General features: G+C 44.6%; 2 protein-coding genes and 1 long non-coding RNA gene across 61 annotated transcripts, besides 41 other annotated features; 1 reads left to right on the top strand and 2 right to left on the bottom strand.

Moving 5' to 3' along the window:
- Nucleotides 1-1246: 1246 nt before the first annotated feature.
- Nucleotides 1247-45273, bottom strand: RBM44 (RNA binding motif protein 44). 10 transcript variants are annotated; one of them, XM_017004055.2, is made up of 16 exons: nt 45162-45273; nt 30370-30460; nt 25456-27059; nt 25093-25151; nt 23716-23877; nt 22798-22981; nt 22684-22706; nt 22225-22309; nt 20498-20612; nt 19633-19761; nt 16723-16805; nt 16549-16619; nt 14550-14835; nt 9910-10055; nt 9629-9774; nt 1247-2213 (listed from the first exon to the last, which is right to left on the bottom strand). In XM_017004055.2, the coding sequence occupies exons 2-15, from the start codon at nt 30443-30445 to the stop codon at nt 9651-9653; spliced, it is 3147 nt and encodes a 1048-aa protein (XP_016859544.1). In that variant the 5' UTR covers nt 30446-30460; nt 45162-45273; the 3' UTR covers nt 1247-2213; nt 9629-9650. The 10 variants fall into 10 exon arrangements, with proteins under 10 accessions (XP_016859544.1, NP_001073973.3, XP_016859543.1 ...); NM_001080504.3 differs by having other exon boundaries at nt 16723-16802; nt 23701-23877; nt 45191-45273; XM_017004054.2 differs by having other exon boundaries at nt 45191-45273.
- A 17135-nt stretch (nt 45274-62408) lies between these two features.
- On the bottom strand, nt 62409-216465 carry LRRFIP1 (LRR binding FLII interacting protein 1). Of its 50 annotated transcripts, NM_001137550.2 has the most exons (24): nt 216312-216465; nt 135422-135508; nt 129776-129793; nt 126243-126290; nt 124485-124529; nt 123230-123280; nt 120466-120504; nt 116117-116176; nt 110234-110278; nt 108719-108784; nt 104743-104820; nt 95653-95688; nt 94728-94853; nt 92781-92852; nt 90573-90743; nt 87865-87957; nt 86504-86596; nt 85231-85323; nt 83847-83988; nt 74060-74109; nt 71854-71971; nt 71107-71186; nt 69590-69694; nt 62409-64630 (listed from the first exon to the last, which is right to left on the bottom strand). In NM_001137550.2, the coding sequence occupies exons 1-24, from the start codon at nt 216405-216407 to the stop codon at nt 64520-64522; spliced, it is 1923 nt and encodes a 640-aa protein (NP_001131022.1). In that variant the 5' UTR covers nt 216408-216465; the 3' UTR covers nt 62409-64519. The 50 variants fall into 50 exon arrangements, with proteins under 50 accessions (NP_001131022.1, XP_016860746.1, XP_016860749.1 ...); XM_017005257.3 differs by lacking the exon at nt 92781-92852; XM_017005260.3 differs by lacking the exons at nt 85231-85323; nt 86504-86596; nt 92781-92852; nt 120466-120504.
- Nucleotides 81411-81623: a silencer, noted in NCBI's record as "fragment chr2:238671072-238671284 (GRCh37/hg19 assembly coordinates)". NCBI's record gives its function as "represses an EF-1alpha promoter that drives an FKBP-Casp9 reporter gene in an ReSE screen in phorbol 12-myristate 13-acetate-treated (for megakaryocytic differentiation) K562 erythroleukemia cells {active_cell/tissue: K562(+PMA)}" and the evidence as "EXISTENCE:reporter gene assay evidence [ECO:0000049][PMID:32094911]".
- Nucleotides 90922-90971: an enhancer, noted in NCBI's record as "active region_17376". NCBI's record gives its function as "activates an Ori minimal core promoter by ATAC-STARR-seq in GM12878 lymphoblastoid cells {active_cell/tissue: GM12878}" and the evidence as "EXISTENCE:reporter gene assay evidence [ECO:0000049][PMID:35858748]".
- Nucleotides 99099-99148: an enhancer, noted in NCBI's record as "active region_17375". NCBI's record gives its function as "activates an Ori minimal core promoter by ATAC-STARR-seq in GM12878 lymphoblastoid cells {active_cell/tissue: GM12878}" and the evidence as "EXISTENCE:reporter gene assay evidence [ECO:0000049][PMID:35858748]".
- Nucleotides 99099-99640: a biological region, named in NCBI's record as "H3K4me1 hESC enhancer GRCh37_chr2:238653055-238653580".
- Nucleotides 99115-99640: an enhancer, noted in NCBI's record as "H3K4me1 hESC enhancer chr2:238653055-238653580 (GRCh37/hg19 assembly coordinates)". NCBI's record gives its function as "activates a minimal SCP1, AML or CMV promoter by ChIP-STARR-seq in naive H9 embryonic stem cells {active_cell/tissue: H9 hESC(naive)}" and the evidence as "EXISTENCE:reporter gene assay evidence [ECO:0000049][PMID:30033119]".
- Nucleotides 103052-103346: an enhancer, noted in NCBI's record as "tiled region #7730; K562 Activating non-DNase unmatched - State 23:Low". NCBI's record gives its function as "activates a minimal TATA promoter and a strong SV40 promoter by Sharpr-MPRA in K562 cells {active_cell/tissue: K562}" and the evidence as "EXISTENCE:reporter gene assay evidence [ECO:0000049][PMID:27701403]".
- Nucleotides 118672-118966: a silencer, noted in NCBI's record as "tiled region #7631; K562 Repressive non-DNase unmatched - State 23:Low". NCBI's record gives its function as "represses a minimal TATA promoter and a strong SV40 promoter by Sharpr-MPRA in K562 cells {active_cell/tissue: K562}" and the evidence as "EXISTENCE:reporter gene assay evidence [ECO:0000049][PMID:27701403]".
- Nucleotides 120727-121226: an enhancer, noted in NCBI's record as "H3K4me1 hESC enhancer chr2:238631469-238631968 (GRCh37/hg19 assembly coordinates)". NCBI's record gives its function as "activates a minimal SCP1, AML or CMV promoter by ChIP-STARR-seq in naive H9 embryonic stem cells {active_cell/tissue: H9 hESC(naive)}" and the evidence as "EXISTENCE:reporter gene assay evidence [ECO:0000049][PMID:30033119]".
- Nucleotides 121227-121728: an enhancer, noted in NCBI's record as "H3K4me1 hESC enhancer chr2:238630967-238631468 (GRCh37/hg19 assembly coordinates)". NCBI's record gives its function as "activates a minimal SCP1, AML or CMV promoter by ChIP-STARR-seq in naive H9 embryonic stem cells {active_cell/tissue: H9 hESC(naive)}" and the evidence as "EXISTENCE:reporter gene assay evidence [ECO:0000049][PMID:30033119]".
- Nucleotides 126000-126516: an enhancer, noted in NCBI's record as "H3K4me1 hESC enhancer chr2:238626179-238626695 (GRCh37/hg19 assembly coordinates)". NCBI's record gives its function as "activates a minimal SCP1, AML or CMV promoter by ChIP-STARR-seq in naive H9 embryonic stem cells {active_cell/tissue: H9 hESC(naive)}" and the evidence as "EXISTENCE:reporter gene assay evidence [ECO:0000049][PMID:30033119]".
- Nucleotides 139480-140359: an enhancer, noted in NCBI's record as "H3K27ac-H3K4me1 hESC enhancer chr2:238612336-238613215 (GRCh37/hg19 assembly coordinates)". NCBI's record gives its function as "activates a minimal SCP1, AML or CMV promoter by ChIP-STARR-seq in naive H9 embryonic stem cells {active_cell/tissue: H9 hESC(naive)}" and the evidence as "EXISTENCE:reporter gene assay evidence [ECO:0000049][PMID:30033119]".
- Nucleotides 140360-141240: an enhancer, noted in NCBI's record as "H3K27ac-H3K4me1 hESC enhancer chr2:238611455-238612335 (GRCh37/hg19 assembly coordinates)". NCBI's record gives its function as "activates a minimal SCP1, AML or CMV promoter by ChIP-STARR-seq in naive H9 embryonic stem cells {active_cell/tissue: H9 hESC(naive)}" and the evidence as "EXISTENCE:reporter gene assay evidence [ECO:0000049][PMID:30033119]".
- Nucleotides 143543-143592: an enhancer, noted in NCBI's record as "active region_17374". NCBI's record gives its function as "activates an Ori minimal core promoter by ATAC-STARR-seq in GM12878 lymphoblastoid cells {active_cell/tissue: GM12878}" and the evidence as "EXISTENCE:reporter gene assay evidence [ECO:0000049][PMID:35858748]".
- Nucleotides 143603-143652: an enhancer, noted in NCBI's record as "active region_17373". NCBI's record gives its function as "activates an Ori minimal core promoter by ATAC-STARR-seq in GM12878 lymphoblastoid cells {active_cell/tissue: GM12878}" and the evidence as "EXISTENCE:reporter gene assay evidence [ECO:0000049][PMID:35858748]".
- Nucleotides 145646-145695: a silencer, noted in NCBI's record as "silent region_12481". NCBI's record gives its function as "represses an Ori minimal core promoter by ATAC-STARR-seq in GM12878 lymphoblastoid cells {active_cell/tissue: GM12878}" and the evidence as "EXISTENCE:reporter gene assay evidence [ECO:0000049][PMID:35858748]".
- Nucleotides 146759-146968: an enhancer, noted in NCBI's record as "active region_17372". NCBI's record gives its function as "activates an Ori minimal core promoter by ATAC-STARR-seq in GM12878 lymphoblastoid cells {active_cell/tissue: GM12878}" and the evidence as "EXISTENCE:reporter gene assay evidence [ECO:0000049][PMID:35858748]".
- Nucleotides 149291-149470: an enhancer, noted in NCBI's record as "active region_17371". NCBI's record gives its function as "activates an Ori minimal core promoter by ATAC-STARR-seq in GM12878 lymphoblastoid cells {active_cell/tissue: GM12878}" and the evidence as "EXISTENCE:reporter gene assay evidence [ECO:0000049][PMID:35858748]".
- Nucleotides 151534-152073: a silencer, noted in NCBI's record as "silent region_12480". NCBI's record gives its function as "represses an Ori minimal core promoter by ATAC-STARR-seq in GM12878 lymphoblastoid cells {active_cell/tissue: GM12878}" and the evidence as "EXISTENCE:reporter gene assay evidence [ECO:0000049][PMID:35858748]".
- Nucleotides 152084-152663: a silencer, noted in NCBI's record as "silent region_12479". NCBI's record gives its function as "represses an Ori minimal core promoter by ATAC-STARR-seq in GM12878 lymphoblastoid cells {active_cell/tissue: GM12878}" and the evidence as "EXISTENCE:reporter gene assay evidence [ECO:0000049][PMID:35858748]".
- Nucleotides 152084-152972: a biological region, named in NCBI's record as "H3K27ac-H3K4me1 hESC enhancer GRCh37_chr2:238599723-238600598".
- Nucleotides 152097-152972: an enhancer, noted in NCBI's record as "H3K27ac-H3K4me1 hESC enhancer chr2:238599723-238600598 (GRCh37/hg19 assembly coordinates)". NCBI's record gives its function as "activates a minimal SCP1, AML or CMV promoter by ChIP-STARR-seq in naive H9 embryonic stem cells {active_cell/tissue: H9 hESC(naive)}" and the evidence as "EXISTENCE:reporter gene assay evidence [ECO:0000049][PMID:30033119]".
- Nucleotides 152256-157678, top strand: LOC124906128 (uncharacterized). The gene is made up of 2 exons (XR_007088145.1): nt 152256-154742; nt 156999-157678. It is a non-coding gene; the product is annotated as an uncharacterized LOC124906128 (long non-coding RNA).
- Nucleotides 152864-152913: an enhancer, noted in NCBI's record as "active region_17370". NCBI's record gives its function as "activates an Ori minimal core promoter by ATAC-STARR-seq in GM12878 lymphoblastoid cells {active_cell/tissue: GM12878}" and the evidence as "EXISTENCE:reporter gene assay evidence [ECO:0000049][PMID:35858748]".
- Nucleotides 156693-157192: an enhancer, noted in NCBI's record as "H3K4me1 hESC enhancer chr2:238595503-238596002 (GRCh37/hg19 assembly coordinates)". NCBI's record gives its function as "activates a minimal SCP1, AML or CMV promoter by ChIP-STARR-seq in naive H9 embryonic stem cells {active_cell/tissue: H9 hESC(naive)}" and the evidence as "EXISTENCE:reporter gene assay evidence [ECO:0000049][PMID:30033119]".
- Nucleotides 157193-157694: an enhancer, noted in NCBI's record as "H3K4me1 hESC enhancer chr2:238595001-238595502 (GRCh37/hg19 assembly coordinates)". NCBI's record gives its function as "activates a minimal SCP1, AML or CMV promoter by ChIP-STARR-seq in naive H9 embryonic stem cells {active_cell/tissue: H9 hESC(naive)}" and the evidence as "EXISTENCE:reporter gene assay evidence [ECO:0000049][PMID:30033119]".
- Nucleotides 157214-157283: an enhancer, noted in NCBI's record as "active region_17369". NCBI's record gives its function as "activates an Ori minimal core promoter by ATAC-STARR-seq in GM12878 lymphoblastoid cells {active_cell/tissue: GM12878}" and the evidence as "EXISTENCE:reporter gene assay evidence [ECO:0000049][PMID:35858748]".
- Nucleotides 168432-168978: an enhancer, noted in NCBI's record as "H3K27ac-H3K4me1 hESC enhancer chr2:238583717-238584263 (GRCh37/hg19 assembly coordinates)". NCBI's record gives its function as "activates a minimal SCP1, AML or CMV promoter by ChIP-STARR-seq in primed H9 embryonic stem cells {active_cell/tissue: H9 hESC(primed)}" and the evidence as "EXISTENCE:reporter gene assay evidence [ECO:0000049][PMID:30033119]".
- Nucleotides 168736-168875: an enhancer, noted in NCBI's record as "active region_17368". NCBI's record gives its function as "activates an Ori minimal core promoter by ATAC-STARR-seq in GM12878 lymphoblastoid cells {active_cell/tissue: GM12878}" and the evidence as "EXISTENCE:reporter gene assay evidence [ECO:0000049][PMID:35858748]".
- Nucleotides 168932-169226: an enhancer, noted in NCBI's record as "tiled region #636; HepG2 Activating DNase unmatched - State 1:Tss, and K562 Activating non-DNase unmatched - State 4:PromP". NCBI's record gives its function as "activates a minimal TATA promoter and a strong SV40 promoter by Sharpr-MPRA in HepG2 and K562 cells {active_cell/tissue: HepG2 | K562}" and the evidence as "EXISTENCE:reporter gene assay evidence [ECO:0000049][PMID:27701403]".
- Nucleotides 170347-170972: an enhancer, noted in NCBI's record as "H3K4me1 hESC enhancer chr2:238581723-238582348 (GRCh37/hg19 assembly coordinates)". NCBI's record gives its function as "activates a minimal SCP1, AML or CMV promoter by ChIP-STARR-seq in naive H9 embryonic stem cells {active_cell/tissue: H9 hESC(naive)}" and the evidence as "EXISTENCE:reporter gene assay evidence [ECO:0000049][PMID:30033119]".
- Nucleotides 179273-179841: an enhancer, noted in NCBI's record as "H3K4me1 hESC enhancer chr2:238572854-238573422 (GRCh37/hg19 assembly coordinates)". NCBI's record gives its function as "activates a minimal SCP1, AML or CMV promoter by ChIP-STARR-seq in primed H9 embryonic stem cells {active_cell/tissue: H9 hESC(primed)}" and the evidence as "EXISTENCE:reporter gene assay evidence [ECO:0000049][PMID:30033119]".
- Nucleotides 180828-181369: an enhancer, noted in NCBI's record as "NANOG hESC enhancer chr2:238571326-238571867 (GRCh37/hg19 assembly coordinates)". NCBI's record gives its function as "activates a minimal SCP1, AML or CMV promoter by ChIP-STARR-seq in naive H9 embryonic stem cells {active_cell/tissue: H9 hESC(naive)}" and the evidence as "EXISTENCE:reporter gene assay evidence [ECO:0000049][PMID:30033119]".
- Nucleotides 192970-193470: an enhancer, noted in NCBI's record as "H3K4me1 hESC enhancer chr2:238559225-238559725 (GRCh37/hg19 assembly coordinates)". NCBI's record gives its function as "activates a minimal SCP1, AML or CMV promoter by ChIP-STARR-seq in primed H9 embryonic stem cells {active_cell/tissue: H9 hESC(primed)}" and the evidence as "EXISTENCE:reporter gene assay evidence [ECO:0000049][PMID:30033119]".
- Nucleotides 193471-193971: an enhancer, noted in NCBI's record as "H3K4me1 hESC enhancer chr2:238558724-238559224 (GRCh37/hg19 assembly coordinates)". NCBI's record gives its function as "activates a minimal SCP1, AML or CMV promoter by ChIP-STARR-seq in primed H9 embryonic stem cells {active_cell/tissue: H9 hESC(primed)}" and the evidence as "EXISTENCE:reporter gene assay evidence [ECO:0000049][PMID:30033119]".
- Nucleotides 211995-212556: an enhancer, noted in NCBI's record as "H3K4me1 hESC enhancer chr2:238540139-238540700 (GRCh37/hg19 assembly coordinates)". NCBI's record gives its function as "activates a minimal SCP1, AML or CMV promoter by ChIP-STARR-seq in naive and primed H9 embryonic stem cells {active_cell/tissue: H9 hESC(naive and primed)}" and the evidence as "EXISTENCE:reporter gene assay evidence [ECO:0000049][PMID:30033119]".
- Nucleotides 212559-213058: an enhancer, noted in NCBI's record as "H3K4me1 hESC enhancer chr2:238539637-238540136 (GRCh37/hg19 assembly coordinates)". NCBI's record gives its function as "activates a minimal SCP1, AML or CMV promoter by ChIP-STARR-seq in primed H9 embryonic stem cells {active_cell/tissue: H9 hESC(primed)}" and the evidence as "EXISTENCE:reporter gene assay evidence [ECO:0000049][PMID:30033119]".
- Nucleotides 226128-230316: an enhancer, noted in NCBI's record as "VISTA enhancer hs1945". NCBI's record gives its function as "enhancer in: heart[4/9]" and the evidence as "EXISTENCE:transgenic organism evidence [ECO:0001131][PMID:17130149]".
- Nucleotides 226128-230361: a biological region, named in NCBI's record as "VISTA enhancer hs1945".
- Nucleotides 228779-229569: an enhancer, noted in NCBI's record as "OCT4-NANOG-H3K27ac hESC enhancer chr2:238523126-238523916 (GRCh37/hg19 assembly coordinates)". NCBI's record gives its function as "activates a minimal SCP1, AML or CMV promoter by ChIP-STARR-seq in primed H9 embryonic stem cells {active_cell/tissue: H9 hESC(primed)}" and the evidence as "EXISTENCE:reporter gene assay evidence [ECO:0000049][PMID:30033119]".
- Nucleotides 229570-230361: an enhancer, noted in NCBI's record as "OCT4-NANOG-H3K27ac hESC enhancer chr2:238522334-238523125 (GRCh37/hg19 assembly coordinates)". NCBI's record gives its function as "activates a minimal SCP1, AML or CMV promoter by ChIP-STARR-seq in naive H9 embryonic stem cells {active_cell/tissue: H9 hESC(naive)}" and the evidence as "EXISTENCE:reporter gene assay evidence [ECO:0000049][PMID:30033119]".
- Nucleotides 239456-239959: an enhancer, noted in NCBI's record as "H3K27ac-H3K4me1 hESC enhancer chr2:238512736-238513239 (GRCh37/hg19 assembly coordinates)". NCBI's record gives its function as "activates a minimal SCP1, AML or CMV promoter by ChIP-STARR-seq in naive H9 embryonic stem cells {active_cell/tissue: H9 hESC(naive)}" and the evidence as "EXISTENCE:reporter gene assay evidence [ECO:0000049][PMID:30033119]".
- Nucleotides 239624-239804: a silencer, noted in NCBI's record as "fragment chr2:238512891-238513071 (GRCh37/hg19 assembly coordinates)". NCBI's record gives its function as "represses an EF-1alpha promoter that drives an FKBP-Casp9 reporter gene in an ReSE screen in K562 erythroleukemia cells {active_cell/tissue: K562}" and the evidence as "EXISTENCE:reporter gene assay evidence [ECO:0000049][PMID:32094911]".

Here is a 243793-nt window from a genome sequence, read left to right as displayed (position 1 = left end):
GTGGAAGACAATGTGACGATTCCTCAAGGATCTAGAACTAGAAATACCATTTGACCCAGCCATCCCATTACTGGGCATATACCCAAAGGATTATAAATCATGCTGCTATAAAGACATATGCACATGTATGTTTATTGTGGCACTATTCACAATAGCAAAGGCTTGGAACCAACCCAAATGTCCATCAATGATAGACTGGATTAGGAAAATGTGGCACATATACACCATGGAATACTATGCAGCCATAAAAAAGGATGAGTTCGTGTCCTTTGTAGGGACACGGATGAAGCTGGAAACCATAATTCTGAGCAAACTATTGCAAGGACAGAAAACCAAACACTGCATGTTCTCACTCATAGGTGGGAACTGAACAATGAGAACACTTGGACACAGGGTGGGGAACATCACACACCGGGGCCAGTCGTGGGGTAGGGGGAGGGGAGAAGGATAGCATTAAGAGATATACCTAATGTAAATGATGAGTTAACAGGTGCAGCACACCAACATGGCACATGTATACATATGTAAGAAACCTGCATGTTGTGCACACGTACCCTAGAACTTAAAGTATAAAAAAAAAGAGTGGTATGGCACTATTCACAACAGGCAAGATATGAAGTTAAACTAAGTGTCCAACAAAGATGAATGGATAAATAAAATGTGATATATATACACAGTGGAATACTATTCGGCCATAAAAAAGAATGAATCCTGTCATTTGTGGCAATGGATGGAACTAGCAGACATTATGTTAAGTGAAATAAGCCAGGAACAGAAAGTTAAACACTGTATGTTCTTACTCATGTGGAAGCTAAAGAAAAGTTGATATCATAGAAATAAAAGGTAGAACAAAGGATACTAAAGACTGGGAAGGGGAAGATAGGGAGAGATTTGTTTAAGGATACAAAATCACAGCTACATAGGAGGAATGAGTTCTAGCTTTCTGTACCACTATAGGATGGCTATAGTTAACAATAATATATAATTTCACATAGCTACAAGTGGGATATTGAATGTTCCCAAGACAAACAAATGATAAATGTTTGAGATGATAAATATGCTAACTACTCTGATTTGATTAAAATGCATTATGTATATGAAAACATTACTACGTGCCCCATGAATATGTACAACTACTATCTGGCAATTAAAATAAATAAAATAAATAAAGAATATTTGTTATTCTGGAAAAACAAAAAAGAAAATGCCACTGAACCTGAAGAAAGCATTAAATTCACAGTGGTACTAAAGATTAGATGCCTTTATTAAATATAAATACAACAAATATAAACGTTAAAGGGCTAATTTTTAGTCAAGTAAATCCAACTACACATTGAATGCTATAAACATTTAAAACATTTAAAGAAAATGCAGACTTAAATGTTAATCTTACTATTAATAAAAATGCAACTTAAATATTATATTACTTTTAAAAAGTAAGCAATTAAAGAACTATCTATTCTATATTTCTATCAGATAAGGCATAAAATCAGCCTTTGAAAATTGTTCTAACAATACAACAAAACTTTTCACAAAATGAATGCAAGCACTATAGGGAACATTGGAATTTAAGTACTTTACCAAAGCACATACAAGTTTACCCTTCCCAGGGAAGGCTAACACACCTGAATGTTTTATACTGAAGTCATAAAAAATGCATGAAATGTATCATGACAGTAATTTAATTATCTTGGAAGCCTGAAAGCATACACATTCCAAAATGTTGTATGATACTGAATGTATCTATACAGTTTATTTATCTGTTATCCTATAATCCAATGTAAGAGTCTTAAGACAAAGTTCAGGTAAATTACATTTTTTATGTATGGAAATCATTTCACAAACATTGATGTAACAACAAACCTCCTTCTTGGTCAATACATTTTAAAAGTGACTTAATAAAGGTTTTTAAAATGGACAAGACAATTTCTTTAGATCACAAATATGCATCTTAATGTTCTAAGTAACAAAATTGAAATAAAAAAATTTAAAAACTTATTAAAAATTATATTTTAACTTTAAATATATAGAGAAGATCTTAATATTGTATAGACAACTGTTGCTAGATTTTAAAGGAGGGATATAAAGTAGAATATTTTAACAGCTTAGCCCATTTATAGAGCCTATTTAATTACATCATCTTGTTATTACTACTTTTTCCTAAGTGCTGTAGAACATTCTCTGAAGGAGGAAACACACTTTCCAAGGAAGTTCTAGAATCAAAAGAAAGGAGAAATCAACAATGATTGTTGAGTATCTTTTGTTAAGTACATTCCTAGACACTTGATTGTTTCTAATGGTACTAGAATATCTTTTAACAAATTTCATTTTTCTTACATCATGGATAGTGAGAATTGCAATTAATTTTTGTGTCTTGTCTTTGTATCTAGCAATCATTTTAACTCATATTTCTTTCACATGCCTCTCATTTTATTTCATTTTAATAAAGAAAAATCAGATATTTTATTTTAAACTTCTGTTTTAGTTTCAGGGGCATATGTGCAGGTTCGTTATATCGATATAGATAAATTACATGTTGCAGGGTTTAGTGTATAGATTATTTCATCATCCAGGTAATAAGCGTGGTACCAGATAGGTAGTGTTTTGATCCTCACCCTCCTCCTACCGTCTAACATTAAGTAGGCTGCAGTGTCTGCTGTTCCCTTCTTTGTCCATGTGTACTCAAAGTTTAGCTGCCATTTATAAGTAAGATCACGTGGTATTTGGTTTTCTGTTCCTGCATTAGTTTGCTTAGGATAACGGCCTCTAGCTCCATCCATACTGCTGCAAAGCACATCATCTCATTCTTTTTTATGGCTGCATAGTACTCCATGGTGTATATATACACTTATCTTTATCCAGTCTACCACGGATGGGCATTTAGGTTGATTTCATGTCTCTGCTATTGTGAATAGTGCTGTGATAAATATGCACATGCATGTGTCTTTATGGTACAATGATTTACATTCCTTTGGGCATATACTCAACAATGGGATTGCTGGCCCGAATGGTAGTTCTGTTTTAAGTTCTTTGAGAAATCACCAAACTGCTTTCCACAATGACTGAACTAATTTACATTCCCACCAACAGTGCATAGGCATTCCCTTTTCTCTACAACCTTGTTAGCATCTGTTATTTTTTGACTTTATTTAGTAATAGCCATTCTGGGTGGTATAAGATGGTATCTTGTGGTTTTGACTTGCATTTCTCCAATGATTAGTGATACTGAGCATTTTTTCATATGCTTGTTGGCCACGTGAATGTATTCTTTTGAGACAAATGTCTGTTCATGTCCTTCACCCATTTTTTAATGGGGTTATTTTTTTCTTGTTAATTTAAGTTCCTTACAGATTCTGCATATTAGACCTTTGTCAGATACATAGTTTGCAAATATTTTCTCATATTCTGTGGGTTATCTGTTTACTCTGTTGATAGTTTCTTTTGCTGTGCACAAGCTCTTTAGTTTAATTAGGTCCCATTTGTCAATTTTTTTGTTGTAATTGCTTTTGGCATCTTCATCATGAAATCTTGGCCAGAATGTAATTGTCCTACTGTCCAGAATGGTAATTCTTAGGTTTTCTTCAAGGGTTTTTATAAGTTTTAGGCTGTACACTTAAGTCTTTAATCCATGTTGAGTTGACTTTTGTATATGGTATAAGGAAGGGGTCTAGTTTCAGTCTTCTGCATATGGCTAACCAGTTATCCCAGCACCATTTATTGAATAGGGAGTCCTTTCTCCATTGCTTGTTTTTGTTGACTTCGTTGAAGATCAGATTGTTACAAGTGTGCATTATTTTCTGAGGTTTCTATTCTGTTCCATTGGTCTATGTGCCGTGTGCCCTTTTTTTTTTTTTTTTTTTTTTTGAGATAGAGTCTTGCTCTATCACCCAGACTGGAGTGCAGCGGTGTAATCTCAGCTCACTGAAACTTCTGCCTCCCAGGCTCAAGGGATCCTTCACTTCAGCCTCCTGAGTAGCTAGGACTATAGGTATGTGCTATCATGCTCGGCTAATTTTCGTATTTTTTGTGGAGATGGGGTTTCACCATGTTGCCCAGGCTGGTTTTGGATTCCTGGCATCAAGCGATTTGCCTTCCTCCCAAAGTGTTGGGATTACTGGCGTGAGCCACCCCCTCCCCAGCCTATTCTGGGTATTAACCCCTTATCAGATATATGATTTATAAATATTTTCTCATTCTATGGGCTGCCTTTTCACTCTTTTGATAGTGTCCTTTGATGTTCAAGTTCTTGATTTTGATGAAGTCTAATATATGTATCTTCTTTTGTTGTCCATGCTTTTGTTGTCATATCCAAATCAGTGCTAAATCCAATACTGCAAAAGTTTTCCACCGTTTTCTTCTAAGAGTTTTATAATTTTAACTCTTATGTTTAAGTTGTTGATTCATTTTAGTTGATTTTTGGATATGGTGTAAGGTAAAGGTCCAACTTCACTTTCTGCATGCTTTTGAAAATTGTTCTTTTAGGGGCCGGGCGCAGTGGCTCATGCCTGTAATCCTAGCACTTTGGGAGGCCAAGGCGGGCGGATCACAAGGTCAAGAGATCGAGACCATCCTGGCCAACATGGTGAAACCCCGTCTCTACTAAAAACACAAAAATTAGATGGACGTGTTGGCGCGTGACTGTAGTCTCAGCTACTTGGGAGGCTGAGGCAGAATCGCTTGAATCTGGGAGGTGGAGGTTGCAGTGAGCTGAGATCGCGCCATTGTACTCCAGCCTGGGCGACTGAGTGACTCCGTCTCAAAACAAAAAACAAAAACAAACCAACCCCTCCCCACACCCAAAAAAAGAAAATTGTTCTTTTAGTAGTTGCCCCCAGATTTACAACATGGATTCGTTGTTCTGATATCAACTGGCACATATGTAGAAAAAGGGTTAAAGTAGCAGGCCTAAGACTGCCATCCTTAGAAAGACCTGCTTGCAAGGTTGGCCCCTGGCTGGTAACTAGGAACTTGTGATTTTGGGGTGGGGGTTCCCACCATTTCCAGAAATGATGAGTGCCTCACTATACTAAAACTGCTATACAAACAATGTGGTTTATGTTGAATTGCTGCTCCCTGACAGCCTGGAGCTACAGTATGTGCTAGGCAGAGGGCAACTACATGACCATCCCCCAGTAAAATCCTTGGGCACTGAGTCTTTAATGAGCTTCCCTGGTAGACAACATTTTATAGGTGTCACAATTCATTGAAATTAAGCACATCTTGTGTGATTCCACTGGAAAAGGACTTTTGGAACCCTGTTTCCTCCAGACTTTACCTTATGTACCTTTTCCCTTTGCTGATTTTGCTTCATATTTTGTTGCTGTAATAAATCATAGCCATGAATACATCTATATACTGAGTAATGTGAGTCCTCCTAGCATATAATGAAGCTTGGGGTGGTCTTGAGTACCCCCAACACAGAACATCTTACTCTCTTCCCAAACTGCAAGGTGTTTAGTAAGAATACTTAATCCCCTCTCAACTTATGTATTAGTATTTTCATGTATTTTAATTATATTAGAACCTATAAAACATCATTATTTTTGTTTCTACAGTCAATATTGATTGAGACCTACCACATATTTAATCTTCGTTGATCTTCATGTCTCCTGTACCTCTGACCTTTCATTTAAAATCACTTTTTTCCCCAGAGAACATTCTGGTATTTTCTTTAGAGTAGGGCTTCTTCTAAAGTAACAAATTATCTTAGTTTTTTTATTTGCAAGATAATTAGTTATTTTACATTTATTTTTGAAGGCTCTCTTCCTGGGTCTAGAGCTTTGGGCTTGGAGAATTGTTTGGTGACTTCTGTTGCGAGTCAGCTGTGAATCTAACTGTTGCACTCTTAAGGTAAACTTTCTCCCTCCAGCTGCTTTATAGTTCTTATAGGCTTTAATTTTTCAAGCAGTTTTTCTCTGATGTACTCATGTCATGCTGAAGGCTGGAGTGGCTGTGGCAACTTCTTAAAATAAGACAACAATGAAGTTTGCTGCATCAATTGACTCCTTCATTCACAAAAGATTTCTCTGTAGCTTGAGATTCTGTATGATAGCATTTTACCCAGAGAAGGACTTCTTTCAAAATTGGAGTCAATTTCCTTAAACTTTTTTTTAAACACCCTCAAACTTTGCCACTGCTTTGTCACCTAAGTTTATGTACTATTCCAAATCCTCTGTTGTTATTTCAACAATGTTCACAGCATGTTCACCAGTAGTAGACTGCATCTCAAGAAAGCATTTTCTGGGCTGGGCACAGTGGCTCACACCTGTAATTCCAGCACTTTGGGAGGCTGAGTGGGAGAATTGCTTGAGGCCAGAAGTTTGAGACCAGCCTGGGAAAAATAACAAGATCCCATCTCTACAAAAATAACAAATAATAAAAAAAGAGAGCACTTTCTTTGCTTATCCACAATAAGGAACTTCTCATCTATTCAAATTTTATCATGAGGTTGCAGCAATTCAGTCACATCTTCAGGCTCCACTTCTAATTTGAATTGTCTTGCTATGTCTACCGCATCAGCAGTTACTTCCTCCACTGAAGTCTTGAACCCCTTAAAGTCATCCATGAGTTGCATTCAACTTCTTCCAAACTCTTGTGAATATTGATATTTTTACCTCCTCTCATGAATAATAAATATTCTTAATGGCATCTAGAATGGTGACTCCTTTCCATAAAGTTTTCAATTTACTTTGTCCAGATCCATTAGAGAATCAGCTATGACAGCTATAACCTTATGAAATGTATTTCTTAAATATTTAAGACTTGAGTCAAAATTACTCCTTGATCCATAGGCTGCAGAATGGATGTTGTGTTAGCAGGCATAAAAAAAACCCCATTAATTTCCTTCTACATCTCCATCAGAGTTCTTGGTGACTAAGTGCATTGTCAATGAGCAATAGTATTTTGAAAGAAATATATTTTTTTTCTGAGTAGTAGGTCTCAATGGTGAGCTTAAAAGATTCAGTAAACCAGCCTGGGTAACATGGTAAGACCCAACCTCTAAAACAAACAAACAAACAAAATTATCCTGGCATGGTGGTATGTGCCTCTAATCCCAGCTACTGAGGGAGGCTGAGTCAGGAGGACTGCTTGAGTCCAGGGATTCAGTAAACTATGCTGCAGGCTGGGCTCAGTGGCTCATGCCTGTAATCCCTAGCACTTTGGGAGGCTAAAGTGGGAGAATTGCTTAAGGCCAGGAATATGAGACCAGCCTGGGCAACATAGGTGAGACCCTGTCTCTACAAAAGGTTTAATTTTTTTTTTTTTTTTTTTTGAGACGGAGTCTCGCTCTGTCGCCAGGCTGTAGTGCAGTGGCGCAATCTCAGCTCACTGCAACCTCTGCCTCCCAGGTTCAAGTGATTCTCTTGCCTCAGCCTCCCGAATAGCTGGGACTATAGGTGCACGCCACCACGCCCAGCTAATTTTTGTATTTTTAGTAGAGACGGGGTTTCACCATGTTGGCCAGGATGGTCTCGATCTCTTGACCTTGTGATCCACCCGCCTCGGCCTCCCAAAGTGCTGGGATTACAGGCGTGAGCCACTGTGCCTGGCTGAAAGGTTGAAATTTAAAAAGAAAGTAGCAGGGTATGGTGGCATGCACCTACTGTAGTTCTAGCACTTAGGAGACTGAGGCAGGAGGATCTTTTGAGTCCAAGAGTTTAGGGTTGCAGTGAGCTATGATTGTGTCACTGCACTCCAGCCTAGGTGATAGCAAGACCCTATCTCTAAAAAAAGAACAAAACCCAAAAAACCTCCATGCTATAAACAGATGTGTTGTCATCCAGGCTTTGTTGTTCCATTCACAGAGTGGAGGCAGAGTAGATTTAGTGTAATTCCTAAGGGCCCTTGAATTTTCAGAACGGTAAATGAGCATCAGCTTGAACTTAAAGTCAACAGCTGCATTAGCCCCTAACAAGAGAGCGTGCCTGTCCTTTGAAGCTAGGAATTGACTTTTCCTCTCAAGCTGTGAAAGTCCCAGATGGCATCTTCTTTCAGTAGATGGCTGTTTCTTCTACACTGAAAATCTGCTGTTTAGTGTGGCTACCGTCATCAATTATCTAACTTAGATCTTCTGGGCATCTTGCTACAGCTTCTACATCAGCATTTGCTGCTTCACATTGCACTTTTGTTAGAAAGACGACTTCTTAGAATGATACATTGGACTTTGGGGACTGAGGGAAAGGGTGGGAGTGGGGTGAAGGATAGAAGACTATATGTTGGGTATAGTGTACACTGCTCAGGGCTTGGGCGATGGGTGCACCAAAATCTCAGGAAAAAAAAAAAAAGATGGCTTATTTCTTTAAACCTCATGAACTAACCAACCCTCTGTTAGCTTCACACTTTTCTTCCTCAGCTTCCTCCCCTCTCTCATCACCTTCAAATAATGGAAAAGAGGTCCTTGCTCTGAATTAGGCTTTGGCTTAAGGCAATGTTGTGGCTGCTATGATCTTCTACACAGACTACTAAAATTTTCACCATATCAGCAATAAGGTTGTTTCACTTTGTTATCATTCTCCTGTCCACTGGAGTAGCACTTGTAATCCCATCAATAACTTTTCCTCATTGGCTTCACGACAATGAACCACGTGGCTAACTGGTACAAAAGGCCCAGTTTTCAGCCTATCTTGGCTTTTGACATGCCTTCCTCACTAAGCTTAATCATTTCTAGCTTTCGACTTAAAGTGAGCTCTTTCTTTTAAGAGTCATTTAATGTGACTCTTTCTTTCCCTGGAATACTTACAGGCCATTGTAGGATTATCAGTTGGCCTAATTTCAATATAGTGTCTCAAGGAATAGGGAAGACCAAAGAGAGGGAAAGAGATGGGGAAACAGCCAGTGAGTGGAGTCGTCAGAACACACACATTTATAAAATTTGCTGTTTTATATGGGTGCAGTTCAAAGTGCCCCAAAATAATTACAATAGTAACAAAGATCACTGATCACAATCACCATACAGGCGTCACAAAAAAGTTTGAAATGTTGTATGAATTACCAAAATGTGACACAGACACAAAGTGGGTAAACATTGTTGGAAAAATGGCGCTGATAGACTTGCTTGATGCAGGGTTGCCACAAACCTTCGGTATGTAAAAATTGCAGTATCTGCGACTACTGAGGGTAGATAATACAAGACAATGCAGCTTCCATCTTGCTCTCTCTCTCTCTTGCTTAGGGGAAGCCAGCTGCCATGATGCAAAGACATTTGAAGAGCCTTATGGAAGAGCCTATGTGGTGAGGAACTGAGGCCTCTTGCCAACAGACATGTGAATGAGCCCCCTGAGAAGCAGATCCTCTGGTCTCAGGGAAGCCTCTGAATGACTACAGTCCAGGCCAACATCTTGACTGCAACATGAAAAACCCTGAGCTAAAACTACCCGGCTAAGTCACTCCTGAATCCTGATCTGCAAACTGTGAGTTTATGAGTGTTGTTTAAGCCAGTCAATTTTAGGGTAATTAGTTTTGCCTTAGTAGTTAACTAATTACAGTATGCTTGTTTTAAAATTTCATATTATTTTGTGATTATATTATTATTTTAAATTTAATATGTTTTTTATGTAAAAAGAAAATGAAATCAATAGCTTATAAATTTTAAGTAATATTCAAATACAAAAGAATATGATTACTTTACCTCTTTATTGTTTTTTGAATTCCTAACTGGAAGCAGAGTTTTTCAGAAGAGATGAAGTCATCTCCACAATAGTAGTAATAGATAAGCCATTCAGAAAACCTTTATGTCTTATTCTCACTTCCTGAAGTGCATTTATAATATGGTCTCTATGAAAAAGGAAAACATACATGAGTATTTGTCTTTTCCAAAGGAATACATTCTGAATATATCTAAGTTATTAACTTGAACTATATTTTTACACAGAAGTTTTAAAGCAGTTAAAATATAATTTTGGTTATTACCTGCTGACTTCTGGATGCAGTTCAGCCAGTCTCTTTATGATCTTGGTAAAGCTACGAAGGTTCAATGTATTTGGAGGTATGAATTGAACGGGTGTATCAGGTAATAATTTAGCAGATTCAATCTGCTTACAATTCTTCTTGACACCCTAAATAAGCATTTAAAAAGTTTTCTTAAAATCAGTAAGGACCATTACATAAAGATAATACCGCTTATTCAACAATAATATATTTGAAAATTAAAATAATAAAATAAAAATTCCTTAAAAATTTACTTTAACTTGGGATTGTTTATACCAATTGCATTTACTTGAGCTGTGTTTCAGGGCCATGTAGTACAAAACATACCCAACATTTTTTCTTACTGATAAACTATAGGAGGCTATGTCTAAATAAGGCTTTCTCAACCAGATTCCTCATCTGAACCATAGAACACAGAAAATGATGTAACTACTTTCTCAATTCTCTCAAAGATAGGACATAACTAGTTTCATTTTGGATGCACAGGAGAGAGATTCATTCATTAAATAAATGTTTTAGGCTTAGGGCATTAAGGCTTAATTCTCTTAACCAACCTAAGAAAGGCTACACAGTAATTAGAGATATTTTACATTGTATTTACTATATGCTGTATGTAATGAATACAAATTGTATGCCCAGAAGTGCACTATATGCTGTGGGGGAAAAACTATAGTGACATAAAACAGAACCCTCTATTGCGAAGAGACAAAATTAAAATGACCAATTAGTTACTGTTAACACTGCAAGTAGGCTATAAATTGTAGAAAACCACTGTAAATCCCATAAAAGTTCAACAAAGGAAGGACTCAGACTTTAAAGCCTCGATGAAAAGTCAGGGCAAGACACATGATATACTGGACCTTTCACATCAGAACATTGTATCTTTCACTTGCTTGTTTATTGCCTTATCTCCCTCACTAGATTTTAGCTCCTTAAGAGTACAGATTTTTGTCTCTTTTGTTCATTGTTGCTTTCCCAGTGCCTAGAATAGTGTACACAGTTGGTATGTAATAACTATTTGTTTAATAAATAAAAAGTTTGGGATACAATAGTTTAAGTGACAGTTGAAGTTAAGTGCTCTCCAAGAAAGAAGCCAAATTATTGGTAAGTAATAACAACAACAGCTAATATTTTCTGGGTACATCTTCCATGGTAGGCACCGTTCTAAAAATTTTTCTGTATTAAGCTTATTTAAGCTCATCAACATTTGTGAGGTAATGGCTCTCATCTCCATTTTAAGATAAGGAAGCTCAGAAACGGAAAGGTTAGATTAGTTTTCCAGAGTCACATGGTGAGTAAGTGGCAGAGCCAGGTTATGAATCGAAGAGTTTTTATTAATCACCACGATTCTGCTTCTCATTGTAGACAATCAATATTTTCTAAATGAATAGAATAAATAATAATGTTGAGAATCAGAAAAAGAACAAGGGAACAAGAAATTGCCAGAAAGGAAAGAGAACTTGGAGTATAGTTTAACAAAGATGGTTACAGGAGCTTCCCTATCCACATACTCCTACCAACAGCCTGTACGGCCCTCTTTATAACGTCTCTCTCCCAACCCCATGGCCCACTGCCACAGCTGACAGGACCAAGAGTGTTGCTGCCTGAGCTAATGAACATCAAAATCACAGCCTGGATCAATTCAATTTCCTGTCTAAAGCATGTGGAATTAGCAGGGTGTGGTGGCTCACACCTGTAATCCCAGCACTTTGGGAGGCCAAGGTGGAAGGATCACTTGAGGACAGGAGTTTGAGACCAGCCTGGGCAACATAGCACGACCTGGTCTCTACAGAAAAATACAAAAATTAGCTGGGCATGATGACACACCTGCAGTCCCAGCTACTTGGGAGGCTGAGGTGGGAGGATTGCTTGAGCCCAGGACTTCAAGGCTACAGTGAGCTGTGGTTGTGCCACTGCACCCCAGCCTGGGTGACAGAGTGAGATCCTGTCTCAAAAAAAAAAAAAAAAGACTGAAATTAGAACATGAAGCAAATGAATTACTCAAATCACAGGGACTTGAATTGAAAATACAGAGTTAGAATCAAGCAAAACAAAGCCAAATGGGGGAAGAAAGCAGTCATGAGCAGAGAAAAGCAGTCTGTAGAGAGAGGGGAATAAGGGGAATGAACACAGGGAGAGCAGAGGCAGGAGACCACATGTGCTACACGAGAGAAGAAAGGGAGAGCCACAGTTCCCAAACCTCCAGCTCAGGGCCCCACGCAGCTTCACTGCACTTTATTTCCTTCCTTCCTGCTGTAGATCGAGGCTATGTACCAAACAAATCAATCCCACACATGAAGGGTCACTGAGATGAAAGGAAAAGTTTCAAGAAAGGGATGAACAGTGTCAAACAGGTAAAGTAGTAAAGAGGAAGGCAGATGAGGGAAAGACAAATAAAAGGTCACTAGTGCCTTATGAAAAGGGCCGTTGAGGTAAAATTTTAGAGACTGAAGTCAGATTATCGGGACAAAAGAGAAGCAAAGAAACAGACATTGAATATAACCTACTTGATTGAGAAGTTTGGCAATAAAAACATAGGATAGGCTGGGTGTGGTGGCTCAGGCCAGTAATACCAGCATTTTGGGAGGCCGAGGTGAGCAGATGACTTGAGGTCAGGAATTCAAGATGAGCCTGGCCAACATGGTGAAACCCCATGTGTACTAAAAACACACAAAAATTAGCCAGGCAAGGTAGTAGCTTCCTATAATCCCAGCTACTCAGGAGGCTGAGGCAGGAGAATTGCTTGAACCCAGGAGGCAGAAGTTGCAGTGAACTGAGATTGCGCCACTGCACTCCAGCCTGGGCGACAGAATGAGACTCCATCTCAAAAAAACAAAACAAAACAAAACAAACAAAAACAAAGACAAACCCCCCCCCCCCCAAAAAAAAGGACAAATAAGGATGGTAAAGTTAAAGGAATGCAAAGTCAAGTGAAAATCCTGTCAGGATTAGGAAGGGCTGTGCCTGACTTGGAGTACAGGCGAAGGTCTGTGAGTGGAAGCGGAGTTGCTAATAGTAGAGAAAAGGAATGGGATAACTCCAGGAATGAGGAAAGGACTGGATAAAGGACACAGTTAGAAGAGATCCCTTTATCTTATTAAGGGAAAAAATCAGATACATTTATTCAACAAGTATTTATTCTTGTGCTGATCTATGGATTCAAAATAATCCCAGCAAAAATCCAAGTAGGATTTTTTTTTTTTGTAGATAGACGGTGAATTATAAAAGTATACAGCAAGGCAAAGAGACTAAATAGCTACAATAACTCTGAAAAAGAATAAAGTTAGAGGACTCATCCCACCTGATTTCAAAACTTACTATGAAGCTACAGTAATGAAGACAGTGTACTATGGGTAGAAAGAGACAGTTCAGCGAAACAGTTCCAGTCTAAAAATAGACTCACACAAACATGGTCAATTGATTTTTGACCAAGGTGCAAAGGTAATTCAACAGAAATAGGATCATCTTTTTAACAAATGATGCTGGAACTATTCCATATGCAAAACAGAAACAAATGCAAATAAACAATAATTACCTCAACAAATACCTGAAACAATATATAAAAATTAACTCAAAATCTCTGTGACCTTGGATTATGCTAAGATTTCTTAGCTTCAACACTAAAAGCATACATTATAAATGAAAAAAATTAATAAATTATACTTCATAAATACTAAAAAAAATCCCTGTTCTGAGAAAGACACTGTTAAGGGAATGAAAAGACAAGGCACGAAGTGAGAAAAATTATTTGCAAATCACCTATCTGGTAAAGGACTTAAAATCAGAATATTAAAAAATCAAAATTCAATAATAAAATAAACTGAATAAAAATGGACACAACATAAGCAGGAATAAAATACCAGTATACACAACAACATGGATCAATCTCAAATGCATTCAGGGAAAGAAGCCAGGCTAACAGGGCTATATAGTATAATTTCATTTATATAACATTCTGAAAAAGGTCAAGTTTTAAGAATAGGAAACAGATCAGAGCACAAGATAATTCTCTGGAGTGATGGAACTGTTCTGAATCTTGATTATGGTGGTGGTGACTTGCCTATATGCATTTGTCTAAAGCTATAGGCACCAAAAAGTATTGAATTTTACTGTGCGTAATTTTTTTTTTAAAATCTGTGGAATGCCTATGGGACTCCAGGCAATTTGCTGAGCAGTGGAGAGAAAAGACTGAACAAGGCAAACTTTACCACTTTTCACAGGGTGTTTACCTCCATAAGAGAGACATGAGAATATATGAAAATACAATGACTACATTTTACGGTTTTAACAATTATGAGATAAAGTTAGCTATGAAAGAAAAATAAAGATGAAATTATAATTAGTTACTTATAGAGTAGTAATAAAAAGACGGCGAAAGACTGGCAAAGAGCCTAGTTAAAACGAGTTTTTCGTTAGCTTGGTCTACAAAGATCTAGATTTCCCCCCAGGAACAATTGGAGTTGTACAAAAGCAGGTTGAGGTGGATTCAAGGTTGAAAACAATTCAGATTAATGCTGTCATTCCCATTTCAAGACTGCATATTGAAGTTATTTATTCTACAAAGCTACTTACAGCAATATGACGTACAAAGACCATTTAAGGGATCTATCAAAAACACTAACCTGGTCGGAAGGGAAAACCTCACTGTCTTGCTCAGAACCCAGCTGCCGTGGCCTAGTTCTGGGCAATCTAGAAATGGAGAATTCTGAGTGGATTTGTTTGTTGGTGCTTTTCTCTAAATTATTCGAACTAATTCTATTCCCATTTTTGGAGGAAAGTGGTGATGTATATTCTCCAAGAATTTTAACAGGCCACACATTTACTGACTTTCCATTTATTTCTATCCCATTCATTTCTTTCACAGCTATCTTTGCATCGCTGTTTTTTGTAAAAGCAAGAGATGCATATCTAAAACATAAGAGCAGAAAACCAAAAGGTTGTTAATGACTTCAAATTACATCAAACTTAATTTTGCAACTACTGATGCAAATACGTTTTTCACAAGAGTAACTGCTTTTAAAAATAAAAAGGTTGCTGTACTTACCTTGGGATTAAGAAGAATATTTATTTAGGATAACTAAATAAAAACCAAGTTAAAGATGGGAAATAGAAGAAAAGTATTTCTTACACATTATCTCCTATTAATTTCATATTAAAATCTAATGTAAAATATTTGCGAAGCTAATATATGATAGAGTTGCAGAGATTAGTGGTCTGGGGACAACTGGTTATCCATAACTTAAAAACCTAAAACTAATCCCTATGTATAAACGTAAACTTCAGATAACTTAAAGGCTTAAATGTGAGAGGCAAAATTTTAAATATTTAGCAGAATATGCAAAAGTGTATCTTTATGACCTTGTAGTGGGGAAATATACAGACAAAAACAAAGAGTTGGAAAATCTAATCAGAATTTTAATTATATATACAAGAAAGTTGGGCAATAGCTATTCCTATAAAATCATCAGCCCTAGACAGCGTCAATGGAAGGATATATACCAAATCCCGGGAAGAGTGGCTGTTTTCAAATGATGGGACTATGGATACATTTTTATAAACTCCTTGTAGTTTTGCACTTAATTGTACTTTCTAAATTTCTACACAGAATGCAAAATACTTCAAGTAAGAAAAAAACATAGTTTTAAAAAAGTATTCAACAAGATACTAAAAGAGTTTTCACATCAAGTAATAATCCTAGGATTACAATACTACTTTAATGAAATGTATTAACATCATATCAACAGGTTAAATAATTACAGCTGAACAATTATCTTACAATTATATGACTTCATTTAAGACACACATTTTTAATAAATTGCAACCCCAACTACAAACAGGATCCTTTCTTAATTGATAAAAATTTTATATCTGAAATAAACAGCTATCACTTTTAATAATGAAACAGTAAAAAAATTTCCATTAAGCTATCGCCATTGTTATTTAATACTTTTGAATGATCTGGCAATGTCACAAAACAGAAAGTAGCAACATACATACTCAGACTGACTACATGTAAATGAGGTAGCTGTCTACCTAAAATATATAAAAAGTGTCAACTAAAAAGTAACTGAAATCAGAAACAGTGAAATGAAATACAATTTTCTGAGCACCTACTATGTGCCAGGCTTTATTCCTAGTGTTTCACATATTTTACTTCTAACAGTTTCACAGCAATGCTGTGAAGTTAGTATTATTATCCTCACTTTATAGACAAAGAGGCTGAGGTACAGAAAGGTTAAGTAACTTGCCTAAATTTATTAACCAAGTTGTTGACAGAGCTGGGAATTGAACCGATGTTATCTATTTCTGGAAGCCGTTCTTTTACCTAATGTGCTCTACTTCCCCTATGAAGTGGCATGTAGCAAGATAAAGTATACAAAAATCAATAACTCTCCTGTATACCATTAACAAGTTATAAAGTATAATGAAAAAAAAGATCTGGTTAAGAACAGTATCAACTCAAGATTGCAGCTATTTGTCCCTATGTCCCCTTCCCTGGCCTGTGAAACCCTGTGAGAATAACCCTTGACTTTATCACCACTGTGGCTGATATCTGGTATAGAACCTTTGGCAAACAGCAGACACATAATAATGCACATTGATTAAAGTTGGGAAACACACCTGTAATTAGTAGAATCATAAATTGAAATTTCAGAAACTTGGTATTTTTGGAAATGAGACCTTAAATCGGCCTAAAAGAAGAGAAATAAAAGTTTGTGAAAGGTAGAAAAAAACAACAAATATGAACAACTAATAAATTTGAAAATGAAGCTCAAAAAAATAATCCTGGTATACCTCAGATACTGAAGGGCAGAGGCCACCAACATGTATCAAATAACCTTTATCTCTTTGTGAGGGTTCAACATTCTTCATTTCTGCTTAGAGAAAAACATGTAACAGAAATGATCTTTATTGTACTGATATGTTTCAGAGAAAATGTGAACACTGTTAAATATTTTGTTTCCTTTCTACTAACCCAGAGTTTATTATAAAGTTATCAGCAACTATCAGCACTTCTAGACTGAGGACTAAGAGCCTGCAATATAGTTTTAAGATTTCTGGGCCTTAATCACATCATCTTAAAAACTAAAGAGGCTGGGTTAGTTAAGTCTCTTGTAGCTCAAAAATGAATAAATTACATCTAAACAAAGTAATCAATTACTGTAATTGTTGTCCCTCAGTATCCCTGGGGGACTGGTTCTAGGACACTCCAAGGATGCTCAAGTCCCTTATGTAAAATGGCACAGTATTTGCATATAACCTACACACATCCTTCTGTGTACTTTAAATCATCTCTAGATTAGTTATAATACCTAATACAATGTAAATACTTGTTATACTGTATTGTTTAGGGAATAATGAGCCTCCCAAAAAGTCTGTATATGTTTAGTACAGGCTTTTAAAAAATATTTTCAATCTGCAGTTGATTGTCTTTGTCTTTGGTTCAGAGAAGTGCTATCTAGAACAGTGGACACACACAGGATCTTAACTCCCTAGTGTTAATGCTGGCTAGAGCTAGTGGTCTGAGAGCTCTCATTATGCACATTCCGTTGCTGGGGAAACATCACACCAAGAAAACCTTTTAATTGGGCAATATAATAGCAGGTATTATAATATATAGCTTGCAATAACGGTAAGGGCACACAAAAAAGGGGAGAGACAACTTGAGTTAGACAGCATGATTTTCCAAATTACAAATACTAGGATTATAGATAAATATTTTTCTTGATAAAAAATTTCAAAATTCTTAAGAGTACGTTTTCATAGTCTCTATTGTGAAGAGAACCTGAAACCAAAAAGGATCCACTGAATAGAGATTCAAATTACTAGCAAATCCCATACCTGGCACACAGGAAGTACACAAATATTTGCTGAATAAATCCTTAAAGTAGCTTTTATTTATATGCTTTATAATTTTTATATAGTAATGGGAGATGTGGAAATTTTATTTTTTTCATTAAATAATAATAAATAATATATAAGAGTAGCCTAACACTTATCCAATGTTTCTGATGCTCCAGGCAACATGGCAAGCACTTTATACACATCATCTCATGTAATTCTCACAACCACGCCACAAGGTAGCTATTATTATTTTCATTTTACAGATAAGGATGCTGAGGTCTCAGGAGTTTAGGTCACAAATAGAGTAAGTAGTGGTGCTGGAATCCAGGCAGAGTTTGTCAGCTTAGGTAATAATACCTAACCTTCATTAACTTATTTTATTTGTTAATCTCTTTGAATAATGATGTATTCTATAGAGAAAACAGCAAAACCACCTACCTTTATATTTTTACACTGGAGTGAGGAGGGAATAATGAGCTACAGTACAGTAAAAAAGGGTAAATAAGAATCAGAAGACATACATTATACCCATCACCTCACCTTTCACTACTTCAACACAAAATAGCTAATGAATATCCAATGGGCTGCATGCCGTACCTGGCACTGGAGATAGGCAGTAAACAAAACACATAAAAATCCCTGAGCTCACTGAGCTAATGAGAGGATGGGAAGGCAGTCAATATATCAAGTAAGCAAACCATACAGTATTGTGATACGTGACATGAAGAAAACTAATGCAAGGGAAGAAAAAACAGAATAAACTAGATGATATGGGGCTGGGTGCAGTGGCTCACGCCTCTAATCCCAGCACTTCAGGAGGCTGAGGTGGGTGGATCACTTGAGATCAGGAGTTCAAGATCAGCCTGGCCAACCTGGTGAAACCCCGTCACTACTAAAGATACAAAAATTAGCCAGGTGTTGTGGCGGGCACCTGTAAGCTGAGGCAGGAGAATCACTTGAACCCGGGAGGTGAAGGGTTGCAATGAGCCAAGATAGTGCCACCCACTCCAGCCTGGGTGACAGAGCGAGACTCTGTCTCAAAAAACAAACAAACAACAACAACAAAACCCCAAAACTAGATGACATAATGCTACTTACTTTAAATTGTATATGTATATTAAATATATGCATAAGAAAATGCATAAAAATGGTCATTAAAATATTCATAGTGGTTACTGCAGGTTGGAGAAACCAGTTTTTAATTTTCCTATATTTTTAAATTTTATTAAAAAAACCATAATAAGCATTATTTAGACAAGCAGGAAAAAACAATACAACCAATGCTGATATGGAAAATAAAAGAAAAATCCATAGAAGATACAGAAAAAATAAGGAAAGGTAGCATAAACTTAACTAGAAATGACAGAAGGGCAATAATCACAGGTACTAGAGAAAATTATAACTATTCTAAGCAATTAAGGACTATCTAAAAATGAAAACATCCCTAAAATTATTGAAATAAGAGAAAACAAATAGTTTTCATCATTAACACCAATTTGACAAATTAGTACTGGTTGCCTGGTGGTAACTGGGAAGCTGGTCTTATTCACCATGTACCCGTGCCTGGAAAGAGGAAAATGATGCCCTGCAGGAGTGCTGATGTTGGCCTAGAGCAAGAGGAAGAATGCGGGTATCTACCTGTTAACTAAATCTTGGATTTAAGCTTTTAGCAGTTTTTTCCTCTTTAAAAAACTGACCTCCAACTGAACAATTTCCTCACTTTTTTTATTTATAAAGAAAAGCCAAAACAGGAATAAAATATTAAAACAACTCAGTTGCCCAACACAACACAGAAGCAGGTAAGCACTATTTTACAAATGATCTAGGTTAGGATTTCTCGGTAAATTCTTGAGAACCAACCTCCTGTAAGATCCAAATTCCATGTGTCTTGTTCTACTTGATTTCCCTGTGTCCCTGAGACGTCAACTCCTGTCAGGCTCTCTTTAGCATCAGACCAGTCTTCGCTTGTCTCTTGGTAATGTCTGCAGTCTAAGACACTCAACACAGTGAGCTATGAATGACACGTAACGTCCAACACACTGAAAAGTTACCTTAAAACCATGGATGAATCAGTACGATGATGACTACTAGAGTTTTATGTATAAATCTAAAGAGAAATATTAGCAAAATAAGAGAACCAAGCAAAAAGATTCTCTGAGAAGAGACTTTCAGCAGTCCTTGAATAAAAAGTTGCTTTCAGTCTGACTGATCTGTTTCTTAGTTTTCCTTTAATTAAAACACTATTCCCGGCTTATTGAAACCCTTAATTTTTGGCATTTTGAACTGTACTTTAGTGAAAAAGACATATTATCTTTATATATGCAATAACATGAAACATCTTTGAAAGAATTAAGCCGCGTTGCAGCCCTTTATTTCATTACAATTAAATTAATAATCTTTTGGAATGATCATAATCTCTTTTCATGTGCTAAAAATGCACACAATTTACAGAGATACAAATTAGATACAAGAGAGAATTTTCATACTAAAAACATGAACCAGAAGAATAAGAGTCCATATTATTATTTAGCATTGTCAGCTATATTAGGCAACCTTAAAGATGTCAAGTAGCAATAATAAGAACATACTTGACATTTATAATCAGAATGATGCCTTTCCATCAATTAAGAAAATTTATTTTTATTTAATGAATAAACACTACCAATACTTTAAACCTTATTTTGTTTTCCAGCAACTATACAAGATAACACATTTTTATACTAACCTTTATCACCAAGTTTCAGTTGACTAAAGTCTGCATTTATATCACCATTTTTAAAGTCATCTTTCTTGGGTGATATGTTTTGTGTAGCATGACTATTGTCAGATGATAAAGACATCTGAGGATTAAGATAATAAAAACAATAAATAAGGGCAAATAATTATTATGCTCTTACTATGTGACAGGTACTCTTCACTGGCATTATTCAGCCTTTACAGTAATGAGGGCTCTGAAAGGAAAACATTATCAACCTGACCTGACATGTGAGAGAACAGAATCTAAGTAACTTGTTGCTTCATGTTACACAGTTAACAAGAATTACACTTTGAATCCAGTCTGTGTATAATGACTGTGCTAACACTACTATTTGGCAAAGTGTGGCATACACACATGAGAAGTAATCGAGATAATTTTTGGAGGTGTATATATATATATTATATATATACACAAATATTTATCACATTAACCTTTAACAGCTATATATTTAATTTAGCGTATGCTTATGTGTATATTTTATTTACGAGAAGCAATATTTCTTTCCTATATGTAATAGTTATTGTTTACATTTAAATTTATGTAAAAAGGAGAATCATTTAAAGACAAAGTAACATTATAGGTAATACAGGGCTACGGTAAACTGTGAAGATGGTACATGAGTAGCTGAAATTTAGAAACACTATACTGAGTTTCATGAATTACCAGTTAATTTAATGAGACAGGAATTAAAATGTAATCTCAACTTAAAATAAATCTCAACTTAAAATCAATATTGTTTTGTAGCCAAAACCAAGATTATAAAACTACGTTATATCTTTATCTTGTTCTTTAAAAAATAATTTATTGTTCTCCCTAAATAAACAGGTTATACCATTCCTACCATTAAATACATAAAAATCTAGTTTTTGACCTGTTAATTCTTTGTGGATAACTGAGATTTTTTAAAAAAGAATTTAACAATGGAATAGACAATGTTAAAGTAATTTACTTTTACTCAAGTATTTCACTTTTAACTTTGGAATTCATCTTGGGGGATTAATATTACTCAAATAAAGAAACCTCAGGGTTAAAACCAAGGTCAGAAAAGCAGACTAAACCCCAGCCTTCCTATTCAATTGCCTCCTTGCTCAATAATAGAATATAACCAATGTTTCCATAACACTTTGTAATTTTCAGAGTGTTCTTACGTAGATTAAATCTTCCTTCTTGGTTGTCATCTGACAAACACTTTCTTGCGGGAACAAGAAAGAGTAAGAAAACCTATGACAGGCATTTAAAAATGATTTTCATCATCTCAGTAAAGAAGAAATTATAACTTTTCCCTGTCTAAAATGACTGAATTATTACTTTACCTCATGAGATGAACGTACAAAGTGTTAGTTTTAATTGCACTGGCTTCACATGATGATGGCACTAAATTATTGTTTGCCCAGGACAGTCCATGTTTATACCAACTGTTGTAGAGAATTACCATTACACTCTTTCAACCTCAAAAGTCTCCTGGTGTGGTGTAAATTATATGGTCACCCTACTCAACATATACGGTTGACATCTGTTTGATCAGGATTCGACATAAATATATCATTATAATCAGTTATATCCCTCAAATGGTAGTACACAAAGTAAGCCAGTTGAGTGAAAAGAAGGATGTCAGGGTTTCTGAAAATTATGATTTACTTTACGTAAACCATACACTTAAAGATTTGCATTGATGAACTTTCAAGGACCCTTACTTGAGAGAGTGTCTTTTTTAGGTTTGAAGAAACATCAACATCATGAGCCCTCTGATTATCTTGTTCAGCATCTGCTTCTGAAAAGCTAAAAAGAACATTTCAGAAGAAATATGATCTAATGTTTGATAACAGAGTAAGGTGACTATAGTTAACTACAATGTATATTTCAAAGTAGCTAAAAGAGAGGACTTGAAATGTTCCTAACACATAGAAATGACAAATACACAAGGTGATGGATATCCTGAATATCAACTTGATTAGTACACATCCTATGCATGCAAAAAATATTACATGTACCCCATACATTTGTACAATATTAAATGTCAAGAAAAAAGATAAACACTTCATTAAAACATTTATCAATGTTCTAAATAGGGAACAAAACAAAGTTTAAAGTTAACTGAATTAAGCAATTTTTAGGATCTAATGAATTATAAATCAAATGAAACCATAACTCACACATGTGTTTCTTTTTTCATTAGCTGGAAGGAGAGAAAAGGAAAAAAAATCTTTGTTTAAAATGTTTTGTCTAAATGAAGTAAAATTTTTTATTTCTAAAACATATATACATACCCTGGAAGCAAAAGTAGAGAAGGTAGATAATAATTTTGATTCTAGTGACAGTGGGGGCAGCTCTTCCAGTGGTATGCCTTTGTGTATTTTTTCTTTCAAAGTCACATATCTAACTTTTAAGTCCCCCAAAAGAGACAGTAGTGCTGATCCCAATTCCTTCTTAGCAGAATTACTTGATAAATTCCTGTTCAAAAGTTGAGTGCACAAAACTAAATTATTTAGGCCTAAGTCATCCATTTAACACTAATATTATATTATACACTTGGTTCTTGAACTCCTGGGCTCAAGCAATCCTCCTGTCTCAGCCTCGCAAGTTGCTAGGACTACATGTGTGCCACAATGCCCAGCTAATTTGTAAAAAAATGTATTGTAGAGACGGGGGTCCTATTATGTTGCCCACATTGGTCTTGAACTCTTGGCCTTAAGTGATTCTCCTGCCTCAGCTTCCCAAAGTGCTGGGATTACAGGCACAAGCCACCTTGCCCAACCCCACTTGGTTCTAATTTTACTAGAACTCTAAATATTTTCTTTTAAATGCTGAGTAAAAGAAAAAAATGAACCACAGTAAATATGTTTTTCTAAAGGCAGTACAAACAACTCTTGACACATAAGCCAGAGAACGTGTGGTAGCATGTCATGCAAAAACTCTCTAAGTTCATCCTTACTTGAACTTTATAAAGAAAAAACAAATCTATGTTTTCACTGGATTCATCATGCCAACCACGCACTGTGGCCCCTCCATGAAACTCAAGGGTTCTATTACCCTTAGGCTAACTAACAAACCCAGTAACAATCTACTCCTCATTTTACTCTTCAAAAATGAAAATTAGAGAAACTCTCTAGAATAAACTTAAAGCTAGTGACACATTTCTAAGAAAAAACAGATTTGAAATTAATAAACACATATTTAATCCTTCCCTATTTTCCATGACAAGTTTGTAAATATCACAACAATGGCGACGACACATCTGATAGTGAACATTTAAAAGGTGCAGCTCTGCTTTTATGGCTCTCTGCATTATCTTCTGACAGCACATTGATGGCAAATCCTTCTCTGTATCTTTAAAAAGTTGAAATTCCCTTTAAAAATAAAAGATAGGATCAGGTAAGATTCCAAACATTTTTCTATAGTAATAACATGCCTCCAGAAACAGATTTTAAATTTTTTATATTTCCCTGTCAAGTTTAAATCAATTTATACTAAAGATGAAGAGGCTGTAGGAATATATAACAACTTCAGAAAACAAGAAGTTAAAGCTAAATATATTCATTCTAGAGGTCCAGGAAGTAAACAATTCTCAAATTCATACTTTCTTTTACCAAAAAAGGAAGTATGAATTTGAGAATTGTTTATTCTGGAGAATTGCTTATTCTCTATAAAGTCATTTTGGTAATGACCTTATTTATCCAGAATCAATGGATTTCTTTCAATCTAAATCAAACTTTGGCCAAGATTTTTAAAAGTTATAAGCATTTTGGATGAAAATTATTCTTAAAACATATTATCTTTTTAATAGAAAATAATTTACATATTTCTTAATAGTTAAGGATCATTAATATAAGCAAATATTTTGCTGTACTATTATATCAAAAAGCCCCAAATCACTATGTTTTTTTGAGTATTAGTAGTTTTTGGAGGTCTTCCCTTGTTACTAATTGCCACTTCTAGCTATTCTCAATGGTTCTGCTTCTAGAAACCAATAATTTAATTGTATAGAACTGAAACGCCAGATTAAACATATTAGAAGAATGAGTAATAAGTGAAGGAAAAAGTAAATGACCTCAGAGTATGATAACTAATTTCGCTTCTTAGACCTTCCCTGTTTCTCTCCCTCCCACTTCCTGGTTCTCCACTGTGTTCTGAATTACAAGAGTATCTGATAAATGCAAAGCAAATTATGCAATGAGTTAAAATCAAGATTAAAATGCTCCTGTGAAAGTAGCTATTTACTTCTCCAAATAAATGACATATTCCAAAGGTGCTAGTTTGTTCTGGCCTACAGGTGAATAAAGTGAAAGGAAATGGAAAATTAAATCAGTATGGATTTGGGTTGAACAAGTAAAGATTAGATGCCATGAGTTTCTGAAGAAATTGAGACTGAAATCTCAATAAGTGAAGAGCTTTAATATTCTATATTGTTTTAATATTTATTTGAATGCAAACGGTTGAAACAGATGATTTCTTAAAGTCCATTTTAGCTATTATTCTATATGGGTAAGTATGCTATACAGAAAGCAAATACTATTTTGATTTTTTCTTCCAGATGTATCTGTAAGCATATATAAATGATGTACCTCTCAGGATGTTTCTTTAGGTCTGTGATACCACATGCTTTTCTTAATTCCAGGAAATCCTGAAAATATGATTTAAAATTAAATTTAAAAAAGTTATATCTGAAATTCCAAACTAATAAAATGTACAATTCAATTTCTAATGGATTTTGTGGGAGGAGCTGCCAGGAGAGGAGGATAGAACTGGTGGTAATTTACACGTCTTTTTTTTTTAATTTACTTTTTAATTTACTCCCTTTTTAATTTACTCCCCTCATCTAGCATCTTCTCACAAAAGCCTTAATTCAACGAACCAAAAACACTTACATTAGCATACACTGTCTCTTTATAAAGTCCAAATTTTATTATTACTCATATTGATTTTACCTTATTTAGAAAATTTCCATTAGGTTTTAAACTGTCAACGGAGAGAGATTTTCCTGATCCTTTTGTTATAGCCATCTGTGTATCTATACAATCTTCACTGTATGACCAATCTGTACTACAAGCCACACTTTTTTGTTTCTCATTTTGCCATTCATCAGGTCGTTTTTTATTCATCATTGTTATCTCTGTGTTGCTTGATGTAGATACTACAGAAGGTCTTGCACTTGTTGCCCTGCTGGTTGTGAAACAAGCCCTAAAATCAGTGCTAACGTCCACTGTCTGATTAATTGTGACTGTACAACTTGCTGCATCTGTCAATGATTTAGTACACATTTCTCCTATATTGTGAAAGCATGTTTTCTTTGTGGTACTGCTATGAGCAACTTTTAGGGACGTATTATCTTCTATTGCCTGATTATCTCTGACTGCGATCTTTGGTAGCATAGCAGAAAAATCTAAGGCTGAGTCAGCAGTGTTTTGTAGGCTTTCATAATATCCACAGGCAGAAATTATCGAATCATCAAAAACAGAGGTCCAGGAAGTTTGACAATCTTTACAGGGTTGGAGTAATGTCTCTAAAGCTTTATCCTGTGGTAATGTGCTAGGATTTTCAAGGTGCAGTAATATTTTGTTCTCAACAATTTTATTTCCACAAAAATCTTTACCTTCATTTATTTGAGATTTCATGTTTTCAGTATAAATTTTCATTTTTAATACTTTTTGAGGGCTCAAGGAACCACTCTTAGATTGAGATTCCTGGTTTCCTGGAGAATTGCTTCTTAGTACACTGCCATCAAATACAGTGTGGTACATTGAATTAGTCTCTTGTTCCTTATACTTTTCATGCTTTAGGTCATGATATTCTCTTAACATAACAGAATTCTGAAATTTGGAGACATGAAGTGACTCTTCTTGTCCATAAACATCAAGTGAATCGAAAGAGATGATAGAACCACTTCCCGAGTTAACACGATTATCTTCTACATTGCTAGCACATTTAACTTCATAACCCGAATTTCCTAATTCAACAACTTCTGGATTAGATATATCTAATGCTTTTGTTTGGTCAAAAGATAAATGGTTACTTATGTATTCTTGTTCTTCTGCACTGTGATATTCCTGCTGTGAGTCTTCATCTGTATCATGCTTTTGTGTATCTTCAGCACTTTCTCTATAATTAGCATCTGAAATATTGTAGATTCTTTCCAAGCCAACAGTCTTATCTTGATGTTCCAAAATATTAAAAAAAACCTCCTCTTTTTTCTGCACTTCAGGATCTAATTCTGAACTTAAAGGAGTAAGACTTTCCTTCTTTAGTTTTGACTCTGAATAAGGTATAGAATATGTTTTATTCAAGAAAGCATAGTCAGTACTGTCTTCAAGTTCACTTGACTGAAACTGAGTACTCTCTGTGTTAGTATCTTGACTCACTGAAAAAAATGGCTCTAATAAATCCATTTTGTCAATATTGCTGATTTCTTTATTATTAGCTCTTTGCTCTAGTGTCGAAGAATTCCAGTCATCATCAGGAAAAGTCAATTTGACTTCATCACAACCATTGGAGGATAATAACAAATTTTCTTTCTTTGGATTTGAAGGTTTATCTGATTAAAAAAAGGATAAAAACATTAACAGCAACATTACAGAATCTAGACACTAGAAAAACCTTAGACATGATCTGGTTTAAGCTCTTCCCAATGCGGGATTACAATTTACATCATCCATGAAAAATATCCCTTTCAGTAGCAGCTAAAAACTGAACCATGTCCTCCCAAATGATGCCTTGAAGGCCAGACCCATATGTTGGAAATGGGGACTTGGAGAGGTAATTAGGTTTACATGAGGTCATGAGGGCAAGACCCTAATTATAGGATTAGTGTCCTTTCAAGAAAAGACCAAAAGAGCTTGCCTCCCCCTTCTCTCATGTGAGGACACAGCAAGAAGGCAGCCATCTACAAGCTAGGAAGAGACCCCTCACCAGAACCTGACCATGCTGGCACCTTGATCTCAGACTTCCAGCCTCCAAAACTATGAGAAAATAAGCACCTGTTGTTTAAGCCACTCACTATATGGTATTTTGTTATGGCAGCCTGACCTAAGACAACAGCTAAGATTTTCTTGAATTCTTTCGATGGGAAGAAATTTACTGTTTACAGGGCAGCCACTGTTTGTAAAATGGTCTAATAAGAAACTTTTTTCTTATAAATTTATTTAATAAATCTTTGGGCGCCTCCAGTGCTAGCTCTAGGCACTGTAAAAACAAAGAAAAAGAAGACACGGATGCTGTCCCCAAGTGCTTATAGTTTTCATAGGGTCATAAGGTAAGCACACAAAAATGTAATTTTAACACAGTGCTGACAGAGTTGTGTTGATGGAGCAGGTAAATTTTTGAAAAAAAGGGAAGCAGACTTCAGAAAAACTTTGTATTTAAAAAGTGTTTTGAAACAAAATAGACAAAATTATTTTAGGCAAATCCAACGCAAGTACAATTAGCCGTGTGAAAGAACATGGCATTTTCAGGAAATTTTAAGACTTGTCTGTAGTGAAAGAACTCTTACGAGTATGACAGGAATTATCAACTGAAAAAGGCCCTTTATGATGTGCTAAGAAGTTTGGCTCTTATTCTAAGGCAACCAAAAACCACTGAAAACTTCATTAAAGGGTAGTCATGTGACTGGAATTGAGTTGTAGTCATTCCTGGCAACAGAAAGATTAAAAACTTGAAAGAGGAGAAAAAAGGCAGGTACCAAAACAGAGGTGGGACTAAAGAAGAGACTGGTATGAAAGTTCCACAACTGACATGTCTTGGTGGCCAATTAGAGATGATAGTAAGAGGAAGAGAGAGAGCAGTGGTTTTCAAAAGATTTTTTTTTACTAAGATCATAATCGGAATTACATTTTGGTCATATCATGACCCAGTACACACATACATATATGTATGTGTATAAGTAAAACAAAAATTTTACCCATGTCCAATGTATTCTTGTATTTTCTATTTTATTCTATTCCATTTCTTTAAAAAAAATTCATCACAATCAGCTAAACTGATGTTATGACTTACCAATTGGCCAATAAATACTCACTTAAATATCACTCAAAGATAATGCTTACATGTTTACAACTTGGTACTATAGTTGAATGGGAATATTCAGGGCTAAAGAGATAGGGACTGTGTGAAGAGCAGATTAGAAGGTAGAAGGGAAAAATGAGGAGGACGATGAGGATAATGAGTTCAATTCTGGGCAAGTAGAGTTTGAGGTTAGTAATAAAACACCCAGATGTGAATGTCTGTCCAGTAAGCTGTTATAAATATGTGGTTGGAGACGACAGAGTTGTTTAGGAGTCTTTTATATATTCTAGATACTAATTCTTTGTTTTCTTTTTAACATTTGTAATATAACTGAATTTTCCTAGCTTATTGCTTATCTTTTAATTTTTAAAAATTATTTTAAGAGACAGGGTCTTGCTATGTTGCCTGGGTGCTAGACTTGCATCAAGCAATCTTCCTGCCTCAGCCACCCAAGTAGCTTGCCTGGCTTTAACTTTTTATAGTATCTTGTCATATCAGAATTTTCCAGGTTATTTAGTTAAGTGCATCAGTCTTCTGTAACTTCTAGGTTTTGTGTCTTTGGTCTTCTCTACCAAGTAATTATAAAAATATTCTCCTATAATTTATTCTAATTGTGTGTGTAGGGGGGGGTGGGGGTTAACACTTAGTCTTTTTACACTACACAGAGTATTATTTTCCTCTTTAGCATAAGGTAGAACTCTAACTTAACTTTCTTCCAAAATGGATGGTCAATTGTCGTAATACCATTTGCCAAATAATCCATTGTTTTCCTTCTGAGCTGAAACAACATCTTTATCATATTCTGAAGTCTTCCTGTTTCTGTTTCATGATTTTCTAAGAATTTATTTCTATTTATTCCACTCCACTAACCTATTATCTTTTTGTATGACTGTATTACTGTTTTAATTATTATAGTATCACAGGTTATTTTTATATCTGGTAAGTTTTTTCCTGTATTTTAAAATTTATTTTACCTTCTCTTCAATAGATTTTTTTAAGTTTATTTTTGGGGGACCATTTTGAATTGCATAAAATACCCTATTGGGATTTACTGAGATAGAGAACCATTATCATGTCCAATCTCCAGTAGCCTTTCCCTAGATTTCCAACATTTAATGTATGAATACAAAGTATACTGTTTATTCCATTAGGGTTCATGAATGACATCTTCATTGTATAACTTTATCACTTTAAAATGACCCTCTTAATCGTCTTACAATGCTTTCTGCATTGATTATGCTCTTTACTACTATCACCCCAAATTTTTAAGTTAATTTGTTTAACTTGTCCATCCTTTTATCCTAAACCTTTCTTTTCTGTTTTAAATATGTCTCATGAACAATGTAGAGTTTTTGTTTTAATCTAGAATATATATATCTTAATAGTTTAAGCTACATACAGTCATAAGCACATAAAGTTTAGTCATCTTGCTTTTTAGACTCTTGCTATTTCTTATTTTCTTGCTGCCATGACCCAGGAAAAATACATTTCAGATTTATGGGAAGAAGAAAACATATACAACTTGGGCAGCAGAAGTCAACCTGCTCACTTTCTGATTATCACCCTGAAGGCAGTTATACCTGTCAGCAGTTCTTGAAAGGCTGGCTGGACAGAAATCCTTTCTTCCTGCTCACTTTCCCTTTCCTAAAGAAAGGTCCTGCCTAGACTGCCCTGATCCACCAAAAATCACCTGAGTCAATTTGGCAAGTTAAAAATATACTGAGTCTTACCACCTTAGAGGGAGGAAGAGTTAAAAAGCAGCAACCTGAAGGGCAAACTGTCTGGCACAATACATTTAACACCCTTCCCCACCAAGAATAAGGGTAAGTGGACTAGACCCTTACCTTTTTGGAGGTTGCCTCCATTACTGTGGTAGCCTTTACCAGATGCTGTCTCCACCACTGCAGTGGCCTGCATCATTCAAAGATATATAATCTAGAAAAGGTATAAATATTGAACTATTATTATACTTAAAAAGCATAAATTGACAACTACATAAAGGACAGAAAGATATGTCCTTTTAAAATTTCCAAGGAACATTTTTTAAAAAACCAATGCATTAGGTCACTAAAAGAAGTTTAAATCTAAAAAATTGAGTCTTAAAGACCATAATATCACCCTATTTATGTCGAACCTAGATAAAAAGTTTCCAAGACAATTTGTACACTTACTAAAAACCAATGACTTGGCAAATCCATACAATGGAAAATCTTTCAGCAACAGAAAGAAATAAACTATTGATATATGTTACCTCATGGGTTAATATCAAAAACTTGCTGAATGAAAGAAGCTAGATAAAAAAGATCACCTATTGCATAATTCCATTTAAGTAAAACGTCCAAAGCAAGAAAATGTATATAGAGAAAGTATATTAGTAGCTGCCTGGGATAGGTTGTGGGAGATGGGAAGAGAGATTAGCTATAAATGGGCATGGGGGATAAAAATGTTCTAAGACAGGTTTATGATGGGATGGTTGTGACACTTGATAAGGTTACTAAAAATCACTGAAATGAGTAAAATATAACTCAACAAAACTGTTTTAAAAAGGTAATAATGATGACTTTTTATTAATACATATTAGATGTACATATTTTGGGGGTACATGCAAGAATTTGGTACATTCATAAAATCAACTCAGGGTAATCGGGATATCCATATAATGACTCTGAACCCAGCTGCCACATGAAGCAGCCCAAGCTAATTACTGGTAGAATATCCCAATGGACACATGAAATGATCCCAGAGGCGACAAGCAGAAGGAAGTCCAGCCAACTCACAAAATCATTTTGAGCCTCTGTCCCCTACTTATTGTCACTCTCCATACCCCTAAAAGCTGAGGTATCTACAGCAGAATTCTGTTAATCAAGTGTTACAAAGGTTCCTGATGAATTTGGGGAAAAAAAAGGAATTCATTTTGTTTTAACTCTGAATTATTTCAATCACTGATCCTGAAAAAAATCATCTAAATGTACTGTCTCTGTTCTACAAGGAGAAGATATTAAAAAGCAGATCTCATGTCATGGAGACAGCCTTGAATCCTGACTTTGCCACTTAGTAAGCTATGTGGACTTTGATAATTAAAATAAATTAATGACAATAAGAATACAGACTACCAAAATCTACGGGACATGGTCAAAGTTACATCCAAAAGAAGTCACAGCTTTAGATGCTTATTATTAAATAAAGCTAGAAATAAATGAATTAAACAGTCAACTCTCAAGAATCTAGGAAAGAACTAAAAATAAGCCAAAAAAGTTTAAAATGTAATTAGTTAAGACAAAAACAGAAGTGATCACTTTAAAAATAGTAAAAATGGTAACTAAAATGGAGAGCTATTCTTTTAAAAGACTAATAAAAGTAGGTAAATAACAGGCTGGGCGCAGTGGCTCACGCCTGTAATCCTAGCACTCTGGGAGGCTGAGGTGGGTGGATTGCATGAGCTCAGGAGTTCGAGACTAGGCTGGGTAACGTGGTGAGACCTTGTCTCTACTAAAAATACAAACAATTAGCTGGGTGTGGTGGCATGTGCCTGTAGTCCCAACTACTTGGGAGGCTGAGGCACGAGAATTACTTGAACCCGGCAGATGGAGGTTGCAGTGAGCTGAGATTGCACTAATGCACTCCAGCCTGGGTGACAGCGCGAGACTCCAAAGAAAAAGTAGATAAAAGACAAGACAAATCTCGTTAAGAGAAGACTGAAACAAAAATGAGCATTGAGAAAAGGAGCATTTTAGCAAGCAATAAAGAGGTACTTTTAAAAATTGAGAATGCCATGTATGCCACTGAAGGATAATTTTAAAATTTAACAAAAATAGGCAATTTTCTAGGAAAAGTTTTTTTTTTTTAAAGACTCAGAAGCAGGTGAACAGCATTATCAACCATGAAAAAAAATGAAAAGGCCATCAAAGATACATCTTATATCAATTCCTATCAAACCATGGAGCAAAGAGAAATGGTAGCTGGGCACGGTGGCTCATGCCTGTAACACTAGCACTTTTGGAGGCCAAGGTGGGCAGATTACTTGAGCCCAGGAAGTTTGGGACCAGCCTGGGTAACATGGCAAAACCCCGACTCCACAAAAAATTAAAAAATTAGCCAGGCATGGTGGCTTGCCCCTGTAGTCCCAGCTACTCAGGAGGTTGGGGTGAGACGATCACTTGAGCCTGGGAGGTTGAGGCTCAGTGAGCTATGATCATGCCACTGCACTCCTGTCTGGGCAACTGGAAACCTAGTATTAAGGGGAAAAAAAAGAAACAGTAATTCTTTAAAAATTAACACAAGAAATAAAGCATCGAAGGGATAAGGGAATACTGATTTTTGTGGATATGTATTTGTATGTGAGGAGGAGAGGTTTATACTTTAAATAAGGTAGTCCAGGTGAAACTGAGGGTTAATTTGATCAGGTCTGCCTGCCCTGCTTGCCTTTGGTAGCTTGCGTCTTGTCATTTTTTTTCCTTTTCTTTGGAAGTTGAAGGCTGCAGCAGCTGAAGGGCGTGACATTCAAACTTAACCTTCCCTGGCCACTTTATAGACAATGTTCAAAGGTCACCACAGTAATGGTTGCTTCGGTTTTTCAGAAACTTGGGCCAGCTCCTGTCCAATTCAAACTGGTTGAGACCACAGACCCTTCAACTGGGCCAATGCAAATGCCCGAGAGGTGGCCTTTTGATGCTGGAGGGCCAAAAATGCCACCCTCAGATCCTCCTAAGCATCCTATGAAATGCCATGAACTCTGGCTAGGTTTGTGCAGAATAAACCTGTTACTTCCTTTTTCCTCTGTGCCAATCACCTTTCCCCATGCCTTAGACCACTCTACTTCCCTAACCCATAAATATCCCTAAGCCCTATCTTCTTCAGGGAGGCAGACTCGAGAGCTCTTCTCCCTCCCTCCTCCTTGCTCAATGCCCTTGCAAATAAATCTTTTCTCTTTTGCAAAATTTGTGTTACAGTGATTGATTTACTGTGCATAGGCATAACAGACCTGGACCTGGCCAGTAACAAAGGAATACTTCTCTGATAAGGTGAGACTTGGAAAAATGACTGAAAGAGAAGAAAAGAACCATGCAGATACCTAGCCAGTCAGGATGTGATAGCTGGGACCACAGTGACTGCAACAGAGGAGATAAAAAGTGATTAGATACTGGATCTACTGAGGTTCAAACCAAGAGGATTTGTTTTTGTTAAAATGAATGCATATTGTAAGAGAAACAGGTTAATTGTGAGATATCTATTTGACATTCAAATGGAGATATAGAGGTCTGGAGATCAGCAAAATTACCTAGAGCTGCATTGACCAGCAGCCACACATGGCTATTAAACACTTGAAATCTGGTTAATCTGAATTGAGATGTTCTGTAGGTGTAAAACACATACCAGATTTCAGAGACTTAGTATGAAAAACACATATCATTAACATTTTATTTGATTACATGTTGAAATATTTTTTATATACTGTGTTAAATAAAGCATTAAAAATAATTTCACCTCTTTCTGCCTTTTTTAAAAATAATAAAGGGGCTGGAATATTATCATGAAGGTTTGCCATTTTTGATTTATTCTTCAGTCAAAAAGGTTTTTTTATTTTGTTTTGTTTAAAGAGAAGGGGTTTGCTCTTCTACCCAGGCTGGAGTGCAGTGGCACAATCACAGCTCACTGCAGCCCCGAACTCCTGGGTTAAAGTGATCCTCCCACTTCAGCCTCCTGAGTAGCTGGGATTACAGGCATGAGCCACTGTATGTGGCTACTAGAAAATTTAAAATCACATATATTGCTTGTATTGTGGTGCTACTGAATAGCACTGACCTAGTTAGTGATACAAATTTGGGAATCATCAGAATACAGATTTAAATCTATGAACTTGAATGTAATTACCTACTGCTTGAATATAGAAACAGGCAGAGAAGAGACTCAAGAATTAGGCACTGAGGCATTCCAAAGTTGAAAAAGGTTGAAGAGATAAAGAGGAACCAACAAAGGAGAGTGAGAAGGAGCAATATGTGTGGTAGGAGAAAGACCAATAGATGCAGACATGGAATATTGAAAGATGCCTGTCTGGAGTAGACTTACAAGTAAAAGAAAGAACTAGAGACACTGAGTATACACATTTCATTCAAATTTTTTGCTGTAAAGGGAAACAAAGAAAGGAGACAGTCGGGGGTCAAGAAAAAAGTTTAAAAAATAATTAGAACCAAGAAAAAGATTAAACAAAATGATAAACTCAGGAAAATTATTGCAAACAAAGAGGTAATAGACCTAATGCATAAAGTACTCCTGCAAACTAGTAATATACCAAAAGAAAAGTATATGAAAGTTATGTTTGGACAATTCATAAGACTTGAAAGAGTCAACTATATTAAAAAAATATATAGACTAGTTACTGTCAAAAATGTAAATTAAAATGGATGGATTCTTGATTATCAAATTGGTAGGGGCTGATCATACATTGTGTTATTAAGGGTCATGAAATGGACATTCATATATAATGAGAATTGAAATTCTTCCAACCTTCTGAAAGATGATTTGACAATGTTGGGTACATATTCCTTGACCTAGAAATGCTTTTTCTAGGACTATTCCTATGGAAGAAAGCTGGCATATATGTTTGATGATATGCACAATTATGTTCACTGAAGAATTATTTTTTAGTAACAAATTTTAAAACAGCCAAGGGGATTGCATCAAAAAGTATAGCGTTTTAATATAATGGAATACCTATCATGCAGCTTATAAAAACAAAAGAGGTAGATCTTTATTTATAATATGGAAAATGTTTATAAAATACTGGGGATTTCTAGAAGTAGTTTCCTTTATAAGACTCCAGTTGAACTTATGTTAGACCTTTTCACTGTATCTGTCACATCTCCTACCTTGCTTCTGTATTTTTCCATCCTTTTGTCTCCCCATGCTTCAGTCTGGATAGTTTAACCTTCCATTTCACAAATTCTTTCTATAGTTCTAACTAATTTTGATGTGAAACCCATCCACTGAGTTCCTAATTTACCTGAAATTTTTAGTTCTAGAATTTTTACCTAGTTTTTTTTTTTTTCTGTTATGCTTTTTTTGGGGGGAGAGGGTGAGGGGACAGGGCCTTGCTCTGTCACCCAGGCTGGAGTGCAGTGGGGCGATCATGGCTCACTGCAGTCTTGACCTCCCAGGCTCAAGTGATCCTCTCACCTCAGCTTCCCTAGTAGCTAGGACTACAGGTGCAAGCCACCATGCCCAGCTAATCTTTGTATTTTTTTGTAGAGATGGGATTTTGCCATCTCTGGCTGGTCTCGAACTCCTGGTCTCAAGTGATCCGCCCACCTCAGTCTCCCAAAGTGCTAGGATTACAAGCCTGAGCCACTGCACTCGGCCCTGTAATGCCATTTTTAATGTATGATTTGTAGTAAAACTTTTAACATTGGCTGTTTTCTCCTGAAAGACAGTAAATATAGTTATTTTGCAGTCTGTATTTAGTAACTCCAGTAACCGGAATCTCTGTGGATCTGTTTGTATTGTCTATTATTGTTTTCTGACTCATTATGTCTTGTCATTTTGGATGTCTGGTGATGTTTTAATTATGTTCTAGAACTATATTTGATAAGTTGTATATATAAATAATTTGAACCTAAAAATGATGTTATTGTCCCTCAGAGAGAACTTGTTTGCTACTTCTAGGTGCCATAGGGAATTAGTAATCTGGAATCTCTTTACTCTAACTGAAATTTGAGATGTTCTAGGCTACCCAGAAAAGTATAGTCTGAGGAAGGGCTGGTTTACTTTAATTGTAAGGCACAGCCCTCTGGGAACCTAAGCACATTGGATCCCAAGCCAAATAATCTATTCCTTGGGTCTCACCTCTGATCACCCGAAAGACTCTGACTTTTGTCCTCTTACTGCCCTAAGGCTGTCAAAAGCACAGCCTATCCTCTCAAATCATTTCTTCTAAATTTGCAAATATTTTCAGGGCAAAAGTTGTTTGTAATGCTAGGCTTACTTCTTAAGGTTCCTATTCTTTTGCAAGTTGTGACCTGGTAACTTCTTATCTGACTAGTTCTCAGATGCTTTTGAGAAGATTTTAAAAAATATTTTTCCAGGACTGGGCGCAGTGGCTCAGGCCGGTAATCTCAGCACTTTGGGAAGCCAAGGTGGCAGATCACTTAAAGTCAGGAGTTTGAGACCAGCCTGGCCAACATGGTGAAACTCCGTCTCTACTAAAAATATAAAAAATTAGCCAGGTGTGGTGGCAGGTGCCTGTAATCTCAGCTACTAGGGAGGCTGAGGCAGGAGAATCACTTGAACCTGGGAGGTAGAGGTTGCAGTGAGCCAAGATTGCACCACTGCACTCCATCCTGGGCAACAGAGCGAGATTCCATCTCAAATTTTTTTTTTCCCTAGGTGTTTAAATTGCCTTCAGTGAATAAGAGGCCTGAATTACTTAGCCTGTCATTATCCTTATTATTAAAAACTTAAATGAAGTTCTTACATGACAGAGTGAAATCTCTTGATTTAAAGACAAACTATTAAAATGATACGTTTAGCTACTTATAAATGAAAATATGCAGTTTTAGAGAATTTATGAAAAAGATAACAATCTTATAAAATTGAGAAATATTAAAAAGTAGATATTGTGGCAGTGACAGTGGGACTTACTAAACTCCCCGCACCCCCCACCCCACCCATTTTCAAAACTCCTTGCCAGGTGGGCAACTTCTGAGCAGAATGCTCTGGGTAGAAGAAATATACATTAAGGTCAAGGCATGGGATAACTTCATCAGTCTGTAACTACAAATACACATATTAGTGTTTGACAAGTCTCAAGGGGGAGTCCCCCTGCAGATTTCTGGAGCTTTTCTTTTATATATCTCCCTTCTCTCAGGAACACTGTCCTGCAATTTCTAACGCCTTAGCCTTTCTGAACTCCAATCTCTGTCTCAACTCAGGGAGACCTCTGCTTTGCTTGAAGTCCTTGTTCTTTTTCCATGGTCTGCAATGTGCTTCCAGGCAGGAAGCCAGGCTATCATCATAGGACTCACGCTGGGTGTTTCCTTTCTCTCAGAAATCACAGTCCTACACTGTGTCATATAACAGTTTTCTCATACAGGTTCTATTTTAAGAAACTAGAAAAAGCAGGAATATTAAGCCCAAAGAAAGTAGGATGGAAATAATAAAAGAGGAGAAGTAAACAAAATAGATGAATAGATAAAAGTTAATAGAACCAGAAATTGTTTCTTTAAAAAGACTGACAAAATTTATAACCCTTCTTATCCCTTTCTTAGACGTATCTAAGAAAAAGAGACAACACAAAATACCAATGTCATGAATAGTAAAGGAACATTATTATGGTATCTACAGCCACTAAAATTACAGAGGATATAATAAACAACTTTATCTGCCAAATTCTACAACTCAGGTGGACAAACTTCCTTGAAAACCACCTTCCAAAATGAATACAAGAAGAAATAAATAAGGCTGATGTCAAGAAGAGTATTTCCTAGGTTGTCTTCTAAGATTTTTATAGTTTATGGTCTTACTCTTTTGTTGTTGTTGTTGTTTTAATTTTTTTGAGACAGGGTCTTGTTCTGTCACCCAGGCTGGAGTAAAGTGGTGCCATCAGAGCTCACTGCAGCCTTGACCTCCCAGGCTCAAGTGATCCTCCCACCTTAGCACTCCCCCACCTACCCCCTTGAGTAGCTGGGACTACAGGTGTACAACACCATGCCTGGCTAATTTTAAAATTTTCTGTAGAGACAGGGTCTCCCTATGTTGTCCAGGCGGGTCTCAAACTCCTGGGCCCAAGCAATCCTCCCGCCTTGGCCTCACAAAGTGCTAGGGTTACAGGCCTGAGCCACTGCACCTGGCCTCGAGGTCTTACATTTAAGTCTTTGATTCATTTTCAGTTAATTTTTGTATATGGTGAAAGGTAGAGGTCTATCTCCAATCTTCTGCATATGACTAATGACTAGACAGTTATTCCAGCACCATTTATTGAATAAGGGAGTCCTTCTCCCATTGCTTTGGCTATTCAGGCTCTTTCTTGGTTCCATATGAATTTAGAATAGTTTTTTCTAATTGTGTGAAAAATAATATTGGTAGTTTCATAGGAATAGTGTTGAATCTGTAGATTGATTTGGGGAGTATGGCCATTTTTACAATATTTATTCTTTTTATCCATGAGCATGGAATGTTTTTCCATTTATTTGTGTTGTCTGATTTCTTTCAGCAGTGCTTTACAGTACGCCTTGTAGAGATCTTTCACCTCCCTGGTAAGCTGTATTCCTAGGCATTTCATTTTCTTTGTGACTATTGTAAGTGGTATTATGTTCTTGATTTCATTCTCAGCCTTGTCATTGTTGGCGTATATAAATGCTACTGGTTTTTATACACTGATATATCCTGAAACTTTTCAGAAGGTGTTTATCAGATCTAGGAGCTTTTAGGAATAGACTATGGGGTTTTCTAGGTATAGAATCATATAGTCTGCAGAGACAGTTTGACTTCCTCTCTTCCTATTTGGATGCCTTTTATTTCTTTCTCTTGCTCGATTGCTCTGGCGAGGACTTCCAGTATTACAATGAGTAAGAGTGGTGAAAGTGAGCATCCTTGTCTTGTTCCAGTTCTCAGGAGGAATAGTTCGAGCTTCTGCCCATTCAGTATAATGTTGGCTGTTGGTTTGCCTTGGCAAAGAATGTGTAAGTCCCCAAAAACAATTGCAGAAAGAAAAAAAAGACAAGTGGCACCTAATTAAACTAAAGAGCTTATGCACAGCAAAAGACACTATCAACAGAGTAAACAGACAACCTATAGAATGGGGGAAGATATTTGCAAACTATGCATCTGCTACCTATAGATTCTGGCCTAATATCCAGAATCTATAGGGAATTGAAACAAATCAACAAGTGAAAAACAAATAACTTTATTAAAAAATGGGCAAAGGACATAAACAGACACGTCTCAAGAGAAAACATGAGCAGCTAACAAATATAAAAAAATGTTCAGCATCACTAATCATCAGAGAAATGCAAATCAAAACCACAATGTAATTAATACCATCTCACACCAGCCAGAATGGCTATTATCAAGAAGTCAAAAAACAACAGATGCTGGCAAGGCTGTGGAGAAAGGGGAACTGTTGGTGGGAATGTAAATTAGTCCAACTACTGTGGAAAACATTCTGGAGATTTCTCAACTTAAAACAGAGCTACCATTTGACCCAGCAATCCCATTACTAGGTATATACCCACAGGAAAATAAATCATTCAACCAAAAAGACACATGCACTTGTACATTCATCACTGTGCTATTCACAATAGCAAAGACATAGAATCAACCCAGGTGCCCATCAATAGTAGACCAGGTAAAGAAAATGTGGTATTGGTCAGGCGTGGTGGCGCACGCCTATAATCCCAGCTCTTTGGGAGGCCGAGGAGGGTGGATCGCCTGAGGTCAGGAGTTTGAGACCAGCCTGGCCAACATGGTGAAACCCTGTCTCTACTAAAAATACAAAAATTAGCTGGGCATGGTGGCACACGCTTGTAGTCCCACCTACTTGGGAGGCTGAGGCAGAACCCCAGAGGTTGCAGTCAGCTGAGATTGCGCCACTGTACCCCAGCCTGGGTGACAAAGCAAGACTCTGTCTCAAAAAAAAGAAAAAAAAAAAAGGTCTAAGGCATATTCAATAAATGGTACTGGCACAAGTATATTTCTACTATCTAGATTTTTACCTAGAGGGAAAAATTGCCTGGACCCACACCTCACACCACAATAAAAGTGAGATGAATCATATTTTTAAATGTGAAAACCAAATTTATAATGTTTCTCAAAACACAACAATATATTCATGACTTTGGAATAGGCAAAGATTTCTTAGAACACAAAAGGTGTTGATTTAAAAGTTGTTGATTGGGATTCAGCAAAATTAAGAAACTTTTCCTCATCAAAAGACATTACTTAAAAAATGGAAACACAAGCCAAAGACTGGAATAAAGTATTCACAATCCATATATCCAAAAGGAGACGCTTATTCAGATTACATAAATAACTTGTACAAATAGATTTTTTAAATTGCTTATAGGTATGAAAACATGCTCAACATCATTAGTCATCAGGGAAATGCAAATTTAAACAACCACGGTACCACTTCACATTCATTAGAATGGCTTAAAATTTGTGTGTGTGTGTGTGAGTGAGAGAGAAAGTATGTGTGTGTGTGTGAGAGAGAGAGTATGTGTGTGTGTGTGTGTCTCGCTCTGTCACCCAGAGACAGAGAGACTGTGTGTGTGTGTGTGTCTCGCTCTGTCGCCCAGGCTGGAGTGCAGTGGTGTGATCTTGGCTCACTGCAACCCCTACCTCCCAGGTCAAAGTGATTCTCCTGCCTCAGCCTCCTTTGTAGCTGGCACTACAGGTGCACACCACCACACACAGCTAATTTTTGTATTTTTAGTACAGATGGGGTTTCACCATGTTGGCCAGGTTGGTCTTGAACTCCTGACCTCAAGTGATCCACCCGCCTCGGCCTCCCAAAGTGCTGGGATTACAGGCATGAGCCAGTGCACCTGGCCAAAATGGCTTTTAAAAGAGTGCTAACACCAGATATTGGTGAGGATGTGGACAAACTAGAATTCTTATACATTGCTTGAGGGAATACAAATTGTTAAAACCATTTGGAAACCGGGCAATTTCTAATGGTGTTAAATACATGTCTACCCTATTACCAAGCAATTACATTTCCAGTTTCAGAGACGAATACCTTTCTTTGGAGAATCACTCTTTAATATATTATTCAGTAATGACTGAGCCTGTTTTCTAAGTTATATGTTAAGTGTTGAGGACAGAGAGGTGATCAGTCACTGGCTCTATGAAGCACAACAGGCATACAATTTCCAAAAGGGGGATGGATGCACATAAATCTTCTATAAATTTAGAGTATGTTTTCCCAAACTTACCTGATATAAGAATCACTTAGGGCGCTCATTAAAAATATAGATTCAACAGCCTAATTTGGGGCCCAGAAACAATACTCGAGGACAACAGTCCACAACCTTTTTGGTACCAGACACCGGTTTTGTGGAAGATAATTTTTCCACGGACCAGAGGATTGGAGGTAGGGTAGTGGCTTCAAGCTGAAACTGTTCCACCTCAGATCATCAGGCATTAGTTAGATTCTCATAGGTAGCACGAAACCTAGATCCCTCACATGCACAGTTCACAACAGGGTTTGAGTTCCTATGAGAATCTAATGCTGCTGCTGATCTGACAGGAAGCAGAGCTCAGGCTGGGGGTTGGGAACCCCTGCCCTAAGTAATTCCTACAATCTGGATATTTTGAGAAACACAAGGTGGTATGGGAAACATACAAGACTTAACCTAGTCTAAGGATTAGTGAAGGCTTTTCAGAGAGTTACTTAACCTCAGATCTGAATGATGAGTAAGAGTTAGCCATTGGGGGTAGGACTCATTTAGTATTGATTTTGACTGAAAGGATAAAATGTAACATGCTCAAAAATATATTTGGAGTTTTTCAAACTGCTAGTTGTTTTTAAAAAGCAATTAATTTTATGTTCAAATCCTTGATAGAAAAAAGGAAAAAAAGCAATTAAAAACTAAAATTCTCACCAAGAAAAATATAACCTGTACCTACTTTGGGATTCACAAAGTTAAATAAGACAATTGGGGTTAAATAAGACAGTTAAGTAGACAATAATTGTATAGCACAGTTGCATTAATAAAGGTAAGGAAAAACTTATCAAAAAAGTAAATGATGGTCAAGTAGGGGCTAGCCAGGCTAAGAAGAAGCAGAGAAGGGCATAGAGCATCCCAATTTAAGAGGACAAATATGGAATGGCTCCAAGTTAAGAGTCATTCCTTCTTCTTAGATTATAAGATAACTAGAGTTATTATGTATAAAAATGAACTGGTCTGGCCAGGTGCGGTGGCTCACAACTGTAATCCCAGCACTTTAGGAGGCCGAGGCAGGTGGCTCACTTGAGCTCAGGAGTTCCAGACCAGCCTAGGCAACATGGTGAAACCCCTGTTTCTAACAAAAATACAAGAAATTAGTTGGGCATGGTGGTGTGAGCCTGTGTTCCCAGCTACTTGGGAAGCTGAAGTGGGAGGATCACTTGAGCCCAGGAGATGGAGGTTGCAGCGGGCCAAGATAATTCAAATACATATATATTTGATACATTTGATTGTTCAAAATATTGTGTGTATATATTTAAGTCAGGGTCTCACGCTGTTGCCCAGGCTGGAGGCTGGAGTGCTATGGTAGCAACACAGCTCACAGCAGTCTCAACGTCCCTGGGTTCAGGTGATCCTCCCACCTCAGCCTCCCAAATGGCTGAACTATAGGCATGCACCACCATGCCTGGATAACTTTTTTGTAGAGACAGGGCTTCACCATGCTGCCCAGGATGGTCCCCTAGCCCAAGGGATCCACCTACCTCAGCCTTTCAAAGTGTTGGGATTACAGGCATAAACCACTGCACCCAGCCCGCTCTTCATATTCTTAAAAAGTATTGAGAACCCCAGCTGGGCGCAGTAGCTCACACCTGTAATCCCAACACTTTGGGAGGCCGAGGTGGGTGGATTACTTGAGGTCAGGAGTTTGAGACTAGCCTGGCCAACACGGTGAAAACCCGTCTCTACTAAAAATAGAGTGGGCGTGGTAGTGGGTGCCTGTAATCCCAGCTACTCAGGAGGCTGAGCCAGGAGAATCACTTGAACCTGGGAGGCGGAGGTTGCAGTGAGCCGAGATCATGCCATTGCACTCGAGCCTGGGAAACAAGAGTGAAACTCCGCCTCAAAAAAAAAAAAAAAAGGATTGAGAGTCCCAAGGAGTATTTTTTTTTATTTGGGTAATATCCATCAATACTTACCATATTAGAAATTAAAGCAACATTTTCAAATATTTATTAATTTATTCATAGAAAATACATTCGTTACTTAAGTAAAATTTTAAATTAAAAACATATTTTCAAAAAATTGGTGAGAAGAGCAACACTATCTCAAGCTGGATTCTCATTCACATCTGATTCTACACTCAAATCTGCATTTAATGAAATCTGCAGTGTGCTGCAAGCTTCATTCTTAAATATGAAGACACCCAAAGTTAAAAACGTTTGCCAAAGAGAAAATTTTAGTATAACGGAAGTACTTGCAGATCATGTATGCGATAGAGGTCTATTATCTAGAATATAGAAAAAACTCTTACAACTGAACAATAAAAAGGCAAACAACCCAATATTAAGAATGAGCAAATGACTTGACAAAGAGGATATACAAATGGCCAATAAACACATGAAAATATGCTCAATTTATCAAGAGTCATGAAGGAAATGCAAATCAAAACCAAAAGATATCACTTCACACCCACTAGGATGACAATAACAATAACAGTAACAACAGTGTTGAGCAGGTCATGGAGAAATCAGAACCTTCATCCATTGCCGATGGGAATGTAACATGGTGCAGCCACTCTGGAGAAGTCTGGCACTTCCTCAGAAAGTTAAACACAAGACAACCACATGATCCAGCAATTCCACTCCTAGGTACATGCCCATTTTTATTATTTTCTTTGAGTTCTCACTTACCGAACTATTTCCTCCAGTGCACGAAACTCCAGGGAATGGTATCGCCAGAAACCACAGGACTCGCCCTTGACACCTCCCTTATCCCTGAGGTCTTGTCAATTTTAACTCCTGACTCTCACAGCTATGCAGACAATCACCTCACATCTGGCCAGAATAATCTTTCTAAAATGCTTATCGAATCAGTTACGCTCCTGCTTAAAACTCAGCAACGGACTGTCACTGTTTTCAGACAGATTAAAATCTGAATAAGTCCTGTAAAACCCTACAACGGTCCGGGCTCTGTGTTAGCCTTGGCACTTGGTGTCTTCCAGATACACCCTCCTTTCCATTTCCTTAAAAAGTCAGGCCCTGGCCGGGCGCGGTGGCTCACGCCTGTAATCCCAGCACTCTGGAAGGCTGAGGCGGGATGATCACGAGGTCAGGAGATAGAGACCGAGATCGAGACCATCCCGGCTAACACGTTGAAACCCCGTCTCTACTAAAAAAATGCAAAAAGTCAGGCCCTGTGCGTTCTCTCGCCTGCCCACCCCCTACCCCACCTTGAGTTCACGCTCAACTTCAGATCTCATCTTAAATACGCGCTTCTTAGGGAAACCGTCCGGGCACCTCACACTAGGTCAGGAGCTGGCGCCGTCCTCCAGGGCGTCCTACGCGTCGGTCAGGGGCACACACGCCTGAGTACGGAACGAACTTCACGTCCCCCTCTCGCTAGAGTCCCCGCCCCGCAGCAGAGGCTCCATCAGTCTCCACGGCAAGAAGAAGCATATGTGCGAATTTCTAGCTTTCCCCGGGGACATAACCAAGTTTGGGAGACCGGCCCCGCGACTTCGTTCGAGAACGACTTTTGCGGTGTCGGCGCCCGCTATGAGGGCGCCGGAACTCCAGTGCCGCCCAAGGAACGCGCCAGTCCCCCGCCCGCCTCGCTGGCCTCGCCTACACCGCCGTTCGGAGTCCCCGCGTGCTTCAGCGGGACGGGCCTCGCCGCCGGGACCGGCCACACGCGGGGTTCGCCAACCCCGACCGCTCAAGCCCATGGCCTCGCCCTCGCCGGCTTCGCCGCCCGACCTGCCGCCCCGCGTCTCTGTCCGTCGCACCTCGGATCCGCTAGAAAGCCGCCGCCGCTGCCGCCTCCACGGGCCAGCGCCCCGCTCTCCGCAGCCGCCTCCGAGTCAGTGGCGCCACCGGAGCAGCCGCGGCGCCTGTTGGGTAACAGTCACCAGCGGCCCGCCCACCGCCTGTCGGGCAGTATGAAAAGTGCGGCACTGTGATTGGCCCAGCCTGTGGGCGCGAAAGCGCGGGAAGGAGGCCGCCTGCTTGAATGTTGCACGACGTAGAAGAGATTGTGGGCGTCTGTCTTGGAGCGCAGAGCGGCCCCCAAGACTTTCCCGCTTTGCAGCCTGAAACCCTCGTCTGGACCGCGCAGCTCTGCAAAGTCACCATATGAAAATACTTGGAAGCGCTGCTTCTGCCAGCAGAGGCCAGACTGCCCCTCGCTTGGGTCCGGTGCAGGCCGAGTCCTCCGCCCTCAGAGGCGGGACAGGGGCCCGGCCTCCTTGCCGAACTGTTTCCCAGGCCGCGTGGTCCCTCCCGGGGTTTGGCTTGTCCTCTGCCCATCTTCTAGAAATACCGTTAGCAGGGTCGGGCCGCGACTAGGGTGAGGCCAGTGAGGCATTTGTCATGAGCACAGGATTTCAGAGGCTGCCAAAATAGCAATCAAGATAAATAATATTTTAATGCAGTCTCTAAAAAAAGTCAAAAGTAATGAAAAAATTCAGTCCTATTTTTTCCTTTCGCCTCAGACTCTTAAAATGGCTCCACAGGGTACATTGTTACTGGTCCTGTCTTTATTTAAAATTTGAATATTCTGGGCTGGGCGCGGTGGCTCACGCCTGTAATCCCAGCAGTTTAGGAGGCCAAGGCAGGTGGATCACCTGAGGTCAGGAGTTCGAAACCAGCCTGGCCAACATGGCGAAACCTCGTCTCTACTAAAAACACAAAAAATAGCCGGGCAGGTGTGGTCGTGGACGCCTGTGATCCCAGCTACTCGGGAGGCTGAGGCAGGAGAGTCGCTTGGATCCAGGAGGCGGAGGTTGCAGTGAGCTGAGATCACCCTGTTGCACTCCAGCCTGGATGATGACAGAGCAAGACTCCGTCTCAAAATAAATAAATTAAATTAAATTAAATTTGAATATTTTATTATGGATTTTTTGCATTAATTTCGATTTTTTAAAAGATTGCATTAAAAGATTACTGAGTTTTTGCATCCCCTCCCCTGCCCCCCATGTTTTGTGCCTAGTCTTATCCTTGATAGGGAATTTAAACCTGTATAAAATGACACAGTCCTGAAGGGGTGGGGACAGGATAGAGCTGCAGGTGGCTTCATTTGCTTATTAGTCTAAACATGCACTTGATTGTTGGGCCACGGAGGACTTTGGATAGGTGGCAGATAGAGGAGGGGCTCTAAAACTGCACCTACCCCCAAATTATCCCCTCAAATGAGGCTGCAGTCTCTGAAATGCACTTCATTCATTCATTCATTCATTCATTCTGCAGATTGCTATTGGCCTGCCAGGGGCCAGGGGCTGAGGGTGCAGTGGTGGACAGTGGACCGTGAGCATGGATCTTGGGATAATGTAATACACTTATCGCAAATCTTGCCATTACCAAAAGTGCTTTCAAGTGTCTTTTAAAGTGATATGGCCTGTCCTTTTACAGTGGATTTCATTTAGAAGTCCCTATGTTATTGGAAGTTAACGCCAGTGGCTGGAGAGGGCGGCCACGGCAGCAGCAGGCCAGAGCTGCTGATGAGATTATGAGGTCTGGCCTCTGTTATAGAAAGGGGTTCAGATTGAGGCTCACATTAGAAGGCTGGACACTCTCCCCTGGGCTGCTGGGCAGATGGCATCTGGAGCAGGACTGGGCCATGGTGACCCTGGAAGGGGTGGCTCTGGAAGTGTGTCTGTGGGCCAGCAGCCCTGATGTCAAGACAGCTGGAAACCACGTTCTACTCTAGACCCTTGGCGTTTCTCCTTTGACTGCTCCACCACAGTTAGAATTTTGAGAAATTCCTCTCTGAACAGCCATTTGCCAAATGCTCATTTCACTGTTAGTCTCCTCTCCACCCTGTGGGTGGGTACAACACAGAAAGAGTCAAATCTTTCATTTATCAACCTTTTAAACCATCGAAGACAGTGATCATGCCATCCTTAGGGAGGATTATTGGGATTCAGGGAATAGAGATGAAATGTTGTGTTATGAGTGGATGGGCTGAGCACAGACATCACATGTGTCACCAGGCTACAGAAAAGGTAAGCTGTGCCGGACAGTGATGCTGTGCTTACAGGCAAGCCACTGAGCAGGTGGCAGGAGGGGCTGCCGGTTGTTGGCAGGGAGGCGGGTTGAAGGGCAAATGGGCTGTTTGCATGAGACACACCAAGCCTCCTGCTACGGCAAGGGGAAGAAACATTCCCACTTAAGTGACCTCAGCTGTTTTTGTTTAACTGTGGGATCCAGTGTCCTTGTTTTGCCTTCCTCTGGGCCCTTTGAGGTGTTTTGTTTTGTTTTGTTTTGTTTTCGAGACAGCCTTGTTCTGTTGCCCAGGCTGGAGTGCAGTGGCACAATCTCGGATCAATGCAGCCTCCACCTCCCCAGTTCAAGCGATTCTCCTGCCTCAGCCTTCCAGTAGCTGGGATTACAGGTGCCTGCCACCACGCTCAGCTAATTTTTGTATTTTTAGTGGAGATGGGGGTTCCACCATGTTGGCCAGGCTGGTCTCGAACTCCTGACCTCAAGTGATCCACCCGCTTCGGCCTCCCAAAGTGCTGGGATTACTGGCTTGAGCCACCGCGCCTGGCCTCTTTGAGTTTTTTTTGACACTGTCTCCAGATACTCCCCATTGGCCCTAGGGCATGGGACCCTTGCTCTTCTTGGTCAGAGTTTCCTGTGTCTGTGTATGGAGCTAGTGGTTCTGCCTTTTCTGCCAGGCAGCTCTGCCACGTTTGGACTTACGTAATTGATTTGGGGATTATATTGTTTTGATGTGAAATTTTACATTTTTATGAAATCCATCAGTCTCTTGGCTGGGCGGGGTGGCTCACGCCTGTAATCCCAGCACTTTGGGAGGCTGAGGCGGGTGGGTCACGAGGTCAGGAGATTGAGAGCATCCTGGCTAACATGGTGAAACCCCGTCTCTACTAAAAAATACAAAAAATTAGCCGGGCGTGGTGGCGGGCGCCTGTAATCCCAGCTACTCGGGAGGCTGAGGCAGGAGAATGGCGTGAACTCGGGAGGCGGAGCTTGCAGTGAGCCGAGACCGTGCCACTGCACTCCAGCCTGGGCGACAGAGCGAGACTCCGTCTCAAAAAAAAAAAAAAAAGAAATCCATCCGTCTCTTTGTCATTTATTTTCAGTGATATTAGAGATGCTTACTCCAGCTCAAGTTCAGAATAAACATATTCGTACAATAGTATTTTCTGTTGTTTTTGTTTTTGTTTTTAGACATGGTCTCACTCTGTCACCCAGGCTGGAGTGCAGTGGCACGATCTCGGCTCACTGCAACCTCCGTCTCCTGGGTTCAAGCCATTCTCCTGCCTCAGCCTCCCGAGTAGCTGGGATTACAGTTTTGCACTACCGCACCCAGCTACCATTTTTTAGAGATGGGGTTTTGCCATGTTGGCCAGGCTAGTCTCGAACTCCTGACCTCAAGTGATCTGCCCGCTTTGGCCTCCCAAAGTGCTGGGATTACAAGCGTAAGCCACCATGCCCAGCCACACAATAACTTTGATTTGTGCCTTTTATGATTTGATTTTTTACACTTTTTTTTGCTTATAACTTTGAAATATTTAATGTTATTAAAGTCACATGTGTTTAATGTAGAAAATGCAGGAAAGGGTGAAAAAGAAAATAGAAATCTCCTATAATCCCGTTTCTCACAGAGCCTCACTGTGGGTGTTTTCGGGGAGCTATCTATAGAGAGAAACCATGGAGCTACTCTCCCACATGGACTGTGATGCCTTTCTACATTTTTAACCTCTCTATTCAGGAGCCGTTAAAATTTTTTATTCCGCAAACACCTACTGAGGTCTTGCTCTGCATTAGGCAGGCCATGGAATGAAAAGCTTACAGCAGTTCTTGAAGAACGTACAGTATAACTGATACCACACAACTTAGTGGGGGCTAACACGTGTGGAATAGACAGGATGCAGAAAAGGGCGGCGTGTTTGTAGAGCAGTCTCAATAGCATGGAAGCCACACCCTGGGAATCCTCAGGGAATGCAGAAAATAAGGCAGAGCAGAGTAGCTGGGCCCTTTTGAGCAAGGCTGGGTCGCCCCATTGCAGGGGCCTATCCTTGCACCTTTGTAACACTGAAAATACCTGGCAGAGGCCCCCTCAACTGTTGTTTTATCAAAATCATCTAGTCTAGTTGCAATGTTGGTTTTTTTAAAACTTCCAAGTGAATATTAGAATAATTTTGTTGTTGGCCAGGCATGGTGGCTCACTGTAATCCCAACACTTTTGGAGGATGAGACAGGAGGGCTGCTTGAGGCCAGGAGTTTGAGGCTGCAGTGAGCTCCGTGTAGTGCAGTACATGCCACTGCACTCCAGCCTGAGCGAGTGAGATCTTTCTTTTCTTAAAAAAAAGAAAGAAAAAAAAATAATAATTTTGTGAGATTACCTCCCCAAAAATCTCAAAGGGGTTCTCATAAGAAATGTATTAAATCTGGCGGGGTGCAGTGGCTCACGCCTGTAATCCCAGCACTTTGGGAGGCCAAGGCAGGTGGATCATGAGGTCAAAAGATCAAGACCATCCTGGCTAACACGGTGAAACCCCGTCTCTACTAAAAATACAAAAAATTAGCCGGGCGTGGTGGCGGGCACCTGTAGTCCCAGCTACTCAGGAGGCTGAGGCAGGAGAATGACGTGAACCCAGGAGGTGGAACTTGCAGTAAGCCGAGATCGCACCACTGCACTCCAGCCTGCCTGGGCGACAGAGCGAGACTCATCTCAAAAAAATAAAATAAAATAAAATAAAAATAAGAAATGTATTAAATCTATAAACGTGAAAGTTATATCTTTATGATATTTATTCTTACCATACATCTTTCTACAGTTTTTCGTGTCTTGTATCTCAGCAGAATGTATAGATTTCCTAATGTAGGTTCTTCTATTTCTTAGGATTATTATTATTGCTTCAATTTGTGTGGGAGGCTTTTTTTGGGTGGGGTTTTTTTTTTTTTTTTTGAGACAGAGTCTTACTCTGTCCCCCAGGCTGGAGTGCAGTGGCACAATCTCGGCTCACTGCAAGCTCCGCCTCCCAGGTTCAGCCTCCCAAGTAGCTGGGACTACAGGTGCCCACCACCACGCCCGGCTAATTTTTTGTATTTTTAGTAGAAATGGGGTTTCACTGTGTTAGCCAGGATGGTCTCCATCTCCTGACCTCGTGATCTGCCTGCCTCAGCCTTCCAAAGTGCTGGGATTACAGGCATGAGCCACCGTACCCAGTCTTTTGGGTGGTTTTTGTTTGTGATTATGAGATCCTAATGAACTAATCTTTAGTTAGATATTCTAAATCTAACTGGTAAGTTTTGATATATAGGAAAGTTATTCATTTCTGAATATTGATCACATATCCTAGTATTTTAAGGAATTCTCATTACATCATCTGTAGTTTTGCAATTGAGTACAATACTTATGTTGCCCGTTTTCCAATATTTTATTACTATTTTGTGTTTTGCTGTGCTGTCTGAAACTTTACAACAGTGCTAAAGTTTAGGGCTTCAAGGCATCTTTTTTCTTCTGGATTTAAATGTAAATGTGTCAATTTGCTGTTTTTCTACCAAATGTGATGTTAACTGTTTGAGATAGTATTTTTAACAATATTGCAGAAATACCCTTCTATTTCTGTCTGCTTTGTCTTTATGAAATCTTTTCAGGATCTATAGTTTCCCATCTATATTGATAAGTAAGGCTGGACTTCAGCAGATAGCAGACCATCAAAACTCTTCCTGTTCTTTACCCTGTCCCCAACCCCCATAAACATATTAGTTTGGTCAAAAACATACTGAAGGCTATGACCAACCAAATCAATAACATAACAAATATATTATTCTCATTTATGAAAGTTTGCGAATCAACCCTTCTGCTTCTACCTTCATATATTTGGATAAACCAGCTCCAGAGAGAGAAGAACATAGGGCTCTAAAAGTAGGAAAAATGGTGGAACAAAGAAACCTTGATGAAGAGGGTAAGGCATGAGTGGTTCAGTGAATGAAGCTGTAGTTTTGCTGGTCGTCTTGAAACATAGTGGCCACACCTGAAGAACAGCTGAAGACCCTCCTGGGTTCATCCTCTTAAGCAGACATGTGCCTCACATGCCCACATCTGCAACTTCCAGGGCTTTCTGTAGTGAGAGGAGAATGGAATTTTGCTCTCTGGACTCTGAACAACATTGCAGGGAGGGATAGTGGGGGGTCCCCTGGAGGCAGGCTTGGGAATAGGAACTCAGGCTAGGAACGTAAATGCTTGTGCCTGACTTGGAGGCTAGAAGTGCATTTCCTAATGTGTTCTGCAGAGCCCTGATCCCAGAAGGCTCTGTGAAGAAACGGGTTCCATGTTCAAAGTTTGTGAAATGTTACCTAATCTGTCTCCCTGTTAAGGAATCCCAATGAAAGATGCTTCTCAATGAGTAAACTCATCACCTGTTTAACTGTTACCAAAGGCTATTTGTTTATAGAGCTATTTACTTAGAACCCCTCCTAACATTCCAAGAAATTAGTGGTTCATGATAAAACATGTTGGGAAACACATGACTGACAGTAATATTAGTTGTCATGACAACGAAGACAAACCACCAGCTATCTCCTCCTGAGCATCGTGTACCAGGCAGTGTTGTAAGCACTGAGCCACAGTGCTGAGCAAGAGAGACATGGCTCCTGACCCCACAGTGCAGTAGAGTGGTTACGACCAGGGCCAAAATAATATTACTGTAGGACCCTCCATTGTGCCCCCTTTATTTCTTTTCTTTCTTTATCATCATCATCTTTTTTTTTTTTTTGAGACTGTCACCCAGTCTGGAGTGCAGTGGCAATCATTGCTTGCTGTAACCTCTAACCCCTGGGCTCAAGCCATCCTCCTGCCTCAGCCTCCCAAGTAGTGTGTGCCACCATGCCCAGCTAATTTTTTTAGTTTCCTCTTTTATAAAATGGAGGTATAAGAGTACCCGCTTCAATGAGTTATTGCAAAGAACAAAAATGATTATAGTTGGAGAGGGGGTAGTGACATAATCAGGTTTTTTACAAGTTGAGTTTCATGGGAACTGTGAAGAAGACTGAAACTGTGAAGACCAGGGAGGACAGGTTGCTAATGATGATGGCCCGGTCCAGGGGCATTGGAGATGGTAATGGGAAAAGGATAGACATGGGAGATCTGAAGTGGAATTGATAGGATGAGAGTGGAGGGGGGATGAGGGAGAGGAAAGGGCCAACAGAACACTGAGGCTTCTGAGCAGGCTGGTGGCATAGATGAAGGTGCGCTTGTATTACCGAGGATCTGGGGAAGAGGAGCATGCTGGTGGGGGCAGGTGGGAGGGAGGCACGCAGTTCAGTTTATGTCAGAAACCTTGGCTTCGTCAGCTGCACTGGCTTTGTATTTTTACACTCTGTATTGCCTTTTGCATCTCTTAGTACGTAACCCTTTGCCATCATCCTCAGTGCCCTTTCCTGGCCTCTCCTCCTCTATCTAATCCCTTTTAGATTGTTCTAGGTGCTTCCTGTGCCCTCTACTTAGTTACACCCTCCCCCTAAGAAAGTCTAGTCTCAAGATTTGAAAGTTGCATCTTTGCTGACGACTCCTGATCTACATTTCCAACCTGGTTCTATTCCCTGAGTTCCACACTCAGTTCCCTACCATCGACCATGCAGCTTCCGTTCCAGCAGGGGACGACAGGCAGTAAAGGGAAATTTATTGTATGTTAGACAGTGCTAAGGTGAGAAAAACGCATCAAGAAAAGGGACAGGAATTGTTGAAGGATTGGAATTTTATTTTATTTTATTGAGACAGAGTCTCACTTCATTGCCCAGGCTGGAGTGAGGTGGTGCAATCTTGGTTCACTGCAACCTCTGCCTCCTGGGTTCAAGTGACCCTTGTGCCTCAGCCTCCCAAGTAGCTGGAATTACAGGTGAGCGCCACCATGCCATTACAGGCATGAACCATCATACCCGGCCGGATTGGCAGTTTTAGATAGGGTGGTCACGGTAGTGCCTACTGCTTCATGGCACAGCCATTTTAATGTTTCATAAGCTTCTCAAACTTGATGTGGCCTAAACAGAACTCTTTGGCCCTCCTCTTTGACTTTATTGTTTTGGTGGGACTACACTCACTTTCACTTTCACTGCTGCATCATGTACGACTTTACTGTATATTGTAGTGTGTGAGTCAGGCATGTCTGTCATTCCTATTATTATACATAAACACATCTATTTGGTGTCAAAGGATTGATTCAGTGCAGATTTTTTTTCTGTGTACCAATATAACATCACAATGTGTTTATTTGAATATTATATGCAGACAGCACAAGTTATAGTAAAACACATTAAATTATATGTGGTATTGAAATTGGAATACTTAGGTTTATTTTGACCATAATTAAATTATTTTACTAGTTCAAAAATAACTCTGGATAATCTTATAGCTTTAAAACAAAGACATGCTACTGATGTAGAATCAAGTAGAGATATAGAAGCAAACACTGACTGGAACAATAAAGAAAAAAGAGCCTGGGAGAAGGTACGTTACAAATTCCACAATGAATAGCAATTGTAGTTTTCTGGGAAGAACAAAATGAAAACGTAGTTGGTTTGTGATATAAAAAATGTTCAAGGATAATATTAAGATACAATATTAAGAGACGAGACATTTTCAGCAAATAGTGTGGTGGCTTAAAAAGCATGTCCGAAATTTGTTTCATACTCTTCTCCTTAAGAAATGGAGCTAATTTCTCTCCCCTTGAATATCCGAAGTAATGAGCTGTTACTTCCAAGGTTAAGTTTAAAAAGACTGGTTTCCACCTTGGGTTCTCCCTCTCTCACGCATGCTGTCTCTCTTTTTCCTATTCTTTCTCTCTCTTTCTCTCTCCTCTCTCCTCTCTCTCTCTCTCTCTCTCTCTGCTGCCAGGTCATGAGCAGCCTATGGAGAGGTCCATGGTCCCTGTGGTGTGGAACTCAGATCTCCAGCCAATGAGGAGGCTTGGCAATAACGATACAAAAGAGCCTGGACCAGATTCTCCACTCCCAGTGAACCGTCCCATGACTATTTCCCTGGCTGACAGCTTTATTGATTAGAGACCCTGAGCCAGAAATACCCAGCTAAACCACTTCCAGACTCCTGATCCACAGAATCTGTGTGAGATAATAAATATTTGTTGTTTAAGAGGCTAAGTTTTGGGTTAATTTGTCACACAACAATACATGTTACACAATGAATTTGGTAAAAAGTTTCTTCTCAATAGTTCAAATCGAATTGACACAATTAGTAACCTGAATTTATAATTAAATGTCCAAAAACTTAAAACAATTTTTTTTTTTGAGACAGGGACTCACTCTGTTGCCCAGACTGGAGTGTAGTGGCATCATTTTGGCTCACTGCACCCTCGACCTCTGGACTCAGGTGAACCTCTCACCTCAGCCTCCCTGGTACTGGAACTACACGCATGTGCCACCACACGTGGCTACTTTTTGTTTATTTTTTGTAGAGATGAGGTATCATTATGCTGCTCAGGCTGGTCTCAAATCCTGGGCTCAAGTCATCTTCCCACCTCAGCCTTCCTAACTGCTGGGATTACAGGCATGAGCCACTGCACCTGGCACCCCCTCCCCACAAATTTTTAAGTGATGTTTTATAGGATCGGAGTCTGTAATTTTGGCCAACAATGAAATGGCTTGGATCCTTGCACAAAAGACAAAATCGTTTTAGATAGAGATATAATAAAAATTATTTCAGTTAGGGACATTTTGTTAGAAAGTTATGAGGGGAAAACTAAAAGACATTTCATGTAAAGAATCTCTAGTTAAGCCACCATACAATTGCCTGTATAATACAAGAACTTTTTAACGATACCAAAGATCAATTGACTCAAAATTATTTCTTTAGTTTCAGATGAGTCATTTAATGTAAGAAAGATAATCCAATTAATACTTTGGGTACATTCTGTTTAAAGGGATTTCCAAACTTACAAAGAAATGTAAATTTTTCAACCTAAAAAATTGAACTTGTGATATGCATATTTAAAAATCTTTACATCTGTCAGAGAAGAACTTCAGCTAGATATGAAATGAGATATGAAAACATTAGTTTCTATCATGATGCTCCAGATATGTTAGGTCAAAAATACAAATTTTCTGGCATTTTAAAACGAGAGACTGATGTTTCCTTTATTGCTCCATTTCACTGTATGGTACCTATTGAAAATATTTGTGCTTAGTTTTCTAAAGCAGTCTCTATAAAGAGTCATGGAGATGGTTGTTAAAATCATTCACTATACACAGACAAATGCTATGAATCACCAGTTTATGAAATTGTTCAAATAGTTGGGTGTGGTGGCTCACATCTGTAATCCCAGCACTTTGGGAGGCTGAGGTGGGAGGATTGCTTGAGTCCAGGAGTTCAAGACCAGCCTAGGCAACATAGCGAGACCCCATCTCTACAAAAAGTAAAACAAAAAAATTAGCCAGGTATGGTGGCACATGCCTGTAGTCCCAGCTACTCTGGAGGCTGAGGGGGGAGGATCACCTGAGCCCCAGAGGTCGAGGCTGCAGTGAGCCGTGATTTTGCCACTGCGCTTCATCCTGGGCAATAGAGAGAGGATCTGTCTCTTAAAAAAAATATATTGTGGAAATAGAAGACAATGAATTTAATGAACTTGCACTCTTTGCCAGTGCTCATTGGTTAAGTCATGAGTTTTACAAAGATTTGCTTTCTGTTAACTTCAATTCAAAATTTTCTTGAAATGAAAAGAAACTTGTGAAATATTCAACAATTAAAGAAATTGGCAATGTGATTAGTGTTTTTTCACTAATATTATATTACGTATAAATGAGCTAAATATGAAGCGCCAAGAAGACACTTATATGTAATCGATCTAAGCAGGTATAAGGATTTATGTTGAAATGGAAATTTTCAAATTACACATCAATAATAATGATTTTAACACATGCATCAATATGTGTATCATTTTAAGTATAATCAACAGAGGTATATAATTAGTTCCAAAAACTACGAGAAAAATTTGAAGAATACTTTGTTGACATTGATAAATTTAGAGTTGCTTTTCAATTTATGCGATATCTCTTTGAACTTGATGTTAATAATCCTGAATCAACACAAGAGTCGATGGATTTACTTAATTTGGATGTAGTTTTGAAACATTTGCTTTTGCTTTAAAGTCAAACAATTCTTCTGAAAAACATAAACCAGTTTTATCAACATGGGTGTAATTATCAAAGAAAAATGGGCTGGGCACGTTGGCTCATGCCTGTAATCCCAGCACTTTGGGAGACCAAGGCAGGCGGATCATGAGGTCAAGAGATCGAGACCATCTGGCCAACATGGGGAAACCCTGTCTCTACTAAACATACAAAAATTAGCTGGGCGTGGTGGCACATGCCTGTAGTCCCAGCTACTTGGAAAGCTGTGGCAGGAGAATTGCTTGAACCCAGGTGTTGGGGTGGCCAGACCCAACACCAGGCTGTGGGGGCTACAAAGTCTGGCAGTGTCAAAGGAATGAGACAAGTTAGGAGTGCATAAAGTGGGTCCAGGGGGCCAACGCTAGTATGGAGGCTGTGAAGACCCCGAGCTCTGGAAGCCCACACTACTTATTGGTGATCAAACAAAGAAACAGGTGGTGAGGATGTGGGGGTTGAAAGGTAGCGGTGCATCAAGCATATGATCTATAGCTGTGACAGTTTAGCATTCCCTTTGAAGCATATAGAACATGTTCTGCTACTTGAGATCATGGGGAACATGTTCTTCTAGTCTAAGATACAATCAATCCATGAGCCTGGGAGTGCTAGAAGCAAGAAGCCAGCAAGTCTAGACACATTCCAGAGGCCACGAGGGGTTTTATGCCCTGAGCCCTGGATTCCATCCAAGCCACGAGGGGTTTTCTGCCCTGAGTCCTGGATTCCATCCAAGCCACGAGGGGTTTTATGCCCTGGGCTTAGATTATGGTACGGCAGGGCAGCCTTCCACTCTTTAGCACAGAGCTTGGTGTTCCAAAGGCCATGAGGGGTTTTAGACCTTGGACCCAGGACGTGTTCCAAGACTCTTTTACATTATGTCAGACATGCAAGCCCTGCCTCAACTTTTCCCACCACCCAGGAGGCAGAGGTTGCAGTGAGCCAAGATCATGCCATTGCACTCCAGCCTGGCAACAGAGCAAGACTCTGTCTCAAAAAAAAAAAAAAAAAAAAAAAAGAAAGAAAAGAAAAAAAAGAAAAATGATTTTTTTGGTGTTCTATTTAATTTTATGAAATAGTAACACAGATCAAGTATTTATCATGAAAACTTTGCCTGAATTGAAATATGCTGTAAATACAAAATATATACTGATTTGAAAATTTGCTATTAAAAAACATAAAATATTAACAATTTTAAAATGTGTATTACATGGCAAAATGATAATTTAGATATATTGGGTTAAATACAGTGTATTGTTAAAATGAATTTCATCTGTTTATTTTTTTTAAATATAAGTATTAGAAAATTTAAAATTACATATATGGCTCATATTATGTTTCTATTGGACAGTGCTGCTCTAGACATTCAAATAGCCAGGACTTTTTCATCCTCAGGTTTTAGCTTAAATGTTACTCTGTGAAGCCTTTCCTAACCAGACAGCTAAAGCAGCAACTTCCCCAAACGTACACACTCCTGACCACATGTGCCTTAGCTCGCTCTCTATCCCACTACCTGCTTTCAACTTTTTTCATAGTACCTTTCATTATCCAAAATCTTACTCACTCACGTTCAGGTTTATTGTCTGCATTCCCCACTGGAACAGAACTGTTGAACCCCTAGTGCTTGAGTAAGTACTTGATCAATATTTAGAGAGTTATTCTAATAAACTCTAGAGAGGCCAACTTGCAGGAAATCTGAAAAGTCACTCTTGATAAAATCATGGAAACAGACACACGCAGAGGTATTTAGGATAAGAACAAAAATAATATATTTTAAAAATCACAGTAAAGACAAGACATCTGCTTCTAACACAACGAGATTCCTGGGTATTAGGAACCTGTTCTGAAGTTGTATCTTCCCCTGACTCAGCTGCTTCAGGTGTTCATGTTGAGTGAGGCAACTGCCTTTTCTGAGATAAGATTTAGCAGATTTAAGTCAGGGTTTCTCACAAATTTTGTTTTCAAACTTGCCCTTCCTGCTGTAATATGAATGTATTTACCTTTGCATTCTCCCATGTGAAATCTTGCCTGTGCTAAATTGTGGTACTTAGGGCAACAGACAGCTTCTCTCTTTACCCCACAGGCTGCCCATATAGTCCACGAGAGAGGAAACCATCATTGTTTTGTTCTTTTATGGCATCTAGACCCAGATTTAGGAGTTAGACCTAGATTTTTAAAAGAGAGTGGATTTAAATTTTTTGATATGGAAATATTAAGCCACATTACCTTAAAACCACATTTAACAAAACCATGGTGGGTGAAAAACTACAGCTCTTAGTTGCTACAAAATTCCAGTGTGGCTAAGGCAGCCTAGGAAAATCCAAGGAAGAAAGTCCAAGCAGGCCAGAGTGGTGAAGCTGAGTGGCTTTTCCCTGGGGCAGCAGGCTGGTGGTTGGGGAAATTTAAATGAAAGCAACTCAAGCAGGGGAAAAACTCAGCACATCTCAATTAGCTGTGGGGTACAACTTGTTCAAGATCACAGTATCAGCTGTCTTCAGAAGGCAGACTCGGTGGGACCCCTGAGTGCCTGTGGTGGTGGTGGTGGTGGTGGTGGTGGGTCCAGAAGGCTAAACACAAACAGAAAGAAGCCTCCTCCACCATTATTCTTGCCTCCTACAACTAAATCCAGTATAGCAGCTGATATGGTTTGGCTATGTCCCCACCAAAATCTCATCTTGAACTGTAACTCCCACAGTTCCCACATGTTGTGAGAGGAACCCAGTGGGAGGTGATTGAATTATAGGGGCTGGTCTTTCCTGCGCTGTTCTCATGATAGTGAATGAGTCTCACGAGATCTGATGGTTTTAAAAACGGGAGTTTCTTATACAAAAATTAATTCAAGATGGATTAAAGACTTAAATGTTAGACCTAAAACCATAAAAACCCTAGAAGAAAACCTAGGCAATACCATTCAGGACATAGGCATGGGCAAGGACTTCATGTCTAAAACACCAAAAGCAATGGCAACAAAAGCAAAAATTGACAAATGGGATCTAATTAAACTAAAGAGCTTCTGCACAGCAAAAGAAACTACCATCAGAGTGAACAGGCAACCTACAGAATGGGAGAAAATTTTTGCAATCTACTCATCTGACAAAGGGCTAATATCCAGAATCTACAATGAACTCAAACAAATTTACAGGAAAAAAATCAAACAACCCCATCAAAAAGTGGGCAAAGGATATGAACAGACACTTCTCAAAAGAAGACATTTATGCAGCCAAAAGGCACATGAAAAAATGCTCATCATCACTGGCCATCAGAGAAATGCAAATCAAAACCACAATGAGGTACCATCTCACACCAGTTAGAATGGCGATCATTAAAAAGTCAGGAAACAACAGGTGCTGGAGAGGATGTGGAGAAATAGGAACACTTTTACACTGTTGGTGGGACTGTAAACTAGTTCAACCATTGTGGAAGTCAGTGTGGCGATTCCTCAGGGATCTAGAACTAGAAATACCATTTGACCCAGCCATCCCATTACTGGGTATATACCCAAAGGATTATAAATCATGCTGCTATAAAGACACATGCACACGTATATTTATTGCGGCACTATTCACAATAGCAAAGACTTGGAACCAAGCCAAATGTCCAACAATGATAGACTGGATTAAGAAAATGTGGCACGTATACACCATGGAATACTATGCAACCATAAAAAATGAGAGTTCATGCCCTTTGTAGGGACATGGATGAAGCTGGAAACCATGATTCTCAGCAAACTATCATAAGGACAAAAAACCAAACACCGCATGTTCTCACTGATAAGTGGGAATTGAGCAATGAGAACACATGGACACAGGAAGGGGAACATCACACACTGGGGCCTGTTGTGGGGTCGGGGGAGGGGGGAGGGATAGCATTAGGAGATATACCTAATGTTAAATGATGAGTTAATGGGTGCAGCACACCAACATGGCACATGTATACATATGTAACTAACCAGCACATTGTGCACATGTACCCTAAAACTTAAAGTATAAAAGAAAAAAAAGGGAGTTTCCCTGCACAAGCTCTCTTGTCTGCCACCATGTGAAACATGCCTTTCACCTTCCAATAAACCTCTTTCTTTTGTAAATTGCCCAGTCTCAGGTATGTCTTTATCAGCAGTGTGAAAACAGACTAATACAGCAGCCCCCTGGGATTTAGGAAGTATTAACATAAACTTCAAATATTTTCTTTCTTTTTTTTGAGATGGAGTATCGCTCTGTTGCCCAGGCTGGAGTGCAGTGGTGTGATCTCGGTTCACTGCAAGCTCTGCCTCCCAGGTTCATGCCATTCTCTGCCTCAGCCTCCCGAGTAGCTGGGACTACAGGCGCCTGCCACCACTCCCGGCTAAGTTTGTTTTTCTATTTTTAGTAGAGACGGGGTTTCACCGTGTTAGCCAGGATGGTCTCAATCTCCTGACCTCGTGATCCAGCCGCCTTGGCCTCCCGAAGTGCTGGGATTACAGGGATGAGCCACTGCACCCAGCCAACAGATATTTCTAGCTCAGAGTTCTCTTCCCAAGTCTCTGATGTTCTTGTTTCTATGCCACCCAAGAGGATGGACAATTGGAAGAGACAAATCCAGCCACAGACAGTGCAACTTCACTCAGGGCCAGTGGAGCTCAGGACCTGCTTAGCATTTAGTGCACCTGGGGACCAGGTAGGAGCCATCCACAAGTGGTGATCAGAGCTATTCTGGCAGAGAGGGGAAAGAAGCAAGCAAGGGGGAACTGGCAGGGGTGGGGGGCTGGCCATACATGGAGATACACACTAGCAAGTGGTTAGGCAGCAGCATCGAGGGGCATGGCAGCAAGTACAGGGCTGGGGTTCAGGGACAACTGTCCAGTCCTTGAGTGATGGGAGCTAGCCCTGGAGGCTCCTGGACACAAGGGCAAAAGGCCCTGACCACAGAGCTGGAATCCTCTAAGCCTCCGCACATCCTTAACACTGGGTAGCAAGTGCTTCCGAAATGTGGCTGAAGGTGCAGGGAGCCAGGCAGGTCAGTGGACATCAGCTCTATCCCCTTCAGATACTCAGGCAGGCTCGGGAACACGTGGGCCACATCTGGCTCGGGTCATTTAGTGAAACACAACAGATGCTTCTGCCGGTTTGAAAATTTGCAACTGGCTGGCTCCACATAGCTAACAGCTGGCACTTCCCCACCCCTCCGCCTTCTGCTATGGCCATCCTCATGCATGGCTGTTCTCTCCCTGAAAACCACAGCCTCCTTAAGGTGTGCATTCTTCTGGTATTCCTCAAGGGCTCAGCACTGTACAAACCAGAAATCCAAATTTGCTAAGTAGTAACACATTTTCAAAAATATCAACAGGAACTTTTGATGCTTTAGTTGATATTTTGACTATGAAAATGAGGAATTCTAAAACACAAGAGAAAATAACATTTGATTGTAATTCTGAACTGCATTGGATTTTTATCTATTTATGTTATCCATTTATGATGTGTTTTGAGTGTTTTGCTCTATGTCCTAGATGTTATTTCATTTCTAAAAATGAAAATCATTCATAGGAAACATACAACAGGGATCCTGGTCTGGGTTTTCAACCATTTCTTTTCCAAATCTTCTAATTCAGGTTACAGCAGTGGTTCTCAATGGGAGGCGCTTTTACACGCCCCTCACCCCCGCAGTGGACATTTGGCAATGTCTGGTGATGTTTTTGTGTGTCATGACCGGGAGTGGGGTCTACTGGCAATGAGTTGGTAGAGTTCAGTGTTGCTGCTCAACATCCCACGGTGCAGGGGACAGCCACCCCAGCCACCAAGAACGACCCAGCTCCAGACGACCGTCGTGCTGAGGCTGAGAAACGCTAGGTTGCAGGGATGAAAGAAGCCAGCAACCAATTTCCATTCGTTACATCTGCAAAAAAAGTTTTATTTTACTAAATAAATTTAAAAATCGTGTTCTAGCTTCCTCTGGATTAGGAAGTGTGTGTAACATTGGTTTGCTGTTTCCAAAAGAATTGGTGGGAGAGGTAGAGACTGAAGGCTTGACTTCCTCAGAGCCACTGATAGGGAAAACGCCATCTTCTCAGGGCTGTGAGACACCTGGGAATCGATGCCTTGCAGCCCTGTTCTACCAGCTGGGAGACTTCTGCCAGTTCACCTTCCTGGACCCTGGGTCCCTCATCTGTAATGTGGATTTGATAACAGCATCTACCTCATAGAATTTCCGTGCAAATGAAATGAGTGAAAATATGTGAAAATTGCATGAGTGAAAAATACCTAAAAGCGTCAGCATGCTGCCGGCCGTGTCTGCGTGATGTGTGAGTGTTTGCTGCTGGTGTTATTCACGCATGACATAGACATTTTCCCAGTTAAACATGCTTGTATTCAGATGTTGTGGAAGAAACCTTAAGGATGAGACAAGGAACTGAATATCTCCCTTTTGCCGGTGGGCCCAGCATGGTCAGCACAGGGTCCCTGAGGGGCTTCGTCCAGCTTCCTTCCTCTTTCCTGTTCATACGGTGCCCGGGTGTGCAGTGTGGGTCTCCCAGTGGTGCCCACCTGCCAGCACATTTTGCTCACCTGTCCGACCCGTGGTTTCCTACTTGCCAGTGTTGGCCCCCAGCCCCCTATAACTTGTCTGCTTCCCAATGGGCAGTGGCAAATATCCTCTGCACAAGGAGATACAAAAATCTTGTGTATTTTAATAGAGATTTCATCTCTTTCTTAATGCAACGCAGCTGTGTATATCCTAGATCCATACAGTTCTGGGGGATGGACACTGGTGACCCCTAGCATTATGCTGGGAGTGTTTTCTTGATTATATACCCTGAACTCACAACCCTCACTCCAGCATTCTCCATGTGTTAAGACTAGATATGGTTTTGGATGATACTGACTCAGTTTCCACTTGCTAACGTCCCGAAAAGCTGACTGGCTTCACCAGCCATACTTGAAATACAACATATATGAACAGTCACTAAAAATCAGCAGGTAGCTAAACGTTTTTACTTTTGTCCTTGATGATATTGCCATCGTCTCTACTGTTACCTCCTCCTTCACTTCACTTTTTAAGTGCACTCATTCTGTGAAAACACCTTTTTTTTTAAATAGGGAAAGAAAAATGAATTGACTTGATATTCTTAAAAAATAAAAAGATGACCCAAAATATACAGAACCATTAATATGAAATTAAAGATCTTCTTTCTCAGTGGAAAAAAATTAGAACCACATTGCTGAAGTCTCTCAACATTTCATTTTTAATTTTTCTAATAGTACATTCTTTAAAAGAAGTTAACGACTTCAATTCCAAATATAAGGATTAAATAATGCAATGAAAAGCTGTCATTTTCAGTGAAGCTATTGCCTAATTACCCTGGAAAAAAGTATTCTTATGACTGAACTGATGCAAAAATCCCTTAGAAAAGCTTCATTTGTTGCCTGTAAAGAGTCTTCTTAAGGTCACTTTTACTTCTAGACTGCCCCCTTGTTTCCAGTGAAAGAGTTTTGCTTGGTAATGGCTTGTGGTTCCACAGTGTTTTGTGTATGAAAAGCGTAGACTAAGAGATACTACTGAAGTCGCTCAAATTGTAGATTCTGCCATGAAAGGAAGTCCCAACACTGTAACATTTCCCCTTAATCTTCAGCAAGACACATGAAAAAAAAAAAAAACTCAAGTCCCAACTGAATCTTTACTTTGATCATCACTTCCAGCGGCATTCAGAGGCTGCTGTGCGGTCAGACACAGAGCTCCCTCGAGGCCCCTGTGTGCTTATGAAGTACCTGCAGGTTCTGAGCGTCGGCGCCAGCCCGGGCCAGGGGTCTGCAGACAGAGGCACCTGGTGGCTGCTGGGGCTCCCTGGGGTGAGCCATGGCACGGGAGCCCCTAAGCGCCAAGCTCGCCACGGTCTTCGTCTCTCGGAAGGCAGGGGAAGAAGCAGCGCTCCCAGATAGGACAGAGAAAAGCCTATGAAACAATGCTCTCCAGTCACCAACCAGTTGCCTGATCAGAGCTGGAATTTACTGCTGGGACAAGAGTGCACTCCGATTTGCTTTCATTTTTTCCAGACGCTTCACTAAGTGGCCGTTGCTCACCTCGAGCTCTTCTGTTTTATCCAATGCAGAGCGGAGCTGGGAACGGAGGAAAGGCAGTGAGCTTTAAGGAACTTGTTTCCTCCAAACATAACAGGGTTCTGTGTTACCGAAATTCCAATCCTACTGAAAAATAAAATGATAACTTGGCCCCTGGTCCCTCATGATGCCCTTCCTCCTCTGAAACAACTGGACTCCAGAGAGGGAACACCCTTGGGGATCCTGATGGTTTTCTTTTTTTTTTCTTGAGATGGAATCTCGCTCAGTCGCCCAGGCTGGAGTGCAGTGGCGTGATCTCGGCTCACTGCAAGCTCCGCCTCACGGGTTCAAGCGATTCCCCTGCCTCAGCCTCCCGGGACTACAGGTGTGCGCCACCACCCTCAGTTAATTTTTTGTATTTTAGTAGAGACGGGGTTTTGCCATGTTGGCCAGGATGGTCTCGATCTCCTGACCTCGTGATCTGTCCGCCTTGGCCTCCCAAAGTGCTGGGATTACAGGCATGAGCCACCACGCTCGGCCTCTTTTTTTGTTTGTTTTTTTTTTTGAGACAAAGTCTCGCTCTGTCACCCAGGCCAGAGTATAACGGTGTGATCTTGGCTCACTGCAACCTCCGCCTTCTGGGTTCAAACAATTCTCTTGTCTCAGCCTCCTGAGTAGCTGAGACTACAGGTGCACACCACCACACCTGGCTAATTTTTTGTATTTTATTAGAGATGGGGTTTCACCATGTTGGTCAGGCTGGTCTTGAACTCCTGACCTCAGGTGATCTACCCACCTCGGCCTCCCAAAGTGCTGGGATTACAGGCGTGAGCCACACGCCCAGTGGGGATCCTGATGGTTTCACAAAAGGTAAGTGAGGCATGAGGTAAACAAACACAAACAACAAGAGCTGAGCCTGGACTGCATGGCGAAGGTGGTCCCCACAGCCCTGGCAGCCAGAGTCCAAGGCAGGAATGCCTGAGGCCAAGACGGCCACACCTGGGAGCCAGGGCCATGGAGCCTGAGAGTCAGGCAGAAGACGAGCTGCAGAAGCCACATTAGCAGGGCATCATCTGGACCCACAGGCAGCAGGGCAGAGTGGGGTGCCCTAAGCTGGGAGAACGTGGTTTTGGAGGGGTGACAAGAACAGGGTCTATGGCTCTGCTTTCGACCCAAAACACTCAAGGAAGCTTGTTTGGGTCCTGGGACAGAAGTCCCGACCCCACCTCACTAGCAGAGGCAGAAGCAAGCCCTTTTTGCAGGAAGTTTCCACAAGTTAAGCCTGGAGTTATTCCTACAAATTAAAATCAAGCATAAGCTCACAAAACACTAAGGTGACAAACCATTTGAGTGAGAGTCAACAGAAGCAATAAATGACAGAATTAGACCCCCAAAGACTGAGCATGTTTCAGTTGTCAGATACAGAAAACCAAACAGCTGTGTATGAAATATTTAAAGAATAAGAATACAATTTAAAAAGAGGACATACATGAACATGCAGCAAGAAACTATCAACAATGAAGACACTTTTTAAAAAAAATGGTGAACTGGAAAATCTTTGCAAAAACTTTAGGCATTATCCAATAGAGAGAGGTAAGGAGATAGAAAACATGAAAGAGAGATGGTTAAAAAATGTGGAGACAATGAGAATCTCTAACATCCTCTGATTAGAGTTCCAGAGGGGAAAGTGGAGAGACTAAAAAAGAGGAATTATTTAAGGAGTTAATGGTTGAATATTTTCCAAAATCAATTTTTAAAAAGACTTCACAGATCCAAGAAACACTATATATCTCAAGCAGAAAGATTCCAATAAACTACATCTAACAGTAAAACTGTAGAAAATCAAAGACAAACAGAACCTGAAAGAAACTAGAGAAGAAAAAAAAAGGTCCCTACAAAGGACCGACCGTTAAAACAACAACTTTCTCAACAGCTCAATGGAAGCCAGCAGATGGTGGCATAATCGCTATAATCATTGAGGAAAATGACCACCACACAGAATTGCATGTCCCTGAATACTACTGTCCAAGAACAAGGATGAAACGAAAACATGTACAAACAAAAACAGGGAATTCACCACCAAGAAGTCTGCTCTAAAAGAATTTCTACAGTATGTACTTCAGTGAGGAGGAAAATGATTCTAGTACAGTCTGAGACACTAGCAGGACAGACATATAAAATGGCCAATATGTAGTTATGTCAAACAAACATGGGCAATATAAAACAACAGCAACAACAACACAACAATAGTATTATCTGATAAGTGGGATTTATGAAGCTCAAAAGTATTTATGTGTGGATGTACATGTGTACATATACATATACACATATACACATATGTGTGAGGGTGTGCATGCCAGGCAGGAGGGTGAAGCTAAAGTGCTCAAAAGTCCTTCTATTTTATAGGAGGGGAGTAAAGATAGTGTTCAACTTTAATTTTTTTTTAAGTTAAATAAAAATACCCCATGTGTGATCACTGAAAAGAATAGAAATTGAATATAAAATTTAAATTTGGCAAGAGAAAAATGACACACAAAAGACAGAACAAATGGTTATCCACAGTCAGATGGTGAAAACGAGTCCAAATATACCAATAACAATGGACTAAGGGCTCTATTAAGATCCACAGATTCCAGATTCAACTAAGAGCCACCGCCACCTAGCTATGTGCATCTGAAGGAGATCATCTAACGCATAACAACACACGGAAGACTGGAAGCCAAGGGATGCAAAAATCAGAAGTGGACAAACACTAACCAAAAGAAAGCTGATGCGGCCACGTGAATACCCGACAAGGTCAACAGCAGCAGGGACCAAAAGGGTCACTACAAAGTGATAAAAGGTTTAACTCATCAAGAAGATATCAGAATTTTAAACATCTAGTATCAATAGCCTCAACATATATAGGAGAAATAGGGAGAATGAGATAAATCCACCATCATCTTTTGGAAGAGCTTGACAAATCTCTATCAGCTACTGAGAATTTAAGCAGACAAAAGAAATCAGATCTGAATGCACACTTCACAAGTTTGATCAGTGGAAGTATACAGAATTTTGCATCCATAAATCAGAGACTACACATTCTTCTTAACCACATTGGAGACATTTACAAAAGTGAATCATGTATCAGGCCATTAAGCAAGTATTGACAAATTTCAAAGACCAGGTATAACAGGGACCATGTTCTCTGACCATAGCAAAAGTAGGCTAGAAGGTTAAATGGGCCAGGCATGGTGGCTCATGCCTGTAATCCCAGCACTTTGGGAGGCCAAGGCAGGAGGATCACCTGAGGTCAGGAGTTCAAGACCAGCCTGGCCAACATGGAGAAACCCCGTCTCTACAAAAACACAAAAATTAGCCAGGCATGATGGTGGGTGCCTGTATTTCCGGCTACTCGAGAGGCTGAGGTGGGAGGCTTGAACCTGGGAGGTGGAGGTTGCAGTGAGCCGAGATGGCGCCATTGCACTCCAGCCTGGGCAAGAGTCAGACTCCGTCTCAAAAAAATAAATAAATAAAATAAAATCAAATAAAATAAATAAATAAATAAAATAAAGAGGAGAGAAATGGCATCTTTGGTTTCTCCTCCACAGTCCCTTTCCTACAGTTTAAATATAAAATGAGTGATTCTTTCCTTTTTTTTAATGAAAAACGGTCTCACTCTGTCGCCCCATGCTGGAGTGCAGTGGCACGCTCATGTGTCAAAGCAGCTTTCACCTCCCAGGCTCAAGCAATCCTCCTGCCTCAGCCTCCCAAGTAGCTGAGACTACAGGCACGGGCCACCGCACCCGGCTAATTAGTTTTTTTGCACTTTATGTAAAGACAGGTTTTCACTATGTTGCCCACACTGGTCTTGAACTCCTGAGCTCAAGCGATTTGCTCACCTTGGCCTCCCAAAGTGCTGGGATTATAGGCGTGAGCCACCGCGCCCGGCCCGAGTGATCCTATTGAAACATAAATCAACATAAGCCACTCCTTTGCTCAAAACCCTGCAGTAGCTCCCACTTTATGCACAGGAGGATCCCAAGTCCTGTCCATGGCCTCCAGGGCCCTGCCTCACGGGCTGAGGTGCTCTCACTGCTCCCTCCACCCCCTCACCCCCTGCTCACTTGGCCTCCACCGCTCTGACTGTTCCTTGACAAAGGCAGTGCCTTGCCCCGAGCTCCCCTGCACGTGCTGATCCTTTGCGCGGAAGGCTTTCTCCCAGTTCTGCCTGGCTCACTCCCTGGGCTGTTCAGGCCTGTCCTTATATGCCACAAGAAGGAAAGTCTTCCTTGGCCACCTACCTAGAACTGCCCTGGCCTGGGCCATTCCGCACCCCAGCCCCTCTCCTGCCTGTGGTCACTTTTATGGACCTCCCTCTTCCAGAGCACAGGCTCTATGGAGGCGGAGACTCCTGTCTGTAAGGTCACAGCTGCATCTCCAGCACCTGAACCCGTGCCCGGCATGCAACGGGTGCTGTAAATATTTGTTGAACAAACAACTTTGCCAAGTGTCTTCAGTAAGGTAAAGTATGTGTTTTAATTGGCAAGCATGGTAATTTGGGAGTGTGACCAGCAGGTGGAGTAACAGCAGCTCGGCTTCTCAAGGGCACTCTCCATAGGGTGACCTGAGACAGCTGTGGCCTGGCCCTGGTGCCACACCCAGCTCTTGGCCACAGCAGGCCCATGGGCTCCTGGTCCTCCACCTGGGCTCATTCTGCATGACACAAAAAATATTCGGAGCATAAGAGGCCTGGCTACTCCTTTATCTCATTCTCTTGACGTTTACGGACAAGACCTATAGGAGATGCTCAAAACTGACAGATGAACTAGTTGATGCCAGCAAGGGTCTAGCCCTAAGCCCTAACTGGCTGCGCCATGCCTTCCTTTATTAAGACACCGGCACTGCAGAGTGGTGTGGGATGATCTGACAATGACCAGCCCAGGGGCAGATGTCACAGTAGTAAATCCTCTCTGTACCGTCCCCACTAGAGAAATACTGGCAGCCATTCTCTTCCTAGAAATTGCCTAGGAAATTTACCTCTCTTTGGAGTTTCCGTTTTTCTGCCTTAAGTTCATCTTCTATTTTTTCTGCATTTTCAGCCGCTGATTTGTAACGTGATACTTGACTCTCTAACCTTATTACCTAAAAGGTAGAAAAAAAACCATATGTATAAATTGATAAGCCTGTTTTCTTTCTTCAGTTTCTTTACTTTGAGATCAAAGAGTGTGATTTAATAAAATGGGAGAATACACCATGTAAATACTTATAACATTTTGGACTATGGTGTGGGTTTGAGCCAAGCAAGCTATTCTTGGTTACTATTTCTGGGCGACCCTGTGCTGACATGATGGGGACCCATTTCCTCTGACCCCGTCCACCAGGGTGGTTTCTGCAGTGCTGGCACCTTGCTGCCTGCTTCTTCTCCCGCTGCGTGGGGCTGTTCTGTTGGAACAGGCAGAATGGTGCTGGTAAGGGACGTGTTCCGCCACGACCTCAGCTCCAGTCTAATCTCTCCTGGGGTGGCGGGGGTGGGAGGAGGAAAGGACAGGGCGAGGAGTGAAAGGAGGCGGCTTCGGCATGGCATTCCCCAGCCAAGGTTCTGAGATGAAAGACGGCAGCAGCGAAGGCCTGCTGGACACCTTCACTCTGCCGCAATCAAAAGCACACATCGTCTCTACCTGTGCTGTTCTCATTTTTGTTTCTATAAACATTCTAAAAAGTTCCAGCCAAGTACACCCACAATGGAGGGGGAAACAGTCCTGTTTTTTTTCTCTCTTTCTGGCTAGAACACAAATTGCCCTAGGGCCCAGGGTGCTAGAGGCAGGAGTGCCCCATGTCTAGACACCAGGGAGGGCGGGCCTCGCTGCAAGAGAAAGGCTAAAAGCCCAGGCAAGAGGGACGTCCCAGTATGATGTGTTTTTTTAATTAGCTACATTATTTATTTATTTATTTTATTTTATTTTTGAGACAGAGTCTCGCTGTTGCCCAGGCTGGAGTGCAGTGGCGTGATCTCGGCTCACTGCAACCTCTGCCACCCTGGTTCAAGCGATTCTCCTGCTTCAGCCTCCTGAGTAGCTGAGATTACAGGCGCCTGCCACCATGCCCGGCTAATTTTTGTATTTTTAGTAGAGACGGGGTTTCACTATGTTGGCCAGGCTGGTCTCGAACTCTCGACCTTCAGTGATCCACCCATCTCAGCCTCCCAAAGTGCTGGGATTACAGGTGTGAGCCACTGCGCTCGGCCAATTAACTAAATTAATTTTAAAGAACAAAATTTTAAAACACTCCCAAGCCACATTAGCTATTTTCTACAACTAACTGTTGTTGATAAAGGATTAGTATCTACTGTAACAACTTAAATTCTAAGAATTCTTTCCTTCCTGCTTGCTCTGTAAGAAACGGATGGAAAGACTTGCTGTCTTAACTTATCCCTCTTAGGACATTTCTTGGTTCTAAAAATCTCGGCTTTTTCTGGTCCTCAGCCTTTCAGGGCTATTTCTAGCAAGTAAAACTCCAGTCAATCATCAGTTCTGCCCGTTGTTGCTTACACGTACATTTTGTTCTAATGCAGTTATCTCTTGCTCAGATTTTGCAAGTTTAAATTTGAGGTCGCTGATCTGTCTGTTGGCATCCCCTAAAGGTTGAAAGAGAAGGAAAATCTGTTAAGCTCTTGGGCTTTTCAAATATTAAAACAATAGTTACTGGGAACCAAGCCCTTACTTTGTAATCATCTCACAAATCTGTTAGTTCTGGCCCTGCCTCCACAACCTCCCAGAGCTGAGAGTAGGAGAAGGCACTCTCTCCCCATGAACCCAGGGAAAGTGCCTTCCGCCCCTGTGCTTGGGGCAGGAAACCTCAGGCAAGAGAGTGCCTATGAGTGAAGAAGACAAAGAGATGGTAGGGGGTAGGGAAAAGGGCGGAGAGAGACTGGGCATAATTTTATCTCCCTTAAGACTGTTTCTAGTTTATTAGCATGAAAAAAGCCTTTCATTTTTTTTTTTTCATACAATCAACAGATCGAAAGATTGCTGTATCCAGCAAAGTAAATGTGGTTTCCATCGGCACAACATGTGGTGGTATCTTGGTGCACGTTTTTGGGTACCTGTTCTATTTCATAGGCTCAGAGAGAAACACCATTGTTCTGTCTACCTACCCCTCCTTGTGCTTTTATTTTTAAGGGCTTTTGTGGGGATGTGAGGGAATGAGGGCATTCTTTGCCGTGACAGTTTTCTCTGCCAGCACAAGTATACTAAAACAGCACATGTGAAAGCATTTACTTCTACACAAGAATTGACATTTACTTTGTAGGTCCATTACATGCATGTCTGTCCCGTTTTCCAAGACATCATCTTCAGATCGAAGATTGTCTAGTTTGCCAATCTTCTGTCTCTCCTCCAGCTGCCCTTTGAGTTTCTTAATCTGAAAACACCCGCCAGTAAAATCTGTTAATTTCTCTACTCTGAATGAGACCGAAAAGCTGAAGTTAGAGCCCATCAGAAAGGAAGCAGCATGTCAAATGACAGAAGGCACTTTGTGTCCATCAGTACTCTTCTCAGAAACACAATTCAATGTACAATGAATGAAAAATGAATTACACTGTAACTCTGAGAGAAAAGTCATTTCTAAAGTGAAATTCTTCTAGGACTCAGGAGGAGACTGTACATGAAATACCTGCAATGTTTAAGACTCAGTAAGTCACCATGCTATTCACTTTCTCTTTATTTACTAAGAAACCAGAAAGGGCCACTTGGAGCCTTCTGGGCTCCAATATATTGTAATTAAGTCCCCCAAAAGTCGAGTGCTTTCTCAGCGTCCAGGCCAGCTGCAGGTGTGTTCAGAGGCGGTTTGCCAGCTTTCAGGGAGTTGGTCTCTAGCTAGCTTTCCCCTCTCTAAGCAAGACAGAAACATGTCCAGTTGTCCCTTGGTATCTGGGCGGGGGGGGGGGGGGATTGGTTCCAGGACCCCTCAGACACCAAATCTGTGGATGCTCAAGTCCCTGATATAAAATGGTGCAGTATTTGCAGAAACCTACCTGCATTCTCCGGTACACTTTAAATCACCTCTAGATTCCTTTTAATACCCAACGCCTACAACTCACTTCATTTGTGTGGATTCAGTGCAGGACTCCGTGCAGGGCAAATTCAAGCTATGCTTTTTGGAACTTTGCGGAATTTATGGGTTTTTTTTTTTTTTTTTTGGAATATTTCAATCCATGTTGGTTGAATCCACGGATATGGAACCCATGGATATGGAGGGCTGACCGTATAGTTGGAATTGCAGTTAACAGTCAATGACTGCAGAACTTTCTGGCATCTAGTTCGTGGGGTCTCCGGGGGCTTTTCATGTTTAACTTCCAATCTGTGAAGAATTGTTGCAGGTGATCACCTGCCTTCCTACCCCACACACCAAGCACAGGAGACCCCTGATTAACAACAAACCAAAAGTGCATGCTGCTTTAAGGAAGTAAGGATAGAACTCAGGAATGCAGTTTCAAAAGATCACAGGAACTTCAAGAGAATCTTCCTACCATATTTAGTGCTTTCTCCAATTTTCGGAGAATCTTCAACAGAATGGTAGGAAGTAAGGCAAATACATTTGATTAGGCTTATGAGGAGAAATTAGAGGAAAGTGGTTGTAGAGTGATTTAATCACTATCCTGCATATAAAAAGATCAGATAGGATAACTGTTCAGTGTTTCTTTGTTTTTGAGATGGAGTCTTGCTCTGTCACCCAGGTTGGAGTGCAGTGGTGCGATCTCGGCTCACTGCAACCTCTGCTTCCCGGGTTCAAGCGATTCTCCTGCCTCAGCCTCCCCAGTAGCTGGGATTACGGGCGCGCACCATCACACCCGGCTAATTTTTGTATTTTTAGTAGAGACGGGGTTTCACCATGTTGGCAGACTGCTCTTGAACTCCTGACCTCAAGTGATCCGCCCGCCTTGGCCTCCCAAAGTGCTACGATTACAGGTGTGAGCCACTGCACCTGGCCTGCTACTTCTTGAGGTAGGAGAGAGCAATGAAGATAAACATGGTTAAAACAACTTTGTTTAGCTGTAACAAAGAAACACCTGTGAGAGAGGGGTGCTGATCACCAAGAGTACAAAACTGACTTTTATGGACAAACAACCCATATGGACAAGAGAAGTGCTATTTGGAATGACTCAGTAATGCTCTTGTCTCTCAACAGTTAATCATTAATATTATTAATAATCAACATTTATATTTATTTTAAGCAGCAATTCAGTAAAATGTACCAAATTCAATTCCATGGCTTTGGGTCTTTGAGACATCCTTATTAAACCTCATATGACTCAGGATGTTCTCTTTGGATGAAAATATTAACTTTGATGTTCTATTTGGATAGCAATCTTAAGAACACCAGTTGGCTTGATAAAGACTTTCAGACATGATTAACTTAGGGGTTTTCTGAGTAAGCAAGAAGGAAGGATGGGCAGGTGGTTTCAGGTGCCCTGTTCATGAACCGGTAAAGTAATAAAAAGATTGTTACCTGTTCCAATAAGCATTCCCGTTCATCAACCAGCTTTTTCAACCTAATATCTAAAGAAATCACAAAGACACAGGTTTAGGTGAATCCGCGTGCCGCGCCTTTCAGCACATTGCTAAACTGAAGAATGATCGTTCAGGTTAGTGAAATGAATGATGGAAGTAGTTATACACGTACCACGGTGAATGAGGCCACAGACAGGACGGGGTGAATGAGGCCACAGCCAAAGGAGGTTGGGTCAACCTCCCAGAACATGCTTCACGTCAGGGGCAGCATCCGGCTGCATGCAAACAGGCTGCTAATCTTCTACCTTAGGTTAGCATGCAAGAACGCTAGGGCCAAACCACGCTGCAACACAAGATCTCACAGGCTTCATGGTTTAACATTATTAGCAATGTACAAACACCGAGAATCACAATTCAATAGCACCAACATTTTGAACAGCCTCGCCTTTCCGAGTTTACATCCCAGATGTATTTATCTTTCTAATTTCCCTCATAGACTCATCGATGTCAGTGCCATGAGTATCTGTTTACAACCCTAAGTCCACTAACACCTCTGCTAACCCAGTTACCAAAGCTGTTATTCTTTTGAGGAAGAAGGCAGTAATGGTTTAAGTGTCTGTAATTCCTCCTGGACCCGATATATAAGGATGCATAAATGTTAAGTGTCTATAAATTCCCCAAACATCTCTCTGAACGAGTGTCAAGTATTAGAGTCTTCAGACTGCGGGGGAAACCACGGCTAGGGGAGGGTTTAGAGGTTTGGGCAAAATCCCACACTAGTTTAAAGGCACAGTCAGAATGCTGGAGTGATGACAGTGATGATAACGTATGCTGCACACTCGCTCTGACACAGGTACAGTTCTAGCAGCTTCGACATCATTAGCTCGTTTCAGCCCCAGAAGCCCTATGGGTAGGCTTCATCATAGCCTCCTTCTATAGATGAGGCTCAGAGGCCCAGAACCACTAAGCAAGTTTCTTCAGGCCTTGCGGCCCAGCCACGGGAACACTCCCCTAAACACTGCACCCGCTGTTTTTCCAGATCCAAACTCACACGCCCGAGTCAGACCCTGACTCAAAGCTCTTAGCTCACTAGGACACTGCTGTCATGCGGCCTACCTCCAGATTCTTCATAGAATGAAAAACTAACCTTGATTAGCCATGTGAAAAGAAAATAATTCATATAAAATGCATCTTCATTTTCATTTAAAAAATCATCTAGCCACATGCTAATCCAAGTTACATTTTTCTCTAATTATGTTTTCCAAAGATCCTAAGTTGTTTTGAAAGGCACAGTAAACACCAGATAATGTTAAGCACAATATAAATTAAATTTATCATCCTTTTGAGTTCTATTTTAATTTACAGTCAAATTACTTCTGACAGATGTTTTACTCGCTCCCCCCCATAACCCACCCAACATTGAAACAAAACATTTTTGCAGTTATGAACCTGATTCTTTTGCCCAATATCACTTTTCATTTTCTTACATGTTTTAATACTCCTACATACAAAAACTACAGGCGTCATAAGAAACACTGAATACACCAGAATGTGATCTTGAAGCTCAAGTATCTATTGTACAATTGTTATTGTTTTCTTCTAGAAAACTTCAAATATTCTACATAAGCACTAGAAAATAAGTGTTAAAATGTAATAAGAGTGCAAGCAAAATTGATATAGGTAATCTGACATTTAGTTGTATAGTGAGAACATTATAAATAGAGAAGAAACTTTTCAGGAAGAGAAATTCTAAAGGAGACTTGGACAAGAAAACAAGAACGAAAGAGTTTGAAGAAAATGGAAAAAGAAATGAAGCAAAATAATTTGACATGAAGAAAATAAAGAGTACTAGTTTTCGTAGCGTTAAAAACCACCAAGTCTATATTGTTGAATAAATAGTGGCACATCACCGGTAGACTTATAGTGTCTGTATAGCTGGGAAATTTTTCCCTGTATCAGCCACCAGCCATTCACATGTTGAAAAATATTTAAGAGAGGCAGTAGATAGGGACAAAAAGAACAAAAGGATTTTCCTCTTGAAAGACAAAGTTTTCTCCACGTACAACTATCACACTGAACAAGTACATATTCTGAACATAATACATGCACACACAAACACCCCTCCCTTTCCCTTAGGGGCCCAGACGTTTAGAACAAATCTTACTGTTGTGTTCCCTTGGCTGGTGGCCACGGGTGGTACGCTGTACAGGGTTGGGGGGTGGTCTCCCAGAAAGGGAGTCTATGAATAGAAAACAGGAGCCCCAAACCATCTAAACTCCCCAGAATTAGCATTCAGGGTCCTAGTGATAGTGGAAACTTAAGTGTTCAGACCATTAGGTCTCCGGTTAATTACAAATATGGAAAGTGATCAGGGTCACACATTTCTTTTAAGGTCATACATTCTTGAAAACTGTTTAAAAATTTGATTGCTGTCCCAACTTTGTATAACAACCTATAAGTAAAAATCCATCTTCCTCTATATTTTTGACATACACCCATAATTATACTTAATTATACTTTTGAAGGAAGATTTACATTTATATACGGGAGCTATGTTCTGGTTTGGGACTGAAAAATATCCAAGCTTTTTGATTTCAGGTGTCAGTAACCAATGTTTTTCTCTATTCTGTATGATAGTGAAACCCCAGTGGTCTAGGTTCGTCTGGGGATATGGCTGGCAGGCAACCTTTCAATTCTTTTCTGAGTTTGAATCTTTTGACACTATAATCTTTCTAAATTGCTCTATATATTTCTATACCTTCTTATATGGAGTATAGCTAAGTCAACTTTCTTTTTCTTTTCTTTCTTTTTTTTTGAGACAGGGTTTCACTCCATCACCCAGGCTGGAATGCAGTGGTGTGAGCACAATTCACTGCAGCCTCGACCTCCCAGGCTCAGGTGTTTCTGCCTCCTAAGTAGCTGGGACTACATGGGACTACATGCACATGCCACCATGCCTGGCTAATTGTTTGTATATTTTTTTTGTAGAGATGGGCTTTCATCATGTTGCCCAGGCTGGGCTTGAACTCCTGGGCTTAAGTGATCTGCCTGCCTCGGCCTCCCACGTGCTGGGATTATAGGCATGAGCCAATGTGCCCGGCCTCAACCATTTCTTGATAAGTTAAGGGCCTTCACAGTAATATCAATTACTGTGCTTGGCTATAAAGTCATTACACTGGAGAGCATATAACTGATGCTCAGAATGAAGGCTCTGAAATCATCGAGAAATGGTTTGGCTGCTCAGAACTCTTTCTTTTTCCTTCTTTCTTGCTCATGGATTTTCAGCTGTCCATTCCCTACTGGAGGGCTGGGTCCAACTGCTTGTTCACTGGCACAGTGCCTTCCATGTACAAAGTGATCAAACCTGTCTATTAATTAAGCAAATGAGTGGTGAATCACTGAGACGGCTGGATGGCTGAGCTGAGGGATGTGATGTGTGCCCAACGTCCTGCAGGGTGCTGGTGAATAACATGAGAAAGAACTTAAAATGGCTTGATGATCTCACCATTTAGTGACCTTGGTTGTCACACTGCTTTCCAAGAGCCCTTTAAAGGTAGGAATGAGAGCTGTTTCCAGTATGCATTCCAATAGGAATGCAGCTTTGCTAAAGTTAGAGACATAAACTAAAACCCTGTGAAGTCCTATAGAGCCCTTGGACTTATTTCCTAGCAAGCATTTATCATCCCCACCATCCTCTACTTCAGGACACTTGAGCAGAAACAGTCAAGGTTTTTGCCGTTTTCATCCTGCTCTTCAAAACACTGTAAGTAGTGGCGCAGGTAAGCACAGCCACAGGTGAAGACCGTTTTCAGCTGAGGCTGCACATCAGAACCACAGATCACAGGGGATGGTGCGTGACAATCGTCTCAGTTCTCCCAGTAATGCCCATGCTAGCCCCAGGCTCGATGCCAGGAGGGAAGTGCATTCCTTACTGAGGGAGGGCATCAGGCGTGGGTCTTCCACGGAACCCCAATAGGAATCAGCAACCCCCAAGCAGATATTACTCAAAGGTGGTATTACATACAACAGTAGTCAGACTCAGACTTCAAGCAGCCCAAAGAGTGGAACCACAGGCTTGCACAATTATAAAATGTTTTTATTTCAATTACATAATAACACGTTTTCCTCAAATTTTATTGAGGTTTTGGTCTTTTTGCATTCAATTCTATCTTGTAACAGTAATATGAATCCACATAATTTCATAAAATGTCAACAACATTCATAAGGTACATTCCTTTGTGATTTTATATTTTACAATTTTAAATCTAACTTTACAATTATTTTAAAAAATTTTTTTATATAGAAAACAGATATTTTCTTCAGGCAGATCAAAACAAGAATTTTCCAGTAAGAATATACTGGGACATAACAAATGAAAATATTTATACCAAAATACCAAAAGTGATTCAGCTCTTTAAAATATCCTACTATAGTCTAATTAGTAGCTTGTACAAGAACAAGTAACCATTTTTTACTGCTCTTTTGAATGATGATTAGAAATTCAAACAAAGTATTTTAAGGTTCAAAAACTTTTTTTTTTTTTTTTTTTTTTTTTAGAGACAGTGTCTCACTCTGTCTCCCAGGCTAGAGTACAGTGTGCAATCATAGCTCACTGCAGCCTTGAACTCCTGGCCTCAAGCAATCCTCCCACCTTGGCTTCCCAATGTGCTAGGTTTACAGGCGTGAAAACATTGTGTTGTGTGTGTGTGTGTTTTTTTTTTTTTTTTTAGACAGAGTTTCGCTCTTGTTGTCCAGGCTGGAGTACAATGGCTTGATCTTGGCTCACTGCAATCTCTGCCTCGCAGGTTCAAGCGATTCTCCTGCCTCAGCCTCTGGAGTGGCTGGGATTACAGGCGCCCACCATCACGCCCGGCCAATTTTTTGTATTTTTAGTAGAGACAGGGTTTCACCATGTTGGCCAGGCTGGCCTCGAACTCTTGACCTCAGGTGATCCACCTGCCTTGGCCTCCCAATGTACTGAGATTACAGGCATGAGCCACCACGCCCGGCCAAAAACATTTAAAAAATGACTGTCCCTGCTCAAATACTGCAGTAGGAAATGTAATTTGACATATATCACTTCCAGAAAAAAACTTTAAATCTTTCTATAAAATGAATTTGATACATCATCAGCATGAAGTGAAGTTAAAATCTCTTACAAAGTAAATTCAGGTATATCAACAATGAGATCCAAAAGTATCGGTTCAAGATCAAAGACTCATATGAGGTAAAGGCAAATAAAGCCCCTCATGCTTTCAGACATTTACTTGTTATCCTTAAAATGATTATTGTTCTAAGGTGCAAATCTTATCATTCAGTGACCTATTTGCTATTTGGCTGTTTATCTCCTTTAAATAAAATACCATACAGGTTATAATGTACATTTTAAAATCAAATATGAAAGTACACATATGTGAACAAGACATTAATTTAAATATCAATTATATTCATAATACAGAAGTCTAAGAATGCTATTTGGTCATTTCAATTAGATGCTGATATATTTGGTCAAGAAAACCCACATTCCTATCAGCCTAAGGCAAATAGTAAATGCCTCTATTTTTATTAAGTGGACTATAAACAGTAGACATTATTGTTTGATACTACTGGAATGCTCTCAATTAGAACGTACACTGATAACAAATATGTCTTTCTAATCTGGGTGATAACCTCAATGATTACATGGAAATCTACAAGTAACAGTCTATAACTTAAAGCAGTAGAGCACCTGGTAATTGTCATACAGTGCCTCTCTATGAATTTAGAACATTCTACTTACATTGGCAGTGGAGAGAAAAGACCCCTTCACACTGAGACTTCCTGTGCACCGCGCCTGCCGCCTGCCTCAGCTTAGGACATGGTACAGTCTTCTTTGCTTTTGCCCTTCTCATTCCCTCCTCTGGTATCTTCTCTGCTTTCTGGATTGAAGTGCCCTGGCTCTCTTCCTGGTGCCGACAAGTCATCGTTCTCTAGGCTATTGCTGTCTAAAGCTTTCCTGACGGTCTGACTTGGATGTTCTGACATCTCACACCTCTCTGTACTTTCTGCTTCACAGGCATCACTAATGTCCTGTGAGGGACTTTCATGTTCGGGCAGGGTGCAGCGATCTGCGTCTTCGCTCTTTGGTTCTGCAGGACTGCTTTGAGTGGCACCATCTATTTTAGCATTATCTTTTGCAACACCTTCATCTAATTCTTCACCACCAGCCCTCGGGCCTGATGATTGAACGGTGTCATCCTCAAAATCTAATGTGTCTCCATCAGCTAGTACCTCCTCAGCTGCTGTTTGTACATCATCACCTTCTTGGTCAAGTTTTCCATCCAACTTAATTTTAGGATTCTCCGGACAATCAACATTTTCACTGCTTTCTGCTGCAATTTTCTGTTTTGGATTTTCAGTCACCTCGTTTTGGGCTTCCACTGCTGACTTTCTGTCAGTAGACTTTACCTGCTCTTCTTCCTTAATTTCACTTAAATCTGTGTTCTGATACGTTAACTCTTTTTTAACATCTTTAAGGGTTTCTACGGGTACTGGGGATTTTTTCTTCTTGTTTTTCTTTTTCTTGTTCTTTGTCTTCTTCTGCGATGAGTCCAATGCCTCTCCCTGTTGGTCACTCTTTTCTTCATCGGGCTCTTTCATATCTAAGGGTTCATTTTGAGTGTCTACTGTACTTGGACCTGTCGCTTCCTGACAGTTGCCCTCAGTTCCTGCTGGAGAACCAGGAACTTCTGTCTTGATTGGTTTCTCGTCCCTTAATCCTGTTTCTTCACCCTCTTCTTCGTTGTGATCCCTACCTACTTCTGTACTGTGCGCTGGAACCTCCTTGGGCTCAGCTGCTTCCTGGTTGGTGAATTCTTTCTCTAAACTATGCCCTGTGCTTGTCTCTAACTCTTGGGGGACCTCTACCATACATTTGTCATCATGATAAACTGTGTCATCACTATGCCCTAAAGGACACGAGGCCACTGTGCCTGCCTGCTCTTCAACCTGAGTCACTGCTGCCTCTCCCACATTCTCTGTGTGGTTCCCACCATCTAAGTCACTCCAACAGTTGGATGGCTCAAGGGGAGTTCTGGTCCTGTCATCTGGTGCACCCATGACCTCATTTGACTCAACCTGTACTGTGTTTTCAGGGAGAGAACTGCTCTCAAGAATTTGGCTTTGAACCTGTTCCTCATAGGTAGCACCTGCTAAGGTTCCTAGGAATGGGGCAGTGTCTTCAGAGGATTTCTGGTCCTCGGTATTCTCACCAGCAGGGAATACCTCTATGTCCACACAGTCCTTCACTGTGTCCTCTGTGTGTTGTTCTTTCTCAGTATTGTGCAAGATTTCTCTTTTCCCCACATTCGCCACGATTTCATTTTTCACCTCCACTTCACTGGCTCTTCCTAAAAGACCATTGAGAAAATTGAAGGGACCCCATGATGTGGCGGCCACATAATCTACATTAGAATGTAAACACACGTTCCAAATCCCACCCACCCCTATTCCTAAAGACAGAGTCATCAAAGAGTCATGAGAAACAAGCCTTTGCCAGTTCTGTGCGGCAAAGCAGCAGTTGCATTAGTAAATTTTGGGTCAGTGAGGGCCACTGCCACCACATCAAAGGCCAGAGTGGCTGCTGGTGCCATCTTGTGTGGACAGATTTTTAAAGGTGACGTTAAGTTTCAACAAATAGAAAGAACTCTGGATCAGGCAGCCAAACAATCCACAATGATGGGTTTAGGAACAGACTGAAGGTTCAATTCCCCACTCTCACTTCTCAATGAACAACTTGACAACTTGTACTTTTGCAGCTGTCAAACTGCACTCCATGTCACACAGCCCTAAAAGCAGCTTTCAAGTAATTTTTAAAAAGAATATTCAGTGCACTTTTAGAAATGCAGCCTCAAGGTCAGTCTCAAGGAAGATGCTTTTGAAATAGCTCATATGAAAGGAAATCTATCTTCTGCCACTCAACTATTGTTTTCCTGAGAAAACACCCTGTGTCCATGCCCTGATACCTCTGCTCCATTCCCTAAGGGACTAGGGAGAGAGGACCAGCAGGAGGCAAATGTTCAAGATCAAGATGACCACTAAATTAAATGATAAATTATTCATCGTCTAAAGAACATCAAACTGTTTTGGAATTTTTGGACTCTCCAAACAAAACCCCAGCAGATTAGATATGGTACTATGTTACTGAAAGTCAAAGCTAGATAATTTTATAGCCCAGTGATCTCCATGGTGGGGTGCCCATATCCCAGGGAAAATGGGGGAAATATTAGGAATTCTATTTAGAGTTTTACTCTAAAACTTCTTTGCATATCTTTGCATATATTTTATAACGTACATTTTATATTAATGAAATAGTATACATATGTAGATTTAAAATAAACATACATATTGGATCCTACAATTCTTTGCTGAAGGAATATGTGATCAAAAGTCATTTGAAGGCCACTTTCAAAACTGACATTTCTGGTTCTTACAACATTTCACAATGGTTATCAAAGATTTATAAAATGTGTATTTGAGTAAGAGCAGCGTAATCAGATTCCTAGCTGTTCGGGTAGCTCATATAAAGGTATGATGGAAATTGATTAATTTATCTTTTCTCAACAACGGTATATAGATACTACATACCTATCTAGAGACGGAATCTTGCTAGGTTGCCAGGCTGGCCTGGAATTCCTGGTCTTAAGTGATCCTCCAGCCTTGGCCACCCGCAGCGCTGGGATTAGAAGTGTGAGCCACTGCACTAGGCCACAACTTTTTTTACACAATTGAAAAGAGCTGTGTTTCTTTAATAGTCATAAAGATAATGAATGAGGTACCTCCCTGGAATGCGAGGCCTGAGAAGATGGGGCCTGGAGGTGTCTACATTTCCATAAATAAAAAGAAATAAGATGAAAGCTTCTACATTAAAATGAAAAGTCACGGACCCTGACCTTATTCCAGCCTCTTTGTAAAACACTGGAACGCAGAGGGTGACCAGTGACAGATGAGGCCTCACTTGCACGCTGCAACTTCAGGCTGCACGCCAGAATCTGAAGGTTTCTCCCAAAGCCAACTCTTATGACAAATTATGACAAATCAGATCATTGAAAATGGTATAAAATATTCCTCTGATCTACTGGATTCCCCAGTTTTATATTCTTTCAGAAGCAAACACGTGGCATACAAAGGAGGATCCCCTCTGACAAAGGTGGGCATACTCAGACTCTCAGCACCGCCACACCCACTACCACGGCCGCCTGCCCACCTCGAGCGGTGGCTTGAAAAAGGCAACACAGACGGACCTGCTGTCCACAGGCACCCCGTACCCTCAAAGCGCTGAATGCTGCCCAGGATGTCGATGTTGGCTTGCAAATATGGCCAACTGACTTGACGGCCTCAACCATTCTGATCTTTTGATAATTCTGTCATAGAATCGGTTTAAAAAGCCACACTTTATAGGTACAGATATATATGTGTCTGAGGAAAACCAAATAGTACTCTCCACATTGTTACTTAATTTTGAGACTGTTTTCCTTTTGCCTTCACAGTCTTGCTTGGTAGCTTTGAGCAGCAAAAGAAAAGGTTCACTTGAGCCATTGATGGTGCACTACACAGAGATGCATGCCAGACAACACGTGGGTGACCACACCGGGTGGGCAAGGAAATTACCATGAAGTGATGAAACAAATGGCATGCTGGTGACTGTTAACCCATCAGCGACGGTGGCTCCAACCCCAGCAGTGCATGGAGGGTGAACCAATGCTGAGTGGAAAGGTGTGAGGAGCCGAAGGAAAGCAAATACTTACCTAGGGTCCCATCCCCTGTCGACTTGAGGGCATTTAACTCTTCTTTTGTCATCTTGGTAGGACCTTGGTATCCAACATTATTGAGGGTGTCGGAAGTCTCTCCATTGGTAGCTATTTCTGAATTTAGGATTATTCCATGTTTCTGGGAACAAAAATAGGCTCATCGTAATATTTACTCAGTGATATTAGGTTAAACTCTGTTTTAATACAATAATAAAAAAGAAAACCATTTTTTCCTGAAGTACAGGGTAACTCCACAGAGACAAGAGAAATGCTAGGGTGCAGCACTCGTAAATATTCGGTCAACACACACAAATCTGGGATATCGTCCTCCAAAGGCTACTTCTTTCTCAGATGTTCCAATCCATGCTTTCATTTGCTGGTGACAAGCTACTTCCACCAGGCATCCTTTTTAACTACAGGTAGTGGCCTGTGGGCTGCCCCCAAGTGGAGCAGTAAGCAAGTCACTGCCAAGTGACCTTTCATTTCAAAACCCTGATTGCATTCTTTAAAAAGAGAAACCAGATAAAGAAAGAAATATATACATGTTCTGAAAGAGACACACGAAACTTATGTTAAAGAAGGAATTCAGAGGTGGCTAGAATGTTCAGTATATTCAAAAGAAACAGAATTCACTGAAAACAGCAGCACTTCCCAACTGCAGACATCACTCACCCATGCCCTCCTGCCGCCTGTGGCTCTCTCTCCCTTGTGTGTGAGGAACTCCCCTGAACTGATCGCCTCTTCAAGGAGCAGAATTACGAATCTTAGCTCTAAGCCTGTAGCTGGCTGGCTCACTGCTCTGGCTTTGACCCTGGAGGCCAAGCAGCAGATGGTGACGGTTCAGGAACCCCCCCACCCAGAGTGCTGCCACTGGCGCTTCACCTGTGTCAAGCAGCGGCTGAAGACGCCTTGGCGTGGCCCACCAAGGACAGGGAACCGTCTTCCACCTGTAATCTAGTAGGTCTCAAAGTCTAATTAGCGGGATCCTTGCCCAAACCACTTACCCAAGTCACTGTTCCTCTAGAGAAGTCCTTAAATTGGGGGTTTTAATATAAAGAGGCAAATTAATTCTCTAAGTCTGAGTAATATCCTGGAGAATTTACTAGTGAGTATGAGAAAAATTTAGATAATGTATCAAAAAATTCTTGCATTCAAGATTGGCTATGTTTATTAACATCAAAAGGCCTTGGGCACCACCCACTGAACCTACATTTATTTTACATCTCATCGCTGTCAGTTAACCCAATATATGAATTATTAACAGAACTAAATGACATAAAATGAATTATGTACACACATATTCACAGCATCCCAAAATTTGCTGTTGTCACCTGGATTTTTTTTCTTTTTTTTTAAATAAAACTGTAGTTTGGCTTCATACCTTTAATTCCTCTTTCAGCATGACTACTTCTTCTCTAAGATCATCCCGTTCACTCCTTACGGAATCAAAGAACTCTTTCTGCCTCTCTAATGCCTGAGTGTGCAGCAGAGCCAAGAGAAAGAAGAAGATTTGCACAGATGAGCAAGTTACTTCAGAAGCAGGAACCAGAAGGAGGCTTCTACCATCTAAAACACTAGTGGACTCTAGACATTAAAGAGACTCTGCCTAAAGATACTAACAAAATCCAAGTATTAAGCTTTTCGCTTAGTATATATAATCCAAGAAATGTTACTGTTCATACTCCATGAAAGACATGCGCATCTTGAAGCACACGGACACAGCACGGGGCCCCAGAGGTTACTATATTTGCATCACTTTCTAGCTTTGTCTGCGTGTTCACAGCTGCGTTAGAGTTACGCAAAGTCTCCACTTGAATGAGGGGTCAGTAAAGAAAAGGGATTGCTTAAGCACCTCCCAGGACGGCTGTTGTAGCCATTTAGACTATTTTTATACACTGATTCTTGGTATCCATCATCTCAGATAAATGAAGTGGTCCTAAAGTGTGCGTGCATGCAGACACACACACACACACACACACTCCTAAGTGCTGATGAGCGTGACAGTGGAAACACAGTGTGGCTTGAGTCAACGTGCCGATGGTTTGTGCAGGTATCTCGACGTCTTTATTAGAGCTATGTGTAGGAATCACCATTTTGGGGAAACCATTTGTTGTTACCAATCATGACAACTACTTTGTGGGGTTCTGTTCCCCCTATCCTTCAATTCTAAGTGTAGAACTGCCTCTTTTCTTCTTGTGGAGGGAGAAGGGTATGTGGAGACCTTCCCTGGGGAAGATTTCAAAGTGGGGATATCTGCCTGGTGGTGCTTAGATTTTTTTTCTCAAAGCACCACCAGGCAGATAATCCCAAGACGTCTGGACTTGCACACATCAGACCTCCTCAGAGTGTCCTCCTCACTCCAGCTGTTTCAACAACCACCGGCCCGGCCCAGCCACGGGGCAGGCAGAGCGCACAGCTACGCATTCACAAGACCCTCCATGGAGAGTCCGTGTCACAATCCAAGTTCATATCAATTTGGATAAGTTAGTGTATTCACTACTTAATAAAATTAAATAAATTAATACGACTTTGTGTCACGTGGGAGTTGCATGCATACTCAGACAAGCGGTTTTGCAAACTAAAGACTCTGAAAAAACTCTATTTGCTAAGCAGGCTGCCCATTTGAGTAGATTTTCAAGACTTGGGAATCCTACCCCTATCTTTTTGTCTTTCCACTCTATTGTTTCCTGAAGATCAGAAATCTCCCTGATAGAACTCGCCTGTTTCTGCTGTAGCTGTCGGATTTCCTGAGGAAAGGAACAGACAGAAAGCAGATAAAGGGTTAAAGAGGAAGAAAAACCCCAGCCCGAGAGAGAACCTGAGAGCTGGGACAGTGAGTGAGGCCGCAAGCACTCTTTCACCTCATCAACCCTGAACTCATTGTCAGCATTCTAGGATTTTTTTCCTTGTCCTACTTCCGGCTTCAAGAAGTGCAGGAAGAAAACCTGCTTTGGGTGAAATTCTCACTTCAAGGCAGCAGTTAAAGAACCGATTAAGTCAAAAAATTAAAAACCAACCCTGTATTAGTTTCTTATTGCCATTGTAATGAATCGTCATAAATTCAGCAGCTTAAAACACAAATTTATTCTCTTGCAATTCTAGAGGTCAGAAGTCCAAAATGAGTCTTATGGGCTAAAATCAAGCCTTTCTGGAAGGCTCTAGGGAGAATCTGTTTCCCTGCCTTTTTCAGCTTCTAAGACTGAGCTGCTTTCCTTGGCTCATGGCCCCTCTCTCGCATCGCTCCAACCTCAGCTTCCTGTGTCACATCTTCTACTTCTGCCTTTGAGTTGCCTTCCTCTTAGAAGGATGCTTGTTCCATCAAATAATCCAGGATAATCCCTTCTCTCAAGGTCTCTCATCACAACTGCAGGGGCCCTTTAACCATGTAAGGCATCATATTTACAGTTTCCAGGGATCTGGATGTAGGCAACTTCGGGGGACCATTATTCTGTCTACCACACCTCCCCAAACAAATACAAGATCACCAAAGAATAGGAATGTTCACCAATGAGAGGGACTGTTTCGTAAATCTAGGGATGGAGAGTTAGCCTAAACTCTCAGATTTAAGAAAACTGAAAACTTTAGTAATTGCCATGGAATGAATTGTGTCCCTCTAAATTCATCTGTTGAAGCCCTAATGCCCAATGTGACTGTATTTGGAGATAGGGTTTTTACGAAGTAATTAAGGTTAAATGAGGTCATAAGAGTGGGGTCCTGATCAAATAGGATTAGTGTCCTTATATGAAGAGACATCAGAGACATTGCTTTTTCTCCACCGTTGGAGGAAGGATATAGCAAGAAGGTGGCTGTCTGCAGGCCAGGAAGAGAGGCCTCACCTGAACCCAACCTTGATCTTGGACTCCCAGCCTCCAGAATTGTAAGAAAATTAATTTCTGTTGTTTAAGCCATGCTGTGTATGGTATTTTATTACTGCAGCCTAAGCTAAGATAGTCATGGCCTGACAAAATGCTCCAAAGGGAAAAAAGGAAAAGAAAAGCAGGAGAATGCTACCTACCTCGAGCATTTCCTCTCTTTGCTTCAGGGCCTCCTTGACTTCAGCAAACTGAAATTGCAGTATACTGTGGGCGTGTTTTTCCCTTTCAAATTCCTGTAAAGGAGAAAAACAGCACTAAAGCAGTGGAATCCCATGTTTCTGGCATGCCAGTTCAGGCTCTCACGATTTATAGTTTCTGTGGAACAAATCACCTGCTACTACATCATCACAATCTTCAAGGTCTTTTATTTTATTTTTTATTTATATATTTTTTTGAGATGGAGTCTTGCTCTGTTGTCCAGGCTGGAGTACAGTGGTGCGATCTCAGCTCACTGCAACCTCTGCCTCCTGGGTTCAAGCGATTCTGCTGCCTCAGCCTCCCAAGTAGCTGGGAATACAGGCGCCTGCCTCCATGCCCGGCTAATTTTTCTATTTTTGGTAGAGATCGGGTTTCACCATGTTGGCCAAACTGGTCTCAAACTCTTGACCTCAAGCGATCCACCTGCCCCAGCCTCCCAAAGTGTTGGGATTACAGGCATGAGCCACTGCACCTGGCCTTCAAGCCCTTTCAAACAACACAAACAGATTCCTCTGGACTTTATAGATGATGCCTGATGACTTACTGTCAAATTAACCTGAGGAGTTGATGCAATCAACAAGGATTTTCTGATTTCTTATCTACAGTGAAGCAAGAGCCGACGAAGGGCCCCCCCAGGGAGCCTGGTGTCTTCCACAGCACTGTGCTGAGAGCCTGGGTGAGGCTGCCCTGCAAGGACTTACCATAAAATGGCCCCTGCTGAAATATGACAAGGAAAACTCTTTGGGATAAAAAGGAGATAAACATGGCCTACTAAAGCATCTCTCATGAACAGCTGGTGGCCAGCTCTGTGCTTCAGGGCTGCCCCTTAAGAGACAAAAACAGGAGAGTTTGGGGGAGCAAATGGAGAGCCTGCAAAACCTAGCTGCTCCTCAGGCCTGGCCTCCCCACCTGAGGCTCAGCCCAGGAAGCTGGCAGCTCGGCTCTGCTGTGTTCCTGCCCAGTCACAGCAGCGCAATCCCTGGTGACGGCCTGAGACCCAACTCACTTTGCTGACAGCTTACAGGCCTGCAGGACGCTCCTTCCCTAGACCTGTCAGGCGGGTGATCTGAGATGGGATCTGGCCTGAGCTTCTGCTCACCCTGGCACTTCTGTTCGCCCACTTCCTTTAGCTTGGGGGTGGCTGGTGCCCTCCTGGCTATGACAAGGGCCCTCCTGTGGGGCTTTGCATGGCCCCTGTGTCCATCTCGGGACAGCATTCTAGCACCATCCAGCTTCTCTGGAGTGAGACTCGGGAGTTTTCAGTCCACTGAATGATGCCTAATGACAGCATTCCAGGAGGAATGCATATGCATTACAGGCCCCCACCCGAAGGGGGGCTGGGCTGTGCTCTCCACTCCTCCGTTCCCACATGACATCAGTCTTGTGAAAAGCTCCCCTCTTGCAGAGTTCAGCTATAAGGAACTTTGTGCGTAAAATGTTCTTCAGCTTCCAACTCAATTCTATAGCAGTCGAAGAAGCAGGCCTGAAGGTTGTCAAGGGTACCTTGGTTTTAACCCTTTGGATTTAGAGGATAATAGCCAGTTAAAAACAACAACAACAACGACACTCACACATTACATTTTCTGTTTTTCTCAGAATCTCTGAAAAATTGGACAATTCCTAAAAGTATGAAAAAAGTATTCCTTGCTTTCTATCTAAAGAACATCCAAGCCCAGCCTTCGTGGAATCAGTCCGCTGTCATTACTTATCTTAACACATGACTCATGCTTGAGACTCTCAATAGAAATTATATCTGATCTCAGCTATTAACAAACTAGTTCCAGTGGTTCCTAATGAAAGCTCAGATAAGACTATCTCTCTCTCTGAGCTTGGTGATATATTTAATTCTTAAGTAGAGTAACTGTGTCTTTTCCCAATCAGCAGAAAATAATATAATTTTCTTAAAATCTTTGATACTCATAACTATTTCCCTATGGTGTTGAGAGAGAACAAAATAAAAATCAGAAAATACATATGAATAGGAAAATCTTGAAGCATCTGATCGCACCTTATCTGAGCATGGTGGCTCTTTCATAGGTATGTTTTTTCATGGTTTTGCTTTTAGCTTAGATGTTCTCCTAGAAAAACTGTCTCCAGTTTACATGTTGAAATTATACGTATCAATATTTCAAGTCACTTGGCAAAGAGTATGGTACTTTTATTCTCAGATGTTTGGATTTCCTGGATAAGCGGAGAGCCATTGTTTAAAAATATAAAAATACATAATGTAAATTATACATTATATATACATACATACACACGATATATCCACACATACATACATACATACACACACACACACACACACCCTACCATTCCCTTTTTTTTTTTTTTTTTTTGAGACAGTGTCTTCTCTGTTGCCCAAGCTGGAGTGCAGTGGTGTCAACACAGCTCACTGCAGCCTCAACCTTCCAGGCTCAAGTGATCCTCCCACCTCAGCTTCCCAAGTAGCTGGGACTACAGCCATGTACCACCTGGCTAATTGTTTTAATTCTTTTTAGAAATGATGTCTCGCCATGTTGCCCAGGCTGGTCTCGAACTCTTGGGCTCAAGTAATCCTCCCACCTTGGCCTCCCAAAGTACCAGAATTACAGGCATGGGCCACTGCACGCAGCCTATTGTTAACATTCTGTATCATACTAATGCTTACTTTGTTTTTCTCTTCGTACTGCCGCCTAGATTCAGCCAGCTGTTCTTCAAGCTCCAGCAACATATCTTTTAGGGTATCAACCTGGTACATGAAGTTTGTCTTTTCATTGTCTAGCTGAGCATTGGAAACCATAGCCTTCTTATATTTCTCTTCAACTTCTGCTAGAGAGTCCTGTGGAAAGCAGGTCATATTTTTGAAATTGCAATAAAAAAATCAAAACAAAGAATCATTCAGTATTCTGTTAAAAAAAAACCCTCAGTCCTAAACTTAGACTATATTTCTTAGAGCAAATGGATCAGAAGAAGAAACACATGGCAATTTCAAATGCATGGAAATCCCCCTTTTCAATTTGGTCAAATTCTCATTGCTCAGAAAATTCACTATTAAAAGCAATGGACACACTCATTAGAACAAACGAGATACCAGTATGGAAAGGGATGTGGTCACAGAGGCAGTAGAGTCTCTGGCCCCACTCAGTAGCTGGGGAATCCCCCCAGCACGGCGTCCTAGGGCTGGGTGTCAGGCTGTTCAACAGATTTCTGAAGAATCACTCGAGGCGTGTGACCAGCCCTTGTGAAAGAGCCAGTGTGTGATGGCTGAGATAATTACATAGGGCCACAAGCCAGTGACTGCCAACCAGCCCTACTCTGGCTTATGAACCAGGAAAGGAGCAGTAGTGAGTTCAGATTTTTGACTCATAGGAAAATGGCAGGCAGATCTCACTGGGTAGGTCCTGGAAAGACAAAGGTCATTCCCTTTGAAGGACAGTCCAGAGAAAGAGGCCTGTAAAATACGCATGGCGATGCCCTCACGTGCCTCACACCCTTGCAGGTCCCCAAACATGAGGAGGGGAAGGCGATTCCAAAACAGAGAGGCAGAACCTTCAGGGCGCATACATGCAGAGCTAAAGGCAGCGGCAAGAGCTGCCAGTTCAGGTGCAGCAGAGGCTACCAGGGGGCTGGAGGGACCAGTGCTGGTCTAGCTCTGTACCTCCACACCAGGACAGCTGCTTCACGTGGGACCAGCGGGTCTCCGGTTGGTTCAGTGGCTCCCCAGCAGCATTTTTTCTTTTTTGAAACAGTGTCTCGCTCTGTCACCCAGGCTGGAGTGCAGTGGCACGATCTCGGCTCACTGCAGCCTCCACCTGCCAGGTTCAAGTGATTCTCCTGACTCAGCCTCCCAAGTAGCTGGGATTACAGGTGCGCACCACCACACCTGGCTAATTTTTATATTTTTAGTAGAGACGGGGTCTCACCATGTTGGCCAGGCTGGTCTCAAACTCCTGACCTCCGGTGATCCACCCACCTCGGCCTCCCAAAGTGTGGAATTACAGGCGTGAGCCACCACGCCTGGCCAAGTGGCTCCTTTTCGCATGAATTGAAAGCCAGAGTCTTATTTTTCCCCCTTTCAGGAAAGGTGGCAGATATGAAGATAGTGAATTAGTCATGATCGATGTCACCTCCTCTGTCTGGTGCCCTTTGATATTAAATTCAAATGATCTTGCAGGTACTTTCTAGGGGGCTGAAAAGGAAGTAACAGATACGCCACCCACTTCCAGATCCATGATCCGCTGCTGCCTAAGGAAGACAGTCACTGATTGCCCACCTTACTGTCAAGGAACAGGGCAACCACATCTCCTGGCTGGTGCAATGAAGTCACTGCACACTCTAAAAGCAGTGTGCACACGCTCCAAGAAAGCCAATGCCATAGTCAGTCTTTACTTCAATTAGTAGCATTTTACAGGGTGCAAATAATTGGGATGTTTCAAAAGTGTGGCATGTGAGGACGGCCTTATTAGTAGACATCAGATATTTTGAGAAGCAAATCAACTGAAGCATTTTTGTATACAACTACTACAAAAAGTGAAGAAAACCAAGAACCTTCTTCAAGTGTCTGGCACACGCCTATGGGAAATGAGAAACTGGTTTTAAGCCTGGGGGAAGGATGGTAAGTCTAAGGCATGCATCAGGGAGTATGTTAGTAACCTTTTCTACTGGGCAGTTACATTTTCAATCTTGGTTCAAACAATGCATTTGGGAAAATGGTGAGTGTACACCCATGCCGGCACTCCTGCCATTGTGAGTTCTTCTACACCCTGGAGCCTATTTACAGTAAGCATGCACTTTGAATTTCTTCTTTAGGATGTTGTTTTTTTTTTTAAGTTAAGTTGGGTTAATATCGTGAGACCACACGTCTGTGAATTGGTACCTTCATCTCTTTCAATCCCTGCATGTATTTGCCTTCTACATCCTGAATCTGGTCCTTTAACTCATTGAGTTCCTGGGGGAAATGGCAAAAAAGGCAGATGATGTCAAGGGAAAACAGGTGATTCCCTAAATCTTTTATACTTCAGGGTAGTTTCTATTTGGGTAGTCTGAGCACCCAATTTTCTTTTTTATTTTATTAAGCGTTAAGGGAAAATAAACTTCAATATTTAAAGATTAAAGTTCAGGTGTATCCCATATGATATTTTTACATGATTTTATACAATTTTAGTGTATCTCATATGATTTTACACAGTTTAAAAAACAGACAAAATAGAGCCTCGGAAAACGGTACAGGTTATTTCAACTCCTATTTAGTAATTCATTCAAGCACTAGGAGTTCCTACTCTGTGCAATGTACAGTAAGATGCTAGAGGCAAAAATCAGTAGCACTTTTTCCCTGCATTTATGGAGCTCCAAGTCTCTACTTTGCCAAATTCCTGGTGCCGGGGACAGCATCTGGCACCAGCCAGCCTCTCAGTAAGTACCTGAACAAATGAACGGCACGCGCAACCTAAGGGCAGAGAAACATCAGGACTGCCGCCAACTCTGCTGCTCTGCTGTAGAAACGGAAACAACAGGCCAGGCGCAGCGGCTCACGCCTGGAATCCCAGCACTTTGGGAGGCCGAGTGGGTGGATCACCTGAGGTCAGGAGTTCAAGACCAGCCTGGCCAACATGGCGAAACCCCGTCTCCACTAAAAATACAAAAGTTAGCCGGGCATGGTGGCGGGCGCCTGTAATCCCAGCTACTCAGGAGGCTGAGGCTGGAGAATCACTTGAACCTGGGAGGTGGAGGTTGCAGTGAGCCGAGATCGTGCCATTGAACTCCAGCATGGGTGACAAAAGCAAAACTCTTGTCTCCAAAAAAAAAAAAAAAAAAAAAAAAAGAAAGAAAGAAAAGAAAAGAAAAAGGAAAAAAAAAGGGAAGCAACAAGGAGCTGCAGGTGGCCCAGGGGTGGCACATGGGAAATGGCTCTTCTGGTTTTGTAAACTTATAAAACATAGGTGTTGGAAGCATCTTCAAGGTAACCCTGGCCAAACTCTGGTGGATGCTTAAATCCCTCTCCGTCCTCCCTGGCAAACGGCCATCCAGCTGCTCAGACATCCCCAGTGGAAGTTGCTTCCCTTTTAAACCTAGTTTAAAGCACTAGAAAATTCAGAATCTGAGTCAGTTCTGGCTCCTTTCAGCTGCTTCTGTCTTGGTTCTGCTCCCTGGAGGACACAGGTCTAGTCACCTCACCTGCCCTTCCAGTCTTCAGGTTTTCAGATGCACTGTCCCTAGTTACTTTAACAAATAGCACCGTGTTTCTCTTTCACACACAGAATACTACCAAATGCCTGGCACTGTCCTGGGTGCTGAGGATAGAGCAGAGAATAATACCTACACTACAGTGGGATAAAAAAAATCATTAAAATACAAAGATGAGGGCTACTAAAGGCACATTACAAAGAGAAAGGAAAGGGCAAGTTCTAGGCCGAAGGGGAACATACTTAGTGGGGAGGGGTTGTGTGAAAGTAGGTAAAGCCGTCTGGTGTCCAAACTTGTGGACTGAATGTCTATGCAGACCAAGCATACAGAGACGACCAAGTGCATCAACACAACGTGCCAAGTGCTCTCACTAAGGTATTCCCCGGGTGCTGAGGGGCGCAGGGGGCCGGCACACGGTCCGCCCTGCTGGGGGGTCAGTGGGTAGGATCAGATTCCTGCAGGAGACACTATCTGAGCTGGGTCTTGATGTTAGGAGAACACCGTATTTTAGGGGAGGTGAGGGAGAGAGGACCAAGAAGAAAGATCCAGAACTTTATGAATTAACTTTTTTTTTTTTAATCTAAAGACTGATTTTTACAAAAGGTTCTCTCAAGTTGTCAGTAAGAAGAGAGCATCTCACCTTGATTTCCCTGATGGATGCCTCGGTGTCGATGGAGATGGAGGTGTCTCCGCTGCCTCTCCGAGAGGAAGTCCCACCCAGAGAGGCCAGCGTGGCTGCAGACAGGCCCGGCATGTTACGAGACCCCTGGAACGTTGAGAGGATCACATGCTGATATGGTTTAGCTCTGTGTCCCCACCCAAATCTCATCTGGAATTGTAATCCCCATAATCCCCACAAGATGAGGGACGGCCCTGGTGGGAGGAGACTGGATCACGGGGGCAGTTTCCCCCATGCTGTTCTCGTGATAGTGAGTGGGCTCCCAGGAGATCTGATGGCTTTGTGTTTGACAGTTCCTCCTTCACATGTTCTCTCTCCTGTCGCCTTGTGAAGAAGGTGCCTGCTTCCCTTTTCACCATGATTGTAAGTTTCCTGAGGTCTCCCCAGCCATGCGGAACTGTGAGTCAATTAAAGCTCTTTTCTTTGTAAATTACCCAGTCTCAGGGAAGTTCTTTATGGCAGTGTGAGAACGGACTAACACAGATGCGATTTCAGACAAAACCAAAACTGCATATAAATCTAACATCACAGGACTGTTACTTTAATTCCATTTCCAAATTGGAAACTCTTCATGGGCTTATAGTAAACTGTAAGGAGGGGATCATTTCCAGGCACCTCCTGGATGCTCTGCGATTAGCTGGATTAACCCTAAACTCCATGGTGGGGCCCATTATAAACGCCTCCCTGCTCTACAGGATCTAACGCACACCGGACAGGACTCCCGGTGGCCTACCTCCGGGAAGGTGATACCAGGTTAGGTGGGCCGCTTTCTAGTCCAGTTCCCTCGCTGGGGAACATCCTTATTAAAAAAAACCAAGCAACATATTTTCTTATCAATTTCATCCACAACTTTTGGGACCCTCTAGGTTTATGAACGATTCCTTACCTTCTCAGTAAAATCTTTTTCTGGTCTCTCTTCTACCTGTAGACGAAAACAGACAAAATATTAAATACTTTAAAAGCATTAAATGGATAACATGAAGATGGGGCTATGAATGATAAACAAAACAAAACAAAACATTTGCTTCCTTTGTAATTTAGAAGCAGAAAAATGGGACACTCCAAATTTAGCTTTTCACACTTCTCCTATTTGGATGTCTGTGAGGCCCCTTCTTCTCTTGTCCTCATTTGGACGTCCCTGAGGACCCTCTTCTCCTGTCCTCAGGTAGGAGTCTCAGTGGGACCCACAGCGGGCTGTGGAACTACAAGAGAGGGTGCACATGAGGAACGGACCCTGGAGAGAGCCCTGCACCATGAGGGTGTCTCGGGACAAGAGGCAGAGGCCGGCAGTGGTGTTACTTCTTTCTCGGCTCAGCATCCAACAAAAGACAGGTTTCTTTTTTTCTCCTTTTTTTGTTTGTTTGTTTGTTTGCAGGACTGGGTGGGGGGAAGGGTTTTTTAAACAAAGATTAACTACCTGGAGTGCTGCTTTTTTTATTTTTTGGCACATTGAAGGTTCTTATCATAAGCCCACTGAGAAGGTTACCAAGGTTGAGTTTGTCTAAAAACTCTCTGGGAAAAGCTGTCAACTAATCATGTTTTCCCCATCATGCCTTCAACCCAACTTCCCGTAGCTCAGAACTTCTTCACTTTGATTGTCAGAAAATCGGCCAAAGACATGCGCGGCAACTGCAGACCATATGTTTGATTCAGAAGATCTGAGAGATGACCTGGGACTCTGCAGTCACCGTTGTGAGCTCACACAGAGATAATTCATAATGAAGCTTGAGAAATCCTGATGGAGAGCTGCGGAGGCCACGGCTCAGCAACACCTGAGCTGCACAGACGCTGGTGCCGGGGACCTGCAGCTCAGCACAGGGGTGCAGGTGCTATGGTCAGGGTGTCAGAGAGATGGTGACCTCCAAATGACCACTTCCCATCTATGGCCCGAGTCCACGCTGGGCCAGATGCCCCTGCCCTCACCATCCGGTCCCACCAGGAAGGCTCATTAACTGCCACCTTCCCTCCTGCAAACTCCTTGTACCTTCAACTTCTCCTCCAACGACACCTGGAGCAACACTAAAACAACATAACCAGGAGTTATAGCTGGTCAGCCAGTTAAGGGATCAAATGGAATCCCACAAAATACTCGGTTAATCCAAAAGAAAGCAAAATCCAAGACCAGCTCTTAGCTCAGGGTGGCCATGTTTAAGGGTCTCCTACTCAACAGATCCAAGCTAAACCCTGCGGCCTGGCTCCCAAAGCCATCAGATGGTCTCGCCCAGCCACCCCACACCTGGGTGTTCAAAAATAAACTTTCTACTCTCATCTAACCAGTCTCCTGTGTCCCAAGAGCAGGAGTGGAAATGGGGGCAGAGAGGCCACATCCCTCAGGCCAGTGGGATGCAGTCAGGGGCAGGCTGGCCTCTCTCCCCTCTTTGCTAAATAAGCCCTTTGGGCAGGGTGGTGGTGGGGTGGTCCCTCTGCCCACTTAGCCACAGCTGCTAAGGACCCACCTGAGGCCCTGTCCAAGACCATGTGTTCACGGGCGCTTTCCACAATCCCAGCTGCTTACGGCTCTCTGCCCTGATGTCCATTCTCACGTTGGGTGCAGCCCAGCTATACCGCAGTGAAGACGGCTCTCTCCAGCTGTGGCCCATACCATCTGCAGCCCATACCATCTGCATTTGCTGATGTGTCGAAATGCACATCTAGAGTTATTTTTTCGGATGTGCATGCCACATCAGCCTAACTGTGTACTTGGAGGCACCAAGGCAGACTCCGATAAGATGAGTACCAAGGCAGACTCCGATGGGACAGATACGAAGGCAGACTCTGATCAGATGGGCACCATCTCATTTGGCAGAGCCCCAGAAGCCCTGCAGCCATGTTGAGTTGTGAGGATGATTGGAGCAATTCAAGTGTGGTTCTCAACTTCACATGGAAAGAAAAATATTCCTGAAATATTTTTCAAATCAAAATTTCAAGGCCAGGCGCGGTAGCTCCTGTCTGTAATCCCAGTACTTTGGGAGGCCGAGGTGGGCAGATCATTTGAGGTCAGGAGTTCGAGACCAACCTGGCCAACACGGCGAAACCCTGTCTCTATTAAAATTACAAAAATTAGCTGTGTGTGGTGACATGCACCTGTAATCCCAGCTACTCAGGAGGTTGAGGCAGGAGAATCTCTTGAACCCAGGAGGTAGAGGTTGCAGTGAGCTGAGATCATGCCACTGCAATCCAGCCTGGGCGACAGAGTGTAACTCTGTCTCAAAAAAAAAAAAAATAAATAAAATAAAATAAATAAAATTTCAAAGAACAAGGAAATGTGAACTATCTATCTAGCACTTAGCGTGCTGGAGAATAAATTCATTAAATCTCCTGGGCCCAAAGCCTTTTATTCCTTAGAGTAAGTTAGTTTGCTGAACAAATATTAATAAGATGAAAATAAAGAGGCTAGTTTAACTCTTGGTGGGATATGAAAATCCAGTTTAATAGACTGCCAAACTACCACTGAAAAGCCTGTGGCATGTTTGCTCCACGGTGTAAAACGTATGTTTTCTGGCTGCTGGTCAGCAATGGATAAATACTGTGGAGAAATAAATGAAGCTCCAGGAATGCATTCGTTTACCTACAAAGATATCTGAGACCGTAAAAGAAGGGCCCACCCAAGCCCTTTTTTCTTTCTGGTATTTCTTGCAAGAAAGCTGAGAAAGAAAACACACGGGGTCCACAAACCTTGATTTTGGGGGGGCAGGGCTTTAACACATCTTTGTTCTGCATGGTTTTGCTTGTAACCGTCTACATCATTTGTTTTTATAATTTGTAAAATATCAAATAAGGGAAAAAACCCCAAAAACCATAGTTTGCTGTTTTTATCATTTTAAAAAAGTCCTTGCTCCGAAGAACACAACGGACTCAAAATAAAATCTGGGCATATTTTTAAGTAGAGACCATGCAGAGAAAAACTAAAAATTAAGCTCTTGTTGAAAGGTGATGGCAAATGAACGTCTAACCTATCTCTATTTTACATAGTAGAGTAAATTTCATTTTGTGTGTCTTCCGAATGAAAAAGGATTTGTCAGCTTTCCTCAAACACAGGAAGGCTATTCAGCCCCGTGGAAAGCCACGCAGCCCCACTCGTGTCCACCAGATGGCAGTGTGTCACAGCTGCAGGGGCCGGGCCCGGACAGAAGCCGCAGGCAGCAGAGTCCACCTTAACCAAGCCCCCTTTCCTAAGCCCTAGCAGAGCCAGGTAAGGAATCAGATGTTGTGTTTCATCTTGACATAAAGCACAGCACTTCCTCCCTAAAATGATGAAGAAATGGAAGACAAGAAAGGATTCTAAACACTGTCACGGCCACTGCATGGCATGGTGTGGGGGCCTGGAGGAGGTGGGCATGGTGCAGAGAGGGGTCCAGAGGACATGGTGGCTGCAGACGGTCCAGGCTGCTCTGCCCACCCACCTTAGCCCAGGACGGGAAAGCACCGGACCCCGCAGACAGTGGCCTCCTGCACGGGAAGGGCGACAGCGCCGAACACATTGCAGCCTGTTAGCTTCATGACTCTCGTATTCTGAGTGATACTAAACATTTCAGGTCAGGGTGAAAACGTCACACTAACAGGTTTACAAAGTATGTGTGTTGTATTTTACAGCCACAGCTGAGTGTATACAGACATCATTGAAAATCTACTGGAAACAGTCACTTCTAAAACACGTCTGTGGAAGTTTAGTTTACGTCAAGTTTCCTTTCAAAAACAAATGCTTCAAGGAGCACATTAAATATTTTATTAATTCCAACTTTCTAACACTGTGTCTAAAGGAGTTTGCTATCTAGGCTCCTGTACACACGATGCCTGGTGAGGCTAAAACGCTAAGTTTTCCATGTTCCAGCTGCCTGCCATTTTCCTAAAGAAAGAATATGTGGCACCTGTTCACGTACCCAGAGAGACCCTACTCAAGGGCCCAGGTACAAAAGGAACCTGTCCTCAACACCCAGCCAGGCAACACCAGACTTGGATGGAAAAAGGGATCACCGAAGCAACATCCTTGCGAGGTCCTTCTTGAGACACAAACAAACAGCAAACACTGCTCAGAAAACACCCATTTTAAGGGTAATTTTCCTTCACATTTAAATGATAGCACAGTCCACCACTAGGGTGACGGTTTTTGGTTTTAAATCCAATAATATTTACTTTAGCCTGAATGACTTATCTTTGAACTCTGGTGTTTGTAATTCAAGACCCGTTTTTCCACCTGGTCCCTGCCCCTGCCTCTTTGTGCAACAAAAAACATGAGTCAAAATAGTGTTGTTTTTCTAGTCCAAATGGGCAGAGATCTGAGTTCATTGCTCCTGTCTTCTCTGAGTACACGAGGGAAGATATGGACCCAGGCTGCCCTTGGGACATTCCTGATGGATGTTTCAGAAACGTGATGGCTTCACCAGGTTCCCAGTGAGATTTTGGGGCCTGGATGACCCAGATCTGTTGGCTTCACTAGGTGGAGTCACTCTGCTTGGGTGTGGCCCAAGCTCTGGCCGTCAAACCTCTGGATCCCAGCTCTCTCGAGGCACCTTTGCCTCCCCTCACACCCCCGCTGCTGGGCTTCACAACGTGTGATCACCCAACAAGCATCCGTCTGCCCCTGTCTGTGCGTCCCATGAGGGCTGGGGCAAGTCTGCATTTGCTCATACAACGGCCCTGTTTCTGGAACATTCTAGGTGCTCAATAAACACTGAATGAATGAGTGAAATAACTTCCTCAAGGAGAAGATCCTGGTCGTGCTGGAGAGGAAGAAAACACAGCTCATCCACAGCATGGGAGAAGATGAGAATGAGGTGAACAGTATTCTATGCCTGTCTTGAGATGGGGCTGATGCCCTCTCTGCTTTCCCAAGGACCCTGGGAGGACCAAGTGGGTGGAGAAAACTTGAAGTCTTGTCCCTGGTGGTGGTCTCTGGACACTGAAGCATTTTCATTTTCTCGAAGTGGGACAAGCAGTCACTTCCTTCATTCTGGTTACTACTGCCCTTTAACAGCACCACCCTCCCTCCCTCCCCTCTGATGGGTGTGACACACTCACCTGTGCACCTGTATCTCCCAAACCCAGGGCGGGACTCCCTACAGAGCCTGCAGGGCTGACCCTGACTTCATATTTTTCTTGTCCTCTGTCCTCACTCATACTGGCCCTGGATACGTGTCCCTGACGAAGTCCCCGGCCTGGGAGCATTTCCCATGAGCTCTCGCTACAACAACTGTATCCCATCCCTGGCTAACCCCAGCCAAGGAGAAATAAAGTAACCATATGTTTTTTTTTTGTTTTTTTGGGGGGGTTTCTTTTTGCTTTTTAAGGGTATCATGACCCCTCTTTCCAGGGGAAGCACAAGAAGTTTATGTGCCCAGCTAGATGTCCCAAGCCAGGAATGAGAGCTGTGACATCTGAACCCGGGTTCTGAAACTCCCTGCCTCAGAGCACTGCCTGCTCCATATGACCTCAAGGAAGGCCAGACTGGAGGGTCATTCACCTTTGCCACCACGCTTACACCAGGCCCTGCCCAAGACCTGTTGCTCCTCCCTCCCAGGCAGAAGGACCGGGGAGTCCTATCCAGGCTCTCCTGGCTTCTTCCCATCAACAAGGCCAAACACAACCACTAGCACTTTCTGTTGTCCCAGGAGATCCAAAATATACCAGCAATGGTGTAAATGTCCCAAGACAGAAAACAGAAATGGAGTCAATTTAGTATAAGAGGACCATGAGTTTTGGAAATTATGGAAATGAGCTAGCTTAGTTCTGTCTCCCAGGCTCTCTTCAGATACCAGGGATGCTGCCTGTGCTCACCGTCTTTCTATTCTCGACACGATCAATCAAGGGATACCGTAACACATCCGCGAGGGAACTGCCCTGCACTCTACAGAGACCTCTCTGCATTCTAAGAACCACATACGGGAGGTTTCATCAGATGTAAGGCACCCAGGATGAGATGGGGGACAGCCTTGTCCCTCACTGCGGGACTGACCTTTGTTCCCTAAGCGTGCCAACCAGCCCGCAATCAACTGACCTTTGCTAGTTGAGCAATCGATTCAGGGAAGGAAGAGCAGATACAAGGAGATCACCCACCCCCATCAGGTCCCAGGACGCCCAGGAAGGCTGAACTCACATCTTTCTGTTTATGATCATCTAATAAACCTGTGAGTAAATTTTATACAAATTTAGAAAACACATGACAAAGGAATTTGTATCATTTCAGTCTCTTCGGTCAATTTCGTATGACAAAGAAATTTGTGTCATTTCAATCTCTAAGTGACTATATTGAGCCCTGTTATTTTGAGACTTCATCATATGCTTGAATAAAGACAATGCTTAACAAAATCCAATTGTCATGTCTCACTGGAACCAGGCAGAGGGTACAGAGGGCATTAAGCGTGTTTGGGATTCACTGAAAGTAAAGCCACAACATTCTTCTGTCAATTGTAAATACTTATATTTTCTTTTCTTTCTTTTTTTTCTTTTTTCTTTTTTTTTTAGACGGAGCCTTGCCTTGTTGCCCAGGCTGGAGTGCAGTGGTGCGATCTCAGCTCACTGCAACCTCCACCTCCTGTATTCAAGTGATTCTTCAGCCTCAGCCTCCCAAGTAGCTGGGATTACAGGCATGCGCCACTACACCCGGCTAATTTTTGTATTTTTAGTAGAGATGGGATTTCTCCATGTTGGCCAGGCTGGTCTCCAACTCCTGACCTCAAGTGATCCACCTGCCTCAGCCTCCCAAAGTGCTGGGATTACAGGTGTGAGCCACCGCGCCTGGCAATACTTACATTTTCTTTTCTGAAAAGTGAGTGTGAGAAGACAAAGCAATCCTACACTAAATTTATTACGGAAAATGTTTCTTCCTGGTAGTTTTAAGTGATCACATAAGTCAGCTTATGTTTATTGCTCTACTATAGAGTATGAGATAATACAGAGATCCCAACTTTAAGGAAGACACAGCCTTGGGGGCTGGCCAGGCTTACTGAGTCTGTGATCTGAAATTCCTTGTTCACAACCATTTACTTTCAGTTATTTGAATAACAGCATCAAGACCAACTTGTCAGGTTTGAAAATGGGAAATCATGTCATAATGAACAGCTGAGTATCTTCCTGTTATTGCCTGATGCACTCTGGGGAGAGATTACTGGGGGGCGGTGTGCCCCTGGAGTTTGCATGGTAGCTGCCGCCTCGCACTCCCTGCACACATTTGGCTTCTCTCACTGCTGACTGCTGGGCTCTGGGATGGGGAGGGGTGGAACACAAACTCAAATGCCTGTGAGGCCAGGTGGGCAGAGCCAAATGTGTGACAAGAGTGGGTGTCTGCAACTTATACAGAGGGGAGAGTCTTCCCCCAGAGAAAGAGGCGCTGGCGTTGCAATGCCCACCCATATTGAACTCTATTTTCCTGCTCTCCATGGCTGGATGGAGGAGATAAACATTCCTCTAGCACAGGAAAGCCATGCTGCACAGTGATGAATGGCACCTGGGCCGTGGCCTCGGGGTCACGAAAATAGTGGGTGGGGTGGAGGCTGTGCAGTTCTGCAAGGCAGCCTCAGAGTCAAGTGGCCAGAGATCCTGGGTTTTCTTCCCCCAAAGAAGCTGATACCTGCATTTGCTGATACCTGAATGCAGGTATCAGGTGCGAGGTAGGAAACCTCACAGTTTTAAAAGACTGCATCTAATTTAAAACACAAACAAACCACCAGCACCACAATAGGAAAAGCCCGCCAAAAAAGGTACATCCACGCAAGCAGGAGGTCTCAGCGCTGCGACTTCTTGGTTGATTACTAGGAACGTTACAGAAATTGTAGGGATCAGCACGCTGAAGTATGGTGTTCAGTAACTAACTTAAGAGCCACATTTTAACTTCTCGATGGCTGGGAGAAGTTTTTGTTTTTGTTTTTGTTTTCTAGAGGCAGGGTCTCACTCTGTTGTCCAGGCTGAAATGCAGTGGCACTCATAGCTCATTGCAACCTCGAACTCCTGGGCTCAAGCAATCCTCCCACCTCAACCTCCTGAGTAGCTGCGACTACAGATGCGTGCCTCCACACCTGGCTAATTTTTTTTTTTTTTTTTACTGTTTAGAGATGGGGGGTCTTGCTATGTTGGCCAAACTGATCTCCAACTCCTGGCTTCAAGAAATCCTCTTGCCTCAGCCTCCCATGACGCTGGGATTACAGATGTGAGCCACCACACCCAGCTCAGGCTGGAAATTTTGATATGAGTGGAGACGAACAGGGAAGCCTTGCCCATCTTTGCTTTTTCTCCCCAAGGTTTCTCACTGGCTCTTGAGGGTGGGAACGCTGGTCTGGTCGTGCAGCCTGGAGCTGTTTCCCCGGCCATGTGCCCACCTCCCCTCCTCCATTCCCACAAGCCCCAGTCCAAAACCGTCCTGCAAACTCTTCCTTTAAAAAGAGTCATAGGGTCGCCTTCAAGCATCACATCAGGTAAAACTGTGTCAAATTCCAACAACCCAGGGGAAAACACACAATAATGAGACTTAACAAGCTGGGGATGACCTAATAGGGCTCCTATTTTCTGAAACAAAACTTGGGCCACGCTGAGTGACAAGCAGGATGCAGGGCTGCAAATCTGCACATTTCGAAGGATCTGAGAACCAGGAGGGTAACGAATGATTGGGGCCAAACTGGGAGCGTCCCGGGATCTACAGGCCACGCTTTACCTTAAACACTGTCGGGGTCTGATCACAGGTAACACTTCAAGCAAAGCATTAACAGTCAATACTTCAAATTTTTAAATCATAAAAAGAAAACCACACATCCGTGCACATGGCTATATTATTTTCTCCCTTTGTATAAAGTTTGCCTCCTCTAAGATCCCCATCTCTAAGCACAGCTAACAATTTCTTTTACGGTCCTTGAAAAGTTGAGCAATGTAATCCTAATAATATCACCGCAGAGTAATATTCTAAATTTGGAGACGTTGGAAGAGGAGGATAAGGGAAGGGGGAGGGAGGGTGACACTGAGTAGGAGCAAGGCCAGGAGGCCGACTTACCACAGGGCTGGCCCGGGCCGAGCTGGCCCTGGAGGAGGCGCGGGAGCTGGAGTTGAGGTGGCCGCTGTACTCCGAGGGCTGCCCACACAGCCACCGCCAGGACACGCAGCCAGAAACAAAGGAACAGGGTCAGCAAAGGAGCAAGGAGAATAGAGGCCGACAGAAAACATGCTGCAGTAAGTGGTGAGGTTAGCCACGCACGGCAAGGAAAAGAGAGTTAGGGTTAGACAGCAAACGCATATTCAAATCAGTGCTCGCTAAGAATAAAAAAGCCAATCACATTATCAGAGGAACACAGAATTTCTCAGAGTTAGGAAGAAGAAAATAACACAAAGCACCCGTTCAATTGGGTGTGCAGTCACACCTAGTGTAGACACAGAAAGTCACCCCGTGGATGTGGAAATGACTGTTTTGAGAACTTAAGCTGCCTTCCGGCACAGAAACTGAAGACTTGCACAGGGCGCTTGGCGCTTTAGCAAGGGAACAAAAATTTTGCTTCTCCACTATCTTTCCAAGTGGAAGCAAAATGAGAGTTAGGGTTAATACAAAATTATGTATGGCTTTTTAAATTGCCAGATTACCTTCTACCTGGGTGGTTGCTATGTACACATCTGTCTATCCATTTACCTGAACTTTCTCACTTCTGGTAAAGGAAAATACCAGCAACTCGATTATCTGGAAGCTACGCCCTTGTAACTTTGATTTATGTTCACATCTGCTAGTCTTAGATACATTTTCACGTTATTATAAACATTCTCATATTCTTCCTGAGCAAGGCATGGTGGGGCGGGGGCAGGATTTGAACACTATTTAGGATCCCGACATGTCCTGAGGAGCATCTTCAAGAGAGACCCACGCAGCACCATATAGCAAGCCTCGCCACTGCTGAAGGCCCCTCCATTCCAGCCCCTGGACACCCTGCACTGTGCTGGGCACAGAACCCTCTGCTGGCCTCACAGGCTCTGCTGGGGACCTGCCGAAGTGCCCTGCTTGCGAATTATAAGGAAGCCCATATCTTCAGGGGTGCTCATGATCTCATCCAGATCTTCACGGGTGCTCAAGATCTCATCCAGATCTTCAGGGGTGCTCAAGATCTCATCCAGATCTTCATGGGTGCTCCAGATCTCATCCAGATCTTCAGGGGTGCTCATGATCTCATCCAGATCTTCAGGGGTGCTTGTGATCTCATATAGATCTTCAGGGGTGCTCATGATCTCATGTCAAATACCATCTCTTAGTTTGTTTCCTCACCAGGGCTAGTGACCAGATGAGGCCTGGCAAACTCAAGAAATACTTGTTGAATGAACGAATGATTTCAACTGTAGACTAAAATAACCATCAAATGTCAATTGAAAGCATTAAATGTACAGGGCTGTGGACAAGATGGGCAAGTTCCCCAGACCCATCCACCTCTATTTTATTTGATAAATGTTTACTATACACTTACACTCAGGGGCAAGACGTTGTTTCAGATTCACAGATTAATACTGCTGTGTACACAGCACATGTAAAGCATCAATGCCACATTTGAGATATACAAGAAAATCACCAGTATTACTAGCCTCACTTTTTGGCATTCTTGTTGAAAATAAGGAAAACACTTAATGTCAACACTTTAAAGCAGAAGAATTTTGCCTGAGGGTTTCCTGATGTAAGAGAGAGGAAAACTTCATCCTGCAGCAAATCCTTCTCCATCCTATGCCATTCATGCCCTGGTTTATGGTGCAAAGACACAGTGAACTGTTGTGAATAGAGCTTACTGCCCACCCCAGCTTCCCTAAGCAAAAGCAGCTCTCAAACCTTCCAACTGGACCTAATCACGCAGAAAAGAACAAAGTGAAAGTCTATATCGCCACGGTCCACGTGCACCTTATGTTTAGGAGTTATGTGGCTAATGTGCAGAAGTCAGAAAGCTTTAAGTCTGAATCATGGCTCCATCTCTTGTTGGCCACGTGGCTGTGGAAGTTCCTTAGCCCGGCATCTGTGACATGGAAGTAAGGACGTGGGCCAAATGGAGGAGCTGAGGACTAGGAAAGGGGGTACATGTTGGGCTTCTTATTTCCACTTTCTGCCAGAAACAACTTCCTCGGCTCCTGGATCAGACAATGCCACTGGTGATGACTACGTCCCAGCTTTGTCACAACACCGAAGAAAGTCACTTCACACTCAGGAGCTGCGCGGGGGCAATTCCTGGTCCTCCAGGGGCAGGGCAAATCCTCCACAGCAGGACCAGGGCTGTCTGTGCAGGCCTGGGGGAAGCCTGGACCCTGAGGTCACGACCACTTGGGGCTGGGACCTCAGGCCTGGGCGCCGGGGCCGCTCTGGACACCGTCCTGGGCCATAACCTCCCTACACGCTGGACCGAGAGCAGGGGTGGCTCTCTCCCAAGGCCCTCCTGTAAACATAAGGAACGGAGTATCCACTTGGAGGGGAACTGTGAGGGTTCCAGGGAAACGATGGCAGAGGTTGGGAGGTCAGGAACTTCTTTGTCCCTTCCGTCTTCCTCATGGTGCTAATTTCCTGCTCACAGCAGAGCTGACCATCCCTATTTTAGGCAGCTGTGCTGTCAGGACAAGATGACCTCCTGTTTTCTTAACTCTCTAAGGCCATCACTCCCAGGCAATTCTTGTGGGGGCTAAAAGCACAGAAATCACTGCTCGCAGAAGAGCAATGAAGGCCAAGGATCTAGGGCTGACGACTCCCGAAGCCCATCTCAGACGTGACACAGTAGCATCTGGAGAGCATCAGGAGCCCTCCGTCCTGCCAGATCTTAGACTCTCTACTGAAGCCACCAGAAAACCACCTGGTGCTTGGGGGAAATTTCTCTTGAATTAGTATTCTCCCTCTTTTCTGACAAAAGAAAATCATTAGTTGTGCTTTATCCATCACATCATAGGCAGGGCTATTTCATTCTTCATGCATGGTTTATGAGCTTTCTAATGGCCTATGAAAATGTTTACCAACTGGGAAAAATATGTTATATAGTGGGCTGCAAAATACTGAACAACTTATGTAATATAAAAGTTGATAAATGTGTAATCAGTTGTCGACAAAAACGAATGCTATGTCAACTACTGGATTTAATATTCATAAATTACATTTTAAAGAAAACTGTAGGTTAGACTGGCTTACACCATAAGAATTCATGAATATCCATGATGGCTGGACAAATAGCATAGTAAGTCATAAAACTGGATTTAGTCAAGTAAGTAGCTGATAAACTTCAAAAGCAAAATTATAAAAGCATTTCAAGTATTTCTTAGTAAACCTTTCTATTTCCTGGAGGGCTTGAAGACATTTTTATAGGATTGGGGAGGAGCCTCTGAATACAGGAGATCCACCGCCAGGGAGCACCGGTTAGCACTGAACGCTCCGTTTCCACAGGTCCCTGGGACACGCAAATTCGTCTCCCCACTTCCACGGGTTCCATCTCATTTTTCTACCTTGTTGCTTTTCTCACGCATTCATTCACAAATGTTTATGGTGCACCTATTACATCTTTACCCTCATAGCTGAGCCTATCATTTCAAATTGAAGAAAGAGGTAGAGAGACAACAAAATACAAACAGGGAATGAAATATGCGTAACATTCCAAGTTTTAAAATTTGTTCCTCTTCCTCAACTATCCAGGGACGAGAATGATGTGTGGTCTGTCAAGTTGTCCTTTTCCCGTTTTTATTAACCGAAGACGGTTTCACCACCTGTTAGTATGGTTGGCGTGCTGCAGAGAGAGCAGATGAAACTCAGTGCAAGTTACTCTCCCTGATGAGTGAGGACATGAAACCAACAACCAGAGGTTTCCTGATTCACATTATTTGTGACCTTCATTACAATGGAAGGTGGCGGTTAGCCCGGTGACTCGGCGCTTCCTCCTGAGAATGGCCAGTCACCCCCCACGGCTGGACCCTGCCCAGCGAGCATCCCCAGGCCATGCAGCAGGCACGGGGGAAAGGAGGTATCACCGAAAGCGCCTTACAGCACGGGAGCCGGAGGTGCTGCCCCGTCGGGTCCCACCGAAGCTGCCTTCATCCAACACAGACGCCTGCGACCAAAAGAGACTGTCAGGATGGGCGCTCTTCCTTTCTCCAAGAGTGCCCAGAAAGTGCTGAAAACGTGAGCTGTGAAAAACTGACACGTGCCAGGAGCATGACCTGAAAAAGCATGCAGGGGAGGCTGAGAACCACCTTTCCAGCTCTTCAAAGGGTTGCAGAGTGCGACAAGGAAATGAGGAGAGACCGGTTTTAGTCGTTGTCAGGAGGTGTGCAATGTAATCTCCAACAGACCATTTAAATCTATTACTTTGGAAAACATCCCAGGCCTAAGTGAAAACTTGTTAATCCAGGTTAAAATGAGCAGATAATTCGAACATCCTGAATTTTGTCATGGCATTCTCATACTTGATGCTTAGAAAATTACTCTTATGTGAAGTGACTTTGGGATAAAATATCAAATTATGTTAATTATAGTTTTAATGTTAAATATTTTATAACCCTTTAAAAGTTGCTAAGTAGAAGAAAGAGTAATTGGTTAACTGGAAAATGCTACTTAATTAATCAACGTGGGTAAACAGGAGCTTACACTGCCACAAATGGTGATGTCAAACTTTGCCCGGTATAAAGGAACTTTAATTTCCCTATTTTCCCTTGAGGACATACTAGTTTGCTCAGCCATTTATTAATATATCAAACACATAAGTATGCAATCTGATGGAAATTCAGAAAGTTATTAATGGCTGGGTGTGGTGGCTCATGCCTGTAATCCTAGCACTCTGGGAGGCCGAGGCAGGCAGATCACCTGAGGTCGGGAGTTTGAGACCAGCCTGGCCAACGTGGTGAAACCCGTCTCTACTGAAAACACAAAAAGTAACTGGGTGTGGTGACACGTGCCTGTAATCCCAGCTACCCAGGAGGCTGAGGCAGGAGACTCACTTGAACCTGGGAGGCGTAGGTTGCACTGAGCCGAGATCGTGCCCTTGCACTCCAGCCTGGGTGACAGAGGGAGATTCTGTCTCCAAAAAAAAAAAAAAAAAAAAAAAAGGTTATTAACAAGACAATATAGCTACTTTGAGTATTTACTTTACGTTTCTTGCATAGCATAAGTACTTATATTTAAAACTGGAAATTTCCAAAGTAATATAGTAACATGGATTAGTATCTGTCCAGGTTACCAAAGCATTAAAAAGCCACCATTCTTTCTGCCAATAGGTAAAGTAAACATTGCTGTTGTTCCATTCCTGCCTAACGATCCCAGCAAACACAAGGCTTCCTGGAGACAGAGCAGTGTGGCAGCTACAGTCAACAATCGGGGGAGAGAAAACCCAGATCTGGCCAAAGGGGACAGACATTCCCCACTGGCACATGTAAGCTCCACGTGAAGGTGCAACTTCCCCCAGGGGGCTGGGAACAGGCACATCCCCGGCTCTGGGCTTGGTGGGGGCGGTGCATGCACAGTGGGAGGGGGTGCGGGGCAGCAGGGTGGGCAGCACACGCACCCGGTAACTCCCCGAAGGCCGGGCAGCGCTGTACAGACAGGAGGGCTGGAGGATGAAAGCAAATGGCAGGTTTTAAAAGCCTTGAAAAAACAGCAACAAATGACAGCAAAAGGCCATCACGATAGTTTCAGCATTCACCATAGCCAACTGCTGTACAGTGGTTAAACAGAAACAAACCGATCGAGGCACCGTGTTTTCTGCAAATTTGATAGATGCAAATCCAAAATTTACAAGAAAGATAACTGAGATGATTTTTAACTTTAAAACAGTAAACTTCCCAGCATCTTTAAAACACGATCATTTCTAGTCATTTCAGGCATTCCTGGAAGAAAGGGTCAGGGGATGAGACAGAATGGTGACAAGGTCAACACAACAACAGCAACAAAACCCACAGCTCAAATCCAAGGTTAACGACACACTTGGCAGTATTCAATACGCAGATGTCCACACATGAAGACAGGAGCAGGAAGAGTCTTTATTTCTATGCCAGGGGCCCAGCGACAGTCTTCAAGACACAAAGGGAGTCACTGCAAGGCTGCCTCAGCTGGTGTGGGAGGCACCCCCAGAGGAGCCGCGGTCTAGCCCTGTCAAAGGAGAATCCTGCCTAGCACACACGTCAGGGGGAGGCAGTGCTGGTGAAGGGACAGGCTGGGACACAAGGGCAGCTCCCAGTGTCCAGAGACTGTGCCACGGGACAGAATCTGGACTCATTTCCAGGGCACACTGAGCAAGTCAGGCAAGGTGCACGGCCAGGCGGTGATCACTCAGCAGCTCCAGTCGACATGCAAGGGAGAGGGACAGTTCAACCTCCAAATAGGACGTGTACTTTCACCTCTGACACCGACTTCCTTGGATTAGAATAAGACTCGATACCTATAGCTAACAGGCCAAGCACCTCAGGGCCGGACCTGAACCTGACCTTGTAAAAACAGGAAACAGCGGGGAGACCCAGCCAAAGGAATAACACTGTTCTGTCCACTTCTCAGGGACCAAGGAGGCAGATTAGGCACAAAAACCTTCCAAATTGCTTCCTGGACACATTTACAAGAGAAAAAATATTTTTAAAAAAACAAATGAAACCCCAAATGGGGAACAATTGCTGGAAAAGGAGGAGAGACCCAAGAGACCAATTTTTTGGACTCGAGTTTTTGAAAATATGCATTTAATAAAACCCTCCTTTTCCTTAAGTCTCCTTTTCTATATAGGTTCTAACTTATTTGACATGGTTTTTCTAAAAGATTGACAAAAGTCTTAGCAAACTAGTCAAGCCAATTAAAACAGTTGCTAAGCTTTGCTCTTGTGACTTTGTGTAGAGGAGGCTGAACTATCCACTAAATGTAATCAGCAATTAAAGTGATGCACAGAAGGAAAGGGAAGGAGCGACAAAGTGATGTGAAAAGGAGACAGACCCAGCTTCCATTTGGGGCAGACAGGGGTGTGGGAGCCAGGCCACCACCGGCAAGCCCAAGGCTGGAGCCGGAGAGTCCCTGTAATCAGAGCAAATGGGCAGCAGAGAGGAGAGAGAGGCTCACACCCTCACGGCATCGCAAAGGTACATCAGTCCAGTGAGTTCAGAGACGATTACCTTATACAACCAAAACAGTAACAGGCATGCACTCACGGGGGAGGGAGAGAACGAGGGTCAGAAGGAAATAAAGACGGCTGGGCCAGGCAACTGACAAAACTAGGAGATGGGGCCAAATTAGGACTTTTGAGTTCACGCACAGAAAAAAATATTTAATTTTAGTTGATATTAAATATTGAAATAAATTTTAATTGATATTAGGAAGAGTCATCAATACTACATTCTACACTGATACCTTTCCATTATTATATTTAAATAAAATTAAACGCACCACGTACTGGGCAGCAATAGATGTCTACAGAGCACAATTTCCAGGAAGGTTCTGAGGGTGGGTGAGTACAAGAGCCCTCGGGCAGCAAATCACGGGCACACAGGGCTCAGGGCGAGTTCACATGTGGCCCTGTTTGAATGAGTCAGCTCTCATTCTGATGTTTAACCCTTTGGATGTGGGTTATTTCTCTTAAATGGACTGAAGTGAGTCAGATGCAGGCTGAACTTGGGTGAATCGTTCATATCCAAAGATGAGATATTTATTGCCATCTTTTATTTTAGAGCAAGTAACTCAGCTTATCGAAAATGAGTTGGAAATGAAGTTTTCTTAATGACTAAGTGCCCTCTGCAACAGCAAAATCTCTTGAATTAAGAAAATGCCCAAAGCCTTTTTCAAGGTGTTAAACCCACCGATGCTTTGGTGTTCACAGCTGATCATATACTGAGTCAAAATTCACATATTGGGGGACAGAAGGGCCATCAGCTTACAGTGGGGGGATTTATTACAGACTGGGGGACTATGGGAAGGGTTGAGAAAGGTGGCAAGCAGTGGGCGCCATGGAGCTGCCAGCACCTTCTGCAGTCTCCCTGGACATGAAGGGGTTGGACAAGGGGTGAAGAGGTGAGGAAGAAGTGCCCTGGCAAGAAAAAGATACCCCCCAACCCCCCGGGAGGGAAACGAGAATAGGGGCTGGAAATTGGGGACAGGGCGGGGAAGGGTCAGAGCTATTTCTTCTAGAAGCATTTTAATGAGGTCAATGATACATGGGAGTGGCTAAAGGAAATCGCAGAGGAATTGCATAGATTTCATTTTCTGATTTCAGCGTGGGAGCTGCTACTGGAGTCACCAGGTTCACGGAACAGCTCCAACAGCACCCTGTGCTCAGCCACATGGCACCTCTCCTGGGTTCTGCCCATTCTGCGCGGCCTCTGCTCTGCTCAAATGGCTACTTACCTTGAAGAGCTTCCCCTCTAGGCTCTACCTGGTTAGTTCCTATTCTTTTCATTTGTTCTATTTGTTTGTTTGTTTGTTTGTTTGTTTGTCTGAGATGGAATCTCACTCTGTCGCCCAGGCTGGAGTGCAGTGGTGCAATCTTGGCTCACTGCAACCTCTGCTTCCTGGGTTCAAGCGATTCTCCTGCCTCAGCCCCCCGAGTAGCTGGGACTACAGGCATGTGCCACCGCACCTAGCTAATTTTTTATATTTTTAGTAGAGACGGGGTTTCATCGTGTTAGCCAGGATGGTCTCTATCTCCTGACCTCATGGTCTGCCCACCTCGGCCTCCCGAAGTGCTGGGATTTATAGGTGTGAGCCACCACACCTGGCCCTTCCTATTTATTAAGGTTCAGCTCACATCTTTTTTCCTGGCAAAACCAGTGTCTCCCTCCCATTCTATCTACTCATCTGTTCACTCCTGTACTGGTCTCCGGTGCCGGTGGCTTCTGTTCTAGATGTCAGTGCCTGGAGAGCACCCACCTCCTCTGCTTAGCTTTGTGATCCCAGGGCCTGCTTGATTTTCCTACCTAAACTAGTCCCAATTTTGCTGAGTAAATGTGAACCTAAACAAACACCAACAAGCCTTAGCAATTTTAGGGCTCTTAAACAATTTAGAAATTATGTTTATCAAGACCGATGCATGTTTGTAGAGAATGGGAAGGAACTCTGTTGTGTAAACATGTGGATTTGGATGAGACTCTGGATTTTCCTTCCAAGTCTAGTCCATGCCCAAGAAACCACCACAAAGTTTGCATGTACTCTTCAAAGTAGTTCTGTTTTCAGAAACTCTCAAGAATTCAAGAGCATTCTTCTAATTATTTTTTTCCTTTTGATTAATTCTAATTAGAAAATATACACAAAAACACGTCCTTTCATTGCAGCCAGCTGAATGCCACAATTCACATTCGAGCTGGTGTGGTCAAACGCAGCACACTGGAGTACATCTGAATGAAGGAGCTCATGTTAACTGCTGCTTTTCACGTCAATAACACAGCTACCCAAACAAAAATCCGTCAAACAGACACCGAAAGAGAAAAGTAGAGCTGAATCCACACACACAAGATTGCATGCTACAAAATCTGCGGTTTCTGAAGAGAATGTGAAAGATTTAAATGGAAACCAACCAACTTCTCCTCCCTGGATGATGACAAAGTAGAGAATCTGCTGTCACCGCTGTAGCTGGAATTCTGAGCACCAAAGAAGAAAACACGTTTAAGTGACAAGCACTTCCTTACGACTCCAAAAGCACCCCCATCCCATTCAAAAGGCGAACATGGAACAGCACAACCGAGCCAACACTAGGAGCCCAGGAACGCTAGTTTATCTAAAGACGCGAGGCACAAACAGTACAGCAGAGATTCTTAACAACTGGAGATTCTAAGCTGTATTTTCACCTTCAGTGTTTGTGTCTTGGTGATGCCAGGGGTGTATCTAGTACTGCTTTTCACAATCTCATATCCCTAGCACGATTCGTAATTACTGAGTTTCACACTGCGTTGTCAGTAAACTCCTTGTCTTATCTCCTTGGGTAACTAAAATTCCATTTATTGCAAAATTTTCAATCTTTCTTCAGCCCAGCCCGCCTGCGGGCTATAGCTCAGCCCTGGGGTGCCAGAAAGGTGGGTGGAGTGTGACAGCCTGCTGCCACCCGTCCACTGGAGAGCCCTTATCCACAGAGTGCAAATGCCCTGAAGGCCATCTTTACGTGTCTTGAGTATACATTTTTAAAATGTCGCATCCAGCCGGGTGCCATGGCTCATGCCTGTAATCCCAGCATTTTGGGAGGCCGAGGTGCGCAGATCACCTGAGGTCAGGAGTTCGAGACCAGCCTGGCCAGCAGGGTGAAACTCCATCTCTACTAAAAAATACAAAAAAAATTAGCCAGGTGTGGTAGTGGATGCCTGTAATCCAAGCTACTTGGGAGGCTGAGGCAGGAGAATCGCTCGAACCCAGGAGGCAGAGGTTGCAGTGAGCTGAGATAGCACCACTGCACTCCAGCCTGGGTGAGGGCACGAGACTTTGTCTCAAAAAATAAATAATTAAAGTGCATGCAATGCTAAATAGGTAAATAGGAATGAGCAAGTAAAAACAACTTGATCAGCTGGTTTCAGAAAGCTAAAGACGGCTTTGGTCGGGGAGAGGGAAGAAGGTCTGGGTGGGGTCACTCATTTGAAGCCCAAAAGTATAATTTAAGCATACACATGATATCTTAATATAACATAATTAAGATAAATGAAAAGAAATACTATTTTACACAATTAGGAATATTACTAAAAGAAAAAAATGAAGCATGAGAACAGGAAATTTTTAGACCATTTCACACAGAATGGACCTGTGGGATATCGTGAAGCTTAATGGAAATGTATCCAGTGTAACCTTCTAAAATCCCCAATGACCTCCTGTCCTTGATTAATCCAAAGCCCTCCCCACCCCCGCCCGGTCTCCCTAATGCCCCTGCCACTGGCACCACTCCCTCTCTCTCCCCCTAGAGCAGCACCCTTTCCTTCCACCAGCTCCTTCCTGCCTCCCACCCCTTAACTGGGAGCCTTCCAAGCATCTGCATTGTTTTATTCTCCTTTTCCTCTCCAGAAAAACACAGGTGCTTGTACACATGCCTTTAAGGTAAACATTAAAATTACAAATGACAGATGTGGAGACTGCGAAAATGTTGGATTTAGTATCTTTGAAAGCTGAATATACTTAATACACACATTATATACATACACCCAGGGGAATACAGTAATGAAAGAGTTAATCTTTAATTTCAGATCTTTTAAAACTTGAGATTCTTATCAATATCTACCCCTTATACTAACAATCAGAATGTTGGAGGGCTAACATTCTCAGAATGTTTGCTAGTTGAAAAACATTATCTTTCATTCCATCATGTGCTAGGAAAAAAAAGACAGACCGATTTTAAAATTTAAAAACAGCAAAGAAGCTAAATTTAAATTTAGCAATTAGTTTTTAGTTCTAGAAGCTTTGAAACAACCTATTTGAATTTTGAGCCATGCAAATTTACTATACTAACCCTGCCAGATCTTCTATTCAGGGACTGTGATCCATACAATTCTCCATCATAACCATTTGTCTGTTTCAATGAAGAAAAGAGAAAAACTGACATCAGTACACAAATGAATTCACAGGTACAAATCAGCAGGGACCAACCAGCCAGGTATAAGGTGACCTTTCTTGTGGAGCGGATGAATGACCAGTCCAGGACAGTACAAGTCCTGGCAGCTCCCAAACTGCATCCCTGCCGCCGTCTGCTCCCCCGCAGCTCAGGAGGGAACAGCAGTCAAGCTAACCAAGTCAGTAGGCTTCATGTCACATGCCACTCTTAGTTTTAAAGTGGCACCAAGTCCCTCCACGGGGTGGAACATTTGGGCTTGGTGTGGCCATTTCCTTGTCAGGCTGTTTCTGGTTTTATGGTGGCTCTGTGGACATTCTGCTTGCAAGAAGCCACATGCCAGGCCGATGGGTAGTGATTCAGCCTGAGTCAATGAGTTTTCAGTTCCTGGTTCAGGGTCTTTGAAAATTATGGCACATTGTGATGCTATGGGCCATAATTCAGAAGATTCAGAGATCATTTCTTTTTTTTTTTTTTTTTTGAGACAGAGTCTCGCTCTGTCGCCCAGGCTAGAATGCAGTAGTGTGAGCTCAGCTCACTGCAACCTCTGCCTCCCTGGTTCAAGTGATTCTCCTGCCTCAGCCTCCTGAGTAGCTGGGATTACAGGCGTGCGTCACCACGCCCGGCTAATTTTTGCATTTTTAGTAGAGACGGGGTTTCATCATGTTGGTCAGGCTGGTCTCGAACTCCTGACCTCGTGATCCGCCCGCCTTGGCCTCCCAAAGTGCTGGGATTACAGGCGTGAGCCATCGCGCCCGGCCTCAGAAATTATTTCTAGTCAATCTATAGTTAAACGCAAAAGTTCATCGTGGGGTATATCCTCTATACTAGTTTTTTATTCATCCAGCCCTCCTACTTTATTTTTCAAAATGAAATTTGAACACATATTTAATAATTTCATAATGTGTCCTCCAGAATAAAGGAGAATGATTCTACTAAGTGCATGCCTATCATCCCTCTCTTCTCAGTTCCCAGCCCAGGTTCCCTTAAGTCAAAGCATGGGCTTTCTAAATGTCCCTTAATTCATCTATAAGGAAATTTCTGCTGATTCAAAATAGAGCTGTCAAGCATCAGAGACAAAACCAGCTCTCGGGACAGAAAAAGGAGGAGCAGTCTACACAACTGGTAAAAATGGAAGGAGACGCCATCAGGTCCTGGGCATGAGTCCAAATTCCACAAAGAAGCTCCGTCATGTGACCTTAAGTAATTATTTAATGCACTTGAACATCTGTTTTCTCAGCCGTGAAAATGTGCATAATAATAAATACATTACAAAGCCATCGTGAGGATTAAATGAGATGAAAATGAGTATCTCAAGCACCTAGAACAGTGCCCTCATGAATCACCAGCTGACTGGGTGGATACATGAATCCACATGGAAGGGGCCTGGCATATGGGAGGTGCTAAACATGGTTCCTTATCCGGGGGACGGGTGCTGTATAGCACATATTTTGCAGCCATGACATTAAAGTAGAAAAAAAAATTGAATTTCCAGACAGATTATAAATCCAGATTCATAAAACTTTGACTATCAAACTATATATTTATCTTTGCTGTAACTCAAAACAAATCAAGAAATCAATTTGAAGTTCTGAAACAAAAGGAGTGTAGAAATCCTTCCATATTAAATTTGAGAACTCTATGAGTAACATTAAAACATTTCTGAAATAAATTTAATAGTAAAAATCTTTGGAGATTGGCAAGAGTTTTACTCAGACTAATTTCCTTTCATGTCTTCAGCAACAAGATTATTTGACATGAAAATGCATGTCAAGGACTTGCAAATTTTAGATCTCAATCCCTTGTTATGTCTTCAGAAACTAGATTCCAGAAGAAATTAATAAAATAATGAAGGCTAATGTTAATCACTTTTAGATGACTTTGACTTTACTAACAAATGAGGAAGAGAAATGTATGACATAAGCAAGGCCTCTGGCTCTCCACTGCTGCTTATGAAATACATAGCTCTGTGGCGGAACCCTGTCCTTTGCACTGTAGTTCTCCAGCTCAGCCTGCAGCGACGGAGCAGAAGGCTGGGCAAGCTGGAAGCATGACAGTATCCTCTCATTTGTCACCTTTCCACTTACAGCCTTCTACGAAAACCTGGGAAAAACTGTTACTTTGCAGGAAAGCCTGCAAAGCAATTTCCATGACCAGGTCTGTGGTAATGGAATTCTATCATAAGGAACCTATTCCTGGGCTATGTTCCTAGAATGTATTCCCAAATCTATAGGATCTTGTTGACTATACCTCCATAGGGAGAAGTACTTTGACCTTCTTAAAGAACACTGCTAACTTTCTCCTCTTGGATGGTGTTTTTTTGTGTTGTATTTAGATGGGTGGGGCTGTTTTTACGTGGCATAAGAGGGCAAGGGGCATTGACAGTTAACTGAACAATATTAGAACAAAAGTCCATAGGCAGCATATTAACTTCATCTTAAGTTGGGTCTCTGATGTTCAACAAGCTTCGCTCTATTGTACTGTGTAGCTTTAAGTGGTACACAGGCTTGTTCACTTTGCTGGTTCCATGCTCCCAGGCTGGGTCTCACACCTGCTTCCTGGACACCTGGCATGCTTCCCACAAGCATGGGCCACTGCCTAGGGAATCAGGATACCTACAGAAAGGGCTCAGGAACAGGCACTCTAACAAGCTCTCCAGAAACACTGCCATAAGAGAGAATAAAATAAAGAGGACACACATAAGTTAGTATGTTCTAATACAGGATAAATAAGATACAAGGGTAAATGCCCTATGAAAACGGTAACTTGTGACTAGTCCGAATGCTAATGGCTACCACGCAGTGTTATCAAAGCGTCTGTGACCTTCCCATGGGACCACGCAAAAGTCCACTGCCAACTTTTTGGATGAATAATGTTAGATGTCTTTTCTACATGAGTCAAAAGACAGAGCACATGTAAAGGGCATTAGAGATGGAAAAGGAAACAAGGAAGGTGACGTCAAAACTCTGGAGTTCGATCCCTGATGCATTCTATTGAATTTTAAAAAAGAATTAAGACCGAAAAAAAAAATCCAAAATGTGTTCCTGACCATTGCTAACATATACATTTATCCCACTGGGGGCTAGCTCTTAAACAAAATTTACTTTGAATTTAACATAAAAAGAGTAATAATCTAGAAATATGTTGCTAACACATTGAATTCCTTAAAGAACAGGAGAGTTGCTGGAGTTACAGTGTCACAGAAATGCCCTCACCTGCCAGAGCGACTTGCAGTGCTCTGTAGGTAAGTAACAGATACTCTGTGAAGAGCGCTTTCTGAATCTAACGCCCTGTCTTTGTGCTTTCCCCTGTCCTGACTCCCGAGCTACTCACTCCAGCCTCTGCTCTTGTATCTGTTAAGAGCAGAACAGCCGTCCCACAGGAGGCTCAGGGCACCAAATATGCTATGCAGATGTATGCTACTATTGATTCACTATAATTGCAAACACAAAAATACATTTTTAAAACAAGAATTTACTAAATAATTTTGAAATGCACTGGAGCAAATGAAGCACAAACTGCTTTTAGGTAAAGTCCTTCAGGTGAAATAGTACATAATATGCTACAATAACTTCAGTATCGAATCACTTTAATGCTGAGCTGTGCTTTCTGAGAACTTTTTCTTCCTTGAAGTATAACACTGACAGACTTTTAGAAAGCATAAGGCACAGAAACTGTCAGAGACATATAAGAAGTAATTCTGAGTTTATGTCTAAAGCCTTAGTTTTTGTTACTGGAAGTTAGGAGTTTTCTCAAAGAATACTTTCTGGCAAAAAAAAAAAAAAAAGTCAGATTGTACATTTAATTTGAATGGATATAGACTGGAAAATAATGGATTTTTCATTAGGTAAAATGGCTTTACATTTAATCTTTTAAAGCAAATGTAGAGGCCTTGGGAATTCTTGATCTGATTTGAGTTCCTTGAAGGCAGACACTATCTTTTTCATCTTGGTATGCACAGCTGCTAACACAAGGCGTGGCAAACAGCTGGTGCTCAAAGGCCATCTGGTGAGGGAGTGTTCATGCACAGATGCCTGGGCTCCTCCCCTCCGGCAGGATCAGGGCTGCACCCTGGAGGCCCCAGGAGGAAGACTGCTCACTCTGCAGGGTAAGCCTGCCCTCCTGGCCTCATAGCCCCCCAGGCAAAAACTGGAGACAAAGCACCCATGAGATTCGTGGAAATACCACAGGTTATTATGGTCACACCACACAGTTAAGGTCACACAGCAAAGTATATCCGACCATCTCACCCAGGCGTAAGGACCCCCATACTCCAAGTCAGGCTGCGACTGTCAGAAGAAAGATGGCAGAAAAAAAAAACAACAGCAAAGAGAGTTGCCAAAAGTAAATTTAAAAGCTAAGTAAAACATAAATACAAGCAATCTTTAAAATCTTAACAAAAATGCATTTTTCCATAATTTCTAGGATCTAATATGTATTTACAAAAAGAATTATGTCAGAATGGTAGCTACCACAGAATCCAGTAGCATTCAATAAACTTCCATGGCAAAGGCTGCTATAATTCACAAAGTCTGAAACAGTTTGATAAATCTTATTTCCTCTTCTACATAATCCATTTTAGTTACAAAAGGGCAAAGGTTAACAGATGCACTGTCATCAATTTTCAAAAAGGAAAATTAAAAATCTAGATTTTCCAGAAAATCTAAACTCGAGAAATTCTAGAAAATCCAAAATCTAGACTTTCTGAGGAGGCATCCATACAAATTCCAGAGTAGTATAAATCACCTCCCCACCTTTTTTAGGGTTTATCATTTTTTCTAGCTAAATGAAGAAGGCCTGTGTTTTCAGAGTCAATAAATAAAAGATACGATCTTACAATCAAAAATGTAAAAAGTTCATAATATTAAAATACATAAAAACAGTAGAAACTGGCCCCGCATAGAAATAGAGCGAGATGCCAGTCCTCACTCTGGGGAGTGCCCTGTTCGGTGGTACAAAGGGGCAAGCATAGAGCCCAGGGAACCCAGCGCACGGAGGACACACAGCCCACCAGGGCCCTGAGCAGCAGGCACTGGCCTTGTTCCTAAGAACTGTGACCCCACGCAGGCCTCTTCACCACTCTGGGCTTGTTTGGTGCCTATAAACATTAGGAGGTTTGACTCTCATCTCCAGGATCCAAGTTCTTAAGTTCTGAGGAATATATTTCTTCAGATCAAGTACCTGATGGGAAAGTGTCATGTGGCTGAAAATGAAAATCCCATCCACTTCCTCCCCATCTTATGTACTGTCCTAATGGTGAACATCCTATAGGAAATTTCAGCTCTTAAAACAAATATACTTGATATCTCGGCAAAGAGTGGTGTCCAGCAGAAAGATGCAACTTATTTCTGGTTAAAAATCATTGAAAATGAAATGAATGCTGTTACATAACACCGTAATACTCGTTCATATTGCAATGGTTTTCAACTCTTCAGGGTCAGGAGACCCTCTGAGAATCTGAAGAAACTGAACATTCTTTTCCCAGGAAAATGTAAGTGCACACATCTTACATCTGAAATTGTGCCTACAATTTCAGGAGGGTGTGGCTCTGAAAATGATGCATTTTGAGAGAGACAGTTTGGGATTCTGTGCCTCTCTCCTCCTATTCTCTCTTGAACCCATATTAACCAGGTTTTGCCCTCAATATTTCCGTTAAAAGTTCTCCTGCCAAAGTGACTGACATCCTCTATACCGCTAAGTCTGAGTTTCCTCCTCTCTCGGTCGCTCCCCCTCATCCCTGAAACAGCATTTTCTTCACTGGTTTCAAGGACTCAAGCTTCTCCTGGGCCTGCTCAACAGCTGTGATGTCTGGGCCTTGTCTACAGACTTTGTCAATTGAGCTTTGCATTTATTCTATTTTGGATCCATAAATCTTCCCTCTTCTGGGGTGAGTGGGGTCAGACGGTCCCGAGGTAACGGTTACAACAGCATCCCTGAGGCTACATCTCAGGAGAAGGTTTCAAACAGCAAGGAAGCCCTCACGGGGCCTCACATTTGAACCACAGTTTTTTGGCAAAATCACTACGGATCTGCTTTTGGCACTGCAAGGACACTGACAAGGACAGAGTGGCTTCACAGCACAGCAACCGTGTTTCACCTCTGCATTTTATCATTGGGAAGGGCCAAATTACATGCACACTCAGTGCATGTATAAGAAGTCAAGGAGTAATAGGATTTAATTGCCACAGTGAAGAGAAACAAGCCTTCAGCTCTATGTGGTCCCTAAGGATTAATAAAGCGAGTGGCTGCTTTGAGATTTATTTATTACTAGCGGTGAGATGTAATTTCAATCCTGCAGTAAAAGAAACTGACATGCTCAGGTTAATTCACTGATTTAAAGCACTGAGCAAAACATAGTTTTTCTATTTTACTTCCCCCCAAACTCACACTTTTTTCAAGTATAATTATTAAGGTTTCTGGAATGTTTAAGGAAAAGTCCATATTTGTGTTGATTAACCATTAAGCCTATCAGTGGTAAAGAGATCTAATTATAACTGATACAAGGAAAAGCGGCTGAAGGCAGACCTTACGGATCCAGTCCTGGTCCAGGTTTTCAGCAGGCAGTCTATAGTGGCTATGCCAAAACATTGCTCAATAATAATTAACTTACAGCTACTTTAATAGAGGTTCCGATTTTACCAGGAGCATGGGTGTCAGTGGATACAGACTTACTAAAGGGCAGACGCGCCTTTGCATTCCTGTGGAACACCAATGTGCTGAGACAACTGTGCTAATCAAGGCTTGGGAGCTTTGTGATGTGGATAAGTATTGAAAAAAAGATGACTTCATCTCGGGAGAAAGAAACAACCAACGTGCCTATGCATATAAATCATCTCTCTACAGCAACAAAGAAACATCCCCCATTGATTTGATTTTAAGTAAGCATCTCATCGGTTAAATATTGACTATCAGACCACGGGGATAATGAAGAAGAAATCAGAATGCGGGGATGAGAAAGTAAAGGGCTTGGACCAGAAACTGTGCCATGCAAACTCCATCATTCTGGTTACTGACCCTCAGGCTTCCACGACTACCCACTGACATGCGCTCGTCTTCATCAGAAGCCTATTAAAAGAAAGGACGAGAACAACCGTGAAGGAATCATACAACATACATGAAGAACCAGTGCCCAAGTTTCAGGGGGATGCTGGGAACTGACCCCAACCCACAGCAGTGAGGGGGCCAGCCACCCCTGGACATCTCAGGGGACACCAGTCTAGGTCCTCCACAGCATGGGCTTTGTGGATCTCTGTCTGCTTATGGGCAATATGGATTTAAAGTAATTTCAGGGCCAGGTGTGGTGTCATGCCTGTAATCCCAGCATTTTGGGAGGCCGAGGCAGGCAGATCACTTGAGGTCAGGAGTTTGAGACCAGCCTGGCCAACAAGGCGAAACACTCTGTCTCTACAAAAAATACAAAAATTAGCCGGGTGTCATGGCACGTGCCTGTAATCCCAGGTACTCAGGAGGCTGAGGCATGAGAATCACTTGGACCCACGAGGCAGACATTGCAGTGAGCCAAGACTGCACCACTACACTCCAGCCTGGGCAATAGAGCAAGACACCATCTCAAAAAAAAAGTAATTTCAGGGCCAGGCACGGTGGCTCATGCCTGTAATCCCAGCACTTTGGGAGGCCGAGGTGGGCAGATCACTTGAGCCCAGGAGTTCGAGACCGGATTGGGCAACATAGGGAAACTCCGTCTCTACCAAAAATACAAAAATTAGTCAGGTGTGGCGGCAGGCGCCTGTAGTCCCAGCTACTTGGGAGGCTGAGACACGAGAATTGTTGAACCTGGGAGGTGGAGGTTGCAGTGAGCCAAAACCGCACCACTGCATTCTAGCCTGGGTGACAAAGCGAGACTCTGTCTCAAAAAAAAAAAAAAAAAAAAAAAAAGTAATTTCATCCAAGTAGTATTCTTTATCTCACGGGTAATATAAATACACAGCATTGGTGTATATTACTATGCAGATTATTTATGGGTATTCAATGGCACAAAAAGCACTACAGCTGTCATGAATATATTAATACTGAAAAATTTCTCAAACACACTCTCCTTATCAAATTTAGGTCAAAATGCTAAAAGCTAAGTTCATAGTCTTTATTTAGGTAATAATATCAGTATTCTATCATTAATAGTATTAGTTAATTTCTTTAAGAGATGATATCATCATTAAGAGATTGAATATATTATATATACTTCAGCCACTGCAAGCATAAATTAGAATTCAATCAAATTGCCCAAGTAATGAATGAACACGGTACTAACCGATGTGTTTCTTCTGGATCTACGAGAGTAGCGCTCACTGTCTTCCTAACAATGAAGAAACAGCATGAAAAGGTTAGAGACAGATGGACACAGGAAAAGTGCTTTAAAAAAGCTTAGGTAGTCCCACTGCACCATAATACAGCAGTTCTGATCTAAATGTCACATAAATATTTTCTTTGCCTTCATTTAAAGGCTTTAATTAAACCAGTGGGTAAAAATGTTTTTTTCTGGGGTGGGAGGTTCTTAAGCACAAAAATAATTTGCATACTTCATTTTTGTTGTAAAAACAGTGTTTGGGGCAGAAGCTGGGTCTTAATTTTTTTCTAACCTCTATCATCTGATCCATTTAAATCAATCTACTTTTCCCCTTACTTTCAGAACCTCACTCTCTTCGGGAATCAGAAGATAAATCATTTCCACACAATATCCGAAAAGGATGTCACTCTTTCTACTATGTATTGTGGATTCTAAGACACACACGGTTTTTCACACTTGGACATCTCTGAAGCTGGGGATGTATCTTATAATCCAAGTTGCTCAGTTATAATTAGCATTTTTTCTTTCTCAGTGGTATATAAAACAATGATACAACTTCAAAGAATGTGTAAAGATTTTTTAAATATTTCTTTTCTTTTTTTCTCTTTCTTATATCACCATGCCTGTGGACAGAAATGTCTTAAGATTTAACAAAAATACATTTATGTCATGTAAGCCTAAAATGATGGTTTGCCTAGGCTGAATGTAATCATATTTTCAATACAGTAAGTGTGTGCTCTGTATATCTGAAGAGCGAACCTCTTTTATACCCAGTACGTAAGATGTTAGGAAATAATTTTGGATTTTCCTCAGATCATTTTATGTATAAGGAACATTTAATAGGACATTTCCATCCTGGCCAGGTTCTCAAATGCTAAAAGCATGTGATGAAGTCCACGAGGCCAGGCAATAAAGCAAAAGGGACAGGAAGAGGTAGAAGGACTCGGGTAGAGGAACTAACGAGAAGGGCCAGGCCACTCTCTCTCGGGACCAGTGGAAAGCACACAGATTGTGCCCCTTCCGCAGCCTCCCTATGTGGGTGCCGCTGCTTCCTGAGAAAGCCAGAAGGACAGGAGTATCATCAGGGGCAGGCTAGCTCTCCATCCACAGGAAGGCAGAGGGGCTGTTCTAGGAAGCAGGTGGAGAAGGTAAAGGAGTTTTCTTACCAAAGACCAGTGGTTTCGGCAGGCACAGCGGACAAGATGAAGAGAGAACCCAACAGCAAATGCAGATAAAGTCTAAATGAGGGCGATGGGGCAGCTGGTCGTAATCATGAGTGAAGGAAATGGAGCATAATGTACCTCTCAGGTTCCAACCACAGCCTGGTGAGCTGCGAAGCCAATGGGAATGTTCTCTGGAAAGTTCTCAAGCCAGGGGCGCATGCCCAGCCCGAGTCCTGGTGGAGAGCCCTGTGCTCGAGGAGATCAGGGCGGCTGTGGTAGTGGAGACCTCCCCAAACTGCTGGCCAGGAGACATCAGCAGTCAGTGGCTACCAAACAGGCAAGACCAGGACTGTTTCTAAGCAGGCTGCGTTTGGGGATGTAAACAGAGACCAGATGCAGAAATCCCCGGAAGAAAATCTCTCAGTATTAAATTATGGTGCAATAGGAATCTATCTACATAGTTAAACTGCGTAAGAATTACATTATAAACCATTTAAGTCTCAACACTGTATTCAAGTGGGGAGGGAAGAGTAAAAACAAAATTATATTCAAGGCCTACCATCCACTGCTCGATGTCACCCCATTTTGTATCCAGCCCATAATATTTCTATAGACAGAAGGGAAAGAAAATTAGGCAAGAAGTGAAATTTCTTAAAAAGGCAGTTGTCTAAGGCACTGTTCTGACATGCATTTCCAAACCGCCATCCAGCCGTGTGGTGAAGGTAACACGCCAAGGCAAAGCAGTCGGCACCAGGCCTGGCTTCTCCACAGGGACCGCCACCCGTGCAGTCATGCAGGCTGTGAGCTGTGAAGAGAGATCCTCCCAGCCCACCCCATCCCGGCAAAGCAAGAGAGCCCAGGACGAAGCTTCCCCAGGTGAAGGGCCTCGGGGGAGAGCAGGACAGTAAAGCCGGCCCAGCAGCCTTCACGCCCCCTCCAACAGGCTGCTCATGCCTTCAAAGCAAACGCGATGAAGGAATAAAACACCATCGAAGAGAAGCAGAAGCTCAGAGCCATTCCGGTGTTGGGACCTCAGGGAAACTGAGAGGAGAAGGGGAGAAACTGCGTGCTGACGCTTGTTCTAGCTGCCTGATGTCTATGCTGAGTCTAGGCCTGTGAGAATTCATAGACTTTGCTGTCTTTGTAGCAGGGATGGAGAGATGACTGCCACCTACAGAAGAGGTCTTTGTACAGAAGAAAAATATGCAGACCCACAAGTTATGTATGTCTGGAGGTGACATTAGCTCAGGGGTGTCCAATCTTTTGGCTTCCTTGGACCACACTGGAAGAAGTGTCTTGGGCCACACATAAACTACACTAACGATAGCTGATAAGCTAAAAAAAAAAAATTGCAAAAAAAATTTCATAATGTTTTAAAAGAGTTTACGATTTGTGTTCAGCTGCATTCATAGCCATTCTGGGCTGCATGTGGCCCGCAGGTTGGACAAGCTTGCTTTAGCTTATACTTCCATGTTTTTATCCTGTTCAGTGGTCCAAGTTAAAATGAGAAAAGCAGATTCAGAACGGCTACTGCTGCCACTCAATCAGGGAATCCCAAAGGTAGGTGGGAAGCCAGGTCATGGGCCCAAATAATGGGGTTTTGCTTCTCTCCTTTTTATTTAATTTCCAGTAAGAAAATCAAGAAACAACTAAGCAAACTTCCGTATCATTATAACACAGATGTGAGTTTTCTCTTCATACATTAAAATCTTATAATCAAGAGAAAAAATCAGGTGCTAGAAATACAAGACCATTTTTGAAATTGTTTTACAATAACCAAAAACATGCTGTTGCTATGTTTGGTTTTGTTTCATTTCGAAGGGCGGCCAGATTTAAAAATAAGCAGTTTTCAGACGGTCTTATCTCTTTCTCTTAGAGGTGACAGTAAGTAGAAAATTGGAAGAGCAGAAATTAGGAGGGAGAATTTAACAATACTTTTAAAAATTCAATAATACAAAAAGGACATGAGTACAAAAAGGACAAAAAAGACAAAAAGGACATGAGCCATATCTTTTTCTGTAGGTTATTCCCTTGGAATATAAATTCAGAAAGGAAATAAAAACAAACATCCCAAAGTCATGTTTTAACTTCAATGTCAGGGAAATGCATCAGCTTAAAGCTATTTTGCATTCAATTAATGTTAGCACCTGCCAAGTTCCAGATTTTTCACAAGTAAAATATGATGCCATCACTCCTCCCTTATTTTTTGGCTTAACTAGAAAGAGGGAAGCAAAATATGTTTTTAGAAGGATGGGGGCTATATAAATTCACAATAAAATTATTTAAATTCCAAAAGAATCTGTACTGTCAGTTTTTCTGTTTTCATAGATTTCTTTTTGCCCATTATATCTGCACACTCTAACTTGCTCTTTTCATGACAAAGGACCAGTTCTGAAAATCTTTCACCTCGTTCATGGGTGGTCTTATAAGTGGCTACTGTAACTGCATTTCCATGTCATTCCTGGGGAGAGAACGCCCCTAGTAACAGCAAGTGCAATTAACTAGTAGTTCCTGGGTTAGCCAGCAGCACTAGCACAGCAAAGTCCAGGAAGGGCAAACATTTCAAACGTCAATCACTACCATGATCCGGAAGCCATGCGGAGGGAAGCAGGAGCCGCGCTACTTTCAGAAATAGCTTTGATTCCAGAGAAACTGTTCCGCAAAGCAGCTGGCTGGGCCGGAGGCGCAATCGCCGCCTCCTCTCCTCCCCAGACATCTCAGCAATGAGGAAAGCCTTCCCTTCCCTGGGCACACCTTTACTACAAAACTGTGCCTCTGCTCCTCCACTGCAGGTTTCCGGGGCTCCTTCTAGCTTCACATTCTACACAAATTCACATTCTGACAAAGTTCTCACAATGTATCCCTGGCACGTTAGTAAAAAGAAAATAATGTGACCTAGCACAAGAAAGGCATGAATGCAAGTGGAAACGACCAGATAGAGCCCCTCTTCCAGGTTTTGGATGAGAGCGTCCTGCTGTCAGTTACAGGGAGGGCTCCCCGCCTGGCCTTGCACCTGTCCAGTTCTTCCCGAGGCTCTCTGAGGACGACCAGGAACTCCAGCTGCAATATCCATTTCTACACTTGGGCCCTGGAAACACTAGTCAAGCACAAGAGATTCTGGCATCTACTTAACAAATTTCTTTGCACTCTTCGGGACAGCAGCTATGCAGAGTGCAGGGCTCCAGCAGGGAAGGCGATTCGTCATCATGGCCAGCACAGGAATCCAACACAACAGGCTCTTAAATTTACTGCCCGTGCATTCCGAGGCCTGTGTGCTCTAACCTCCGAAATTAAGTGATCTTATTCTGATTTTCTCATCTGCTCTAAGAGAAAAATACAGTTGTTGTCTAGAAACTAAATTTATAAAAGGAAACTATCACAGATGTTTTAAGTATCAAACTAAATTCATTTATGGGAAAGACTCCCGTGTATACAAATTCTATAAATTCTCAAGGAACTCGCTCACTTCTGACTTCATTTTTGCTAGATCTTGAATCACTGACTTGCTTGTCTTTATTTTCTGTATCTGGCCTGCCCAGTGTATTTACTTCTAAACCTCAGCTGCTTCTACAAAATACTAGGAAACAGAGAGGCACGTCATTTTATGATCTCTGAGCATTAGGGATGAATGGCAGGTTCATTTTATATCATCACTGTCCTTTTACTCAGATTTTTAACTCAATATCTAATAATCTCTCAATGTGTGGTAATTTGTATGGAATTTTTTAAGTTTTCTAATAAAATCATCTTTTTCTTTCCATACATAATTTCAGAAGGCTATCCACATTCTGAAATATAATTTTGCCTTAGAATTACTTTTCTTCTCAAAGAAACAATTTTTACATTTCTTGAGGAAAATGCAGATGACAAAAGCATTCAGTACACAGAAATGTGTCTGACTGTTGCTTTGAGTGGGGCAAGATGAGGATCTAGGCATTCTTGTTCAAACAAATTCATACACAAAGTAGTAAAATAAACAGTAAGAACTTCTATGTATCTTCAGTGCAAGGTGTTATTTCTGAAAGGTGACCAGGCCCTTGGCAAGGAAAAAACAGTACATGCAAGTTAGAAAATAAAGAAAGAAGAGCCTACCTTTTGGACCTGATAGATCTATAGAGAAGGACAGAAGAAAAAAGAAATGTAAAATCCAATTAAAGAAGCAGTAACATCAGAATGAAAGGTTCTGTAAGTAACTAGACATATGAATCAAGTCACAACGAATACAGTAAAATGTGAATAAGAAAACAGGTGAGGTCCCACTGACAAGAGTTTGTAATTTTATCACTTACTTTACATTTCATTTTAGATACATTGGGGAAATAGGGGCATAGCCACACGAATCTTACCAAAAATACTGCTATTATTCTAATACAGAAGTCTGTATAACCTATTGCCATCAATGAGAAAAAGTACTTCCTTCATCTTTAATTCAGAATTTCTTTTTGCGGTAATAAAAGTTTAATCAAAAAGTACAGAAACTTAATTGGAAAGTTAACTGGTCAAATTCACAAATAATGAAGAAAGAGGCTTTGATGTTCTGATTCACACAGACACACACAGAATAACAGGAAAATTCCAGCTAAATGGAGTGATCATTAGAATATAACAGAAATATTCCTAAAAGAGGTTATTATCATACATTGACATATTCGTTTGCTTCAGAGGTTTCTTTTAATTTTGTAGTAATCACTAGATAAAACTGAGATAGCTACTCATTTTCATTCATTCATTCATTCATTCATTAAGACATTTGTCATATCAGGCATTATTGAAGGCACTGCCAAAACTGCGAGACCAAGAAGTTGGCATTTCTAGTCTTATATGGGGGAACACATGTGACTACATCCAACAATATGACTGTAAGAAACAAAGCATCTCTAACCAAAATGTTTATCAAGTCAGCAGCAAGAAAAGAGAAATGATCACCATTTTCTTCTATCAGTGTAGGTTCTCCCTAAGAAGTTCAAGGTTCACTTGAATTTCCCAAGAATATGTACATTATTCTCCCCTAACAAATCCATTAAAAAAGAGCTCATATCCTTTTAAACAGACCCCGGAACGCAGCTAGAGTAAGCTGTAGTGGGTTCTCGCCGTCTGTGTGCTGAAAAGAACCATTCAAGAAAGAGAGCTCAGGGTGGGCTAGAGCTGGCCTGGAGTCTGATAATGCTGTGGGGACAGGGCTGCCCCCGACACTGGTGTCTCCTCGCCACCTCCCCTCTCCGTACACGCTCCATGCTTTCCTTGGGGGATACCAACCCCGGTCAGCTTCCTGCCCTTCTCGGTGTTCTCAGAGCGGCCCCCTCAAGAAAACCCTGAGCCTGCTCAGAAACGCCTGCATGCAGGTGGGATGGCTTGTGACCCCGATGAAAACAGGGATCAGGTTTCTCAATTTTTACACCAAAGTATCAACCCTACCCTTTAAACACTGGTCTTCCAAAACGTATTCATTTCCCCTTAATCAACAACTTAAAATGCCAGTGCCCCAAGCTACCAGATTGTATAACCTCAAATTATGTTAGCTGGTTCTAATAATAGCCAGGCCCAGAGATGTGATATGCAAAGAAGAGCGTGAGGGAGGTGTCGTCAGTGCACCTTCCCAAATCCTCCAGGCATGGCCCGAAGACGTGCAAGCTCAGACCCCACTAGCTCGACTCACTCTTCCCTCTGGATGCATACACAGATGCTCACGTGTGTGAGCGCACATGCACACACATGCACACACACATGCACACGCACACACACGAATGCGTGCGCACACACGAGTACATTCCTCCTGGCCTCTGCCCCACCCTTTGGGTCACATAAAAGCACAGCTAGGTGAAAGCTACTCATTCTGTATTTATAGAAAATTCTAAGAAAATTGTATATTTTATGTTTCATATTCCTGTGCCTCAAATTCCACACCAAGGAGAACTTTATTTTTCAAGGCATGCTTCCACTTGGAAAGTGACTAGGATTATGTGGATCATTCTGTTTCCCCCTTTGCTGTGCGTGCCAGCGTCCTCAATGTGAACTTCAACCCCATGGCCCACGGATTCACTCCCTCCTCCACTCTTGTTTTTATTGTTGGTACAGAACTGATTTTGAGACAGAGGGGTGAGCTAGGAAGACCACAGGCTTTGTATCTGGTCAAATCTGATTTGAATCTTGGCTTGGCTATTTTCTTGGATTTGGGGAAAACTGTGTATCTCCCTAAGGCCTGTTTTCCTCACCTGTAAAGTTTGGGAAGATGCCCGTCACCAGTGGTAGGTGACAGCACCAAGCCCAGCTCTGCCACACGGCAGGAGCTCTGGGATGTCCCCCCGCCCCAGGCTTCTCTGACTAGTCACGAAATACACATCTATCTTATTTAAGATCTTTCGATCCCTCTTTTGAAGAAGCAGACATAAACTTTAAACAGGAATGCTGCCGCCTTGCAAAGACCCGAAATTCATGAAGGCACCGTTGCCGCCGTTAGGAACGCGTGCTGCGCTGGGCTGACTGGGCTGGCCCTTCCTCGTCTGGCTCTCGTCTCCCAGGGCAGCTTCCTGTCTGCCATGTCCATCCTCTGCTGCCACAAGGAGTGGCTTCCCCACCCCCCGGTAGAGCTGCTTCACTCGGTGTCCTCACTCACCATCTTGGCCACGTTCATTTCTCTGCCCCTCCTGACATGTCCCCCACCTTCCCAGGCTCTCATTCCACAACCTGGTAAATTTGGGTGGCTCTGGCTCCTGGTCCGTGACCAACCCCAGGCAGGAGTCCACAGCCGCGCCCACGACGCCCGCCCTGTGTCACAGCCGCAAGCCACGGTCGTGAGGGAAGAAGTGCAGGCATCGGTGATGAGGAAGCCGAGACTGCAGATCCACAGAGGACCGTGCAAAAGGTGACGTTGGCCAAAGGTGCTGCCTGCAAGGGACACCACCCCCTCCTCCGGTCCCTGCTGGTGAGAGCACAGACCAAAACCACCGCTCTCAGTGGCGGATGTTCCGCCGAATTTGCAACAGGGCGAGATATCTTGACCCCTGTGACCCCTGAAATATCTTTATGATAAAACCATGCTGTAGGGAGAAGAATTTCAAAATGTGAATGCCATCTACTAAGCAAATGACATCTGTACTCATGCTGAAGAAGGCAAACCATGGCGTTTTACGTGAGACTTCCCGATTTCATCAGATGTTCTCCGCAAGGCCTGTGCTCATCAGAAGCATCAGTGAGGGCTGCCCTGCACCCCTTTTTCATGATACTAAAATTAAATGCCCAAGACTTGGTTTCCCATCTGGAGTAGCAACTACTTTTTATTTTTTTACTTTTTGAAAGAGATAGGGGTCTCATTATGTTGCCCCAGCTGGAGTGCAGTGGCTACACACAGGGACAATCATGGCCCGATCATTGCTTCAGGCTCCTGGGCTCAAGCAATGCTCCTGCCTCAGTGTCCTGAGTAGCTGGGACTACAGGTGCATGCCACCACGCCTGGCTTATTTTTTATTTTTCTTTTCGTGTGGCTGGGAATATTACAACAGAGACGTGGGAGTCCAGCAACAGATGGTTCTTAAACTGCACAATTAAAATGCAACAGAAAAGGGCTTCCTTTCAATCAAAGGAATAAAGGGATGCTTTGCTTTTAAAGGGGGCCATTCAAATCGATGACTGCTTGCCTTAATTCATCTTAGTTATTTTTAAATCAAGAACTTTTGCCCAACAACTTTGTAACAAGCTGCTTATATCAATATGTATATGTTTAAATCAATTCTAATTGGTTATATCTTATATCAATATGTATATATTTAAATCAATTCTAATATGGGGCCGGTGTGATGGCTAACACCTGTAGTCCCAACACTTTGGGAGGCTGAAACGGGGGAATCACCCGAGGTCAGGAGTTGGAGACCATCCTGGCTAACACGGTGAAACCCCATCTCTACTAAAAATGACAAAAAAATTAGCCGGGCATGGTGGCGGGTACCTGTAGTCCCAGCTACTCAGGAGGCTGAGGCAGGAGAATCGCTTGAACCCAGGAGAGGGAGGTTGCAGTGAGCCAAGATCATGCCACTGCACTCCAGCCTGGGCGACAAAGCAAGATTCTGTCTCAAAAAAAGAAAAAAAAAAGGATACAATCAATACGTTTTTATCTAAATGTGTCTGTATGAACAGACACATTCTACAGAGACACTGATACTGGGCAGTGTGAAAAAGCACCTGAGATTTTGTCATTTAAAATACATATATTTAAGCCAGGTGTGGTGGCTGATGCCTGTAATCCTAGCACTTTGGGAGGCCAGGAGGTCAAGGCGGGAGGATCACTTGAGATCAGGAGTTTCAGACCAGTCTGGCCAACATGGTGAAACCCCGTCTCTATTAAAAATACAAAAATTAGCCAGGCATGGTGGTGCGCACCTATAATCCCAGCTACTTGGGAGGCTGAGGCATGATAATCGCTTGAATCTGGGAGGTGGAGGTTGCAGTGAGTAGAGATCATGTCACTGTACTCCAGCCTGGGCGATAGAGCAAGACTTGATCTCAAAAAAAAAAAAAAATTATACATATACATATTTAAAAACCAGTTCAGAATAAAAGCACTATTCCTTCTAGTGGCCTCTGGCACCACTATGGATACCAGAGCTTGAGTGTGCAGGATGGTTCCAGGGCTTGGTGACACTGCCTAGCCTCTGCATGCAGGTTTCTACATGGAGCGGCAAACTCCTAGCAGCGGAGGGCAATGAGCACATTAGACCTGTGGCAGGGCCCTGACCCTGCAGGGTATGTGGCCAGCTTGGTCTTTGCTGGGAATGTGGCGGAATCTACAACCACCATAAGAGAATCTGGAAATTCAGATTTTTATCCGAAATCTCACTGGTTTTAAACACTGGCTCGCCTTTTTAAATTTGGCTATGTAAGCCAAACAACAACCTGTGTATTAAAATCAACCCTGGGGAAGGCAGCTGGTTACTTCTGTCTAACAAAATAAATTCACATCTTCTTAAGAAGAAAAGCTCTTGGGGGTGGGCTCAGTGTGGATGGTCCCTTGGCCCCACAGGGCATGGCCCACGGGAGAACATGGACTGAGTGGGGGTCTCAGCTTCTATGTCTCTGAGGTCACAGAAAAAGTCACACCATAACTGTGAGTTAAAGAACCCTTATGCTGTCAGAAATGACTCCTAGCTCCAGCTCAAGATGATGAAAATAACTTGCAAATGGCTTGAGCAGGTGTGTCAACACATTGCTAGCCATTTTCCCAGGGAGGAATTTCTTCCTGGCTGTTTCATCCATGTGTTCATTCCCGTCTCTCTATCACACACGGGCTCTAGATATCCTGAAACCTGGAGCCCGTGTGTGATCAACACTGTACAAACCACGGGGGACATATTTTTAAATAAAACAATTTGGCCAGTTTAAAAACTCATTAATCCGTTCTTCTTTTCCACTTTAATCCAGAGGATCTAGATTCTAGTACAACAGTTAGACCTTAAAGCTCAGACCCTGAACATTTTGGCTCCTCGCAGCTAGAAACGACGATCTGCGCAGGCAAGAGGCTTCTAAGCCCCTCTCAGGAGCCAGCAGGTCTGAGCAGGCACGCCTGGTATCCGTGCTATGCGCACTCCTGGCCTGACCTTGGGCAGAAGTCACAGGCGCAAACGCACTCTGACCGTGAGCAACGTGAGACAGCCAGGTGCGTCTGCAGCAACAGGTGCCTGCACTTGCACCCTGGGCCCAGCACGCAAATCACTGTGAAAAGACCCAACAAGGAGCCCCAAGCGTTACCTCCTTCTGCTGCCGCTCCAGCTCCTTCATGCGGATCTCGCGAGCCTCCGCGCGGGCCGCCCGTTTTGCAGCGAGCCGGGCTTCCGCCTGAAACGGACAGGGCATCTTATTAGAGGACAGAGCAGCGGGCACCTTCCCAGTACAGGGTCAGCAGTGATGATGCGGAAAGAAAATCTTGTTCAGAGTTTAACAGATATACAGCAATAAATTCCAGATTCATAGAGTAAAAGGGTGGTCAGGAGCAATAGAAATAGTTATAAGAACTGCTACCATTTATCAAGTCCTTACCACATGCTAGGCAGGAATATTCTAAGAGCTTTATGGATATGATGCCATGTATTCCTTGCAACAGCCTCATTAGGCCGAGACTGTTACCATCCCCAGTTTAAATATGAGGGAACGAAGGCACAGAGAGGGTAAGTAACTTGCCTAAGGTCACACAGCCTGTAGGTGGCAGGGCTGGGCAGTCAGCCTCCTTCTGGAGCTCTGACAGATGCATGGAGCAGAGTGTTAACAGCTGGATGCTACTCCAGGTTTCCAGTTCAACCCCTCGCTTTACAGAGCAGAAAGTGAAGGCCTGGAGAGGCTGCCAGACCCATCTGAGGCCATAGGGCTGGCTGGCGTGGAGCTGGGACTGTAATCCCAGCGAACTGCTGTCCAGTCACTTCTCAGCACACACGCACCCTCAGCTTCCCCTTAAAACACAGCCGTGCTGGGAGTCCACCTTTTCCCAACACAATGAAGATCATAGCAGAACGGTTCTAGCTGTTGGAGTCCTTCCTTGCACTAAAAAAATCAGCCTCCATATAAGTATTTTTCAGCTTGTAGCTGTTCTGCCACATTCTGCTCCGTGAGAACGTTTCAAATGCTTGAGCAGGAATGGACATGATGCTATCGAGCCTGGCATCTGAACTGTTTCTACAAACAACTTACAAGTCATTTTAAAAACTGCATGCGTATTCACTGCTTCATGTGATACCACAGCCCCGTAAGCTCGATGGCATAAGTGTTACTGAGTGCAGGTTTTCTGGTATCAAACAAACCCCACCCTCTTTCTACTGAAGTGTTTTTTGAGAATACGTCTGTAATCCTTCCAACAATGGTTCTATAAACAGTTTTCAGACGTCTTACATAATCTTTTCCTTTTTTTCTTCCTTTTTTTTTTTTTTCTTTTTCCTTTGGGGATGAGGTCTTGTTCTGTTGCCCAGGCTGAAGTGCAGTGTGTGTGTGTATTCACAGGTGTGATCACAGCTCACTGCAGCCAGGAACTCCTGAGCTCTAGCAACCCTCCTGCCTCAGCCTCCTGAGTAGCTGGGACTACAGGTTTGCACCACCACAACCGGCTCCTAGATAATATTAAAATGGGACTTCCGAGGTGGCCAGCAAGCTCCTGGCATGGGGGTGGTCCTGACAGGGACGTCCCTCTCTCCCATCCTAGACTTACACTATATTACAAATGTACCTTCTTTCTCAGTTTTAATCTAAGTTGCAAACTGGCCACACTTGATCTGTCGTCTTGAGGTTGCCTGGTTGTGTCCTCATGAGGAATTTGTTCTATTCGCTTGGCTCCTTTATCAACCCACCCCATGTCTTTCAAATCAAGGGGTGTCAAAAATCACAACTGCATCAGGATTTTGATACCTTGTTGCCATTTTCAATTTCCAAGACCATATTACATGGTGTGAAGGGCCTCTTGGGGCCAGGCTAGGCATGGTGGCTCAGGCCTGGAATCCCAGCACTTTGGAAGGCGGTGGCAGGTAGGATCTCTTGAGGTCAAGAGTTCGAGACCAGCCTGGGTAACATGGTAAAACCCTGTGTCTACCAACAATACAAAAACTAGCCAGGTGTGGTAGCACACACCTGTGGTCCCAGCTACTTGGGAGGCTGAGGTGGGAGGATCACTGGAGCCTGGGAAGTTGAGGCTGTAGTGAGCTGTGATTGTGCCACTGCACTCCAGCCTGGGTGACAGAGTGAGACCCTGTCTCAAACAAAAGAAAGGACTCTTGGGTCTACACAAAAGCAAAGAGGGAGGAGACAGAGAAGGAAAGGCATTAGAGTGACGTCCTACGGCCCTACCAATGGGCCAGCAAAGTGACCAAGGCCACGCCAAGTGCAGCCCTTCCTGGTAAGGCAGGTGGCTCTGTGCCATTGGCTCAGTTTCTAAGCCAGTACAGAGCAGGTACGAGGTTTCATAGCAGCCATAGCCCACCAGCTTGGGGGTTGGGGGGCAGAGGAACAGAGAGGAGGGGCCGGGAAAAGAGAAGGGAGGCCATGCAAGAAGAAGAAGAGGAGCAGAGGGGTGAGATGTAAGAAAGAGGAAAGGGTTGGGGGAAAGAAGGGCCACCAGAAGGGAACAGAGGGAGAGACAACTGCAGTCGGCCAAATTCTGGGTTGGTCCCCAAGACTCTGGTGTACACGCCCTGCATACCCCTCTCCCACTGTGTGGGAACGTGGAATTCTGGGTTGGTCCCCAAGACTCCCACCACTAGTGTACCTGCCCTGCATACCCCTCTCCCACTGAGTGCGTGGGACCATGGACATAATGGATGACACCACTGTAATTAGGCTGTATTACATGGCAAAAAGTATTAAAAAAATAATTAAAATCCTTCGTCAGTTGACTGCCTTGCTCAAAAGACAGATTATCCTATGGGCCTGCCCTAATCAGGCAAGCCCTTTAAAAGAGGGTCTAGAAGTCAGTGTCCTTGCTGGCTTTGAGAAAGCAAGCTGCCCAGTGGGAGGGGGCCTCGATGAGCTGAGAGCAGCCCCTGGCTGACTGACGCCAGCAGGAACAGTGACCACAGTCCTACAACCACAAGGAACTGAATTCTTCCAACAAACACGTGGCTCAGAAGAGGGGCCTGAACTCCAGAAAGACCCCAGACTGGCCGACACCTTGGTTGCAGCCTTGTGAGACCTGAGCACAGGACCCAGAGAGGCTGAGTCCAGGCTCTTTTTTTTTTTTTGGAGACAGGGTCTCCCTCTGTCGCCCAGGCTGGAGTGCAGTGGCGTGATCACAGCTCATTGTAACCTCTGCCTCCCAGGTTCAAGTGATTCTCCCACCTCGGCCTCCCAAGTAGCTGGCACTACAGGGCAGGTGCCACCACACCCAGCTAATTTTTGTATTTTTTTGTACAGACAGGGTTTTGCCGTGTTGCCCAGGCTGGTCTCGAACTCCTGGGTTCATGCCACTCACCTGCCTCAGCCTCCCAAAGTGCTGGGATTACCAGCATGAGCCACTGCGCTTGGCCAATGTGCCCAGACTCCTGACCACAGAAACTGTGAGATCATAACTGTGTGTTATTCTAAGCCGCTGAATTGTGGATATTTATTACACACTAGCAGATAACAGAAGGAGAGGAGGTCTGAGGTGACTCCTGCTCTCACAGGGCGAGTATCTCTGTGAGCTGAGGGGGGTCCCAGGCACCTGCACGCCCACCCACTTCCCCGCCTGCCTGCTCAGTACCCCACCCTATTCCAGCTTAGCTCTGCTCGGGTCTGGCCAAAGGTCCTTGCAGAGCTCGCCTGCCTGAGCGTGCAGTATTGCACCTGCTCCAGACTTGCAGGCCTCCAAAACAATGCCCTGTCAGACCCCGCTGCTCTCGGGGGTCTGCCCTCCACCCAGGAAAAGGTTCCCATCATGGCCCACCTTCAGCCTAACAGGTTTACCCTGTCCCTCACTTGGGGATAATGACATTTAAAGACTAAAAAACAATGACCTTTGCTGGGAGGCACATGGGCTTGGGCTGATAAAGGAACCCCATGGATGAATCATGTTAGGGCATCAATTCCTCATGGGGACACACGCAAGCCCACCTCCAAGACAGGTCAACTATGGCGATCTCCACCTTACATTAGAATTCAGAAAGAAGTCCATTTGTCACTGAATACAATTCCAAATCCTTGCAGCCCCTGCCTTCTAGAACATCTACCCCCCTTACGATCCTCACATGACTCATATGTGGAAAACAAAGTGCTGGCAATACCGGAAGTGGCAACTTAGCTTACAGGCAATTCTTGGAATCTGCCTAACTCAACACCAACAAATATATGAGCCAGCATTTAAACTGGCACAAAACCTATGCATGACCATCTTCACGAACACAAAACTACACACTTAGCCACAGAATAACTCTTGCCACTTGCTTAAGATGCCTGAGAGAAAATCCGTAGAGTTGGCCAGGCGCGGTGGTTCACACCTGTAATCCCAGCACTTTGGGGGACTGAGGTGGGCGGATCACCTGAGGTCGGGAGATTGAGACCAGCCTGGCCAACATGGTGAAACCCTGTCTCTACTAAAAATACAAAAAATTAGCTGGGCGTGGTGGTGGGCACCTGTAATCCCAGCTACTCGGGAGGCTGAGGCAGAAGAATTACGTGAACCTGGGAGGTGGAGGTTGCGGTGAGCCAAGATTGCACCACTGCACTCCAGCCTGGGCAACAGAGCGAGACTCTGCCTTGAAAAAAAAAAAAAAAAAAGAACATCTGCAGAGTTTCGACAAAATTCTTCCCCAGAGACACTGCGAAGAATGGCACAGCAGCCTGACAGGGCACGGCAGATGGCAGACATTGGGGAGAGCGCTGACTGTGCAGGCAGGGGTTCTCGGGGATCAGGGCACCTCAGGCCAGTGCTCCGGTGGCGCAGGACAAATCCTTTATCGACTGACACTTTTGTAAAATATAAAATCTCATGACGGGCCACAGCCACGTCAGACTGCTTGAAGAGCTTCTGAACACGGCCTGTCACTTTCTGTGAGTAGCCTGTGGGCTGACCGTGGCCCGGGGAGGCCACAGGAATGCACTGTGCTGTGAACGTGCCATGCTGTCTCAGCACTGCTTGAGACAGTGGGAGGGATTTCTGAAATGTGGTTTGGGTGCCCAGTCTCCAGGGAAACAGGCAAAGCACCTGGTGACAATGTACATGTGATGAGGACCACATGGGGGAAGAAACGTGTGGCAGGGGCGGGGGCTGCTCTGGAGAACTTGACCCAACCCCGGGGGGCTGGGGAAGGCATCCGCAGGACAGGAGCCCTAAGCCGGACCCTGAAACAGGACAAGCAGAGCCGGGGTGGCTGCGACCAGGAGCTGGTGACAAGGAGTGCAGACGCCTGGGGTGCAGACCCTCGCCCTCAGCCTCCGTATCTGGAACCTCGTCTTGAAAGAATTCAGAACCACTGAAGGGTTTTAAGAACACAGCGGAATCTGACTTTTGTTTTAGAAACAGGGCTCTGATAGAAATGTGGGGAGCAGGTATGGGGTGGGAAGAGCAACAGGAAACCAAGGAAGTGAGTTGACAGGCTGCTTCCAGCATGGGGACAGGAACGGGCTGGGCTGCAGCGGATCAAGCTCAGTGCCAGGGTTCGGGCCTGTGGAGTTTAGGATACAAAGCAAAAACTGCAAAGGGCTTCAGAGAACTCAGGAGACGAGACTGTGCATACCCCAGACGGCCTGCAGGTTGAGTCATTCTTTCCCTCCCATCCGAGCTTGCTGGATCCTCCACTGATTAGATTAGAACAGCGGCTTCTTGGCATGGCCCTCGCTAGGGTTCATGGGGGCTGGTCTGTCCCCACCCTACAGGAGCCAACAGGGAAAGAGCAAGCCCTTGCCTGCTCCTGGGGTCCTACACCCTGAAGCCTCCTTTCTCTGCCCATACAATCTTTGCTGAGATACTAAAACATTTAGGAGTACAGTGAAATTATCTCCCTCTGACTTGTCTTCAAATAACCTGGGTGGGGTGTAAACGGCTATAAGCTAACAATTGTTGAGGCTGGGTAGTGGGGGCACAGGGCTCTTTAAACTGTTGGCTGAGTCCCATCCCAGATCTGGGTTCCCACAAGCCCCTCCCCCTGCCACCTCCTTGCCCAGTATGTGGAGTCGTTCAAGATAAGGGCCCCTGCCGTGCAGCAGGACATGCATAGCTCGGTCTGGCTGCTGTTTCATAACAAAGAGCAAAAATTTAAAAAGAAAGAAAAGAAGGAAGGAAATGGAAGAGCCCCAAAACCAAAACTCATGCTTTCTGCTGCTGGAAGGTGGCCCGCTGCTGGGTTTTGCAGCGCTGCCCCCACCGTGTCCTCTCTCAGTTCCTGCTGCTGCCCGCGGGGTTAGGATGGAGCAGAGGGAGGAGCTCCTCTGACAAGATCCAGGCTCCCTGGCTTCTCAGGAATGCCCACAATGGTTGGTCCAGAACCATTCCTGTTCAGAACACACAGCCTGGCCCTTTCCCTGGGATCCCACCCATCCTGGCCAGGGACCCCACAGACAGAGTTTTACAGGAACTAGGTCTTACAGCAAGATACTCTTTGAGGGTGGGGATGGCTGGGAAAAAAAGATTCCATTTACTATCAAAGTTGCCTCCTTGTCCTAATCCTAGAAAGCCGAACCACGACTCGAGTTCTATTGTTGCGTCTTATTTTACCATATGTGAATATGACAGCCCTCTGATAGGGAGGTGGTGTGTACGGTGATAAGAGATCTAAAAATACACGAGGAAGCACAAGTATGACCCCCAGGGCCTCCGAAACAAATGGCTAAAAAGACAGCCAGGCTCTCCCAGCCACATTAATGCCAGCCCCACAGCCTGCTGTGGAGCCCAAGTCTATGGGGGCACCTCCCTGGGAGCCCCATCTGCCAGGCACCCAGCCCACAGGCCAGCTGGGGAGATAGGCACCAAAGTGACCCTTCTCCCCCTGCAGGGTCTTTTCTGGGCTGCATGGACCCATGCGTGACATCTCGGGAGCCAGGCTGGAGAGGCCTGCAGAAGACTGCGTGAAGAAGTCACCATCCCCATCCCGAGCCACAGATAAAAGCACATGTTAGGAGGTGCTTTGCAAAGGGACCCCACGGCATGCAGAGGGCCCTGAGGGGCTCTAGTTCTAGACAGAACCACACAGCAGAAACGGCTTCTACCGGGGCAGGGCACACAGGGCAGTGAGGTAAACAGTCTAACCCATGCCTGTTCTTCCAGGGCTCCCCATGGGCCTCCCGCTCAGAGCCCCAGAGATTCCCAGCTATAAGAAGACAGTCACCCAAAGATAATGGCCGTCCCTTCTTCCGGGTCAGGGAACTCAGGGACAGCCCGGCTCAGGCTGGGGGCTCAGGCCAAGGAGAACCAGAGAGAGAAGAAGTTATTGACCAGGACACAAGGAGAAACCCCAGCGGAGCGCAGAGTGGAGAGCCCTCCCGCACGCCCTCCTGGCCTAGCCCACATGTGCTTCCATCCTCGCATGGCCTCAGCCTGCGCTGGAGGTGTTGTAGGCAGTGGGAGTACTGCCTAAGGGTGGGGACAGCCCAACACCCTGAACCCCAATTCCAGTGACGTCTGGGGCTCTAGCAGCTCTAATGGCATTTGTATCCTTCTTGTGGCTCCTACCAGAAGATCATCATGTGGTCTCCTCAAAGAACAGAAACACAACCAACACTGGTGGGGCAGGGGCCCTGACTGCTGGCAAAGGGACAGCAGGTGCTGCGGGAGGCTCGCTGGGCAGCTTGCTTCAAAAGCCCCACACTCCTTCAGGGGATCCTGGCACTGCTCATACATTTCCTGAGCATTGAAGCTTTTCTGGGATTCCAGCCTAGTGTAGAATTACAGATCCCAGGGCCTCTCACCCTACAGTCACAGGAAATGTTCTTACTCTGCTTTTAAACTCTGTGGTGATACCCTAGGGGTCCAGAATTCTACACAGAAGCTGGAAGGGGTTTATGAGCCACAACTTTAGGGCAGGCAGTTCCTGAGAAATACTCTGACGTCACTCCTTCCACCCAGGCTGAGAAGGCCCTGCAGCCTGGAAAGCACCGCATGTGAACCAGAGGCGGCTCCCACCTCCCCCCGCAGAGCCCAGGGGAGACCCAGGGCATACAGCTCATGTGCAGATTCGTGGCTGCCATGCCCGCCGTTTGCCAGGAGCCTGTTAGCGCATATTAGGGACACCCAGTGGGCCAATGGACAGAGGACTGGACCATGAACAGCAGCTCTCCTCAGATGTCAGATGGAAATGACGCCCCACGGGGCTGTTCAGGGAGAGAAGCCGTTTGCCAGCTGTAAAGCACTCTGCAAACAGGAGGAAGTTCTCCTATTAATTACACACATTCATTTTCGCCTCCAGGTTTTAGCGTCAAGCAGAGAAGTGAAAAAGCAGCAGCATTATTTTTCTAGGCCCCATGATACATCACCAGTCTAGTTTATAACCTTTTTGGAAAAGTGTTAAGGATGTAATTCAAGTTCACTCACGTGAATGTGACAGGAATATGATGCAGCCGAAGCCTGAAGTGGCCACAAAGGCCAGTTTGTTCACAGACAAGCAGGGGCCTCGGTCCTTGTGCGATTCTTCCCCTGAGCTAAGAAGGAATCAAGCTCCTGGAGGGGCCGTGGTGTACCCAGGCTGTGACACGGGATCCCTTTCCTGAGCCACTTTGCTATAGGAAGTAGCCACAGCCACCAACTTTTGTTTTCTCTGCAAACCCCCCAACCCTCAGATGCAGTGGCCTCTAAAGTTTGCTATTCACAGCAACCAAGTGGGCCGGGTGATGTTCTCCTGCACAGACGTGGACAAGAACGGACGGCACAAGGCTAGCACCTCCGCAACGCAAGGGAGGCTCACCTCGGTTCCGTGTACCCACCACCCCATGTCCCCCAGAGGCGATGTGCACTGTATCTCAGTTCCAAAAGAAATGCTCATGTGGGCAATCTCACGAAGTCCCCCAGGAACCACAAAGAGCCTTCCCTACGGCCATGACTGTGAGAACGATCGTTACCAGGCACAGGGCACTCTGGGGTGGCAGCTGGCAGTGGCGGAAGTGTTGACTTAGAGGGCATTTTGGAAATGTTGGGGGGACTGGGATGTCAAAAAGATTGGGAAGAAGCTAAGGGTATTGGGGCGGGGGGGCAGGGCCAGGTCGGCCAACCATCCCGCATTCAGACACGCCTGCGATGGGAAGAACTTTTCCCTTGACTGCTCAGGAAGATAGAAAAACCACTGTTTTGGCCGGGTGCGGTGGCTCACGCCTGTAATCCCAGCACTTTGGGAGGCCGAGGCAGGCGGATCATCTGAGGTCAGGAGTTCAAGACCAGTCTGACCAACATAGTGAAATCCCATCTCTACTAAAAATACAAAATTAGCCGGGCATGGTGGCGCATGCCTATAATCCCAGCTACTCAGGAGGCTGAGGCAGGAGAATCACTTGAACCCGGGAGGCGGAGGTTGTAGTGAGCCGAGATCTCACCATTGCACTCCAGCCTGGGCGACAGAGCGAAATTCCATCTCAAAAAAAAAGAAAAAAAAAAAAAAGAAAAGAAAAACCACTATTTTTAATTTTTGGATTTACAAACTGATTGCAACTTACATATAAACTCAAAATATGTTTTACACAGTTCAAATATACATGAACTATTCCAGGAATGCAATCGACATGGAAATTGAAGGAAGATGATGATACTTGGCTTTGTTCAGAACTTTCCTGAGAGTTAGTCAACTTTGTAGAATGTCACGTCATAGACAGCAACATGAGGGGTGGTGTGTGGGTCTCAGTGCAACACACCTGTGTCAGCCTCCCTGTGACGCCAGGCACAGGTGTGTGCAGGTCTCATCACTGCATTCAACTGCTGGTGTACTTGGTCTTGAGTATTTCTATATCAAAATTCTTATTATGTTACTATAAACTACCTGTATTTTATTTTTTAAGGAAATGTTATATTGACTCGAAATTATGTGCGCTGGTTGACTTTCTCACCTATGCATTTCATTTCAGGCTAGTAAGGAAGTTAAGGAACTTGTAAAAAGACAGGGTTGAGAACCACAGCTTCAGAACTCCAGTGTGGATCTCTCGTCTCTCCATCACACTGTATGAACCAGCCCCGGCACAATTCAGAGCACAGGTCTGGGTGCCTGGTGCTCAGGCCATCATGAAGATTTGGATGGCATAAAGTTAGAGATCAAAGCCTAACTGATTACTTAAAACACTATGTTTCCATCAAAATTAACTCAGACAAATTATGGAGTAGACTGAAATTACCATGAAAGTTTACGGTAAGACGGCCACCTTCAAAGAAGGCTTTAGCTTACAAGGCTGCTCCTGGCCGGGCCCACAGGCCCCAGGAGCCAGCACACTGTCCTCTGCACTCGGGGGACCTGGCAGACAAGTCCAAGAAATGCTGGGTGCCGACTGCTTCTCTCAGCTATGGCTGCACTGTTCTCAGTAAAGGTCTGAGTTTATGCAGGTGCAGACTGTCAAGAAAGGAGTCTGAAGACCCAGCCACAGCCTCCAGCTTGGGCTCTGTCACCTACAGTTATGTGAGCCTGGATAAGTTACTCGGTTTTTGAACCCCAGCCCTCATTAAAGAAGTAGGAGGGGACGTAATCTTTAAGAGCTTCCTTCCCCTCTGAAATTCTTTGGGTTCATGCCAGAGGTGAATTATTTGTACACTGAGATTGTCCACAGACTGTGTCTGTTTTGCTACTGGAAATCTCCAGGCTTTGCTTTTCAGAATAATAAGCTTCTTTAAAGTCCTTCGCATCCTAAAATAGCAAACGTATTAATCGGGAACAAAATGATTGATGTTACTTTATTGATGACTCACACATTGACCTATTCAAACCTCACAACACAATCTTGGGCTTAGCAGCTACTCCCACTGGCGCTAAGAAATAAATACGCTATACAGTATCTTCCATGCAAGTGAACTTCTACTCTTGCTGTTAATACATTTCTTGCTTTTCCTGAGATGAATGAATCTTCATATTTCCTTCAATTGCCTCAACATGATGGAAATACAAGAACCATGACTACCACTAACAGAGACGTGCGGGACTGAGAGGCGAGGGCGGCTGGGCCTCCCCTGTGCCGTTTCCTCTCCAGGTGACAGGTTTCCCTCCAGGCAGCACGTCTGGGCTCCACTCCCTTCACCTTTGCCTGCTCTGCTCAAGACTGTCCTACAAACCCCAGACCTCTAGGGTTTCACAAAAACATTTAAATTGTTTCCTCTGAGAAGAAGGCTGAAAGCTCCACCAGCACCAGGGCAGCACACAGCAACTGACAATCTTTCCTATATTCAGTGGATATTCCCTGGAACCAGCTATAAAAGAAACAGCAGCTGTCATGTTTATCCTCCATGAACTTATCTACTTGGATGAGGTAGGGGAGGAGTTACATCATACCCAGAAAAATAAAAAGGCTTAAATCACAGCAGCTCTCAGGTGTATGCCGACATAAGCAGTAGTTAACATTTTAGCATGGTACAAAAATAGCAAAACAAGTTTCACAGCTATTTCATTTCTACCATTATTTTCCTTATGTAGAAAAGTAAAGCTCATTGGGCCGGGTGTGGTGGCTCATGCCTGTAATCCCAGCACTTTGGGAGGCCGAGATGGGAGGATCACTTGAGGTCAGGAGTTTGAGACCACCCCGGCCAATGTGGTGAAACCCCATCTCTACTAAAAATACAAAAATTAGCCGGGTGAGGTGGCAGGCACCTGTAGTCCCAGCTGCTTCAGAGGTCTGAGGCAGGAGAATCGGTTGCACCTGGGAAACGGAGGTTGCAGTGAGCTGAGATTGTGCCATTGCATTCCAGCCTGGGCAATCAAGCACGACTGTCTCAATAAAAAAAAAGAAGGAAAGTAAGTTCGTTCTTTGAATGTTCTCTTCTGTCTGGAAATTACCAGGCAGAGAACAGAAAAGTTTGACAGAGTGAAGACTTCCCAGTATGCATTCAAGACAAGGACTTCTGTCCTAAGAGGCAGCTTTGGTAAAAAGAAATCCTTCAGCCCCAATACTGGGGTATGAGACAGCAGGGCTGCCAAGAAAAGCTGACAACAGCGACAAAAGCAGCAGCAGCAGCCGTGGCAGCCACAGCTATATCTTGCACATTTACTACCTGCCAGCCCCTGCCTGCAGCATTGCATACAGTGGTGACAGTTATCAGTACCAGTTCCGAGTCAGCAGGCCTGGGTCTGAACTGGCTCCACTGCTGACTAGCTGTGAGGGCTTGGAAAGTCCCTGACCTTTCTGAGCCTCAGTTTCCTCTTTATCTGAAAAACTGAGAGAAAACGATCTGCTCCCCATGAGGTTACAGCAAGGGTTAGAGAAGACCTTCACATAAAACACCAGGTGGGCGCAGCAGGGGTTTGGTAAATATTAGCTACTTTCACTACTTAGTGTCTTCTTTGACAGCTACTGACCTAAGAGTATAAATCCGGTTCAGAGAAGTTTAGAAGCACGATGAGAAGACAAGCATGCTAAGGCACCCACCTAGCAGAGAAGCAGGAAAAACTGGGGAAACTTCAGAGGAGGGGGACAGAGGTTCTCAACCCACAGGGAAAGCCCACTCCTTTCCCTAGGAAAATCACACAGCCACGTGCCACATACAGTAAAAAAGACAGAAGGATCACAGGTGGCGTTGCTTTGATCATCTTCATTACACAAATAAATGAAACATTTTGGTTAAAATTAAGAGTAAATCTTCATTATAGTGATTTAAGATAAATTACTTCTCTACTACAAAGTAGTTATACTTTAGATTCAAGGGAAAACTACTTACCTAGTTTTAAAGTTGTAAAGTTACAATCCCAAGGAGAAACCACTGGAAACACTGGCCCTTTCCAAAATGAATGAATGAGTCTCGGAATACATATAATTTCTGTTGCCAGGTGTGTGTGTGTTTTGGTTTATTGTTTTGGAATCTGGCCTGGGGCAGGGGGATTATACTACTGGTCTATAATCAAATACATGGCAATTTTGAATGATTAAATCTTGCATGTAGTCAAAATATTTAATTTGGGAGAAAGAAACGAATTTACTTAATTTTATCTAGGTAGTCTGAATAATAAAAGTTCTAGTAAGTCCATTCCATGAAAACAAGCTTCTTTATTTAAAAAAAAAAAACAAAAAACAAATTTGGGCGGCCTCCAGTAATAACAGTGAGGTAATAAAAATCCTCTTCTCCTGTCCCATGTCTAACACGTAGTGAGATGTAATGGACTTACTGATTGGTGAAGAGGTTGGTAATCTAAACATTATGGCCTCTGGGGCTTCAAGATCACTCCTTTAAATACGAGCAGATATTCTGGAAGCACTGGCATATGAGTAACCAGTCATAAACAATTCCTTTGCTGAGTCACACAGCCTGATTTTTCGGGGATAAGAAGTTCCTCTTGGACATTGCCTTTTGAGGACCAAACATGCTGCACCAACATTTAGTCTCACAATTCTGTAGGGATTGGATAAGAATCTCACTATAATCAGGTAACTCTCCAATCAACTTCGCTGAAACACCGTTCTGCAACTATAAATAACTTGATTTCCTGTGCTCAGCATAAGTGGCAGTTGAGACTGCAGGGTTTTTTGAAATTTGCTAAGGAGGCTTCCGCTGTGGGATATTAACTCAGGCTGAACAGAAACTGACTCTTAAAGAAAAAGGGAAATTTAGTCTCCATCTTTGCCCCAGTAGGACACTCTCAATACTACTAGAAAAGACCTACCTTACTATATTTATGTCTTACCTGCCCGGGGAAATGACATGCCTAAAACACACACCATATGATTCCACGCTCCACCATCTCAGACTGAGCTAGAGCAGGGCCAGCCCGCCTCGTGCCAACTGATTCATCCCCATATTGGTCAAGACTCCACTCTCCCACACCTGGGGACCCTGGCCCAGGTACCTATAATGAGATGGGACTTGGGAGACTGTGTGTCCACGCTCTCCCCTAACAGCCCTTTCTTGGGACAGTGCTGGTCATTTAGAAGGGCTGAATGCTAATCAGTATGTGGAAAGAGAGCGGGGTGACACAAGCCATCGCAAACACAGGGAAGTTACAAAAGCTGCAGAAATGCACAGTGTCTCCACTGTCCGCATCGGACCCTCTCCTACAGCTCCAGGGCTGGTGCCCACTTGCTGAAGAAGCCCAGGCTCCCACTCAGATCCTGCTTTTGTCTTCTAGTTGAGGTGGAGCTTGCCAAATCTACTTCCTCTGACCAACCCGGCTCTCCTCTGCATGGGTGCGGCCCCCAGTCCCTCCTTTCCGCAGGAGACCCATCCCTGAACCCACGGACACAATGCAGAGCAAGAACTGGCACAAACCAGTGTGAAACACCCACAACCACTTTCCTGTGCCTATACCCAGCCCATGGCCCAGGGCAGCCGCTGGGTGACGCCCTACCCCCCACCCATGATGACCCCCAATTCCCATCACCACTCAGCACATTTCCTTCCCTACCTGAACATTAGCCTCTTAACAGGAACTGCATTTTGCTTTTGTTCACCATGTCTCACTCTGATACAGTTTTTGCTACCATTTACCAAGAAAAGCTCCTACAGGTTCACAACTTCTCTCTGAAAACCCTTGGGGCCATGATTCAGAATTCAGCATTTTTGGACATTAGAAACGTAGTAAGATGCATACACCATATATTCTGGTACAACCCAGAGTAGCAGCCCTTAATCAAAGACATCAACAAGACTGCAGAGAAACGTAAGAAAATTCACACTCAGAGGGATCAGTGAAGACCAAAACTAGCCCCCCATTGGACAGGGCAAGTCTCACTGCCAAAATTCTGCCACAAACTTATAAAAACAAAACAAAACACAAACCTTCCGGTCTTCAAAGCTTATTGGGTTCTGGAACTGGGGGTGAGGGACAGTGGGCCTGGGCTGATCACATAACTACTCAGTTGGACACAGTCCAGACTTTCCTCTCCCTTCCTCCCGGCAGCATCTCGAAGTCATCTGAACCCAGACCCGCCCAGGAGGCTCCCAGCCTTAAGTAATAGACCCTGTAGCCAGTGCCTTAGCTGCTCCAGGTGTGCCTCTACCTACTCCTCTGATTAGCCTGTCCCTAGTTTCCTCACATCCTGTTCTCAATGTTTACTCTTCCCTTCTCCAAGGACTCTAAGTCCAGCAGGCAGCTCTTCACCTCCATCCTCCTCCTGCCATCTATGGTGTCCCAGGCTGCTCCTCAGAACACTGGCACCGCTCAACCACATTCCCACCCTTCCTTCTTTCAAGAACCCTTCCCTGATGGTGATTCAAGGGTCTCTCTTCCCAGGCCCCTAGGAACTAATTAGTTGAAGGGGTAAAAACCGGCTCCAGAGGGCTGGCCCACTGCCAGAGTTTTAAACGAAGTCACAGAAAAACCACACTAAAATGGACATTTAAAAAACAGCAACCATCTGACAAGCAAAGAACTGGCTTTTCAGTATGAGTTCATCAGACTCTACTTCTACACCTCTCTCTGGCATTTCCTAATAAGCTCTCCCAAGGTCAAGGCAGTCTGATTCATCTTAAATCTTACACACACACCCAGTAGATGATTAATTTCTACCTGATGAAAGAGTGATTGTTTGGGGCTCATACTTTTACCAAGATCCCACGAACACCTGATTAAGTGGAAAGCTAGGGTTTTATATTTCTTTTCCAAAGTGCACCCTTTCACTTTTATTCCCATTCATGTTCAACCACAAGCTGCATGAAAATGTGTATTTGCAAACCCTCTCCGCCTCATCCCCTGCCCAATTTTAATGCCAAACTACAGCCGTAGCCCCACGACTGCATATTGAGCTGGACAACGGCAAAATCCTAGAGGCAGGATCCTGTCCGCGCTGGGCGGACCCGGGAGACTAGCCAAAGTGGATTTGGCGTCTGGAGTCCTCGGCGGAGGTGGTCCCCAGGTGCTGAGCGGGTTGAGTGCTCCAAAGCACCCCAGCCGCTCCCCGGTGGTTCCAACAGCGGGTGAGGGCACCGGCTCTGGCCACCCGGTCCTTGATGCTGTATTTTGTAAAATAGCAAACTAGCAGCTCCCTGTGACTCCAGGCCAGGCGCAGACCTGGTCAGAGCCTGTCTGCAGCCCATCACCTCGGGCGGGGAGAGACCATGTGCCTTTTCGTCCTTGGAGGTGGCGTCCCACAATAAAGCGTGCTTCCTAGCGCATGAGGGACGCCGCTCGCCGGGCCACTCACGGACCCGCGCCCACTGCGCCCGCTCCCACCGCGCTGGGGTCCCGCCAGAGCCCACCCCACGCCTCCCGGGCACCTGCGCCTGCCATTGACCTCGGAACGAGCTGGAAGCCCCTGAAACCCCGCCGCAGTCACGAAAGAAAGTTTCGGAAGCGCTTTCCTCTTACCAGCTTCTGCGCTTCCGGGCTCAAACAGTCGATCTCCCGGCTTTGAGCGGCCGCGGGGCTGGTCATCCTGCCGGGCTCGGCCCGCTCCACCCGGCGGGAAATGCTCGGGGACCGCGCCGGGAGCCCCTCGCGGGCCGGGCCAGGGGGCGCGCGCTCTGTCCGCGGAGACGGAGCCACTCGCCGCTAAGTGAACGCTCGCGCTTCCGGGGCCAGGAGCCAGCCCGCCGGGGAGCGGCTCGCGGCGCTGGGCTCGGGCGCGGCCGACAGGGGCGGGGCGCAGGTGGCCGCGGGCTGAGTCGGGCTCGGGGTGGAAGGGCGCCGGGGAAGCGGGACTCGGGCGCCTCCGCCCGTCCCACGGCCCGCCCCGCCCCCCACGCAGTTCCGCCTCGGAGGGGCCCTCCCGGCTACGCCCCGCCCCGTCCCCGCCCCATGACTCGCCCCACCGCCCCCGCCCCATGACCCGCCTTCCCCGCCCCCCTGCGCCGCTCCGCCTCGGAGGGTCCCTCCCGGTTACGCCCCTTTCCCCACCCCCACCGGCTCCGCCCCACCCAGGCCCCGCCCCACGGCCTGTCCCGCCCTTCCGCGCTCCCTTAACGCGAGCCCCGCCCCGCCCCCCGCGCTCCGTCTCGGAAGGATCTTCCTGGTCCTGCCCCGCCCCTCCCGGGCTGTCCATCACCACCCCTCCGGCCCCCGCCGGAAAGAGGACCTGGAGGAAAAGACCCCTCAGGCTCCGGCCGCAGCTCCACCCGCAGGGGCCGTGGGAAGCGGGCGCTCCGGGGAGGATGCCGCGCCCAGTAGGGGTCGACCCGAAGAGGGGGTCCCCTCCGGGGGGGGACCTGCCCGGGGCTGGGCGAGGGTATGAGTTCCCGGCTCCCCCACATCCATCACCCTCAGGCCACGCTGAGCTTCCTGGACGCGGAAGCCTAGGCCCCAGCACCGCTGCACCTGCCGGCCGGGCACCCCACTAACGCGGCATCCCGAGAAGGGCCGACTTCCAGGACGACGCAGCTGCGTGCACACAGCCCCCCTTGGCCCGGTGCGGCGGCCCGCAGGGGAGAACGAGCTTGCAGGGTGCGGGTGCGGGCCGCTGGGGCCGATCTGGCGTCGCAGAACCCGGGGTCCACACCGTCCAGGCTGCGGCCGCGACGACCCCCTGCCAGGCGCCGGTCTCCTCCGGGAGGGCTCCAGCCCGCGCCACCTCCAGGCACAGGGCGCCCTCGTAACTCCCAATGAAAGTCCTGCGGGAAACGGTTCCCGACCTCGCCAGGCTGGGGGCAGAAGCGACGGGATGACGCGGATTGTAATCGGAAGGTCAGCCTGTCCTGGCCACGCCAGGAAATGTAAAATTTAAAGCACATTTACATTTTACAGCCCTCCAATTCCCAATTCCCTTTTCTCTGCACGCTGACCCAACTTGGTAACGTGAGCTCGCGCCTGTGAGCACTCACCTTCCCGCCGTGACCCGGGCCCAGGGCTTCAGGGCAGGAGTTGTCAGGAGGGTGTGCAGCAGGGAAAATGGGTGCTGAGGAGCCGAAGGACGACTTGGGAGGGATAGGGGAGAAGGAAAAGAGGGGCCGAGCAAAGGCCTAGAGAACCGCTGGGGAAGAAACGTTGAACTTAAGATGAACAGAGGCCAAGCTGTCTTTGATTGACAGCATCTCAGGCTCACAAAAGCAACTTTCAAAGATAATGAAATGCCTACCTTTCAATAGCTTGTTTTCTCCCTGTAACGCTTATTTAAATGTTGTTATAACAATTCTTTCTTTCTTTCTTTTTTTTTTTTTTGAGATGGAGTCTCGCTCTGTCGCCCAGGCTGGAGTGCAATGGCGCGATCTCGGCTCACCGCGACCTCTGCCTCCCGGGTTCCAGCGATTCTCCTGCCTCAGCCTCCCGAGTAGGTGGGATTACAGGCACCTGCCACCATGCCCGGCTCATTTTTGTATTTTTAGTAGAGTCGGGGTTTCACCATGTTAGCCAGCCTGGTTTCGAACTCCTGACCTCAAATGATCTGCCTGCCTTGGCCTCCGAAAGTGCTGGGATTACAGGTGTGAGCCACCGCGCCTGGCCTATCACAATTCTTGATTGTTTAAAGTGCAATTATTTGGAGAAAATAATTTTAAATGTTCTCTGGGAATTTATTGTAGAAAGCAGTTAGACTTTTACCAGTGGTCACAACTTCACTGATGAGAATGATAACCCATTAATAAAACAGCCCTCTTCTTCTGAGACTTGATTTTGAATATTCTGATCTAGATAGGCAGATTCTAAAGCTACTCAACACCCCGAACCCTGTGACCACATCTCCCAGAGCAGGGTACTGGGACTGGTTTCCGTTCCCTTGGCATGTCCCTGAGGCAATGCTTGAAGACACCTGTAATTGCCACAAGACACATTTTCCTAACCCCCAGGCTGCCAGTCAATTGCTAGTTACCAGCTTCTGAAAACCATACAGGGAAGGGATTAAGAAGTGGGCTCTGGAATTAAGCCACCTCGTTCAGTTCCTGGCCCTGCCACTCACTAAGGGATATTGAGCAAGTTACTTAGCTTCTGTGCCTGGAGTCTTACCCAAAACATGCCGGTGATAATGACAGTGCCCGCTGTGAGGGTGAGGACCAAAGGCTCTAACACGGGGATCCCGCTGGGCACAGTCAGGGTGAGCTGCCCTGCTAGCCTGCTGCCTAGTGTCCTGGGAGTCCAGTAAAAGCAAACCAGCACCTGCCTTGCTGCCTCTGGAGTCCCCTCTTTTCCAGATAGAGTCCCCTTGGTAGGTGCCCTGACTCAAGGTGCCCAGGCCTCCTCCTCCTCCTCCATAGCAGGAAGGAAGCTGGGCACCAGACCAAGAACTGGGATGGGCCAGGCAGCAAGACTGTGGGCAGCCCAGGAAAGAGAACAAACCCACTGCCTGCCACAACAGCTGTGGGAAGGGGCTGCTGCAGAGGATGTAGGTGGCAGGGAGGGGACCATGCCAGGACACTCACAGAGTAAGAAGCAGCGAGCTGATGAGTCTTAGTCCCAGGAACAAATGAACATTACCAGCAATAAAATAATGGCTGGTTTCTGATTCTGCTAAGTAGTAGCATATTAAAGAAAACTGCCATCCTGACACCCTTCTAGATGAGAGGATGCTACATTCTGACTTGGGTTTCAGCCCAGCCAGTCCTGTGAGGTGGAAGTCTCAGAACCATCCCCAGCTCAAGAGCAAAGTCTATACTGTAAGTTGAATGCTAATACATCTTTCTTGGTGTTTTTAGATCCCAGAGCCCCAGGAATAAAATGCAGAGGATCCACAGTTGCCTCCCAGTTTTATTAGGATGGTGCAAAAGTAATTGCAGTTTTTCCATTAAAATTAACAGCGAAAAATGCAATACTTTTACGCCAACCTAAATAATACAGGTAACTTTAAAGTCCCCTTCTTGAAGCCCCCTTCTGAGGTAGTCCCCTCTCCCACCCCCAGTCTTTTTTTTTTTTTTCAACGTAGAGCAAGGTCAATTGTGAGGGTGGTGAATGGGTGACTGGAACCCACAAACTTGACGCATGGGAAGGCCGGGTCAGAAGTCAGGGTGTGGGTGTGGCTCTGAAAGGTGGCATTTTATAGAAACATGGAGATACACAAAATGTTCATCCCAGTACTCACAGCTCTAAAGATGGCTTGGCAGAGTAACGTTAAATCATACACCTCGAAGACAAAACTAAAACCCCGAGGGCACCTTGGAAAGGTCTGAGCAGGGGGGTGGGGGGTTTCCTCGGAAGAGGGTGCATCTGGGGCCAGGCACAGTGACCCACACCTGTAATCCCAGCACTTGGGGAGGCCGAGGAGGGTGGATCACCTGAGCCCAGGAGTTCGAGACCAGCCTGGCCAACATGACAAAACCCCATCTCTACTAAAAATACAAAAGTTAGCTGGGTGTGGTGGTGCACATCTGTAATCTCAGCTATTTGGGAGGCAGAGGCATGAGAATCACTTGAACACAGGAGGTGGAGGTTGCAGTAAGCTGAGATCATGCCACTGCATTCTACTAGCCTGGACAACAGAGTGAGACTCTGTCTCAAAAAAAAAAAAAAAAAGAAAAAAAAAAAAAAGGGGGTCCATCTGGACCATACCAGCATGGGGCCCAGGGTCTTAACTAAAGAGCTGAGAGGTCAGTGACCAGGGCTTGACTTCCTCCTTCTTTTGGTAAGGATGATCCAGGGACAGCCCCTTCTAACAAGTGCCTTGGAATTTATGGCCCCTTCCAAACTGCAGTTAATGGCCTGTAGACACACAGAACTGACCTCCCGACATCACTGGTTAAGCCCAGAATCTCTGCACTGAGAGGGTACTTTGGGTTTTGTCTGACTGCCTCAGAGGGCATCCTTAAAAGTTGCCAGGCCTGTGATATAACTTTGTCTTCCTCTGTGCCCTCTCAATGAAAATTACATGTCTGAAATCTAAAAATCCATTCTCAGAAGTATAGGAGACTCCTGAGAAAAGAACGAAAGGCCAGTAGCATGGTCTAATTTTGTTCTAGGAACATCAGAATCATAGCTAACCAGAAAATGCCAGAACAGTTAGCCAATTTGGGGCCACACCCAAACATGGTTTACTTTGTCTCCATGGTGTTAGTCTGTTGCAAGGTTCACTAGCTGCGCCTCCCACTGTGGTTTGGGGCTACAGAGACAAACCCTTACAGGGATGACAACACAAGGCTGAGGGCAGACGGGGAGGACACAGTGGCTCTCAGCCTCCCCATTAGTCAGATAACTAACATGAAGTCATTTTTCTAAATCAGAGCCCTAACATCTGTTTTTCATGAACGTGAATCACTAGCCATACTCATGACAGCAGAATAAATGTCAGTAAATTACTTCTACAAACCATGAGCTTACATTCATGTTATTGCTTTATTTGGATCACCTCTTTTTTTTTTTTTTTTTTTTTGAGATGGAGTCTCGCTCTGTTACCCATGCTGGAGTGCAGTGGCATGATCTTGGCTTACTGCAGCCTCCGCCTCCCAGGCTCAAGCAATTCTCCTGCCTTAGCCTCCTGAGTAGCTGGGATTACAGGTGTGCGCCACCACGCCCAGCTAGTTTTGTATTTTTAGTAGAGATGGGGTTTCACCATGTTGGCCAGGCTGGTCTCGAACTCCTGACCTCAAGTGAACCACCCGCCTCACCCTCCCAAAGTGCTGGGATTACAGGTGTAAGCCACCACACCTGGCCTATTTGGATCCCTTTGACTAATATCTAAAAACACATCTGTTATACGTGTGGCTCATGAAATGATCACTTGAAATTTACACAGCACCTTTCAGTTTACAACAGACTTTATCCACACACTGAGGCTCACAGAGGTTATAGCACTTGTCCACAGATGCACATTGGAAGAGCGAAGCTAGGTTTTCAACCCAGGTCTCCTCAGCCCTTAGCACATCATGATGGAATGCACCAGCGGCACGCCGCCTGACGCAGAGCTGCTTCCTTCCTCCCAGCCATCCAGGGGCCTCACTCAGAGCAGAAAGTCATCACGTGGACTCAACGAATGCCCTTAGCTGTCTTCCTGGTGGACCAGTGACCACACCTCCCACTCCAGGGGCACTGGCAAAGCAGGGCACACACCCAGGTCAATGCCAGGAGCCGGATCTCCCAGTAAGACTAGGGGCACTGGTAGGAGCATCAAGCAGGGGATCCAGACCCTGCCTGCTGTCTGCAAAGAAGGTGGTACCCCACGGCCAGCTGGTCCAGCTCAGGCACAAAGTATTCTTGGCCCTCAGGCCAGGGTCCTGACTGCCTCCGGTGGACAGAAGAGCAAGAGCGTCTGGAAAGCAACAGTGAGCTTGTCTCCAGCATCCACAACAGCTCCAGTGCCGGGCTTACATATGGCAGCATGCAGCCTTCCCACAGCTGCCCTGTGACCTGGGTACTGAACCTCTCCCACCACCTCCCTCAGCCCCCACCCCCAGGTTATGAATGGGCTCTCCCGATTAAAAGCATGTTCTCACTGCTTGGAACATGGTAGGTGCCTTATAAATGATGGGTGGGTAGATGGATAGATGGATGAATGGTTTTCCTAACAAAATGGAGGACTTTGATGAATTGTCATTAATTCTCATTGATCTTCAGTATTTTATACTTCTGTAGCAATTGGGAATAGAAACTCTTTTAAAAATGACATGTCTTTAGGATATTTTTTCATAACTACCTAGCACCCAGCAATTCATCACACTTATTTTTCATCTAATAGGTCTTTTATTGTTTTTGCTTTTTAAATCTCTTTAGATTTTCTAAGGAAGGTGATGGGTTTGATTATTGATTGAACTGAATTTGAATTGGAGGCAGAAAGCCTCAGTGGAGGAGTCTAACAGGCACCTCAGCACACACTACCGATTAGTTAAAGGTGATGATAAAATCAGGCAGCATGCACAGAACAGAAAGGAGCCTGAAGGAAGGAACCTTGAGACACTTACATGGGAAGGATAAGAGGTGTGTAAGAACAAGTCAAGACAGAGAAGGGGTAGTTAGAGAGTCAGAAAATAGAGACATCTCCTGGAAGCCACAGAGTGAAGAGAGCAAGGTCAGGAAAGACTTTAATTTGCAACTAGAAAAACACTGGTCATTACATTCTGCCATTAAAATTTGGCAATTAAACATTTTCTGTGATTTGTGCATGTGTAATAAATGGTAGACGGCAGCCTTGAAGGAAGGCGGGACCAAGGAAAAGGCTTTGCATGGGGGAGATTTATTCATGGTTTGTCGGTTTTTAAGGATGGAAGAGATGTGAGCCTGTCTGGAGGCTGAAAGGACAGTGAGAAAAGATGGAGTGGGTGGGGCAAGGCCTGAGGGGCTGCCGACCAAAGGCTGGGTGTGGGGAGCGGGGAGGGGAGCTGCAGGCACTGGCATCTTGTACTGACTCAGGATTTGATCCGATTGTGAGCTCCATGGGAATGAGGACACCAAAGTGGCCAGGAGAGGGCAGATAACTAGATGCAGAGCTTCCTGTGCAGGAAGAGTGGATGGCAGAGTTGAGGGAGGATAAGGAGCAGGAGGACCCAATATTGAAGGACCTGCCTCAGAGCTGTATGTGTCCCAGTCAAGGTGCACTGTACCTGAGCTCAGAGCCCTTCCATGGCGTTACATTACACCATTAAATGTTGTTTTGTGATACACTCTGAGGCATACTTAAAATAATTTCTAATGTATTTTACTCTGGAATTAAACTCATCTCAAAAAGTGTCTAGGAATAAGTCTATAGCAATCCTAAATGTATCCGCTTTCCCAGTGTGTTCCACAGAATTGATGCTTTTTAAGTCCATACCAGAGTGACCACAGTAACCTCCTCTATACACAGTAGCCAAGGAAATGGCCACAAACACCTCCAGTAAAGCATCTCTAAGAAAACCACTTCTGATTTTTGGGGTTTTTTTGTGTGGGGGGGGGAGGGTAGGGAGACAAGGTCTCACACTGTTGAGTGTCAGGTTGGAGTGCAATGGCACAATCTTGGCTCACTACATACAACCTTGGCTCACTGCAACCTTGTCTCAAGCTATCCTCCCAACTCAGCCTCCCAAGTAGCTAGGCCTGCAGGTGTGCACCACCACGCCTGGCTAATTTTTTTTTTTTTTTCAGAGACAGGGTTTCAGCATGTTGCCCAGGGTGATCTTGAACTCCTGGGCTCAAGCAATCCACTAACCTTGGCCTCCCAAAGTGTTGGAATTACAGGTCTGAGCCACCGCACCAGGCCCAATTTTGTTTTTCATGAAGACAATGCACTGCAAATATCTACCAATTACCTTCTAAAAACACGACAGCTAAAATCCATTATGTATTTCTCAGTCTTACAGGCACAAACTCTGAAAAGTCCTCCTAAGGCAGCTCTCCTGTGAAGAAAAAAAAAATCTATACATGCTCTCAGAATAGTTCATTTAAAATGTTCAGAATAGATGCTGACATGGGGAAATAAGCTTCATCCTCAACAACTGCATTCACCAGCTAACAGTATACCCCACTGAGAAGAAATAAATCAAATGCTTCAATATATACTTAGGAATAGAAAATGGCAATTTGTTTTTTTTGAGATAGTCTTGCTCTGTAGCCTAGGCTGGTGTGCAGTGGTGTGATCTCGGCTCACTGCAGCCTCCGCCTCCTGGGTTCAAGTGATTCTCCTGCTTCAGCCTCCCAAGTAGCTGGGACTACAGGTGTGTGCCACCACACCCAACTACTTTTTTTTTGTATTTTTAATAGAGATGGGGTTTCACCATGTTGGCCAGGCTGGTCTTGAATTCCTGGCCTCGAGAGATCTACCCGCCTCGGCCTCCCAAAGTGCTGGGATTACAGGTGTGAGCCACTATACTTGGCCAAAAAAAAAAAAAAAATGGCAATTTTAGTACAAAATAAAAGCAATGTATTTTTTCCAGAGATTCCCTCATTTATGTGGCTTTGCCTCAGTAATCCTGCCTATGAGTTTAACATTCTAGAAAAGAGAATATTCCTGACAGTCAGAGCCATGAAATAAATCTTTACGCTACTAGCTGAAAACTTCAGAATCCACCACGCTACAAATGTCATTGATAAATGTCATTCACAAAAAAAAGAAGTGTGGGGAGAATAGGACTCCATAATCTGAATTTAAACAGTACCCATAGCATACAGAGAAGTTTAAGGTACTCAAGATGTATTCGAAGGCTTAAAAGTAAAGCACTGCCACTAAGCAACTTGGCTTCCAGGCTCCCTGACTGAAGGGCAGACATGAACATCAGGAACGGTGAGCATCCTTCCAGCTGAAGGTACAGAAATCCTAAAACAGCATCCCCAAAATGATCTTTCCAAGAAAATGAATTTCCATAAAGGAAAATAAAGGCTAAAACACACTTCGGCATAACACTAAAAACATAGACCCACACTCTAATAGAAGGGTTTGCCCTTTTGCACTTTGGCCCTTGAGAGATAGCTCAAAGCAAAGTCATCAACTATTCGAGTACAAAAAATGTTCTCCATGTGTACAAATTGGATATCTTTAGAGAAGACTTGGACATAGAACATACAAGCCTCACCTTTGAAGAATGAAGATCTTAGATGAACTTCAGGGGGAGTGTGAGGAACGCCAGAGAGCAGCCATTTGGAGAGACATGCTTGGCACGAGAGTGGAAATTCTGGAATAACTGGAGATCAAATAGCCACTCCTGACCACGTCACCTTTATACCCTGTACCTCACTGGGCAGCTGCCTTGGCATGATGAGAGGGCGTGGTCCCCTAAACGCACTGGAGGCTTTCCAAATGCTTCTCTGACCTGACCGTCGGCTTGATTTTAGTTGCTGAGATTCCACTGAAGCCCTCGCCCCTTGTCTCCACCCCGTTGGTGGCATCTGTATCAAATGTGCTGTCGGGCTTTTTGGGAAACCCTAGGATTGATAAAGAGCAGGGTCCCCTGACGTTTGGGGTTGCACAGTTCCTTGTCGTGGGCGGCTGTCCTGTGCATTGCAGGATGGCTAGCCGCGTTCCTGGCTCCACCCACCAGATGCTGGCAGCGCTCTCCACCCCAGCTGTTACAACCAAAAATATCTCAGACATTGCCAAGTGGCCCTGGATCTAGAGGGGCCTGTACCTGCATCCGAGGTGCCCACACTGTGGAAGCACATTCATGTCTCAGCTTATACAGCTGGATGGGGCCCCAACAGTTCCACAGCAAAGCATGCACAGAAAGAATGGTCAAGATGGGAATATGTGCACACGGCATCTAACATCTGTTGCCTTCTTCTTTCATCCAGTGAGAACTTGAAGGCAGGGCTGCTTGTCAGGGACGGCAAGAAAGTCAGCGCCAGGAGCATTGAAAGACAGGAGGTGCAGGTCACTGGGTGGGAAGTGGGGAGTTGAGATTTCAGATGTGGTGTGGTCACACCAAGGGATGTAATCCTGGAAGTTGGCTGGAAGAAAGAACAGCTGAAGTGAGAAGATCAAAGAACTGGGTTTTGCTTCTCGGCACCTCTGGGAAGGCCCAATCCAAGAGTAAGCCGATGGGAGAGAAAACAACCCTGCACCCCTACACAGAGAATGCAAGTGACCTGTGCAGAAGGCCTCAAAGCTCCAAAGCAGAGGTTTAGCAGATAATCAGGCTCGAGCTCCTGTTCTGCCATTCACTAGCCTGTAATTTCAAGGAAATCCCCTGACCTCTTCCAGCTTCCTACGTAAAGCAGGGAGAGAGACAGCCAGCAGACAGGACTGCCCGGAGGACTGCAAGTAACAGGGGACCTGAGCCTGGCATGAACAAGTACTTTGTTCCGTTGCACTGGCAAAAGATTCCGTCTGGCAGCTCATTCCATCTGCTATTTGACCATACACAGATTATTTTTTTCCCGCAAAACAAGGGGCTCTAGAATTACAATTTACATCCAGGTTAGAGAAGTTGCGGGAAGGTCTAGCATCACTCAGTTAGCTTGGACTAGGTTTAAAACTTCATCAGTGCTTTTGGCACACTCAGGGAGCTTCTGCCGTCTTTCAGGCAGCTGTCCGTCTTCGAGCCCAGCACTGTGTTGTTGCTTTACTGCTATTCCCAAAGCCAAGCTTGTGGAGTTCTTAGTCCTCAGATGAACACAATTAAGAATAGGACTTTGGGAGGCCGAGGCGGGCGGATCACGAGGTCAGGAGATCGAGACCATCCCAGCTAAAACGGTGAAACCCCGTCTCTACTAAAAATACAAAAAATTAGCCGGGCGTAGTGGCGGGCGCCTGTAGTCCCAGCTACTTGGGAGGCTGAGGCAGGAGAATGGCGTGAACCCGGGAGGCGGAGCTTGCAGTGAGCCGAGATCCCGCCACTGCACTCCAGCCTGGGCGACAGAGCGAGACTCCGTCTCAAAAAAAAAAAAAAAAAAAGAATAGGACTGCGGCCGGGCACGGTGGCTCACACCTGTAATCCCAGTACTTTGGGAGGCTGAGGCAGGCAGATCACCTGCGGTCACTAGTTCAAGATCAGCCTGGCCAATGTGGTGAAACCCCGTCTCTACTAAAAATGCAAAAATTAGACAGGCATGGTAGCATGGGCCTGTAATGCCAGCTACTCAGGAGGCAGAGGTGGGAGAATCGCTTGAACCCAGGAGGCGGAGGTTGCAGTGAGCCAAGATCACACCACTGTACTCCAGCCTGGGTCACAGAACGAGACTCCATCTCAAAAAAGAAAAAAAAGAATAGGACTGTGTAAAAGACATAGGCATGCAAAGACCAGAAGGACATGCAGAATAAACACAGGGCTGCTCTGCCGAAGTGGTAGAACTGTGGGAGTTGTAAACATTGCTTTTTGAACACCCTTGGATATTGTCAGAATGCTCTTTTTACAGTACGCAGGTTAAGGAACTTGGACTTTATTCAGGAAGCAGTAAAGGACCCACTGAAAGTATTTGAACAGGGAGGTGAGATTGTGTTTGAATAAAGAAGCTGTGGGCTACAAAAAAGTTGAAAACTACCCCTGTTATGTTTTTTCAAAAATTTCTTGGCCAGCCTCTCCATTTATTCTTCCAGATTAACTCAGGAGTCTATTTGTTTTTTTTCTTTTTGTCATTGTTGTTGTTGTTTTTGACACAGGGTCTCACTGTGCTACCCAGCCTGGAGTGCAGTGGCGTGATCATGGCTCACTACAGCCTCCACCTCTTGGGCTCAAGTGATCCTCCCATCTCAGCCTCTGGAGTAGCTGGGACCACAGGCCTGTGCCACCTTGCCTGGCTAATTTTTGTATTTTTATAGAGATGGGGTTTCACCATGTTGCCCAGGTTGGTCTCCAACTCCTGGGCTCAAGTGATGGGCCCACCTCAATCTCCCAAAGCGCTGGGATTACAGGCATGTGTCACCACGCTGGCCTAGAGTCTATTTGTTAAGCTTTCAACCAACCTTCCCCTCTAAACTGAGATTTTATTTGAAATGCATTATGCAGTTGTCCCTCGGTATTCAAGGGGCATTGGTTCTAGGACCCCTTCCAACCACTGGGATACCAAAATTGGAGATGCTCAAGTCTCTGAGCATAAATGGTGGAGTATTTGCACATAACCTGTGCATATCCTCCTGTGTACTTGAATCATCTCTAGGTTCCTGTTCATACCTAATACAATGTAAATGCTATGTAAATAGTTGTTAGACTGTATTGTTTAGAGAATAATGACAAGAAAAACGTCTGTACATGTTCAGTACAGAGGCAACCATCCATTTTTTTTCCAAATATTTTCTTATTTATTTATTGCAATGGGGCCTCACTGTGTTGACCAGGCTGGTCTTGAACTCCTGGCCTCAAGCGACCCTCCCATCTTGGCCTTCCCAAGTGCTGGGATTGCAGGCCTGAGCCACTGTGCCTGGCCAGCCACTGCACCCAGCCTTTTTTTTTCCCAAATATTTTTGATTTGAGATGGGTTGAATCCATGAATGTGGAACCCACAGACACAAAGGGCCAACTGTATTTATCATTTATTTGGGGATGGATCCGTGTCTTTTTAATGTGGAGTTTTCTTGTTCAGAGACAAGGTATTGCTCTCTGCATTTTTCAACTGACTATGTCCTTCAGTAAATTATTATGGTCTTCATATAGGCCCTGCATTTTTCTTTATTCCTACATGCAACATTGAGTGGGATTTTATCATTTTTTCCATTATTTAAAAAATCAGGCTGGGCGCGGTGGCTCATGCCTGTAATCCCAGCACTTTGGGAGGCCGAGGCGGGTGGATCACCCGAGGTCAGGAGTTTGAGACCAGCCTGACCAACATGGTGAAACCCTGTCTCTACTAAAAATACAAAATTAGCTGGGCGTGGTGGTGCATACCTGCAATCCCAGCTACTCGGGAGGCTGAGGCAGGAGAATCACTTGAACTCAGTTGGCAGAGGTTGCAGTGAGCCGAGATCATGCCATTGCACTCTAGCCTGGGCAACAAGAGCGATACACCGTCTCAAAAAAAAATCATTACGGTAGGATATAGGAATGCTTTGGTTTTTTGTTTCTGTTATTACAAACTATCTTACTGAACTCTCAGTTTGAGACTGACTTTTTGGATTAGACATACACATAATCCGCAAGTATTTACAAATTTTATCTACACCCTTTCAGTAGTTATATTGCTGATTTCTTTGTTGGGTATGAACATCAGAACTGCCATTATCATCATCATTTTACGGTTATTGCTGATATATTCCTTCTTCCTTAAATTACTCTACAATTAGAGAAATAATCAGGACACAGTAGCTTTGTGAGTTAGTGCTTGCTCTGTAATCACACAGTACAGGACTCAGCCTTGTCAGAATTTAAATAGCATTTAAAACTGCTTATGAGATAAACAGAGTTGTGTTGCAAGGCACCTGAAAGGAAACAAATTACACGTCTCATAACAAGATACTCTTGCCTAAAGGCTAGAATCTAAGTTAGACCAGTGGAAGATCAACTTGGAGAAGGAATAATACTTAAGTCAGTGAAAAGTGATTTTCATTGTTGATGCTGGAGTACAATTGTCTACTGTGGTGACAGGGAGCACAGATTCTAGGCGCGCTGTGCCTGGTGGGAGTCTTCAGCGCTGGGCAAGTTACATATCCTCTCTTTGTGTTTCAGTTTCCTCATCTGTAAAATGGGAGGGATAATGGTACCCAGTTCCCAGGGTTTATAAGGATTAAATGAGTTGCTATTGATAATCATTATTTAAGTAAATACAATACTAGAGATGTAAGTGCAATGAAGGTGTTTGATCTATATAATGCAAGCTACAAAATAGTTTGAGGGGCGGGGTGCTGTGGCTCACACCTGTAATCCCAGCACTTTTGGAGGCTACGGCAGGCAGATCACTTGAGGTCAGGAGTTTGAGACCAGCCTGGCCAGCATGGTGAAACCTTGTCTCTACTAAAAAAATCCAAAAATTAGCTGGGCTTGGTGGCAGGTGCCTATAATCCCAGCTACTCAGGAGGCTGAGGCAGGAGAATTGCTTGAACCTGGGAAGCAGAAGTTGCAGTGAGCTGACCTCACTCCACTGCATTCCAGCCTGGGTGACAGAGTGAGACTCTGTCTCAAAAAAAGAAAAAAAAATAGTTTCAGGATAATTTAATCTAAATCTGATGTACCCAGTCACACTTTACCAAGGGATGTGGGAGCTGACATTTGTCCCTGACACACCAGCCCCTCCCCACCCACCTTCCTGCATACCCCAGGGCTTCTACCTTGCCCTACTCTGCACAGCCTGCTGTGTACCCCCTGCTGCAGGGAAAGAGGTGTGCCTGTTAAAACACACACAACCCCAACAGTAACTGGAATTCTACATCCCGTGGCTCTAGTAGGAGTAACCTTACTACTTTTCTAGAACAAGAGGCCTGAACTTTGCGCTGGTTATTTTTTTAAGGCACCCGGTGATTTCCTAGTTGAAAGTTATGATCTAGACAGCTGGACTTGAACTTCGAGAGCCAGATAAGGAGCTATGACTGTGCCTCCAAAGAATGATATTAGGCAATGGAAGCTCATGAACTTCTCCTTTTTGGCAAAGAGACCCTCCCATGGTGTAGGTTTTAGAAAAAGGGGAAATGGTCCGCCCGAGGTGACGCAATGGACTCAGAGTATTAACAAGATAAATATGTTTTTAATATAAAGCATATTAAACCTTTTTAGCTCTAACACTCTACGATTATTTAAAATATATGCCCTACATTTAGAATACAATATTAGAGCTCCAAGTCTAACTTGCAGCATCTTCGTCTCTGGGGGAAGGCAGAGGGACCCAGGCAGTGAGGAAAGCAGAAATCAGGCAGACCCCGATGTGGCTGGGAGGGTGGCCTCCCGGTACCACAGGTAGGCTGTGCTAGAGGTTTCATGGTGGCTCGATAATATCAGATAATACAGTGATAAGAAGGGATCTGCACTGAAACTTCAAATAATTCACATTTTATTAATTATGTAGTTTTTAGTTTTTTGGGTAGAGATTGGATTCTTGCTATGTTGCCTAGGCTGGTCTCAAACCCCTGGCCTTAAGCGATCCTCCTGCCTTGACCTCTCAAAGTGCTAGGGTTATAGATATGAGCTACTGTGCCTGGCCTTCAAATAACTTATATTAAATGGACAAAATAATTTGGTCTTTTGTAGGTAGAAGCAACCCAAGTGTCCACTGATGGCTGAATGGAGAAACACAATGTAGTATAGATACATAGTGGAATTTAACTCAGAATTAAAAAGGAAGGAAATGCTGTCATCTGCTAAAATGTGAGAAAACCTTGAGGACATCATGCTAAGTGAAATCAGCTAGTCACAAAAGGACAAATGCTGTATGATTCCAACTAGATGAGGTACCTCATACTATTCATCAAGACAAAGTAGAATGATGGGTGCCAGGGCTGGATGGAGAAGAGAATGGGGAGTCAGCGTTTAATGGGGGCAGAGTTTCAGTTCTGCAAGATGAAGAAGTTCTGGGGATGGCTGGTGGTGCTGGCTGCACAAGAGGGTGAGTATACTTGATGTCACTGAAATGTACACTTAAAAATAGTTAAGATGGCAAACTTTGTTATGTGTATTTTAGCACAATTTAAAACTAACGTTTAAGAAAACAATTTACCCTTTTGTTTATGTAATCACAAAAGGAGGAAGACGAAAGCCAGCGCAGAGTTTCCCCAGAAAACAGGAGCCAGATGGTGCGAATCCAACAGACTCCACGTGAAATCAGCCACACCAAAGGTCAGGAGATCTGTGTGGAGAGAAACTTTCAGAGAAGGCAACCAGGGCACATCTCTGTTTTAAAACCATCTCCTGGGCCGGGCACTGTGGCTCACGCCTGTAATCCCAGCACTTTGGGAGGCTGAGATGGGCAGATCACTTGAGGCCAGGAGTTTGAGACCAGCCTGGCCAACAGGGTGAAACCCAATCTCTACTAAAAATACAAAAATTAGCCAGGTATGTTGCCCATCTATAATTCCAGCTACTCAGGAGGCTGAGGCACGGGAATCCCTTGAACCGGAGAGGCGGAGGTTGCAATGAGCCGAGATCGTGTCACTGAACTCCAGCCTGTGTGACAGAGCGAGTCTCTGTCTCAAAAAACAAAACGAAACAAAACCCACAAAAATAAAACCATCTCCCTACCATGAGCCCTCCACATTTGCAATTCATGAAAATGGAAAGCTGTCATGTCCCCACGTGAATTTTCGGGTCTCACTAGAAAGATAACCATCAGGACCGGCAACATGGGATTCAACAACAGTTTCTGGTCTAATTTTTTAAAAAGGACGAAAGAAGGCAGGCTGGTGTCATGCAATACTGCTTGCATTAAAGTATGTACATTTAAACTATGTACCTTGAACTTTTATTGGAAAAGCGAAGCTCAGTAGTAAAAATTTACGTTAATCAAATTCATGGAGACAGAAAGTTGCATGGGAGTTGCCAAGGGCTGGGGAAAGCAATGCCCACTCCACCTTCAGCTCTGTGAATTTGGGGAGTCAGTGTTTAATGTGTACAGAATTTCAGTTTGGGAAGATGAAAAAGTTTTGGAAGTGGATGATGGTGATGGCTACACACTAGCGCACTTAAAACCACTGAACTTTACACCTAAAAATGGTTAAAATGGTAAATCTTAGAAATATTTTATCACAATAAAATTATGGTCAAAGTTTTACATTATAAGAAAAGGGCCAGGTCAACCTACTGCTTTACAGCATCCTGTCCAGCTATAAAAATAGTGTTTAAGACAAGTATGAAGTAGAATTGGAAATGCTTATGACAAAGATTATGACAATTATATCTCTGCAAAAATAAACAACACCTAAGGCCCTAAGGAAATACATCAAAATGGAGCCATGGGTGTTTTTATGTCACAAGGAAGATAGAGATATTTTTTTCTTTACTTTTCTTTTCCAGTGTTCTTTTTTCTTCCATGAGCAGGTACTACTTTTAAAGGGGGAAAATAACAAAGTTCATTTCCTTCCATAACTTCATTCGAAAAGAAAGGGAGGAAGAACAGAAAGAAAACCCTTTATGTTTTGTGTTCCTAGAGGCATTTAAACCCAGCCCAGGAAACGGCAATTAATCAGGCTGGCAACTGCTCTCAGCTCTCTGTTTTTTGGTATAGTGGATCCCCCTGGCAGGCTGGTGAAGCCTGTGGAGCATTCTTGGAATAATATTTTTAAACGCATGTAACGAAACATAGGGTTACGAAGGAAACTGATTATTCTGAAACACATTGTCAAAAAATATTTTTAAATCCTGATATAGTGTATCAATCAGAGCCAAGTCAGGAGAAAAAGAAATTACAGCAGTGATTTCAATAGAAGCAATACAGGCAGCCCCTAAACAGGTGTTGCTTGGCCGAAAAAGCAAAGGAGGCCTCATACCACAGAGGCGTCATCTCAGGAACAGCTAGGGCTGGAGACAAAGACCGGGGTGATGGTCCCAGAAGGCTTGGAGTGGGGACCCGGACCTCAGAGCGGGGGCTCAGGAGGGACTGGTGAGGGTGGTGTCTGGGCGTGTGAAAAACACTAGAAACAGAACCAACAACTGCAGCCAGGGTGAAATCCCGTTGCTGGGGTGACGCTCACAGAAACAGGAAGCAGGCAGGAAGCAGCGTGCTCCGGGCTCCCTCCTCCCACTGCCCAGGCTCTCTCTGGGGGCAGGGCCCGATAGGGCACAGCTCTGGCCCTGCAGCAAGGAAGGGAGGGTTTGCAGTGGAGAGGCAACAGTTCAACAGCCAGCACGTGCGTGCACGTCCTTATTCCACCAAATACTGACAGTGATGCATGAAACCATTTCCCCAGCTCTCAGCAACAACCCGAAAGTGACGGAGAAATACCTGTGGTTTCTATTGGTGCTGAGGTCACACTTCTAATACTACCGAAGGTTTTTGCCCGCATTCATAATGGAAGGTAATGCTACCCTTTTATTCCTATTCAGTTTCGGGGATCTCTGGAAATCTATCCAAAGGCCCCTGGGGGAATTCTTGGACCCAAGGTTAAGAATCCCTCTGGGCCTTTCAAGGTGTCAAATGCAGTTCTTTTGTCTTCCTTAATTTTTGCTTTTGAAAGTCACATAATTGACCATTGATACCAGGGTTTTAAAACAGGTTTTTAAAGCAAAAATAATAAGAGGACAAACACATGCCATTCTGCACAGCTCTCATTTAACTAACACTGATGGCCACTCCTGCAGATAGCAAACAGTCACTTTTGCAGTGTATCACATTTTGCCTATTTCTGAATGCCACAGAAAAGAAGGAAAATGCACAACTGCCCTTGCGTCCTTGCCCCTGCTCATCTGCGGGCGCAGGCTAGGATTCTGGGGGGCTGCAGAGCTCTTTCCTGTAATACCCCACCACCCACTTTGACCACGACCTAGATGTTGATGGGCACCCAGTTCATATTTCCAATCCTGACTCCTCCAAGCCTCAGCCCCTGCCGTCTGGACACCTCTTCCTGGAAGCCCCAAAGGCACCTCAAATGTGACAGATCCAAAGCAGAATTCCTGCTGCCCCCTGAGTCCCTTCCCTGCATTTCCTTCCCGCGGGGGCAGCAGCAGTGCCTCCTAGCAGGCTTCACTTGAAGTCCCTGTGCCCAGACTCATGTGTAAAGGAGAGACAATAATAGTGACAACTTCATAGGGGTGGTTGTTGTGAGGATGAAACGAGACAATAGACAGTGTTTGTAGACGCGCTCTGCACAGAGCCTTAGTGTCAGGAAACGCCCACCACTCACTGCCAGCTGCTGGCGCTCCTGAGACAGCCTCCGCCCACCTCTCCGCCCGTCATCGAGTCAGCTTCCTCTCTTAATGCCACTCCGTGCCCTCCCACAGCTGCTGTCTTAGAGCAGGCCTCAGCATGTCTCCTCAGAATGATCTGAATTGTCCCCAAACGGTACCCTCCCCGCCACTGCTGCCAATGTGACTTCCTTCATTCACACATTGATTCATTCCATCCACAAACACGGACCCAGGGCCTCCGCCGTGCCAGATACCACGCCAGCTACAGACAGAACGACCGACCGGGGGCAGCCGCACTTTCTGGGGAGGACTGATGTCAGACAACCGCACACCCAGCGAGGGTAACTGTGAGGAACCACCCCACGCCACGCCCCACGCCACGCGCGGCACTGGATGTACAGACAGGAAACCCAGAGGGAAGTGCAGAGGTGCAGGGAGAAGGTGAATCTGACCCCTCAGCTCTCTTGGCGAGACCCTGGCGAGGCTTCACCTTGAGAATGGGGTGACGTCCAGACTCCCCCCGGGCGCCTACCATGGCTTCCTGGCGAGGCCCTGGCATCCTGCTGCCTGCGGGCCCTCCCAGCGCTGTCCCCGCATTGTCCCATCTCCTACAGACCAGGGACACAGAGGTCTGTTATGCCGCCTGGTGGTGACTTAGAGCCTTGGAAAGGGAATTGCCATGTTTATTTTTTTTTCACTGAAACAGTGTATAAAGATGCAACGGTATTTGTAATAAAAGAAGGCCCAGCCCTTAGCTGAAGAAGTTAGGCTAATCCGTGTGGGGGTTTCATTTCACCTGAAGAGAAGGTCCCTCCTTCACTGTCTCACAAAGTGAGAGAAAGCACAGTGTGTGGTAAGTCTGTTCTTCGCCTAAAACGACGGAGCACGGTCATCGTATTGTAAAAGAATTTCTCATGCTTCGTGAAGAATGGAAACACTGCAACCATCTATATAAGACGCCAAAATTCAGTATTTTGTGGCTTAGCTATAGCAATACCTGGAAACACAGATGACTCAAATTGAGAGGTTATGTTCAGAGCTTCAATATCAGGGACATAGTTAAAAGGATATATCATCCACATTTGGATACTGTAAAGTCTTATTTCAAAATATGATAAAGTAGATATTCTCTTAGAAGAATCAGAAGGAAACCAAATTTAAAACACACCAACAGCGGGTGCCAGGGTGAAATCCTGGCAAGGACAAATATTGAAAAAATGGTTCAATATTTTTTCAGGAACAAGATAAACTTTGTGTTGAGGAGTACAGAAAATTCCCTGCTTTCTTTCCATTTTGACAGAGCCATCTGATCATAATGGAAAACTAATAGTTTTAAGATCTTTTATTTTTCAAATATTAAATTTTCATTGAACACAAAACTCTGACTCTCTTGCAAAAGAACTACATTTCTCACCTTGATTTTAAGAGATTCCTATTGCCAGTAGATAGCTATATACTGTCTACTATTTTTTAAAAAGCCACTAAGAAAACAAGAAGCTGGGGCATCGATCCTCACTCTCTAAAGTGATTGTAGAGCTAGCTTGCTGTGTGCGCTCAAGGAATTCTAGAAACCATGAGAAGGAACTGAAGGAAGGTGACCCAGCAAGGCAGGTTCTGCTGTGGTTTAAGCCAGTTAGCTTTTTTACTTTTCTGGATACAGGTGCTTGGTACAGGCCAATATTGTATATGATGCAATATTATATATTTTAAAGGATCTAGACAGAAAGGAAAAAAAACATTTTTTTCAGAGACAAATGCTATGTTAAACTACTTCTGCCTAAGTAATTGTCTGCTGAAAAGAACTATTTACTGAAACACTGAATTTGAAAAGAATGATACTGTATCAAGTCATATAATTTCGTTAAAGAAGCAGAAGTGGAAATAAGGAAAAGAAACCCTCAACCCGGTGAACAGTGAAAAAGCATTAAGAAAAGATGTTGCCAGACGGGTTAGTTACAGCAGTTAAATGTGATTTACTTAGAGAGGGCATCTAGTATGTTTCAAAAGGAATACACAGACACACACATGCATGCAGGCACACACACACATGTGCACACACACATGCAGGCACACACACACCTGCACACACACAGGCATGCACACGTGTGTGCACACAGACACATAAAGCAGTGCTGAGTAGGCTGAGGAGCTGTCTATGAGTGGTGGCCCTGTCCCTGGCCAGCTTCTCCTGAAGGGACACAGACACGGGGAGCAGGGGTGATGAGCTGCCCACTGCAGGGTGAGAGCTCCTGAGCCACTCCTTGCTGCCCCGGCTTCCGTCCCCTTACCTGTCTTCCTTGTCCCTGTGACCCCAGCTCATCCTACCACAGTTCCCTTTAGTTGCTGGAAGACAAAAGGCTCACATGACATGAAATGTATTGTTACAATAGGTTTATCTCTGATTTAAACGTCTCCAACTTTAAAGTACCCAACCTATAAGCCAGTAAGAGAGCATCTATTCTGTGCCTTCCTGGGTTTCTGATGTGTGACAAGCAAATTAGCATTTGTGGGATCACGGATGTGCTCCGATTTGTTTTCTTAAGTGGAGTTGAAGTGTTTCAGAGCCTTAGCTGGTTTGAAGGCCTCTGGCTCTCAGATCTGTATGGCTGTGGCAGCTTATAACCACTATGGACACTTGTAGGATATGTGTGTAGTGCAGGTTATCACACGAGGGACACAAGTCCATGGGTCACTGCTTGGAAAGGGAACTTCTGGGATCATCAACGGTAATGGTCATTCGAAGCTGAAGGGGTTCCCTTGTTCAAAATCTCTGGACTCTTCATATGCAACAGGCCAGTTCTCCCCAGGGAGAACATAGCGCTCTTCAGATGAAATGCGAGGGATGGAATGGAACTTTCAAAGTAGGGGCTTGGGCTGCCCCACACAGCTGTTAGTGCCAGCAGCCTCTGTCATCTTCACGACCTCCGTGGGACTCCCAGGGAAAATATTTCTAAGTGAGGAGGAGGAGAGGGAGGAGGAGACCCTGCCGCTGAGGATGTTCCAGACGTTCGGAAAATGCCTGGCACGCTTCCATGTGCTTGCTTCTCGTAACGGCCCCACGGGGAGGAACAATCATGCTTTCTAGCTTAGACGCAGAAACTGAGGCAGGCAGGGGACGCAGCCTGCAGAGGTCCCATAGTCCTGAGCCACACAGCCAGAGCTGGGCCCAGGCAGGCAGGACCTGCCATCTGGGAGCGCTGTGACAGACATTCCTTAGACTGCCACCGAGTGCTGGCCCTGCAGGCGCTGTGTTGGGCACTTTCTATGTCTTAGTGCAGGTAAGTCTCAACAGCCTTGCAAAGTCTGTATTATCATCTGCACAGCACCAATGTGGAAACTGAGGCTCGGTGAGGCACGTACTGTAGTTGACACAGCTTCAATTCAGCTCAGCAGACCTCTGGCTCAGCATGATGGGCTGTCGGTGTTGCTGGCTCTGTCCTACCCCACCCCTGGCTTTCACAGAACAAATAAACATTTTCCCCTCCATCTTAAAATCACAGCCAGGAAGGGGCCTCCTAGTACATCTGGCCTAGGGCCGCTGCTCCCCAGCAGACCAATGTCATTATCTCAGGCTTGACCAGTGACCTGCCCAAGGCCACACAGCCAAGGGACACACCGAGGTGTCGGGGCACTGACGTCCCGGTGCAGGACGACCTCCTGTTGATCGACACTGCTTTCTGCCCTGCCAGCTGTGTTCTCATGACAGCAGATAGCTTTATTTGGGACATTTCAGACGTTTTCCTCTCTGCAAAATATCCAGTTGACAAATCATCATGAGAATATGCATTACGTTTTCCTTTCTAAAATTAGAACTATCTCCCACCATTTGTCAAATGCCCAAGAACACAGGAAAACTGACTCTTCCCAGCTGGTTTTCATTAGATGATATGGTGTCTAATATTCAAATCTGTCCAAAGACGGCCCCAATCTTTTGCCAGAAGTTGACTCAAGCTGATTCTCCCAAAAGCAACGTGCGAGGCTCTATGCCACGTGCACACATCCCACATTTGGGCGGAAATGGAGACCGGTCAGGCTTCTGCTACTCAGCCACTGTTTCCTAGGAATGAGCTCATGGAACAGCCGGTCCATGTTTAATGACACCGTTATTTTTACAGGGAGGAGTGTGGTTAAGCATTTACCCGGGGTGGAGGCATCACTGTGGTTCTGCTGAACTCCAGCTTTTAGCACTCACTCCTCTGCTCAACAAACCGTGACGGCCTCAACATCATACAAGAGAAAGCCCGGCAGGAAACTCCGTTTAGGGTTATCAAGCACCTGGTCAGGCATATTTCTTTAAAGACATGAGGAAGATATTCAGTTCCTAATCTAAACTGAAAAAAAATATTTGCAACAACTATGAAAAAGGTTAATAAGCAATCCACAAATCAGCAAGAAAATATCAACACTCACTCTAAGACACGTTTTGACGATTTGAAAAAGAACTTGAGATACCTAAGAATCAGTTAGCTGCCAGTTTTTAGCTGTCAAATTTACAAAGCTGAGATAATCACAGTACTTAATCCTGTGATGAACAAGACACTCTCAGACAACACAAATGCAAGTGTAAACTGATACACCCTTTCAGGAAAGCAAAGCTCCAGGTCCTTAACCGTGTTTGTAGGTTTGGGGTTTAAATTGCACTTCTAATATTCTAATTTAAGGAAATAATTTGAAGTAGAAAAACCTCACTCTTAAAGATGTTCACTGCAATGCTATTCACCGCAGTAAACAAACACAAAAGCCTCAGTGTCCAGCAATACGGAAGTGAGGACGTGATGGTGCATCCTCAAAGCCATATTTTGTGGCCATTAAAACATTTTTACAGAGCATTTGATACAAGAGTTACGCTTATTTCTTTCCTTAAAAAAAGGAGATTTTAAAAATGCGCTATTTAGAGACACATAATTGAGACTATGTTAAAAAAAAGTCACAGATAAAAGAATGGAGAAAAATAAACAAAATGTTAACAGGTATTGTGCTTGGTCAAGTATGAGGCATAATTTTTATTTTCTACTATTGCCTGAATTTTCCTTATTATTTTTCTATAATAAACATGTATTACGTTTAATATAATAAATATTTTCTTTCAGCAACAATTACCCTTGTTGCTGATTTCTTCATTTATTCAACAGAAAGACTTCTTGTAAGCTAAACCTCAGGAAAAATGCTGTGAGGATAATAAGCAGCTAGTGTGAATGTTCCTACCCCAGCCGAGGAAGTCAGGGAGGGCTTCCTGGAGGAGGGGGAACTGAGGCTGGAAGGATGGAAAATGATGGGAAACGCTCTTCAGTAGCTCGGTACAACTGGAGTGTAAGACCCCCATGGGAGAGAGGCAGGAAGGAGGGGGCTAAGAGGCCCCTGGTGCCATCATATGGCTTTAAAATGTATCCCGGAAGCTATGGGAGTCATTAAGGATGGTAAGGCGGGGAACCATAGCATGAGGGTTGTGTTTTCTTTCTCCTTTTGTGAAGATGGTAAGGCAGACTTTATTTCAGGGGGCCATGATGACAGGCACAGGGACAGCTGTGACGGGGCCTTGTCCTGGGGAGAGAGGCTGCTGTTTTCAATCCCAAGGCTGGCATGTCCTAGGATCACTAGGACACCAAGATGAAGATGCAGGTGTGGTGGGGCCAATCTTGGAAGCAGATGGACTGGGAGGCTGCCGAGGTCACTATGTGAGGGGAGGGGCCTCAGCCAGCTTCACGATTTCACCGAGGAGGGGAGGGGAACAAGCTCGGGGGAGCCCCGGCTCAGGCAGCTCTGAGGTGGGGGGATGAGAAATGCAGGAGGAGCAGCTGCTGGCAGGGTGATGAAGAGTGTTGGGGAAAGGGGGGTGTCAAGTTGTCAGGTGGAGTTCAAAAGAAGGGTCTGGGCAGGACATGAGGGCATCCAGGGGTTGTAAAGCCAAATGTGGCTGCAGCTGCTAAAGGGTGTACTGTAAATTGGCATAGGAGAAAGGCGCAAACCTCATGAAAACAAGCAGAGAAGCCCAGGAACCCGGGAGAGGCTGACGGAGCCTGAGTGAATGGTGTTAGGGAAGCTACAGGGCTCGGGGGCTGGGCCAGTCCTGTGCCGGGAACACAACTGCCACTCCACCCTGGTTAGGCCATTTCACGTCAGGATCCCAAATGAATACTATGAAAGCCACACACAGGGAACGGTCAATGAATGAACAAACGTGTGCTCCATGCTTTGACACTGTTGGTGGGAGTGTAAATTAGTTCAACCATTGTGGAAGACAGTGTGGGGATTCCTCAGGGATCTAGAACCAGAAATACCGTTTGACCCACCAATCCCATTACTGGGTATATACCCAAAGGATTATAAATCATTCTACTGTAAAGACATGTGCACACGTATGTTTACTGCAGCACTATTTACAATAGCAAAGACTTGGAATCAACCCAAATGCCCATCAATGATAGACTGGATAAAGAAAATGTGGCACATAGACACCATGGAATACTATGCAACCATAAAAAAGAATGAGTTAATGTCCTTTGCAGGGACATGGATGAAGCCGGAAGCCACAATTCTCAGCAAACTAACACACGAACAGAAAACCAACATGTTCTCTGAGTGAATGGTGAACAGAACACCACATGTTCTCACTCATAAGTGGGAGGTGAACAGTGAAAGCACATGGTCACAGGGAGGGGAACAACACTTACCAGGGCCTGTCAGGAGGTCAGGGGGAAGGGAAGGGAGAGCATTAGGACAAATACCTAAAGCATGCGGGGCTGAAAATCTAGATGATGGGTTGACAGGTGCAGCAAACCACCGTGGCACGTGTAGACCTATGTAACAAACCTGCATGTTCTTCACACCTATCCCAGAACTTAAAGTGAAAAAAAAAACAACTAGAAACAAGCTATCTGTGAAAATGCTTTGTGATATGGATTTAACAAGAAAGAAAGAAAGAAAGAAAAAGAAAGAAAGAAAGAAAGAAAGAAAGAAAGCAGGAAGGCAGGGAGGGAAAAAAGAAAGGAACAGAGCGAGAGAAAGAGAAGAAAGAAAGAAAGAAAGAAAAAAGAAGGCAGGAAGGCAGGGAGGGAAAGAAAGAAAGAGAAAGAAAGAGAAAGAGAAAGAAAGAGACAGAGAGAAAGAGAGAAAGAAAGAGAAAGAATGAAAGAACGAAAGAACAAAAGAAAGAAAGCGCACTCCACTCTATGACGTCAAGGACATGTCTCTTCACTCCGTGTGGCTTCTGCAGTACCAGCAGGGTTTGCTTCACTCCTCTTGCCTGCAACCCGTCACCACCGAGACCTCTCAGGGCCTCCCTGTCTCCAGGAAGAGATGAAAATCCCCACACCCAAGAAGAGGAGCAAGAAGAATAACATACCAAAGACATGTTGGCTTGTTGGTACCTCTGGGAAGCAACTCATTCTTAGGTGAAGAGTGGATTCCAACCCTGACTCTAATTAAAACCTTTGAGAAAAATTGGGATCCCTGTGTTTCACAGTTATAGATTACTTCAGTTATACATGTTTTGTTCAAAATCACAGGCTCATAAATCATCAAAGACTGCTGATCATTTTAAAAGAAACCTAAAAAGAATTTAAAAGAAACCAAAAACCAAGAATATCTTGCATTGCTGCACAGGACTGCCAATGCGCCCATTTACAGACAACTGAGGTGCTCGATTTGGGGGATGGAGCCCGACTCAAGAGCTTTCCATGTGCCAGGCACTGTGCCGAGTGCTGTGTGCCAGTTCTCTTATTAATTCTTAAAACAAGCCCACGTATTAGACCCATTTTTCCAAGGAAGGCACAGAAAGGCCAAATAACCTGCTTGAGGTCATGTGGACAATCGGTGGTGCAGCCAGGGTGGGGCCGTCCATGCCAGAGTCCATGCTTGTGAACAGGACCGAGGGGGACGCCCCTGGGGAAGGCCGTGAGCTCCTGGGTGCTTTGAGCCAAAGGCACACAGGTTAAGGGATCACTGAAGCCAGACTGCAGTTGCCATGGAAACAGCATTTACTATTCAAAGACCTTCAGAGGTGTTCTTGCAAATCAAGACAGCAAGAAAGAATCCTTCCACAAACGACCCCAGTGTTGACTGCAGCTTGAGGGTCTTCAGAACAGTAAGGGATGCCCATGTTTGCTGCAGGGAGGTGGCACTGTCTACCCAGACTGCAGAAGTTTCAAATTCAAAAACAGCCAACTCAGCCATGCTGAAAAAAATGTTAACACACTCTCCCTACATAAACACAATATCGCTTTCACATAGTGTCCGGTTTTCATATTAATAACATTTTATAAAGAACATAAATTCATTTTATTTTTGTAGTTGTTTTTGGCAGTTTCATAGCATGAAATAAGTTACTCAGAATAAAACCCCAATTTTAAATATTTTGCTGATAATAAAAAGGCATCAAATTAAGATGTGTTGGCTTGTTGGTATCTCTGGAAACCATCTCATTCTTACGTGAAGAGTGGATTCCAACCCTGACTTTCTAATTAAAACCTTTGAGAAAAATTGAGATACCTGTTTCACAGATTATAGATTACTTCAATTATACATGTTTTGTTCAAAATCACAGGCTCAGAAATTAACATTATTTCAATAAGTAATACAAAAACATCTTGAGAATTCACATCAGTAAATAAGAAAATCAGCATTTTTTCTTTTTTTAAGCTAAATTACTATTGTATTTTACTTTAACCTTAGAATTTTTTCTTTAACCTTAGAATTTTAGTTTCATTGATTTTAAAAAACATAAGTTAATGAAGTAAATGGTTTATTTCACAATAAGAAATTATTTAATAGTAAGAAGCTTATTTAAATGCTTTCATGAATAAGTAAAATTATAAGTATTCTTAAAGTGATGTGAAGAACTTACAAATTCTTCAGAGTCAGCACAGTGCAATGGTCTGATGACAAGCCTGAAGTCATTTGTTAGCTTCCAAAGAAAACCCTACATTGAGTTTTATGAATGGAAATTCTTGGCTGTCACTACATTCTGCAATGTAATGGAACACGAGATTAAGAAGGATGGAAATCTGGGTGCTCCAGGAGTCTTAACAAGTGGTCAGCATCCTTTGAACCCAGCAATTTCCCTTCTAGCAACAATCAAAGATGAGTAGGAAGATGATTGCCAGTGGATGTTCATCGCAACGTTCTTTATACCAGAGAAGGATGGGGCTTAAGTACATCAGCTGTGGGAAGAGAACACTATGCAGCCGTTGGGTAGAAAAAGTACATATAGAATGATTATAAAAGGCGATTTGCTCAAAATTTAAAAACTCACAGAGAAGTTCAAAGGTGGCAGCAAAAACACCCTTCCAGAGGCCAGACCCTTGCACTTCAAAAAAAGTCCATTCAGTCTTGGAGCAGCACTCCTTGCCAGGAAGTTCTCTTCACGCCTCCCTGGAGCTGTTACCCGCATACACAACAACGTGACTTTTCTGTTCCCGAGGCGGCATGCCAGCAGCTGAACACACTGCCACACCGCCGAGGCCCCGTCATTTGCTGATGGACCTCAGTCCAGTCAGAGGTACAATCCAGAACTGAATACCAGCAACCAGCACACTGTGGACAGGCCAGGCGGCAGGCGCACCTGCGGATGGAAACGCAGTGGAGAACGCCGCCGGCCTCTTTGCCAAGAACTCAATCTCCCTGGCTTGGGCCCCCTCCTCTCCACTGCCAGTCCCACTGCGGCCCCAGCCAGGACTAAGCCTCTGTGGTCCTTCTCCCCATGACTTCACTAAAACGGCTCTGGCTGAGGCCGCCAGGACCCTCCCTTTTGCAAGGTGCAAGTGACATTCTTCCCCGGGTCTCCCTTGGGTCTCTCTGCAGCATGGACATGGCTGTTTCCCCTCTGCCCCCACCCTTCACCCTGCTCCTCCCTCCCAGTGCCCTGAGGGCGACCCTTCCTCTGCTCACCCCTTCCTTGTTTCTGAGGTTCCCGGGGCTCCACCCTGGGTACTCTGCTCCACTGACCTACTTAGGAGACCTCATGCAACTATGTGGCTTTGACCACCCTGACCGCTGACGGCTCCCCTCTCCCCTATGGCCCAGGCGAATGCACGTGAACCTTTGCCAGACCTTTCCCTGTGGGTAGTGCTCAGCTGCCTCAAGGCAACATTCCCAGAACAGAACTGAACTCTTCCCCGGGTCCCCGCTCCACCAACCCAGTCAGTTCCACAGTGTCTGTGAGTGATAACGCAACATCACACCATCCTCCCCAAGCACCCTGTCAGAGGCCCGGAAGTCATTCCATGTGCCTCGTCCATTAAGGCTGAGCTGTTTAGGCTGCTGTAGCAGAAGGGCATAGACTAGGTGGCTTATAAACAACAGAAATTAACTTCCCCCAGTTCCAGAGGCTGTGAAGCCCAAGATCAAGGTGCCAGCAGATTCAGTGTCTGGGGAGGGCCCCCTTTCTTGTTCATAGAAGGGGTGAGGGCCCCCTTCCCATTGTGTCCTCACATGGCGGGATGGGGGGGGAAAGAACTCCCCGGGTTTGTTTTATAAGGGCACTAATCTCATTTACTCTCATGCCCTAATCACCTCCTAAAAGCTCCCACCTCCTAATACAGTCAGCTTGGTGGTTAGGATTTCTATACATGAATTTAGGGGAGACACAAACGTTCAGACTACAGCACCTTCTTTCACTCCGCATCTCACAGAATGCTCACAATCTTACTCATTTCTTTTAAACTAAAAATTCTAATAGTTTAGTTAAACTGATGCAGGGCAGGCGAGCCCTAAAGTGGAGCTTAGCCCATCTGGGTTCTTGGCCTTGCTCAGGAAAGAATTCAAGGGCAAGTCATAGGTAGAAGAAAACAGCTTTACTGAAGTGTCAGTGTTCCAGCTCCCTGCCGGCTCCCGCAGGGCAGGGCTACCCCGCAGGCAGAGAGCAGCACCTCAGGGCAGTTTTGCAGTCCTGTTTATACTCACTTGTAATTGCATGCAGATTAAGGAGCGGTTTATGCAAGGAAGAGGTAGTAATCACTGGGTCATTGCCGTGGAAAGGAGCGGTAATGCCTGGGTGCCGTCATGGCAACGGTAAATTGACATAGCGCTGGTGGGCGTGTCTGATTGAAGACTGCTTTCCCCACCGGGCCTGTTTTAGCTAGTCCTCAATCTGGCCCAGTGTCCAAGCCCCGCCTCTGGAGTCAAGTCCCGCCTCCTACCTCAGAAGCAGTTCCAGTTTTTAATGTTAACCAACACAGGGAAAGTGAGGTTTCACTATAAATAGCCACACCGAGAATGGGAACATAAAACTGTCCCAGTTATAGGGATTATTAATGGATTTCGCTGCGGAACAAACAAGGATTTCAGGTCAGTTTATGACATATTGTTATATATCTTCAAATCCTAAGAGAAAGAAAAAAAATACATTCAGACATTGGACCTGAAAAAAAAATTGTCCTTATCTTTTCTAAGGGGTTAAGAGCACATGGCACACACCACACCTTAGCACCCTGAAGAATAAAATCATATACGTGATGGTGAGAATGTAAGAACCCTGCACTGCGTTCAGTAACATCCCCCAAAAGTTCATGTCCACCCAGAACCCGTGGATGGGGCCTTATTTGGACATAGGCTTTTTGCGTGTACAATCAAGTTAAGATGAGGTCGTACTAGATTAGGGTGGGCCCTCATTCAATGACTTTCTTATAAGGAAACAGAAATTTGCACACAGAGACACAAATACCCAGGGAGGGGGCCACGTGGAGACGGAGGCAGAGCCTGGTGTGATGTGTCTACAAGCCAGAGGGCCGAGGGCTGCCAGCAGCACCAGAAGCTGGAGAGACGCCTGGAACACCTTCCCCTCAGAGCCTCCAGAAGGAACCCACCTGGCCCAATACCTCGACTTTGGACTTCCGGTCTCCGGAACTGTGAGAGAATACAGTTCTGTTATTTTAAGTCACCCAGTTTGTGGCACTTTGTTATGGCATCCCTACAGACCAACACCTGCATGCTGTCATGGGTCACGCTAGGTGCACGAGGACTCAGTCTTCAGCCAGATTTTACATTTTGTCCAAAGGAATCATGGCAACACCTATTTTGGGGGCTGATAGGTACCTGGGTCAGGAGAGCCTATGCCACTCAGCTGGGCCACAGAACTACAGCGGATTGACTCAGGAAACAGGAAAACAGTGCCCTCTCTCTTCCTGGAGCTGTCCCCATGCACAGCACAGAGAATGTGTGCCCACTCCCGTGTTGCACCAGGGACACAACTGTCCCCCTGGAATGTGCTTTCGGAACGTGCATGGCTCTGGGACAGATGTTAGGTATCACTGAAAAATTCCATCGACAGTGAGGACAAGGATGGTTTCATGGATGAGGACAGAGATGCACATAGGGCAGTTTGCCCTGGGCAGGAACAGAAGGTGAACCAGGGGCCGAGAGCGAGGTGGAAGGAAAGGGATTTGCTCACATCTGGAAGGAAGGAGGGAGTCTGGGGAGGGCAGCCCGGCCAGCTGGAGGGCTTTGGGGAACAAAAAGTTTCCACTGTCTGGGAGCATCAGAGGGCTTGTGCTCTAAGGAGGAGAGGGACTGGCAGGCATGGTGGCATCTGGGTGGACTGGACACACAGTCCAGCCTCCATTATGTGGCCCACCCCACTGTGTCCTCCAGAATTAGCAGCAGCCAGGGGAAGCCAAGCCTCCAAGGCAGAGGGAGAATCATCAGAGGGCCCAGGAAACAGCTCAATCACTTCAGGGGCTTCTGCCCAGGATCCCCCAGGGTCTCCCTGCGTGGCCCCAGATATCCTTCCCTGTTTGTTCACAGTGCTGATGAGGCACCCACTGTAGCAAGGCCTCTCCCCGCAGCCCAACCCAGGAAGCGGTGGGAGAGCAGAGATGGCATGTTAGTTTCTCGGGGCACAGGGACTGCGTGCCTCTGGAGCCAGGCTGAGCAATAATCTCGCCTCTTTCACAAGAGGAGATCCGAGAGCTTCCTCCTCCCTCTCCCAGGATGACAGTGGGTCCTGCAGGTGGTCAGGTGTCCCGACGCTGTATATTGAAGGTGATGGAATATATAAACTCAAAAACGCATGCTTTTCTCCCTTTTTCTGCCACAGACATGTAGCACCGTGCGCTGTTCTGCCCTTGCTTTTTTCACTGAACTTGTGTGTTGAAGCTTTTCTTGCTAAACAATCTAGCTCAGAGCTCCTTCCACAGGTGCACAGGAGCTCGTGGCACTCCTTGTATGGATGGCAACAGGTTTGACCAGTCCTTTATGGCAGACAAATTTGTTTGTTTCCACATTTTTCTGCTACAAGCAAGACTGCAGCAAATGACTTGGAATTTCATATCATGGGAGTAGAGGTGCAAGATAAATTCCCAGAGGTAGAACTTCCGGGTTAAACAGCATGTGCCTTTTGAAGTGGACAGATGCTGGCCAGCTGTACTCTGCAGAGATAGCTGCTGTGGACTCTCTCATCAGCACTGTGGGGGTCCCTATGTCCCCAAACCTACACTGGCCAGCTGTACTCTGTGGAGATAGCTGCTGTGGACTCTCTCATCAGCACAGGGGTCCCTATGTCCCCATATCTACACTACGCAGTGAGTTGCCAAGCCATCTCCTAATCCCTGCTAGTGTGCTGGGGCGTGGGGTGGGCAGATGGTAACCTAGAGTAGTTTTAATGAATACTTCTAATATGTGTGAAGTTTGGACTTCTTTCTGTTTTAGAGCCATGTGTAGTTCCTTTTGTTTTTAACAAACTATTTTATTTCTTTTGCCTTCTCGCGTATCATTGGCCTTCTTAATAACTTTTTAGAGTTCCTCTTGTGAAAATTAGTTTTAGTGACACAAGTTGCAAATATTATATTTTTTCCCTGTTTGCTGCCTTTTGACCTTAACATTGGCTTTTGCCTTTATAAATATTTTAATGTCTATGTAAGACAAAGCTAAACATCTTTTCTGGGGTAACTTATGGGATTTGTAACTTACACGAAATATTTTCCAATATTATCTTAAACTTCTCGGCCACTTGCGGTGGCTCACGCCTGTAATACCAACACTTTGGGAGGCTGAGGGGAGAGGATTGCTTGAGGCCAGGAGTTTGACACCAGGCTGGGTAAGATAGTGAGACCCCATCTCTACAAAAAAGGAAAATTAGCTGGGCGTGGTGGCACATGCCTGCAGTCCCAGCTACTTGGGAAGCTGAGGTGGCTGGACCCCTTGAGCCCAGGAGCGAGGCAGCGATGAGCAATGATCGCACCGCTGTACTCTAGCCTAGGCAACAGAGCAAGACTCTGTCTCTAAAATATATATATTTATATGTATATAAAAATATATAATATACATTATATAAATATATTATAAACATATATAATATAAATATATATAAAATTATATATAGTTTTTTTGGTAAAAATTGATTTCTTCTTGTTGTTTTGTGGTTCCATTTGCCAGCTTTTGACTTTCTTGTAATTTATTTTGGTATGAGGTATGAAGCATTAACTTAGTGTATTCCACATGGTTTGCTCTCTGTCCCCAAACTGTTCTTTAATAACATATCCTTTTCTGCCTGGCACAGTGGCTCTTGCCTGTAATCCCAGCACTTTGGGAGGTCGGGGCAGGAGGATTGCTTGAGGCCAGGAGTTTGAGACAAGCCTGGGCAACATAGGGAGACATCATCTCTACTAAAAATAAAAAAAAATTTGCCGAGTGTAGTGGTGTGTTCCTGTAGCACCAGCTACTTGGGAGGCTGTGGCAGGAGGATTGCTTGAGCCCAGGAATCTGAGGCTGCAGTAAGCTGTGATGGCACCACTGCACTTTAGCCTGGGTGAGGGAACGAGACCCTGTCTCATTAAAAAAAGATATAATAATAATAATAATAACTTATCTTTTCCCACTGGTTTGAAATGCCCCTTTTACTGTATAGAAAAGTTCATCATTTATTTGGATCTACTTCTGCATTTTCCGTTTTGTACCATTGACCTGCCTGTTCATGAGATGTGCTAGTACCATATAGTTTTATTAATTACAGACTTATAATATTTTCATACCTTCAGGCTAACCACACTGATATGGTTAGGCTTTGTGTCCCCACCCAAATCTCATCTTGGATTGTAATCTCCATAATCCCCATAATCTCCGCATGTCAAAGGAGAGACCAGGTGGTGGTAATTGAAACAGGAGGGCAGTTCCCCGCATGCTGTTCTGGTGATAGTGAGTGAGTTCTCATAAGATCTGATGGTTTTATAAGGGGTTCTTCCTCCTTCACTCGGCACTCCTCCTTCCTGCCGCCTTGTGAAGAAGGTGCCTTGGTTCCCCTTCATCTTCTGCCATGATTTTAAGTTTCCTGAGGCCTCTCCAGCTATGCTGAACTGTGAGTCAATTAAACCTCTTTCCTTTATAAATTACCCAGTCTTGGGCAGTTCTTTACAGTAGTATGAAAACAGATTAATGCACAGCCCCCTACTAATCTTTTTGAAAAAATTTCTTGGTTATTATTGCTTGTTAATTTTTCCATACAAGTTTTAGAACCAGGCTATCTGGTACCAAAAGAAATTCTATTAATATTTTTATTGGGACCTGCATTATGTAGATAAACTTGGTGAGGTTTGATATTTTTATAGTGTTAAGTCATCTTATCCAAGAACATGGTATGCCATTTCTGCTGTTGAAAGTTTTGGTTTCTCAGTAGTGTTTTAAAGATTTCTTTATATAAATTGCACTCATGCCAACCTTATTCCTTGGTATTTTATATATTTTATAGCTATTGATATGAAGCCTTTTCTTCCATTCTGTCTTCTAACTGGTTATTGCATGAATATATGGAGGCTATTGATTTCTGGGCAGTAGCTTATACCCAGCTGCCTTCCTAAATCCTTGTACTGTTTGTCACAGTTTTTTAGGTGGTTCTCCTTGGTTTTAGGATTTCCATGCTTGTCTTAGTCCCACAGTTAAATAACGCTCATTGCCAGTTCTCTTGTGTACTTCTTTCACTTATCTCTTGGTTGCACTCGTTCTGAACCTTGGGGTTTAAAAAAGTATTGATAATTCAGTGCTATCACCGAGCTTCTAATTTAATTCATATGGGCTGTGGCTTGAGCCTACAGGTTCATAAAGGATCTCAGTGATTCCATGGAACAATGTCAGGTGGAAGACATTGTCTTCAATAGTTTATTCAAGAAGGAATTATGGGGACGATATTCCTGAATCCTTGCATTTTTTAAAAATGGAATTTCATTTTTTTACATATCCTTCTAGGGAATTATATGCCTATATAAACAAATATATTTTTCTCCTCTTTTATTTTTGAATGACAGTTTGAAGCGTGAACAATTCTGTCACGCTTTCTTTCCTTAAGGCTTTGTAGACATTGCCATAACTTTCTTCTAATAGTGAATGTTGCCACGGAGAAATTGAGGCCAGGTTGGATATTTTCCCATTTGATCTTGATTTGTTGTTGTTGTTGTTGTTTTTTGCCTGTCTTCTCAAGAACCTCTTTATCATGGCCATCTGAAAACACGATTAGACTGTTTCAGTAGTGACTGTACTATCTCTATGTTTTCTGGGGCATGGTGGAGATTCGACTCTTCTTTATGGAATGCCTTATTAATTCATATGTGAAAATATTCATTGTTCCATTTATTTAGGTTTTCCTCTTAGAATACTCCAATTTTACATATGTTGCCTTTGCCTGTCTACTCACTGTTAAATTATTTTCCTCTCTTTATTTCTGTTTCATTTTGCTCCTGTTTCCCATTTCTGTCTTCGCTCCCCTGCCTGGCTGGTACGTGCATCCTCACACTTGACCTGTTTCTGTGATTCTTCATCCAACCTCAGCTCCACTGTAACTGAAACCAAAATGGTGCAAGGATGCCCCCTACCACCGCCAGCCTTTTCCCACCACTGCAAACAAGGGTTTGGGGGCTCTTCTTCAGAAAATGCCCCTTCATGGGTAAGTTTACTTTGATGAAGATGAAAATCTTAGAATAGTGGTTTTCTATCATGAATTATGTTATCTTCGTAACATTGTAAAATTCCACAGAATGTCACATTATATTAGTGAACTTCCATTGACATATAAATTCAGTAATGTTTTTAGGAGCAGTTGCATTTTATTAATCACAAATAGTACTTACAAATGTTTAAAAAGTAAAAATACATACTGACACAAGGCACATTTAATTTTTGTCTAGTTCTCTGAAGTAAAATGCATGCTCTTCTGATTATATTTTTTGCCTCTTTAAATTTACTTTTGTTTATATTGTACAATGAATTAACTTCTATTGTGGTAGTTAATGTGTAATTTATGAATAATCATACGTGAGTCACATGGATATTCCATAAAATATTTGGTGCTCTGTCCTAGACAATGCTCAGTGTGCACGCAGGAATACCAGGCACCATGTTCTTGAGAGAGCTCAGGGCCACAGCCAAGAACCACTGCTTGGAAATTGAGACAAAATCCTACCTATACAGTTGCTCAGTAAATACTAGTTAACTTACCTTCCTCAGCAAGTATTTAGATAGACATGATAAACCATATATTTCACAAATTGGGCAGAAACAAATGCATACATATGATTTGGATATATTGAAAATACTCAAATATCTTTAAACTCATGCCCTACCCCTGCCCAGTATAATAGCTTTTGACATTTTCTTTAATTTTTCTCAGTGTAATCCTGAATTGCATAAAGACAAGATTACAATCCCAAATAACCAAAGAGAAATTCTATACATAGCACTGATTTGCCTAGACAATCTTGGTTTTGTTTTATTTAGTTTTTTAAATACATATATGCATTGCCACCTTACATATAGATAGATAGATGTATCTATATATTTACGTTACATATGTAATTCCTATCAGGAGACACCCCTTACCTTTTATTCCCCAATTATAGTTTCCAGAAGTTAAGGTCAAAATCAAAATGAAACAAAATGAAAATAACCCCAATGAAAAGACTGACAGTTGATTCAGTGAATAAATCTCAAACTGGGAACCAATAACTCACATTTCAAAAGATAAGAGTAAACTGGAAAGCGATGTCCACCCTGTTTGTGGAATTGTGAGTCTTTTTCATTAGCAGCCTAGTAAGAAATAAAGCAGTATTTCTCTTGTTTTGTCTTTAATTATCTCCATTGAGGGTTAACAGCGTTGGGCTTTGCCCTTTTTGTTCATGTGGTTGGGTTTCAGTCAACACTGGCCTGTCGTGTTGTTTTCTACAGAGAATACAGAGAACTGGTTTTGGTTATATCATATTAGGGAGTTAAAAAGATGTCCTATATATATCCAATCACAAAACGAGCACCCAAATCAGCTTTAGTGGATTCAGGAGATGTAGTCAATCTTCCCCACATGCTTTCTAACTCACTTCAAATATGACAGATTTGTAGCTAACTTTCACAGCAACAGGAAGTTCACTTAGCACTCAGCGATGTGAGATTTGAGAGTCATCTATATTGGCACTGTAAATTCCATTTCTTAGAAAAATTACAAATGTCAATCCTTCTTTTATAAATGCAAATTCTTTCCATTAGAAGATGAGTGACGGCTGGGTGCAGTGGCTCATGTCTGTAATCCCAGCACTTTGGGAGGCTGAGGTGGGCAGATCATTTGAGGTCAGGAATTTGAGACCAGCCTGGCAAACACGGTGAAACCCAACTTTACAAAAAATACAAAAATTAGCTGGGCATGGTGATGCATGCCTGTAGTCCCAGCTACTCGGGAGGCTGAGGCAGGAGAATGGTGGGAACCTGGGAGGCGAAGCTTACAGTGAGCCTAGATCCCGCCACTGCACTCCAGCCTGGGCGACAGAGCGAGACTCCGTCTCAAAAAAAAAAAAAAAAAAAAAAAAAAGAAGTGAGATCACGTGGTATTCGTCTTTCTGTGCCTGGTTTATTTGACATATCATAGTGTCTTCCAGATTCCTCCATGCTGTTGAAAATGACAGGATCTCCTTCATGTTGAAGGCTGAAGAGTACTCCATTGTGTCTCGATACCACATTTTCTTTATCTATTCATCTGTTGTTAGACACTTAGGTTGATTCCATATCTTGGTTATTGTGAATAGTGCTGCAGGGAATGTGGGAGTGTAGATATATTTTCAACAGGCCGGGAGTGGTGGCTCACGCCTGTAATCCCAGCACTTTGGGAGGCCAAGGCAGGGGATCACTGGAGGTCAGGAGTTCGAAACCAGCCTGGCCAACATGGTGAAAACCCATCTCTACTAAAAATACAAAAAGTAGCCAGGCGTGCTGGCAGGTGCCTGTAATCCCAGCTACTCGGGAGGCTGAGGCAGGAGAATCACTTGAACCCGTGAGGCGGAGGTTGCAGTGAGCAGAGATTGCGCCATTGCACTCCAGCCTGAGTGACAGAGTGAGATTCTGTCTCAAAAAAAAAAAAAAGGAATATTTTCAACATACTGATTTCATATCCTTTGGAGACATACCCAGAAGTGGGATCACTGTATCATATAGTAGTTTTCTTCTTAATTTTCTGAGGAATTTCCATACTGTTTTCTACAATGGCTGTACTGATTTACATTCCCACCAACAGTGTACGATGGTTCCCTTTTCTCCACATTTCCTGTGACACTTGTTATCTCTTTTCATTTTGATCATAGCCATTCTAACAGGTGTGAGATGATATCTTATTGTGGTTTTAATTTGCATTTCCCTGATGATTAATGATGTCAAGCATTTTTTTTTCACGTATCTATTGGCCATTTGTATGTCTTCTTTTGAAAAATGCCTATTTGGGTCCTTTGTCCATTTTAAAACCAGGTTATTTGTTTTCTTGCTATTAATTTGTTTATATTTACTGTTTATTTTGGATATTAACCCCTTAACAGATGCACAGTTTACAAATATTTTCTCCCATTCCGTAGGTTAGTTTGTCATTTTACTCTGTTGTTTCCATTGCTGTGCAGAGGCTTTTTAGTTTAGTGCAATCCCGTTTGTCTGTTTTTTCTTTTGTTGCCTGTGCTCTTGAGTCATATCCAAAAAAATCATTGTTTTTGGAACAATATCATGGAGCTTTCGCCTTATGTTTTCTCCTACTAGTTTTATAGTTTCAGGTCTTACATTTAAGTCTTTAATACATTTTGAGTTGATTTTTTTATATGGAATGAGATGAGGGTCTAATTTCATTCTTCTGCAGGTGGACAGTTTTCCCCAACATCACTTATTGAGGAGATTATCCTTTCCCCATAGTGTGATCTTGGCAACTGTGTCAAAAAACAATCGACTGGAAATGCGTGGATTTATTTCTGGGCTCGCTATTCTTCCACTGGTCCACCTGTTTCTGTTTATGCCAGTACCATGCTGTTTTGATGGTTACAGCTTTGCATTAGATTTTGGAATCAGGTAGTGTGATGTCTCCAGCTTTGTTCTTATTGCTCAAGATTGCTTTGACTATTAGGAGTCTTTTCTGATTTGGTACAAATTTTATTTTATTTTTTCTATTTTTGTGAGCAATGTCATTGGAGTTTTGATAGGGACTGCATTGAATCTGTAGATTGCTTTGGGTAGCATGGGCATTTTAACAATATTAATTCTTCCAGTCCATGAACATGGGATATCTTCACATTTATTTGTGTCTCTTTCAATTTTTTTCATCATGTTTTGTAGTTCTTAATGTACAGATCCTTCACCTCCTTGTTTACATTTAATCCTAAAGTGCTTTTTTTGTAGCTATTGTAAATGGGATTCTTTTCTTTATTTTTCTTTTTTGAGACAGGGTGTATTACTCTGTTCTCACACTGATATAAACAGTTACCTGGGACTGGGTAATTTATGAAGAAAAGAGATTTAATTGATTCACAGTTCCACAGGCTATACAGGAAGCATGGCTGGGGAGGTCTCAGGAAACTTACAATCATGGTGGAAGGGTAAAGGGGAAGCAAGCACTTTCACATGGCGGCAGGAGAGAGAGAGTGAAGGGGGAAGTGCTACACACTTTTAAACAACCAGATCTCGGGAGAACTCACTATCACAAGAACAGAAAGGGAGAAATCTGCCCCCATGATCCAATTACCTCCCATCAGGCTCCTCCCCCAACACAAAGATCATAATTCAACATGAGATTTGGGTGGGGACACAGGGCCAAACCACATAACAGGGTCTCACTCTGTAGCCCAGGCTGGAGTGCAGTGGCACGATCATGGCTCACAACATTCTCAACCTGAGATCAGGCAGTCCTCTCTCCTTGGCCTCCCCAAATGCTGGGATTACAGGTGTGAGCCACTGTGCCCAGCCAAGATTGTTTTCTTGATTTCTTTTTTGGATAGTTTGTTGCTAGTGTATATGCTGCTATGAACACTGCTGTACAAGTACCTCTTTGAGACACTGCTTTTAGGTCTTTTCGGTGAACACTCAGAAGTACAACTGCCAAATTATATGGTAATTCTATTTCACTTTTTTGAGGAATCTCCTCTCTTGAACCTACATCAACCAGGTGCTCACCGCATTACTCCACTGAACCAGCTCTCATCAAGGTTGCTGTAACCTTTATATCCATTTGGCACTTCTCATCTCACTTGGCCTCTGGGACAATGTCCAACTCCCTTTGCTGGTTCTGCATCTCTGTGACCTCTCGGCACTGGCACTGGTGCCCTTGGTGATCTCATCCAGCCGTGTTCACATCATTGACACACTGACAACTCCCAAATTTATATCTCCAGCTCAGATCTTGAATTCCAGACTCAGATCCAACTGTGTAGTTTATTTTTCCCTGTGGATGTCAAATAGGAACTTGAAAGGTAAGGTGCAAGTTGGGGCTTTTAATTCCCTGACTTCTCTCCAGTCTTCTCCATCCAGAGAGTGGGGGCGCCACTGCTTTCATGATGGACAAGTTTATGATGGAAAGATCCGCCGTCACCACCTGCACCTACTTTTCACTAAACATGGGACGACCACTGAGGGCCTCCCAGTGCCACACAACAGGAAGCACACAGCACCACCTAGGAGCAAAAGGTACGCCAGAATCTGGTGGAGACGCTGGAGCTGCACAGCCCAATGCAGCCACGGGCAGCGCCCGAGCCTGTGAACTAAAGCTGAGAGGCTACCCGTGCAAAGTACATGCCAGATTCCAAAGGCTTAATGCAATAAAAAGAGTGTAACATCTCTCATTAACAATTTTTTATATTGATTACATGCTGAAATGCTCTTTTGATGTATCAATTTACATAAAATATATTATTAAAATAGATTTTATGCATTTCGCTTTTTAAAAATGTGGCTAATATAAAATTTTAAATTACATATGTGGCTCATATTACATTTCTAACAGCACTGTCCTAGAGCTAATTTTCACTTACAGGAAATACAGAGGAGAGAGGAACAAGTGAAATGACACTGGAGGGAAGCAAGCAGCCAGACTGTAGGGTGCTCTACTGATCCAGTGCCTTGGTTTCCACAGCAACATGGCAGGGAGGGAGCTTCCCAGATGGAAGGAGGTGTAGGAGGCAGAACACCCAGACATGATGCGTGGACTCTCTAGATCCTGATTCAAACCAACCAATTGTAATATGACACTTTTTGACATAATTGGAAAAAAGTTTATTATGTTTTAGATATTAGATGATACCAAGGAATTCAAGTGAATTTGATTAGATGTGAAAGCATTGTGGTTGTGTGAGAACACAGTGCTGCTTTAGATGTGCACACTGAAAAGCGAGGTGACCCTGCACCTGGAATGTGCTTCAAAATACTGTGAGCAAAGACACCCAGAAAAAGAAAGAAAGAGCCAGGTAAAGCAATATGGTAAAACCTTGTTGAATCTGGGTGACAGATGTATAGGTGTTCTTCGTACTAGCCTCTCTAATTTGGGGTATGTTTGACAATTTTTAAATTAAAATTCATTTTTAAAACCTCCAACTTAAAGAGTATGATACATGTTACATAAATTAATTTTAGTCTATACCTTAGGGGCTGTGAATAAGCCTCTGAACTCCCCTAATCAGAAACCCATACCCCAGAGTGACCCGATACGCATTTCAAGGAGGATGTGGAGGCCTGAGGGCCGAGTGCCCAGCAGAGGCAACCAGGTTTCCCCCCAGAACCCGACATTTACCCAGCTTCCCACACTGGCACAGGTCAAACCTCAACATCCACTTTGGTCATGCAGGGGAAAACCCCGGGACCATCTTTGATCTCCCTCTCTCTCCCATCCCATATTCAATCCATCAGCAAACCCCACAGGCTCTACTTGCAGAAGGCATACAGAATGCAAATACTTCTCCACCTCTGCAGCCCATGGCTCCACTCTGGTCTGGCAACATTCTTCTCTCCTGCGGTCACTGTGCCAACGTCCAGCCTGGTCTCTGGCTTCTGCTCTTGCCCCTGCTGGTCTGCTGCTCCTACAGCCAGCCCCGCCCAGGCTGTGATGGTCATTCACACAGGAGTCAGTGTGAAGGGTGCTCCCAGGGCTTCTGCAGTGCGTAACCTGCCCGGCCATCCAGGGCTGTCCTCCACACAGTGCGAGGAGGAATCCTCTTAACACAGGCCAGAGCAGCCAGGTTTCTGTCTGAGCTGTCCAATAGCCACCCCTCTTGCTAGGGGGAAAATCCAAGTCTTACTGCTGCCTACACAGCCCCAGGGAGTCTCGCCCCCAGCTGTCTCCCCTCCCTCATTTCTCCCCACTCTTCCTTCGGATCTCTCTGCTCAGCCACAACAGCCCCCATGCTGAGAGTCAGACAGGTCAGGCTGGCATCCTTCTCCACTGTTGCACCTGCTGTCTTTCCCACTGCCATGAACATCACCTTTCCCAGGAGCCCTCCTCTGGCACCCCACAGAAAACAGCAACCTCCCCACTTGCCCTTCTTGTTCCTCTCTCCACCCTATTTCCTCTGGAGCCCTTTCCAACACTTGGCATGTTACAGAGCTGTCTGCTCAGCAGTTTATCTTCAGGGTCACAGAGCGTGGGGACTTCGGTTTGTGCACTACAGTGTCCCCAGTGCCCGGGGAAGTCCCCAGCACAGGGAATGTGCTAAGTAAAAATCTGCCCAGTGGATGGATGGACACTTGAAAGGATGACCTTTCAGATGAGGACTACATCTCTTTCGAAGGCTGCAGTATATTAGGACATGCCGGGGGGTAATCAATTTTTTTTTTTGTTGAATCGGAGGAAAAGTGAATACATGAATGAGCAGGTAAATGAACTCAGCCCGGGTGGCATGACCAAGGACTGGTGAGGCCTGAACAACACTGGCCCCCGTGGAGCTTCCGAACCGCGGCAGGGAGAGAGGAGGCGATGGGACGAGGACTCCGGTGAGAAATGTGACATGTGAACATCCCTCACAGTCTGCATGGACAGCAACCGGGAAAAGTCACCTTCTTCTCAGAAAAACAAAACACCTGTGAAAGTTATATTGGGTGTGCCCTCAGGCTGACCCACAATTGCCTCTCACACCACAGTGTTCTTTTTTTTTGAGACAGAATCTCTCTTGGTTGCCCAGGCTGGAGTGCAATGGCACAATCTTGGCTCACTGCAGCCTCCACGTCCTGGGCTCAAGCAATTCTCCCGCCTCAGCCTCCCCAGTAGCTGGGATTACAGGCACCCACCACTATGCCTGGCTAATTTTTTGTGTTTTTAGTAGAGATGGGGTTTCACTATGTTGGCCAGGTTGGTCTTGAACTCCTGACCTCAAGTTATCTGCCCGCCCTGGCCTCCCAAAGTGCTGGGATTACAGGTGTGAGCCATCGCGCCCGGCCTACAGTGTTCGTAGCTGGGCACAGCTGTGGGTGGGGAGGGAGGGGCTGTTCTGGGGCCAGGCTTTGACCCAGCCAGGTCACAGAGAACGGGGCTCTGAGGCTGGGACCATGCGAGCTTCCAAACCATGGCCCAGCACCTCCTCCAGCTCCAGGGGCCGGCCAAGACCCAGGGCAGCCTCCGTGCTGACCACAGATGGGAGGCAACAAAGGATGGTGACAAGGACGCCTCCTCTCACACCAGCCATGCCTGTTTCTGGAACTCCTTCAAGGCAGCTAGAACAATGGGACTGACACATGCATTGCAATATCACCCCAGAAAGGAAGCAGAAGGAAAACATCCTGAAAAGATGGGAGGCTTTCAGGAACTTGAGAAAGTGAGGTGGGGTAATCAACCATTTTTCCTTCCCCTGGGGAGCCTGGTCATCACTGCCTGCTTTGAGGGGGATCACTGCCTGCTTTGAGGGGGATCCTTGCCACACAGTCACGCAGGCTCTGACCTCCTTCCTGGGTCTGGGCTGCTCGGGCTGGGCTGGGGGTGGGTGGGGATAGTTTCTGGGAAGATGGTTTCTGTTACTCATCACAGGCAAGAGAGACAAAGAAAAGTTGAGTTTATATGACTCCCCCAAGTTCACGGAACAAATACCTGAACTGCGTGAACTGCGGTATCTTTTTTTTTTTTCTTGTAGAGATGGGGGTCTCATTACGTTGACCAGGCTGGTCTCAAACTCCTGGCCTCAAGGGATCCTCCCACCTTGGCCTCCCAAAGCACTGGGATTACAAGCAGGAGCCAACGGCACCTGGCCGTGAGGCATCTTGTTATACCAGATTACAATGAACACCCCGGACACTTGTAGAACACTTTTGATGTGTGCCACATAATTTCAGCAAAGAACAATCCCTAAAATAGGGAAAGAGCAGCATTAGGGTGTCAGGAGAGAATCAGCAGTTGTCGGGAAAACATGCTCTGAATCGCAGCTATTTCTAGACTCCTGCGTCCTTAGAACACGGGTGCTGAGTTGGCTGCTAGGGGAAGGGCTAGGGCTCAGGGCTGCCGGGTCCACAGCTGGCTGAGAAGCACCAAAGTCATTCAAATGGAATTGAATGTGGAAACACGCGAGTGGAGTGTCAGAATCCAAGTAAAGCAAGCAAGGCAAAACCAAGCAAAAAGACTCGTGGACTCATACACTGCCTCTATTTCAGGTTTGGAGGCCACTGCTGTCGGAAGCTGTACTGATTATTTAGAATATCGAAGAAACAAGTAAGTTCTTCCCCCAGATTCTGGAAAAATTCACACGCAGATGTGGTTCCTGCTTCAAGAATGGTTTGAAATGCTGTCTTGGCAGCAGCCTCCACTTCTCATGGAAATGCCCTGAAGACATAAAGACAGCAAAACCCTGCGTGCAGTGAGTGGCCGGCCACAGGGCGACAGGGCGTGACCCTGCCCCTGCTCCCTCCACCTGCCTGCAGTGAGTGGCCGGCCACGGGGTGACAGGGCGTGACCCTGCTCCTGCTCCCTCCACCTGCCTGCAGTGAGTGGCCGGCCACGGGGTGACAGGGCGTGACCCTGCTCCTGCTCCCTCCACCCTGCGTGCAGTGATTGCCCGGCCACTGGGCAACAGGGCAGGACTCTGCTCCTTATCCCTCCGCCCTGCATGCAGCGAGTGCCCGGCCACCAGGCAACAGGGCAGGACCCCGCTTCTGCTCCCTCAACCCTGCTGCAGGGTGGGGGGGCACCCATCTGAGGGAAGGGACACCCTCTACTCTCCTAGCCCTGCACCAGTGGGTGGGCTCTTTTTCCCCTTTTCTCCTTTGTACAAAGGCCCTCACATTGGCTAGAGGAGCCCACCTGGCACCTTTCCACCATCTGTGCCACTTCTGGGCAGAAGTGTTAAGAGCCAGTGAATGAGTCTGTGCTGACAGCAGAAGCCATGAGAGCCACGTCCCATTGGGCAGGGACTGAGACTACAGTAAGCAGAGGCCCTGCACACCGCCAATGGCCTCCAGTGTGCCCAAGAGAGAAGCTGTGGTCACTGTAGGCCTATGGGTCTTCAGAATGTTTGTAACAGCATCAGACTTGGCCTATCCTGCCCAACACAAAGGGTTTCAGATGCTAACATTGGAGAAAGGAGAATTCAAAGTGAAAAACGTCAAATGAGGAAAAAGGAAGCAGAGGATACTGTTAAGTGGGGAAGTTTACAACAAACCATCATGGTCAGGAGCCTTGATGAACTGAACATTACAGTAAATGTAGAAAGCAAAACTATTAGAAGGAAAAATCAACAGAGCAATACAGCAAGCGACCCCTTTCTATGATTCAGTCTCTTCAATTTTCATATGGGAATGATAGTATCTGCCTGTCTCAGTCTGCTTAGGCTGCTGTAACAAAACACCACAGACTGGGTGGCTTAAACAACAGAAATGTATCTTCTCAGAGCTTTGGAGACTGGAACATTCCAGATCAAAGTGCCAGCAAGTTCCTGGCTTGCAGACGGCCACCTTCTCGCTGTGTGCACACACGGCCCACACTGTGTGTGCATGCGGAGGCAGAGTGAGCTCTCTGGTGTCTCTTCTTACAAGGGCAATAATTCTATTGGATCAGGGCCCCACCCTTATGACCTCATTTAACCTTAATTACTTTCTTAGAGACCCCATCTCCAAATACAGCTACACTGGGGGTTAGGGCTTCAAAATACGAATGCGGGCTTGTGGGGGCAAACATTTACCCATTTAATGAGTTAAGGAAAGGGCTTCCATTATCCTCAGCAAACTAACGCAGAATAGGAAAACCAAACACCGCATGTTCTCACACACAGTGGGGCTTGTCGGAGGGTGGGGTGGGGAGGGAGAGCATCAGGAAGAATAGCTAATGGATGCTGGGCTTAATACCTGGAAGATAGGATGATCTGTGCAGCAAATCCCCTTGGCACACATTTACCTGTGCAACAAACCTGCACAGCCTGCATATGTATGCCTGAACTTAAAATAAAAGTTGAAGAAAAAAATGTAATACATATATATTTTTTTTTAAAAATGAAAGGAGGAAAATAGCTAGTAAATTTCCATCTTCCCTAATGACAATAATTGTTCCTGCGAACTAATCAGAATATCGATGTTTATGTTTTAAATAAATATGTTAAAAATTTACAAAGAAGTAAAATGAAAAGGGCTTAGACACATGGTGCATATTAACTCCTTCGCTGCTGCTACCACGGGCTCTGTTGTTGTCTGTTGTTATCCAGAGTCCCCACGGCGAGGAACAGAGCTAAGGAAAAGAAAAAAGTTAACTGTCTCACAGGAGTGGAGAAGCAGGCCAGAGCTTAGGGACCAGTCCATTTGCAGCGCTCCCTAGAACCCAGTGGACAGGGCTTTGTAAAGATTTAGTGTTGATATTTTCTAGGGAAAGGTCACCCTTCTCTGCAATCCAGATGTTTCATCTTTCTTAGTCTGCTCTGCATTTCTTTGATCTTTCTCACATTCCATTGCTCACCCTTGTTTAAGATAATTTCTAAAAGGGAATAACTGAGTACATCATGAAGAGTGACATTGAGTTAGGATGAAGAAAGTTGTTACTCTTTCCACCCATCATAAAACCTTCATTCAAGTATTTAGCCACCACACCTCCCAAAAGAAGACAAAGTTAACAGAATTATCTCCCAAGCATATCTTGTTTTCATCCATGTCAGGGTCCGGAGTACAGAGAGAGCTCCTGCTGGAGCAGCTGCCCCTGGCACCTCCTTTGTCACTGCTGGCTTTGGCGGTGGCAAGTCGGAGGAGAGGGGAACGGTGAGGGGTAGGAAGGTGTCGGAGTCCATGTCCCCAGCAGTGAGCAGACCACTCAAAGGTGTTTGTGAGACCAGGGCTCAGCAGCATCTTGGCAGTGAGGAGGGAAGGAACACAGCCAGGGGCACGGGGCTGAGCCACGACAACTCCAGGGCTTCCCAGTCCCTGCTCTCAAGTTCACTGGTTGCACCGAATAACCTGCTTTTGATACTCACACTAAAAGAAGAATGACCTATCCATGGATGAATACGTCAGGGTGACACAGGATATCTGCATAGCCTCTGAGTATCTCTCTCCAAATTTACTAATGATGGTGATGGTTCTAACCTCAGGCCCACTAATTCTTTGATCCTCCTCCTGCCAGGATGGGCAGCCTAAGTCCACTTCCCTGGATGTGGGCTGGACCTAGTGACTTGCTTCCAGAGCAGGGAGAGGGAGAAGCAGTAACTTTATAGAGGAGAAACCTGCAGACACCACCTCAGCCTGGTGATCGAGGTCAGCATCCTCAGTAAGAAGCCACATTGGTGCCGTGTGTCCCTGTAGGATGTGAGGGAAAGGGCGCTTCACCTTTGTGCGATTCTTCCCCCAAATCCAAGACTTCAGTCTAATCAGACAAATCCAAATTCTACAAGATACCTAAGAGCTACTCTTCAAAAGCACCAGGTCGGGAAGACAAGTAAATACTGAGAAATCGTCATGGATTGGAGGAGTCCAAGGTGAACTGATGACAAAATGCAATGTGGATCCCAGATGGATCCTAGAACAGAAAAGAGACATTAGTGGGAAAACTGGGAAAATCCTGTTGTCAGTTAAAACAAAGTTGCTGAGAACAGGTTATGTATTCTCTATCATTCTAACTAAGCTTTCCGGTTTCACAAAACGCATCACCAACACTGACTCATTTTTATTTCCAACCTAATTCTCCAGCCTGCCACCCGCCTCTAACCCAAGAACACCAGCGTAACTCTCCTCCAAAGGTTTTCAGTTACTCCTGGGGTGCCCAGGGCTCTTGAGGAGCATGGCGCTTAGGTGAGGTTAAGGTCAGGCAAAGGTGGCTATTTATTGCACCTGGCAGGCTGTGTTAATACACCTAAATTCCTCTGGCCCAATCCCCCTGCCCCAACAGGAAAGCCACACGGAGCATGTTCTACAAACCTTGGTCCAAGTGACTTCAGCCCCTGGGCATGTGCCATTAACCTAGCAGAGTTTTCCTGGACACAATGATTGCCTTTTTAGGGAGTGCGAGCTCATCGCGCCGGCAGTGTGCAATGCAACCCGATCGTGCACACAACGCCCAATGAGGCCAAAGCCCCATCACTAGGATCATTCAGAAGATTTTTTCCAAGTGCATACATTGCAACAAAAGCCAACGGAGAAACACAAGGCAGGAAAAACCATAAAAACAAGGAACTGGAAAGAGGGAAAAACTGTAGGAGTAAACAGGAAAAGGATTTGGTTTCTTGCTTTAATTTTCCCCTCTATATCTTATTACATGAAGGAGGGGTAAGGTCGCAAACCACCCTGGCCAGAGTGAAGGGGAATCAAAAAGAACATTTCTGAGAACCCACACCTGGCCAAATTAAATCCCGCTTCCTTAAACCTTCACTTATATGTAAGCGATTTCTGACAAGCCTTTTCAAATCTTGTTCTAGTTTGAAAACAATCAGAATTTCCAAATGTTATGTGAAGTCAAGCTAAGTCCATTCATTCATTCATTCATTCATTCATTCATCTGTTCCTGTATTCATTCACTCACTCACTTTTCTGCCACTAAACGCTAGTGATCCAGGGTCTGCTGTGTGCCAAGTGCAGACCCACCGGGCTGGGGGCCCTGGCCAGGCTCTCCCCTGGGAGAAGGGAGGGAGGCCTATGAGAGGGAGCAGATCCTCAACTAGCAGCTTCGCCCAGCGGGAAGGTCACAGCAATGGTAACGGTTATGACCGAAGTCATTCACTCCTCAGCCGTCTGAGCAGGAAAAAGCCACCCTCTGCTAATCAGGAACATCAGAGTAAATGGATTCTCCCATCTGTATAGCCAGATACACCAACGGCATCCGTCTACCGAAGGCAGAACTTCTGAAGGCGAGGGTGCGCCAGAATCGTCCGGGGGTGTGTCAGAAGCCCAAATGCCCGGCTCCACCCCCAGAGGTTCTGAGTCAGTAGCACAGGTGGGGCTCAAGACCCAGCATTTCTAGCAAATTCTGGGTGGTGTAGCTCTCCTCCAATTGGAGAGGAAAGCAACAGCGTTGCCAAAAGAGGTGTAGCGAGTGCGCGGCGGCCCTGTGGCCCATGAGCACACTGCTGCATGTTCAGAAGCAGCTACAAACTAGCCTGAAACATCTGAGTGTTTAAGAATTTATTTTAAACCTTTCTGACAATAATATCACCACCATCTCACAGCTGCAAAGCCCTTTAGGCTTTATGTGCATCATCTCAAATGTTGCCTCATCGGGACCTCATGTGAACTCTGTGAGGTTAGCAGGCGGATTTATCCCACCTTATAGAGGAGGTGGTAAAACGGGGGCGGACTTGGCCCTGCAGCCCTTCCTTCCCTCTCCAGGTAGCCTGGAGCTGGTGTATGAGTCCAGACCCTGCAACCTGGAGCCTAGAATCGAAAACCTAGAGTTCAGAACCTGAAGCCTGGAGCCTAGAACCAGGAAATAGGAACCCTTAGCCTAAAACCTGGGGCCTGGCAACTGAAACCCTTAGCCTGGGACCTGGAACCTGAAACCCCTAGCCTGGAACCTGGAACTGGAAGCCTGGAGCCTGGAACCTGGAACCAAAACCCTTAGCCTAGTACCTGAAACATGGAACCTAGAACCTGAAGCCTGGAGTCTGGAACCTAGAACTGGGAGGCCTTATCCCAGAGCCTGAAACCTGGAACTGGGAACCCTTAACCTAGAACCTGGAGCCTGGAGCCTGGAACCTGGAACCTGAAACCCTTAGCCTGGAACCCGGAACCTGAAACCCTTAGCCTGGAACCCGGAACCTGAAACCCTCAGCCTGGAACCTGGAGCCTGGAGCCTGGAACCCGGAAGCTGAAACCCTTAGCCTGGAACCTGGAGCCTGGAACCCAGAACCAAAACCCTCAGCCTAGAACCTGGGACTGGGAACCTGAGGCCTAGAGCCTGGAACCAGGCGTGCAGCCTAGAACCTGGAGTGAAGCTGGGGACAGAAGCCAGGCCTCGGCCTCTGAGTCTGAAAGTCTTTGAGCACAGGTGGCAGACAGCAGCAACTGCACACACGCGGTCCTTGGCCAGCATGATTCCCTGAAGGCCCATCCTAAGCCTCGTGTCTGCATTGCCTCATAGACTCCTCACAGCCACCCAGTATCGCCTCCCCTTGCCAGGTGGAAACACTGAGACTCAGAGATGCTTGTCGCTTGTCTGAGGAGGTCGCCTGGCCGCAGCACCCAATGCTGACCCTCTACACCACACTCTCCCTGGGTACCCCAAAGATTCTCTCATGGGTGTGCGAAGTGTCTCCAGTCATGGGAGTTAGGAGGAAAACTTCACACCAACAGAAACCTGAACTCTGCAAGGGCCCAAGAAAGGAAGCACACAGCCATCTAAGACGACGCCCTGGAAGTCCTCCCAAGTGTCAGGAGTATCCTTATCTGAAATAACTCAAAAAATTTAAAAGCAAGACACAAAACTGTACAATATATTGTGCATGTTATATGTTATTTTCACCTGGTATACTTTAACATATTTTTAAAAATCATATTTAAAAAAACAAGCTATTGGTAATACAGAGTGCAACCTGTGGATCTGCAAGGCAGTCCTCCCACCACACGTATATTCAGTATAATTTATTAACTATCATGTTCTATATAGGGAAAAATTGGAAAAGATATTTAGGAAAGAAAAATAGATTGAAATTTTAACACCAATCACAAAAACAGAAATCCAAGGAGAAAAGATTGACTAAGTCTTAAACCAAAAGGAACACAATTTTTTTTTTTTTTTTTTTGAGACAGAGTCTTACTCTGTTGCCCAGGCTGGAGTGCAATGGCACAATCTCAGCTCATTGCAACCTCTACCTCCTGGGTTCAAGCGATTCTCCTGCCTCAGCCTCCTGAGGCACCTGCCAACATGCCTGGCTAATTTTTGTACTTTTAGTAGAGATGGGGTTTCACCATGTTGGCCAGGCTAGTCTTGAACTCCTAACCTCAGGTGACTCGGTTGCCTTGGCCTCCCAAAGTGCTGGGATTACAGTTGTAAGCCACTGCACCTGGCCTTTTTTTTTTTTTTTTAATAGAGATGGGTTCTTGTTATGTTGCCCAGGCTGTTCTCAAACTCCTAGGTTCAAGCAATCCTCCTGCCTCAGCCTCCCAAAGTGCTGGGAGGAATACCATTTTTTAAAAGAATATTATTGATGAAACCAAACAGAATATTAAAGCTGAATTTTCAATTAGTGAGAGGGACAGTGTATGTGGGTGTTTTCCTTTGCAAATTGTACATAAAAACAGAAGCAAGAGGTAGAAACCACAGAGGTGAATATGCTGGAACATTCACATGGTTAATGGTCCCTTCCTGTCCCATCCCAGCAGGCTGAGATGCACGCCTTTTGGCCAAGCGAAAAGAGAGGCCAGGGGTTGGAAGGGGGAGTCTTTGGATAGAGACTGCAGGTTCTCGGGCTTCTCTCGCTGGGAACAGGAGTGGAGGGGCGGGGGCCACACAGTACTTTCTGGAGATCAGTTGAGAGGTGATGAGGAGAGTATCGTGCAGAGAGCTGCGGAGGCCCAGGGCTGAGGCAGCAGGGATTCCGAACAAGACAATGATCTGGTCATCTATTTTAAGAAGTTCGGCAATGTGCTTTTACGGGAGATATGGGGACGGTTTTAATCCTGTGGAAATGTGGCAGTCACTGACCTTTCTGTTGTCCAACATCCAGTCCCCCTTCTCATCTGGGGGGTGGTCCTGGGGGGTGAAGGACGACTGGGTCTCCAGCCCCACCTCCACAGGTGAGACTAAAGTTGAGGGTCTTCCCTGTCCCTTCTCCTGCAGCCACACCTGGATTTTGAGTAATCTGAAGATGCAGACAAGAGGTGTGCGCTGAATGTGCCGGCACCTAGATCTTGGACTTCCTGCCTCCAGAACAGGGAGAGATCAACTTCCATGCTAAAGCCCCCAGTCTGTGGTATCTTGTTATAGACGGTCCCCAGCCCCACTGTCAGCTCAAGCACACTTCCAAAGCCAGCAAAGTGTAATCACATTGGCAGCTCGTGTCTCCATTCCCTGAGCCTGCAGCCGACTTCTAAAATGGCCCCATCTCAGCTTCCAGGGTATGTGGCCCCCTCTGTACTAATTTCCAGGAGGTTTAAATGCAGGAAACGCCAAGAATGTAATGTGGTCAGCTAGGGCTTTTTACCCTCCTTGCAGGAGGGCAAACAGTCGTAGTCACTGTCAGACTCAGAGTTCTCTAGCTGAGGGGAGTGGTTCAGAGCTCAAGGTACAAACCCAGCAGTGTGGCAGGGGAAACCTGACACAGAGATCCTCAGTTGGGTATCTTGTTCCCCATGGGCCATTTGACAATGTCTGGAAGCATGTTTGGTGGTCACAGCTGGGAATAGCGAGGAGCTCCTGGCGCCTACTGGGCAGAAGCCAGGGATGCCGTTCAAAATCCTATAATGCATAGGACAGCGCCCCCCAGGACAGAGAATTACCCAGCCCTAAATGCCAGTAGTGCCCAGATTGAGAAACCCTAACACAAGACAAAAGAAAGAAAAAACTTCAGATGTTGAAATGAAGAGTTGGAAGACCATGTGGTCATCACCTCATCTCAACTCATGTGGCAATTCCTCTGGAGCCGGCTCCAGGCATTGGTTAAAAATAGGCGGGTAATTTAGTAGCTTCTAAGAGGTCAGATAAGCCCAAAGATAAACCGTGCAGAACAAGGCTGGGGTGAAGTGGCCCATTATTTCTGGGAAGCCAACCAAAGACCTGGGCACCAAGGCTAGGTTGCTTGATGGTGAAGCAGCTTGAAAAATCTGATGGTACCTTACTGTTGATGCTTGAATTCAAGACCAAGAAGTAAAAGTGACACTGGCTGTCTCAATGCCAAGAATGGTAACATGCTTCAAACTTATAAGAAGTCCCCAGGGACGCTGACACTAAAGACACACATATTTACAGCGACAGCCATTCGCGCTTTTATTCTGAGTTCATTTCATCAGTCCCAAGGGCCGTCTGTGTCCCTCTTGGGCATGGGAGATCATCTTTCCTATATTTTTCTCACAAGCTCCACCCAACCCCCATCTCAGCCCTGGGGCACATCCCAACCAGTCAAGAAGCACAACTGCCTCCTTCTAGAGCTAACCACAGCCACCTGAAGGTAGCAAACGACCACCACCATTTAATTGCCACCTACCAGGTGCCAGGCAGCACGCCCTGCAGCCTGTGGGCTCTAGCTCTTTACCATGACTGCCCCACACGATAGCATTCCTCTTTCTCGGATAAAAAAAAGAAGACTGGGCTGCATTCACTTGCCTACGGTCACACAACTTAAAAAGGCTGACCCACAGGTCTCTGAGGCCACAGCCCCACAAAGGTTCCAACCTGCAATAGATCAGTCCATCGATCAGTCCAGTCTACCTGCATTGGTCATGAGTGGTATGCAGCCCCATGTGTAAGCAGTCAATAAATATCCCACATTGCAGAACATACCTCTATTGCAATGTATTTCCACAAGGGAATTGCTCTGGAGCTACACTGGTCGACACGGCAGCCCCAAGACTTCCATGGCTATTTACCTTTAAATGCACTGTGGTAAAGTTAATTTGACATGCAGATCCTCAACTGTACTAACCGCATTTCAAGTGCTCAGTAATTACAGAGGGCTAGTGGCTACCACAGTGCACTGCACAGACACAGAGCACAGAGTCCTATAGACAGCACAGCTTTGGGTGATTTAAAAATATGCTGGGGGTAATTTAAAGCAATATCTTAGGGCAGAGGTCCCCTACCCCTGGGGCACAGACTGGTACCAGTCCATGGCCTGTTAGGAACTGGGACACACAGCAGGAGGTGAGCGGCAGGCGGGTGAGTGAGCGAAGCTTCATCTGTATTTACAGCCACTCCCTATCACTCGCATTCCCACTTGAGCTCCACCTCTTGTCAGATGAGCAGCAGCATTAGATTCTCTTAAGAGTGCGAAACCTATTGTGAACTGCGCATATGAGGGATCTAGGTTGTGCGCTCCTTATGAGAATCTAATTCCTGATGATCTGTCACTGTCTCCCATCACCCCCAGATGGGACCGTGTAGTTGCAGGAAAATAAGCTCTTGGCTCCCACTGATTCTACATTATGGTGAATTGTATAATTATTTCATTATATATTACAGTGTAACAATAATAGAAACAAAGTGCACAATAAATGTAATGTGCTGGAATCATCTCAAAACCATCCCCACACCCTGGTCTGTGGAAAAGTTGTCTTCCACAAAACTGGTCCCTGGTGCCAAAAAGATTGGGGGCTGCTGTCTTAGGGAAGACAGGGTAGAGCCATGCTAGCTGTTTGGTCAGCATGGAAACCACGATGAGTGTCAACCTGGAAAACCCCACATCTTCCCAGATGCCTAAGGAATGTCATCAAAGAAAGTGAAAAATAAAAATGAAAGAAATCAAGGACAATGAGGGCAAAATTGATAAACCTACATGATGGAGGTTAAAAATACATGAACAACTTTAGATCTCCTGATTTCTTTATGTTTAAATATGATCATGACCACTATGTGATTTTTCATTCACTCCCCAAGCCAAGAGTGGATGGAGAGTTTGTAATATAATATGCCAGTGGAGGCTCTGAACAGATCTGGCTCTCAGAGACTTGCTGATCCAAGAGTTTACCTGCTGCCAAGGCCATATCACATTCTGCCTACCTAAACTCTCCAGGTATTTTATTTGTTTTATGGAAAGTATATCTCAGATCTTAGAGAACTTTCCAAGCAAATAAATGAATTATTCCTTTGCTTTTTGTCTTCTTCTTTTTCTCTTTTTGAGATGGAGTCTCGCTCTGCTGCCCAGGATGGCGTGCAGTGGTGTGATCTTGGCTCACTGCAACCTCTGCCTCCTGGGTTCAAGCAATTCTCCTGCCTCAGCCCCCCGAGTAGCTGAGACTACAGGTGCAAGCCACCACATCTGGCTAATTTCTGTATTTTTAGTAGAGATGGGGTTTCACCATATTGGTTAGGCTGGTCTCAAACATCTGACCTCAGGTGATCCACCCGCCTTGGTCTCCCAAAGTGCTGGGATTACAGGCACAAGACACCATGCCCAGCCCAATTCTTGATGCCTGAAGCTATGAAAATCTCATATTTTTTTGTTTTACTATCTTTATTTGCTCAGCTAATTTGACATTTTATTTCGCTCTCAGTAAAAGAATACCATAATGATGGGTTCCTTTGTTTGAGCTGTGTAGACACTAGAGGTTAGCCGTTCTTCCCTGGTGTATGTCTCAGATTAATTTTCAACTTTCTTTTCCAGCCTTACTAGTCCCTTAATCAAAAACAAAACTCCACCTGCAGGCACCAAATTAGAGAAGTCTGACTGGTTAACATTAAGCAATGTTTCCTCCTAACACTGACATGGTGGTCAAGGGCACTGGCCTCAAAGGCAAGAGACTGGGTTCAAATCAGAGCTGCTTGCCCCTGCCTGAGGAACCACTGTCTGGTACCAACACTTCAGCCGCCCTGTGTGGCTTCCTGTTCACACTTTGTGACATCTCTCTTCCTGGCCTTTGCTCAAATTGTAGTCACCATGTTTAGTGCCTCCCTCTAAAATATGAAAGGGTAGCTGAGGATCACCACACATCTGAGAAAGGCTCCAAGATGACAGAGGCCAAAACACACAAAGGAGGAAAAGAAACAGACCAGGATGCAGGGAACAAAAAAATTTTCAGGAAAACCCCCAAATTAAGTGAATTTGCTTAATATCCTTAGAGTAGTAAGAAAAGGTACTGCATTAGTGAGTCAAGAAAGGATGCTATAGAGATAAAGAACAATAAAAAAACTTAGCAATTCAATATAAAACAGGTAAACTTAGTAGAGGGAGTGGATGGTAAAGTTGAAGAATCTTCCTTGAAGTATTACCAAAAGACAAAAAAAAAAAAAAAAGAAAAGAAAGGAAAATGAAAAATTACTTCTTTTTCTGTTCTGTCTTACAGAAATTACTGTAAGACAGAACAGAAAAAATGATGGGGCTAGGAAAAAATTCAAGAAAATTTCCCAGAATTTTAGGATACAAGTTTCCAGATTGAATGAACCCAATGAATGCTCAATAAGTGGGGGAAAAATCCAGAATTCTGAGAATAAAGAGAAGATCCTAAAAGTTTCCAAACTTTTTCTTTTAAATTTTTTTTTTTTTTTTTTGAGACAGAGTTTTGCTCTGTCAACCCAGGCTGGAGTGCAGGGGTGTGATCTCAGCTCACTGCAACCTCTGTCCCCTGGGCTCAAGTGATCCTCCCACCTCAGCCTCCCAACTAGCTGGGACCATAGGCACAAGCCATCATGCTTGGCTAATTTTTGTATTTTTAGTACAGAAGGGATTTCACCATGTTGCCCAGACTGGTCTCAAACTCCTGAGCTCAAGTGATCCACTCACTGCCCTCCCAAATTGTTGGAATTACAGGTATGAGCCACCACACCCACTCACTTTTTCTTTTCTTTTTTGTGGAGATGGGGGTCTCACTATGTTGCCCAGGCTGGTCTTGAACTCCTGGGCTTAAGCGATGCTCCTGCCTCAGATTCCCAAATAGCTAGGACTACAGGCATGCATCACCATGCCCAGCTAAATAAAAAAAATATATTTTTAAAGGAAGGGTCCTACTTTGTTGCCCAAGCTGGACTTGAACTCTTGGTCCTAAGCTATTCTTTCACCTTAGCCTCCTGAGTTGCTGGAATTACAGGTGTGAGCCATAATGCCTGGCTCCTAATTTTACTTTTTTGATATTTATTAGTTTATTTTATTGACTAGTTAATACAGTCACATGGTTCAAATATCAAGAGCATGAAGAGTGGCACTTGACAACCTGCTTCCACCTCCATCCCCACACTCCTTTCATTGTGTTCTGCCAGTGATTTTTATTCAAATGCAGGAAAATTGCAGCCTTTCTCACACAAGGAACAGCATGCTATCTTTATTTTCTGTATATTACTTTTTCCAATTAACAATACTTACTGGAAATTATGTCAAAGAAGACACAGAGTTCATCATTTTTTGGAAAATTATTTTTAACCTAGAACTCTATACACAACCAAAGTATCAATCAAGTATGAATGTAGAATAAAGACATTTTCAGACATGTGAATACTTAGAAAAGGCATTCTTGCTCCGAAAGCTACTGAAGGATGTGTTCCAGCAAAATAAGACAGCAATCCAAGAAGGCAGATAATATGGAATCCAGAAAATAGGGACCTAACAACAACAATAAAAAGGGGGTAAAAGAAATTCTCAGAATGGTGGCAGAGGGAATGGCAGGTGCAGGAAACCCTGAGGAGAACATCCAGACCAGACTGGATCTAGAGGACAGAGGTCTCTAGTGGGTAGATTTCCATGGGAGAATAAAATGGAATTGATAGATTATCTGCTTTGTTTAATCATATAGAACATAGCATTTTGATGGGTTCTATTGAAAACTTTATGGAGATATGTAGATATATAGATAGATAAGCTAGATATGTAGGCAGATGAGCAATGAAAAAGAAAATAAATCATTAACTCTAGAAGAAGCAGAAAGTTGTATAAGGAAAGAAAGATTATAGTACACTGCTTGGCTCTGCAATTGACATTATTTACACAGCTGGCAAGATCATCATCATCACCAGCATTTACTGAGCATTTACTATGTGACAGTCATTGTTCAGAGGTCTTTTTGTGAAAGATCTCATTTACCCTCATAACTGCCCTGGGTGAAGTATACTCCTAAAACTTTCCCATCTTACCTATGGGGGAACTGAGGCACAAAGTTGATAAGTAACTTGCCCTAAGTCATGGTATAAGGGACAGAATCAGGATTTGAACCCAGGAAATCTGATTCTAGCACCCATATTCTTAAGCAGTCTGTCCTGCCAGTGAATATTCATTTAGCCCCACACTACAATGAACTATAGTGTGATGCAGAGAAGGAAAGTAGGGAGCTGGCCTGAACTGGGCCCATGCACACCAAGTCCCGTCCTTCAATGCAGGAGCCAGCTGACAGCATCTGCAATTGATAAACTAATGTGTAATACATATGTATGTTATTTATAAACAAGGAGATCATTACCAGATCATTGAGGGTCTTGTAGCTTGTTTAAGGACTTGGGTTTTACGGAGTGATACAAGACACCCTTGGAAAGTTTTTATCAGAGAAGTGGCATGATCTGACATATTTTAAAAGGACTGCCCAGCCTACTGTGTGGGGAACGGCCTGAGAATATGGGTAAAAACATATATTACTCTGATGAAATAAAAATCAATTTTTTAAAGATGAAAGGATGGAAAAAGAAGATGAGAGATACAGTAAGGCAGAGACAGATATGGGACTCTCTCTCCTGAAATGTCACCCCTGGTGGTTCACAGGTCAGTGGGGGACGACATGTGCCAGGGATAGGAAGAAGGTGGCTTGCCTGCAGGACATAGCCTGAATGGGGTCTTGGAGGGAGCTGAGGGGCTGATCCAGGAAGCAGCCTGGGCCATGAACTGGCAGCCCCTAATTAATAGGTGGCCTCAGCCATGTCCCATGGTGTCTCTGAGTCTGTTTTCTCTCTGTCAAACAGAGAGACTCGGAACTCTTTTCACAGGATTTAAACAAACTATGGGAGTAAAGCTTCCAGAGTACCTGGCACACCTTGGGTCTTAGAAGCAACCTCCATTCGCCCCTCTCTCCTTTCCCGTCTCACACTCACTGGGGACGGGCAGGGCTCACGGGGGACAGGCAGGGCTAGAAGCCAGGTCATGTTCTCCACACACACATCCCAACCCTGAGTACCAGGCCAACGAGTGGCTCAAGAGTCACCCAGAAAAGGAAGAAGGGAGACAGCTGGCCCTCTGACAGAAATAGCTGTGGGGTGGGGCCCAGGGCCGTTGGGGACCAGCAGGCCTGTCCACAGCTGAGTTTTCTGTGGACTCAGAAACCCAGAAGCATCTTTTGGGAATCGCACAAACAGCCCAAGGTCACAGGCACATTGTTCACGCCCTCCAACAGCTCAGACTGTTGGTAAAAATCCGTCTGGAACACCAGTCTTGTCACATTCCTAAAACCTTGTAGACGATCTGCCAAGATGGGTGTTTGGCTTAGGAGAATCAGCTGCAGAACAGCCCTCAGTGACTCCACTGCGGCTGGGTTCCAACTGGAGGCAGGATGTTGTTCAGGCTGGACAGTCCTGTGTCCTGCCGGGCACTGAACGCCCCTCACCTCTCCCAACTCCTGTGGAACAAAGGGGCAGGGCCCAGCCCCAATGGCAAACCAGTGTCCAGCAGCACTCAGTTGGTGTGCAATCTGCTGGCCAGCCTCAGAAAAGCAAATTCATAGAGAAAAAAGTCATGAAATTCACTTTCAAATCAAGTGAAATAGGCCTAGGGACAAGTCTGACATCTTGGTTGCGTGCAGGTGAATTCTGGCCCCAGGGTCACCTCACCAGAGGGCAAGGGACTGCATTGGGGACCCAGATTTGCATCTTTGCAGCTGGGCTCAGTCCTGGACTCTCCACCCCAGAGGAGCCAGGTCAGGTTAGTGCTGGAGAGAGGTAGAGCGAAGTTTCCACACTGAACCCCACTTCTGGGCTGTTCTGGAAAAGAACACGTGCACCCCATCCCCAGCTTGGTTCTCCAACAGCCTTGAGGAGAAGAGAGACAGGCTCCCTCCGCACAGGTTGATATAGGAGGGCTATTTGGGAAGGACAGGGAGAAAAGATGAATGAAAGGGGGACTTAGGATGAAAAGACCCGATATTTACGAACTACCTGAAACAAGGGGCATGGCTTTATGTTGGGTTCCAGAAGCAGAGCCCATGGCAGGACTGGATGTGAGCCCTGTCCCAGCAGGGGCATGAGGGGGGCAGGCCAGTCAGGGAAGGGCTGGGGAGGGAGGTGGTCTCGGCAGGAGTTGGCCTCAGCCTGGCCCGCAGAGAGCTCCGGAGCAGGAAACGTACCACAGAATTGGTTGCATCTTGAAACAAGCCTGGGGGACATTTTGTGACCTCACAAAATGGTTACTTGATGGCTGCAGGCTGCCTTGGGGGCAATGCAACCCCTTCTCCACAACTGGAGTCCTTGGGGGCTGTGTGACCCCTTCTCCACAACTGGACTCCTTGGGGGCAGTGTGACCCCTTCTCCACAACTGGACTCCTTGGGGGCAGTGCGACCCCTTCTCCGCAACTGGACTCCTGTGTGGCCGTGGCTCAAGTGAAAGGCGGTGGCTGTGAGGCCTGAACCAACAGCACCCGCAGGCCCACGAGTCAACTTGGGGCCGGTGAAGCAGCCGGGTGGGGCAGCAGTGCCCCTGCCATGGATCAGGGCCCGAGGCCGCAGGCCACAGAGGGGCCAGCTTGGAGAGGAGGCTGCAGAAACAGTTATGGGGGGAGGGCCTCCGTCCTGCTGGGTGAGGAAGGGGTACCTATGGCACCACCAGGGGATAATAAGCTCACCGCACTGTCTCAAGGCCCCACGGTGAGTTCCTAATGCAGCCTGCGCAAATGACTGTTCCTGTTGGGAAAAACATTCTTCATTTGAGAGCAATACTTTGAATTGCATGGTGAGACCAGTATCGCTTTACTCAGCTGCAGAGTGCTGAATGAGAAGTTTGGGATGCTACCAAAATGCACCAGTAGAATGTGAAATGCGGTAGGAGAGGAAAATCTATCTGCGTTGGAAACACCCCTCCCCAGAAGTGGGAGGCGCAGCTCATGCCTTTGGTGCTAATGAGCTTCTGCAAGTGCGTACTAAACCTTTCTCCTGATAACATCCCGCCTGAATTCCACTGCAACAAGAGAGTGAGAAATAATTGACTTGCGATAATACAGCATTTGCAAATAACTCCCTTTACTATACACGCTTGCCTAGAGTTTAAACCATCACATGGAAGCAGGACACCGGCTGCAGAAGCAGAAATGCACCCTCCAAAGGCTGCCCCCACCACGAGTCCTGCTTCTACCCAGAAGAGTGCAAAGCCCTGCCTGCACAGGGCAGCCTAGCTCTTCCCCTCGCTCCAGCGAACTGGAACCCACGTCCCTGCCAGGTGACTCAGGCTTCCCAATGACCTCAGCCCAGAATTTTCCACTTACTCTCCAGAAGGCATGTTCTTGGGTGCCAGGCCCAAGTGGCAGCCCACTCCCTCCCACTTCCTTGAAGCCTCCCCAGTTTCCATTCAGGCCCCCACCTTCCCAAGTGTTTCAGGGAGGCCGGCTCTCCCCAGTCCCAGGATGAGTCTGACAGGTCACAGGGTAGACCCACCCCCCTTTGCCACAGGCACTGAGCCCCTAAGTCCATGGTCCTTGTCAAAGAGCTTGGTGCAGGAGTGGCCAGACAGACTCATGAAAGTTTACCAGGGAGATACTGCTAGCTCTCTGGAGAGAGCCACCAGAAGAGACGGTGTGTGGGCTCCACAGTGGCAGCCCGGGAAAGCCAAGGCCAGCTGGCCTCCATGAAGCAAGTCAGCCTGAGGATGAGGCCACCCACAGAGGATGGCCCAGCCCAACCAGCTGCGCAGGTGCTGTGGGAAAAAGAGGCCGGAGCCACTGGTGAGGCTGGCGGGGAATCCTGCCCTGCCTCCGGGCTTGCTGTGCTCCAGCCAATATACTTCCCCTTGTCAATGTCAGTCCAGTCAGGGTTTCTGTCCCAGCAGCCAAAGCATCTTGACTGGTACATACAGCCTTCAAGAACTCAAAATGCCACTTCCTCCAGGAAGCCACTTCTGAGACCACTGGCCGGCTGTGATTCTCTCTCATGTCCAAACCTTCAGAACACTGTCTACGCCCTTTTTATATCAGATCCCTTCCTGTCTTCGGTTAGCATTATTGATCTACAGGTGTCAACCCCTTTCTGACCCAACTCCTGGAGGGCAGGCAGGTCCTCGCCGGGTTCCTCCCTGACTCTCCAGTCTCCCCAGGACAGGAATTTGGATACCATGGCTTGTATCTGTTGAGTCAATGAGTGAATAAGAAAGTACTGAACCCAAGACGATTTTGTTGATTTCTATAAGAACCCTGATGAATTCAAGGAGTAGATATTTGCCATTTGAATAGTGATTTTCATTTTCACAGTTGAGAAATAGAAGTTAATTTGTACTAAAACATAAGATGTCACACCTGCTCCCTCCAACCCTATCAATCTGTGCTACTCAGCACTAGTAACAGCTGCACCTACGGCTGGGTTTTACCGGGAGGGGCGTGTAAGAAGCTCTCATATTTACCCACCGCCTAGTTACATACTTTACATTGCTACCCACTTTCTTTAATTCTGACAGCCAGGGGAGGTTTCTTCTTCTCCATTTTAGAGACGAGAAAACAGAGGCCCAGAGAAGAGTGAGTAACTCACCTTCCTAGGATGGCACAGCTGGCTAAGAACTATGTCATTTGAAAGCCCAGCTCTGACTCACAAGTCTATCTCTGTAACTCCAACTGCATCTCCCTCGGTGGGAGGGAGGACCTCAGGGCTCTCAACCCAAGGAGTGTTCCCTTGCCTTCCTTTTCAATCTATTTTATAAAAACCAGCAGATAGGCTGGGCGCAGTGGCTTACGCCTGTAATCCCAGCACTTTGAGAGGCCAAGGCGGGAAGATCACTTGAGGCCAGGAGTTTGAGACCAGCCTGGCCAACACGGTGAAACCCCGTCTCTATTAAAAATACAAAAATTAGCCGGGTGTGGTGGTGCGTGCCTGTAATCCCAGCTACTGGTGAGGCTGAGGCAGGAGGATCTCTTGAGCCTGGGAGGTGGAGGTTGCAGTGAGCCGAGATCATACCACTGTACTCCAGCCTGGGCAACAGAGTGAGACTGTGTTAAAAAAAAAAAAAAAAAAAAAAAAGAAGAAAGAAACACCAGTGGATAAAAGGCAAACTCTGGAAATTTTCATTCTTCTCATTCTTCTGCCCCATAACCACTGACATCAAGACAAGGCTTGCGATTCACTGGCCACCTCTGGCCCTTGCAGGGAACACTTGTAAGGCACTGTGGTCAAATGCATACATAAGTGACTGTCTTCACAGGAGGGAGTTATACTCAAGCTACTATATTTAGCAAATGTCTATATTTAGCCAAAGGTCCTTTAAATGCCTTGTACTTCTTTTGTTTATTAATTAATGTAACAGACATAGACAAACACCTAGTATGTGCCTGGCTCTGTGCTGAGCTCTTGGGATACAAAAGTAAGATATTTCCTGTCTGGGTGTCACCTTCTACAGGTGGACAAATAATGATAAGGTATCCTGACTGCCATGCCAGGCGCGGGCATGCCATGGAGGGCCGTGGAGCCAGGGAGACTTAGGCCTGGTGCGATGTGAGAGGGCTGAGTCTGGAAGGTCTCCTGGAGGTCACAGTGGGCTTCCAGGAATGAATAAGGGTTTGCCTGGAAAGCCCTTTTCTGTATCATACAGAGAAAAACAGAAGTCTTTATTCACTCAGTAGTCAACAAATACTGAGTGACTGCCACATGTCCGTAAGAGCAAAATCAGGTATTTACAACTACAAACACCTAAGGATTGGTTACAGAGTAGATCCCCCAGAATATCTGACGGATACAGCCAGACACCACAGTCCAAATGGCTTGGAGGTGTTTCCTGTGGGAAGAATCACATGTGGAAAAGCCAACACGGAAAAGAACCTGTAAGGCGGGTTACAAGGCAGAGACTTTCTTTGCATTCATACACCCACCTGGCACACAGTTCAAATGGTACAAAGGGAACACAGTCAAAAATTAAGCTTCCTTTGTCCCCCTGGGGCCGCAACCTATTGGCTCCCCTTTTCCCAAGCTGCTGCTCTCTGTCCCTGTACGGCTTTCTGGATGTCATGTACATTCTTTAGCCTTAAGGTAGAATCCTTGCGGAAGGAAAAAAAAAAAGGCATTTGTACAAATACCCATTCTAGTGCGCCTTCAATTTGTCACAGGTAAAGTTCATCACCAAACATGATCTTAGTTACAATAAACTCTGTCCAGGAAACTTTAATGAAGACGTTTCAGTGTGCCTGGACCCGTTTCCAGGCTCAGTCCTGAAAGAAAAATCACAGTGATCCCCAAGTTCATCTCTGAGCTGCACCTTGAGTGACATCGATGGATGGATGACAAATGGTCACCTGAGCGACTCGGCCATTTCAGCAGGGCCATGTGGCCTCCGGCGACCGTCCACTGCCTCCAGGTCGGGCCTAAGCCCCCGCCTCCTCCCATGCCGCACAACAAAGCGGGGCGCTCGCCCCCACCCGGCCAGCCCGGGCCACCTCGCGCGCTGGCGGCGCCCGGCTCCTCTCCCGAGGGCGCAGCGGCCGACGGTGGCCGGGGTGGGGGAGGGCGCGCAGCGTCGCGGGCTGGGCCCGGGGCTGGAGAACGGGTGCGGGGTCCGCAGGCCTCGGAGATCGGGGCCGGGGCGCAGCGCCTGGGGATCAGCGCCCCGGCGCGCGCCTGCCCGGCCCACCCGCCTGGAGCCGGACGCGCAGTGGCACAGACGCACAGCGGGACAGACGGACGCCGGAGAGACCCTGACAGCCGTCCGGCCCCCGCGCCCGCCCGGCGCCCCCCGGCTGCCCTCCCGGAGCGCTCACCTCCCGCGCGATCTGGTTGAGCGCGTCGTCCTCCGCCGTGAGCCGCTCCCGGTTGGGGAGCCGCTTGCGCCCCGATCCCTGGGTGCCCATGTCCATCGACCGCGTCGCCCGCAGCTGCCGCGGGGCCCGTTGCTCCAGCCGCTCGCGCCGCCCCGGCCCGGCCCCGGCCCCGGCCCCTCCCTCCGCCGCGGCGTCATGGCGTCAGCGGGCGCTGGGCCGGGGACGCGGGGACGCGGGGGGACGGGGGCCGCGGGGACCCGGGGGAAGCCAGAGCCGGAGGTCCGCAGCGCGGGCCAGGGACTGCAGGGGCCAGGGACGGCGGGGCGGGGGACGGGGGCGGGGGGCGGAGACGCCAGGTGTCAGGGACGATGGGGGTCCGATACCACGGGGACGCTGCGGATGCCCAGGGCCGGGCACGCGGGACCTGAGGGACCGGGAGCCCCGGAGGGTGGACTTTGCGGGGACTGTTTGGCGGGCCGGTAATCGCGGAGCGACGCGCGCCAGGGCGGTGGGCACCGGTTGAGTGGGGACCTGAGCGGAGAGCGGGGGGGTAGGAAGGCTTTCAGAGGCCTGAGTTGCCTTGAGGGGTTTGCACGGAGGGGTGAGCACAGGATTTGGTTCAGCCTGGCGCTCCCCATTCCGCGGTGAGTCGGGGTGGAAGTCCCTCGCCGGGGTGAGAGCTAGGCTCTGGGGTCAGGCCGAGAGGTGCTCGGATCCGCCCGCCACCGCCGCTCCTGTGACCTTGGCCAGCCTCCTGGGCGCCGGCTTCACAGCGGCATGGTGTGGATGTGTGCGTTTCTGTCTTTACACGCGTGTTCTCCGTGCTAGCATCCATCCTTCTCCCCGCTGTCTGCCCCCTGAGATCAAGGACTTGTCACTTCTCTGGTGGGTCCCCAGCCTCTAGGATCGGGGCAGGTGCGTCGCAGCTCTCTCCTAGTTGTTGAAAAAGTAATGAACTTACCTGTGCTCTCTGAAGCTCACAGTCTATGCTCCAGAGGTGGATTTAAAAGTAAAGCAAATCGGAGGATTAGGTAGGGGTTAAAAGCCCCTGCCTAGGGCACGGCAGGAGCACCGGGTGGGAAAGTTACTGGTGTGTTTGGGGTATGGGGAGAACTTCAGTGTGGCTGGACCTGGGGAAGGATGGGAGGGAGGGTAGTGATGGTAGAGGAGAGGAGGCTGTACTGAAGTCACCTGTGATTTTTTTCCCCCAGTGATAAGGACAGTTAACATTTCGGTGTATTTCCCACCAAGTGGTGTGACCAGATTGCTTTGGATTCTTAAGGAGGTGGCCTGGAAGCTGTATGAAGGTGGGAAGAGGAAGAGGGCCCTTCCACCCACAGTGGCAGGGAAAGCTGTTGGAGGTTTCATTGCAGGGAAAAGACAGCGAGTCCAGTGACATGGGAGGGAGGGCAGATCCAGGTGACATTGCTCTGGGTGCCTGAGCTGACGCAGGTGGGTTGGCAGGGCTGACTGTGGCATTGTTCATGACTGAACTCCGGGAGCAGAAACTGCACCTGCACATTGTAGGCACTAAGGAAATAGGTGTTGACTGAATCTTCCAGGCCATATTTACATTACTTCAGAGGCCATACTCCTTAAGTGACATAGTCCTCCTTGGGGGAAACCTTGAGCCGTGGCCACTTGCACTGCCTTGGTCTTGCTGGTGGCTGCTCACTGTTTCCCAGCCCCTGGGGCACTGTGGGGACTGTGCGTCTTTGCCGAGGCTGGTCCCCATGAGTTCACTCATTCCTGCACCCACACCTGCTGCCTGCCAGCTGCTGAGCTGGAGGCTGGGGCATAGCTGTCCGAGAGGCAGACACGGCTGCTGCCTCTCAGGGCTGACTTGAGATGCCTGGAGCTCCTTAACTAAAGCCATATCCAAGTTCCAACGTCTCCTTTCTAAAAGAAGTCTCCCTTTGCTCCCTGTCCTTCATTGGAACTTTGAGCCACTTTTTGCTAACACCTAAATCCTCCATCCTGATGTGTTGAGGCCAGGAGGGCAGGCGCTGACCCCATCTTCCTCATCTTTAAGCCTTCACCAGGGACTGGCTGTGCCAGTTGCTTAGTGGAGTGCAGTGGTTGAACTTGTGGAACAGAGTTCAGTTCCCAACCCTCCTCCCCACTTTCCCTGTTGGATTGTTGTCCAGAGACAGGAGATTCACTGCCGTGGGGACTGGCCAGAGGTGTGTCTGAACAGCTCCCGCTGGTAGACAGTGTTCTCGGACACTGTGGTGAATTCAGCTTCCTGCCCCTCCCCCATCATCTGTCCACTTCCAGAAAAGAGCCGCCTTTCAGAAATCATCAGAAACAACATTGCTGGGTCCTCCCATGACCCCATGACATAACAACTTCCTGGCTACAGTCCTCTTCCCCTGGCGATGTGCTCTCAGAGTGGACCGGTTCTCACTTCAGAGTCAGTTTCCGCCTCTAAATGGAAATACGGGTGCCCACTGTCTTAGTTCCTTTGTGCTGCTGTAACAGAACGCCTTAGACAGGGTCATTTATAAAACCACGGAAATGTATTGTTCACAGCTGTGGAGGCTGGGAAGTCCAGCATCAAGCCTCCAGCAGAATCAGTGTCTGGTTGAGGCCCATTCCTCACAGATGGTGCCTTCTGTGTGTCATCTCATGGTGGAAGACGGGCTCCCTCCAGGCTTTTGTGTAAGGGCACTCATCGCGTTCATGAGGTCTCTGCTTCAGGACCTGGTCACCTGCAGGCCCCACCTTGCATTGAGGGTTAGGTTTTGACATATGAATGGGGGGGCCACCGCCATCCAGACCATGGCCTCTACCTTGTCAGGGTAGGGACAGTATTCTAGGCAAGAGCCCTTCCAGGGCTTCACACACAGGCAATCGATCAATCATCCTTACAGCTCCTGTCCTCAAAGGCCCAGGTCTGGAATGAATGGTGAACAGCAGTTCCTGTCTGGGCAGAGGGGAGCTAGACAGAGGTATCAGGCAGCTTGGTGGGTCTTCTCCGTGCTTGGGGTGCCTCCTGGAGGAAGATAAAGACCTGCAAGACTCCATCATGCTGATCCATGGGTTCACCGAAAAATTGTGGCTTTTCCTCCACCCTTGACCGTCGGCCCTCCCTGCGTGGAAGTGCATGAGCCTGTTTCCACTGAGAAGACTGGCCTCTGCCACCAGCACTACTGACCCCTCCCATCTAGCCCTTTTCCTATTCCAGATGGTGACACTACCCACCAGGGCTTACTTCAGAGCAGGAAATTGAGAAACTATATCACAGATCTGATGTCCAGGGCCAGAGAATTAACATGTTCATCTCCAAGCCTGGTACCAAGTCCCTTCACAAAAATACAGATGCCACCTTCAGGAAGCCTCCACGAGAAAGTGGAGGCAGCCAGGGAAGCCTTGGCAAGGGAAACCACACAGCGGCGCCGTCCCCAGCGCAAGTTTGCCTTGGTTCAGGAGCTCAGTGGGCAAGCCCTGGGGGCTGGCTGGGAAAGGAAGTTGATGAGCAGCTACGGAGGGGCGTCCAGTCTGCATGAGGACTCAGAGCTTCTCAGGCAGAGAGCCATCTGAGCCATCATGTGGGCCATAACGTGACTCACTCTGGGTCCATTGAGAGCATCATCCGCGTGGGCCTACCTCAAACCTCTTTCACCAGCACTCCAGCCTTGCTCTTCCAGTTCCCAGAGGATGGAAAGCCCTGCTTTGGATTACAGCTGGAGCAGGGCAGGAGAACTGCAGCCCCCCCCCAGGAATGCTGAAGGACCCGTAGAGGAGAGCCATCTCTCACGCATGGAACTTGGAGCCAGCACTCTGCCCAGAAGTGGGGCTGGCTGAGGTCAGGGTCTATGTGTTGCTCAGGAGGTGAATGGTGTCTCCTTTGTCCTGCTGGACGTTTTCAGGTGCATCTTTCAGTAGCTCAATCACAGCACTTCCAAAATAAATCAGTGGATGATGCCTGCCCCAATAAATGCCTCTTCCTTCCCAGGACACCATCACTTCCAGTAACTTTTTCATGTTTTTTGGAGTAAAAACCTTGGAACCATTTTGAAATCCTTTCTCCTTTCTCTACTAAATCTGATCAAATACCCAGCTGGTCTTTTCCTTCATCTCTATCTGATCATTTTGATCCTCCTTTGGCATGTTTGCTGATACCACCAAGCTCTGCAGCTGGTCCCCCTTATCCCTCATCTGTGGATTACTAGCATAAGTCACCTTCTGGACTTGGTGTCTCCAGGGTAGGGTGTCTGAGACAATCTATGGGGTAGGGGAAGCAAATATAGAATTTCTGTTATATATATCTTCAACTAAAAATTAGAAATCCAATGTTACTAATTTTTGGTCTATAAGCTTATTTCAAGCGGTCACTCACTCAAAGCATTTCAGGGGCTGGCAGTGGCGTGCTCTCTCATTACATCATTTTCTGCATATTTTGATATATTTCGGTGGACCAGGTTAAAAGGATTTATGGATTGCCTAACCTAGTTTTAACTAAAACTCAAAGAGTAGATAAATGGCTTCAAAAGATTTAAAAGATTCCCAAAAGCCACAAATAAACAAGAAAATGAGAGACTTGTTTCTTAGTTCAGGCAGGAGGTCTTCACTGGCCTCAGTATAAGGTTATTAGACAGGATAAGAACGTTTAGTAACCATCAAAACTATTTAAACATTAATTTACATTTCCTATCATTAATGATTAACTTCATTCTAAGTGGATATTGTGCCTTTATTTATTAACTAATGATGATAAACTAGGAACATAATTTGTACATAAATATGCAAATACTTGTGGGAGTTTAAAAATACTTGCGGATCATTTCCATTATCAAAAACATCTGGGTTCTAAGGGCAGGTGCCATGGCTTATGCCTGTAATCCCAGCTACTCGGGAGGCTGAGGCAGGAAAATTGCTTGAACCCAGGAGGAAGAGCTTGCAGTGAGCTGATACTGCGCCACTGCACTCAGCCTGGGAGACAGAGCGAGACTCCCTCTCAAAAAAAAAAAAAAAAAAAAAAAGGGTTCTAGACCAGGAATTCATTTTTTTTTTTTTTTTTTTTTTTGCAGTAAAGAAAGTTTAATTGATGCAAGGATCTGATGAAAGTTGGATTCCTCTTGCAGTGGGGAAAACGGGCATCTGAACATGAAATTTGAGTCCAATTTTAGAGGGTGATATTTTGAAGTCCATCCATGGGCTATCTGAATTCCCATTCTACACTGTCCCAATTTAATCCACTATCTACAAAAGCCAGAATAATCTTCTGCAATATGCTTCCATCATGCTGTGCATCAGAACTGCAGAATGGCTCTAGGGCGGCTGCTGCAGCAGTTCTGGAGGGTAAAAGCAGGTGCGAAATGCATCAGTTCACTTGTGATGAGTGATAGTCACAGTGCTGAAGTTTGTGAGATTATTTGCTTTAAATGTTATTGTCATAAAATTTCACCTTCACTAAGTGCTACTGGGTGCCAGGAATTTCGCAGCAGGAAAGTGCCTGGTAGGAAGATGTCAGGCTTGGGATGATCACATGCCATGTGTGCCTCTGGGAAGCTCGCTGAGGGTGGTGGGTCCTTGGCACACAGTGCCAGTTCTGTAGCCAAACCCCTAGAGCACCTTCAAGTAGCTCTCTTAGGGTAGCTTCCTGAGAGCTGGGACCAAGATTGCCTTTTTGTCCCTCAGAGAGCCTTATTCTGGATGCTTAGAAAATGTGGCTTGACTGAATGAAGAGTCCTTTCTTAAGGTACTATATCAAACAGGATGTGAAAACCAATTTTCTTTTTACTTGGGGAAGAGTAATGATGCAAATGTAGGTACTTATTGACTAGCAATGTAATCAATTTTCACCTAACGTGGGATTTATTAACTATTAATTCAATTGGTTAAGAAAAAAAGTGACAGGACTTTCAGCTACAGGACTTTCAGCAATGGGGATAAACATTATAGGAAACTAACCCTCCTTCTAACAATCATGAACCTCAAACAAAGTCTGGAAAACAGCCCTCTGGAGGCCGTGGAGAGTAAACAAATGCACACTGGGACTGGAGTGGACACAACCTTTGAAGGAAGAGAAGTAAATAAGAAGACGTCTGCTTTCCCAGAGGACATACCCCAGCCTGCAAGGCACATTGGGAGGCCTTGAGAATGACTGGACCGAGGAGTTAGATGTCTGGGTCTGGGGCTATAAGTGCAGCTGGAAATTGTGGGAAGATCCCAGAGAAGAGGGACCATAGAAGGTTGGGCCTCAAGATTTGTGTACTAACTTATCCAGAATCCATGGCTAAGTCCCGAACTACGCATGTGTGCGGTGAGATGCCAGGAAATGCAGAAGGAGCCAACAGCTGGAAGCCTGAAAAAGCTGAGCAGAGATTTCAAGATTTCAGCCCAGTGCTGGGGAGATAAAGTCAGGAATTCAAGTCCCACCAAGTTAGACAATCTTTCCATTGAAATCTCAGAAGACTGTGCCTTAATAGTGAGACATAGGACTAAGGGCTATGACAGAAAAACCAAAATGGGCCTGGATGCAGTGGCTTATGCCTGTAATCCCAGCACTTTGGGAGGCCAAGGTGGGTGGATCACCTGAGGTCAGGAGTTCAAGACCAGCCTGGCCAACATGGTGAAACCCTGTCTCTGCTAAAAAATACAAAAATTAGCCAGGTGTGGTGGCAGGCGCCTGTAATTCCAGCTACTTGGGAGGCTGAAGCAGGAGAATCGCTTGAACCTGGGAGGTGGAGGTTGCAGTGAGCTGAGATCGCACCATTGCACTCCAGCCTGGGCGACAAGGGCTAGACTCCATCTCAGAAAAACAAAACAAAACAAAACAAAACAAAACAAAAGGAGCGCAAACCTAGAACCAAGTCTCAGTAAGATCAAGGCAAGATGCATGATGGAGGTATATTTATTAACTGCCTGCTTGAACCAAATTCAACACGCTTCAGAAGAAAAGAACAGAGTCCAGAGTCCAGATCCTCTGTAAAGTGTTGCCCACCATGTCCAGCACAGCAGAGACTTCCTAGACAAGAAGAATCAGGAAAATGAGACTTGGGGCAGGAGGAAAAATAGTCAACTGAGAAATACTCACAGATGACCTAGATGTTGGAATTAGCAGATAAGTCATATAAAATAACCATAGGAAAGATGGATATAATTGATGAACAGATAGGGAATGTCAGCAGAGATCTGGGAATTGCAAACGTGGAAATTGTAGAACTATAAATTACAATATTTGAAATGAAAAATTTATTGAATAATATTAACAACAGGTCAGATAAGGTAGATGAAAGGATCTGTAGACTTGAGGCCTGGTCAAAAAAATTACCCAAACTGGACAGAGAGGAAAAAACTTTTTTCTTTAAAAAATTTTTTGGGGCTGGGCATGGTGGCTCATGCCTGTAATCCCAGCACTTTGGGAGGCTGAGGCAGGTGGATCACGAGGTCAGGAGTTCAAGACCAGCCTGACCAACATGATGAAACCCTGTCTCTACTAAAAATACAAAAATTAGCCAGGCATGGTGGCGCACACCTGTAATCCCATCTACTCAGGAGGCTGAGGCAGGAGAATCACTTGAGTCCAGGAGGCGGAGGTTGCAGTGAGCTGAGATCGCGCCACTGCACTCCAGCCTGGGTGACAGAGCGAGACTCCATCTCAAAAAATAAACAAATAAATAAATAAATAAAAACTTTCACAATTCTGAATAGTTGAAATCAGGAGAAACAATATATATATATTTTTTTGAGACGAAGTTTCACTCTTGTTGCCCAGGCTGGAGTGCCATGGTGTGATCTCGGCTCACTGCAACCTCCGCCTCCTGGGTTCAAGAGATTCTCCTGCCTCCGCCTCTCGAGTAGCTGGGATTACAGGCGCCCGCCACCATGCCCAACTAATTTTTTGTATTTTTAGTAGAGACGGGGTTTCCCCATGTTGGCCAGGCTGGTCTTGAACTCCTGACCTCAGGTGATCCGCCCGCCTTGGCCTCCCAAAGTGCTGGGATTACAGGTGTGAGCCACCGCGCCCGGCCAAGAAACGATATTTTTTAAAAGAACAGGTTCCAGGGATTCAGGATCCCACAGTGGTTAACTGAATTTTGACAAGGCACCAAAATAATTCTGTGGAGAAAGAAAAGTCTTTTTTAGTAAATAAAGCCAGGACCATTATATGACAAAAATGAACTTTGATGCTTACTCCACACTGCACACAACAAGTAAATCAGGATACTTATTGTGTATAGAGTTAAGTTTAGACCTAAACTTAAAAGCAAAAATTATTAAGTTTCTGGAAGAATATGTAGGAGAATATCTTTGGAACCTTGAGGTAGGCAAAGATTTCTTGGACAATTAACAAAAAGCACAGTCATAAAATACAACTATTTATTTATTTATTTTTCTCCAAGACGGAGTCTCACTCTATTGCCCAGGCTGGAGTGCAATGGCATGGTCTAGGCTCACTGCAACCTCCACCTCCCGGGTTCAAGTGATTCTCCTGCCTCAGCCTCCCAAGTAGCTGGGATTACAGGGGGCCGCTACCACGCCCAGCTAACTTTTGTATTTTTAGAGACGGAGCTTCACCATGTTAGTCAGGCTGGTGTCAAACTCCTGACCTCAGGTGATCCGTCCGCCTCGGCCTCCCAAAGTGCTGGGATTACAGGCATGAGCCACTGTGCCCGGCCAGAAAATACAAAATTGATAACTTGAATTTCATCACAATTTTAGAATTCTGCCTTTTAAAAAACTCCATTATGAAAATGAAAACACAAGCCACAAACCAGGAGAAAATCTCCACAATATGTAGATGTGATCAAGCACTTGTCTCCAGAATATATAAAGACTTCCTGAAAGTCAACAAGAAAAAGATGAACAAGTCATTTAGACAGTGGGCAAAGGACTTGGAGACTTGAGCAGACACCGCATATAAGGAGATATACAAATGGCCAAGGAGATATAAAGAAAGGTGCTCACCATCTTTATCATCAGGGATATGCAAAATAGAACCACAGTAAGATATAACTTCACACCCACTAGAGTGTCTACAGTTAAAAAGACTGACAAGACCAAATGTTGGTGAGGATGCGGGGCAGCTGGAACACTCATGCATTGCTGGTGGGAGTGGAACATTGCACAGCCAGCCTGGAATGCTGTTTGGGAGTTTCTTGGAAACATAACCTACCATATGATCCAGTCATTCAACTCCTAAGTATTTACCCAAGAGAAGTGAAAACATGCCCATAAACAGACATGTACAAGGAAATCTGATTCACAATATCCAAAAACTGAAAACAATCCAATGTCCATTAACAGGTGAGGGGATAAGCAAATTATCCTAAATCACGGATGCCATACCATGTGGCAATAACATGAACCCCTAATGCAGGCAGCAATGTGAATGAATCTCAAAAACGTGTTGAGTGAAAGAAGCCACTCACAAAACCATATATATGGAATGATTCCATTTCTATGATATTCTAGAGCAGGAAAAACCTATGCTATGATGATAGAGTTTAGAAGAGGGGTGACCTTTGGAGGGTGGGTGGGTGGGTTGGCTACAAAGGGGCACAAGGAAATTTTGGGGGTGATGGAAATATTCTGTATCTTCATTGAGGTTGTGGTTATGTGGGGTGACCAGCCATGCAGTTTATCTGGGTGTAAGGGGCTTCCCGAAGGATGGGACTTTAGTTTTAAAACTGGACCCCTCTATGGTGTGCATGTGCACGTTTGCCAAAAGTTGCATGTGCAAATGCACACTTAACATTTATGCCTCTTATTATGTCTAAATCATACTTCAATTAAAAAAAGAGTATTTAAAAAAATCATGGTGGGAAAACAACCAAACCAGTGAAATCACAAGCAAGCAACAGAAGAGGGTGTTTGCCTTTGAGGTATCATATTGAACTCACAGTTTGATTGTAATAAATGTTGAAAGGTCCATAATGTAGGGGGCTGCCTGACTCATCACTTCCTCCAGGCTGTGGAGACCCAGACAATAGATGCTGGATAAACAGGTGCTCTGGAGGCACATTTAGTGTTTTGCACAGCTGACTCCCGTTTTCTAGAAGAGCTTGGGGGTTGGAGTAGTTCCATCTATTTGCCCCTTCTCCATTTTCACAGGGCCTCAGATACCCATGGCATTCGGTTCTCCTACAGAAGAACCACAGGTGAGTATCATCAGGACTCGACGATAAGGAGGAGACTCACCCACAGTCCCGGGCTGGCTTTACTGTCTCATTTGTGAAAAGGATAATGAAGCTCGCGTCTCCCCTGCCCCTCTGCCAGTTAATCACAGTTAATCCCATTTCCCGTGGTGGTTAGGGGCTGTTCTGCACTCCTGGTCACTGACTGAGTGTCTGTAACCCAGAAGACAGAACCAGGGTATGCCAGGCTGTGTGTGGATTTTGCTGCTGTTTTTCCATGAACTGTCACACAGCTGATTTTCGCTATAAGATGGCTCCTGCAGCCTTCGACAGTTCACACACATCCCTACATCCCGTGGGGCATGTTGAGTATGGAATCACGATGTTCCTCCACCATTCCGATGTAGCTAAGCAGCTTTTCCCCTTGAGGAATCACTGTATTTTTGAGCAAAACACCATCCTTATCAATCACTCAACCGCAGTCCTCCAGAACGGAAATGTAGCACAGATGTTTCAGATCTCTTTCAATGTTATAGGAAGACGCTTACCATATTTTTGGCAGTGGCTTTTAAAAGCACTCTATGTCCTTGACTTGCCAGTTTTAAAATAGTACAAACATTTCATCAAATTTTTTTGTTGTGCTGAATAATGCTCTGAAGACTTTTTCATGAGAAAATCACTTGAGATTTCTCTACATTGAGATAGCACCCAACAATTGAACACCTTCTGGAGAGGCCTGGGCTTTGCTTTATTTTAGTCTCAGCCATAAACGACGCTCAAGGGGACAGGCCCATCTGAAGCGTTCTGTGCCAGCTTCCAGTCTATTTTAGGAACATAATAGGAAAATAGTTTGCCACTTACTCATTTGCATCCTGTGCTCAAGTAGAATTCTTTCTATCAACATCCCCAGACAAAGAACAGTTCATAAAATTAGCTACAGTTTATAAAATCCAGGCTGGCCTCAAGCAGAACAAAGATGATGTGGGTTTTCTTCCTATGGAAGATTTTTCCTACACTGAAATGTTATCACAATGCAAGACAGGGCCATCGAAAGGATGAAATGAAATCACCCCTGTGTGGTCCATTGGCACAAAGCTCAGTGCCGCTGTAAGTGCACAATAGGGCCCCTACTGTGTGCAGTGTGTGGAAGGAGAGATACTGGGATGAGTGAGGCACAGTCCCTGCCTTCAGTGGGTCTCAAGATGTCAAAGGAGTGATGAGTGTGTAGATAACCAATCCTGTGCAATGACTGCATCTCGCTGGGAAAATCAGGAAGGAGCACTTGCTGTAAGGATGGATATTGGACGGGCTGTAGCAGAGGAGAGTCCAGGCAGAGGAAGCCGGACCCTGCAGCCTCCATTTCACCTGGTCCTCACGGGTCATGGTTTCACTATAGTAAGCGTGGAAGTTCTAAACTGTCTCTGCATCCTCTTTGGAAACTCCTGTCTGGTCACTCTAAGAAGGGGACTCAGGATCCTTGCTCAGCAAGAGACCTTAGCTGTTGACCAACACTGCTGCCTGCCCTGATGGAACAGAGATAAGATACCCCTCCCAAAAAGAAGGAGGGCCTCTGGCCTTGGACTGGAGAGGAGGTGGGATGGGTCAAGGCCTGATCCCGAGAAAGAGGACAGCCCTCCTGAGCAAGCCCAGATAACGGGACAAAGACTAAGATGTGCCAGTGTCTGGCTCAGAAAGGAGACAGATATTCATGTGTGTGTGTGTGTGTGTGTTGTGTGCGTGTCAGAGAGAGAGAGAGAGAGGAGAGAGAATGTCAGGTAGCTCATTAACTTTCTGCTTCCCAATCTCGGGTGAGAACTTGCTTTAGTCTTTTCCTGCTGGTTGATGAATGGATTTTAGGAAAAGCCATTGAAACAGTATACTCAGATTGTTTCAAATTGTTTCATTTCCTAAAGGGATGTGGCAGTTCCTGCATTCACATAGCCATTGAGTCCTGTGCTGGTCCCTGTGTGCTCCAGGTGGGAAGCCTGACCTTTTTGTTTTTGTATTTTTCATTTACCCACCCATTCACTCGCTCACTCACAAATTCAACCAATATTCACGGAGTGACCCTTGGGAATAGGAGAAGTGGTGCATTCTTCTTTGGCTGAACTCAAGGTGAAGGCAAGTCGCCTCCAGGATACTTGAAAGGCCCTCTTTTCTCTTGCCCCGTTATAGCATATCTTGTGGTTATCAGGGCTCCCACAATTGTCATCCTTGGAATAAAAAACCTTCCTCTGTGCAGTCTCACTCCAGCTTCTCCCCCAGTTCTGCCTCCTTGGAAAATGTCTTCTTCCGGACCCTGCTATGTTCTGGGAGGATAATTTCCTACTCAGGCCTCAGTATTTAGGGAGAAGAATCCTCCCCAGTGAACCTGGATAGGAAAAAAGATAAATGGAAGCAGACCAGGTTTCTGCTCCCACTTGCCTGGTTTCTAAATTGGTATTTTCTTCCAATGCATCCATAGCATTCCTGGGGGTTGGGGTTGGGGGCTGAGCGCGTCTGATGATTCTAACAGCTCCTTATGTCTTAGGGGCTTACCATATACTGTTACTACAACACGTCTAGTGCCCATGTGAATAATTTAATTTTTATATTGTTATTTAACTTGCGAAGCTCTCTTTGGGCTCCTCGATAGACAATAAGCTCTCTGAGGACAGGGATTGCTTTCTATTTCTGTGTGGCCCCACAGTTTCTGGCACAGTTCTGGGAGCTTGGGAAGGTTTCTGATAAGTACTTAATGAAGGATGAGATCTACTATGCAAGAGAAGGGGTGCGTTGACTCCATCCTGTGCTGGTCACAGTGCTCCTGGGAGTTTGGTTTAGTCCTGGGAATAAATTTAAATGGGAAATTCAGAGTGTACAGAAGAGCAACTGGGGGTTAGATGCTGTGATGAAGCTGAGCAGAGTGGACTGTCGGGATTACCAAGGGCAGAGGAGGAGGCCTGGGTGAGGTTCCCAATGCAATGGGAGGAGGGCTGCTCTCAGAACAGAGCCTGAGGGCGGAATGGGGTTTCTTGGCAGCACAGGGTCTCAGGACAGGATGTGCCGTCAGAGACAGCCCAGAGGAGGCGCTAGTGTCAGGCAGCGCTAGTTCCAGGGCGTGATAACAGGTGTTTTATGAAAAATGCATTTCAGCTCCAGTACCTTTGGGGAATGCTGCAGTTAACAAAGGTAAATAGGTCTCAGCACTGTGAGACTGCTGGAGGTCTTTGATATGCAATTGTGCATTGACTCTCTAGGAAGGAATGCCAGGAATGGTCATTCCAAACCCACTTGACCCCTTATCTTGGAAACACATCATACAGGTTGAGCATTCACAGAGGCCAGTTATGGAGATAACAGAGTACAGGGTCTGTCTGACAACACATGGGCCCAGGGCCTTTCCCGTTGTAAGCCTGCAACAGAGTGACGCAACCACTGAGCCGGGCCCCCTCTTTGGTGCTTCCTGTGGCTTTCTGAACAACCACTGGCGTCTTTCCTTCCCCCCTGGAATCAGAATGCCTATTAGGTACATTTGTTCTGATAACTTGAAACAGTATATGACCAGGTCAGTCGTCATGCTTTGGAGTTTGCAGGCAATGCATGGTTTAATGATGATTATTAAAGTGACAGCCATCCCTTTGTGGGGTCTCTGTTCTGCTGAGAACTCCCCTTTGCTCAGAGCTTCCTCCTTCCACCATGTTTGTTCATGTGCTTCCTGCTCCTCCACCCACCTCCCCAAGCTTCCCAGCCCTTGATGACCCCATGTGAATTTGGGATGGGGTGGAGTGACTGACAGCCTGGTAGGGCTGGTCCCCTCTCAACACCTGAGCTGTGGACTGCTGTGAGCACAGAGAAGCAGAGCAGCCAGACAAAAGGCACAGAGATTATCCCCATCACAGGGATGACAGCTCTCCCTTTACTGATTCCAGGCCCAGCTGTCCCCAGTTTCCATGATCAACCTCAGCAGACATCTAATAAAATCTCCTTTACTCTAGTTACCTTGAGTTGGTTTGATAAATTGCAACCAAAGAACTTTTTAAAATACACTGTTGAGACTGGGCACAATGGCTCACACCTATAACCCCAGCACTTTGGGAGGCCGAGGCAGGAGGATTGCTTGACTCCAGGAGTTCAAGACTAGCCTGGGCAACAAAGTGAGACCCCGTCTTAAAAAAATAAAAGTACACCGTTGAGTTACTAGTGCCAAGCTCTGTGCATACCTGATCTCAGGAGGTTCATTTTCATACCCTCCCATAGGTTAGGCCCAGATTTATCTGACTTTTACAGATAGATGAACTGAGCCCCTGAGAGGTTGAGTAAACTGCACCCAGCAGCTTATTCCAGCAAGGAGGGCAGTGAGCTCCAAACCCAAGACCATCAGGACAAGTCTGGTGCCTCTCTCTGTGCTTGCCAAACTTACCTCGCTATCTGCAGGGTGGAATGCCAGGTCAGGCCCAGACTGGCCTCTACTAGGAGCAGATGCCGGGGGTTCCATCTGCAGAGGGGAGAGGAGAGGGCTCTGTTGTTCTGAGAGCTACCCTGGAGCCCATTCTGCCCGCAGGGCTGGGAGACCAGGTGGTGGTTGGGGAGTGATCCCCAGGCAAAGGCCCCTGCTTGGAGCCCAAAGCCCACCCATGCAGGTTTGCAGTGTCAGCTCAGCCCCCTTCTGCCCAGCTGCAGCTTCAGCTGCAAGGAGTGATGGGGACTTTCCTGTTGGGGAATTCTAGCCATAGCCTAGGTCTCATGGGAGCCAGCGTGAAGCAATTCAGTTCTAGGTACCAAATTATAATCCACCTCCTCTCTAGAGTGTCACCGCTGTCACAACCCCACTCCTGTTCCTTTTCTCTGTCTGTCTTATTGATTTCTGCCATCATGGCCAAATGCTTAGCCAGAAAATATGGTGGTCCAGTTGGTCACTTGGAGCACAACACCCAACACACGGTGAACGTGCATTTGTGTTGTGATCATTATCGATGTTGGTTACACTTGGTGCCAGGTACTCTTCAGCTGTGGCTGGTTTCATGAGCGTCCATGTGAAGAGACCACCAAACAGGCTTTGTGTGAGCAATAAAGCTGTTTATTTCACATGGGTGCAGGTGGGCTGAGTCTGAAAAGAGAGTCAGCAAAGGGAGATAGGGGTGGGGCCGTTTTATAGGATTTGGGTAGGTAAAGGAAAATTACAGTCAAAGGGGGGTTGTTCTCTGGCGGGCAGAGTGGGGGATCACAAGGTGCTCAGTAGGGGAGCTTTTGAGCCAGGATGAGCCAGGAGAAGGAATTTCACAAGACAATGTCATCAGTTAAGGCAGGAACAGGCCATTTTCACTTCTTTTGTGGTGGAATGTCATCAGTTAAGGCAGGAACTGGCCATCTGGATGTGTATGTGCAGGTCACAGGGGATATGATGGCTTAGCTTGGGCTCAGAGGCCTGACATTCCTGTCTTCTTATATTAATAAGAAAAATAAAACGAAATAGTGGTAAAGTGTTGGGACGGTGAAAATTTTGGGGGCTGGTATGGAGAGATAATGGGCGATGTTTCTCAGGGCTGCTTCGAGCGGGATTAGGGGCGGCGTGGGAACCTAGAGTGGGAGAGATTAAGCTGAAGGGAGGTCTTGTGGTAAGGGGTGAGATTGTGGGGATGTTAGAAGAAACATTTGTCGTGTAGAATTATTGGTGATGGCCTGGATACGGTTTTGTATGAATTGAAAAACTAAATGGAATAACGGAGAAAAACAGGTATAAAAGGTCTAAGAATTGGGAGGACCCAGGACATCTAATTAGAGAGTGCCTAAGGAGATTCAGCATAGTCCTGCCAGCAAAGACTATTTATTTACTTCAAGAGTTAAGAGTGGCAGTTTGAGGATAGCACCAGGAGATATCAGCTGTGATGGCTTGGAGAAACAGTGTAAACCGGCAGTGTAAACAAGAGCAGGGCATGTATGAGTAGTCGAGAACGGTAAATAGGAGTATGACTAGACAGAAGATAGTAGGGATGACAAGTTTTTTTGGGGCACAGTCTAAGTTGGTCTGGTGTCTGGAATGAGACTGGGTCCTAATAAAAAGAGCGTCTATACAGGAGCTCAAATGGGCTGTACCTTGCAGCATTCTGAGGACAGGTCTGACTTCTGAGAAGGGAAAGTGGTAAAAGTATTGTCCAGTCCTTTTTAAGTTGGTGGCTGAGCTTGGTGAGGTGTGTTTTTAAAAGACCTTTAGTCCGTTCTACTTTTCCTGAAGACGGAGGACCGTAAGGGATATAAAGGTTTCACTGAATACTAAGAGCCTGAAAAACTGCTTGGCTGATTTGACTAATAAAGGCTGGTCTGTTATCAGACTGTATAGAGGTGGGAAGGCTAAACTGAGGAATTATGTCTGACAGAAAGGAAGAAATGACTGCGGTGGCCTTCTCAGACCCTGTAGGAAAGGCCTGTACCTATCCAGTGAAAGTGTCTACCTAGACTAAGAGGTATTTTAGTTATCTGACTCGGGGCACGTTGAGTAAAGCTAATTTGCCAGTCCTGGGTGGGGCAAATCCTCGAGCTTGATGTGTAGGGAAGGGAGGGGGCCTGAATAATCCCTGAGGAGTAGTAGAATAGCAGATGGAACACTGAGAAGTTATTTCCTTGAGGATAGATTTCCATGATGGAAAGGAAATGAGAGGTTCTAAGAGGCGGGCTAGTGGCTTGTACTATAGCATAGCCTGCCTTTGCTGGTGTGTGGCGATTAGGCCTGGTGGAACTGCCATCAATAAATCAAGCGTGATCAGGGTGAGGAACAGGAAAGAAGGAAATATGGGGAAATGGGGTGAATGTCAGTTGGATCAGAGAGATACAGTCATGGGGGTCAGGTGTGGTATCAGGAATAATGTGGGAGGCTGGATTGAAGTCCGGGCCAGGAACAATGGTAATTGTGGGACTTAACAAAGAGTGAGTACAGCTGAAGGAGCCAGGGAGCAGAAAGTATATGCGTCAGGTATGAGGAAGAAAATAGATTTTGGAAGTTATGAGGAATGTAGAGAGTAAATTGAGCATAGTTTGTGATTTTGAGGGCCTCTAAAACTATTAGGGCGGCAACAGCCGCTGCACGGAGACATGATGGCTAGGCTAAAACAGTAAGGTCGAGTTGTTTGGACAGAAAGGCTACAGGGTGCTGTCCTGGCTCTTGTGTAAGAATTCTGACTGCACTAACCATGCCTAGGAAGGAAAGGAGTTGTTGTTCTGTAGAAGGGATTGAGGTTTGGGAGATTAATCAGACATGATCAGCAGGGAGAGCACGTGTGTTTTTATGAAATTATGCTGAGATAGGTAACAGGTAAGGAAGAAATTAGGCTTGACTGAAGTAATGGGGGCTGTCTGTGAAGCTTTGTGGCAGTACAGCCCAGGTAATTTGCTGAGTCTGATGGGTGTCAGGGTCAGTCCAAGTGAAAGCAAAGAGAGGCTGGGATGATGGGTGCAAAGGAATAGTAAAGAAAGCATGTTTGAGATCCAGAACAGAATAATGGACTGTGGAGGGAGGTATTGAGGATAGGAGAGTATATGGGTTTGGCACCATGGGGGGGATAGTCAAAACAATTTTGTTGATAAGGCATAGATCCTGAACTAACTTGTAAGGCTTGTCTGGTTTTAGGACAGGTAAAATGGGGGAATTGTAAGGAGAGTTTATAGGCTTTAAAAGGCCATGCTGTAGCAGGCAAGTGATAACGGGCTTTAATCCTTTCAAAGCATGCTGTGGGATGGGATATTGGCACTGAGTGGGGTAAGGATGATTAGGTTTTAATGAGATGGTAAGGGGTGCATGATCGGTCGCCAAGGAGGGAGTAGAGGTATCTTATACTTGAGGGTTAAGGTGGGGAAATACAAGAGGAGGACGCAAAGGAGGCTTTGGATTGGGAAGAAGGGCAGCAATGAGATGCAGCTGTAATCCAGGAATAGTCAGGGAAGCAGATAATTTAAAGTGTCTCGGCCAATAAGGGAACTGGGCAGGTGGGGATAACTAAAAAGGAGTGCTTAAAAGAGTATTGTCTAATTGGCACCAGAGTTGGGGAGTTTTAAGAGGTTTAGAAGCCTGGCCGTCAATACCCACAACAGTTATGGAGGCAAGGGAAACAGGCCCTTGAAAAGAAGGTAATGTGGAGTGGGTAGCCTCGGTATTGATTAAGAAGGGGACAGACTTACCCTCCACTGTGAGAGTTACCCGAAGCTCGGCGTCCGTGATGGTCTAGGGGGCTTCCGAGGCGATCGGGCAGCGTCAGTCTTCAGCCGCTAAGCCAAGAAGATCTGGGAGGGAGTCAGAGAGCCTTGGGCCAGAGTTCCAGGGGCTCTGGGAGTGGCTGCCAGGTGAGTTGGACAGTCCAATTTCCACTGGGGTCCCGCAAAGATGGGACGCGGCTTAGGAGGAATCCTGGGCTGCAGGCATTCCTTGGCCTGGTGGCCAGATTTCTGGCACTTGTAGCAAGTTCCTGGGGGAGGAGGTTCTGGAGGAACGCCTGGCCGCTGCGGTTCAGGCGTTTGGAAGTTCTTGTGCGCTGGAGATGTGGCTGGGGTTTGTCTCACAGTGGAGGCAAGGAATTGCAACTTTTTTCTATTATTGTATACCTTGAAGGTGAGGTTAATTAAATCCTGTTGTGGGGTTTGAGGGACGGAATTTAATTTTTGGAGTTTTATTTAATGTTGGGAGCAGATTGGGTAATAAAATGTATTTTGAGAATAAGATGGCCTTTTGACCTTTTAGGGTCTAGGGCTGTAAAGTGTCTCAGGGTTGCTGCGAAACGAGTCATGAACTGGGCTGGGTTTTTATATTTGATGAAAAAGAGCCTAAACGCTTCTGATTTGGGATAAAGAAAAAGGAGCATTAACCTTGACTATGGCTTTAGCTCCAGCCACCCTTTTAAGAGTAAATTGCTGGGCAGGTGGGGGAGGGCTAGTCACGGAATGAAACTGTAAGCCAGACCGGGTGTGAGCAGGTGAGGTGATAAAAGGATTATAGGGTGGAGGAGCAGAGGCTGAGGAAGAATTGGGACCTAGCTCGGCCTGGCGAGGAGCAGCCTGGGGAGGAGGGAGAGGTCAGATGGGTCTGTAGAAAAGGAAGATTAGAAAGACTCAGTGACGCTTGGGGTTGGGACTGAGGGGGACAGGTGGGAGGGAAAGAAGGAAGATTTGGGATGAGTTGCACTGGGTACAGAGACTAGGAAGGGACTGATGTGTAAAAGAATGCCTGGACGTCAGGCACCTCAGATCATTTGCCCATTTTATGACAAGAATTATTTAGATCTTGTAGGATGGAAAAATTGAAAGTGCCATTTTCCGGCTATTTGGAACTGCTGTTGAGTTTGTATTGAGGTCAGGTGGCATTGTAGAAGAAAATAAGATGCTTAGATTTTAGGTCAGGTGAGAGTTGAAGAGGTTTTAAGTTCTTAAGAACACAGGCTAAGGGAGAAGAAGGAGGAATGGAGGGTGGAAGCTTGCCCATAGTGAAGGAGGCAAGTCCAGAGAAAAGAGTAGAGACACGGAGAAGGGGTGGGGGGTTCTTGCCCTCCAGAAAAGCAGAGAAGGGGTCGGGGTGCAGAGATACAAGGTTGGGGCATGGAAACAAGGGATCGGGGTACAGAGATATAAGAGGTTGGGGCACGGAAATAAGGAATCGGGGTGCAGAGATATAAGAGGTTGGGGCATGGAAATAAGGGATCGGGGCACAGAGATATAAGAGGTTGGGGCACAGAAATAAGGGATTGGGGCGCAGAGATATAAGAGGTTGGGGCACGGAAATAAGGGATTGGGGCGCAGAGATATAAGAGGTTGGGGCATGGAAAAGGGGATCGGGGCACAGAGATATAAGAGGTCAGGGTGCAGAAATAAGGGATCGGAACGCAGAGATATGAGGTTGGGGTACTTGCCCTTCCCCCAGAAAAGCGGGACTTGCCACTAAGGGGGAAGGAGAAGGGGTTGGGTGTTTCTTGCCCCCCAGAAAGGCGGAGAAGGGGTAGAGACCCAGAGAGAAGGGGTTGGGGTACTTGCCCCTCCCCCAGAAAAGCGGGACTTGCCACTAAGGGTGAAGGACCAAGGCAGGCATCCCTGTGTGGTCTGACACCTCTGAAACCTGGGTGAATAATCAGAGAGGCATCCCTGCAATGATTAAACACCAAGGGAAGTCTGCCTTCCCTAGTCCGTGACTGGCGCCAGAGTTTTGGGTCCACAGATAAAACACATCTCCTTTGTCTCTACCAGAAAATGAAAGGAATTGAAATTAAGAGAAGGGAGAGATTGAAGAGCGGAAAGGAGAAAGTAGTTGAGGGATAGTGAGAGAGGTTGGAGAAGAGAGTAAGAAGAGGCCGCTTACCCGATTTAAAATTGGTGAGATGTTCCTTGGGCTGGTGGGTCTGAGGACCTGAGGTCGTAGGTGGATATTTTTCATGGAGCAAAGAACAGGAGGACAGGGGATTGATCTCCCAAGGGAGGTCCCCCGATCCGAGTCACGGCACCAAATTTCATGAGCGTCCATGTGAAGAGACCACCAAACAGGCTTTGTGTGAGCAATAAAGCTGTTTATTTCACATGGGTGCAGGTGGGCTGAGTCTGAAAAGAGAGTCAGCAAAGGGAGATAGGGGTGGGGCCATTTTATAGGATTTGGGTAGGTAAAGGAAAATTACAGTCAAAGGGGGGTTGTTCTCTGGTGGGCAGAGGAGGGGGTCACAAGGTGCTCAGTAGGGGAGCTTTTGAGCCAGGATGAGCCAGGAGAAAGAATTTCACAAGGCAATGTCATCAGTTAAGGCAGGAACAGGCCATTTTCACTTCTTTTGTGGTGGAATGTCATCAGTTAAGGCAGGAACTGGCCATCTGGATGTGTATGTGCAGGTCACAGGGGATATGATGGCTTAGCTTGGGCTCAGAGGCCTGACAGCTGGGGTGGGGGAGCCTAATGCAGGGCCGGCGGCACAGGCATGTCACCCCTGCATTCCCTCGGGGCCTGTGCTCAGAAGGACCCAGGCTGGGTCAGATGCTCTGTGTTAGGCTAATAACCTCCCAAAGGGAGTTAGTTATGTTACGTTCTGTGTTAGTTTCCTGGGCTGCCATAAGACCTTACCACAAGCTGTGTGGCTTATAACAGAAATGTATTGGCTCAAGTCTTGCAGGCCAGAAGACTGAATCAAGGTGTCAGCAGACGTGGCTCCTTCTGGAGGCTCCGAGGGTGAATTCATTCCTGGCCTCTCTCTGGCCTCTGGTGCTCCTGGTGGTCCTGGGCGCTGCTTGGCCTGTGGACCATCACCCAATTTCTGCCTTTGCCTTCCCATGGCCTCTTCCCTCTGTGTGCGTTTCTGTGTCCAAATCTCTCTTTTCTCATGAGGAAGCCAGTCATTGGATTTAGGGCTCACCTGAATCCAGGATGACCTCATGTTAAGACACATTCTAAGGTGCCAGGTGGACATTAATTTTGCGGGGACACTCTTCAACCCAGCACAAGCTCCTAGAGTATAAAAGCTTCCTATATGGCTTGGGAACTCCCAAAGGACAGGGCCTGGCATAAATGCCCAATTTGCTTCTTTTTTTTTGAGACAGAGTCTTGCCCTGTCACCCAGGCTGGAGTACAATGGTGTGATCTCGGCTCACTGCAACCTCCAATTCCTGGGTTTAGGTGATTCTCCTGCCTCTGCCTCCCGAGTAGCTGGGATTACAGGCATGTGCCACCACGCCCGGCTAGTTTTTGTATTTTTAGTAGAGACACGGTTTCACCATGTTGGGCAGGCTGGTCTCAAACCCCTGACCTCGTGATCCACTTGCCTCAGACTCCCAAAATGCTGGGATTACAGGCCTGAGCCACCGCGCCTGGCCCATTTGCTTTTCTTTTAAGAGACAGGGTCTCGCACTAGCACCCAGGCTGGAGTGCGGTGGCATGATCTCGGTTCACTGCAGCCGCGACCTCCCAGGCACAAGCAATCTTCCCACCTCTGCCTCCCAAGTAGCTGGGACTATAGGCACACGCTACTAATCCCAGCTAATTTTTGTATTTTTTTTTTTTTGTAGAGACAAGATCTGTCTATGTTGCCCAGGCTGGTTTCAAACTCCTAGGCTCAAGTGATCTTTCCCCCTTGGCCTCCCAAAGTCCTGTGATTACAGACCTGAGCTACTGTGCCTGGCCAACCAATTTGCTTTTCACAGAGACAAATCTCCACAAAAGGCTGACCTTGTCATGAATATTTATGACATCTAAGGCATTATGGGTTGAACTGTCTCTCTCTAGAATTCATATGTCCAAGTCCTAACCTCCATACCTCAGAATGTAATCTTACCTGGGGAGAAGGTCTCTATGGTGAGGTCACCAGGATAGGCCCTAAACCAATATGACCATGTCCTTATGAAAAGGGTAAATTTAGACACGCAGACACACACATGCCATGTGACATGAAGGCGGCGATAGTGATGCTTCCACAAGCCAAGGAACACCAAGAATTCCCAGCGAAGCACCGGGAGTATGGAACAGATTCTCTGCAGAGCTTCCAGGAGGAGCTGCCCTGCCACCTTCTGGCCTCTTCTCGGGCTTCTGGCCTCCAGGACTGCGAGACAATCAGTTCCTATTGTTTAGGCCACTCAGGTTGTGATAGGTGGTTACAGTAGCCCTGGCAAAGTCACACACAGGGCTGGGGGCAGCATTGTTTCTCCGCTTTCTTTCTTTTTTTTCTTTTGAGACGGAGTCTAACTCTGTCACACAGGCTGGAGTGCAGTGGCATGATCTCGGCTCACCGCAACCTTGGCCTCCTGGGTTCAAGCGATTCTCCTGCCTCAGCCTCCTGAGTAGGTGGGATTACAGGCACGTGCCACCACACCTGGCTAATTTTTGTATTTTTAGTAGATACGGGGTTTCGCCATATTGGCCAGGCTGGTCTTGAACTCCTGACCTCAGGTGATCCACCCGCCTCGGCCTCCCAAAGCTGGGATTACAGTCGTGAGCCACCACACCCGGCCGTTTCTCCATTTTCTACGGGAGACATGTTTTCCACATGTTTGGACCGTCCTTTGGGGATAACTGTGAGTGAGCATCTCACTTGAGAACCTCCCTCACATCCTCCACGTACTTCGCCCACGGTGGGGAGGTGGGGAGGTGGGCCCAGCAGCCTGTGGCCTCGGTGTGCTTGCTGCACATGGAGTGGACCCCATGTGGCCTCCTCCAGTGAGCCTCCAGGCTTGGGATGGGCCAGGTGCTGGAGCAAGTCCATTCCAGAGCTTGGTTCTTTTAAAAATTTCTATAATATATATACATATATTTTATAGACAGAGTCTTGCTCTGTTGCCCAGGCTGGAGTGCAGTGGCACGATCATAGCTCACTGCAACTTTGAACTCCTGGGCTTAAAGGATCCTCCTCCCTTAGCCTGCCAAGTAGCTGGCAGCTAATTAAAAAAAAAAAAGGGTGTTTTTAAAAAAAAAAAAAAATTGATTGGGGGGATCTCACTATGTTGCCCAGGCTGGTCTCGAGCCCCTGGCCTCAAGCCATCCTCTCGCCTCAGGCTCCCAAAGTGCTGGGCTTACAGAGTGAGCCACCGTGCTGGCCAGAGCCTGGTTCTTAGTGGGCCAGTCAGGGAATTTCAATGAAAAGTAAGGAGCCAAAGAAAGAAGACAAGGAAGTTGAAATAGGTCGGGGCTGAGATAATCCTTAGAGATCAACATCTCGGGTCTCAGTTGTTTATCTAAACCGAGCTGAATTCCAACCCCCACCCACACCTCCTGCATCTTCCCGGGGCTCTCAGCTTTGCTTTTTCAGAACGGTTTTCATTGTGTGTGTTGCCGCTGGCTGGATGTGAGGGTGAGTGATTTTACCGTAGCATCAAGTGTAGCCCAGAGCAACAGATGAACTCCGGAACAGAGTCATTTCCTGGATTCTGCCCTCTGGGTTCTAGATGCTTCCTGACAGTTCCGTTTCTTGACGTGCAGTTGCCGAGTCAAAGGCTGTGTTGTTGAATTCATTGCTACGCATCCCAGGTTTGCCCTCTCAGAAAACTGCACTGCCAGACAGTCTCAGCAACGGTTGGTGGACAGTCTCTACTGTTTTGCCAAAGCTTGGATGTGATGAGGCTTTGCCAATCTGACCTCCATGCTGACCGGCTCCTGCACGTGCTGGTGAGGCCGAACGCTCCTGCTAGCGCTGCCTGCACACCTGGGACTCACTTTCAGCGAATTGTCTGGCTGTGCCTTTGTCCATTTTTTGCTGATTTATAAATCAAGGATTTTAAAGCCACATGTTTGTGGCAGTTATTGTCCCAGCATTTTGTTTTATCCATATGCTTTTCTTGATATACAGGTGGCTTTCATTTGCAGAGGTCATTATTTCCTCCCTCTTATGGTTTGGTTTTTGCATTTGCCTCTGTGGGGTAGGTTAAGAAAGTTGTGGATTTGAATCCTTGTTCGATAGCTACGTAACTCTGGGGAATGTACTTAATCTCTCTGAGCCTCAATTTTCTCATCCGTAAAATGGGGATAACAATATCCACCTCCCTGGTTTGTTGGTGTGTATGGAAAAACTCTCTCAAACTGCGTTTTTCCTCTTTCACTCCACCACCACCTCCACAATCATCAACACAGAAGACGTCTGCAATAAAAGGCGTGGGGGTTTCCCCACACATTAAGCAGTGGGCCCCAGCTGGGTGTTCAATTCTAACACTGTCCACCTGGAGATAGCACCAGATCCCACTGGGTGGGGGGCTCAGTCCCCACGACTGCCACCCACCCCAGACACCAGTCATAAGCCTGGGCCTCTCGAACTTCTGACGGATGGGCTTCAAGTTGGGGTTCCCATGACCTCCTCTCTGTGTTGATCAATTTGCTGGAGCAGCTCACTGAACTCAGGGAAATAACTATGTTTGCTGGCTTATTGTAAAGGATGTTACAAAGGACACAGATGAAGAGATGCGTAGTGCGAAGTATGGGGGAAGGGGCAGGGAGCTTCCAAGCCCTCCCTGGACACATCATCCTCTGGGAACCTCCACAAAGTCAGCTCTCCACGGCTCCCTGAACCCAGTCCTCTTGGGTTTTTATGGAAGCTTCATGTTGACAGAATTCCTTCCCGCATGGTATGAGGCGGGACCCTCCCAGGGGAGGCTGTTAAGACCTACAGTCAGAAAAGTGAGGGAAGGTTAGAGTCCTGCCTTGTGGCAGGAAAAAGGAAGGCGAGAGGGTCAGAGAGGTTCTGTTACCTGAGGGTGGCGCCCAGGATTAGCACATCCAACATTATAACAGAAAACTGTAACAAGGGCTAAGTGGAGCTATGAGCCAGAAACTGTGGATGAAAAAATATATACATATATATATATATGAACATCAGAGTTGGTCATTTTATAATTTACATAAACACTGGGCAGGGAGTGTAATAAGCACTTAATAAATGATACCTTTCCATATTCCTTGATTTTAAGTCAACAAATGTGATGTGGTTCATCAGCTACTATTTAGATATCTTGAGAAAGACAGAAGACCTCAAGACGCAGGTCCTGTTCTTGAAGGAAAGGAGAAGAGAACCCTTGTCTGGGGAGCATGCTCTGCACTTAGGCGACCAGCAGGATTGGAAGGGACCATCAGTGTGGTCCTGGAGGAATCCATCAATGGAGGCCCCGAGGGGCCGTGAAGGACTTGCCCATGTAAACTGCAGGGCCTGGTCTGCGGCTCCCACCCCCGTGCACCTCACCTCCAGTTAAGTCCTGCAGCTTATCACCTCAGTGGAGAGACAAAGCAGTGCTTTGGAATGTGACCCCTTTGATAGCTTGAATGTTGCAGGTTCCGCAGTGGCTTTCATGCTAGTCAGGGGGCAGTGGAGAGTGGCAGCACGTCAGCTGAGTGTAGGGCTACCAAGTCTTGGGCCAGGCAGGACTTGAGCAGCTTGGGGAGTCGCCCAGAGGAGGGATCCTGGGGGTAGCTGGCCAAAGCCAAGCTGGTTAAGATAGGTGGCCAGTGATAGCTGCCAAGGCTAGGAGGAACAGGACTGCTCTATGTATTAGGCAAAGGAAGTTATGTCCAGAGTCCAGAAGGGCAGGAAATAGCAACCCAGATTAGAGGACGGTAGTCGGGCCTCAGTCAGTCGGGGAAGGTGAGCCCCAGGTCCAGGGCTCCAGCAACCACAGAGTCCCGTGCAGACTGAAGGGCCTCTGAAATGCTCACTCATTAAACGATGACGATTGACAGTGACTGCAAAGGTAAGGAACACAGTTTATCACACACTCACCTGTCACGTGCCAGGCTCTAGCCTCCACGATAACCTTAAAAACCAAGGAATATTATTTCCTCTCTGAAAGGGGGAGACTGAGGTTTAGAGATGAGCTTACATGACCACACTCACTGCCAGTCAGCACTGGACCTTGGGTTTGAACCCAGGACTGCCCGACCTCTTTCCTGGCTCTTTACCATAGACCTGGTGACCTCTGTGCAGGGTGAGAGGATGGCTGGGGGATAGTCTTCAAGGGATAAAAGACAAGCACAAAGCTTGGCTGGATTGGGGGAGGAAGAGGCAGAGCAAAGAACAATTCCTGCAAAACATGTTTTTACCTTCTTTTATTTCCAAACTCTTTCCTGGGGCCGGAACCGGTCGTGAACTGAAGCCAGCGGGAGGCCATTGGCAATGTGACTCCCTTCTAAATGCTGGTGGTAGAGGAGATGGAGAGAAAAAGACGGTTTCGAGAAATCTTTCAGAGGTACAATTGGGAGGACTGGATAATGGGTTGGATGCAAGGATTGTAGACTAAGATGACTCCAGGTTTTCTGGCCTAACTCACTGGACAGTTCTCTTTCCTGGAAGGAGGGAGCTTAGGGGATAAACACATTTGGCCGGGAAGAACCAGGGTGTTGTTTGGAGCACACTGAATTTGGGGCATCTGTGAGATGACCTAGTGGAGATGCTGTGCCCTGGCCAATCTTGGCAAGTTCATGTTATTGTTCCACCTGCTTGGAGTCCCCAGGCCTGCCCGTGGGCCATAGATTTTCCCACCTCTGCTCATGCTGGGGTTAAACGGAGCCACCAGCACCGCCATCTCTGCCACCTTTTGTAGGATGAGCTCCAGCCGGCCGACACCACACGGGACTGTGTTTACTGTCTGCCCAAGGTGGTGAGGCTGAGCTCAGAGCAGAAGGGGACCTACCCCACAGTCAGCAATCTGTTCTGTTCGCCCGGAGGGCTCCAGAGCTCCGGCTGCCTGCCTTTCAGAGAAGAGGGATCATTCACAGAACTGCAGCTCCTGCTAGAGGCACAGACCGGCCTGCAGCTCAGAGGGCAGAGTCACTGATTTCCAAAACGGAAGTGAACATAAGCCCAGTACTTATTTTAGGAGATTTACTAATCAGAGCGGCTGAGTGCATGTGTAAAACGTGCTGTGAAGGAGTCTGTGTATGGAGGCAATCTCCCAACTTCTAAGTCGGCATTTAACCTGGATAAATCCCAGGGCCCCACA

This window comes from Homo sapiens, chromosome 2 (genome assembly GCF_000001405.40).
Source record: "Homo sapiens chromosome 2, GRCh38.p14 Primary Assembly".
Taxonomy (NCBI): Eukaryota; Metazoa; Chordata; class Mammalia; order Primates; family Hominidae; genus Homo; species Homo sapiens.
This window is presented reverse-complemented; position numbering and strand designations above follow the sequence as displayed.

What these genes read in the sequence shown, in the direction of transcription:
- LRRFIP1 (XM_047446293.1), bottom strand. Translation starts at nt 216,407, where the DNA reads ATGGACATGGGCACCCAGGGATCGGGGCGCAAGCGGCTCCCCAACCGG. An exon ending in GCACCTCCGGCTCCCGTGCT is followed by an intron (nt 104,821 to 108,718) that starts GTAAGGCGCTTT and finishes CTGTGTGGGCAG; the next exon opens with CCCTCGGAGTACAGCGGCCA. An exon ending in CGGCCCGGGCCAGCCCTGTG is followed by an intron (nt 95,689 to 104,742) that starts GTAAGTCGGCCT and finishes TTTCGTCTACAG; the next exon opens with GTAGAAGAGAGACCAGAAAA.
- RBM44 (NM_001080504.3), bottom strand. Translation starts at nt 30,442, where the DNA reads ATGCAGGCCACTGCAGTGGTGGAGACAGCATCTGGTAAAGGCTACCAC. An exon ending in TAAAAAAGACACTCTCTCAA is followed by an intron (nt 20,613 to 22,224) that starts GTAAGGGTCCTT and finishes CTTAATCCTCAG; the next exon opens with ATGTCTTTATCATCTGACAA. An exon ending in GAATTTGGATCTTACAGGAG is followed by an intron (nt 16,803 to 19,632) that starts GTTGGTTCTCAA and finishes TTCTCTAAGCAG; the next exon opens with AAATGAAGAATGTTGAACCC.